At 39.6% G+C, this 235,931-nt stretch overlaps 3 protein-coding genes across 8 annotated transcripts; 2 read left to right on the top strand and 1 right to left on the bottom strand.

Moving 5' to 3' along the window:
• Positions 1-22,493: 22,493 nt before the first annotated feature.
• NOX1 (NADPH oxidase 1) lies at positions 22,494-51,446 on the top strand (the record flags this gene model as incomplete). Its single annotated transcript, XM_082445685.1, is given in 18 exon segments — positions 22,494-22,594; positions 23,997-24,234; positions 27,633-27,693; positions 27,696-27,727; positions 30,891-30,943; positions 30,945-31,022; positions 31,256-31,332; positions 31,670-31,815; positions 31,919-32,100; positions 32,187-32,319; positions 43,214-43,306; positions 44,029-44,031; positions 44,034-44,198; positions 44,202-44,266; positions 44,482-44,644; positions 45,069-45,215; positions 45,411-45,535; positions 50,024-51,446. Coding segments are annotated over 18 exon segments (1,989 nt in total). The 3' UTR covers positions 50,151-51,446.
• Positions 50,558-75,543, bottom strand: CSTF2 (cleavage stimulation factor subunit 2). Of its 3 annotated transcripts, none has more exons than XM_082447602.1 (15): positions 75,386-75,543; positions 74,156-74,234; positions 73,646-73,815; positions 72,469-72,605; positions 71,854-71,973; positions 71,623-71,760; positions 69,156-69,279; positions 65,054-65,116; positions 62,476-62,535; positions 61,688-61,829; positions 60,724-60,899; positions 60,281-60,558; positions 56,720-56,830; positions 55,518-55,643; positions 50,558-53,344 (listed from the first exon to the last, which is right to left on the bottom strand). In XM_082447602.1, exons 1-14 carry the CDS (start codon positions 75,441-75,443, stop codon positions 55,521-55,523), a joined length of 1,779 nt encoding a protein of 592 aa, XP_082303728.1. In that variant the 5' UTR covers positions 75,444-75,543; the 3' UTR covers positions 50,558-53,344; positions 55,518-55,520. The 3 variants fall into 3 exon arrangements, with proteins under 3 accessions (XP_082303728.1, XP_082303729.1, XP_082303730.1); XM_082447603.1 differs by having other exon boundaries at positions 75,285-75,389; XM_082447604.1 differs by lacking the exon at positions 62,476-62,535.
• A 523-nt stretch (positions 75,544-76,066) lies between these two features.
• SYTL4 (synaptotagmin like 4) lies at positions 76,067-233,887 on the top strand. 4 transcript variants are annotated; one of them, XM_082447597.1, is made up of 23 exons: positions 76,067-77,941; positions 86,162-86,283; positions 87,491-87,634; positions 87,782-89,031; positions 138,047-138,749; positions 151,006-151,147; positions 152,286-154,853; positions 192,075-192,257; positions 192,509-192,724; positions 192,866-192,975; positions 193,208-193,310; positions 218,025-218,126; positions 218,608-218,683; positions 219,033-219,123; positions 219,236-219,339; positions 219,852-219,944; positions 221,723-221,901; positions 222,195-222,297; positions 222,827-222,988; positions 227,203-227,311; positions 229,175-229,274; positions 230,033-230,241; positions 232,211-233,887. In XM_082447597.1, the coding sequence occupies exons 8-23, from the start codon at positions 192,148-192,150 to the stop codon at positions 232,357-232,359; spliced, it is 2,016 nt and encodes a 671-aa protein (XP_082303723.1). In that variant the 5' UTR covers positions 76,067-77,941; positions 86,162-86,283; positions 87,491-87,634; positions 87,782-89,031; positions 138,047-138,749; positions 151,006-151,147; positions 152,286-154,853; positions 192,075-192,147; the 3' UTR covers positions 232,360-233,887. The 4 variants fall into 4 exon arrangements, with proteins under 4 accessions (XP_082303723.1, XP_082303722.1, XP_082303724.1 ...); XM_082447596.1 differs by lacking the exons at positions 76,067-77,941; positions 86,162-86,283; positions 87,491-87,634; ... (2 more) ...; positions 151,006-151,147; positions 152,286-154,853 and adding an exon at positions 155,109-155,258; XM_082447595.1 differs by lacking the exons at positions 76,067-77,941; positions 86,162-86,283; positions 87,491-87,634; ... (2 more) ...; positions 151,006-151,147; positions 152,286-154,853 and adding an exon at positions 157,874-164,005.
• Positions 233,888-235,931: the final 2,044 nt, after the last annotated feature.

The following is a 235,931-nucleotide window of genomic DNA, read 5'->3' as shown; positions in this document are numbered from 1 at the left end:
GGACATTTATCAGTTTTGAGTCTAACTTAGCAATATTATTTTAACATTCCTTTGTTTTTTAACTGACTATATATAAAATACCAGTTCTCACATCCTCTTTTGAGTTAACTTTGCCATCCTGCTGGTTTCCTCCTTCATGAGTTAAAATTAAACTTTGACACATGCTCACAATCTTTGTATAAAACTTTTTTTGAACATTTTGAAAATCATACTTTAACAATGATCCCATTTTTGTAAAAACAAAACAAAAACAACAATATGGTGGTGGGAGGAGCTGGAAGAAAATGCTCCAAACTCTTCACAGCAGTTCTCTGGTTGGGGAAGTGGGGGACATGATTGGGGATTTCTTTCGTGTTAAGTAGTTTGTAATATTTGAATTTTGTATAATTTTACATGATGTTTGTAATTTGAAAAATATATTACTTTAAAAAGTAAATATATATAAAAAAATCATTCACACACAGTGTCTGCCCCCAACAAGTTTAAGATCTGGTTGAAGAGGGAGAGATGTACTGCATACAACTAACTAGAAATATAAGACAAATTAAGATAGGTGCCCATGAAGGATGTGGGCTATCATCTGTTGAGTGCTTATTAGATACCAAGGTTCATGTCGGATCATTTACATAATTTTATTTCATCACAACACTCCTCTGAGGTAGATGCTATCTATCTACATTTTTCAGACAAAGAAGCTGAAGCTGACAGTGACTTGCCTAAGGTCACACTACTCAGGGAAAGAGGCAGAATTTGAATCCTGTTCTTTTTTATTCCAAAGCTCATATCCTTCCCATTCTACTACACTGCCTCCCATAGATATTTGGTCCAATGGTCTGGACTGGGTAGGACTGAAGTCAGTGGGTATTTTATATTCAGCTTTGACTTTTTAAATGGGGCAGGTACATTCACAGAAGGGAACAAAGGATGCTTATCTCTGATATATACCCAAACTAACCTATGGCTTAGCCTGCTCTATATAGTTTCCTGACCTCCATGCGCTCATATTCTTGGCTTTGGACTCCAGTCCCTTCTTGCTTTCTGGACCCATTTTACTCTACTTCTCTGGTTTACCAACCTCTGCCTGCCTCACTTGACTCTTCAATTTGCTCTTTCCCATTGGATTGGCTCACTGCAATCAGGACACAAAACAATTTCAATACCCAAAAGAATTTCCTTATACTACCCCTTTACAGTCACACCCTCCCCACACCCCAAACCCCTGGCAACCACTGATCTGTTCTCTTTCCCTATAGTTTTGTCTTTTTGAGAATGTCATACATATGGAATTATACAGTACACAGCCTCTTGCATTGAGGGTTTTTGAGCAGGGGAGTGATGTAGTTAGGGCTATTTCAAGAAGATCACTTTTGTGGTGTGTGAAGGATGGATTACACGAGGGTAAAACTAGATGTCGAGAGACCAGCTGCAAGAATTTAAACTAGAGATGACCATATGTGGTACATATTCATTAAAGGGCCGATTGTAATTAATCAGAGCTGTAGGGGAAAAAAAGAAACTAAACTAGGTCATGTTTACATATCTATAATGTTTTGATATATTTTAGTTTCCATTGATTACTCAAAGGGTATAATAGTACACATTATAGGCAAAACAAAACAAAACAAGCAAACAAACAAAAAACAAGCCACAAAAGGACACATACAGAATAGTCCAAATCTTATATATTTTTAAAAAGACATGTATATATAGATAGTAAAATGTCTGGAAGGTATATAAATATACACCAAGATCTTTTTTTTTTAATATTTATTTGTTTATTTGGTTGTGCCAGGTCTTAATTGTGGCATGCATGTGGGATCTAGTTCCCTGACCAGGGATCGAACCCAGGCCCCCTGCATTGGGAGCGCAGTCTTATCCACTGCACCACCAGGGAAGTCCCCTACACCAAGATCTTAATGTGTTATTTCTGCATGATGGAATTAGAAGTGATAGTTTTCTTCTCTATAATAGTTTACATTTCCAAAAGCCACATTTCCTCTCCTCCCACTTCCCCACCCGAACCCAGATGCCTGGAGAATAGGTAGGAGAATAGGTAGTATATATACAGTTCTTTGTTCCTTTGTACTACTTGGCATAATTCTAGGCACACATTAGACAGTAAATTTTATCATTATTTTATCAGTTATAATTTCTAAGTTACTAAGGAAAGAGTTAAGGTACTGTAATGAAGTGGCTTGGCCAGGATCACACAACTAATTAAGGATAAATCAGAATGGAATCTAGGGCTCATACCCCTAGTCTATACTTCCTTTTTTTAAAAAACTTTTTATTATAAAAGTGTTCAAACATACATAAAAGAGAGAATATAATATACTTTCATGTACCACCAGCCAGCTTCAACAATTATCATTTTGCCATTCTTATTTCATCAAGCTTCCAATCGTTGTTTCTTTTCATCTGGCTGGAGGATTTTTTAAAAAATTTACAATAATTAATTTGGTGTGCAATCTATAACTGTTAAAGACATTAAGAAATACACGTAGCACTATGCCATCATCACATCCAACAAAATTAACAATAATTCCTTAATTTCAGTCCATATTCAAATTTTCTCAATTGTTTTCAAGATGTCTTTGTACTGTTGGTTTGTTCAGATCAGGATCCAAACAAGATCTACACATTGCACTTGGGTAATAGGTCTCAAGTTTCTCTTATTTTGTAGTAGTCCATACTCCCTTTTTTATGTCACTGATTTGTTGAAGAAACAGGATCATTTTTTCTGTAGACTGTCATGCACTCTGGATTTGGGCAATTGCTTCCTTATGATATTGTTTAACTTGCTCTCCCATCACCTATATTTCCTATGAACTGTTAGATCTAGAGATTTGATTAGATTCAGCATCAATTTTTCGGCAAGGATACCTGATAGATGGTGCTAGGTGCTTCCTACCACATCAGCTTGTGACGTGCATTATGTCTGCATATCTCATTTTGATCGATGCTAAGATCAGTCAGTGAGTTTAGATGATGCCAGCTTATCTCCCCTATTATAAAGCTCTCCGTCAACCTTTGCCTAGATTATTATGGAATTGCAAGATGGTGATTTTCTAGTGCTAACATTTCTTCGGCATTTATTAGCTGGAATTCTATAAATAATAACTTTCCCTCATCAGCTATCTGCTTACTCTGAGAAACCATTTATACAAGGAAAGGCAGAATAAATGCTTCATTTCTTTTCTCTTTATTGGTTTTCTGAGTAATAAGTTGTTGCCTTAGCAATCTCCAATGGTGCTCAACAAAGGTTTTTTGCTTTTAGCATCATTATGAATTTATGTATTTTTATATGTTTGATGTGCTTCAATCCAATGCAGTCATTATTCTTTGTTTAATAAACTTTTTATTTTAAACTAGTTTTAGATTTATAGAAAAGTTGCAAAGATAATACAGAGAGTTCTCATATATCCCTCACACAGTTTCCCCTATTCTTAATATCTTACATTACTATGGTACATTTGTCACAACTAAGAAACCGTTATTGATACATTGTTATTAACTAAACTCCATTGTTTACTCAGATTTTACTAGTTTTTCCCTAGGGCCCCTTTTCTGTCCCAGGATCCCACCCAGGATACAACATGACACTTAACTGTCATGTCTCTTTAGCCTCATCTGGTCTGTGACAGTTTCCCAGACTATCCTTATTTTTGATGACCTAGACAGTTCTGAAAAGTACTGGTCAGGTAATTCGTAGAATTTGCATATATTTTTCTCATGATTAGACTGGAGTTATGTGTTCTTGGGAGGAAGACCACAGAGATAAAGTGTTGTCATCATATCAAGGATACATGCTAGCAACATGACTTATCACTAATGATGTTAAACTTGATCACCTGGCTGAGGTAGTGTTTGCCAGGTTTCTCTGCTGTAATAGTATCCCCACCACTCACTCCATACTCTAGTCTTTGGAAGCAAGTCACTAAGAACAGCCCACACTCTAGGGCTGAGGAGTTAAGTTCCATCTCCTTGAGGAGGCATTATCTACATAAATTATTTGGAATTCATCTGTATGGGAGATTTGTCTATTCTCCCCAATTTATTTATTTGTTCAATCATTTATTTGCATCATGGATATTTATTTTATTCTTTGGGCTATAATCCAACCCTTCCTTCCTTCCTTCCTTCCTTCCTTCCTTCCTTCCTTCCTTCCTTCCTCCCTCCTTTTCTCTCTTTCTCTCTTTCTCTCTCTCTCTCTCATTCATTCATGGTGCCTTGCTACAATCTGGGGATGGTGAAAGTCTAGGTTTCCGCTCAGCCTTTGCTGGCATGGACGGGATGGGACCACATTTTTTTCTGTGATGTTTGGCTGGAATAGAGCAGTCGTTGTCTAAAAGTTTTCTGTCTTACTAGGCTGCCCCTTGCCTAGTCCATTGGCTAAAGACAGCAGACTTTTGTTGGAGTTTTTTTGTTTTGTTTTATTTTGGTCTACACTGATTGGCATTTCCAACTTGCTGGCTTCTTCAGATCCAAGTCTATGATATGTGATGCAAAAAAGAAAACCCAGAGAACTCACCGCCATGTACTACCTTGGGTTCTGAGGTCTCTAGCCTGTCTGACTTCTTATCTCCATCTTTCAGAGGCTTCTTATGTTTGCTTATGTCCAGATTTTTAGTTGTACTTAGTGAGAGTAACAGGAAAAAGTACGTCTACTTCAACTTCCCAGAAACAGAATTCCAGCAATGAACTTTTGGACATTGACCTTATATCCTGCTATCTCACTAAAGTCACTTATTAGTCCCTGGAGTTTTTTGTAAATTCTTTGGGGTTTTCTACATAGTTTTGTTTCCTCCATTCCAACTAGCATGCTTTTAGAAAATTTTAAAAATCTTTATATCTTCTAATTCTTTAAATGCCATATCATTGCAAGTTTCTTTTTTTGGTTTTATATCAAGTTCCTTTTTTATTGAAGTATATTTGATTTGCAATATTACATTAATTTCAGTGATTCAGTATTTTTACAGATTATACTCCATTAAAAATTATTACAGGATAATGGCTATAATTCCCTGTGCTGTACAATATAGCATTGCTGCTTATCTATTTTACATATAGTAATTTGTATCTCTTAATGCCATACCCCTAACGTATCCCTCCCCTCTTCCCCTCCTCACTGGTAACCACTAGTTTGTTTTCTATATCTGTGAGTCTGTTTTTGTTTTGCTATAAACAACAAAAATAAAAACAAATTTAAAAAATGAAAGCAATTTAAGAGATCTCTAGGATAACATTAAGCATATCAACATTCACATTATAGGGGTTCCAGAAGGAGAAGAGAGAGAGAAAGTGATCGAAAATCTATTTGACGAAATTATGGCTGGAAACTTCCCAAACCTGAAGAAGGAAACAGACATTGAGGTACAGGAAGCAAGATGGTCCCAAGCAAGATGAACCCAAACAGACCCACACAACACATATCATAATTAAAATGGCAAAAGTTAAAGAGAGAATTCTAAAGGCAGCAAGAGAAAAACAAAGAGTCATGTACAAGGGAACCCTGATAAGGCTATCAGCTGATTTCTCTACAGAATCTTTGCAGGCCAAAAGGGAGTGGCATGATATATTTAAAGCACTGAAAGGGAAAAACCTGCAACCTAAGATACTCTACCCAGCAAGATTATCCTTTAGAATAGAAGGAGAGATAAAGGACTTCTCAGACCAGCAAAAACTAAAAGATAGTTCATCAATACTAAACCCACTCTAAAAGAAAAGTTGAAGGATCTTCTCTAAGTGGAAAAGAAGTAAAAATCTATAGGAAAGGGAAAATGCCACTAGGAAAAACAAATAAAAGTAAAGACTAAAGATCAACCACTTAAATAATCCAGTATGAAGATTAAAAGAAAAAAATTGTAAAAGCAACTATAACTAGAATAAACAGTTAAAAGATGACCATGAAGATGTAAAATATGACATGAAAAAACACAGAATGTGTGGGATGGGAGTAAAAATGTAGATATTTTAGAATGTGTTTGAACTTAAATGACTACCAGTTTAAAACAAGCAGATATAGGTCAACGTATATGAAACCTGTGGTAACCACAAATCAAAAACCTGCAATATGGTAGTTCTATTTTTAGTTTTTTAAGGAACCTCCATACTGCTAAGGGAAAAAAAAAAAAAGGTCATGAAGAACCTAGTGGCAAGACGGGAATAAAGACACAGACCTACTAGAGAATGGACTTGAGGATACAGGGAGGGGGAAGGGTAAGCTGGGACAAAGTGAGAGAGTGGCATGGACATATATGCACTACCAAACGTAAAATAGATAGCTAGTGGGAAGCAGCCGCATAGCACAGGGAGATCAGCTCGGTGCTTTGTGACCACCTAGAGGGGTGGGATAAGGAGGGTGGGAGGGAGGGAGATGCAAGAGGGAAGAGATATGGGAACATATGTATATGTATAACTGATTCACTTTGTTACAAAGCAGAAACTAACACACCATTGTAAAGCAATTATACTCCAATAAAGATGTTAAAAAAAACCCCTGCAATATATACACGAAAACTAAAAAGAAAAGAACATAGGCAGTTTCTTCCCTTTCATTTATTTGTCCTTTTAATTTTGCCTAAGATGTCCTTTGCTATAGGTAAAATGTTGAATTTTTTCTTTGACTGCTAAACTTTATTTTTAGAGCAGCTTTAGGTTCACAGCAAAATTGAGTGAAAGGTACAGAGTTCCCATATACCCCTGTCCCAACACATGTACAACATCTTGCACCATTATCAATATCTTGCCCCAGAATGGTACATTTGTTACAATCTATGAACCTACCTTGACACATCTTTATCACCCAAAGTCCACAGTTTACATTAGGGTTCACCCTTGGTATTGAACCTTCTGTGGGTTTTGACAAATGTATAATGACATGTGTCCACCATTGTAGTATCATAAAGAATAATTTTACTGCCTTAAAAATCTTCTGGGGCTTCCCTGGTGGCGCAGTGGTTGAGAATCTGCCTGCCAATGCAGGGGACACGGGCTCGAGCCCTGGTCTGGGAAGATCCCACATGCCGCGGAGCAACTAGGCCCGTGAGCCACAATTACTGAGCCTGCGCGTCTGGAGCCCGTGCTCCGCAACAAGAGAGGCCGCGATAGTGAGAGGCCCGCGCACCGTGATGAAGAGTGGCCCCCACTTGCCGCAACTGGAGAAAGCCCTCGCACAGAAACGAAAGACCCAACACAGCCAAAAATAAATAAATAAATAAATAAAATTTAAAAAAAAATCTTCTGTGCTCTGCCTATTCATCCCTCTCTCCCCTTTAACCCCTGGCAACCACTAATATTTTTAATGTTTTCATAGTTTTGCCTTCCTCAGAATGCCATATAGTTGGAATCATACAGTATGTAGCCTTTTCAAATTGTATTCCTTCACTTAGTAACATGTTCTTAATTTTCCTACGTGTTTTTCCATGGCTTGATAGTTCATTTCTTTTTATCTATCTATCTAGTGAATAATATTCTGGGTCAGTCCATCAAAAAGATATAACAATTGTAAATATTTACATGCCCAACATCACAGTACCTAAATATATAAAGCAAAAACTAACAGAGCTAAAAGGAGAAATAAAAAGTAATATAATGATAGTTGGGGACTTTAATACTCCACTCTCAACAATGGATAGATCATCCAGACAAACAATAAGGAAGCAGCAGATTTGACAGGTCAAAATACACATTCACAGTTCTTTGAGGATAAGGTCTGTATCGTTGTTTCCTCTGGCACAACAACCTGCACCAGGAGTATAGGTTGTTATCTTCACAGCTGCTGCCAATCTGGAGTGAGGGATGGCAAGCACACAATTTAAAATGCCACAGTCCTCTCACTGTAATGCAGCATCTTCTTCATTAAGCTTTCCCTTGGTTGGTATGAGTTTTTTACTAGATTCCAGAGATCCCAAAAAGTTGATTCTGAAAGTTTGATAGCTTATTAGTTGCTTCTGTGGAGGGACAGAACCCTGGAATTACCTACTCCACCATTTTCAGTGACCTCCATTTTTTAAAAAAAAAATTTTGTAAGGATGGCAATTCCACTTCCAAGCTCTTAATATGCCTGAGCTAAAACCAGATGTCCATTCATTACCTTTAATGCACAAATTGTCTCATCATTGGCCAGTGGAATCCCCTTCAAAGTGGCTTGTTGTCCTTTTGACAGACTCCCAGTAATTTTTGATAGCTTCCTCGTTTTTTGCTACAAGATATCTCAGGCTCATCTTGTACACTTACTGACTCAGACCTGGATATTTGTTGCTATTGAGTTGTCATTGCTTCTAGGCTTTTCACTGGATAGAGCTAGGAAAAACATACAGAGTGAAGTAAGTCAGAAAGAGAAAAACAACTACCGTATGCTAACACATATATATGGAATCTGAAAAAAAAATGGTTTTGAAGAACCTACGGGCAGGACAGGAATAAAGACACAGACATAGAGAATGGACTTGAGGACATGGGGAGGGGGAAGGGTAAGCTGGGACGAAGTGAGAGAGTGGCATGGACATATATACACTACCAAATGTAAAATAGCTAGTGGGAAGCAGCCGCATAGCACAGGGAGATCAGCTGGGTGCTTTGTGACCACCTAGAGGGGTGGGATTAGGAGGGTGGGAGGGAGACGCAAGAGGGAGGAGATATGGGGACATATGTATATATATAGCTGATTCACTTTGTTATACAGCAGAAACTAACACACCATTGTAAAGCAATTATACCCCAATAAAGATGTTTAAAAAAACAAAAAATATGAGTTTGTAATGATATTTCCAATTCAAATTTAATAGTACAGGGTTTTACCTAATTTCTTTATTTTGTACTTATATCTTTTTTCTCTTACCCTGGTAATCTTGGTTTATAACTACATTAACATCATACTTATTTACTTTATTCTAAATAAGCCAATAATAATTTAAAATAACAATGCCAATATTATGATTAACAATAAGACTACTGAAAGCAGTTTAAGATATCTTTTTCTTTTTTTTTTTTTGCCACACCATGTGGCTTGTGGGATCTTAGCTCCCCACCGGAGATCGAACCCGTGCCTCCTGCAGTGGGAGCTGGAGAATTTCCATCTTTGTGGTTCATTTTGTTCTTAGACCATATATAGCTAGGGATGTACAGCCAAAATACTGTCTTTTAAAGTCACTTGACGTTATTCTCTTCTTTGTGTGATTATGCCACCAACTTGATAGACAGTGAGGTTCATTTGTTTCAGTTTGTTTTCAGTTTTTAAGGATTGATTTTTATTTTCCTTTTGATTTTATTTTTAATTATGCTTCCAACATCAAAACTAGATAACAAGGTACATTCAGAGAAGTTGAGCTTCTATTCCTGTCACTGCACTCTTCCCTCCTTCTCCCAGTTTGGTTTATACTATTGATGTTTCTTGTTGAAAAATATAAGCAAATATGTATAGGTATTTCTACCCTTTTTGTACATAAAAGATGACATACTATAGAAACTATTCTCTACCTTGCTTTTTACCACTTAGTATGTTCTGGAGATCATTCTATGTCAATACATGAAGATTATCTTCATCCCTTTTTGTAACTGTATATTATTCCATTTCGTGGAGGTACTGGGTTTCTTTCAGTCTTTTGATATTACAAATAATGTCACAATGAATACATTGGACATATGCTATTTTTGAATTTTTTTCCAATATGCCTTTGGAATAGTTTCTGGAAAGTGAGATTGCTTTATGTATGCACGTCTAATTTTACTAGATTGAGACAAATTCCTCTCCGTAGGGGCTATACCATTTTTCATTCCCATCACCAATGTGTGAGAGTTCAGGCCTCTTTATATCTCTCCACAGGGCCAGTGTGGATCAAATTGGTAACTCTGGCCTTCATGGCACAGGAGAGCCTTCACCTTCCTCACCACTCATCCCACAGATACATAAGAGAGCTTGCATCCTATTATTTTCTCTATTACATACCCTGTGCTAAAAACAAATGGGTTGCCTGACAGTAATGAGGAACAAAGTAACGTGGCAAGCCTTGGCTTGTTTTGCGCCAGGTCACAAGCTGCCTGAGGCTGAAGTAGGTTCCGAAACATGTTAAACAGCCCTGACAGCCTGATTGCAAATAGTCCTCATTGTCCGCCGTCTATACCAATCATATGATCTTGCCTATGACCCTGTGACTGAAGGGCATAGACCAGTACGCACAAGGCAGAACGGGACATTAGATGTGCATCTTTATACTTCCCTGAAGTACTTGTTTTCTGTTCACTATTGTCAACTTTGAAATAAACCCATTGGAGGCATCCAAAAGACAAACACATTGTTGTTATTGTTACTGATATTTCTTTCATCTGAGGCACTTGTCTTCACTTCCATTCACTGCTTCTCCAAGTGTCTCCTTGGAGCTCTTGCCATCTTATGGCAGGTCAGCAGGCTTAAGAACTGAAATATTGACTTTTCAGAAGTGTGAAGAAAGTGTTTTCTAAATTATAACAGGCTGAGTCTCCACCCCCCATCAGCTTTGGCAACATTGTGAGGTAGAAAATGTTCATTACCAATGTTCCAAGGTTTTCTTTTCTAGACCTCCCCTTATTCTTGTGTTCCCAGCCCTTCTTCAAGGTGCCCTCTCTCTGACCTCAAATACTCAGAGCCCTGGTTGTCTCTGCACCTATCAATAGCCTCTTGTGACCATATGTCATCACATTCCTCTCCTGGAGAGTTTGTCCTCTGACTGTGAAAAGAAAGGCTCTGTCTTTGGCTAAAAGGAGTTCAGGCTCCAGGGAGGGTGGCAATGGCAGAATGAAGGGAGGATACAAACTTGAGAGTGAGACCTTTTCCTGAAATCATGTCATGCAAACATCGTCTATTCAGCTGCTGCAGGGACCCTGAATTAGCAAGCTGAGAGAGGAACCGAAAGCACTTTCTGATATAATGGCAAATTTTCACAGTATCCTATCAGTTATTTCTATCCATGGTACATGCTGGGTACTGCAGCTCATTAAAGCTTTTCCCCAGAGCTGACTTGATGTTTCAGTGGTAGTCTAAACGTTGTGATCCGAAGGGTTCTGGGAAGACTCCAGGGCCAAAAAGATGTTTTCCACTAGACTTTTACTCTTCCGGAAATTTTCACTTGTATGTGAAAATATGTACTGTAAATTATAAAAGCAAAACATGGTTCCACTTAAATATGGCAGATTGAACATGTGATTTTGGTTTTGCTCCTTCACCAAGCCCCATTTAAATGACAGTGAAAGAAAACCTCCAAGACTTGCAAAATAATAACAAAAGGATTAGTATCCAGAATATGTGTGTTTAATATGTAAAAAAATGACAATGAAGGGATTTTTTAAAAAGGCATAACCCACAAGACTGAAGGGAATAGGAAAGAAGATAGCATAGATAGTATTTTGAAAGCTGGAAAGCAATGGTGAAGTGGGTAATTTACTCAGCAGATCTGACAAAGCTGAACCTTATAACAATAGCAAGAAAAAAAACAATTTGCACTGCCCCCCAAAAGGGATCAGGAATTGACAGAACCTTCAAAAGTGGGAATGAAGATGGGGCTAAAAACAGGGGGATTGGTTGAAAGCAAATCCCCGGAATCCTTCCTTCATTCCATGCATAGAGCAACTGTCCTTCTTTTTTCCTGACAAAGGATTGAAGATTTATTTTCTGGAAGATGTAAAACAGAGAATGTCTGGACAGGAGGGTTACTAGATACAATTGAGGACAAAGGTATCCAACCAGAAACAGAGAGATTAAGTGAACATTTACATACTGAACGCTGATACTTTAGCCCTCTTCCCCACTCAGTTTCCAGAAAGCTGGTGGCCAGTTATGTATCCTCCAGATAGGAGACTGGAAGACTCTTCTCTGGAGAATCAGAAGAGCCCAAGAATAAAGACCTAAATATATTGATGCCAAATGTTCCCCAATGAAATGGCCTAACTACATTATCCTACAGTGAGTGTCACAATTGACAAACACCAACTGCAGGCTTTGAACTTCCAATTCGCTTTTTAGCTTCCCATTGTTAATTATAATCAGATGGCCAAAGGTCAGTACACATCTGAACAAAGTCTCTAATATGAAAGATAGTAGCCCATGTAAACATAGCAAAAGTGGATAATGTAAAGTTTTTCAGTCTGTTTCCTCTACCCCAAAGCAGAGCTTGAGGTAAAGGCTTGCCTGCAGGTGATTTATTTTGGGAAGTAATCCCAGGAAACAAGAATGAGACACCTGGGATAGTAAAAAAAGGGAAAGAAGGAAAGGATGCATTATCAAGTAGTCACTGCTGTTGGCAACTGGGGTTCTATCTTGCTAGTACCTTCTGAGGAGCTATGTTGAAACTATCTCAGAATTATCCTCTTGAGTTATGAAAAGGGAGAGCATTAATCCACTGGCTCCCATCCTTCACTGGTCAAGGATGTCAACTACCGTGCACTTCTGGGTTATGTAGGCTGCAGTGCAGAGCTGATTTCCCCAAGCATAACTTTGTAGGTCAGAAGAGCTCTAGGGCGTGAAGCAATTCTTGGTTAAGCTAAAGTGAGGCACTGTCAGATTACTCCTGCAAAAGACTGGTTGCCACAGCAATGGCTGGGCTAAACTGTGGGCTGAAAGAATGTGAAGCAATGTACACCAGGCGTCTGCTACATAGGGAGAAGAAAAGATTAAAAAAAAAAAAAAGAACTATTGTTAGTATCCCTAGAGTTAAGAGAAACCATTAGTAAGAATGGGTTGGGCTTCCCTGGTGGCGCAGTGGTTGAGAATCTGCCTGCCAATGCAGGGGACACAGGTTCGAGCCCTGGTCTGGGAGGATCCCACATGCCACGGAGCAACTAGGTCCGTGAGCCACAATTACTGAGCCTGTGCGTCTGGAGCCTGTGCTCCGCAACAAGAGAGGCCGAGATAGTGAGAGGCCCACGCACTGCGATGAAGAGTGGCCCCCACTCGCCACAACTAAAGAAAGCCCTCGCACAGAAACGAAGACTCAACACAGCCAAAAATAAATAAATAAATAAATAATAAAATTAAAAAAAAAGAATGGGTTGCACCTTTTTAAAAGGAAAAATCAGAATAACAAAGAGCTCTTTGGAAATAAAAATATGACAATAGGAAAAAATTCAATAGGAAAGTTGAAGATAAAGTTGAAGGAATCTCCCAGAAAGGAGAGCAAAAAGACAAAGATTGAAATAGGAGAAAGAATATTTGAAAATTAGAGGACCTGTCCAGCAGGTCCAATATCGGAAGAGGAGGCATTCTATTTAGAGAGAAGAGAAAATGAAGGGAATAAAATGTTTAATATAGTCAAGAAATTTCCCCCAAACTGAAGGTCATGAGTTTCCAGGTTGAAATATCCTTGACTGATGAAAATGGACCCACACCAAAACACAGCTTCATAAAATTTCTCAACATTGGGTTAAAAAGAAGACTTTACAAGCTCCCAGAGATAAAAACAGGTCACATATAATGGATCAGGAATCACAATGGCTTTGGATTTTTCAATATCAACATTGGAAACTAGGAGATGGGCAAAAATGCCTTCAAAATTCTGAAGGATAATTATTTTTAACCTAGAGTTCTGTGCCCAGCCAAGCTGTCAATCAAGTGTGAGGATAGAACAAATACAATTTCAGATAAGCAAGGTCTCAAAAATTTACCCCCATACACCTCTTGAAACCAAGAAAGAAATCTCTTTAAACCTCTTTCTTTAAAAAATTTTTTTTATTGAAGTAGAGTTGATTTACAATGTTGTGCCAATCTCTGCTGTACAGTAAAGTGACTCAGTTATACACATGTATACATTTTTTATATTCTTTTCCATTATGGTTTATCACAGGATATTCAGTATAGTTCCCTGTTTGAAACCTCTTTAAACCAAGAAAGCAGAAGGACTTGGGTTTGTGGGGAGATGATCCAGCATAAGAAAGAGGCAAAAGGGAAGCTCCAGAAGAGGGTGAAGGTAGGTTCCAGGATGACAGCTGCACACAAAGAAGGAATAGAGGTCAACTAGCTCATACAGGTCAGGAGACTTCAGGAGAGATATCTTCAAGATACCTGATACACCAAAACACATGGAGAGGAGCTGGAGGTAACTGATCAAGAGTTTAAAGTTGAATTCTTGCTAAGTACATAGAAAATTATTTAAAGAAAAAACAAAATAATTATCAGCTCCAGGAAACACAAAAAGTTGTGCAAGTAAGGAAAAGTATTTGTGAGTTCATGGCTGTGAATAAAGTTTCCTTGGTCACCATACTGTAAACATTGAATAGTGGTCTAACCAAAATTATGATATGCCTATATTGGAAGAATGTAGGGATAAAAAGGGTCTTTGGGTGAATTGGGAGGGCAGGGTGAGTGTAGGTAATGCCAATAGACAATGTCAAAAACTTAAAATTCAAGAAGTAGCAATAAAATAATGTTATTTAGAGAACCAAGGTAAATACCAAAAGAATCAGTTAAAAGAGTTGAAAACTCTTGCCTCTGGGGAGAGGTAAATTATGGGGAAGGGCAAAGGGCACTGTTTTTCATAACAAAACTTGTAGAACTTTTAAACTCTGTAAACTATGATAATGCATAACTTTGATAAAAAATTTAAAAATTAAAATATAAAAGCAATGATGCACATTATAAAAATGTAGAGAGTAGTCTTTAGCATGGCTGTAGGCGAATTAAGAGGTTCTCAGCGAAGGCTGAGGAACGCATTCTGGAGTCCAGAGCCGGCGTGGGGGGGGGAGAGGGAGGGGCGCGTGACCAGGGACTTAGGCCTCAGTGAGTGGGGGCATCCTGGGTGAAGTCCGTGAGAATGACCCTGAGCGGGGTCACGAGCTTACCTGGGCACGAGAGACTGGAGCAGGGTCTGGCAGTTGAAAAGATGAATGTGTCTTGCTTTGGGTGCGTTTGTGGGTCCGATTCGGTGTCTGGAACCCTGTGTAGACTTGTTTATTTTCATGGGATAGTTTCTGCAAATGTGAATCTTTGTTTCCTTAGGTGTAAGGCAGTTTGTATCAGAGGTTATATGCTACTGTTGGAAAGCAACAATAAGTGGTCGTGAATGGATATTGTGACCATGGAAACCTGTGAGAAGGTCTCTGTAGGACTGAGACTTGAGGAGGTCTGTGTCTTTGTGTATTTCTGTTAATGTCAGTAACCGAAGATGACAATATTTGTAAGATGTTTTTTCTGATAGGCTTTTCTTTTGTGTGCATACCATGGTAATTGTGAAAGTGGAACACTGTCCAGCTGGGATTGAAAAACAGTACAGTGTTATCTAGCTTGGCATGTTAGTTTGGTTATCTGACTACCAACCACTATATGTGCCTGGAAATTGTGACTGTGTGTTTTGATAGTGAGTGACAATAATCCAGTTTCGTTACCTATAAAATAGAATAGTGTTATTACATCTTCTTGGAGAATCAAATTTGATATGCAGAAAAAGACTTGCAATTTATCTGCCGAAAGATTTGGACGTTTTATGATGAATCAAAGATGTTTTCTGGGAAAGAATGCAAGTCAGCAACAACAACAAAAAAAAAATGTAGAAAATTCAGAAAATCAAAAAAAAATCATAAAGAAACTCATTACTTATCAATTGCCACATTTAATATTTTGCTATATTTCCTTTCAGGCCTTTTACATGCCAAATTATACATTGTTGTGATTATTCCAATATCTTGGTTTTTCTCTCCATTAACTTCAAATCATACACATTTTCCTGTTACATTCTTTTAAATAGTTGTGTAGTGTTCCACTGTGTAGATATGCTATAATTGATTTGACTATTCTCTGTTATTGAGCATTTAGATTATTTCCTTTTTCTTGACCACTACAGATAATGCTGCAATGAACATCTTTTTTCATAATTTTTTTCCGTACTTCAAATTATGTCCCTAATATATTTTGAAGAATGGTAATCTTATGGACTAAATTGTGTGTCCCCAAAATTCATATGTTGAAACCCTAACCCCTAATGAAACTGTATTGGAGATAAGGCATATAAGTAGGTGATAAAGGTTGAGGTCATAAGGAAGGGGCCTTAATCTGATAAGGCTGGTGTCCCGGTCTCCCTGTCTCCCTCCCATTCTCTTTCTCTTCGTCTCTCCCTCTTTCCCTCTCTCCATGTACACAGAGGAAATGCCATGTGAGGACACAGCGAGAAGATAGTTATCTACAAGCCAGGAAGAGAACTCTCACCAGAAACCAACCTGATGGTGACCTTGATCTTGGACTTCCAGCCTCCAGGACTGTGATAAAATAAATTTCTGTTGTTTAAGCCAACTGCTCTGTGCTATTTTGTTAAGGCAGCATGAACAAACTAATACACATACTTACTCTGTATTTTAAAGCACCCATATGAAAATATCAATGTCCCTAGGGAAGGCTCACACAAGGGGCTGTTGTCAGTCATTCCCACCCTTGTGCTAGTCATTCGTGCTGCTTTCTCCTTTACAATGAAGTGAAATACTGGCACCTGGAGGTGGGACTTAGCTGCAGCTAATGAAAGATTGGCAGAGCTTCTGAAAGTCAAAGAGATTCAGTAGTACTGACTTAATGAATGTCAAAACAAGAGTTAAGAATTATTTAGATTTGTAGCAATGTTTTCTTTTTGCTTAATGAGTTGTATACATTGTTTATCAATATGAACGAACATTACTGGTCTTCTTCCTCTTCAAAGTATTTACTAAATCCACACTTTCTTCCTACCTCCACTGCTCCAACCCTAGACCAAGCCTCTCTGGTCACATCCACCTCTCCCCTGATCTGTTCTTTGCACAACTACCAGAGTATACGTATAAAAAATGAAAACCAGATCACATCTCTTCCCTGCTCAAAATAGCTTTCTATCACATTTAAAATAAAATCCAAACTCCTCGCCATGTTATATTGTATGTGTGCAATGTTTTATATTGCCTATAATTTACTTCAAAACACTTCAGTATCAGCTGTGTAATATACCTTGTTTATTCTAAGATGCATATTTTTCCCACTTTTCATCACCTCTGAAATTGGGATGAATTTTACCATTAATGGTACAGCATAGTTTAATTAAGAGCAATTTTTCTTTCTTGGTGCGTAAGAGAATGATGGGTCTTACAACCTATGGACATCTTGGATTCATAGAATCAATGATTTAATGAAACGGTGTATTGGTCTAAAAAATAATCTTTTGAAACATTGGTCTAGGGTGGGGGCAGTGGAGGTAGGAAGAAGGGGTGGGTTTAGTATATATTTTGAAGTGGAGAAAGAACAGGCAATGATTATTCATATTGATAAACAATTTATTCAACTCACTGTAAATTAGTTTTAATCCACACTCTGGGGGTGGTTAGTTAACATTTGAATTATCCTAATCAGGAATATAGACTCAGGAGTGGTTAGTTAGCATTTGAAAGATCCTACTCAGGTGTCCTTACCCCAAAGATAGTTACATGCCCCTCCCCCCCACACCATGTTCACATTTTCCTATCTGAACCTGTGCTAAAGCAGGAGTTCTTAAACTTTCTTTGTGCCATGGGCCCCTTTGGCCAACTGTTGAACCCGATTCAGAGTCATGTTTTTAATGCACAACAAGATAAAACACATAAGATTACAATTAAAACCAATTGTGTTGAAACGCAATTATCAAAATATTAAAGATACAGGGTAGGGGGGTGGGAGGAATTGGGAGACTGGGATTGACACATATACATTACTGATACTATGTATAAAATAGACAGCTGATGGGAACATACTGTATAGCACAGGGAGCTCTACCTAATGCCCTGCCCTATGGTAACCTAAATGGGAGGGCAGTCCAAAAGGGAGGGGAGATCCGTACGAGTATGGCTGATTCATTTTGTTGTGCAGTGGAGGCTAACACAACGTTGTAAAGCAACCATACTCCAATGAAAATTAATAATAATAAAAAAAGAAATAGGAAAAAAATATTAAAGATACAATTTTGACATATTAATATATATATTTCTTTATTAGCCCAGCAAATACCAAGATCTAGCAGCAGATCTAATAATCACCATAATTTTGAAATAGTAATGAACTTAATGATCTTTTAAGATATTGACAATAGCTATAATGTGATATGAAAATATCTTTGATATGTGCTGGTGACAAAGTCACAGGTACTACTAATAAGACTGTGGTTTGTTGACTACATTCAGCAAGAAAAAAAAATAAAGGCACAATTTTTTCCCATCAAGGTCCCAGAACCCCCTGGATTCTATCCCCAGGACCCAAGGTTAGGAAACCTTGCACCACAGACTCCACTTATCAGCATAAAAGATGTAAGAAATATATTTCATTGGTGAAATGGATTGCTTTCAAAATATGTGAAGTGGCTAGAAATATTGTCCAGGTGCTTCCATCCTTGCATGATCAGAATATAAAAATCTGGCAAGCAAACCCAACAGCTCAGTACTCTTTGGAGTGGCATTCTAGGCCTCAGACTCTGTGTGGTCCTCTGTCTCACTACATGATAGCCAGCCTGCCAGATGGTCCCCAGTGATTCTTTCCTTGTGTAGTTACTCCCTTCCCACACTGAATAGGGAAGAATGTAACCACTGTAATGTAACCAGTACACTATTATGGAAATGACCAAATGTGACTCCCAAGGCTGAGTCAGAAAAGACATTGCAGCTTCTGTCTTGCTCTGTCTTGGATCATTGCTCTGAGCTTGCACGTTATGAGAAATGGAGAGCCATGTGTTGAGGAACTGAGATCTGCCAACAACTAACTCTAACTTGCTAGGCATATGAGTGAACCACCTTGGAAGAAGATCCCCGGGCCCATTCAAGCCTTTAGATGACTGCAGCCCTAGCCAACATCTTGACTGCAACCTCACGAGAGACTCTCAGCCAGAAGCAGCCAACAAAGCTGATCCTGGATTCCTGACACACAGAAACTATGTGATATAATCAATGTTTGTTGTTAAGGCACTAAATTTGGGGGTAATTTGTAGCACAGCAATAGATAACTAATATATATCACTTAATGGAAGATTTTCCTGCTCCACCCAGAAGATAGGTTGATCCCGTTACCATATTATTAGGCCATCTGTTTCAGGTAAATCTTTCATGCAAGCAACTTGCTGGAGTTCCTAAAGGTCAGACAGAGAGTATGTATTGATACTTCACCCAATTTACAAGAAGAGGCTATGTGACTGTTTTGACCCCTGATTGCTAATAACTGCATGTGTCATAGAATTTAGTCTGACAGTTACCTTCTCTGTAATGTTCTACCTAGTAAGGAGGTTGTGGGAGAGGCGACCTATAGCCCTCATTTACCTCTAATCTTTAGAGGCTCCCTAAGTCTACCAAAAACAATGGGTTTAGGTCTATTTGCATCACATTTGCAAAGGCCTGCAAGACCCTAGATAATCTGACTTTTACCTACCTCTCTGAACTCACTTCTTACCCCATTCTCTCACTTGCCTCCAGCAACACTGGCTGTATTCATTTGTTAGGGCTGCCATAACAAAGTACCTCACACTGAGTGGCTTCAACAGAAAGAAGTTTGTTGTCTCACACTTCTGGAGGCTAGAAGTCCCAGTTCAAGATGTTGGCAGGGATTTTTCCTTCTCAGAGCTGTGAAGAAGAATCTGTTCCATGCCTGTCCCCTAGCTTCTGATGGTTTGCCGGCAATCTTGGGTATTCCTTGGCTTATAGAACTATCACCCTGATCTCTGCTTTCATCTTCACATGGTGTTCTCCCTGTGTGCATGTCTGTGTTCAAATTTCCTCCCTTTATAATGACACTAGTCATATTAAAAGCCCACCCTACTCCAGTATGACTTCATCTTAATGAATTACATCCAAATAAGGTTGCTTTCTAGGGTACTGGGAGTTCTGCATACAAATTTTTCTTTTTTGGCCACGCCACAGGGCTTGCGGGATCTTAGTTCCCCGACCAGGGATTGAACCTGGGCCCTCGGCAGTGAAAGCGCTGAGTCCTAACCACTGGACCGCCAGGGAATTCCCCTGCATATGAATTTTAGAGGAGACACAATTCAACCCATAACACTGGCCTTCTTGCTGTTCCTCTAGCACACCAAGCTCATTTCCACCTCAGGTCCTTTATATGTACTAGTTCTCCCTCTAGAACGCCAAAGAAGCATGACTGTTCCCTTCTCAGCACACAAGTGTCATATGTCAACTCCTCAAAGAAGTCTTCCCTGATCATCCTATCTAAAATAGCCCCTCCACCACACACATCATTGTCTATTCCCTTCCCTGTTTCAATTTTCTTCATAGCACTCCTCATTACCTGAAGTATATTTCTTTTTATTTGTTTTTAATCTGTCTCTCCCACCAAAATATACGTTCCATAAGGACAGGGAGCTTGTATATCTTATTTACTGCTGTATCATCAGCTCCTAACACAGTGCCTGTTAGAGAGTAGGTATTTAATAAATGTTTGTTGAGTGAACATTGAATGAGCAAATGCTCACTTTGTTGATTCTCTGATTTAGTCTCTGGAAAGCCCAGTAGAATCAAGTTTTCCCTGAGAAAATGGAACTTACCCCAAACTCCTCAAGGTATTCATTTTCTGCCTTGGAAATGAACTAATTTATAATCCAATTATAAAACAGTAAAATAATATTCCTTGTCTCCCCCAAAGTTACCTGTTTTTCCTCTCTTTATACTACCAGGAAGCCACCTGAGGGTAGCAAAAAATCAGAGTGAAGAGAGGTCAGTTCCAAGGCAGAGGCACATTTTCAATCTTTCCTCAAAGATTGTCTGCCACCTGCTCTGTCTCCAGCCTGGCTAGTTTTTTTCCCTTCTAATAGGCACACATAACGGGCCTAGCTAGACTACCTATTAGGAAAAATAGGGGATCCCTTTTCATTGAATCAGCTTGCTCAGAAATGTCCAAGGAACTAAGCTGAGTTCCAATTGAGATTTCTAAATGTAAGAGCCTTAAGTTGGAGCAATGACTATATTTTGTTCCTTTTTTTTTTTTTAAGAGCAGTCCACTTTGAGATCTGACCTGCCACCTACCTCCCAGCTCTCAGCTGTATGACCTCTGACAGGTGCTAAGATAAAGTGGTAGCTAAACAAAGTCTCTAGGGGTTTTTTGATTATTGTTTGTTTTCATTTCCTTAACAATCAAAAGAAGGGCTCCAACCCCGGAATCTTGATGTTTATTTCACCTAAACTGAGGCTTTTCCTGTAATAAAAGAAAGGGGGATTGTGTGTGGTTTGCGATGGGGGAAGATTCAAGCAAGGGGGGAAGGAAGTTTAGTTTCTAAACCATTTCTTAAAGGACAAATCTTTGTTAAATAAAGGAATCTAATTAAACCATTTTGTGAGATCAATTCCCAACTTTTTTTCCATTTAATCTTTTTCCCAACCTGCTTGTGTTTGAGCCCTTGTGAGTTGCAGACTCTGTAAGAGCAACACTTCTCAAATTTAATGTGCACATGAATCACCTGGTGATCTTGTTAAAATGAAAATTCTGATTCAGTAGGTATGGAGAGGGCATTATAGGTGGATCAAGGGGGTCTTCAGGCATTCACTTTGGCTTCAGTCCACCTCCAAACACCCAATGCACCCCTGTTTTCCAAAGTCCTCTGCTGCAGTCCCCCATTCTAACTTCTCCTTATTGCCAGATGCCCCAGGAATCTGTCATAGGTCCCCTTCTCTCTGGATCCTGCCTTCTGTGAAAATATGAGTTACAGGTGATAGTGGCTCGATTCGTTACTTCCCTCTCTCTCCTTAGATCAGAGGCCTCATCCCCCACCCCCCACCCCTCCATCAATACAAGATAACAATGGAATTTAATCATAGCCTCTGGGAGCACAGCTTTTTAATTCCAATGGTAAGAATTTCCTACCCTATGACAGGCTAATGAAAAGGCTATTTTTTAGTGGGATGGGGAAGAGGAATGTCATTTTGAATTTCTCAAAAAATTATACAACATAGGAGACTGCCTGCCTGACTTACTTATACTTTCTCCTCTACCTCTCATCTGCTTTGGTCTCATTAAAGGCAACATTTTTTTATTTTAGAAGTGGAACCATGAATCTGTCATATTACCATCCATTTCATATTTATGTACAAAGAGTTGCAATTCCATAGCAAGACAAGCAACAGAGATCTGAGTGAAGGTTTCCCTGTTGATGACAGTACATTATTTGGTGCTTACAGAAGGTAAAAGGATCCTGATACTATTTGACCAATATTTCACCCAATAATTTTTCTATAATTTCCTCATTTAGGTAGAATTGAAACTAGTTAGCTAAAACTACGTATTTAAGCTTTCAACCCACAGCACAAAATACTTTATAGGGCAGCCTATTCTCATGCTCATTTTTTTTTAACGTCTTTATTGGAGTATAATTGCTTTACAACGGTGGGTTAGTTTCTGCTTTATAACAAAGTGAATCAGTTATACATATACATATGTTGCCTCCTCCCATGGGCACACCAAAATTACAATTATTTACAGAGAAACTATTGATTCGAAAAACAAAAGACTAGCAGAAAAGATCTTCTACAATTAAAGATATAGAGAAGGAACCATAATGAGACAGGACAAAAGACGAAACATCAAGAAAAAGAAAGAGAAGAAAAAAAGAAAGAAACAAGTTCATACTATCACCTTTCCAAGAGGGGCTGAAGCCAGGTTGAACTTTTGACTTCTAAAACTTAGTCTTTTGGTGTAAGGTGGCCAAACAAGGATGCAGAGCCAAGCACTGTGAAACCTACAGACACATTGAAGAGCTCAGGGAATACGACGTCTTTCCCACCATGTCAAAACTCCTGAAACCAATCTCCACAGCCTCTGTAACCACACAATAAAGACTTGGGAAATCACACCAGAACGAAAGGAAAAAGAAAGGAAGGAAGGAAGGCCAGAAACTAGACTAGGCACTTCTCAAAGAAGAAAACTCACTCAAATGGCCAACAGTTGAATTAAAAGATGCTCAACTGGGAGTTCCCTGGTGGCCTAGTGGTTAGGATTCCAGGCTTTCAATGCCATGGCCCAGGTTCAATCCCTGCTCTGGGAACTGAGATCCCGCAAGCTGTGGGAACTACACGTGCCAACATGTATGAATCTCAGAGACACAATGTTGATTGAAAGAAGCAAATCACAGGAGCATATATACATACAAACAGTTAGATTCCATTTATTTAGAGGTTCAAAAACAGGAAAAACTAAACAATATGTTGTTTAGGAATGCATTTAGTTAGTAAAACTGTAGAGAAAAACAGGGCAACGATTACTCCAAATTTCAGGATAGTAGTTACATCTGATGGGGGAGAGACTGGGGAAGAAGGGAAACCGTGATCACAGAGGGACACACAGAGGACTTTAAGATACTGGAAGTAAATATTCAATTTTTTAAACCTGGGTACTGAGTACATAGATATTCATTCCTTAAAATTATTTTTAAAATTACATATATATGTTTTATACATTCTTCTGTGTATATTTCACCATTTTAGAAAAGGAAAAATATCAGTGCCCAGAACTGAACACACAACTCTAGCTAATCCATCATACTAGAAGACAATCACCTCTCTCGTTTGGAATACTTTGCGTCTGTTTTTTTTGAACCGAGGTGTTCATTCGTACCTGCTAAATTTTCTTTTTTTCTATGTGGCCATTCTTTTCACTTGTCCTTCCAACCAGTCAAGCGCTCCCCAGAGCCAGATCATCTTCCAGGAGAACTGGAAAACAAAGTTTCTGAGCTAGCCAGGCTGAGGTCCAAATTGCAGCAGGCAGCTGCAGCAGCTCTTCTGAAAGCCCACCTTAAAGCAGCTTCCTTAACCTGCGTGCGTTCTGCCCTGCTTTTCCTGAGATCATCTGTTTATAGCCTCAGCCTAAAATCTTCCTTATGAGAAACCTTAGCGAATGTCTTATCAAGGAAGACAATGCCTCACATTAAATCATGTTGATAAGTTGATGGGAGAGAACATTCTCACCCAAGAAGATTGTCATTTCCTGAAGGGATAAAACCTCACCAGGGAAAACACCTGTGGTACTTATAGGTAGGGCTGGTCTACCAAAGCTGATAACATAGTTCTGAACAGAGGAGGAAGGCAGAGTGCATTTATTCATTCCTGAAAGCTTTGTGGGTAGGTGTGCATCTTTCACATCATAAAGATTCACAGTCCCTGAGCTGGACAGAGGTGCCAACCCTGAAGAATCTCTCCAGAATCCAAGTTGCTGAATCTTCCCTGCTGCCTACAGAGGCTCCAAACCACCACTTGACAATGGGAAACTGGGTGGTTAACCATTGGTTCTCAGTTTTGTTTCTGGTAAGTGATGTTTCACTTTCTAATAATTACTCTTAGAGTAAGGAGACGTTGTGTTTGTTAATATTTGTGAAGTTACTTGAAAGGGAAAGATTCCATGCCAATATTGAGCTCATCAAGGCCTATCAGCTGAAAGGTCCAACTCTAGGATTACATATATATGTTTTATATACTTTTCTGTGTATGATATATTTCAGCATTTTAGAAAAGGAAAAAAAGTCCAACTCCAGAAATTGATTGGTAAAGAGACAAAAATATAAACCACAAATATTTGGAATTTCAATCTGTTTTCATTTTTTGTGTTCTCTTTTTCTCTTCCATTGCACTTCTAACTAGTGCCATGGAGCATTCATTTCTCTCCATTCTTATATTGCTCACATCAAGAAATAATAAAATTGAATATTTGAGATAGAAGTGATCTTAGAGATTATGGTCCAGTGCTGTCCACTAGAAATATAATGTAACGTCACATATGTAATTTTAAAATTGTCTAATACCTAGACAATTGAAAAAGGTAATAGGTGAAATTAATGTCCAGTAATATATCTTGTTTAACCCAATATATCAAAAAGTTATCCTTTCAACCTGTAATCAATATGAAAATATTAATGAGATAATTTATATTCTTTTATTTTTACTGTCTTTGAAATCTGATGTGTATTTTATACTTACAGCACATCTCAATTAAAACTAGGCATATTTCATGTGCTTAGTAGCCGCATGTGCTTAGTGGCTACAGCTTTGTGTAGTGCAAAACCAAACCAACTCTTTGATTTTATAAGGGAAAATAAGACCTAGACGTCACACAGTGAATTGATTGCAGGGCCATCACTCAAATCTAGCTCCCCAGGGTTCAAGCCAGAATGCCTTTACCACACCACATATGCACAATCCCCTTCTAATGCACTCTCTAACTGAACTCTAGTTTCAGTTCTGCTATTAATTGAGTGACCTTGTTCAAATTATTTATCCTCTCTAGCCTTCAGGTCACCTGTGTGTGTATGTGTGTGGGGGGGGGATTAATGAAACCTACATTAGATATAAGTGTGTTTCTAGCTCTAAAATCCTCTGCATTTTTAAAATAGATTTCCTAAGCACTAATTTATTTATTTATTTATTTATTTATTTATTTATTTAATGGCTGTGTTGGGTCTTCGTTTCTGTGCGAGGGCTTTCTATAGTTGCGGCAAGCGGGGGCCACTCTTCACCGCGGTGCGCGGGCCTCTCACTATCGCAGCCTCTCTTGTTGCGGAGCACAGGCTCCAGACGCGCGTGCTCATTACTTGTGGCTCACGGGCCCAGTTGCTCCGCGGCATGTGGGATCCTCCCAGGCCAGGGCTCGAACCCGTGTCCCCTGCATTGGCAGGCAGATTCTCAACCACTGCGCCACCAGGGAAGCCCCCCTTCTGCATTTTTTATTCCTCTCTTAGGTTTTGCTTGGAGAGTTCATCACCCCTGGTGGTGATGATGATGTAACTAGCTTTGATTTCCCACCTTGCACCAATCCCACTGGCAGGCTCAGACTTCTTGTTATCTCTGACATACACTCCTTTGAACTATTTTTTTTAATGAAAAATAAATTACCCCCAAAATATTTTTACTCTTCCTGCCAGGTCTTCTACTCTTTCTTTTCCATTCATAGTGGAGGAAATTATAGTCAAGGTGGGGAATGGAATTCCTTACTCTCAGATGTCACTGTATTTCATCATTCATCTTACCTACAGTTGATGATGGGCCGACACGGAGGTCTTTGCCTCTGTGTCCCTCTCAGATTCTGAAATATTTCTGCTCCCTCTAAATAAGCTTCTCTCCTTTGTCTTCTGAACTCTTGAAGTATCTGTGGCTTTCACCTCTCTTTTTCCATTAAGGTCAAATGATCTCTGGAAGACACACAACTCTGGAAAGGGTGTGTGGGCAAAGAATGCAGGAAGAAATTGATTGGTAAAGCCAGTCTGGTGATGACACAGGCAGAATTTATTGAGCTTCTACTATGCACCAAGCATTGTATTAATCACTTCACATACATTATTTCATGTAAGCCTCACAGCATTGCTGTGGGGTAGATATAGTTATTGTCCTCATTTTATAGGTGAAGAAATGGAGGTCCAGAAAAGTTAAATCACAGATCTAAGGTTACAGAGCTAGAAAGTGGTGGAGCTAGAATTTGAGCCCAAGGAGTTTGACTCCAATATCACACTTCGAATCACTATGTTATGATGCCAGAGGTGTGTGAGTGGTCCAGACCTAGGGAATCTGAATGGGCCATGTTCTAGGCTAAAGGCCCTCTACCTGTGGGGCTGAGATGGTTCTGGACCATCCTGGGGCCATGGATATATATCAGAGGCATCCCAGTGCCCTAGAGTCCTGATCAATTACAGACTAGCACCTTCAAGCTTGGGCTAAAGCCCACCTGGTTGTTCTCCAAGGCAATGGGCGGTAGGTTCCAAATTTCCCCCTTTGCCAATGTAGAGACAGATCTTGGGACAGACAAAAGAAGTCTTAAGAGCTCAAATGAGTCCAAAGCAATGATAAGTTAGTTTGAAAAAAGAATCACAATCTAAAAACAGGAAAGTGTATGTCAGGAAAGTGTATTAAAGAGGCAGGCCCATCTGGAATGGTTTAGTCCCTTCAGATGGGTATTGTCACAGATGTTAAATTTATTTTCTATTTCTTTAGAAATCCATTTATTCACGTATTGCCATCTTTTAGGTGCAATAGTTTGAACGCTCCAATCCATAAGTTGGCAAATGTTTTCTGTAAAGGGCTAGGTAGTACATATTTTAGGCTTTGCAGTCCATATGTTCTCTGTCACAACTACTCAACACTTCCATTGAATCACAAAAGCAGTTATAAACAATACAGAAATAAGTAGGTGTGGCTAGGTTCCAATACCACTGTATTTATAGATACTGAAATTTGAATTTCATATAATTTTCACATGTCATGAAATATATTCTTCTTTTGATTTTTTCCAACCATTTAAAAATGTGAAAACAACAAAATATAAAAACCATTCTTAGCTTGTAGGCTGTACAAAACAGGTGGTAAGATAGATTTGGTCTATGAGCCTTGATTTGCTGACCCTGGTCATTAGCATCTAATGCATGTCTTGAAGTCCTAACTGACTCTGAGAGTAAGTTGACTCATTTAAAATGAAAACAGATATGGGAATTCCCTGGCGGTCCAGTGGTTAGGACTCTGCACTTCCACTGCAGGGGACATGGGTTCTATCCCTGGTCAGGGAACTAAGATCCCACATGCCGCGCGGCACACCCACCGCCCCCAAAATGAAAACAGATAAACACAAGATAGCCAAATGGTAACACTATTTTCTACCCCTTATCTACTCTTTCCCGTACCCAAATTTCACTTTATCCCTTGCTTAATTTTTCTTCCTCTAGGCTGCTTGGTTGGGGCTGAATGTTTTCCTGTTTGTGCATGCCTTCCTGTCATTTGAGAAGGCAACAAGTACTACTACACAAGACAAATCCTGGGGGTGAGTATCACAGTTGTGATGTGGGAAATCTCTGTTTTTTCTTATCTCTGACACTGGCTTCTTTGAGACCCAATGCACTCATTTCGCCTAGAGTTAGGGTTGCCAGAAAAAAAATACAGGATGCCCAGGTAAATTTGAATTCCAGAAAAATAACAAATATTTTTTTGGGGGGTATAAGTTATTCCACATATTGCATGAGACAGGGGCATATTAGAAAATTATTCATTTTTTTTAAATCTGAAGTTCAAATTTAGCTGGGCATCTGTATTTTTGTTCATTAAATCTGACAGCCCTATCCAGGGCACACTCCCCGGATCCAATAATGAAAATACACAGTAAAGAAATATTGAGCAATTTTCAAACTGGTTTCCACAGAAATTCAGGTATCCCTACAGGGTGTGAGGGGAAGGCTAACTGGGCAGTGTCTCTACTTCAACCAAAGCAGCCTTTATCTGTCTTATGGATTCCTGCTTATGATTTTAAGAAAGAGTTTGGTTGAAAACAAATAAACGAACAAGTTGAAAACCACCGCTGTGGACTGATCTCACAGAAGAATACCTATCAAACAAGAGGGATACTTGGGGTGGGGGGTTTTGTGAAGTGGGTGGCGTTGCCAAATTCAAAGCCTGTAGAAAGGTGGGGTCAGGTCAGAGTAACAGGATGGAGAAGGCTGGGGAAGGAGCAGATCAAGGACAGAAGAGGAAGGGTGGGGGTGGGTATGGCACATTGGTGTATGGCGGTTCCTTAAAAACTAAAAATAGAACTACCATACGACCCAGCAATCCCACTACTGGGCATATACCCTGAGAAAACCATAATTCAAAAAGACTCATGTACCACAATGTTCATTGCAGCTCTATTTACAATAGCCAGGACATGTAAGCAACCCAAGTGTCCATCGACAGATGAATGGATAAAGAAGATGTGGCACATATATACAATGGAATAGTACTCGGCCATAAGAAGAAACGAATTTGAGTTATTTGTAGTGAGGTGGATGGACCTAGAGTCTGTCATACAGAGTGAAGTAAGTCAGAAAGAGAAAAACAAATACCTTATGCTAACACATATATATGGAATCTAAAAAAAAAAGGGTTCTGAAGAACCTAGGGGCAGGACAGGAATAACGACGCAGATGTAGAGAATTGACTTGAGGACATGGGGAGGGGGAAGGGTAAGCTGGGACAAAGTGAGAGAGTGGCATGGACATATATACACTACCAAATGTAAAATAGATAGCTAGTGGGAAGCAGCCACATAGCACAGGGAGATCAACTGGGTGCTTTGTGACCACCTAGAGGGGTGGGATAGGGAGGGTGGGAGGGAGATGCAAGAGGGAGGGGATATGGGGATATATGTATACGTATACCTGATTCACTTTGTTATAAAGCAGAAACTGACACAATATTGTAAAGCAATTATACTCCAATAAAGATGTGTTAAAAATAAAAAAAAGGGCTTCCCTGGTGGCGCAGTGGTTGAGAATCTGCCTGCCAATGCAGGGGACAGGGGTTCGAGCCCTGGTCTGGGAAGATCCCACATGCCGCGGAGCAACTAGGCCTGTGAGCCACAACTACTGAGCCTTCGTGTCTGGAGCCTGTGCTCCGCAACAAGAGAGGCCGCGATAGTGAGAGGCCCATGCACCACGATGAAGAGTGGCCCCTGCTTGCTGCAACTAGAGAAAGCCCTCGCACAGAAACGAAGACCCAACACAGCCAAAAATTAATTAATTAATTAATTAATTAATTTTAAAAAAAAAAGAATTCATCCCATACAGATAGCCTCCACAGAATATGGAACTGTGAAATTGTAGTCCTATGTTCTTCAATTCACTTGTCAATTTTAGCTTTAAGGAACCTCTGTGACTCAAATAAGCAAGCAGTGGGAACCAATGTGGAAATGCAGGATCTTTGAGATGAGCAGAGAAAATTTACTCAGAAATAGAACAGGGCGTCTCTACCAAAAACAGTTGGAGTGTGACTCAGCAGAGGGAGAAAACACAGGTCATGTGGAAGAGTCAGAAATGGAAAACAGTAGGGTAGCTCATGTTCATTGCACTGCCTGACATCGTAAGCTATTATGGATGGTAGGCAGATCTTGACCTGGCTTATTAAACCAATGTCACGTTGTCCCGGGTTTAAGTTGTATGGAAAAATAGTTTTTGTGCCGAAAAGATAAAGAAAAGGCCGAGAAATTGTTAACTCTATCTCATATTCTTTTAGCAAGTCATTGACAGGCACACATGTAAGGCTGACCAGTCAGCTGAAGTGAACAAAAATCGCCTGGCTGCTGCCACCACTTTCACTGCTGCTGTGAAACTGTCACACTCCATTGTCTGCAATCCCAAGGAGCTGACTCAGAGACCAGTTGTACAGCTGAGGAGAGAAGTCAGAATTAGCTACCACAGAGTTGAACATATTCTGTCTAGCCTATACCTAATCAAGCCTATTCCTGGGCTCAATACTTCTTTGAAGCACTGATTCCTTGTCTCCTTTTCTAGCAGCTTCTACTGTTGGATCAGATTGATCTTGATGTATGCTGCCTGGCCACCCAAGGAAATCAGTTTGGAATTTTGTTCTTAGAAGTTCTCCCTTCTCAAATCTCTACCTAAGTTTAAAATTTTTGCTCTGAGGGGTTCATTCATTTTGCCAGTTTTATTCAATTATTAAAGAGATCTTAAATATAAATGGTTAATTTTTTATTGTTTTTATTACATGATTATTACATGCTTATAATTGCAACATTAGAAAATATAGAAAAGAGGAAAAATAGTTACCGTCTGTAATTATAACTCAAAATATCTAAGCTTTATTTAAAGTGCAAATAAAATATATATGATCTTCAAGATTGTTTTACAAGTGACAAACTAAAATCATAATTGAGTGTATTAAGCAAAAATCCTCGTAAAGTATTACATTCATAGAATTGATTTGTTAACATTAAATCTTGTTCTCTTTCATATTGATAAATATATAGTCAAACATTTCCAAACCACTGTCATGAGGATTTCTCAATTCAATGTTAAGTTCAGCAAATTTTCTGTCATTTGTAAACAGAGATTTTGGACTGATTGTCCAGGTCTCAGGCAAGGGGACTGGGCCCATGCTCACGTGCAAGATGAGGAGATGAAGCAGCTAATGGTTTCTTCTCTCCTCTGTTCTAGTCGGCACTGGCCTGGGCCCGAGCCTCTGCTCGCAACTTGCATTTTAACAGCATGCAGCAAGATCCTGCTTCCTGTGTGTCGAAATTTGCTGTCCTTCCTGAGAGGCACCTGCTCACTGAGTCCCAGCCACTTGTAGGTCAACTTTCACATTAAAGACAAGAGACTCTTGACGTCTCAGTAGGACAGCTCAACACCAAGCCCCTAGGAATGGAAGCCAGGGGTCTCCTTTGGTAACCAAGGGGGTGAGCAAGAGTGGGTGTGTATTGGCATACTCTATGTAAGACATGTTGGTTATGGGTTAGCAAATTTCATAAAGCTGCCTGGATACACCTCATCTTGATCATTTTACATTTGTCGTTTTGTAGGCGCACCCTGGGAAAGCAACTGGATCACAACCTCACCTTCCACAAGCTGGTAGCATATATAATCTGCCTACACACAGGTAACTGGGCAAACGATGAAACTGCAGGCTCCCGGACATTCAGAATCTAGTTTCATTCATCCATGCATATAAACATTCAAAATATATTTATTGAACACCTGGCACTATTTGCCAGGCAGTATTCTAAACCTGCTTTCATGGAATTTACATTCTATTCCTTTGGGGACAGAGTGAGTATAAAAAAGATCTTGATTCTCTCTGTAATCATTATTGGGCACCTTCTGTGTACTCACCATTCTGCTTGGCACTGTATATAGGATCCTCCTCTTCTAGTGGGGCATGCCTGCCATGATGTTTCTGAGACAATTCTCACATTCCTTTCCATCTTTTCATTTAGCTATTCACATCACCACACACCTGTTTAACTTTGAACGATATAGCAGAAGCCGACAGGCCACAGATGGATCCCTTGCTTCCATTCTCTCCAACCTATCTCATCAGGAGAAAGATTCTTGGCTAAATCCCATCCAGTCCTCAAACACGGTGAGTTGACTCAAGGGCAAAGCACCTGGAGTCTAGTCATGAGCAGGAAAGGCATGGTGTCCCTGGTGGAAATTGTGTCAGCCTGAAATTTCTCCTTTCATAGACAATGGAGTATGTGACATTCACCTACACTGCTGGTGTCACTGGAGTGATCATCACAATAGCTCTGGTTCTCATGGTGACTTTAGCTATGGAATTTATCCGGAGGAGTTATTCTGAGGTCTTCTGGTATACACACCATATTTTTATCATGTACTTCATTGGCTTAGGGATTCATGGCCTTGGGTAAGGTCCTCAAACTCCCATTTTCATGCCCCAATTCCTGACCTTGCGTAATTCTTTGCCACATATTGTCTTTTTGTCTGTCTCAGTGGACTTGTCCGGGATCAAACAGAAAAGAACATGGATGAGAATCATCCTCACAAGTGTGCAGAGTTTTTTGAGAAGTGGAACGATCCTGACTCCCACTGCAAGCCTCCCCAATTTGAAGGGCTCCCCGCTGAGGTAAGACCAGGACAAGGATAGTAGATTCCTGTTAAGACCTGTTATTGTTATTGTTATTATTACTCTTCTTATTATAACCATTATTAGCTCAGCCTGGTGCTGGCTCCTATGGAGGACGTATGCTATACGTTATTCATCTTCTGACTGAAGGCTTGTACCCTTTGACCAGCATCTCCCCATTTCCCCCACCTTCCAGCTCCTTAATACTTTCTGAGTTCAACTTTTTTTCCTTTTTTTAAATTGAAGTATAATTGACTTACAATATTATATTAGTTTCAAGTGTACAACAGAGTGATTTGGTATTTTTATACATTACAAAATGATCACCATAATATGTTACCATCTGTCACCATACAAAGTTATTAAAATATTACTGACTATATTTCCCATGCTGTACATTACATCCCTTTGACTTATAACTGAAAGTTTGTACCTTTTAATCTCTCTTACCTATTTCACTCATTGCCCCCCTCCATCTCCCCTCTGGCACCACCAGTCTCTTCTCTGTATCTATGAGTCTCTTTCTGTTTTGTTATGTTTGTTCATTTGTTTTGTTTTTTAGATTCCACGTGTAAGTGAAATCGTAAGGTATTTGTCTTTCTCTGACTTATTGCACTTTGCATAATACCCTCAGGATCTGTCCATGTTGTTGCAAATGGCAAGATTTCATTCTATTTTATGGCTGAGTAATATTCTATTATGTATGTACATATATATAATATTCCATTATATATATATATATGTCACATTTTCTTTATCCATTCATCTATCAATGGACACTTGGTTGCTTCCGTATCTTGGTTATTGTAAATAATGATGCAATGGACATAGGGATGCATATATCTTTTCAAATTAGTGTTTTTGTTTACTTTGGAAAAATACAGTTGACCCTTGAACAACTCAGGGGTTAGGAGTGACAATCCTGGAAAGACAAAAGTCTGTGTATAACTTTACAGCTGGCCTTTATCCACGTTTTGGCATCAGCAGACTCAATGAACCACAGACCTTGTAGTACTATAGTATGTATTTATTGAAAAAAATCTGCATATAAATGAACATGTGCAGTTCAAACTCACGTTGTTCAAGGGTCAACTGTACCCAGAAGTGGAATTGCTAGCTCCTATGATAGTTCTATTTTTAATTTTTTGAGGAACTGCCATACTGTTTTACATAATGGCTGCACCAATTTACACTCCCTCCAACAGTGCACAAGGATTCCCTTTTCTCCACATTCTCACCAAGGAACTGCCATACTGTTTTACATAATGGCTGCACCAATTTACACTCCCTCCAACAGTGCACAAGGATTCCCTTTTCTCCACATTCTCACCAACACTTATTTGTTGTCTTTTTTATAATAGCCATTTTGAAAACTGTAAGGTGATATCTCATTTTGGTTTTGATTTGCATTTCTCTGATGATTTAGTGATATTGTGCATCATTTCATGTGTCTGTTGGCCATCTGTATGTCTTTTTTTGAAAAATGTCTATTCAGGTCCTCTGCCCATTTTTTAATCGGGTTGTTTGTTTGATGTTGAGTTATATGAGTTCTTTGTATATTTTGGATATTAACCCTTTATTGGATATATCATTTGCAAATATCTTCTCCCATTCAGTAGGCTGTCTTTTCGTTTTGTTGATAGTTCCCTTCACTGTGCAAAAGCTTCTTATTTGATATAGTCCTATTAGTTTATTTTTGCTTTTGTTTCCCTTGCCTGAGGAGACGTATCAAAAAAATATTGCTAAGACTGATGTCAAAGAACATACTGCCTGTTTTCTTCTAGGAATTTTACGGTTTCAGGTCTTACATTGAAGTCTTTAATTCATTTCGAGTTTATTTTTATTTATAGTGTAAGAGAGTAGTCCAATTTGATTCTTTTCCCTGTAGCTGTCCGGTTTTCCCAACACCATTTATCGGAGAGGCTATCTTTTCCCCATTGTATGATCTGGCCTCCTCTGTCATAGATTAATTGACCATCTAAGTGTGGGTTTATTTCTGGGCTCTCTATTCTGCTCCATTGACCTATGTGTCTGTTTTCATGCCAGTATCATACTTTTTTGATTACTGTAGCTTTATAGTGTAGTTTGAAACCTGGGAGCTCTAGCTTTGTTCTTCTTTCTCAAGACATTTTGGTTATCCAGGGTCTTTTGTGTTTCCATACATATTTTAGAATTATTGTTCTAGTTCTGCAAAAAATGCCATTAGTATTTTGGTAGGGATTGCATTGAATCTGTAGATTGCCTTGGGTAGTATGGTCTTTTTAGCAATAATAATTCTTCCAATCCATGAGCATGGTATATCTTCCCATGTATCGTGTCCTCTTGAATTTCTTTCATCAATGTCTTATAGTTTTCTGAGTATAGGTTTTTTATACCTCTTTGTTTAGATTTATTCCTAGGTGTTTTATTCTTTTTGATGCCATTGTAAATGGGATTGTTTCTTCATTTCTGTCTCTGATAGTTCATTTTTAGTGTATGGAAACACAACAGATTTCTGTATATTAATTTCATACCCTGAAACTTTACTCAATTAATTTGTTAGTTCTAATAGTTTTTTGGTGGTGTCTTTAGAGTTTTCTATATATATTATTATGTCATCTACAAACAGTGACAGCTTTACTTCTTTCTTTCCAATTTGGATACCTTTTATTTATTTCTCTTGTCTGCTGTGGCTAACAATTCCAATACTATGTTGAATGAAAGTGGCGAGAGTGGGCATCCTCATCTTGTTCCCGATCTTAGAGAAAATACTTTAAGGCTTTCACCAGTGAGTATGATGCTGGCTGTAGATTTGTCATATATGGCATTTGTTTTGTTGAGGCGTGTTCCCTCTATACACATTTTGTTAAGAGTTTTTATCATAAATGGATGTTGAATTTTATCAAAAGCTTTTTTGCATCTATTGAGATAATCATATAATTTTTATTCTTCAATTTGTTAATGTGGTGTATCGCATTGATTTGTGGATATTGAACCATTCTTGCATCCCTGGGATGAGTCCCACTTGACCATGGTGTATGATCCTTTTAATGTGTTGTTGGATTCTGTTTGCTAGTATTTTGTTGAAGATTTTTGCATCTATGTTTATCAGTGATATTGGCCTGTAACTTTCTTTTTTTGTGGTGCCTGGTTTTGGTATTAGGGTGATGCTGGCCTCACAGAATGCATTCAGAATTGTTCCTTCTTCTGTGATTTTTTGGCATAATTTGAGAAGGGTAGGTGCTAACTCTTCTTCAGGTGTTTAGTAGAATTCAGCTATGAAGCCATCTGGTCCTAGACTTTTGTTTGTTTGGAGGTTTTTTTTTTTTTACTACTGATTCAATTTCATTACTGGTAATCAGTCTGTTCATATTTTCTATTTCTTCCTGATTCAGTCCTGGGAGATTGTATGTTTCTAGGAATTTATCCATTTCTTCTAGATTGTCCATTTTATTAGCATATAATAATTTTTTATAGTAATCTCTTATGATCTTTTATATTTCTATGGTGTCAGTTGTAACTTTTCTTCTTTCATTTCTGATTTCATTTACTTAGGCCCACTCTTTTTTTCTTGATGAGTGTGGTTAAAGGTTTATCAGTTTTGTTTATCTGTTCAAAGAACCAGCTCTCAGTTTCATTGATTTTTCTTCAGTCTCTATTTCATTTGTTTCCACTCTGATATTTACTGGTGCTAAGCTCTTTTAGCTTTTGCATGACTGTAAATTTTTATCTCTTCTTCAAATCTGAATGATAGCCTTGTCAGGTAGAGTATTCTTAGTTGTAGGTTTTTTCTTTTCATCACTTTGAATATATAGTGCCACTTCCTTCTGGCCTGCAAAGTTTTTGCTGAAAAGTTAGCTGCTAGTCTTATGGAAGTTCCCTTGTACATAACTAGTTCCTTTTCTCTTGCTGCTTTTAAGATTCTCTCTTTATCTTTAATTTTGCCATGTTAATTATAATGTGTCTTGGTGTGGACGTCTTTGAGTTCATCTTGTTTGGGACTCTTTGTGCCTCCTGGACCTGGATGTCTGCTTCCTTCCCCAGGTTAGGGAAGTTTTCAGCTATTATTTCTTCAGATAAGTTCTCTGCCCCTTCCTCTCTCTCTACTTCTCTGAGACCCCTATATTGCAAATGTTAGCATGCTTGATGTGGTCCCAGAAGTCTCTTAAGCTCTCCTCATTTTTTTATTCTTATAGGCTTTTTAATATACATACATATTCACACATATGTATCTAGTTTTTTGTTGTTTTTAATAATGGAACAATTCTGTAGTACTTGTTTGATTCCTGATTTTCAAGAAAACCATATATCTTGAGCATCTTTTCAGGTCAATATAGACTTATATCATTTTTTTCTCCTCATTTTTTAAAATTCTTTTTTCTGTTTAGCTTCAGTGATTTCCATTACTCTGTCTTCCAGTGTGCTGATCTGTTCCTCTGTATCATCTAATCTACTGTTGATTCCTTCTGGTGTATTTTTTATTTCAGTTATTTTATTTCAGCTCTATTTGGTTCTACTTTATATTTTCTAACTCTTTGTTAAAACTTCTCAGTGTTCATTTTTTATTTTCCTGAGTGTGTTGAGCATCTTTGTGATCATTACCTTGAACTCTTTATCAGGTAGATTACTTATCTCCACTTTGCCTAGTTCTTCTGGGGTTTTGTCTTGTTCATTTGTCTGGAAGATATTCCTCTGTCTCCCCATTTTGCCTAATTGTTTATTTCTGTGTATTAGATAGGTCAGTTACATTTCCCGATCTTGCAGAAGTGGCCTTATGTAGGAGACATCCTATGGGGCCCAGTAGCACACTCCCCTCTGATCACTAGAGCTATATGCTGTATGGGTGCCACCTATGTGAGCTGCATGGGCTCTTCTGTTGTGATGAGGCTGACTACTGTGGGCATACTGGTAAGCATGACTGGCCTCTGGCCACATTGGCTGCCAGGCCCTGCCTCTTGTAGTGGCTGCCAACCTGCTGGGTGGCTGGGTCCCTGTGTGGCTGCCTTCATAGTCTGGGGGTCCTAGGGCTGGTGCCAGCTTGCTGTTGGGTGGGACCATGTCCCAGTGTGACTCTCTTTGCAGCTGGGGGCGCTCCAATGCCAGCCCACTGGTAGGTGGGTAAGCCCCCAGCACTAATAGGCTAGAGGGAGGACTCCAAAATGGCACTTGCCAACACCAGTGTTCTAGTGGTAGAACGAGCTCCCCCAAATGGTTGCCACCAGTATCTATATCCCAGAGGTTGGGCTCCAATGACCTCCTGCCTCTCCAGGAGGCTCTCCAAGATCAGCAGGTGGTCTGACCCAGGCTCCTTTCAAACAGCTGTTTCTGCCCTGGGTCCTAGAGCATGTGAGATTTTGTATACACCCTTTAAGAGTGGAGACTCTATTTCTCACAGCCCTCTGGGCCTCCCAAAAAGTAAGCCCCAGTGGCCTCCAAAGCCAAAATTTCAGGGGCTCGTGCAAAACCACAGTCTGGGGAGCCCAATGTGGGCCTCAGACCCCTCCCTCCTTGAGGAGAACCTCTGCAATTGTAATCATCCTCCCGTTTGTGGGTCACCCACCTGGGGGTATGGGTCTTGACTATAACACAACTCCACCCCTCCTAGCCATCTCGTTTTGGTTATTTCTTTATATTTTTAGTTGTGGAAAATCTTTTCTGCTGGTCTTCAGGTCATTCTCATAGATAGTTGCTCTGTAAATATTTGTAATGTTTGTGTGCATGTGGGAGGAGGCAAGCTCAGGGTTTTCCTACTCCACCATCTTGGCCACAGCCCGCTGCCTTGTGATTTTATAAAATACCAACAAGAACCCTCTGAAGGAAGGTCCTCTCCTCAACTCCTGGATGGGGAACCTGAGGCTCGGGGAGCTTAGTGCCCTATTTTGCCATATGTCATTGGCAGAGGCCACACGGGAAACCCCCTCAATTTATTTTTTAAACCATTCTTGAAGTTGGCTTTCTTTGGTATTGTAAGAACATGCCTGGAAATTATTGTTAGATAATGGATGATCAATAAACTGGATTCCAGGGAACTTAAGGTGTGCCTCAAGGTAATTGCCATGGATATTACGCTTTACCTTTGCTTGTTCATAAAATATGTTAGATTGAGGAAGAAATGGAAGGGAAAGGTTGATTTGTGGTGTCTTAAAGTGCTCTGAGGATGATTAAAGTCTTTAAATCATATGCAGAATTAAGAGCAATAGCTCTGTCCTCACGTAGAAAGAGAAAAATGTTTTTTGAAAACCCCCTGTGACTTCCTTGGTGGTGCAGTGGTTAAGAATCCGCCTGCCAATGCAGGGGACACGAGTTCAAGCCCTGGTCCGGGAAGATCCCACATGCCACAGAGCAACTAAGCCCATGCACCACAACTACTGAGCCCACGTGCCACAACTACTGATGCCCACGTGCCTAGAGCCTGTGTTCTGCAACAAGAGAAGCCACCACAATGGGAAGCCCGCGCACCACAACTAAGAGTAGCCCCTGCTTGCTGCAACTAGAGAAAGCCCACGCACAGCAATGAAGACCCAACACAGCCAAAAATTAATTAATTTTAAAAAAAGAAAGAAAGAAAGAAAGAAAATCCCCTAAAGTTGACATTGCAAATCAGTTGGGAAAAAAGATACATTATTCAATACTTTTCTTTACAATAATAGGATAGACATCTAGGAAAAAAAGCTGTCTCTTTATTCCACACTTTACAGTAAAATATGGTCAAGGATGCATGGATCAAGGGTTTAAATGTTGAAAAAAAAGAAAGAAATCATAAAAGCACCCTAAGACCACATGTGAATCTTTTTCTAATACTGGAGTGTTAGTATAAATACTCTAAATAATATTTTTAGAAAGCTCGAAGCCAGAAAAGGAAAGAAAATATATATTTTTATTCAAATTTATTTATTCTCTCCCTCTTTCTCTCCATCCATCCATACATATATATTTTTTTATGGCAAAAAAAAATCCATCATAAATAAAGACAGGTAACAAATTACTGAGTAGGAAAAGTATTTACAGTTCACAGACCGTGAATTAATTTCCTAATATACAAATATAGAGGTCAATAAGAAAAAGTCTAACAACCTGATTTTAAAAAAAGATGTAGAAGATATGAACAGAGTGAACACAGTAATAAACCTAACAGATTAGCAAAGATCAAAGAGTTTGCTCATGTGCTGTGTTGGTAATGCTCTCAAGCATTGCTGGTGAGCATCTAAAATATGCTTGCAAATGTGTTAAATTACATGTATTAGGTTATTCATTGAAGCATTGCTTGATAGAACAAAAGATTGGAAATAAGTGCCCATCAATAGGGGACTAGTTAAATTACAGGACTTTCCTACAATGGCATACTCTGTAACCATTGAAAATAAAAAGGTAGCTTTCTAGATGTGAATATGGACCAGTCTCTAAGATGTTAAATGAAAAAAAGTCAGGGCAGTATGTATGCTCTGCTACCATTTGTACTTAATGTAATATTATCATTTAAATGCATATTCTCCAAAAGGATTCACAAAATAATAATATTGACTGCCTTGGGGAGCTGAGGGGAGCAGTGGAAGGGAGATTTACTTTTTATTGTATACCCTTTTGTACTTTGAAATTTTGTGACATATACGTGTATTACCTATTATAAAAATAATTTTAAAAGGACATACCTGATATATGTTAATAGCACATTTCATTTCTAAAGTCAGTGGAACTTGTAGGCTATGACCAGACACCTTTTATATTATTTGACCAGTAAGAGGTCCTTAAAGACAAGAAGCTATAACGCTTGACTAGTCCCTTACTAGCTAAGGCAATTAATCCCCTGTCTTACCTTGCACATCAGCTTCTATCCCTTTCCCATCTATTACCTGAGATAAAGGTATAGTTGGCCTATTTGGAGGTATACTTAGAACTCAGGGGTTGCTTTGAATAGTCATGTAATACCACAAGGGAGAGAATACCGGTTTTGCCATCTGTTTGAATGTATTGGTTTGTTTCTTCCATAAACACACACAAAAATACTCTCTCCACATTCTCCCCATTTAAAAATTATAAAAATAATACATGCTTATTGTAGAAAGTTTGGAAAACACAGAAAAATATTTAGAAGAAAATTAAAATTTCACAGAATTTTATCACCTAGAAGTAATAACTTTTTTCCTTTAGTCTGTATCATGGATCCTTTCCTATATTGTCAAGCATTCTACTGAAACTTTTTTTTTTTTTGCTGCACCACACAGCATGAGGGATCTTCAATCCCGACCAGGGATTGAATCCATGCCCCCTGCATTGGGAGTGTGGAGTCCTAACCACTGGACCACCAGGGAAATCCCTGAAGAATTTGTTTTAAAAATGCCATATGTTATACCATTTTTGTCATTTTTTTCTACATGATCATTTTTAATGACCTTGAGGGTATTATGCTAAGTGAAATAAGTCAGACAGAAAAAGACAAATACTGTATGATCTCACTTATATATGGACTCTAAAAAAAAAGGCTCATAGATACAGAGAACAGATTGGTGGTTACCAGAAGCAGGGATTGGGGTGTAGGTGAAATGGGTGAAGGTAGTGAAAAGGTACAAACTTCCAGTTATAAAATGTCCTGAGGATCTAATGTACAGCATGGTGACTATAATTAATAATACTCTACTGCATATTTGAAAGGTGCCAAGAAAGTAGATCTTAAAATTTCTCATCACAAGAAAAAAATTTTTTTTGTAACCATGCATGGTGAGAAAGGTTAACTGGAATTATTGTGGTGATCATTTTGCAATATATACAAATATTGAATCATTATGTTGTGCACATGAAACTAATATATGTCAGTTATATCTCTATACAAAAAATAAATAAAAATTAAGAAAAGACAGTTTGGTATTAGCCAAAAAAAATCTGTATGATATGCCACATTTTTAAAAAAATAAATTTATTTATTTCTTTATGGCTGCGTTGGGTCTTTGTTGCTGTACGCGGGCTTTCTCTAGTGGCGGCGAGCAGCAGCTACTTTTCGTCGTGGTGCGCAGGCTTCTCACTGCTGTGGCTTCTCTTGCTGCAGAGCACGGGCTCTAGGCACGTGGGCTTCAGTAATTGTGGCACACGGGGTCAATAGTTGTGGGTCGCGGGCTCTAGAGCACAGGCTCAGTAGTTGTGGCGCACGGGCTTAGTTGCTCCACGGCATGTGGGATCCTCCCAGACCAGGGCTCAAACCCGTGTCCCCTGCATTGGCAGGCAGATTCTCAACCACTGCGCCACCAGGGAAGCCCTTTAATGCTACTTTGATTAGACTTGTTTTCAGTCCATATCCATGCTCCATTCTCCTCCTACATTGAATGCTTTCAAGGCTGTTGAGATGTTTTGCCAAATTGCTCTCTGGGAAGATGCTACTTATTTGTACTTCCCCCAGGTGCACATGTGAATGTGTCTATTTCCCTGCATGCCACTTAATGGTGGGCATTATTGTTTGAAACTGCTTTCCAATTTGAGACGCTAAAATGCTACTTTGTTTTAATATTCATTTTCTCTGATTACTTTCAAAGCTAACATTTTTTTCCCACATTGGTGATTAGCCACTTTTTTAAAAAATTTATTTTTGGCCACAGCCCACAGCATGCAGAACTTCCCCGACCAGGGATCAAACCCGTGCCCCCTGCACTGGAAGCACAGAGTCCAAACCACTGGACCACCAGGGAGGTCCTAGCCACTTCTTAAATATATTTCTTTCATGTCTTCTGAATTCAGCTGGGGATTTTTTCCAAATAAGAAGTAGCATCAAATTGTATTATACCCACTCTCCGATTTACTGGCCCCGTCTCTGCCCCTTTCCTCCCCAGAGATACCCAAGAAACTATCTTGCCTGAAACAGCATAAGAAACCTCATTCCACACAGTTCCAATGTATTGTGATTGAGCAGTTGGGCAAAAAAGAACATGACTTAGCACTGCTAGGAAATACATTTTTAGTAGCTCCTGTGCATATAGAAGCAAACTGCTGCCTTTGAGAAGATCTCAGGGATAGAGAGACTGCTTAAAAAAAAAAAAGTATACAAGATAAAAAGTGTTTTACTATGTTAGATGTTTTGAGCACCTGAAAAAAGAGGTGATGGATAAATACCAAGTTTTATATATTACTGTTACCAATAGTGTCAGCCACACACTTTCCCTTTTTTGTTTGTTTTGTTTTTAATCATCTGCTGCTATTTCACATCTACCTTCTCTGGTGGTTTTTCAGACTGGACAAGTTGTCCTGGAAGATAGTCTTAGATTCTTAAAATTAAACTTTAAATATAATTTAAGAATATATATAATTACCATGTATTTTATTTCTGTGCTTTTCTCTTGCTTCCTGGTGAGACCTGTAAGATTTCAGGAAATGATCTGCTTTATGAGTAACAGATTAGCAAACAAAACCATTGTGGATTACTCCTTTCCATTTCCGTCTTCAAGCTTTGGTGAAATTAGCGGCTTAATAATGATACACATCAGAGAACTCAGTAAGTATTTATTGAATGAAGGAATGAACTGCTACACAAACAAATCCTAGAGAAGAGATTAATGTGTAACCTCACTTTTTTTTAAAATTGGGGGGTTTGTTTTTGTTTTTGTTTTTTAACTTTGGGTTTTATTTATTTATTTATTTATGGCTGTGTTGGGTCTTCGTTTCTGTGCGAGGGCTTTCTATAGTTGCGGCGAGCGGGGGCCACCCTTCATCGCGGTGCGCGGGCCTCTCACCATCGCGGCCTCTCCCATTGCGGAGCACAGGCTCCAGACGCGCAGGCTCAGTAGTTGTGGCTCACGGGCCCAGTTGCTCCGCGGCATGTGGGATCTTCCCAGACCAGGGCTCGAACCCGTGTCCCCTGCATTGGCAGGCAGACTCTCAACCACTGCGCCACCAGGGAAGCCCTAACCTCACTTTTTATTGTCTCTGTGTGCAGTCTTGGAAGTGGATCCTTACACCAGTCATTATTTACATCTTTGAAAGGATTCTCCGATTTTATCGCTCCCAGCAGAAGGTTGTGATTACCAAGGTAAAGAATATGCACTTTCTTCTTGCTCTGCTAAGAGTTGTGTTCTTCCTGATTATAGAAATAAATTGCCACGTTGTCACCTTGACGGGAATAAAAAAGAATTTGAGGGCAATATATTTGAGTTCCTCCAGAGCTGGACAGAGCTGGAAAGAGAGGTTTGGCAGAAGTCATCAGCATGGGTCTATGTCAGAAGCTGCAAACAGGCAGTCTGCGCCATATCTAGCCCACAGACATATTTTGTTTGGCACACACCCTGATTGTTTAGAAAGTCAAATTGGTTGCTAACATTTAGAAATCTGGATGGAGGCTTTCACATTTAAAAAATGGCATTTCTTGTTGCTTTTCCAGCCTACCCAGTTACAGCACAGGGAATTATATTCAATATCTTGCAATAACCTATAATGGAATATAATCTGAAAATAATAACTGAATCACTATGCTGTACACCTGAAACTAACACAATATTGTAAACCAACCATGCTTCAATTTTTAAAAGTGGCATTTCTGGCTTCTCTTGAAGAATCAGGCAACCTGATAATGCTGAGTCTTGGCTCCGTAGTGCGACCATTGTCTGGACTTGGTAACTGCTGCCCCCTTTAGAAAAGACTTGTGTTCGCAATTTATGGCCATCACCAGCTCTCCAGCTTTACTTATTTACTTTATCTGCCTGCCCCTGTCGCCATTTGAATTTGCCTCCTTTGGCCTCTGTGCTTTATTCATAGGATGAGTCATGCACCCATCCAAAGTTTTGGAATTGCAGATGCACAAGCATGGCTTCAGCATGGAAGTGGGACAGTATATTTTTGTTAATTGCCCCTCAATCTCTTACCTGGAGTGGCATCCCTTTACCCTGACCTCTGCTCCAGAGGAAGACTTCTTTTCCATTCATATCTGAACAGTGGGGGACTGGACAGAAAATCTCATAAGGGCTTTTGAACAACAGAATTCACCAGTTCCCAGGTAGGTCCTTAAGAGCAGCAGAGACCCAGACCAGAATGTAGACAAGCAGAGAAGAGAAAGCAATTCCGCATTGAAACTTAAGTCTGGTACAATGGACTATGATTAAAATAAACAGGTAGCAATCAGCTGTGGAACAGCTCTGCCTCTGGGAGGATTTTTGAGGTTGTGGGTGGAGGTGAGACTTCACTTGCCCTTTGTTTTTTGCCTTCTCCCAGGATCAAGGTGAATGGTCCCTTTGGCACTGTCAGTGAGGATGTCTTCCAGTATGAAGTGGCTGTGTTGGTCAGAGCAGGAATTGGGGTCACCCCCTTTGCTTCCATCTTGAAATCCATCTGGTACAAATTCCAGAATGCAGATCACAACCTCAAAACACAAACGGTATGCTCCCGAACACCACTTTTCATCTGGTCTGGGCCTGATAGGTCCATTGCTTTCATGGGCTAAGCTCTTTACAACTGGTAAGAGAGTAACCCCTCCCTGTAGTTATGAGAGTGAGTGATCACTTCTCCCTGCCAAGGCATCCGCTTCTACAGACTTACCATAAGAACTGGGTCTTCATTTTCAACTGGAGTTTAAAATCACCTTGAACTAAAGCTGACGTTGGAGTTCTCTTTCCATAAGGGGAGTTGTTAGGACTCTGGACATTAATGCCACCTGAGGTCTGTTGTACTGTAGAGGTGATTTTTTCAGGTCACTCTTAGACTGGATCAACAAATATAGTGTATACGTACATAATCATGTCACCATAGTGCACATTGTAAAGGGCACTTAATAAGGCTATATTCTCTCTTGCTGATTCCAGATCTATTTCTACTGGATCTACAGGGAGACAGGTGCGTTTGCTTGGTTCAGTGACCTATTGGTTTCCCTGGAACAGGAGATGGAGGAACTAGGCAAAGTGGGTTTCCTAAACTACCGTCTCTTCCTCACCGGATGGGACTGCAACTTTGTGAGTTCAAACAACAGACTAATTCCCAAGATGCAAGATGAATGTCACACGAAACATAATGCATGCTGATTAGAAATAATCATTTCTTATGATTTCCTACCTGTTCTCACCTTCACACCCAAGTTTAAAAGTGGCTGAAGGAAGAGGCAGCTATCAGGACCTGCTTTTTCTAACTTCCTATTTCTCTGACTCCAGGCTGGTCATGCGGCATTAAGCTTTGACAAGGCCACTGATATCCTTACAGGTCTGAAACAGAAAACCTCCTTTGGGAGACCTATGTGGGACAATGAGTTTTCTACAATAGCTACCGCCCACCCCAAGTAAGTGTATTCTCCTCTAGTTACAGAATTGATTTTGCAGCACTGATTGATTTTGCAGATTTAGGTTTAGGAAATGTATTACAGCATGTTGAACACTCTTGGGAAAGATCTCTGGGGCCAAAACTATTTGCACCAATCTTAGATTCTTGCTTAAAAGTGAGGAAATTTCCTGTGGCGTTTCAGCGAAATAAGGGTCTTGATCTTGTAATTGATGAGAAGACATTTGTTGTCCCCACATTCATTCAAACAGTGAGGCAAAGAGACTCAGTTCTGGTTGTATTACCAAACAAAATAGAGAACGGGAACAATTCAAATGCACTGTTTTGGGCCAAAGCAATTCTGAGGAAAAAGAACAAAGCTGGAGGCATAACCCTCCCAGACTTTAGATAATACTACAAAGCTGCGGTAATCAAAACAGCTTGGTACTGGCACAGAAGCAGATATATAGATCAATGGAACAGAATAGAGAGCCCAGAAATAAACCCACACACTTACAGCCAATTAATCTTCAACAAAGTAGGCAAGAATATACAATGGAGATAAGACAGTCTTTTCAGCAAGTGGTGTTGGGAAAGCTGGACAGCCTCATGTAAATCAATAAAGTTAGAACACTCCCTCACACTATACACAAAAATAAACTCAAAATGGCTTAAAGACTTAAATATAAGACATGACACCATAAAACTAGAAGAGAACCTAGGCAAAACATTCTCAGACATAAACTGTAGTAATATTTTCTTAGATCAGTCTCCCAAGGCAAAAGAAATAAAAGCAAAAATAAACAAATGGGACCTAATCAAACTTAAAAGCTTTTGCACAGTAAAGGAAACCATAAGCAAAATGAAAAGACAACCTACAGACTGGGAGAAAATATTTGCAAGCAATGCAGCTGATGAGGGCTTACTTTTCAAAATATACAGACAGCTCATACCACTCAATATCAAAAAAAAACAAAACAAAACAACCCTATCAAAAAATGGGCAGAAGACCTAAACAGACATTTCTCCAGAGAAGACATACAGATGGCCACCAGGCACATGAAAAGATGCTCAACATCGCTAATTGTTAGAGAAATGCATATCAAAAATACAATGAAGTTTCACCTCACACCAGTCAGAATGGCCATCATCAAAAAGTCTACAAGTAGTACATGCTGGAGAGGGTGTGGAGAAAAGGGAACCCTCCTACAGTGTTGGTGGGAATGTAAATTGGTGCAGCCACTATGGAAAACAGTATGGAGGTTTCTTTAAAAAACTAAAAATAGAGTTACCATATGATCCAGCAATCCCACTCCTGGGCAGATATCCAGAGACAACTCTAATGTGAAAAGATACATGCACCCCAATGTTCATAGCAGCATTATTTACATGGAAGCAACCTAAATGTCCATTGACAGATGAATACATAAAGAGGATGTGATACACACACACACACACACACACACACACACACACACACACACACAATGGAAAAGTACTCAGGGACTTCCCTGGTGGTCCAGTGGTTAGGAATCCACCTTCCAATGCAGGGGACGCGGGTTCAATCCCTGGTTGGGGAACTGGGATCCCACATGCCACGGGGCAACTAAGCCCGTGTGCTGCAACTACTGAGCACGCGGGCCACAACTAGAGAGAAGCCTGGGCACCGCAATGAGGAGCCCCCATGCGCCGCAGTGGAGGATCCCACAAGCAGCAACGAAGATCCCGCATGCCGCAACCAAGACCAGACACAGCCAAAAAATAAATAATAAAATAAATAATTAAAAAATAATAAATTTCTTTCAAAAAAAAAAGGAATACTACTCAGATAATGCCATTTGCAGCAACATGGATGGACCTAGAGATTATCGTACTAAGTGAAGTAAGTCAGACAAAGACAAATATTATATAATATCACTTATATGTGGAATCTAAAAAAATGGTACAAATGAACTTATTTACAAAACAGAAACGGAGTCACAGACATAGAAAACAAACTTATGGTTACCAAAGGGGAAAGGGGAGGGGGAGGGATAAATTGGGAGTATTGAATTAACAGATACACACCACTATATATAAAACAGATAACAAGGATTTACCATATACCACAGGGAAGTAATAACCTATAATGGAAAAGAATCTGAAGCTGTACACCTGAAACTAACACAATATTGTAAAAGTCAACTACAATTAAATTTTTAAAAATGCATTGTTTTGGGCCTTAATGACCTCTACTTAAAGTAACAAGGGTTTGGAGTGTATTAACTAGTTAACTGATGACCTGACCTCAGTTTTCTGAGGGGTTCTGAGACATGCTAGAGCATGAAAATCAGCCATAAAATCAGCCATTCCAATGGGAAGATTAAGCTGATCGTATTAGGTAAATCCCTGGAACAAGTTGGCAGGTGAAGATCAATTCCACAAACATTATTGGTTACCTTCTATAGGGTACAGCACACACTATTCTAAAAGATTTGGAGGTTGAAAGAAAAATAGGATATGGTTCTTGCCTTCAAGGAGCACACATTTTAACAAGAGATGCATATAATCAACTCAAGCAGAATAATGCACGCCATGAAGCAGGTACATGGACACGGAGGAAAAGTCTATGCCCATATGGGGTGATCAGGAAAGGCTTCAGGAAGGCAGTGGAGAGAACACTTAGTGACTCGGATTCAGATGATCCTGGGTCCTACTGCTAGTTCTGGCACTTTCTAGTTCTGGGACCTTGAGCTACAAAGCCCTCTGATCTTCAGATTCCTCATATGTAAAATGGGGGTTTATATTAGTAAGCGCCTGCTCTACTCACTTGCAGGATTGTCGTGAATAATAAGCAAGACAATACATAAAAAATGTTCTGTAAACTGTAAAACAGCATGTAAACAAAAGAGATTATGTTAATTATTGTGTCGGGTTGATCATAGTTGAAGTTGTATTAAGGAATGCATACATTATGTGGGAAGGGAGAAAGATGAGCCAGGGAAGAAGTAGGAGAATGTGTAGAAGCAGTATCACAGAAGCCAAGGGAGGAAATATTAGAGGAGCATTGTCAGCAGGGTTGGAGGAGTGGCAGGGTCCAGGAAATGCTTCTTTAGTTTAAGGATGATCTAAGCATATTTATGGACAGATCAGGAGCCAGTAGATAGGAATAAGATAAACATACAAAAGGGGAGAGAGGGCTAGGATAGCCATAATAAAAGGGCAATAACAAGAGTTGGTGAGGAAATGGGGAAATTGTAGGCAAGTTCCTCCCACGTTGCTTATGGGAATGTGAAACAGTGCAGCACTTTAGGAAAACTCTGGCATTTCCTCAAAATGTTAAACATAGAGTCACCACATGACCCAGCAATTTCACTCCTAAGTACATACCCAAGAGAAATGATATGTCCACACAAAAACTTGTATGTGAATGTATGTAAAATAGCCAAAAAGTGGTAACAACCCGTGTCCATCAACAGATGAATGGATAAACAAAACGTGGTATATTCACACAAAGGAATATTATTCAGCTGTAAAAAGGAATGAAGTATATTACATGCTACAACATGGAGGAACCTTGAAAACAGTATGCTAAGTGCAAGAAACCAGACACAAAAGGCCACATATTGTATGATTCCATTTATATGAAATGTTCAGAATAGGCAAATCTAGAGACAGAAAGTATACTTGATTGTCTAGGGCAGGGAGTGGGGGAAGTTGGGAGGAAATGGGGAGTGACTGCTAATGTGTATGGGCTTTCATTTTGGGAAGATGGAAATGTTCTTGGATTAGATCGTGGTGATGGTTGCACAACTTTGTGGTTATACTAAAAAGCACTACCTGCACACTCTAAAAGGGTGACTGTTAAGTCATGTGAATTATGTCTCAAGTAAAAAAGAGGGGAGAGGAAGGTATGAGGGAAGGAAGGACAGGGTGAGACCCAGAGCCTAGTTAGAAAGATTATCCTTGGCAATAAGAACCACCACCTCTTCAGTGTGAGAAAACACTGGATGGATTTAATGGCAGCTAACATATGCACTTGCTATGTGCCAGGCATTTTTCTAATTGCTTTACATATATTATTTTTGTTTAAACCTTCAAACAACCCTGTGAGGTGGATACTATTTTTATCCCATTTTACAGGGGGGAATATTGAAACACAGAGAGGTTAAGAAACTTGCCTAAAGTCACACAGCTGGGACAAATGTCAGAACAGGGATTGGAACCTAGACAGCCTGGCTCCAGAGTCTAGTACTTCATCAGTGCACTGCACTCCATCTCCTGAGTGTCTGTGCTCAATAGAATAGGCAAGGCTGAGTGCTGAAAGGGTTAAGGGTTGGGAGCATATTTGGGGCTTGCAAGCGGAAAAGGTGAGAAGACGAACATGAAGAACATGAAAAAGTCAATAACTGAATTTTTATGTAAGGTTGTTGGGAGTAGTAGAGGCCTAGCAGAGGCGGAAACCATTCCCACAAACATTGTCAGCAGCCTTTGCTGCATTCTAACTCTGGCTACCATTCTATTCTTGCAGGTCGGCGGTGGGAGTCTTCCTATGTGGTCCTCAGACTTTGGCAAAGAGCCTGCGCAAATGCTGTCATCAGTACTCCAGCCTGGATGCTAGGAAGGTTCAATTCTACTTCAACAATGAAAATTTCTGAATTATAAGAATAAGGATGGTAGTCTGCATTTAGCCTCTGTATCTTCAACAATTTACTTGGTCTGGTCAGGTTTGGGCAACCACTTAAGGACAGTAACATGTTTCTTTCAAGCCTTGACTCCCTGGTATTCTTTTTTGATTGGGCTCAACTTCTGTCATCACTGAGCTTCATGGACCTAAGAACTTCAGAAGTCACAATAACTGCAAAGCCCATGGATCCTTTCTTGGGAAAACAACTGTAAATCCTTCTGGAATGCCATGATTGAAGCAAGGCTTGATAGGAGACGTGGTTGACAGTTACACAATTTAACCCCAGGTGATTTTGTTGATTCCAAGTGTTACTGTCTCCTGGACTCTGGGTCACATTCTCCTCTCCCTCCCACCCGCAAAGAAGATTTCTAAGTAGGGTGATTTTTTAAAATAAAAATTTATTAAAGAATTAACGACAAAACATAATAATAAGCATAAATAGTAAAACAACGAACATAGAATTACCAAGAACCCAATCCCTATATAACACTATGTACATTCTTACTGCTAAACATGGTCTTATCCAGTGTGAACAGCAATTTATGCTTTACTTATTTTTGCTTGTCAAAAAATGAAGGATTTTCTTCTTTGCTTAATGAATAAATCTTTTGTTACTTTACCTAGGCTCTCCATTTGGGAAAGAAAATCTTGAAAGTATGCTAATCGTAATTGAAATTGTATTATAATTGAAAGTCAGTTATGTTGTCATTAGCTTGCATTGTTCTGTTGGAAATAATTGTGAAAACTTGAACTCCATCTTAGAATGATTATTTAGTCAACAAGGACTCTTTATTGCCATTTTTATCTAGGGGGTTTATTAATGTCTAGTCTTCAAAAAAGATAATTTAAAATTTTGACAACACATTTTTTGGCTCATACGTACCTATTCATTAAGGAATCATTCACCTAATGACATCAGCAAAATGCCTTTTCTTTCTCCTATCGAAATGCTTTTTATTTCTTCCATCCACCTGGCTCTGGGATGTCAGTAGTCACAGTGAAACAGTAGAAGGAAAGAAGATCGGGGCCCTTACAAGAGGAAAAATAATCCACATTTTGTTGTGCCCAAAGACAATTCAAATCACTGGATTTACAAGAATGTTTTTACTGAATCAACATTATAGCACCTATTTCTCTACCATTAAGTGAGCAAAAATGAATAAATGACTGTTTCTAATTATCCAGAAACCTACATGACTTGAAAGATTAGTAAAACCAATTTTTTCAGTCACTAGTTTGAACAAAATAAAGGTAGGTCATGAACTCATGGTAGCTAATTGTGTTTCATTTATTAACTGGACATCAGGAAAAAATACTAATGGATGTTTCCATGGGAATAGATTGGGATACCCCTGCTGTTACCAATTTCCCGGATTTCAGCTAATTTAAATTTAATAAGGCTTTAGGAACATGCACAATGGAACCTTGATGATACGGTTCCTACTAGACAACTGCTGACCAAATTATAGTTTGATCTTCAGTGAGTCTGATTTGGAATCTTAGTGTTCTTGAAACTTATAATGAGTTCCTAAGGAGAAAGGCTGTACTCTTAGTCTTAATGTCTAAATATATTGACACTTCAAGATATGACTGCTGCTAAAATCAACAACATATCAAGGCCTAGAATATTCATGGAAGTAGGCAGAAAAGGTAATGATAATAAATCCTACACATAATCAACATCTAAGCCTGAACTGGGGATGAGCAAGATACCCAGAAAGCTCCTCAGCTGTTTTGAGCAAGTTTTTCTTCCTAGGTTGTAATATCAAGTATCTTATTCAGCAAATTTTTGTTACAGTAAATGTTTATATATCAGAGTAGAAAATCCCTCAATTTTAATGTCTCTCATAAAGTTGATTATCTTTGCATTCTTTTGCTTCACAGGTAAGCAATATGCTATTACATTCTCTAAGCCTATGGCAGGCTTTTAATTCACTTGACCATAATCCTAACCCAGAGGCTAGGACTCTGAGAACATAAATAGGCTCAGGAGTAGTTCCAGTGGAACTTTACTAATTATTAAGGCACCTCTTAACCTCTTGAGGTTGGCCTGATGGAGAGAAATCATGTTTCTCCTTAATGCCACTATGAGAGAGAGAATACTAGGCTGGAAGAGCAATAGGTTAGAGCCAGTGGCACTGATTATGTTCACACCTATTTGAAAGGAAGCAGGCAGGGGCAGGCCTAATGGGCAATCTGACAGCTTATGCTCTACATTTGGTCCTCTTAAAATAAATGAGAAAAATGTAAAAGTTTTAGAGTTTCTATGTTTTAGTTTCCTAGAATAAATTTGGTTACTGGGTAGGGCTGTAGGTTAGTAATTATTTAGAAGGCAGGATGAAATGTATTTTGTTTGATTTCTGTTCAGTGTTTATTTCACCTTGAACATGTGAAAAATTAGTGGCTTTCTTAACTTTTAAGGTTGACTACCCAGACTGAAGAGTTTTAAAACAGACAAGAAAATGTCAACAGTCTCTTGTGTTGTTGACACACTCAAACCAGTGATCATACATCATCTTTGTCTTAACTCTGAACTATGCATGTGAATAGACTTGGTACTGACCAAAAAATACATTCTGATATTTGGATTTTTCTAAACTAAATACACTGCTCTCCTAGGTAGGCTCTTTGCATTGTTGGCCTTCTGACCATTTTACAGCTCTAAGCACATGCTATTGTCTCCCAGTAGACTCAGAAGTTCTAGCAAGCTCTCAAAGGGCAAATATTATTCCTGTTGGAAGCAAACTAAGCAAAAACTAAGTTCCAGAAAACACTGTTTCTGAGAAATTCTCAAATATCATCAAGAAGAATAAATGGTTAACTTAAAAGGAAAAACAGAGCTATGGCAACATAATATTAAAGTACAATACTGCAGTAAGGGTAGAAAACACATGTAAGGTTTCACCCTTTTAAAAGCAAAAAGGTCATGTATATCAATTTGCAGTATACTAAAATTGTGTTCAAAGTTTATTTCAAGTCACAGAAAACATACAAACTAAGACAACAGAATGAACTGATTTTGTTCTGAGAGAAGGTGATGGGAGTCCTCCACCTGGCACCAATTTGAGTCATTCAAGGGTTAGGATGAAGTATCCATCTTTTTGCAACATTTCAACAAAGGTATGGAATTAATTTCCAGATTTGTCGCCAGGTAGTTTTGAAAACCTGTAAGGAAAAGTTGGGAGAAAGCCATCAGAAGTGGAGACAAAGTTCTCTTCCCCAAACATCAGGAAAAAAAATTTAAAGGTGGGGGAGGGAGGCTACACATATGAGCAAATCACCAGGGACAGATCCCTAAGGTGTCTGCCTCTTGCTTCCCCAAAGTAATCATCCCTTACAGCGGAGTTTCTCAACCTCAACACTACTGACATTTAGGGCCAGAGAACTCTTTGTTATTGGGGGATGTCCTGTGCATTACAGGATGTTTAGCAGTATCTCAGGTCTCCACTCACTGAAAGCCAGTAGCACACCATACCCCCTAAAGCTGTGATAACCAAAAATGTCTCCAGACATTTCCAAATGTCGTGTAGGGGGCAAAACTGCCTCTGGTTGAGAACCACTGACCTGATGGTAATGGTACATAAGCCTGTCAGTGACAGCAGAGCTGGATCACAATGAGCAAGGTATAGGACGGAGGGAGAGCCAACATCTCGGCTACAGTATGCACAAATACCAGCAAATACACATTAAAACCTTCCCTGCATAGAACTACATACACAGAACTGCACAGAACTACGTGTGTGTACACACACACACACATACACACACACACACATATTAATGCAGGTTTAGTAAAAATGGTAAAAGGTGAATAAGGTCTGTAGTCTAGTTAACGGTAAGGTACCAAAGTCAATTTCTTCCTTTTGCACTATAAACCAAAAAGGTATGTGTACAACAGCTTCCCAAGATGTTATCATTGCGGGAAGCTAGGGGAAGGGTACACGAGGTTCTTTGTAGTACTTTCCCAACTTCCTGTGAATTTTTAATTATCTCAAAATAATAGATAAAACAAAAAACCTTGCCCTGTGGTTTATGTGCAAGGCTTTAAAATGAGATATCTTATAAGCAAGAATACACAATGAAAGAACTTTCAGAAACATTTTTACCTCTACTATCCCAAAACATAATTTCCTCACATTGTAGGGAATGCCTTCTCTGGCATAAATACATTAGGAAAAGTAAAAGAGAGGAATAGTTGTTTTTTTTTATATATCTATTCCTCTGAATATAACAGGTCTATACTTTTATAGGTCTATAATAGTCTATACTTTTACTGAAGAAAATTGAATGCCTTGGGTATCTGGACTAAAAGTGCTGGTCATACTGAAAGTCTACTCCATCCATCTACAACAGCTTCCCATTAAAGTTCAGTCATTTAAAGTCTAGATACAGATATAATGCACATTTCCAGTTTGGATGTTTTAACAACATTACAAATATGGATTAAAATACAATATATTTAGTAAAGACTGCTAGTTAGTGTAAATGAGTTCACTGTCATATCATATGATAATACATGGATGGGAATTATAATAAAGATGGAATAAAAAGCAGAAATTCAAAATGTGATATTCCAACTGATATTGGGACAATGTACATTTTAAACTGTTCTTAGAAAGCAGAATTGTTTATGAAATACAAGATGTTGGGGAAAAATTTTTTAAAAAGAAACGCCAATACATGTAATCAATTTAGGTCACATGACTATGTTTCTTTTTACCTGACTGATGAGCAAGAAAAATAAGGGCAGCAGTGTACAGCAACCTCTAAAATGTACAGGGACTGATGGCGATGGTGGACATTCACTACCTTAAATTATGTGCTGTAATAGTTTAACCTCAAAGTATTCAATGTAAAATAAATACTGGAAACTGAATGCTTATACGTTTTATTGAAATGGTTTGTATTTTCTTCATTTTGATGGGGAAATATTTTATTTATTTTATTTATGTTATTTTATTTTGGAATAAAATAACAACTGATTCTGGAGGAATATACGATCAAACTATATTTAGGGGTTATGTCTAGGGAATGAGATTGAGAGGGCAGAGCTTTTACCCTGAACTTTCTACATTTCTGTATTTGATTAATTTGGTTAAATTGATCATACGTCACTTTTGTCATTAGGAAAGAAAGGTTAAATTAGATTACAATCCATTCAATAACTGAACAAATGCCTATTGCCTTCCCCTGTCATGATAGGGACTGAGCTACTGAAGGGTGAAGGGTCTAGCCAAGAGGAGTGCAGGCCTTGGAGAGTCCTGTTGGTTAAGCTTGAAAGTATATATCCCAAATGCACAAGGAGCTTGTCTGACTCAGGCAGGGTAAGTCTGCTCACCTTTTAAGGCGCTCCAGTAGATTTCTGTATTTGTTCCTTTAAGATCAGGATACTCTGCCTCTGCTCAGGAGGCAGCATGGCGATCTGGTCTGCAGTTAGTTGAAGAACCTGCATGATCAAAGCAGCCTGTGCAGAGGAAAAAAAGGTAGTGAGTTTTAATGATGGCAGCTAAAAAAACACCACCAGCTTCTGTCCAAAAAGGAAGGATAGAGGAAGGATAGTTCACACACAAAAAACAGCAGGCCAAAAAAAAAAAATCAAACCAAACCAAAGAAAAAACCAAAACCAGCTGGTGAGAAAAGGCACGATGAAAAACACAAGTACAATGCCTAAGATCAGAAGACTCAAAACACACCCTCATGAACCCCAAATTCTTACAGACTAAGGTGACACCTGTGAGCCCTGGGAAGTCTACAGTTTTTAATCCTGCTTTAAAAGTTTCTCCTGGGACTTCCCTGGTGGCACAGTGGTTAAGAATCCGCCTGCCAGTGCAGGGGCCATGGGTTCGAGCCCCGGAGCGGGAAGATCCCACATGCCGTGGAGCAACTAAGCCCATACTCCACAACTACTGAGCCTGTGCTCTAGAGCCCACGAGCCACAACTACTGAGCCTGCGTGCCACAACTACTGAAGCCCACGTGCCTAGAGCCCGTGCTCTGCAACAAGAGAAGCCACCGCTATGAGAAGCCCGCGCACCACAACGAAGAGTAGCCCTCGCTCGCGCAACTAGAGAAAGTCCGCGCACAGCAACGAAGTCCCAATGCAGCCAAAAATAAAATAAATTTAAAAAAAAAGTTTCTCCTTTTCACAAGTTTTAGCTTTTCCATCAGATATGAGCTCCCTACAATGGTCAAATATAGAAACAGAAAGATATGCTCATGGGGAATCTGCTATTGTTTTTAGGGATAAGGTAAAAAAGGGAGGAAGAAAGGGATTTGGATTTCCAGGTCAATCAGGCCTGCACACAAAAAATCTACTGGCAGATGACTCGAAATGTAAGATAAGCTGCCATTCACATACATCCATTTAAGAATTTTAGGACCAAGCCCACAGATTTTCAGGTGACAAGATCATAAAGAGTTCTAAGAGTAAAAACATCATTTCCAAAGGGACTCTGAAGACCCAGGACCTCCACATGGTGACTGTGAAAAGAGGACTCCAAAAGACTTGTGCATATGGAGGCAGCTGGACAGCATTACTTACCTTCTCATGGTCCTGCGGAGTGACTTGGTTCTGGCCAGGACTAAAGCCACCAGGCTGGCCTCCACCCTGAATGCTCGCTCCTTGCATGCCCGCTCCCTGCATGACTGGGACCTATGTGCACAGAGAGAGATGAAGAGAGATTTTCGGTACTTCTCATTTAGGTAACCAGAAGCCAGTAATAACAGCAATATGAAAAAATACCTGATTGTGGATATGAGTTAAAAAAGCAAATTAATGACTCTGAAGATCATTTCCTACTGTTAGCATCAGCAGAAGGCAGGGTTTAGCCAGAGATCAACTAGCAAGTTGACAAATTTCTTACAATAGCTCCAGCATCATCAACAAGTATCACACGGCACAAGTGGATACCATCGAATCAAGCAAAATTCAGCCACATAAGCACAGCGGAAACTGAGAGCATTCTAGAAACTAGCACACAGTGGAAACAGAAACGAAACCTGACAGAGTCTAGAATAATGTATGCTGGTCCACTGGGGAAGCTACATTCACAGGGATACCGCCTACCTCTAGTTCAATCAGACACAGGCCCTATGCCACAAGTAAGGCAGAGATGATCATAAGGGCAGAGGCAGAGAGGAGATGGGAAGGCCTCCAGGGAAAGGACTACTATTAGCCTAACATTTGCTTTTTATAACTTTCCTCAGAGAATATGCAGCAGTTGCTTTCTGTTACATACAGACCAAGAAACACGACTGACCTGAGTTAACAAAGTGCAGTTATATCATGCTTACTGGTACTTAAGATCTTCGACGGGTTCAATGTTTTGGAAGACAACCAGAACCCAAGGAAAAGGCCTCAGAGCACCTAGAATAACTGTTAAAAGGTCCCTATGCTGGATTTATGTTCACACTCAGGCATTCACCCAGAGCTTAGGTGGTACTCTTATTAAATACAAATTGTTAACAAACATGTTACCTGCTTCCCCAGCAGATGAGAAGCAGCAAAGCATGAAAGAAATGTGGATAAACCATTAGGAGCAGATATCATGACAGCAATGTGAAGAGCCAGGTGACAAACTGACAGTGAAGGATACCAGAAACCAAAACAGGAGATGCTATGCTTTCTATCATAGCCTATACAATAATGGGTACATTTAATGATGACCCTGAGTAATCAAAAATGATCAAAATAATTTTTTGTATCCTGTTTAAGAAGAGAAGGAAGTATAGTACACTTTATAAATGATTTTTCATTACAATAGTTTAAAAACTTGGTTGAATAATTCTATTATCTGGAACATTCATTTGGATGCATTAACTAATTTCCCAAAGACACCAGAGACATGAAGCATTAGTACAGCTTTGTACAGATTGCTAGAATATTATCACTTTCTGTTCTTTATCAATACTGAATCCAGAGACCAGTCTGAACCTTAATGAGCTGTTACAGACCTGAAAAATGGATGAGAATAACCTTTTTGAAGCTTCAGTCAATACTAATTTGAGGTACTGTAATGTGATCTAACCATTTAATAATGGCCATTTAAAGTTTCCAGAAGAGCCTGTTCTAGGCTCTCAAGTAATAATACAGCTGACCACATATCCAGGTTTGCTAAGACAGTCCCAGTTTAAGCTTCTGTCCCACAGTAATTACTAACAGCACTCTCAAATGTGTCCCTGTTTGGATAGTAAGTTATATAATCACCCTAGTAATAATAAGCCTTTTACCAACAAGTTTCCAACAAGGTGGACTGAAGTTAATTTCAAAATTTGATTTAAAATTATGAGTTAAGGACATAGTTAGGTTAAAAAACAAGGTGAAGAACAGTGAAAGGAGGAAAAAGAATACACGTATATTCATATTTGCAAAAATAAGAATATATATTCTTATTTGCTAGAAAGATACATTATAATAAAAGTGATTATAGGAGATGGGGGTCACAAGGGAGACAGGTATGAGGAGGAAGTGAGGTTCTTACTGTGTATCTTTTGTACATGAGTGAATGTATTTTATATATTTATTTATAAGTAAACATATTAAACAATTTTTAAAAAGTTTGAAGATAAAATTATTTTCTCTACCTCAGATCTAATTGGCTTTATAGAATCTACTAATGAAAACTATAATAAACGTAATATTAGAGTAATGAGTTCGAGTACTAGCAGATAAAGGAGCAAGAAATTATTGATACATGGTCTTCCAACCATTATTTTCGACATCTTTCTCCAAAGAATTATTGACAGAACTATATAAGGACATCATGTAGTTATTTGTTATTTATCTCCCCACTAGAATATAAGCTCCATGGGGGCAGGACTTCGTTTTGTTCACACTGCTATATCCCCAGTATCTATAGCTCTGTCTGGTACATAGTAGGTGCTCAATAAATATGTGTTGAACGACTGACTGAAAGCATAAAACCCATTTTTATTATGAGGCTACTGACCATAGAGGGTATGATAAAAATCAAAGCCCACAAACACATTTTTTTTTAAAGTGAAACTTGAAAAACAATAGAAAACAGTTTTTTCCTACACATACCAGAAAACAACATATTCATATTTCATATTAGAGAGGAGGGATAGACACACATATACAACGTGCAGATAACAAGACAGAGTAGCATAGCGAAAAAAATAGTGGGTTCTATTCCTTGCTCTGCCACTTTTTAGTTGTGTGAATTTGGATAAGTCACCTGAATTCTTGGGTCTCAGTTTCCAAACTTATAAAATGAGAGAACTGGGTGACTGACATGTTCCATTCCAGCTCTGACAATACAGTTCTCTCTCTTGTGCATACACACACACACACACACAAGGGGAAGTAAGGCACAGAAGCATATGGAAGAGAGAAGAGATAAAGAAGTACATAGAGGAAGGAGGAAGTCACATCGAGGAAAAATGAAGGTGGAAGGGTTAGAGTGAAACGAAGGTGTTAGCGGAAAAACAAAACAAAACAAACCAAACTCAGAGGGAAGATACACATGTACTACCTCCCCACAACCAACTGGAGGGTAAAAAGGATGGAGATGAGAACACATAGACAATCATAGACCACCATTACACGTAGCTGGAGAAAGCCAAATAAAGAGAAAGAAGAGATAAGAATTTAGTTGCACAGCTTTTAAGACAAGCATTAGTAAATTGCCTTTCAACTCCACTGTTCACTTTAGGCTATGTGATGAAAGTAAATTAAAATAGATTTCTGCAAACCTAAGATCAGCTAAATGACCACTAATAGCTCTTCATATGCTCTAATGCAGTGGTTCTTAGAGTTATACATTTGAATCATTTGGGGGAGATTTTTCAAATTATCCATGCCTAGATTCTACTGATGTGCTCTCTATCCCCTAAAATCAGGGATTCTGCTCTGAATGGAATTTGAAATTGTGGGACAAGGTTACACTTTCGGACTATAATCCTGGTAGTCAGAAAACCACCACCCTAAGGAACAGAGAAACTAAAGGAAGGGAGATTCTAATCTTCCCCAAAGAGCTGAGAAAACAACCCAAATCAGAAAGCAGTAATAATCAGCCTCAATAATCAATTCCTGAATAGATCAAGATTTCACATAGAAGTGAGAAGTGAGTGTTACATATACCTGTCTGGATCCCTGGGGGCCAACTGTCCCCATGTTAATTGGACTGGGACCCTGGATTCCACTAGGTATAGGGCCTCTAGGGCCTGGGACTGGGCCCCTTGTATCCATGTTTCTGGCCTCCATCCCTCTGACGTCCATTGCACGGGCCTCCATTGCACGGGCCTCCATTGCACGAGCCTCCATCGCACGGGCCTCCATCGCACGGGCTTCCAATCCTCTAGCATCTAATCCTCTTGCCTCCATCCCTCGTGCATCTATGCCTCGGGGATCTCTTCCACCTATAAAAACAGTTGCAAGAAAACCACTGGGTAGCTACCCACCTTTACTGCAAGAATAACCAACAATCAAATAAAGCATTCTGTATCCCAGATTGGAGCCTAAGACAGCATGTTCATCACGAGCCCACAACTACCAGTCAGTCTTGTGACGTGGTTTCCCCTTACCTCTGCCATCCAATGGTGGACCCCTCTGATCTAGCATGGGTCCTCTTGGCTCTGCCATTAGAGGTCTGGGCTCAGCTAATGGCCCTCCCCGCATCTCATGTGGGGGTGGGCCACGGCTGTCATGGCCAGGGACATGGTGCATGGGCGGACCCTGATGAGGTGGTCCCAGGTAACCTCTAGAGACGGAGAAAAAAATGTTATATTTCAAAACAGAACAAAACAATAAGAAAAAAGTGTCAACCAGAAGATCAGTACAATTAGATAAAGAGCTGATGCAAACATCAGTCTACAAATGCTAAGAGAATAACACAAAACAGGTCAAAGAAAAGCTATTGAGATGTAAATCCATGTATTCTAGAATTTCGTATTTGGTCAGGGCACTCAAGTTAAGGAGGAATGAATGGATATCCATTATATATAACGAATACGCAGTAGGGTGCTTAAGAACATGGGTTATTGTATGGGTTCAAATCTAGGCTCTATCATTTATTAGCTGTGTGATCTTGGGCACATTTGCTTAACTTCTCTAAGTCTCAGTTTCTTCATCTGTAACATGGGACTGATATCAGTATCAATCTCACAGGACTGTTGTGTGGATTTAGTGAGATGATCTCAGTAAAGTACTCAGAGCAGATTGAGAGGCATAATCCCCACTAATATCAATTATTATTATTATTGCTATTACTAGTATTACTACTAACAATAAGCAATATAAGTTTTTCCTGTTTAGACATGTGTGCTAGAATTTCCAATTTCTGAGGATGGAGTAGCAATGGTTAGTTCAAAATGACATACTCAACTACATAGTTCTGCCCAGGAAGTGCTTCATCTTGGACAGTGGCCATGAATATTTATTTATCTTTTGAAGTAAGCAAACAGGCACAACTGGTATGAAAAGACTTGGTTCTCAAAGCAAGGGGAAATTCTGATTCCTCCAGTCTTTTCCTTCTGTGTCAGTGCTTACCTAGGCTCTACCTCTCCAGTTACAGAAAGTAAAGTGCCTCCGCGTGGGTCATTTGGAGCGTCTCCCAACAGACCTCGAGGAGTTGGGACGTTGGCAGGCAAGGGCCCACGCTGCATAGCTGCTCTGGGGTCTTGCATCGGCACTGACAGGGAAACAAACGGGGAGGTACTGCTGTGAAGGACATGTAAGGCAAGAAGAAATGACTCTATATACCACTGACAACATAGTTCAGACCCCTTAGAGTGGGTGAAACCTCACCACAACAGACTTCTCTTGCAGCTCAAGAACAGAAGCAGGGTGTAGGCAGAATCTGTTCCATGTCAGAGGTATGGATGGAATTATGTAAAGAATAAACTGGGGAGCAACCTGCCAAGGCCTAGCACTGCAACCTGAAGAAACTTAGGCTTCTGGCTTTGCTTATAATCAATCTTACTTCAAGGACCAGAGTCACAAAAGAGAGGTAGGGTCTTGGCATATGTGAACACTGCCATGGCTCTGCAAGAACCTGCTGTCTCCTGACAGACTGCTATTCCATCCAAGCCTCCTGACACCAGTAGGGAGGGAGTACAGCCTCAGACAGATGCCCATATCATCCATGTTCTCTGCCCTGTGTGAAGAGGTCAATCTTAGGCTTGTGGCCCCAAAAGGAAAAAATGAAAAAACAAAAAACCCAAAACACTACCCTTCTGGGTTCCGAACGTGAGGATGACTGCCAAGCAGCCCTTGACCTCTCAACGTCCCACCCTGAACACCACAAGCAAAAGGAAACCCGCAGATACAATGGGTACCTTGAACTCGCTCAATTGATGCAGGCCCGGTGGGTCCCACGGGCGAGTGCTGTAGGGTTCCTAGGTGAGCAGTAAGTTCAAAAGGAGAAAGAACAGACACTTAAAATAGCTTGCGCACACATGCAGAGGCACACAGACACTGGAGATTTACACATATAAGTTAAAGAGCCAAGAGTTCATTAGCTTGCCCTGGGCTACAAAATCTTCCTAAACTATATGAGCTTCTTTGGGATCTGAAACTGTTCTGCTTTGATGAGATTGCTTCCTAAGGTAAAACGTGTGGGCCACTGATTTTATCTGGGCAGGAATAACCAGCCACTTTCAATTTACACCTCTCCTACTAGGATTCCCCTTAAATCTTATGATACTATGAAAAAGAGAAACAAAATATAAAAAGGATGCTTCTGAAACTCCAGTTAGGCAAAGAAGGTAAACATATTTTCATAAGCAAAAAATGAAAGAAATTGCACTGAATCTGGAAGGCAAGATTTATTCTGGAAAAGCCCATTAACAGAAGTGGCACAGTATTATTTTTGTCATAATTTAAAGCACAAAAATTTCTGCTATCAAATGGGGAAATGCAGTGAATGAACTTTAGACAAAGAAAGAGAATATTACTCCTCAAGAAGTACTCTGCCACTGTAAGTTTTTGATAAACAAACATCATGACATCAGCAAATAAAGACTAATAAGATGACAAGGGCGCCAACACTAAACAAAGGTGGCGGAAGGCAAGAAAAAGTCTCTTCTTAAACATCTCATTGTCTCTTTTCAACATTACAAATGTGTAAAAGAAGCATGGATTGCAGGAAAAGAATGACAAACTGGGTACAAATGAAAGATTCTTGCTTCCTCTGCTGGGTACTAAAGGAAAAGTATAAAAGAAAAGTCTCATTTTGTCTCTTCATGAAGACATCCTTGATATACCTTCAAAACTCAAGTCATTTCCCTTTGTTGACCAGAAAGGTGAAGATAACTGTATCAAGAAGGAAGATGTCTTTTGGAAGTATGTATTAAACAAAGTTTGATTTATTGATGGCTGGGGGAGAGGTAGAGGTATGACGGAAACTTCTAATTCCTTCTCACTACTGCAAAAATACTTTGGGGCACATACACGATCTACTGATAGCGGCCAAGGGGGGTGGGGCACAACAGCATAAAAGCATGGTCTGCTCAGATGAGATGTCTGGATGAAGAGCTTGTTCCACTGTCAATTGCCTGACAAGATTATTAGCTCTGTCACTTAAGCAGCCAATATCAGTATACAAACCACAGACTAGGAGTATAGTGCATAGGCCTATATCTTAGTATTTTGCTTAAAAAAAATGGGTTTTGGGGAATTCCCTGGCGGTCCAGTGGTTAGGACTCAGCACTTTCATTGCCGTGGCCCAGGTTCAATCCCTGGTTGGGGAACTAAGATCCTGCAAGCCACATGGTGTGGCCAAAATAAATAAATTTAAAAAAGTTTTTTTAATGGGTTTTACTTATAGACCATATGCTAATAAGAAGTAACTTAAGCTTCCCTACACTTGTCCAAAGCAGTTCTTTCTCATCACAAGGACACACTGAATAAGAACAGAAGACATTGGAAGGAAACAGAAGCAGTGTGATTGACAGAAAGAGGACAGATTTCAGAGTCAGAGACTTTGGAATCTTAGCTCTGCCACTTATTAGCTGGAAAAGAAGACGAATGCACCAAGCCCAGGCCACGTTACTCAGATACCAGTATTTACTTACCATGTCCCCTTGAGGAAGTAACTCAGAACTCTGAGCTTCCAGCTCTTCACCTGAAAACTGAGGTGCTGCCACCTAACTCACAAGGTTGTTTATGAAAATTAAAGTGCATGGCCTATAAGATGCACTCAGTTTTACTGTTAGTTCCTTCTGTTTTCTCACTCTCTCTCTTCCTGATGTTGGTTTCAACCGAATCACTGCATTTTCTTTTCTTCAAACTCCAGTAACATAGAGAAATAACGTGGACATTTTGGAGCGGCTGCCACTGTGGTATCCAGTGTTACTGCCACAGTATAACATACACTTACCAAGCAGGCTTCATAGATCTTTGACCCCCTCCCAGTTTTCTCTGGGGTTGAAATTTAGTCTTCCACATACCCAGTCACATATTACATGGTCATAATTAAAATTCCTTACTCAGATCTCCATAGAGGGAGTGAGAACATGTAAGTAGAGGCATTAAACTATCAGGAAAAGGTGACATAAATTAAATAGAAACAAAGGATCCATTTGCTTCATCATCAATTCTTGTAGAGCTGGGCTCTGAATCACTAGAAGTCAAGACAGTGCTGCCCAACAGAATTTTCTGCAATGATGGAAGTGTTCTATATCTGCAATATCCAGTATGGTATCCACTAGCCACACGCGGCGACTGAGCACTCAGAATGTGGCTACTGTGAATGAGGAACTGAGTATTACATTTTACCTAATTTCAATTTAATTCAATTTAATTAATTTAATATTTGAATAGCCACATGTGGTTAGTGGCTGCCATATCTGATAGTGCAGATATAGAACATTTCCAAGTCTAGTCCACATTAATCGGACATTAATATTTATTTACCTTGTCCCCGCTCCATGGACACTGGTCCATTTCCTGGCATTCCAACCTGGGCCTGCATTCCTCCTAGAAGATAAAGGGCAGGAAAGAAAAACAGAAATTAGGACAGTGGGGAAAAAATCTGGACAGTGGCTGAGTTAACAAATTTCCTCTTTCTGCCCCACAAGCAGAAACCTATAAAGGAAGATCATAACTACCACTAAACAATGCAGTTATACAGAAGATGGAGTTTGTTACTGTACTTTAGCCTTTGATGACAGAAAAGTGAGTTAAAGAAGAATTCGCAATCTCACTAGTTACCAAAACCTTGGCAGGGAGTTCTGTAATATAGAACAACGGCACTTACCCACGTACCTCCTCCCACAGGAGGCACTAATGTTTCCAGTGTACTTTGTAAATGGGTGGGTATACTGTTGCAGTTTTGACAAAGATTTGTGGGGGCACGCCTGGCATTTTATGAGAAGCCAACAGGGATACTAGATGTCCTGCAACATATGAGACAGTTCCGCAAAATCAAGGATTACCCTGTCTTGCAAAACTTTCAAACGTCTTGCTAAACATTCACACAAATGGAAACCTTTTTATAGTCATCTGAACTTAAAACTTGTCTGTTTTATTTGTAAACAAAGCGCTTCTTTGCCCAGTTTTTACACACACACACACACATTGAATTTTCCAAGAATGCAATTACTGAGTAAATTATGGGTATTGTATCTTGTTTTGTTAAGAACTTTACCAAGAGTTTTCATTTTCACCATTCAGAAAATCACATCATCAATGTCAACAGTCCTTGTGGTATCTGAATTGCCAAAACAACATACCTGGGTCTGTCTTTTAGTTTTATAGTATTGGTGCAAGCATCTGACTGCTATTTATTGTTTTCTAGTGTAGTTGTGCTTGAGTACTTGTGTATTTATAATATTCTTTTACTATAAATTAATTTCCTTTTACTTCTCCTTTATATTATAGTTAGGGTAACTATACTGATTTTTTTTGGAAGCCATGTTAAGTATGCTATGTCACCTGTGCATTTCATTTCAGGATAGTAAAGGGTCACTGCAAGATATGTTACAAAAAGGAGCCACTGGGTCTAATAGTGTTGAGAATGACAGGTCTACTCTAACCAGCAGGGGTATGATTGCTATACAAAGACTAGACATGTACCATAAGTCCTTGTCTGGTCCTTCCCACATAGCAATAATTCTGTTTTCCTCAAAGGAACAATATATGCTGCGAGTGGGGAGAAAAGACAAGCTGAACTGTTTGCAGTTCATTAATACTCACCTAAAATACCCAAGTACAATACATGTCACATTCTCTTATCCCACTTAACATGCCAGGAACCAAAGAGCCATGAATTAAGAACCTGAGTCTCTGCTAGCCCTACCAATGCTACTAAGTAATTGTCATTTTGAACAACTGATTTGATAAAATTAACATACCCTCAGGCTTCCGCATCTGTAAAGTGAACGAGTTTATCTAAACAGTGTTTTCTCAGAATGTGGTCCGCAGACCAGCAGCGTCAGCATCACCAGACTTGTCAGAACTGCAAAGCTCAGGGCCCTACCTCAGACCTGCTGAATTGGAAAGTCTGGGTGTGGAGACCAGCAATCTGTGTTTTAATAAGCCCTTCAGGTGATGCTAATACACACTAACATTTGAGGTCTAAATGATTTCAAAGCTCTCTTCTAGCCATAACATTCTATGATTTATTCAGACCACTCATCAAAACAATACAAAAATTTAGGATCTGAGGAAAGCAATGGCAGAAGGCAACATAGGTAATTTATCATACTACACTATCACATAATGGCACTTTTATCTATATGGACTAGCTTCCCAGAAGTGGAATTGGTGGGTCAAAGTGTATATGAATTTTTAATGTGAGACTACTTTCTTAAAAGGCTGAAAAACTTCACATTTCCACCAGCAATGTATACTACCACTCTCCCCACCAATATTAAGTGTCATCTCTGAAACTTTTGCTCGTATGATGGGTTTAAGTAAAGTGAAATCTCATTATTTAATTTGAAATCCCCTGAATGTAAATGAATGTTTTTGTTGCCATTTGGATTTGCTCTTCTATGATGTGCTCTTCTATAAAGTGCCTACTCATTTCCTTTGCCTACTTTTCTACTAGTTTGTTCCCCCTTCTCATCAACTGCCAAAGAGCTTTGTACAGGGTATCTCAAAAATTGTAGTGAAGTTTTAAGTTTCGATAACTTCAGAACTATAAATGCTACAAACGCATAAAAAATATCACTTGAAAATTCAATTATTTAAGTTCCTTTTACACTTACTTTCAACTTTTGTATTTATTAATTCCCTCTTCTTGGTACCTTGGTTTTTTAAAAAAATTATTTTTCTAATACTTTAGAACTAGCAGAGTTCCTTTATTCTTTAATAAGGCACTTAAGGGTATTCATTTTCTTTTAAGTACTTCTTTCACTATTTCCTGCACTTTTTTGTATGAAGTGTACTACTTTTTGTTGTCTTTTAGATAATTTATAAATTTTTTATTTCCTCTTTAATTCAAGGATTACCAAGAATATGTTCCTTAACTTTACAAGTAAAGGTTTTTTCCAGTCACCTTTTAATTATTTATTTCTAACTTTATTGGCTTATAATCAGAGAATGCAGCCTGTAAAATCTCTACATTTTAAAATTTGTTTTCATTTTATGGCTAAGTACAAGGTCATTTTTTAATGGGGGGGAGTATATTCTCCAATCAGAAGATATAAGGCTCCCTCTCTATATTAAATCAAGCTTATTGATTCCATTATTTTATTTCTCAACATCCTTACTTATTTTTTGTCTACAGATTTTTTTGTTAAAGTGTGGTCTACAGATGACAATGATCCACACTGTATGTTAACAGTTCGTGACTGTTAACTACAGAAATGGAGAGTAGACACTTTTATAGCAACTTGACATTGCTGTGACATCCAAGTGCATGACGTGTACTTGTCTCACTGAACAGGGTATAGACCAGTTTGGGTGTTTTTCAACTCATGTAATGAGCTGCATATGTCATGGGTTGCACACTTGTCATGTGTAGTAGGACCACATTACAACTTCTGATATTTTAAGGTAAGCTAGGTACCTATAACACAAAAAAATGTATAAAACACAGAATCTATTTCTTTCAATGAAAGATAATTTAAGTTTAATGGTAACTCTATAGGATAAGTGAAAATCGTGAGTTTGCTGAAATTTATTTGAAAATCCCTTCTCCCATTCCCTGTCAATTTAGCTCTTTAGACTGGTTTCTCTATAAACCAGAACAATTTAAGGCCAAATTATTGCCCATTAGTTGTGTTGTAGTCAATCTAACCCAGATTAGATAAATTAACAAGAAGTGAGTTTGTTGTACAAAAAACTTTAAATACTGATACACATCATATGTTCATACTGGTGTTTTATATGAGGAATCACTTATTTCACCCATAACTTTTTAAGTTATGATTGTTAAATGACGAAAAGCTACAAGCGTAATATTAATTCCTATATACACAATTTTAGTGAACATATTAGTTTTTAGAATTCTTTGTTCCTTTTGTTGTTTGGTCTAATTATATTTCATGAAATCCAATGTTATGTTTGTTACATATAATAACAAATGTGACCAGGCATTTTGCTTCTGGTTTTTTTCCCGCATGTATTTTTTAACCTAATCTGACAGTCTGGCTTTTAGTGGGAGAATTCAGTCCATTCACATTTAGCAGAATAATGACTATATGAGATTTTATTCCTTCTACCTTAACTCTATGTTTATTATTACTTACTTCACAATGTCATTTCCTTTTCTCTGTATTTGCTGGCTTGGTCTAGTTTCCATTCATTCTATTTTTCCCCTCGTTAACTTGGAATTTTACTGTACTTTTCCAATTTACTGTTCTTTCCTCTGCTCTCATAATCAGACATATAGGATGTGTATATGAGAAATCAACTATTGCTTCCACCTAGGATATATACTGCCAGAGCTATACATTAATTTAATATCAAGATCTCGTTGCCACATAATAATTTGGCTACACTATGCCATTTGCTATAACAAAACTCTAGCAAAATACCAAAACGGTGAAAATTCTAAATGAAAACGTACCTCCAGGAGCTAAGGAACCAGGCCCAGGTCCTGTTACAGTGGCTGGTATCTGCCCTGGTGCTGCAACTGCAGCCTGCAGAGAAGCTTGCATCAGAGGAGGTGCGCCATTGACATGCATTCCACTCTGACCAAGAGAAAAACCAGAGTATGTATATGCCTCTGTGAAGACTCAACACACAAAGTCTATGACCTTAAAGAACTCTTCAAATTGACACCCCCAAATATTCTACCAAATACCCTTTTCTGACAGCATGACTCATGCAGCATTAGATTTATAACACACTTTGAACAGAAGCTGCAATACATGCAATGAGCCTGGTTACATAGAACACGATTACGACAGACCATATTATAAAAGCAGAGATTGACAAGTCTTATCTGTGTGGTGAGGCCATATATAGCACCTATTTGTTGACTTAGAGACGAGGGCCTGGCAGTAAAAGTTTTTTTAAAAAATGCTTTGAATGCAAGAAGAAAGAAATGAGGACTTAAAAAAAAAAAACCAGAACTGCTGGTAGTCTACATTTTTAAGATGGAAAATTTTCTTTGACCAATCTTTTCTCATCGCTGTCCTCAGAAATAATTCTAGTTGGGAGGGGGATGTAAAATTTTTCTAATGCTACATTAAAGCTCCTGGAGAAAAAGGGAATGTTATGTTTTCATTTGTGCATTCCCAAAAGAACTGAGCAGTCCCTTGGAATAGAAAAATAAAAACTAAGATATATATAAATGTTTTAAAAATCACATATATTCTCAGAGAACACAAACAAAACTCTAGAAAAGAGGAAACTGTATAGTGAGGTGGTTAAGAGAAAACAGGCTATGATGTCAGACAGAATCAGGTTCAGATACTGGATTTGCCACTTAGATTGTTATTTTTGGAGCAGTTAACCTCTCTGGACCTTAATTTATTTCCTTTCTATTTCTGAAAAAGTATTTATTGAATCAGAGCAGGGGATGGTAAACTATGACCCATGGGCCAAATCTGGCTCACTGCTTGGTTTCATAAATAGTTTCACTGGAACACAATCATGCACATTTGTTTATGTACTGTCTGTGGTTCATTTCACACTCCAATGGCAGAGCTGAGTAGTTAAGACAAATTCCACGACCTGCAAAGCCAAAAATTATTTACTATTTGGCCATTTAGAAGATGTTTGCTGACCCTCACCATAACTTTGTATGAGCCATCCAAGTTGTTTACCTCTGCCAATCTAACAGGTGAAAAATGATAGCTTATTGTACTCATTCACATTTATCTTATTTTGAGGTTGAATACTTTTCATACATTTAATATATATTTGTATTTCCATTCTTATGAACTGTTCATGTCCATTGCATAGTTTTCTACTGGGTTATTGGTAATTTTCTTACTAATTTATAGGAGGTGTTTTTTAATATGAAAAATTTCAGACATATTAAGTTGTATAGAGAATAAAATAACCATACAGCTTAGGAAACAAATCACATATATAATTGAAATCTCCTGTATGGTCTTCCCCATTGCATCCTGTATCCCCTTCTTAGACAACCACTTAAGAATTCTTATAGATGTTTCGAAATTTTATGTAAACCATTACATACTAAACTTATTCTTTGCAACTCACTCAACATGTTCTTGGGATATGTACAGACACATACATCCTGTATTTTGGAAATATTTCCACATTCACTTATTTTCACTTCTGTATGGCATTATGTTTTTGAGTTACCTGTGTTGATACCATGTATCCTAGTTCATCTTAACTGCTATATGAAACTACATTTTTGAAAGTCATTCATGGTGACACATGTAGTTTATTTAACTGTTGTAGAGTATTTCATTGGATAAATATACCACATTTTCCCCATTCTTTCATTGCTGTACATTTAGGATGTTTCCAATTTTTCACTATTAAAATGTGGCAATAAACATTCTTGAATATGACTAACGGCCCTTAGGTAATCAGCCTGCTGTCCATCACGTGTGTGGCAAATACTTTTTCCCAATTTGTCATTTGTCTTTGGTGTTTATTTCTTTTTCTCTGTACAGAAATTTTTCAGTTTTCAAATATACCAATTTTTCATGGCTTCAGGGTTTTGTGTCACACTTGGAAAATAAGCTTTACTTTCTTCATCAGTAAGAATGGAGATGTGAAGAGTGCCGACCTCATACAACTGCTCTAAGTATTAAATGAGATAATGTATATGGAATAACAAAGTGCCAACCACAGTGCCACACATGCACATACACACAAAATCAGCTTATAAAAAAAGGGCATAAAGGAAGGATCTCTGTTTTACAAACTTGGCACTAAATCTGTATTCATTCAGATGTCATGTACTCTGCAACCCTGTTAACTGCTTTTATGCCTGGAAACTGAAATTATCATCTCTGGCTGCTCACCATTCTTCTTCCAATATATCCTCCTAAAATGAAAATGACATTTTCAAGGCAGTTAAAAAATGTTAAGGGATAAAGTCCTACCAAAGACTGGGCCTGAGGGGCCTGAGGATTCTGCTGGTTCATCGACACATTGGATCCTGAGCCAGGTCCGGCGCTGTGGACTGTCTGAGGGTTGCCTGCAATCAGTGTTGGGATATTTGTCTGGCGGTGCAGAATTTTCTAAAAAGTGAAAAGACAAATCTATGAGCTGTCTGTTTCCACCCCACTCAAGGTTTACCCTAGCATTTCCATAAAAGAACCAGAAGCACTCACCAAGGCAATTTCTGGATCCACAATTCTCATCACTACCTGGGCTTGTAGCAAAGCATAAGCCAGTTGAGGGTTCTGAAGCAACATGTTTCGTGCTTCCTGAGGACTATTCTGGACACAGAGCTGTGAAGATAAACAGATTCATCATCAGGTTCAAAACTTATTACCTAGAAACTGACAGTGATTTAGAGCTATTCCCATCTGAGAAATGTAATATTCAAGAGATTTTTAAAGCTATTATCAGTTTTTACATAGCACACAAAATCTTGGTCATGGCAGGCAAGAGAAGGAAGAGGCATTTCAAATACCATAATACCACCATTTAGGAAAAAAGCCACATTTTAACATCTACATTTGATATCTATGGGCCACAAAAACCCTGCCAGATTGTGTAGGTGTGTTTGTGTACAAAAAATGGAAAGCTCTTTGTACAAAATATACAATACACTGTGCACATATGTAATACTGAAGGTGCAAGAAATGTTGGTCAACAGGCACACTTTCTATTTGAGCTCAGGAAATCATTTCCATTAACTCAATGTTAATTTCCATTAACATCAATGACTCCTTGAAGAGTTGATATGCTATGATTTTCCATAACCTAATGCCTACTCTTACCTTCATTTGTTTCATCAGCTCAAACATCTGCTCTGGTGGAAGACTGGCAACTGCTTTGCTAATGGACTCAGGGGCATCCTCAGGACTGATGGTCTCTCCATAAGGTGACTCAATGACAGGGGCACCAGTGCCAAGGCCTGATTGGGAAGAAAGTACAAAAACATTAAGGAGGCAAATTAAAGAGCTAAATCATTTCAAGTATCTACTTTCCAGGGTTGCTGTAAGGACCTGTAGATAACTTTAAATTTTCTGGAGCTTAGAAATTAGTGACTTCAGGACTTCCCTGGTGGCGCAGTGGTTAAGAATCCGCCTGCCAATGCAGGAGACACGGGTTCAATCCCTGGTCTGGGAAGATCCCACATGCCACAGAGCAGCTAAGCCCGTGTGCCACAACTACTGAGCCCACGTGCCACAACTACTGAAGCCCACGTGCCTAGAGCCTGTGCTCCACAATAAGAGAAGCCACCACAATGAGAAGCCTGTGCACTGCAACAAAGAGTAGCCCCCGCTCAGTGCAACTGGAGAAAGCCCATGCACAGCAACGAAGACCCAACACGACTAAAAATAAATAAATAAATAAATATTTTAAAAAAAGAAAAGAAATAAGTGACTTGCAAGTCTTTTATTTCTGTGGAGGAAAGTGACAAAGTATATTTTCTACTCTCAAAGGAAAGCTGAGACCAGGATTGTATAGGTGAACAATGTTAACATAAATTAGGGACTAGGGATATCCATTTCCTTTCACAAGTCATTTCAGAAGCAAAAGTTTCAAATAGAAAAAAATTCTAATTTCAAAATGGAATTTCTGGATCTATTACCTCATGAAAAAAGCCATGAGAATGCCTCAGTATCCCCATCAGTTACAGATCTGGCAACATAATTACAGGAGTGGCAAACACTAATGACAGACATAGTTAACATAACTAATGGCGTGGTAAACCTGTAACTCATCTTCAACTGGAAATGAACTCCTTGGCAATGGAAGGACTTAAATCAACTTTACCTTATTTCTCAAAGATACACACTTCCCTAATACAGGCACCTCAGGTGGGTCAGGTAAAGAAGCTGTGTGGCTGACAACCATTTCAGCAGATGCTAAAACATATCATTAAGTGGAAAATCTTCATTGTTACATCTTTACTAACTCATGTTGCACGCAGCTTGGGTTTATACTCACTCTTCAGCTCTTCTTTGTTCTTTTCGCTGGCAGCATTGTCCACTCGAAGTGCTCTCCCACTGAATTCACGCCCATTTAGGTTTCGCATGGCACTAAGTGCTGTCTCCTGGTCTTGGTATTCACAGAAGCCATAACCTTTTGGCTTTCCTGTCTCCCTATCATATACCAACCTGGAGAGCAGAACCAAGTGTCAGGCACAAATGTTACATACACACAGGGTTCCCACTAACATTGCCATGTTCTAATTTGATCATGACAAATAAGACAAATAACCTTATCGCTCTGTCTCACTGAAATATTTTTTACACATCTTTTTAAGTGAAAAAAATGTATCTTTTATTAAAAATGAATGTGAATTGTATGGTATGTGAATTACATCTCAATAAAGCTGTTACAAACAAGAAGAATGCATGTGAAAACTCACCAGTAAAAGCCTTGCCATTATTACTAAGGGCCAAATTTGTGGTGATTTTAAAGAAACTTCCACCAAGTGGTAAAAGGGGATCTCACCTGAAACTAACAACAGGTCCAACCTCAGAAAAGATGTCCTTTAATTGCTCTTCAGTAGCCTCATATGGAATGTTCCCCACTAAGGAAGAAAATAGATAACATATCAAAATTCTGAGTTTGTAACCTAGATCTTTAGTGAGAAAGTATCTACATATATCACTGCAAATTTAACAACTGGTTCAAATACAGTTGTTACAAATACAGCGTTCCTCCAATCCTGGTTCCAGGGTACTCCCTTAGACAAGATTTCAATCCTGTCTGCTGACTTTATTTACAAGAGAAATAAACCACTTAGATTAAACACAAAAGGTGTAGGCACTCCTAAGTATCAGTTCTCAGACTTAACTGACATGTGTTAGATTTTCCTTAACTATGGTGAAAATAAATACTTAGGCATTAGTATTTACCTGAAGGTGTTTAAGTCTTATCAATAACTACTAAAAATGTCAATATTATAATTTTTAAAGCCGGCTCATATGTCCGTATTTCTACATACACACGCACTCAAAGGAGAATGACCATGAATGTACTGGAGGATGTTTAAAAATTGTTGTAACTCAACTATACTTCCGTAAAAAAAAAATTATTCTGAACTGTTTTGTCATGTTCCTTCCAAAAGATGCTTTAAAATCACCACACATACTTTAAAATAAACAACTTATTTTGGTTGAAAAGATTACTCAGAATAGACTCCACCCTCTTTAAAATTTCTTCCATGAGGTCTTAGTCGTTCATTCATTCATTTATTTACAATCCACCTTAAGACGCCGGGTAGTCGCTACCACTAATGACGAACTAAAATGTAACGGGTAAAAAGCAGAGGATGAAAGTCCTTATGAGAGGGCGGGAAGTGGACACAAGGATCTATACCATCAGCACACAACCTGTATTTTGGGACAGGGGGTGAGAAGTAGTACGGGACAGTTGCCATGAGCCCTCACTTCTGGATAATAATTGAAGCTCATGAAAAGAGAAACGCATATAAGCTGAACGCTGGTTTAACTTCCTCAGCCACATGGTGAAAAGGCTGCGAAACCTCGGGGGAAGGGGAGCATCACTTTGCCCACGAGTCCACCAGGCTGGCCACCCCACGGGATAGGCAGGTCGAGCTGCAAGCCCGACCCATTACCAGCTCCCGCAGAGATTTGTGAGGTGCAGGGGGGCATTGCTCGCCGATCCCTGTCTTTTTCTGTCCCTCCCCGATGCTTGGCTCCACCGAATTCCTCTCACCGAACACCGAACGTAGAGAACGATCCACCGCAGGGTCTCTCACAGTCAAACCCGCCATCGCTCTCTCCCAGCGGCTTCCGGTGCGCCAGAGCACACTTCCGTACGGCGCGTGAGCCCAGCGCCGAACACGCTTCCGTACGGCGCGTGAGCCGGAAACTCCTGGGCCAGAGGGACGCAGGGTCCCTCCCCCGGCGTTATCCCGTCAGCAGCCAGCACGCGTTACGTCCACGAGAGCGCTACTCCCCCAGCTTCTCCCGCGCTGGGGTCCCGCCTGAGAATAACTTGGTTCTGAGCTGGAGCTCGGCTGATTTGAAGGCTTTTAGTATGTAGAATTTCTTATTACTCATTTTTTTCTTAGGCTAACGCAAGTAATTGTCGACCACAATAATGAGGCGGCGGCGGCTTTACCATGGTAACAGGGAAGTCATATGATAAACAACCATGGCATTTTCATTTTAGTTCCGTCCTGTTACGTGAGGGAAACGCTTGGCCCCGCCCCAGCGGCGTGCGTTTTATTCTTTTGCAAAAGCTGTGAACCTTCGGGGCGACATGAGGAAAGACAGTCGCGGCAACCTAGAGAATGAGGGGCGCTCAACGTCAAGGCGCCTACATGGCTGAGGAGATGGGGAGGTAAACGCAGAAGAGACCCCTACCTGCTCTCGTGCAGTCTCGGGGCTCCAAGTGTTTCGTGGTGGTGAGGGGGCGGGGCGGCGGAGGACGTTGGCAGGCAGGGTATCAGAAAACTTCGGAACAGAAAATATCTTTGACCGGTTGTACGCAGGAAGCAGCTAAGACATGATTTTAACTCGGGTTGCTTTGGCTCCAGAGGCTGCATGTTTAAGTGCTGTATCTACTGCCTACCAGTATAACTCAGAATTTTTAATGGCGTAACTTTTTTTTTTTTTAAACCGTTTTTGGAAAAGAACTTAGAGCATAGGGCCTGGTGATGGTGGATCACTGTCTCATAATAATGAACCACCGAAGAATAGGTTGAGGCGCTTAGCCAGGGCTTGTTATGCCATCAGCCATTTGTGGAGAATGGACTGTTGGTTCTATCACTTCATCAACCACCCCTACTGGTTATAAAAGAAGACATGTGTACAAGGGGTATTTCCTAAGCTTTGGTTTTTCATATTTGTATTTCAGTTATAGACCATGTGCCTGTGACCCCATGTCTCATTGCTGTTGTCCATGAGGGTCTTTCCCCTTAATTGCTACGCTCCCAAAGTGACACATTCCTTTTGCCTCCAGGTTGTAGCAAAATGAAGACAGAAGGTGTTGTCTGATGCTGTTGTAGGTATTATGACTGAACCTCAGTTAACACAAGGAAATAGGTGCTGTATGAAGAGGTAGGGGAAAAACTAGGAAAGATGCGTTTCTACACAAATGGGACTAAGTGTTATTTGGGGGCTTTGAGCAGAAGAGAAAGGGTATGTAGTGGAGAATCAAAGAATTTGGGAAACCACAGGCAAGATTTGTGGGGCATTGGCAGAAAGTTTTGTGGTAAAGTCCTGAATTCTTATCCAGTTTTGTTAATGGCACTAAGAATATTGGTTAAGGTACCAGTGAAGCAAGCAAAGACATTCAAGATTGTGAGGGCACAGAGACTTGGGTTATTTCTCCTGGCCATAAAAGGTCATACTTCCAAGGCTGGAGTAAGTGCTGCTTATGTTTGGTCCACATTTAAATTTCCTCAGACAGTCATGGAATGAAATCTCCCTTTGAAAGGCAGAAACCTATGGATAGACAACATTTCACAAAAAAGATTCCAAAGAGAACTGTAGCATTACCCAAGTTAGGAGGAATCCTCAGTGGTGCCTGCAAGACATAAGGTAACTTGGGGCCCTCAGAGAGCACGTGAATGTTGACACAGATCCTGGTCAGTATCTGGCTATAGGTACCAATTGGCTAGCTTTCCAGAAAGAAACATCATTCCTAGGTTTTGCACTACTGCATTATCACACTGGTTCTGCACCAATATTTATACTTTCTGAGAATGTTTGAGGGTTCAGCTTTGAGGCTACTCTACAGATAATTGTCTAACCCATCAAAGCTGGTTGTTCTGGTCTTTCAGCTTTAGCATTTTCATTTTTTATTTCTTATGTAACTACTTCTGTTCTCAATTTATGCTCAGTGAATATATTTCCTGTATTCTTTTCCCAGAATCCTGTTCCTTCAAAGGAGGTTCAGGATTGTTCACCTGCTCAAAGGCTGCCTCATTAAATATGTTGCTTGGTAGCAGGCCAGGGAGTTGGGTGGTCAGTTGAATTGGAGGATTTCCTTTGTTCTTGGCAGTGGCATGCTGACCTCTTGCTGCTGAATGAGGACTGTTTCCAAACCAAGCATTGGGGAAAACTGAGTAAGAGGAGGAAGTCTTTTGAATTTTTTCTCTAGGAACCACCAGGCTTGTCTGAAACTTTTGTCTATTTGGGGGCTTGTTCTATTTCAGAACCAGAACTCTGGGAGACCATTGCCTTGGCACGTGGAATTCAGGGCCTAGCAAAATGAAGGTGGATATCACTGGATAGCACTTAAACCCCAACAGTATGCTGCTAGGTGAGCATGGCTCGGTTAAGCATGTGGATAATGGCATCAGGCTGGGGTAAACAGGGTGGTGATTAAAAAGAGCTAATATTTGTGAAGGGCCATATAGATTACAAAGCTTTTTTACATAGATCTCACTTGATTCTCACAAAACCTGGGAGATGGTTTTAGTATGCTATCTTTTTTATTGTGGTAAAATATACATAACGAAATTTACAGTTTTAACCATTTTTAAGTGCATAGTTCAGTGGCATTAAGAATATTCACATTGTGCAACTGTCATCACTATCCATCTCCAGAACTTTCGTATTTTCAAAAACTGAAACTCCATACCCATCAAACACTAATTCCCCATTCTCTCCTCCCCCCCAGCCCCTGGCAACCACCATTCTACTTTGTCTCTATGAATTTGACTATGCTACATACCTCATATAAGTGGAATCGTTAACACTTTTTCTTTTTGTGATTTGTTTATTTCACTTAGCATAATGTCTTCAAGGTTCATTTATGTTGTAGCATGTATCAGAATTTCCTTCCTTTTTAAGGCTGAATAATATTCCATTGTGTGTACATACCACATTTTGTTTATCCATTCATGCGTTGATGAACACTTGGGTTGCTTCCACCTTTTGACTATTGTGAATAATGCTGCTATGAACATGGGTGTACAAATATCTGTTTGAGTCCCTGCTTTTAATTCTTTTGGGTATATACTCAGAAGTGGAATTGCTAGATGGTGTGGTAATTCTATGTTTAATTTTTTGAGAAACCATCATACTGTTTTCCACAGTGGCTGCACCATTTTACATTCCCACCAGGAACGCACAGGGGTTCCCATTTCATCCTCACCAACATTTGTTATTTTCTGGTTTGTTTTTTGTTTTTTTGATAATAACCACCCTAAAAAGTATGAAGTGGTATTACATTGTGATTTTGATTTGCATTTCTGTACTATACTGGAAAAACCTACTGTTCTCCTCTCCTGTGTGTCTCCTTTACTTTCACATAGAACACTTTACTTTTGACACTTCTGGTCACCAAATGTGTGGTGGGGGATTTTCCCCACAACAAGCAATTCTCTGCGACACCAGCTGGGTGTCGTACAGTTTAACTCAATTCTGACACTATCTACCTGGAGATAGCATCAAATTGACAGGTTAAGGGCTCAGTCCCACAAGACTGCTTTCCACCCCCACTTATGCCAATCGCAAGCCCAGGTTATCACCTGTGTTTTTGACCAAGTGGCTATAAATCAGAGGTTCCAACGACTCCCTCCTTGGGTTCAGTTAATTTGCTAGAGTGGCTCATAGAACTCGGGAGAACAGTTACTTTTATCACTTTACTAAAGGATATGACAAAGGATACAGTAGAACAGCCATTTGAAGAGATATATAGGGTGAGTTCTTCAAGGGTCCCAAGTGCAGGAGCTTCTGTCTCTGAGTTGGGGGTGCATCATTCTCCTGGTATGTGGATGTGTTCATCCACCTGGAAGCTCTTTGAACCCCCTACTTTGGGGATTTTTATGAAGGCTTTATCACATAGGCATGATCAATTATTACTCCATTTCCAGCTTCTCTCCCCTCTCTGGAGGAGGGGGAGGGGGCAGAGCCAAAAATTCCAAGCTTCTGATCATGGCTTGGTTATTCTGGTGACCAGCCCCCATCCAGGAGCTCACCCAGAGTTGCCTCATTAGAACAAAAGGTGCTGCTAGTGCTCTTATCATTTAGGAATTTATGAGGCTTTTAGGAGTCCTGTGTAAGGGATGGGGTCCAAGACCAAATATCAGAACAAGAGGTGCTCCTAGTGCTCTTAGGAAAAGGTTTTAGGAGCTCTGTGCCAGGAACCAGGGACATACCAAATATATATATTTTCTGTTATCTAACACCTAAGGATTAATGAGGTTGAATGTCTTTTCATGTGCTTATTGGCCATTTGTAGATCTTCTTTGGAGAAATATCTATTTAAGTCCTTTTCTCATTTTTTAATCTGGTTGTTTGGTTTTTTTGTTCCTGTTGAGTTGTAGGAGTTTTTAAAAATATATTCTGGGGACTTCCCTGGCGGTCCAGTGGTTAAGACTCTGTGCTTCCACTGCAGGGGGCACGGGTTTGATCCCTGGTTGGGGAAGATCCTGCATGCAGCGTGGCCAAAAAAAAAAAAAAATATATATATATATATATATATATATATATTTTTTTTTTTTTCTGGATCCTAATCCCATATCAGATACATGATTTCCAAATATTTTTCCCATTTTGTGGGTTGTCTTTTTACTCTGTTGGTAGTGTCCTTTGGCCACACAAAAGTTTTAAATTTTGATGGAGTTCATCTTATCTATTTTTTTATTTGTTGCCTGTGCATTTGGTATCATTTCCAAGAAATCTTTGCCAAAACCAGTGTCATGAAACTTTTCTCCTATGTTTTCTTCTGAGAGTTTTATAGGTTTAGCTCTTACATTTAGATCTTTGGTCCAGTTTGAGTTAATTTTTGTATATGGTTTAAGGTAAAGGTCCAACTTCATCCTTTAGCATGTGGATATCCAGTATTCCCAGCGCCATTTGTTCAAAAGACTGCCCTTTCCCCATTGAATGGTCTTGACACCCTTGTTGAAAATCATTTGACCATTGACCATATATGTGAGCATTTATTTCTGGACTCCCTATTCTATTCCATTGATCTATATGTCTGTCTTATGCCAGTGCCACACTGTTTTGATTATCATACAATAGATTTGTAGTAAGTTTTTAAATCAGGAAGTGTGAGACCTCCAACTTTGTTCTTTTTCAAGATTGTTGTAACTTCAAAATCCCTTGGGATTCCATGTGAATTCTAGGATAGATTTTTAAAAAAATTTCTTCCAAAATGTCATTGGGATTTTAATAGGGATTGCTTTGAATTTGTAGATTGCTTTTGGTGGTATTGACATCATAACAATATTGAATCTTCCAGCTCATGAACATGAATGTCTTTCTATTTATTTGTATATTCCTTAATTTCTTTCAGTAACCTTTTGTAATTTTCAGCATAAAAGTCTTTCACCTTCTTGGTTAAGTTTAATCCTGAGTATTTTATTGTTTGATGTATATATATGTATATATAGTTGACATGTAACATTATATTATTTTCAGGTGTGCAACATAATGATTCAATATTTGTATATATTGCAAAATGATCACCACAGTAAGTCTAGTTAACAGTCATCACCACACATAATTACAACTTTCTTGTCTTGTGATGAGAACTTTTAATATCTACTCTCTTAGCAACTTTCAGGTACACAATGCAGTATTACTAACTATATTCACCATGCTTTACATTACATCCCAGGTCATATTTATTTTATAACTGGAAGTTTGTATCTTTTGACCACCTTCACCCTCTGGCAACCACCAGTCTGTTCTAACTATGAGGTTTTTTTTTTTTTTTTTTAGGACTCCACATGTAAGAGAGCTCATATGGTATTTCTCTGACTTACGTCACTTAGCGTAGTGCCTTCAAGGTCCATCCGTGTTGTCACAAATGGCAAGATTTACTTCTTTTTATGGCTGAATAATATTCCTTTGTATATGTATACTACATTTTCTTTATCCATTCATCCATCCATGGACACTTAGGTTGCTTCCATATCTTGGCTATTGTAAATAATGCTGCAATGAATATTGGGGTGCATATATTTTTTAAAGTTAGTGTTTTTGTTTCCTTAAGATAAATACCCAAAAGTGGAATTGCTAGATCATGTAGTAGTTCTATTTTTAATTTTTTGAGGAAACTCCATACTGTTTTCCATAGTGGCTGTACCAATTTACATTTCCATCAACAGTGCACAACAGTTCCCTTTTCTCCACACCCTCACCAACACTTGTTATCTCTTGTCTTTTTGATAATAGCCATTCCGACAGATGTGAGGTGATATCTCATTGTGGTTTTTGATTTGCATTTCCCAGAAGACTAGTTGTGTTGAGCACCTTTTCATGTATGTTGACCATGTATATGTCTTCTTTGGAAGAAAGTCCGTTCAGATCCTCTGCCCAATTTTTAGTCGGATTGTTTGCTTTTTTCCCTTTTGATTGTTATGAGTTCTTTATATATTTTGTATATTAACCCCTTATCAGATATATGATCTGCAAATGTTTTCTCCCATGCAGTAGGTTACCTTTTCATTTTGTTGATGATTTCCTTTGCTGTACAGAAGCTTTTTGGTTTGATGTAGTCCACTTGTTTATTTTTGGTTTTGTTTCTTTACTTACTCTTTTGGATGCTATTATAAATGGAATTGTTTTCTTAATTTCCTATACAGATTGTTCATTCTTAGTGTATAGAAATGCAACTGGCTTTTGTATGTTATTTTTTTATACCTTAAATATATATATTTTTTAATTAAAAATGTGTAAAAACATTACTACAGAAACATTACCTAAGTTCAGAAATGAACTGAGTTATTATTTGTAAGTGGGTCCTTCAATATGATTTTAATATTTGGGAAAATATAAATATGTTTTAGTAATTCTGATGAAATTTAGAATTCCAGTATTTTGGGGTTTTTTTGTTTGTTTTTGTTTTTAATTTTTATTGGGGTATAATTGATTTACAATGTTGTGTTAGTTTCAGGTGTACAGCAAAGTGAATCTGTTATACAAATACATATATCCACGCTTTTTTAGATTCTTTTCCCATATAGGCCATTACAGAGTGTTGAGTAGAGATCCCTGTGCTGTACGGTAGATGCTCATTAGTTACCTTTTATATATATATAGTGTGTATGTGTCAATCCCAATCTTCCAATTTATCTCTTCTCCCCCCTTACCCCCAGTAGCCATAAGTTTATTTTCTACATATGTAACTCTATTTTGGTTTTGTATATAAGTTCATTTGTAGGCTTTTTTAATTTTAATTTTAATTAATTAATTTTTTAAACATTTTTATTGGAGTATAATTGTGTAGCCTTTTTTTAGATTCCACATATAAGCGATATCATATGATATTTGTCTCTCTCTGTCTGAGTTACTTCACTCAGTATGAGAATCTCTAGGTCCATCCATGTTGCTGCAAGTGGCATTATATTGTTCTTTTTTATGGCTGAGTAATATTCCACTGTATATATATACCATATCTTCTTTATCCATTCCTCTTTTGATGGACATTTAGGTTGCTTCCATGTCCTGGCCATTGTGAGTAGTGCTGCAATGAATATTGCGGTACAAGTAACTTTTCAAATTATGGTTTTCTCTGGATATATGCCCAGGAGTGGGATTGCTGGGTCATATGGTAGCTTTACTTTTAGTTTTTTAAGGAACCTCCATACTGTTCTCCATAGTGGCTGTATCAGTTTGCATTCCCACCAACAGTGTAGGAGGGTTCCCTTTTCTCCACACCCTCTCCAGCATTCATTGTTTGTAGGTTTTTTTTTTTAAAATTTATTTATTTATTTATTTATTTATTTATGGCTGTGTTGGGTCTTCGTTTCTGTGCGAGGGCTTTCTCTAGTTGTGGCAAGCGGGGGCCTCTCACTATCGCGGCCTCTCCCGTTGCGGAGCACAGGCTCCAGACGCGCAGGCTCAGTAGTTGTGGCTCCCGGGCCCAGTTGCTCTGCGGCATGTGGGATCTTCCCAGACCAGGGCTCGAACCCGTGTCCCCTGCATTGGCAGGCAGACTCTGAACCACTGCGCCACCAGGGAAGCCCTGTAGGTTTTTTGATGATGGCCATTCTGACCGGTGTGAAGTAATACCTCATTTTAGTTTTGATTTGCGTTTCTCTAATAATTAGTGATGTTGAGCATCTTTTCATGTGCTTTTTAACCATCTGTATGTCTTCTTTGGGGAAATGTCTGTTTAGATCCTCTGCCCATTTTTTGATTGGATTGTTTGTTTTTTTTGATATTGAGCTTCATGAGTTGTTTGTATATTTTGGAGACTAATCCCTTGTCGGTTGCTTCGTTTGCAAATATTTTCTCCCATTCTGAGGGTTTTCTTTTTGTTTTGTTTATGGTTTCATTTATGTGCAAAAACTTTTAAGTTTAATTAGGTCCCATTTGTTTACTTTTGTTATTTTGTACTCTGCAAGTTTGCTGAGTTCATTTATTAGTTCTAATGAGTTTTTTCAGGGGGAGGAACATTTAGGCTGTTCTCCATATGAGATCGTGTCATCTGCAAACAGGTAATTTTAGTTCTTCCTTTCCAATTTGGATGCCTTTTATTTAATTCTCTTGCCTAATTTCTATGGCTAAAACTTCCTTTTCGATGTTGAATATTATTTATCTGAGAGTGTCTTAATTTCTCCCTCATTTCTGAAGGACAGTTGTGCCAGATAACAGAATTCTCAGTTGACATTTATTCTTTCAGCCCTATAAATATATTATCTCACTTCTTCTGGTCTCTGAGGTTTCCACTGAGAAATTTGCTGATCATCTTATTGAAGATCCCTTGCACGTAAGAGTAGCTTTTTCATGCTCCTTTCAAGATTCTCACTATAGCTGTTGACAGTTTGATTATAATGTATCTTGGCGTAGGCCTCTTTCAGTTTATCTTACTTAGAGTTCATTGAGATTCTTGGACTTGTGAATCCATGTTTTTCCTCAAATTTGAGAAGTTTTCAGCCATTATTTCTTCAAATAACCTCTCTGCTCTTCTTTTCTTTCTTTCAACCTCTGGGACTCTCATAATGCATATGTTGCTTGATTATGTCCCATTAGTCTTTTAATCTCTGTCCACTTCATTCTTTTTTGCTCCTCAGACTTGATAATTTCAAATGATAACTTCAGCTTCACTGATTGTTTCTTCTTGTCAGTCTATTGTTGAACCCCTCTAGTGAATATTTTAGTTGAGTTACTATATTTTCAGCTCTAGAATTTCTTTTTTGTTCCTTTTTATAATTTTTGTTTCTTTGTTGGTATTCTCATTTAAAAAATATATTCCTTTTCTCATTCCTTTGGTTCTTTGTGTTTTCCTTTAGTTCTCTGAGCATATTTAAGATAATTGTTTTAGTCTTTGGTACTTCTGGTGCCTGTGCCTTTTCAGGGACAGTTTCTGCCACTTTATTTTCTTCCTTTGAATGTGGCATATTTTCCTATTTCTTTGTATGCTTTGTGATTTTTTAAATTGAAAATTGGGTATTTGAAAAAAACAGCCTTGCAGGTAGGCTGTGTGCTGGGGAAGACATTTACTAATTAGCAAGGCTTGCTCTGGGCCTTGGAATCAGCCTCATGTGAAGGCTTAAAGTCTTCTTGGACCTTTTCTAGGCGTACATCTCGCCTAGGCCACTGTGTGTGCTTTTTCAATTCCCTTAAATACGCATCTGTTTTTAAGTGTCTTAATTTCCAAAAGACTCTCACCATTGCTTCTTCTGAGGGCCATTGATGTTCTGTTGTGTTCTTCCACCTCTAATCTCTTGCCCCAGATGTTGCGAGACTGTAGTCCCTCTGCAGCTTTCTTGAGCGGTGTCCACCATTTCCTGTCTTTTCCTAGCCTGAGATCCGAGCTATACCACTTTTCTCTTTCTGAACTCTAAGAGACCAGTACCTCAGGCAGCCCCTAGACAGATTAGAACATTGCAAAAAAGGTCTGCCTTCCTCTTTCCAGTTTGAGGGAGGGAATTGACAGCCAGGCCACTGCATCTCCCAGACTGTGCTTCCGTGCACTACAGGGTAAGGAGAGGTGGGGTACAAGTAAGTAAAAATACCATGGAATTTCCTTCCATTTCCTATGTGGCTTTTTCTTGATTAAGGTTTCGCTTGGTTGCTATAGACTGTTTTCCAGATCTCCTGTAAAGTTATTTTTTGCTAATTTCTAGTTGATTTTTTAAAAATGTTAATGTGGGTGGGGAGAAGGGGAACCTGGAGTTTCCTAGTTTACCAACTTGCAGATGTCACTGAAATAAACAGTATTCTATCTGTTTTATAAACAGAGATACCAGTGTTTAGATAGTGACTTATACAAAGTTCACAATTAATGAGGACAAAAGCTGGGCTTTGATTCTATTTCTTTTTCCAGGTTTTGTGATTTTTTTAAAAATAAACTTTGTATTTTAGGATAGTTTTAGATTTACCAGAAAGTTGCAAAAATAGTACAGAGAGTTCCCATATCCACCCACTCCCTGCCCTGCACACAGTTACCCCTTTTATCAACATGTTACATTAGTATGGTACATTTGCTACGATCAGTGAACCCATACTGATGAAATAAAGTCCATACTTTTTTCAGATCTCCTTAGTTTTTACTTAATGTCTTTTTCTGTTCTAGGATCCAATCCAGGACACCACGTTAGATTGTTCTCATGTCTCCTTTGGTTCCTGTTGATTGTGACAGTTTCTCAGAATTTCTTTGTTTTGATGACCTTGACAGTATTGAGGAGTACTATTCAGGTATTTTGTAGACTGTGCCTCAATTGGGATTTGTCTAATTTTTTTCCTCATGATGAGAATGGGGTTATGGGTGTTTGAGAGGAAGACCACAAAGGTAAAATACCATTCTCATCATGTCATAACAAGGCTTTGATGAGCTGACCAGCCTTTGCCAGCTTTTTCCTCCATAAAGTTATTTTCCCCACTTTCTCTACTCTGTTCTTTGGAAGTTAGTCACTAAGTCCAGCCCACTTTCAAGAAGGGTTGGAGAAGATTAAGCTCCACTTCCTGGAGGGTGAGAATCTACATAAATTATTTAGCATTCTTCTTCTTTTTTTTAAAAAATTATTTATTTATTTATTTTTATTTTTGGCTGTGTTGGGTCTTTGTTTCTGTGCGAGGGCTTTCTCTAGTTGCGGCAAGTGGGGGCCACTCTTCATCGCGGTGCGCGGGCCTCTCACTATCGTGGCCTCTCTTGTTGCAGAGCACAGGCTCCAGACGCGCAGGCTCAGTAGTTGTGGCTCACGGGCCTAGTTGCTCCGCGGCATGTGGGATCTTCCCAGACCAGGGCTCGAACCCGTGTCCCCTGCATTGGCAGGCAGATTCTCAACCACTGAACCACCAGGGAAGCCCCTTAGCATTCTTCTATAAGGAAGAATTATTTATTTTGTTTCTCAAATTGTTCCAGCTTTGTTCATTAGAAACTCTTTCACGTTGGACCCTATATCCCTTTGGCACGTCCCCATTGTTTTGTTCTTTGAGCACTTCCTTACTTTCTGGCACTACAGGTTGCTCATTTTATATATTCCCTGCCACAGCCATGGGAGAACCAGCCATTTCTCCAAGGAGACCTGGTTCCTTTTAGTAAATCAGAATGTCTTCCAGAATATGAAAGATCTAGATGACTGTAATAGAACCAGTGGAAACCCATTTGGAGGGGTATGTGTGTGTAGGAGGTGGTTAACAGGAGCAAAAGAAAAAGGGAAATCTGGAAGGGTCATAATCCAATTCTCTTGAATGATAGTTTACTATCCATTTGGAGGCAATTTAAGAGCACAAACTAAGAGATACCTTGGGTTCAGATGCCAGCTCTGTCACTTTCTAGCTGTGTGTCTGTGAACCTCAGTTTCCTCACTGTAATGTGGATATAATAACCTCATGAGGTTGTTGGGATGATGATGAAGTGATTTATTTATTTATGTATTTATGTACTTACCACACTCTGCAGCATGTGGGATTTTAGTTCCCCGACCAGGGATCGAACCTGCGCCCCCTGCAGTGGAAGCACAGAATCTTAACCACTGGACCGCCAGGGAAGTCCTGATGATTAAGTGATTTAGAACACAAGCTTTTGCACAGTGCCTTGCACATGGTAAGCATTCACATCTTAGCTATTATTCTTAGTTTCAGTTCTTGTCTGAACTAGATACTGTAATGTCACGAACAACTGTGAACTCTCACTTTTTAAATTTGATGCCTTTGTTATTCAACTTCCTTCTTGTTATATTTCTTTCCCTAGGAATGATTTTGGTGGGACCCAGTGCATCTTCTCATTTGAGATATCACCGAGAAGCTGTGAGTGATGTCATTGCCCTGTACTGGAGAAGCACTGGTGTGGGGGGGTCTCTATGCAGGTGATGATTCTAGGGACCATGGGCTTGAAGTAGTAGCCTATTCCCCAGACCCCTATTCAGGTCCAGTCTACTCTTGAAACTCTTGAATCAGTGTTGTTCTTCAAGGCCATGAGAAAATTGTGTTGTTCAAATATGGTATATTCCTATTAAAGTGCAGTGAACTCCAAATCTGTTTTTGTTAATAGAATAAAAATTCTTTATTACCTTCCCGGCAAATTTAATGTCCCCTTGTCAGGTAAGCTCTTTAAAATGTAAGAAGAAATTGTCTTCCTTTTGATCATGCAATTCTCCTCCTAAAGGCTCTTCCTGTTTCACCGTGGATGAAGTCTAAAGTCCTCCTCCTGAATGTCAGCACCCCCTATTAGATTGCCACATTTTTTATAACCGTGAACCTTCTCCCATGACTCCCATGCCTGACACGTTTTCTCATCATTTCCTTCACTAGACTGTCATTCACATAACCTTTTAAACTCTGCCCAGAGTAATGTAAAGAGTGCTAATACCTCCCTATCTACTGTCTTTTGAACACTACTGTTCAGTTATTACCTAGAATGCACTGGCCTTTGGTAAGTGTATGGTATAAATACTCAGAGTACTCAATGTTTGGTTGTGTTTCTATGTATCTTCTAAATATTTGTATTAATGTTGTCTTATCCCTAAAGAACAGGTATGTAAGTACCCCAGTCAATATAGTACTAAGTATCTGCTTATTGATAATGAGGAGGAAGATAAAGATAGGTCTAGAGTATAGTCATCGACAAATTTGAATAAGGGGACTTCTTACATCTGAGGTAGTCAGTGTCTCTGCCTTCTTAAGTCCCTTGGCTGTGATTATAGGAAATTAACTCCCAACTCAGTCCACAGCTGGGTGTTCCTTTAAGGAGATTGCTATTTCTGAGTCTTAGAGCTTGGAACCTATATTTATGGTTGGCCACTTGGGACCCATAGTCTCAACCAGTGTCTAATCTTCCTGTAGGGATTGACTATTTTACATTACCATTCCTAGTTTATGCTGATACTGCCTTCATCCATGCCTGTGATTGGAATCCTCATGCTCTACCTGCTCTGAGAAAAATATCTAGAGATAAATGGAGTAGCAGATCGGTGCCAAATATACTTTGAGGATAACGGGAAGGTAAGTACAGGGGAAATATATCTTTTGAGTGACTTTCCACATATACTACCAGGCAGTGACTTTCAGAAAATATCCAAAGTAAGACCAACTGTGTTGTTTACCTTCATCATCTCACTATACAAAGTACTGTTCTTATACTGAATGATTTCACTTATAGAATTTGAGTGATACATGTAGATAGTTAGTTGCATGTAATTGGGTAAAGGAGGAGATGGGTAAGCAGCCAAGGTCTGGAACTAGTACAGAAAGATAATAAAATGGTTGAAATAAAACTATGGGACTTTAGATTTTTAATGCTGTTTAAAGATGTGGATTGCCTGCTCTAAAAGAAATTGGAGAGGAAAATGATGGGAGAAATGTTAAGTTGGAGTGAAAACTCATGAAAAATGAGTCTTCCTTATTTCCTACAAAATAAAGTGGAGAAGCATTTGTTTCTTTGTTTTTCATCTTTTCAAAATACACAAGTGGAAAAGAGAATTCGGAAAATCTTCATAGTCATTTTCCCTCTTGCTGTGCTATGGCTATGTCCTACTTGAAAGTACTGCTGTTGTTCCTCATTTCATTTTCTTTACACCTCTTGTAGCTGAAACTGTTGCACATTGCTGACAGGGTAGTTCTTGGGCTGGTCCTTAGCTCTGAAGAAGGCTGGTTCATTGCCTGCCAAATGTTACACCAGGACACTGGAGGCATTTTGCATGTCCACTGAAATGTGGAACCTTTCCTGAAGAAGAATCTAGCTTCCTGGAAGCAGGGACATAGAAGAGAAGCAGCACTGTTAGTATCCTGAGCAAATTATCAATGACAAGCGGAAATATAAAGCTACTAGGGTGTCTGTGAGGGAAATGCTGGTGGTAGTCACCGAACCACAGTGGCAAAGGTGGGCTCAACCTGTAGAAACTCACGTTGCCGTTCTCTACCAACAAGAGCACAGTAAACCATGGAAGACACAGATCTTGCATATTCAGCTAGTAAAATCCTGTGGTGCCCATGTGGATCACAGAGTTCTGGATATGAACCGCCACCCCTGTCCTCTAATTGACTAGAGGAGGTGAATCCAGGGGCACAAGGGTTCCATCTGTGAGTAAGCTTCCATAGTTGATTCCCTTAATTTATTAGTTCAACTCAAGTTGTAATCCCCTTGTCTCCTAGTGATATGTTTTAATTTTTTTTAAAGAAAAAACAGCTTTATTGAACTATAATTCACACTTAAAGTATACAATTCAGTGGTTTTTAGTATACTCACAGAGTTCTAGAACCATCACCACAGTCAATTTTAGAATATTTTTGTCACCTCAAAAGAAACCCTATAACCTTTAGCTATAAGCACCCCAATTCCCTATTCCCTCAAGCCCTGGGCAACCACTAATGTATATTTTGTCTCTGTTTGCCTATTCTGGATATTTCATATAAATAGAATCATATAATATGTGGTCCTTTGTGACTGGCTCCTTTTACTTAGCATAATGTTTTAAGGTTCATTCATGTAGTAGCACATATTAGTACTTCATTCCATATGTATGTGAGAGAGCGTGTGTGTGTGCACGTGCATGCACGCACATAACAGCTATATTGAGACATTATTCATATAACATACAATTCACACATTTAAAGTGAACAATTCAGTGGTATTTAGTATAATCACAGAGGTATGCAAATATCAGTCATTTCAGATAAATTTAGAACACCTGTTTTCAGTTCTTTTGGGGCATATGTACCTAGGAGTGGAATTGCTAGGTCATATGGTAATTCTGTGTTTAACTTTTTGAGAAAGTGCCAAGCTTTCCAGGGTGGCTGTACCATTTTATAGTCCCACAAGCAATGTACAAAGTTTCCATTTCCTCCACATCCTTTTTTTTGTTTGTTTTGTTTTATTTTGTTTTGTTTTTTAAAAATTATTTATTTATTTTTGGCTGCATTGGGTCTTCGTTGCTGCGCGCGGGCTTTCTCTAGTTGTGGCGAACGGGGGCTACTCTTCGTTGCAGTGCGTGGGCTTCTCATTGCGGCGGCTTCTCTTGTTGCAGAGCATGGGTTCTAGGTGCGTGGGCTTTAGTAGTTGCATCCCGCGGGCTCTAGAGTGCAGGCTCAGCAGTTGTGATGCACGGGCTTAGTTGCTCCGCGGCATGTGGGATCTTCCCGGACCAGGGCTTGAACCTGTGTCCCCTGCACTGGCAGGCGGATTCTTAACCACTGCGCCACCAAGGAAGTCCCCCTCCACATCCTTATCAACACTTGTTACTTTGTTTTTTTGCTTATGACCAGCCTAGTGGGTGTGAAGTGGTATCTCCTTGTGGTTTTGTTTTGCATTTCTCTAATAATGATGTTGAACATTTTTTCATTTGCTTGCTGGCCATTTGTATAACTTGTTTGGAAAATGTCTATTCAAGTCTTTTGTCCACTTTTTAATTGGGCTGTCAATATGTTGTTGAATTGTAAGAGCTCTTTATATATTCAAGATGTTAGAACCTTATTAGATGCCTGATTTGCAAATATTTCCTTCCATTCTGTGGTGGTTTTTTTTTAAATTAATTAATTTATTTTATTTTTGGCTGTGTTGGGTCTTCGTTTCTGTACGAGGGCTTTCTCCAGTTGCAGTGAGCGGGGACCACTCTTCATCGCGGTGCGCAGGCCTCTCACTGTTGCAGCCTCTCTTGTTGCGGAGCACAGGCTCCAGACGCGCAGGCTCAGTAGTTGTGGCTCACGGGCCCAGTTGCTCTGCGGCATGTGGGAATTTTCCCAGACCAGGGCTCGAACCCGTGTCCCCTGCATCGGCAGGCAGATTCTTAACCACTGCGCCACCAGGGAAGCCCTGTGGTTTTTTTTTTAAGGCTTAATTTTTTTGTGTGTGTGGAGCAGTTTGTAGGTTCATAGAAAATTCAAGAGAAAGGTACAGAGATTTCCCATGTACCTCCTGCCTCTATACATACATAGCCTCCCCCATTTTCAACATACCCCACCAGAGTGGTACTTTTATTACAACTGATGAATCTGTATCAACACATCGTAATTACCCAAAGTTCATAGTTTATCTTAGTGTTCACTCTTGATGCTGTACATTCTGTGGGTTTGGGCAAATGTATAATGACTTATGTCAGTCATTGTAGTATCATACAGAATATTCCACTGCCTTAAAAAATCCTGTGTACTCAGTACCACCACTCGCCCCACAACCCCTGGATACCACTGATCCTTTTTACTGTTTCTACAGTTTTGCCTTTTCCAGAATGTTATATAGTTGGAATGATACAGTATGTAGCCTTTTCAGTTTGTGTTCTTTGAGTAATAAGCATTTAAGGTTCTTCTATGTCTTTTCATGGCTTGATAGCTCATTTCTTTTTAGCACTGAGTAATATTCCATTGTCTAGATATACCACAGTTTATTTAGCCATTTACCTACTGAAGGACATCTTGTTTGCTTTCAAAAGTTTTGGCAATTGTGAATAAAGCTACTATACATACTTGTGTGCACATTTTCATGTGGACATAAGTTTTCACTTCCTGTAGGTAAATACCAAGGAATGTGATTGCTGGATTGTATTGGAAGAATATGTTTAGTTTTGTAAGAAACCACCAAGCTGTCTTTCAAAGTGGCTGTACGAGTTTATATTTGTACTAGCAATGAATGAGAGTTCTGCTCTTCAACATCTTTGCCACTATTTAGTGTTGTCAGTGTTCTGGATTTAGGGCATTTTAATAGGTGTATAGTGATATCTCCTTGTTATTTAATTTGCAATTCCCTGATGACATATGGCGTGGAGCTTCTTTTCATATGCTTATTTGCCATCTGTATATCTTCTTCAGTGAGGTGTCTGTTAAGGTGTAAGGCCCATATTTTAATCGAGGTACTTGTTCTCTTATTGTTTTTATTTTAATCATTCATTCTTTAATAATTAGAGCTCAGTTACAAAAGCATTGGCTCTTTTAACATGATTTTTCATTAAGGTATTGTTGATTTACAATATATATAAGTTTCAGGTGTACAACATAGTGATTCGCAACTTTTAAAGGTTATACTTCATTTATAGTTATTATAAAATATTGACTATATTCCCTGTGCTGTGCAATATATCGTTGTAGCGTATTTATTTTATACATAGTAGTTTGTAACTTTTAATCCCCTACCCCTATATTTCCCCTTCCCACTTCCCTCTCCCCACTGGTAACCACTAGTTTGTTCTCTATATCTGTGAGTCTGCTCCTTTTTTTTGTTATATTCACTAGTTTGTTTTATGTTTTAGATTCCACATATAAATGATATTATACAGTATTTGTCTTTGTCTGATTTATTTCACTTAGAATAATGTATTCCAAGTCCATCCATTTTGTTGTAATTGGCAAAATTTCATTCTTTTTTATAGCCAAGTAGTATTCCATTGTATATATATACCACATCTTCATTTTCCATTCGTCTGTTGAAAGACATTTAGGTTGCTTTCACATCTTGGCTATTGTAAATAATGCTGCTATGAATATTGGGGTGCATGTATCTCTTCGAATTAATGTTTTTGTTTTTGTTGGATATATGCCCAGGAGTGGAATTGCTGGATCATATGGTAGTTCTATTTTTAGTTTTTTGAGGAACCTCCCTACTGTTTTCCACAGTGGCTGCATCAGTATACATTCTCACCAACAGTATACCAAAAGGGTTCCCTTTTCTCCACATCTTCTCCAACATTTCTTATTTGTGGTTTTTTTTTTGTTATGATAGCCATCTGACAGGCATGAGGTGATAGCTAATGGTTTTGATTTGCCTTTCTCTGATGATTAACAATGTTGAGCATCTTTACATGTGCCTGTTGGCCATCTATATGTCTTCTTTGGAAAAATGTCTATTCAGGTGTTCTGCCCACTTTTTAATTGAGTTGTTTGTTTTTTTGATGTTGAGTTGTATGAGCTGTTCATACATTTTGGATATTAATCCCTTATCGGTCATATCATTTGCAAATATTTTGTCTAATTCAGTAGGTTGTCTTTTTGTTTTGCTGATGGTTTCCTTTGCTGTGCAAAAGCTTTTAAGTTTAATTAGGTCCCAAGTGTTTATTTTTGCTTTTGTTTCCTTTACCTTAAGAGATAGATCCAAAAAAATATTGCTGCAGTTTATGTCACAGTGTTCTGCCTATGTTTTCTTTTAGGAGTTTTATGGTTTCTGGTCTTACATTTAGGTCTTTAATCTATTTTGAGTTTATTTTTTATATGGTGTAAGAAAATATTCTAATTTCCTTCTTTTACATGTAGCTGTCCAGTTTTCCCAACACTACTTATTGAAGAGACTGTCTTTTCTCCATTGTATATTCTTGACTCCTTTGTTGTAGATTAATTGACCATAGGTGTGTGGGTTTATTTCTGGGCTTTCTCTCCTGTTCCATTGATCTATATGTCTGTTTTTGTGACAGTACCATGCTGTTTTGATTACTTTATCTTTGTACTATAGTCTGAAGCCAGAGAGCATGGTACCTCCAGCTCTGTTTTTGTTTCTCAAGATTGTTTTGGCTATGCGAGGTCTTTTGCATATCCATACACATTTTAGAATTATTTGTTCTAGTTCTGTGAAAAATACCATTGGCATTTTGATAGGGATTGCATTGAATCTGTAGATTGCCTTGGGTAGTATGGTCATTTTAACAATACTGATTCTTCAAATCTGTGAACACAGTGTAGCTTTCCATCTGTTTGTGTTGTCTTCAATTTCTTTTATCAGTGTCTTACAGTTTTCTGGGTACAGGTCTTTTACCTCCTTAGGTAGGTTTATTCCTAGGTATTTTATTCTTTTTGATGTGATAGTAAATGGGATTGTTTCCTTAATTTCTCTTTTTGATCCTTCATTGTTAGTGTACAGAAATGCAACAGATTTCTGTATGTTAATTTTGTATCCTGCACCTTTACTGAACTCATTGATGAGCTCTAGTAGTTTTTTGGTGGTGTCTTTAGGATTTTTTTCTATATAGATCGTGTCATCTGCGAACAGTGACAGTTTTACTTCTTTTCCAATTTGGATTCCTTTTTTTCATCTGATTGTTGTGGCTAGGACTTCAATACTCTGCCCATCTTTCAACTGTATTTTTTTGGCTGTTGAGTTGTATGAGATCTTTATACATTTTGGATATTAGCCCCTTATCAGATATATGATTTATAAATATTTTCTCCCATTTGGTAGGTTGCCTTTTCATTTTGGTGATGGTTTCCTTTACTGTGCAGAAGCTTTTTGGTTTGATGTAGTCCCACTTGTTATTTTTGCTTTTGTTGCTTTTGCTTTTGGTGTCAAATCCAAAAAATTCTTACCAATATCAATATCAAGGAGATTACTGCCTATGTTTTCTTCTAGGAGTTCTTTTTAATGATTTCAGGTTTACATTCACGTTTTTAAGTCATTTTGAGTTAATTCTTGTGTATGGTGTAAGGTAGTTGTCAAGTTTCATTCTTTTGCATGTGACTGTGCAGTTTTCCCAGTACCATTTATTGAAGAGACTGCCCTTTCCCAATTGTGTATCTTAGCTCCTTTGTCATAAATTGACCGTATATGCATGGATTTGTTTTTGGGCTCTCTACTGTGTTCCATTGATCTATGTGTCTGTTTTTATGCCAATACCATACTATTTTGATTACTATGACCTTGTAATATAGTTTGAAATCAGTAAGTGTGATGCCTCCAGCTTTATTCTTCTTTCTCAAGATTGCTTTGACTACTTGGGGTATTTTGTGGTTCCAAAGAAATTTTAAGATTATTTGTTGTATTTCTTTGGAAAGTGCCATTGGAATTTTGATAGGGATTGCACTGAATCTGTAGATTGCTTTGGGTGGTTTGGACGTTTTAACAACATTAATTCTTCTAGTCCATGAACATGGAATGTCTTTCCATTTATTCTTCTTTCATAAATGTCTTCTAATTTTCAGTGTACAGGTCTTTCACCTCCTTGGTTAAATTTATTCTTAAGAATTTTTTTTGATGCAGTTGTAAAAGGGATTGTTTTCTTATTTTCTCTTTATGATAGTTCATTATTAATGTATAGAAATGCAACATTTTCTGATTTTGTATCCTGCAACTTTACTGAATTTGTTCATTAGTTCTAAGAATTTATTGATGGAGTCTTTAGGGTTTTCCATATATAATATGTCATCTGCAAATAGCAACAGTTTTACTATTTCATTTCTGATTGGAATGCCTTTTATTTCTTTTTCTTGCCTAATTGCTGTGGCTAGGACTTCCAATACTATGTTGAATAAAAGTGATGAGAGTGGGTATCCTTGTCTTGTTCCTAATCTTAGAGGAAGGTTTCAGTTTTTCTCCACTGAATGTGGTGTTAGCTTGGGCTTTTCATATATGGTCTCTATTATGTTAAGGTATGTTCCCTCTATGTACACTTTGTTGAGATTTTTAAAAATCATAAATGGATGTTGAATTTTGTTATGTGCTTTCGCTGCATCTATTGAGATGTTCATATGATTTTTACCCTTCATTTTGTTAATGTGGTATATATCACATTGATTAATTTGCAGATGTTGAACCATCCTTGTTTCCCTGGAATAAATTCCACTTAATCATGGTCTGTGATTCTTTTATAGGGTTGATTTCATCTTGCTAATATTTTGTTGAGGATTTTTGCATCTGTGTTCGTCACGGATATTGGCCTGTCATTTTCTTTTTGTGGTGTCCTTGCCAGGTTTTGTTATGAGGATAATACTGGCCTCGTAAAATGAGTTTGAAAGTGTTTCCTTCTTTTCTGTTTTTCTTTGGAAGAGTTTGGAAGGATTGGTGTTAATTTTACTTTAAATGTTTGGTACCATTCACCAGTGAAGCCATCTGGTCCTGGACTTTTGTTGGAAGGTTTTTGAATACTGATTTAATCTCCTTACCTTGTAATCAGTCTATTCAGATTTTCTGTTTCTTCATGATTCAGTTGTCATAGGTTGTATCTAGGAATTTATCCATTTCTTCTGGGTTGTCCAATTTATTGGCATAGTTGTTCATAGTTGTCTCTTATGATCCTTTTTATTTCATAAATTTTAAATTGAATGATGAAATCTCACACCATTCCACTCTGTTCCACCTGGAATCCCCAATCACTGACATAGTCTGCTCCTGACACACAACCACAGACCTCTCTTCATCTCATCATGTAGGTATTATATTACCTCACATCATCACAAGAAGAAGGGTGAGTACAGTACAATAAGATATTTTGAGAGAGAGAGAGAGAAAGCACATTCATATAATTTTTATTACAGTATATTGTTAGAATTGTTCTATTTTATTATGAGTTATTGTTGTTAATGTCTTATGTCTAATTTATGAATTAAGTTTTATCATAGGTATGTATACATAGGAAAAAACATAGTATATATATATATGCTTCTATACTGTGCAGTTTCAGACATCCACTGGGGATCTTGGAACATATCCTCCATGGGTAAAGGGGGACTACTGTATAGCTATCCTTGCTTGCTTTTGATTTCCATTTGAATGGAATATCTTATTCCAGGCCTTCTCTTTAATCGATATATGTCCTTAAAGTTGAAGTCAGTCTCTTGCAGGCATTATATAGTTGGGTCTTGGTTTGTTTGTTTTTTTAATTTGTGCAGCCACTCTTGGTCTTCTGATTGGAGAGTTTAGTTTACATTTAGAGTAATTATTGATATGTATGGTCTTATCACATTGTTAATTGGTTTCTGGCTATTTGTAGTTCATTTATTCCTTTCTTCCTCTCTTTATCTCTTCTTTTGTGGTTTGATGACTTTCTATTTTTAATTTTTTTTATTGAGTTGTATTTGACATATAACACTGTGTAAGTTTAAGGTGTACATTATATTGATTTGATACATTTATTTTGCAGTATGATTGCCGTTGTACCATTAACACCTCTATTGCATCACATAGTTATCATTTCTTCTAATATTGGGAACAATTAAGATTAGTTCCTTAGCAAATTTAATGTTTAATACAGTTTTGTTGTCTATAATCACTGTACTGTGTATAGGTCTCTAAGAATTATTTATCTATTTGAAAGTATTTACTCTTAAATGACATCTCTCCCATTCTCCCACCCCCCAGCGCCTGGTAAAGACCATTTTATTTTCTGCTACTATGAGTTTGGGTTTTTTAGATTCCACATATAAGAGATATCACAGATTATTTATCTTTCTCTGTTTGACTTATCTCACTTAGCATGATGTCCTTAAGGTCCATCCATGTTGTTGCAAAGAGCAGAATATCCTTTTTTCATGGCTGAGTAGTATTCCATTGCATCTATATATATCACATCTTCTTTATCCTTTCATCCATTAATGGACAGTCAGTTTGTTTCCATATCTTGGCTATTGTGAATAATGATGCAGTAAACATAGGAGTTCATATATCTCTTGTTAACCTGCTTTCATTCCTTTGGGTGTATACTGAGAAGTGGAATTGCTGGATAATATGTTAGTTCTATTTTTAATTTTCTGAGGAATCTCCATACTTTTCTCCATAGTGGCTGAACCAGCTTACAAATCCCACCAGCATTGCACAAGGGTTCCCTTTTCTCCACATCCTTGCCAACACTTGTTATCTCTTGTCTTCTTGATGACTTCTAGTCTTACAGGTGTGAGGTGATATCTCATTGTAGCTTTGATTTACTTTTCTCTGATGCTTAGTGATGTTGAGCACCTTTTCATGTGCCTGTTGGCCATTTGGGTTTCTTTTTTGAAAAAATGTCTATTTAGTTCTTATGCCCATTTATGGATTTTTTAAATCATTGAGTTGTATGTATTGTATAAGTTCTTTATATATTTTTGATATTACTCCCTTATCTGATACATGGTTTGCAAATATTTTTTCCCATTTTGTAAGTTGCCTTTTCATTTTGTTGATAGTTTCTTTTGCTGTGCAAAGCTTTTTAGTTTAATGTAGTCCCACTTGTTGATTTTCACTTTTGTTGCTTGTGCTTTTGGTGCCACATCAAAAAAAGCATTGCCAAGACCAATGTCAGGGAGCTTCTTCCCTGTGTTTTCTTCTAGGACGCTTATGGTTTTAGGTCTTATGTTTAAGTCTTTGATCCATTTCAAGTTAATTTTTGTAAGTGGCGTAAGATAGGGGTCCAATTTCATTTTTCTGCATGTGGTTATCCAGTTTTCCTGACAGCATTTGTTGAAGGGACTATCCTTTCCCTACTGGATGTTTCTGGCTTCTTTATCAAATATTAGTTGACTGTATATGCAAGGGTTTAATTATGAGCTCTCTATTCTGTTCCATTGGTCTATGTGTCTATTTTTATGCCAGTACCATGCAGTTTAACAAAAGAGCAAAGACAGCACAATGGACCAAAAATAGTTTTTTCAACAAATGGTGTTGAAATCACTGAGCATCCATATGCGAAAAAAAAAATCTAGATGCAGACTTTATACCCTTCACAAAAACAACTCAAAATAGATTAGAGACCTAAATGTAAAAAAGTGTAAAACTTTGAGAATATAACATCGGAGAAAATCTAGATGACTTTGGGTTTGGCAGTGGTTTTTTAGATGCAACACCAAAGGCACAGTCTATGAAAAAATGGATTGATAAAGTGAACTTAATTAAACTTAAAATGTTCTGCTCTACAAAAGGCTTTCAAGAAAATGAAAAGACAAACCACTTCCTGGGAGATAATATTTGTAGAAGACATACCTAATAAAGGGACTGTTATCAAAATATGCAGAGAACTCTTAAAACTCAACAATAAGAAAATAACACAATTAAAACATGGCCAAGAGGCCTTAGCAGACCCCTACCAAAGAAGATATATAGGTAGAAATTAAGCATATGAAAAAGTATTCCACATCATACATCATAAGGGAAATGAAAACTGAAACAAAAATGAGATACCACTATACACCTATTAGAATGACCAAAATCCAGGACACTGACAACACCAAATGCTAGCAAGGATGTGGAGGAACAAAAACTCTCATTCATTGCTGGTGGGAATGCAAAGTGGTACAGCCACTTTAGAAGACAATTTGTCAGTTTCTTACAAAAGTAAACATACTCTTACTATATGATCCAGCAATCATGCTCCTTGGTATTTATCTAAAGGAGGTGAAAGCTTATGTCCACACAAAAACTTGCACTTGGGTGTTTATATCAGCTTTATTCTTTTTTTTTTCAAAACAAACAACTTTTTATTGAAGGGTAGTTGATTTACAAGGTAGTATTAGGTGTACAGCAAAGTGATTCGTATATATATATACACATACATATGTATTCTTTTCAGTTTCCTTTCCATTATAGGTTATTAAAAGATACTGATTTTAGTTCCCTGTGCCATACAGTAGGTCCTTGTTGTTTATCTATTTTATATATGGTAGTGTTAATCTGTTAATCTCAAACTCCTAATTTGTCCCTCCCCCCTCCTTTCCCCCTTGGTAACCATAAGTTTGTTTCTATGTCCTCAAGTCTATTTCTGATTTGTAAATAAGTTCATTTGTATAATTTTTTTTAAGATTCCACATATAAGTGGTATCATATGATATTTGCCTTTCTCTGTCTGACTTCACCTAATATGTTAATCTCTAGGTCCATCCATGTTGCTGCAAATGGCATTATTTTATTCTCTTTTATGGCTGAGTAATATACTATCGTGTGTGTGTGTGTGTGTGTGTGTGTGTGTGTGTGTGTATATATATACATACATACATACATACATACACACACACCATATCTTCTTTATCCATTCATCTGTTGATGGACATTTAGGTCGCTTCCATGTCTTGGCTGTATATCAGGTTTATTCTTTTTTTTTTTTTAATTTTATTTGTTTATTTATTTATTTTTGGCTGTGTTGGGTCTTCGTTTCTGTGCGAGGGCTTTCTCTAGTTGCGGCACGTGGGGGCTACTCTTCATCGTGGTGCGCGGGCCTTTCACTATCGCGGCCTCTCTTGTTGCGGAGCACAGGCTCCAGACGCGCAGGCTCAGTAATTGTGGCTCACGGGCCTAGTTGCTCCGTGGCATGTGGGATCTTCCCAGACCAGGGCTCGAACCCATGTCCCCTGCATTGGCAGGCAGACTCTCAACCACTGCGCCACCAGGGAAGCCCCCAGGTTTATTCTTAATTGCCCAAACTTGGAAACAACAAAGATGTCCTTCTGTAGGAGAATGGATAAATAAAATGTGGTACATCCAGACAATGGAATATCACTAAATATTCCTAAAAAGTGCTAAAAAAAAAAAAAAAGAGCTATCAAGCCATGAAAAGTCATGGAGGAAACTTAAATGTGTGTTACTATGTGAATGAAGTCCATCTGAAAAGGTTACATACTATATGATTCCAACTTTGTGACATTCTGGAAAAGGCAAAGCTATGAAAACAGTAAAAAGATCAGTTGTCAGGGATTAGGGAGGAAGAGGGGTGAATGGGCAGAGTACAGAGGATTTTTAGTGCATTGAAACAACTCTGTATGATTCCATAATGGTAGATACATGACATTATACATTTGTCTAAACCCATGGAATGTACATCAAAATTGAACTCTAATGTAAACTATGGACTCTGGGTGATAATAATTTGTCCATGTAGGTTCATCAGTTGTAACAAATGTACCACTCTCATGGAGGATGTTTTTATTTGGGAAGGCTATTCATGTGCGGGGGCAAGGGGTATATAGGAAGTCTCCGTATCTTCTACTCAATTTTACTTGAACCTAAAACTGCTTTGAAAAATAAAGTCTATTAAAAAGTATAAGACATACTTGAAAGAAGTTAGGTAATATCTACATCAATGAATGACATCCCATGTACATAGATTGGAATATTTAAGATTTTTAAGATGGCTATGCTCCCCAAATTCATCTATAGATTCAATGGAATTCCTATAAAAATCCCATCTGTTTTATGGCATAAACTGGAAAGCAGATGTTAAGATTCATATGGAAATACAAAGAACCCAGAATGACCAACAATATTGAAAAAGAACAAAGTTGGAGAATTCACACTTTCCAATTTCAAAATTTACTGTAAAGCTACGGTAATCAAGATAGTGTGGTACTGCAGTATTTATATAAGGATAGACATAGACATCAATGGAATTCAATGAGAGTCCAGAAAAATAACCCCTAACATTTATGATCTATTGAAATTCATCAATAGTGCCAAGACAATTCAGTGGGGAAGGAACAGTCTTTCCAACTAATGGTGCTGGAGTTACTGTATATCCACATGCAAAAGAATGAATTGGGATCCTTACATCAGATAATGCACAAATGTTAACTCAGAATGGATCATAGACCTTAATATAAGGGATGAAAAGTATAAAGAAGTCTTCATGACTGGATTAGGCAATGGTTTCCTACACATGACACCAAAAGCATAAATGACAAAAGAATAGAATACATAAATTGGACTTCTCAAAATTAAAAACTTTTGGGATTCAAAGGACACTATGAATAAGGTGAAAAGGCAACCCACAAAATAGGAGAAAATATATTTAAATCATATATCTGATGAGGGATTTATATCAAAAATATAAAAATTCTTGCAACTCAATAATTAAAAGACAGTCCATTTGAAAATGGGTAAAGATTGAATATTCGCCAAAGGAGATTTGCAAATGACAAATAAGGATATGGAAAGATGGTCAATATAAACAGTCCCTAAAGAAATGCAAATCAAAACCACATTGAGAGGGCTTCCCTGGTGGCACAGTGGTTGGGAGTCCGCCTGTCAACAAAGGGGACTCAGGTTCGAGCCCTGGTCTGGGAAGATCCCACATGCTGCGGAGCAACTGGGCCCGTGAGCCACGGCTACTGAAGCCGGCGTGCCTAGAGCCCGTGCTCCACAACAAGAGAAGCCACTGCAATGTGAAGCCCACGCACCACAAGGAAGAGTAGCCCCCGCTCGCCACAACTAAAGAAAGCCTGTGCGCAGCAACAAAGACCCAACACAGCCAAAAATAAATAAATAAAATTTTTAAAAAAATACATTGAGGGATTGATCAAGATGGCGGAGCAGGAGAACATGGAGCTCGCCTCCCCACACAAACACATCAAAAATACATTTATATGTGGAACAATTCTCACTGAAAACTAGAAGCTGCCAGAAAGACTCATGTACAACCAGGGCTGTAAGAAAGATTCACACATAATCAGGTAGGAAGGGAAGAGAAGTGATCAGGTCAGGACCAGTGTCCCTGGCAGGGGACTCAGAGGAAAAGGGAGACTCCATGGGTGGAGATTCACCCTGGGAAGTGAGTGGGTCAAGTCACAGATTGGATGCCCCAGTCCTGGGGTCCTACGCAGGGGAGATGAGCACCCTTGACTGACTGGGACCATTGGAACTAACAGGAGGGCTAGGGAAGCCTGGACTCCACTCCTGAGGCATGCATATGTGCTGGCTTGCCCCTGAGGCAGGGCGGAGAGGCCAGAGTAAGGACTCCTCAAGTGGCTGCCAGTTTCCTGCGACTGCCTCAGCAAGTGCCCCAGCCTGAGCCATGTGAATGCTTCAGCCCGCCCTTACTCCACATTGCGGCACGGGACTGGATTTAGGACTGCCATGGTCTGGGAGAAAGCTCAGAAGGATGCAGAAGTGACTCAGTCCCAGGGCAACGTTTGGGTGGGATGGCAGTGGCCATTGTTGGCGCTTACTCAAGCAGCACATCAGAAGCAGCCCAGAACTCTGACAGTGGCCAGTCCACCACAGCTCACCCCCAGATACATGCTGAGAGTCCAAATGGAACCCCCTGCCCTGTGGTGTGGCTCCACAATAGGGCAGGGGTGGCAAAGGCTAGGGGGAGTGATTGGCTGTGAGGGACAAAGGGGACTTGGACCCAATACTCCATGTGAGCAGAGTGAGGGAAACAATGGCTACCTGCACAGGTAGTGCATCAGAGACAGCTTGGACCATTGTTTGTGGCTGACGTGAGCTGAAAGCACTAGTGGGCCCCCCTTGCTTCAGCACTCCTCCTCCTCTGGGTTAAGGGTCCCAATGCTGGGAGAGGGGACAGCACACACTTAAAGGAACAGAGCCAGCTTGGGCCTGACCCTCAGGACTTCTGCTCTATCAACTTGGGAGCAGACCCTGTCCCTGATAGGGCAGTGATGGCCACTGAGCAGAGGGGAAACCCTACCTCACACCTGGCTCCAGCACTAGCACCTCCATCTCCAGCCCCACCTCCTACCAAGGTGATAGCTGCCAGCACGCCCTGAGGGAAGACGTGACTTGCATCCACGTCAAATCCAGCTCTCCTACCAAAGGCATTGGGCACACGTAGCCTGCATAAGGATGCTCCCACATAAGGACACCCCTTTAAGACCACAATAGGTAACTGTTTCACCTAAACTCATAGAGGCAGAGAAAGTTAAGCAAAAGGAAAAGGCAGAGGAACTGGTTTCAACTGAAAAAGCAAGAGAAAACCCTGAAAAGGCAAATAATGAAAAACAATTTACCAGATAAAGAATTTATAGCAATTGTAGTAAGAATGTTAATTGAATTAGGAGAAAGATGAACACAGAATTTTAACAAGGAACTAGAATATATAAAAAAGACCCAATCAGAAATGAGGAATTCAATAACAAAAAACACCCTAGAAGGAATGAATAGCAGACTAAATGAAGCAGAAGGGCACATAAGTGATCTGGAAGTTAGAATAATGGAAATCATCCAACCAGAACGTCAAACAGAAAAACAAGTTAAAAAAATGGGAACAGTTTAAGAGATCTTTTGAGATAACATTAAGCATACCAACACATTATTGGGGTCCCAGAAGAAGAGAGAGGAAGAAGGGGATCGAAAATGTATTTGAGGAAATTATCACTAAAAACTTCCCAAACCTGAAGACAGAAATAGATATTGAGGTATAGCAAGCACAGTGGGTCCCAAACAAGATGAACCCAAACAGATCCCACACCAAGACATACCACAATTAAAATGGCAAAAGAGAATTTTAAAGGCAGCAAGAGAAAAAGAGTCATATACAAGGGAATCCCCATAAAGCTATCAGTTAATATCTCTGCAGAAACTTTGCAGGCCAGAAGGAAGTGGCACGATATATTCAAAGTGCTGAGGGAAAAAACCTGCAACCTAGGATACTCTACTCAGCAAGTTCATTGTTTAGAATAGAAGGAGAACTTCTCAAACAAGCGAAAGCTAAAAGAATTCAGCAATACTAAACATACCCTAAAAGAAATGTTGAAGGGTCTTCTCTAAATGGAAAAGAAGAATCTATAGGAAAAGGAAAATCCCAGTAGGAAAAGCAAATATACAGTAAAAATTGAGGATCATTTAAAGAAGCCAGCATGTAGATTAAAAGACAAAAAGTTGGGACTTCCCTGGCGGTCCAGTGGTTAAGACTTCGCCTTCCAATACAGGGGGTGTGGGTTTGATCCCTGGTTGGGGAGCTAAGATCCCACATGCCACGCAGCCAAAAAAACCAAAACATAAAAAAAACAGAAGCAATACTGTAACAAATTCAATAAAGATTTAAAAAAAAAAAAGACAAAAAGTTGTAAAAGCAACTATAACTACAATAAACAGTAAAGGGATAAGCATGAAGATGTAAAATATGACATCAAAAACAAAATGTGGGGGAGGGGAGTAAAAAATGTAGATGTTTTAGAATGTGTTTGAACTTAAATGACAACCAGTTTAAAAGAAGTATATGTAGTAGTATTCAATATATGTGAAGCCCATGGTAACCACAAATTAAAAACCTACAATAGATACACAAAAGCTAAAAAGAAAGGAACACATACCACTAAAGAGAATTATCAAAATAATGAATGTAGACACAGAACTTACACCCTTCATAAAAATTAACTCAAAATAGGTAATAGACCTAAATAATTTGGTTCTGTTGTTTCTGGAATTGGCTTTCTAATGTGATCAGATTTAAAGACACTGATGACTCTATTTCCAGTAGTAAAGAGAACATTAATAGTCCATGATGGGAACTGTTTATAGAGATACACAAAATATATACTCCTAATCAACCACTTATAAGAAGCAAGAGGCTAAGTGACTCAGTGAATGATACTTTTCAACGTTTTTTGAAGATTAATTAATTAAATGATGTGGTTGGTTGCTTCTAATGTTGCTGGACAAAGTGGTGTAAGAAAAGGATAAGCTCAGGGATTTGAATACCTAGCTCGAGTGTCATGTAAATGACCTAAGAGCTTCTCTATGTGCCTTGAAGAAGAGTCTTATCGCCTGTAGAAACAGAGCTAAAATTGCTGAAAATCGAACACAGCACTTCACCTTGTAATTGGCTGAGTTACAACACAAATTTAACTCAGCCTTGCAGAGTGTCTACTGTTAAAGTGAAGGCATTGATTAGGAAATAATGGGATCCTGCAAATTGGGATGGAAATGTGTGGGAAGATGCTGATGAAGCTGGAGACATTGAGCCCCTAAATACTGATAAATCTTCTTTGCCAGTGGAAGAGGTCTCCCCACCCCCAGTGGAAGCGGCCTCCCCATCTTCAGTGGAATCGACCTCCTTACCCCCAGCTGAGTTGATATCCTCAGCCCCAGGAAAAGTATCTTCCCCAACTATAGAAAAAGTAGCCTCCTTACCCCTACCGGCAGCAGCATCTCCACTCCCAGTTTCCCCTCCCACAGTGATATGGTCCTCTCCACCTGTCTATGGGGATTAACATGGCATTGCTTGAGGAAATGGTAATTGCCTCCCTTTAGGCAGTTGCCATACAAGATCATGGTGAGACCCCTCAGGATCCACTCCCATCACCCTTCTCTGCTTCTAGACCTATAACTATACTCAGGTCCCAGCAGGCCTCTAAAGATGAGGTACAAAGTGTGATCCATGAGGGAGTGCACTACACTCCAAATGAACTAATTGAGTTTTCTAATTTATATAAGCAGAAATCTAGGGAAATTGTACGAATGTATACTAAGAATGTAGGGTAATGGTGGAAGGAACATTAAGCTGGATCAGGCCGAATTTACTGATATGGGCTCATGTTAGTTTGCAACCTTGGGAGTCCCTGGGTGAAATTTGAAACTGGCCCCCATACTTGGAGTACAAGGAGAGACCCAAGAAAGAGACCACTCCAGATTGGTAGGTGGCAGTTTTAATAAGCAAGGGAACTTACATATGAGGTTTATCTTGGGTAGTCACAAGACAAGCGGATCTCTGCACCCACCAGCCAGCATCTTAAAAGTTTAGTCATGTGCACAGTCCAGATTGTCTCAACAATACGTTACTCTCTCAAGGCTGCATCCTTGAAACAGCTCATAGTGTGGGAATGGTGGGCAGAATGTACATTCCAAGGACAGGGGAACAGGTAAGCAGCCATCGATTGCCCAGGTCCAGCTTGCAGGTCAACTGGAGGTCAAGTCCTCTCAATAACCTCTTCTAATACTCCATCCCTGGTGACCAGCTCTTACAATCTTATACATCCCCCTCTTCTGCAGTGTCTCTAAGTAATCAGCAAAGAGTTTTAATACCATGGACGTGGCTCGATTGGTAGCTCTCTGGCTACATTGGAGGTAGACGCCTCAGCAACAGTATAAGCACATGCAAGAGAAAACACAGATAAAGATAATGATTCTCAATATAAGTAACAATTTTTTTCCCACCAAGAACCCCATGATCCAAAACATTGATTTACTAAGTCCCCTAGTGAGATTGCATCACTCAGGGCATTCACTTGTGTCCTCATGTGATTTAATAAAGATACATTAGTAGACTCATCAGGTATGAACATACAACATTCTGTTTGGGTAATGGCATAGGTGCCTCCTTGTGAGTCAGTAATAACTGTCCAAGGCCATCCTATTTTAGAGGATGGTTTTTCTCATTAGATACTTGTCAGTGTTCAGTAAAGAAAGGCTTTGCTGGCTATCATTTAAGTCTTGTTTGGTGAATCTAGTAAGGGATTCTATGTGTGCTATAATGTCCTCTAGGCTAATGTTAGGAATAAAGACAATGGCCAAATGACCCTGGCAGTGGAAACTGTGCCCATCCAGTGACTGGACACCACAGGACAGGGACAGCAGAAGTCTAAGGTTGGAAAGACAGATATTTAGCAGGAACTTGTATGGGGAGGTCTTCTCATATAAGAATAACACTTGTTGTCTGATATGTAGATGTTAACATGACTGCAGCTTTAGGGATCTGACCTGGTTGTGCATACCATACACGTTGCCAGGGGAGGCAGCACTGTCAGGCATGAGGAGATAGACGGGGGGTGGGATATGCTGACCAGGACTTCCACCTTCTCCCCTCTTTCAGTGGTGCGTGTTCCATTCCAGGTATGTTGTGCTTCAGTAGGTCTGACTTGCAGTAGGACGGTGGGATCCCAGTGGAGATTGAGTAGTTCTCCTTCATCCAGAGGTGCAAAGTAACTCACCCATCCTGGTGGGATGATTGGGATTTGCAACATTGCAAATTTCAGTAGATAACACTTTCCCTAGGCGTGATGGGGCTTGGTGTTCTCAGCAGCATAGCATGTTGATCCATGATGAGAGTCGAAGCAATAGTTGTCTTCTATGACTTCCATACCTTTTTATACCTTCACGGTGTTGGGTGTATCAACCAGTCTGGCATATGGGGAAACAGGTCCTACTGTTTGATCTGTCAAATGTAATAAAGCCTGGGCCCATACTTTAGTCCATTCAGCCAAGGTCATTTTACCTGTTAGTAATTTAATCTGCTGTTCAATATTCCATTTTTCCTTTCTACCAACACTGCTGCTTGTGGGCTGTAGGGAAGATGGAACCTCCACTGAATGTCATGTACTTTTGCCAGTCTTGCATACCATGACATTTGAAATGTGAACCCCCAGTTACTGTCTATTCTATGAAGGTGTCTGTACATGGTACTCAGCTTCTCTAGTCTCCTAATGGTGGCAGCCTAGTTTGCATGGCAACAATGGAAAGCTTGGGTTAGGCCAGATACAGTGTCCACACAAACCAAAGTGTATTTAGCACCTTCAGTGAGATAGAGGAGGCTAATATAATCAATGTGCCAGTGCCTCACCAATTGGGAACTCTTGTGGATGGCCCCAGACTCCTTTGGCAGTTGCCTTGGCTGTTGTTTAGAACAAACAGGACATGTTGTTGCTGCATTAGCCAAGTCACTGTATTCCAAGGGCAATCTGGCATCCTTGGTAATACACCATCACACCTGAGTGCTACAGTGGCCACTCTTTCTATGCACCCAGTCTGCTGTGGAGGACAGTGAGGACTGCCTCAGTCTCTTGCAGATGAACTTAAATGTCCTTCTACATATCCTGACTCCATGAGGGCTTATTTGTGATTATTCATCCCTTGGTTTCCCATTGTCCAAGACATAAGGTTAAACCCTTTGGAACAGCCCAACTGTCAGTACAAAGGGCTAATAGCCAGGGCTCATGAGCGATCACCAGCCAAATTGTTGAGTTCAGCACATAGGCTGCTATGGTTCATTCTTGTTTCCATCCAGATGGTGTCAGTTTGGGTTGAATAGCCACTGAAATGCATGTGGGCGGGTTGCCCTGACTAGATCCATCTGTACACCAGGCATTAGTGGGAATTTCTTCTATTACCTCTCTACAGGACCCAGGGGCCGCGATAGGAATAAGGGCAGAGGCATTTGAAGGATCTACATGTTCCACAGGCCTAGTAGCACCTGCATTTCCAGAGACAGTGGGCTGATGGACAGGGTGCTCCTCTGCTGCATACAGGCATGAAACTTAGTCAGAATAGGAGTTTGAGCAATAACAGAGGTGAGCTGATAGAACATATTCTCAACCCAACTCTTCATGGGAAGGGAAGTTCTTACCATAATATGCTGTTCATTAGAGCTGTCTGGTCATATCTGATTCTATGCACATTTTAAAATATGACATTCCAATCAAAGCCTTGGTAATATAACCAAGTTTCCAATTGTGTCCTGTTTCAGTGAAAACAGATTCTTATTGAACTTATGCAAATAAGTATGTTGCCATAAAATAAGACTACTCACCAAGAGTTTCTGAATCCTGGAGGGATCAGGTAGGGAGAAAAAGATAAACGTTTCATCTTTGTTTACAAAGGTATATGTTAGCAAATTGCTAATAACTTGAGGAAAGAGATAAAGATTATCTTAAATACGGAAAAACAAAGCATAAAAGAACCAACAATGTTTCAAACAAAAACATGTAAAAATTATAATCATCCTCATCAGTTCATTTAGTCCAATATAATTAATTCTTGTTGATCTTGATCTTTGGTTAGCAGTTTTATAAATTCATCCTTTTTTTCCTTAGAGTTCTGTGAATTCTTATTCAGTTCAGTGGTATAATCTTCTTTATCAGAAGCCTGTATGTGTCAGTCTTTTCCATGAATCTCCTTGAATATGAAGCACTTTTGCAGGAATACTTTTGCAAAAGCATCAGAGTAAAAAAATAACTGTCTGTAAATGACAAAAGACTTTAAAATGGCCATGGTTAAAGATCTGATGAGAGTTCATTGCAATGCAATTGACAAGGGAATTTGGTTATTTCTGTAACATCATTTTTAAAATAACTAGAATTATTGTTGATGGAGGTCATTGAGAGGATGTGACCACTGGTTGACCCATGAGCTGGACCTGGGCAATCAGAGGCTACTCACCTCTTCCCCTGTCCTTGGAATGTACATTCTATTCACTGTTCCAACACTAGGAGCCATTTTCAAGGATGCAGCCTTGAAAGAGCAATGTGTTGTTGAGGCCATCTGGACTGTGTATGTGACTGAACCTAGTTAATGCCTCTATATAAACTTTTAACATTCTGGGGACTGGTGCAGAGATTTACTCATCTTGCAGCTGCCCAAGACAAGCCTTGTATATAAGTTTTGTTGCTTATTAGAACTGCTACCTACCAATTTGGAGTGCTCTATCTCTTTCTTCAGTGTCTCCTTGCCCTCTGTGTATGGGGGCCAGTTTTTGAACCAACAGTTGCTGAGCCGGCCAGGAGACCTGAGAAATGGGTCTTGGTAAAGAGGCATCTGTGAGGGAAAAGAGGTATCTTGAGTTGGTCACGACTTCTGTGTGGCCAAGGGTGGTCCATATATTAGATGCTTGTGGATCACTGCTTGAGTACAGGGGCCTCCTGAAAATGCTGGCTGGTTTGACACGCTTGTTTGGAAACTACACATAGTGCACTGTGGCAAACAAAGAAAACAAATGGCTTCTGCAGTGGGCTGGTCTCTACTGTGGTCAGTAGAGTAATTTAACATATCAAATTTAACACATCAAATAAGTCTAATTAGCTTAATCTCTCTCTCTCTCTCTCTCTCTCTATTTTTGGCTGCATTGGGTCTTTGTTGCTGCACGCGGGCTTCCTCTAGTTGCGGCGATCAGGGGCTGCTCTTTGTTGCAGTGCGCAGGCTTCTCATTGCGGTGGCTTCTCTTGTTGCAGAACACAGGCTCTAGGCACGTGGGCTTCAGTAGTTGCGGCACGTGGGTTCAGTAGTTGTGGCTCATGGGCTCTAGAGTGCAGGCTCAGTAGTTGTGGCGCACGGGCTTCGTTGCTCTGCAGCATGTGGGATCTTCCTGGACCAGGGATTGAACCCTTGTCCCCTGCATTGGTGGGCAGATTCTTAACCACTGCGCCACCAGGGAAGTCCCTAATATCTCTCTTTTATCAGGAGAGAGGACAAATCTTTCAGATGTTCCAGGGACCCTCTGGAAAATCCCAAAGTTAGTTTGAAGTCAAAAAGACTTCATTTAGAATTTGATTTTGGGGAAGCTTGTCAAAAATATCAAAAAAGGTTTTAAAAGACTTGCTTAAATAGGATAATAGGTCACTGTGAAATAATATTTAGTTATCTATTTAGCCAAAGTGGCAATTAAGGACTTTGAAGGCAAAATCAGAAAGTTACATAGTCATAAAAAATCTTAGCTCTTTTAACAGAGAAGACTCAGTTTTCTTAAGTAATGAAAGAACTGATAAAGACAACATGAAGCACAGAAAATTATTTTGATAAAACACAGAATCTTTGTTTTCTAGGAAGATTACTTAAAAGGTAAAGAAAAACTTTTCATAATCTTATCAAGAACAAACCAATAGTTCAAGGAAACTTTGTTCTTCTCAAAGATGAAAGAAAATTTAATTGTAGTTTTACCTAAGTACACTATTGATATTAAAGCTTTTTTTCCTTTACCAATTAAATAGAGCTCTTTTATAAATTAATTTTGACAATACCATTCGGATGTAGAAATATATCATATATAACAGGTAAAAATAGACATACAAAAGCATACAGACAGACACAAACAGAGACCATATAGCTTTCATTTCAAAATTTTAGCCATGAATCAGGTACAGCAATACAAAACTCACTAGTTTATAAATAATAGTTGAATCCAAATGTGACTCGCAGACAGAACAAGTTAAGATTAGCCACTCAAATGGATAAAGCTTTTTACTAATATTTGTGGAGAAGACTTTTAAGATTTGTATTTGCCCTTGACCTATAATCATATAGAGGCTGTGGACTGATTTTGGGCAAGGGAGCTTCTATAGCAGTATGTGTTTTAAAAAGCCTCTTCTGCCTTTTTCCCCCTCCAGTCTCGAGCAATCCTGGGCAGTGTTTTAGTTAGCTCCTGGGGTATTTACATTTCAAAGACATTATAAGATTTACAACTTCAATGGGCAGAGAAAGAATGCAAGTTTTTCTCTTAGGAGTTTTGGGGTATATTTCTCTATTATCAGAAATCTGGGTAATTACTATTTAAATTTTTCATTTGTATTAGGGGTCAGATGGTGTATGGCACTACGTCTGTCTCATTGTCAATAACCACAACACTCTCCCCTTTGTTCTCCTCACTTTCCCAGGGATTCCACGTCTTAGTGTCTCAGGCTTTGTCTCAGACCTTAATCTGCAACAGCTTGTGCCCTCCTAGCTTTTCAAAATGGGCATGCTATTGTCTTCAACTTATTATCCTGCTCTGCCCCAAAGCTAGCAGAGCAGTGAACAATCACACATCCTTCTCTACCCTCAGCTCTTCTTCCAGCTGTCTAACTTGAGCTTCAGCTTCTAGTTGGGCATCAGTGGCCAGATGAAGTACCAACAGTAGAGACCAACCCACTGTTGCAGCCATTTGTTTCCCTTCTTTGCTGCAGTGCACTGTGTGTGGTTCCTCAAACACATTAAACCAGCCAGCGTTTTTGGGATATCCCTGTAGTCATGCAACAGTCCACAGACATCTAACTATGCACCACCCCTGCCCACAAAGAGGTCAGTGGCCAACTCAGGATTTCCCCTACGGATGCCTCTTTCCCAAGACCCATTTCTTCCATCTCTGGCTGGCTTGCCAATTGTTGGTTTGCAATTCTTGGGAGTTCCCTGGGTGATATTCAAAACTAGCCCCCATTTAACAGAGGGCAAGGAGAGACCAAAGAAAGAGGCAGAGCACTCCAGATTGGTAGATTGTGGTTTTAATAAACAATGGAACCTATATATGAGGCTTGTCTTGGGTGGTCGCAAGATGAGTAGTTCTCCGCATCAACCTGCCTTAATCGGGGTCAGTCACATACACAGTCCAGATAGTCTCAACAACACATGAACAGAACGCACATCCCAAGGTCAGCAGAGGGGGGTAAGGAGCCTCTGATTTCCTGGGCCAGGTCATGGGTCAACCAGTGCTCACATCCTCTCAATTACCTCCTCTAACAGCTCACTAAGCAGAGATTCTGCATTTAATGTAGCTGAGGAAGTTAGAAAGGCCTCTAGTTGTTTGGTTGGTTATCTGACTGAAACGTGGACAAAAAATTTCCCACAGTATGTGAATTGGAAATGCCTGACCTCCTTTGGTTTAATGTAGAGATTTAGAAAGATTGGAATGTTAGAGTGGATTTGTCATTTAAGACCTACTCATCCACACTGGGAGTGTCTAGAACAGGGGTCCCCAACCCCCGGGCCTTGGACCAGTATCTGTCCGCAGCCCATTAGGAACCAGGCCACACAGCAGGAGGTGAGCGGCAGGCGGGCAAGCAGAGCTTCATCTGCGGCTCTCCATCGCTCACATTACCGCCTGAACCATCCCCCCCCAACCCCATCCGTGGAAAACTTGTCTTCCACAAAACCGGTCCCTGGTGCCAAAAAGGTTGGGGACCGCTGGTCTAGAAGACATACCTTTCACCAATACTTTGAGAAATAATTTGGTGAGTGGAGTCCTAGCATCCTTGAAGATCTCCATGATTGCTCATCTCTGTAAGTGAGACGTTACCGTGGGAACTGCAGCCACTCAATGGAAAAACCTAAATGCAGTAGGAGTAATTTGATCCTGACGTGGCAGGGGCCAAGTGGCAGCATTCAATCACCAAAGGGAATGTGGGTGTGGTTACCATAATGGACAGCAGAGACAAAGCAGCAGTCAGAATAGTCAGATTCATGCAGACTTATGGTGCTGGCTAGTTAATTATGGTGTTCTAAAAAGTGAAATAAATAGGAAGCCTACTAGATTTTCACTTGATCTGTATAAGCAGAAAAGTTCTAGATCAAGTGAACAAAAATCTAACTCAAATCATAAAAACAGAGAGTCACAGCCCCTTGATCAATTCCAAGACTTAAGACAGTTTGTAGACTTAGAACCCCTTGAATGAAGGGGGGGTTGGGTCCCCTTGAAGAAGGATCCCAGTACACTAGTGAAAATTTATACTGTTAATGTTTCTCCCAAAGGGACCTGCAGCCTTTTACCAGAGTAACTGTACATTGAGAAAAAGGAAATAATCAGACATTTCGGGGACTACTGGCCACTGGATCTGAACTAGCACTGATTCTAGGAGACCTGAAGCACCACTGTGGCCCTCCAGTCAGAGTAGGGGCTTATTAAGGTCAGGTAATCAATGGAGTTTTAGCTCAGGTGTACCTCACAGTGAGTGTAGTAGCTCCCCAAATCCATCCTGTGGTTATTTCCTTCATTCCAGAATGCATAATTGGAATAGATACATATAGCAGCTGGAAGAATCCCCACATTGTTTCCCTGATCTGTTGAGTGTGGGCTGTTATGGTGGGAAAGGCCAAATGGAAGCCATTATAATTTCCTCAACCTACAAAAGTAATAATAAAAAATAATACCACATTCCTGGAGGGATTGCAGAGATTAGTGCTACCATCAAGGACTTGGAAGATGCAGGGGTGGTGATTTCCACCACATCCCCCTTCAACTCTATTTGACCAATGTAGAAGACAGATGGATCTTGGAGAATGACAGTGGATTATCACAAGCTTAACCAGGTAGTAATTCCAATTGCAGGTGCTGTACCAAATGTGGTTTCATTGCTTGAGCAAATTAACACATCATCTGGTACCTGCTATGCAGCTGTTGATCTGGCAAATGATCTTTTTCTCCATACCTGTCCATAAGGCCCACCAGAAGCAATTTGCTTTCATCTGGAAAGGCCAGCAATATTCCTTCACTGTCCTACATCGGAAGTATATCAACTCTCCAGTTCCGTGTCTTAATTTAGTTCACAGAAATCTTGATTGCCTTTCCCTTTCACGAGGTATCACAATGATCCATTACATTGATGACATTATTCTGATTGGACCTAGTGAGTGAGAAGTAGCAACTAATCTAGACTTATTGGTGAAACAGTTGCATGTCAGAGGGTGGGAAATAAACCCAACTAAAATTCAGAGACCTTCTACCTCAGTGAAATTTCTAGGGATCCAGTGGTATGGGGCATATCGAGACATCTCTTCTAAGGTGAAGGATAGGTTGTTGTATTTGACCCCTCCTACAACCAAGAAAGAAGCACAATGCTTAACTGGTCTCTTTGGATTTGGTGGCAACTTATTCTTCATTTGGGTGTGTTATTCTAGCCCATTTACTGAGTGACCTGAAAAGTTGTTAGTTTTGAGTGAGATCCAGAACAAGAGAAGGCTCTGAAACAGGTTTGGGCTTCTGTGCAAGCTGTTATGCCACTTGGGCTACATGATCCAGCAGATCCAGTGGTGCTTGAAGTGGCAGTGTCAGATCGAGTTAGTGTTTGGAGCCTTTGGCAAGCCCCTGTGGGATGAATTACAGCATAGACCCTTAGGATTTTGGAGCAACGCCCTGCCCTCATCTGTAGATAACTACTCTCCTTTTGTGAATCAGTTCTTGGCTTCCAGCTGGGCCTTGGAGACTAAACACTTGACCATGGGCAACAAAGTTACCATCAAACCTGAGCTGCCCCTCATGAACTGGGTGTTATCTGACCCACCAAGCCATAAAGTTGGGCATGCACAGCAACACTCCATCATCAAATGGAAGTAGTATATATATGATCAGGCCTGGGTAGGCCCTAAAGGCACAGGTAAATTACCTGAAGAAGTGGCCCAAATGCCTATGGTCCCCACTCCTGCTACACTGCCTTCTCTTTCCCAGCCTGTACTTGTGGCCTCATTGGGAGTTCCTACAATCAGTTGACAGAGAAAGAAAAGACTTGGGCCTGGTTTACAGATGGTTTTACAAGATATGCAGGCACCATCTGGAAGTGGACAGCTGCAGCATTACAGCGCCTCTCTGGGACATCCCTGAAGGACAGTGGTGAAGGGGAGTCCTCTTGGTGGGCAGAACTTCAGGCAGTGCACCTGGTTGTTCACTTTGCTTGGAAGGAAAAATGACCAGATGTGTGATTATATACCAATTCATGGGCTGTGGCCAACGGTTTGGATGGATGGTCTGGGACTTGGAAGGAACATGACTTAAAAATTGGTGACAAAGAAATTTAGGGAAGAGGTATGTAGATAGACTTCTCTTAATGCGAAAAAGACGTGAAAATATTTGTGTCCCATGTGAATGCTCACCAAAAGGTGACCTCAGAAGAGGAAGATTTTAATAATCAAGTGGATAGGATGACCCATTCTGTCGGTACCATTCAGCCTCTTTTGCTAGCCACCCCTGTCATTGCGCAATGGGTTCATGAACAAAGTGGCCATGGTGGCAGGGATGGTGGTTATACCTGGGCTCAGCAACATGGACTTCCATTCACCAAGGCTGACCTGGCTACAGCCACTGCTGAGTGCCCAATCTGCCAGCAGTGGAAACCAACACTGAGCCCCTGATATGGCACCATTCCCTAGCATGATCAACTAGCTAGCTGGTGGCAGGTTGATTGCATTGGACTGCTCCCATCATGGAAGGCAGTGTTTGTCCTTATTGGAATAGACACTTACTCTGGATATAGATTTGCCTTCCCTGCATGCAGTGCTTTTTCCAAAACTACCATCTGTGGACTTAATAGAATGTCTTATTCCCCCGTCATGATATTTCACAGAGCATTGCTTCTGATCAAGAACAACCCTTTACAATAAAAGAAGTGTGACGGTGGACCCAAGCTCATGGAATTCACTGGTCTTACCATGTCTCCCACCATCCTAAAGCAGCTTGCTTAATAGAACAGTGGTATGACCTTTTGAAGATTTAGTTACAGCACCAGCTAGGTGGCAGTACCTTGCAGGGCTGGGGCAAGTTTCTCCAGAAAGCTGTATATGCACTTAATTAGTATCCACTATATGGTGCTGTTTCTCAAGTAGCCAGGATTTACAGGACCAGGAATCAAGCAGGTGGAAATGAAAGTGCACCAGTCACTATTATCCATAGTTGACCCACTAGCTTCCTGTTTTCATGACTTTATTTTCTGCTGGCTTAGAGGTCTCTTAGTGTCAGAGGGAGGAAAGCTTCTATCAGGAGACATAACAATGATTCCATTGAACTGGAAGTTAAGACTGCCACCCTGCCACTTTGGGCTCTTCATGCCTCTGAATCAACAGGCAAAAAAAGGAGTTATGGTGTTATCTGGGGTGATTGATCCTGACTATCAAGGAGAAATTGGACTACTACTACATGGTGGAAGTGAGGAAGAGTGTGTCTGGAATACAGGAGATGCCTTAGGGCATCTCTTAGTATTACCATGCCTTGTGGTCAAAGTCAATGGAAAACTACAACAGACCAATCCAAGCAAGACTACTAATGGGCCAGACCCTTCAGGAGTGAAAGTTAGGGTTACTCTGCCAGCTAAAGAACAATGACCAGCTGAGGTGCTTGCTGAAGGCAAAGGGAATACAGGATGTGTAGTAGAAGAAGGTAATTATAAATACCAGCTACAATCACACCACCAGTTACAGAAATGAGGACTATAATTGTCATGAGTATTTCCTCATTTTGTTATACATGTGTTTGTGTGTGTATATATACATAAACTAAGCAAATATTTTTGTTTTATTTCCTTTATTATTCTCTTATCATATAAGATAAGCTGTATTGACTTTACATCAGTAATTGAGTATTGCTAATTTTACATCATAGTATTTAAGTTATAGGATATCAGGAGAAGAGTAAGCATCACTCAAGTACTCTTCCTCCTCTTCTGGGGAAGGGATTAGTGCATTTTCAGTTGTTTGTAGGATAGCTGTATCATGTCAGTTGGAACTATGACCTTGTTATTGTCTTTATTTGGAGATCCAGTATGGTTTAAGGAGATATGTATGGGTACCAAGCTGACAAGGGGCGGAGTTATGATAGTTAATTTTATGTGTCAACATGATTGGGCTAAGGGCTGTCCAGAAAGCTGGTAAAACATTATTTCTGGGTATGTCTGTGAGGGTTGTTAAAAAATAAAATTCAACTGAGTAAATCTGAAGATCTAATTGTACCTTTTCAAAGATTCATGAATCAAGCAGCATCTCATCTAGCAAACAGAAAGGAGCTCTGAGGAGCTTCACAAAATGGAAGGCTTTTATAGACAGAAGGGGACAGGAAAAGGAAGTTTCTAGCCAAGAGTGGACTGTCTCAGGCAAAATCACCTTCCTATGGGGGACAAAAATGGTCTATCGAGTGGATTACCTCACTGGTGCTGACCAGGTAATTCCAGATTGACTTGTTACAGGTCACATTCTTGGGAGAGGCTGAAATTGCAATTAGATTAGGTATTAAGTCTTGGTTTGCTGATGTGGGGCTTAGCACAGGTGACTCCATTTGAGGCCTATTGTTTCTTTTTTAACAGGGTGTTCCCAGAAGAGATTAACATTTGAATTGGTAGATTCAGTAAAGAGGATCACCCTCACTAATGTGGGTGGACATCATCCAATCCATTGAAAGCCTGAATAGAACAACCAAGCAGGAGAAGGGCAAATTTACTTTCTTTACTTGACCTTGGACATCCATCTTCTCCTGCCCTTGTACACAGGCATTCCTAGTTCTTGGGCCTTTATAGACTCAGACTGGAACTTACACCATCTGTCCCCCAAATGTCAGGCCTTTGGACTCAGACTGAATTACACCATGACCTTTCCTGGTTCTCCAGCTTGCAGTGGCAGATCTTGGGATTTCTTGGCCTCCTTAATCACGTTGGCCAATTCCTATAAGTCTCCTCTTATTTATATCTATGTCTATATCCATGTTATTGATCCTGTTTCTCTGAAGAACGCTGTCTAATGCAATATGGAATCTAAAATAGTCAAAGTCATAGAAGCAGAGAATAGTATGGTGGTTGCCAGGGGCTAGGGTAAGGGGGAAATAGGGAGCTGGGAAAAGGGTACAAAGTTTCAGTTATGCAAGATAAATAAGTCTTAGAGAACTAATGTACAGCATGAAGACTATAGTTAGCAATACTGTATTGTAAACTTGAAATTTGCTAAGAGGTGTTCTCACCACACACATAAAAAAGTAATTATATTAGATGATGGATATGTTAATTAGCTTGATTGTGGTGATAATTTCACAATGTGTGTGTGTATATATATATAAACATCAAATTGTATGCCTTAAATATATATAATTTTTACTTGTGAATTATACCTCATTAAAGCTGAAACAAACAAACAGAAATAAAAATGTCCAGATTGGATGGAAAGAAGTAAAAATATATATATATTGTATTTCTTATATACACCCTCACACACAATTAGAACTAATAAATGAATTCAGAAACATTTCAGGAAACATGATCAGTGTAAAAAAATCAGTTAAATTTTATACGCTAGCAATTAACAATCCAAAAATAAGTTAATAACTTTACTTAGAATAACATCAAAAAGAATAAAATACTTAATAAATTTAACCAAAGAAATGCATGTCTTGTATACTGAAAATTACAAAATATCTTTTTTTTTTTTTTTTATAAAGTCTCTTTATTCTTTTTTTTTTTTTAATTAATTAATTAATTTATGGTTGTGTTGGGTCTTCGTTTCTGTGCGAGGGCTTCCTCTAGTTGTGGCAAGTGGGGTCCACTCTTCATCGCGGTGCGCGGGCCTCTCACTATCGCGGCCTCTCTTGTTGGGGAGCACAGGCTCCAGACGCGCAGGCTCAGCAATTGTGGCTCACGGGCCTAGTCGCTCCACGGCATGTGGGATCTTCCCAGACCAGGGCTCGAACCCGTGTCCCCTGCATTGGCAGGCAGATTCTCAACCACTGCGCCACCAGGGAAGCCCTACAAAATATCTTTGAATGAAATTAAATAAATGGAAAGACATTCCATGTTTATGGATTAGAGGGCTTAATATTGTTAAAATGATAATACTTTCCAGAATAATCTACAAATTCAATTCAATCCCAATCCAAATTCCAGCTGCTTTTTTTTCTCCAACATTAATAATCTAAACTTAAAATTCATATGAAAATTCAAGGGACCCAGAATAGCCAAAAGAATCTTGGAAAAAGAGCAACAAAGTTGAAGGACTCACATTTCCCTATTTCATGACTTACTACAAAGCTACAGTAATAAGAGCAGTGTGATACTGGCATGAAGATAGGTATATAGATTAATGAAATAAAATTGAGAGTACAGAAATAAATCAGTACACCTGTGGTCATTTGACTTTCAATAAGTGTGCTAAGACAATTCAATGGAAAAAACCAGTTTTGTCAACAAATCTTGCTGGAACAACTGGACCCCTGTCTCATACCATATGTAAAAATTAACTCAAAGTGTATCAGAGACCTATATGTAAGAGCTAGAACTATAAAATTATGACAAGAAAGCATAGGTGTACATCTTCCTGTACTCAGATTAGGCCATTTAAAAAAATATATGATACTTACAGGCAACAAAAGGAAATAGAGATAAAGTATACTTCATCAAAATTTTAAAAAGTTACTTCAAATGACACTATCAATAAAGTGAAAAATAAATTCACAAAAGGGAGAAAATATTTGTGTCATGTATTTGATGAGTCTAGTATCCAGAATATACGAACTCTTACATGAGTGTAAGAGTTCTTACAACTCAAAGTAAAAAGACATATGAGCCAATTTAAAAATGGACAACGGATTGGAGTAGACATTTCTCCAAAGAAGATAGATAAATGGCCAATAAGCACTTGAAAATTGCTCAACATCCTCAGTCGTTAGAGAAATACAAATCAAAACAACAGTGAGGTTCCACTTCACACACATCAGTATGGCTATAATGAAAAAGACAGAAATGTTGATGAGGATATGAAGAAATTAGAATCCTCATACATTGCTGGTAGGGATGGAAAATGGTGTAACCTCTGTATAAAACAAAACCTCAAAAGGTTAAGCATAGAGTTAACATAGAGGAATTCCACTTGTAGGTATATACCCAAGAGAATTGAAAACATGTGTTCTCACAAAAACTTGTACATGAATGTTCGTAGCAGCATTACTGATAGTAGCCCAAAAGTGGTAACAACCTAATGTCCATCAACTGATGAATATATAAACAAAATGTGACATATCCATATAATGGAATATTATTCAAATGTTAAAAGCAGTGAAGTTTCTCAGCACATGACACAACATGGATGAACCTTAACAACATTATGCTATGTGAAAGAAGCCAGTCACAAAGGACCAAATATTTTATGATTCCATTTATATGAAATGTCCATAATTGACAAAAACATAGAACTACAAAGTAGAATATTGATTGCATAGGGATGAGGGGATGGGGTAGGCAGGAGAATACCAATTGGCATGGACTTTCTTTTAAGGGAGATGAATATGTTCTAAAATTAATTGTGGTGATGGTTGCACAACTCTGTAAACATACTAATTCACAGTTGTACGCTTTATAAGGTTGGATTTTATGGTATGTGAATTATATCTCAATAAAATTTATCCCCATAATGAGAAGCCCAGGATCACATCACTTAACTGGTGAATCCTACCAGTCATTTAAAGAAGAATTAATATCAATTCTATATAAATTCTTCAAAAAATAGGAGGGAGCAGTTCCAACTTTATTTTATGGTATCAGTATTAACTTGATGCCAAACATTTCCAAGCACATCACACACAAAACATAAAACTAGAGAAAAGCATTCCTTATGAATATAGATGGGGAAATCCTTAACAAAATAATAGTCACCTTCTATTCTTAGTTTATTAAGACTTTAAAAAAATGGCTTTATTGAAATTTGCATATGGGTGTTGAATTTTCTCAAGTGCTTTTTCAGCATGAATTGATATGTGAGTTGTTTTCTTTAGCCTGTTAATATAATGGATTACATTGATATTCAAATACTGAATAAACCTTGCGTAGTTGGAAGAAACTGCTCCTGGTATATAATTATTTTTATATATTCCTGGGTTCAATTTGTTATTTTGTTGAATACTTTAATTAAATGAGAAATATTTGTATGTAGATTTCATTTTTTTGTGTATGTAGTATAACCACACAATGGAATATTATTCAGCCATAAAAAGTTATGATGTATTGATACAACATGGATGAAGCTTGAAAACATTATGGTAAGTGAAACAAGCAAGTCTTAAAAAACCACATATTATATGAGTCTATTCATATGAAATGTCCAGAATAAGGAAAGCTGTAAAGACCAAGTAGATTGGTGTTTACTTAGGGATTGGAAAGATGGCAGTAAGGGGGGGCAGTACTAGCTAAATTGTACCGGGTTTCTTTTTGAGGTGATGAAATGTTCTAAAATTGATAGTGATGGTGACTGTACATATCTATGAGTATATTAAAAACCATTGAGTTGTACACTTTATATGGGTAAATTGTATGGTATGTAAATTATAATCCAATAAAGCTATTTAAAAAAGAATGACTAGAATCATGGGGAATGTCATCAGCAAGATGTCAGAATAGAAAGCCCCAGAACCTGCTTCCTCCACAGAAACACCAACTTAACAACAATACACAGACCAATTGCCTTTGTAAGAAATGAAGAAATCAGTTAGAAGTTTCCTGCAGCTCGGCAAGCATGAAGCCAACTGCATCAAGGACTGGTAGAGAAATTCATGGCGCACACTCACTAGAGCCCCTCCTCCCAGCACAGTAGGCATTATTCGGAGAAAACTCCCAACTCCCTACATCTCCCTGGGGAGAGAAAGAGAAGAGTAGAACATATCCAATGTTCTGACTTTTGAGGGGGCTACCAAGAGACTGGTTTTTATCTTGACTGAATCTAAGCTCTGACAAGAAAAGGGTACCAGGTTGGGAGACTCTGAGAACAAGAGATCAACATGCAGTACCACAAACAGACGCTAGATGTCACTCCAGCACAGTGGCTTAGTATACTACCAAAGAGGCTGCAGTACCATATATTGACACCAGGTGGTGCTTGTGGGTAAAACCCGTCAAATTTCAATTAGGAGATTACACACACAAGCCCAGAGAAAATGTATCCCCAAAAAAGTTTTAGAAGGTCTCCTGAATCTCTACCTGGGTGATTGAGGAAAGTCTTCCATGTACAAAACCAGATCACAAAGACTGGGAGAGGTGGCTGATTTTTCAAACACCAAAGTCCTAATGGGACATAACAAGGTATACAAAGAAACAGGGAAACATGGTCCAATCAAAAGAACAAATTAAACATCCTGAAACTAACCCTAAAGAAACAGATATATGAATTTCCAGACAAATATTTTTTTTTTTTAAAAACTGCCATAACAGGCTTCCTTGGTGGCACAGTTGTAAAGAATCCACCTACCAATGCAGGGGAGATGGGTTCGAGCTCTGACCAAGGAAGATCCCACATGCGACAGAGCAACTAAGCCCATGCACCACAACTACTGAGCCTGCGTTCTAGAGCCCACGAACCACAACTACTGAGCCCGCGTGCTACAACTACTGAAGCCCACGTGCCTAGAGCCTGTGCTCTGCAACAAGAGATGCCACTGCAATGAGAAGCCCACACACCACAACGAAGAGTAGCCCCCACTTGCCACAACTAGAGAAAGCCCGCGTGCAGCAACGAAGACCCAATGCAGCCAAAAATAAATAAATAAATAAATTTATTTAAAAAAACTGCCATAAGGATGCTCAACAAATTAAACGAGAGCATGGATAGATAGCTAAAACAAAATCAGGAAAAAATGCATGAAGTAAATAGAATAACAACAAAGAGAAATTATGAAGAAACAACAAATAAAATTGGGGAACTAAACAATACAATAACTGAAAACTTCACCAGAGATATTAAGCAGTAGATTTGACCAGTCAGAAGGAAGAATCAGTGAAATTAAAGAAGGACTTTAAAATTACCCAGGCAAAGGAGGGGGAAGAAAAAAGAACGTGAACAGAGTCTAAGAGACACCTTTAAGTAGAACAACGTATGCATTATGGGAGTCACAGAAAGAGAAGAAAAAGAAAAAGGGACAGAGAGCCTATTTGAAGAGCTAATGGCCGAAAACTTCCCCAGTCTGAGGAGAAATGGACATACAAATTCAAGAAGCTCAAAAAAACAACAGCTAGGATAAATATAAAGAGAACTACACCATGACATACCTAATTGAACTGTCAAAAATCACAAAGAGAGAATCTTGAAAGAAGAAAGAGAAGAGCAGCTTATGACATACAGGCCTTCCTTGTTTTATTGCACTTTGTTTTATTGTGCTTCACAGATAATTGCATTTTTTACAAATTGAAGGTTTGTGGCAACCCTGCATTGAGCAAGTCTATTGCCACCATTTTCCCAACAGCATCTGCTTACTTTGTGTCCCTGTGTCACATTTTGGTAATTCTCGCAATATTTCAAACTTTTTTGTTATTATTTTATTTATTATGGTGATCTGTGATCAGTGATCTTTGATGTTACTGTCGTAATTGTTTTCAGGCACCATAAACCATGCCCGTATAAGATGGCAAACTTAATTGATAAATGTTGTGTGTGTTCCGATTGTTCCATTGCCCAGCTGTTCCCCAGTTTCTCTCCCTCTCCTCAGGCCTCCCTATCACCTGAGACACAACAGTATTTAAATTAAGCCTAATAAGCCTACAATAAGTGTTCAAGTGAAAGGAAGAGTTGCATGTCTCTCACTTTAAATCAAAAGCTAGAAATGGTTAAGCTTAATGAGGAAAGCATGTTGAAAGCCAAGAGGGACCAAAACCTAGACCTCTTGTGCCGAACAGTTAACCAAGTTATGAATGCAAAGGAAAAGTTCTTGAAGGAAATTAAAAATGCTACTCCAGTGAAGGCAAAACAGACTTATTGCTGACATAGAGAAAGTTGTGATAGTGTCCATAGTGATCTGGACAGAAGATCAAACCAGCCACGAAATTCCCTTAAGCCAAAATCGAATCCAGAGTAAGGCCCTAACTCTCTTTAATTCTATGAACCTGAGAGAGGTGAGGAAACTGCAGAATAAAAGTTTGAAGCTGGCAGAGGTTGGTTCATGAGGTTTAGGAAAAGAAGCTGTCTCCATAATTTAAAAATGCAAGGCAAAGCAGCAAGTTATCCAGAAGATCGAGCTAAGATCATTAATGAAGGTAGCTATGATAAACAACAGATTTTAAATGTAGACTAAACAGACTTCTACTGGAAGAAGATGCCATTTAGGACTTTCATAGCTAGAGAGGAGAAGCCAATGCCTGGCTTCAAAACTTCAAAGGACAGGCTGACTCTCTTGTTAGGGACTAATGCAGCTGGTGACTTTTGGTTGAAGCCAATGCTCATTACCATCCTGAAAATCCTAGGGCCCTTAAGAATTATGTTAAATCGACTCTGACTATGCTCTATAAATGAAACAACAAAGCCTAGGTGATAGCACATCTGTTTACAGCATGATTTACCGAATATTTTAAGCCCATTGTTGAGACCTACTGTTCAGAACAAAAGATTCCTTTCAAAATATACTGCTCATTTGACTATACACCTGGTCACCCAAGAGCTCAGGTGGAGATGTACAACAAGATTCATATTTTCGTGCCTGCTAATACAGCATCCATTCTACAGCCCATGGATCAAGAAGTAATTTTGGCTTTCAGATTTTATTATTTAAGAAGTACATTTTGTAAGGTTATAGCTGCCATAGATAGTGATTCCTCTGATGGGCAAATGAAATTGAAAACCTTCTGGGAAGGATTTGCCATTACGAACATTTATGATTCATGGGAAGAGGTCAAAATATCAACATTAGCAGTTTGGAAGAAGTTGATTCCAACCCTCATGGATAACTTGGAGAAGTTCAAGACTTCAGTGGAGGAAGTCCTTGCAGATGTGGTGGAAATAGCAAGAGAACTAGAATTAGAAATGGAGCCTGGGGACTTCCCTGCTGGCGCAGTGGTTAAGAATCCATCTTCCAATGCAGGGGGTGCATTTTCGGTCCCTGGTCAGGGAACTAGATCCCACATGCATGCCACAACCAAGAGTTCACATGCCACAACTAAGGAGCCCACCTGCCACAACTAAGACCTGGCACAACCAAAATAAAAAAATAAAAAAAAAAAGAAATGGAGCCTGAAGATGTGACTGAATTGCTACAATCTCATGATAAAACTTGAACAGATGGGGAGTTGCTTCTTATGGATGAGCAAAGAAAGCGATTTCTTGAGATGGAATCTACTCCTGGTGAAGATGCTGTGAGGATCATTGAATTGACAACAATGGATTTAGAATATTACATAAAACTTAGTTGATAAAGCTGCAGCAGGGTTTGAGAGGATTGACTCCGATTTTGAAAGAAATTCCACTGTGGGTAAAATGCTGTCTAACAGCATTGCATGTTACAGAGAAATCGTTCATGAAAGGAAGAGTCCATCGATGTAGCACAGTTCATTGTTATCTTATTTTAAGAAATTGCCGCAGCCACCCCAACCTTCAGCAAGCACCACCCTGATCAGTCAGCAGCCATCAACATCAAGGCAAGATCTTCCACCAGCAAAAAGATTGAGTTGCTGAAGGCTCAGATGATGGTTAGAAATTTTTAGCAATAAAGTATTTTAAAATTAAGGTATGTACATTGTTTTCTTAGACATGATGCTATTGCACACTTAATAGACTACGGAATAGTGTAAACATAACTTTCATATGCACTGGGAAACAAAAAAATTTGTGTGAATTGCTCTCTTGTGATATTCACTTTCATGTGGTGGCCTGGAACCAAATCTGCAATATCTCCAATGTATGCCTGTAAAAGTGAGCTGTTATTAAATTATCAGTGGATTTCTTAGCAGAGAACTTGCATGCTAGAAGGAAGTGGGATGATATATTCAATGTGATAGGAAAAAAAAACCCCTTCCATCTAAGAATACTATATCCAGCAAACAGTCCTTCAAAAATGAAGGAGAAATTAAGACTTGCCCAGATAAAAGCTGAGGAAGTTTATCACCACTACACCTGCCCTACAGGAAATGCTGAAGACAGGGAATTCCCTGGCTGTCCAGTGATTAGGACTTGGCGCTTTCACTGCTGGGGCCTGGGTTCAATCCCTCGTCAGGGAACTGAGAATCCCTCAAGCCGTGTGGTGCGGCCAAAAAAAAAAAAAAATGCTGAAGGCAGTCCCTTCAGGTTGAGGTGAAAAAATGATAAACAATAACACAAACCCATATGAAAATATAAAACTCCCAGGTAAAAGTAAATACATAGATAATCTTAATAGTAATGTAAATGCATAAATCATTTTTAAAACTAATATGCAATTTAAAAAACAAGCATAAAAAGTAATTATAAATCTATGTTAATGGATGTGCAGTATAAAAAGAGATCATTTGTGTCATCAATAATGTGAAGTAGGGGGGGACAGAGATTTAAGATTTAGAGTTTCTATGTATGATTGGGAATTAAGTTGTTATCAGTTTAAAATACATTGTTATAATTTTATGATTTATGTAAATGCAATGGTAATCACGAACAAAATGTATCTATAGAATATACACAAATGGCTCATCTCATGAATCCATTGAAATAGAGTGAAATAATATTTATACAGAGCTTTTCTCTCCTAGAAAAGAAAAAAGGTTGCCAGTTGTTACTTCACAGGATCAAAATAATAGGAATTCAAATAATTTTCTTCTGTTCTTTTAAAATATCTTTCTATCCTGCAGATAGAATGGCCTCTGATGATGAAAAGAGAAACCATATCTCTAAAATGGTTTTAAAAATTAGCTGAAGATAAAATTGATGAAATATTCAAACTCTTGAAAACTATGAAAAACCCCACAGAGAAATCAATTTGAGAGGCAAGTTTTTGAAAATCATTTAAGTGTTTTGAAATGAAAAGATGAGAAATAGCAAAATTAAACTATTTTACAATCATTATATAGAAATTTTATTTTAAAAATATATATTATATGTATATATCCCAAAGGATAATATTAAAATCTGAATCTTTTGTAATAAATCGTACTCTATGTGAGGAAAAAAAAAAGAATATACACAAATGGAAGTAAGAAGGGAATCAAAACATGTTAGTACAAAAAAATCAACAAACACAAAAGAAGGAAGCAAGGGATGAAAGAATGACAAAAACTATAAGACATACAGAAAACAATGAACAAAATGGCCATAGTCCGTTTTTCACTATCAGTAATTACTTTAAATGTAAATAAATTAAACACACCAATTAAAAGACATGGATTGGCAGAATGGAGTGAAAAACAAGATATAACAAGATGTTGTTTACAAGACACTCATGTTAGGTCTAAGGACACACGTAGACTAAAAAGGAAAGGATGGAAAGGATATTCCATGCAAACAGGAACATAAAGAGAATGCAGGTGACCATACTTAGACAAAATATTTTAAGACAAAAATTGTTAGACAAAAAAGGACATTATATAATGATAAAAGGGTCAATTCATCAGGAGGATGTAATGATTATAAATATATGTGTACCTACATTTGAGCTCCCCAATATATGAAGGAAACACTGAGAGCTGAAGAGAGAAATAGACAGTAATACAATAATAATAGAAGACTTCAATACTTCAATTTCAGTTATGGATAGAAGAACCAGAGGGAAGATCAAGGAAACAGAGGACTTGAACACCACCATAGAACAAGTGGACCTAACAGACTGTTGGGCTGCACCCCAAAGGCCTACAAAGTCTTGTAGTTGCCCAGCCTCGAGACTGAAGAAACAGCCCAGAGACTGCGACAGAGACATCAACAGTTTATTGGACAAGGGGATCTTACACAGAGGGTCCTGGAGTGACAACCCACTGTGTGCAGCAGACTGCAGGCAGAATGTGGTAGCAGTCTTCACTACTCAGGGGAGAAGGAGGCTACCATTTATAGGGGGAATTGACATCAGGTTGGCTCATCGTTTACCAGGGGCTAACTAAGCCTTATAATTAAGAGGATTGGATAGTCATGTGAGTGAAGCAGGGACTGGTCAAGCAGGAGATGCACAGAGAGCAAGAGAGCAGCCATCTTGAATGGCCTAACCATACACAGACATATACAGAACATTCCATCTAACAGCAGCATAATACACATTCTTCTCAAGCACACAAGAACATTCTCATGTCAGGTCACAAAACAAATTTAAGAAGACTGAAATCATACAAAGTATCTTCTCTGACCACAATGGAATGAAACCAGAAATCAATAGCAGAATGAAAACAGGAAAGTCCACAAATATGTGGAAATTAAACTACTCACTCTTAAACAATCAAATAATCAAAAGAAATCACAAAAGAATTTAGAAAGTATCTGAGACAAATGAAAACAAACCCACAAAATAACAGAACTTATGGGATTCAGAATGACATCAGCAAAATGATAGAATGGGCATTTTATACCATCTTCCCCCCCAACCCCGAACACCACTTTTTCCAATCTTCCACAGATGAGGGTGCCTTTGTGGAAGTCCAGGAGTCCAGCGAGAAGTTCCAGCACACCACTGGAGCAAAAATAATCTAAATTGGACACATTGAAAAGGGTAAGAGGAAAAGCTTCACTTCACTTGCATAACCCTTTCCCTAAGGTGGAACAGCTTAGTACCAAGACCCTCTCCACCTGTGATTTCCTCCATGGGGAAAGTAAGAGTGAGTGAAAGACAAGATTCCTCAGCTGTGTGGAATGCTGCCTAAGAAGCCCACTTCTTTCTTACCCCATCCAGAATACTGAAGTGTGCTGCATGTTTGGACAGTAGGGAAGGGCTGGCAGAACAGCAGCCAGGGTTCTTGGAGGGCATCAAAAGGACACAGATCCTACTAACACTTCCACTGATTCCATCACGAAGCCCACCCACAAGCTGCTGGGGATGCCTCACTTGTGAATCTCCCCAACTGGTCCACAGTCACCCTCAATGTTCCATGCTCCTCATGCACACACACCCTCGCCCAGTGTGGCTGGCTCCCTGCATGTACCCCCGAGGGAAACACATATGAGTTTTGCAAATGGTTAATGAACACACACAGAAATCTGTCCTGTCTCTGTGGGACTGTGAGAAAGCACACAAAATTGAACATTTGGCATTGCCATAGGGAAAGCAAATGGGAAGCTGTCAGCACCCAGCCTGGCTTTGTAGGATTGAGGGAAGGCATACAATCTTAATAATTACCCCTCCTCGCCCGCACCAGGGAACAAGAAGTGTGGAGTAGGCATATTTACAGAAAAGGTCTGAGAAAGTCTCAGAATCACTAGCACAGATGACAGATAGTATTTGTCACCTGAAGCCAGTCAGTAAAGACTGGAGGATGTGACTGCTTCTTCAAATATGAAGACAGCAACATAAGCCTTCAAGGAACATGAAAAATCAAGGAAATAATGACACCACCAAAGGGACACCATAGTTTTCCAGTAACTGACCCCCCCCCCAAAAATGGAGATCTGTGATTTGCCCAATAAGGAATTCAAAATAGTTGTTTTAAGGAAGCTCAATAACCCATAAGAAAACACAGAAAGACAAAAGAAACCAGGAAAAAAATATAGGAGGTAAATGATAAGTTTCACACAGAGAGAAATCATAGAAAAGAGCTAAACAGAAATTATGAGCTGAAGAATACAGTGAATGAAATGAAAAATGCAATACAGAGCATTAAAAGCAGATTTGATCAAAAACAAGAATCTGTGAAGTCAAAGGCAAGTTATATGAAATTATCCACTCAGAGGAGAATGAAGAATAAAGAATGGGAAAACATAGGTGGAACACTCTTTCCAAAGAGAACACTCTTTCCAAAGAGACGTAAATTGTAGCAATATTTTTTTGGATCTGTCTCTTAAAGCAAAAATAAACAATTGGGACCTAATTAAACTTAAAAGCTTTTGCACAGCAAAGGAAACCATCAACAAAATGAAAAGACAACCTACTGAATGGGAGAAAATATTTGCAAATAATATGACCAACAAAGGGTTAATATCCAAAATGTATAAACAGCTCATACAACGCAACATCAAAAAATCAAACAACCTGGTTAAAAAATGGGCAGAAGATCTGAATAGACATTTTTCCAAAAAAGACATACAGAAGGCCAACAGGCACGTGAAAAGATGCCCAATATCATTAATCATCAGAGAAATGCTTCACAAAGACCACCAACATTTTTATTCAATGGGCTACCCACACACTGGGAATCAGAAATTGCTGGACTTGTCATACGGTCTTCAATTGCTGTACCCCACCTTAAATGCTTACTCTGCTGATATATTCAATTTCAGCCAACTCCAGGTAACAACAACATCTTTGCCCCAGGGCTTCCCTTCAGTTGGATGCCCCGCCCATATTTCTGCCCTAATTGCTCCTCAAGGAGTGATTTTGGAGTAGCCTTCAAGGCCACCTTGGTTATTCTGTGCCCAGGGACAAACAGCTCTTGGCTCACTGATGCCTTTAACCACACCACTAGGACTCATATAGCAGAGATAGCCCATGAATGGGTACAAATGCCTGGGTTTCTCGCGGGAGGTTCTGATGAATACTTTACACTGGGAACTTCTGCCTTTGGATTTTATTGTGGGGCCCATATCACAAGGCTCTCACCTAGTACATTATTCTCTCTCCCAGCTATGGGGTGCGGGGGGGTGGTGGTGGTGGTGGTGCACAGAGTGCTGGGGGCATGTGTCACCTAGTGGGGTGTTCTGTAGGTGACACACCCCATGGGGCTCGCGGATGGGGCTCCTGGTGGAGTCCATGAGCTGGCTAGTAGGATCTGTCAGTTGTTGAGTTCTCTGCACTGGCTGCTGACAGCCCTCACTTTTTCTTGCTCCTAGCTGCCCCCAGATGCTTCAGCTGTGCTGATCCCCCTCAGTGTTCTTGGTGGGAAGAGAAAAAGTGGGCCTCCTGGGCATAGTGCCACAGGCTGTGGAAATTGGGCACTCATTTTTCCCTTACTTTCCTTTGAGGGAAAAATCGAGGGCCAAGGAGGTCTCTCTTGGCACTGAGCTGTGCCACACTGAGGGAAGGGTGATGTGAATAAAGTGAAACTGTTCTTACCCTCTTCAATGCATCTGTTCTGATTTTTTGCTTCACCATGGTGCTAAAACTTCTCCACTGGCCTCCTAGACTCCTATAAAGGTGTTTTCGTCTGTAGTTGGTTGCTAAAATTAATGTTTCTGTGGGGGGTTGATGGCTGGAACCTCCTATTCTGCTGTCTTGCTGACATTCTTTTCTAAGCTATTTTTTTAATGACTGTATTGTTTGTCCTGTGTGGCCAGTGAAGTCTTTGTTTTGTTAGGTGGTAAGCTGGTGTCTTGACAGGGTTTCACTAAATGTCTGGAGCCTAGAAAAGAAAAAAAAAGAAAAAAAATACTCTCCCAGTCTTTGCAAATTGGTACTGTTTTTGGGCACTCCTTCAATGCTTAGCTGGACCATTTACAACTCTTTCTTAGCCTTCATGTCTTGCTTCTGTGGAAACTGAAGGTCACCCTGAGGTGAAATCTTAGAGTCTTCTTAGGCCCTTTTCTGAGCTTGTGTCTACACTTGGTCATCCTTGTGGACTTCTCAATTCCACAGTATGCACAGCAGTTTTAAAAAGCCTCATCTACCTAGCCCACCATGTATCTCCTCCACATTCTTTGCTAGTCTTTTTGAAGTGTCTATTGCTTGTCCTGACTGTTCTTCCTTGCCCCAGGCTGCTGTGTCCAATACTTTTGCCATTAAATGCTTTCTATGAAAGCCACCCTATAAGCCACACAAGGCCTGGGAATGTTCTGAGTCAAGAGAAACAAAGGCAAACCTTTGCACCAGTCCTTGAGGAAGCCATCAGATGGACTGAAATACACAACCATAATTCTTTGTGAATAAGGTTCATACTGCTCTCTCTGGCACTAGCAACCTGCACCAGGAGTGTGGGCTGCTGCCTTCACAGCCACCAAACTGATGAGTGGGGAGATGGTAGGTAGGCAAAAAAAAGCTGCAGTGCTCTCTGACTGCAATGCAAAAGCTCCTTTCTTCAATAAGTACTCTCCTGGTTCTTGTAAGTTTTACACTAGATTCCAGAATTTTACAAAATTGATTCTGACAGTTTTTGCCAGCTTATAAATTGTTTTTGTAGAAGGAATGGAGCCCTGGAGTTTCCTATACCACATTTTCAATAACATTGCTCAATTTATTCTTCATTCCTTTTTTTTTGTTTTTTTTTGCTGAGTAATATTCCTTTGTATGACTATACAACACTTTATCCATTCAACAGTTGATAAACGTTTGTGTTTTTTCCACTTTTTAGTTATTATGAATAATGGTGCTATGAACACTCATGTATGAGTTTTTGTGTGAACGTATGTTTCCAAATCTCTTATGTATATACCTAGGAGTGCAATCGCTGGGTCATCTGGTAACTCTATGTTTAACTTTTTGAGAAACTGTTGAACTGTTTTCCAAAGTGGCTGCACCATTTTATATACCCACCAGCAATGTATGAGGGTTCCAATTTCTCTGTATCCTCACTGGCACTTGTTATTATCTGTCTTTTTTATTGTAGATACTTCAGTGGGTATGAAGTAGTATCTCTTTGTGGTTTTGACTGGAATTTCCTTAATGACTAATGATATTGAGCATTTATTTGTGTTTATTGACCATTTGTATACCTTTTTGAAGAAATGCCTATTCAGATCTTTCACCTATTATTTCTTAGTTATTTGTCTTTGTTTTGTTTTTATTTATTTATTTATTTATTATTTTTGGCTATGTTGGGTCTTCGTTTCTGTGTGAGGGCTTTCTCTAGTTGCGGCGAGCAGGGGCCACTCTTCATTGCGGTGCGCAGGCCTCTCACTATTGCGGCCTCTCTTGTTGCGGAGCACAGGCTCCAGATGTGCAGGCTCAGTAATTGTGGCTCATGGGCCCAGTTGCTCCGCGGCATGTGGGATCTTCCCAGACCAGGGCTCAAACCTGTGTCCCCTGCATTGGCAGGCAGATTCTCAACCACTGCGCCACCAGGGAAGCCCAGTTATTTGTCTTTTTGTTGTTGAGTTGTAATAGCTCTTTATATATTCTAGATGCAAGTCTTTTATCAGAGATATGATTTGCAAATATTTTCTCCTGTATATTTTCATTTCACTTTCTTGACATTGTCCTTTGAACCACAAATTTTTAAATTTTGATGAATTCTTATTTATCTATTGTTTTTTGTTGCTTTTAGGTGTCATATCCAAGAGACCATGACATGATCCAAGGCCATGAAGATGTATGACTATGACTCCTAAGAGCTTAAAACTTTTAGTTCTTACATTTAGATATTCGACCCATTTTGAATTAATTTGTATAAATGGTGTGAGGTAGGGGGGTCTGACTTCATTGTTTTGCATGTGGATATCCAATTGTACCAGCACCATTTGTTAAAAAGACTATTCTTTTTTCATTACATTTTCTTGCCATCCATTGGTCTATATGTCTGTCTTTATGCTAGTACAATACCGTCTTGATTCTGTAGGCTTGTAATGAGTTTTAAAATCAGTAAATATGAGTCGTTCAATTTTGTTCTTCTTTTCCAAGATTATTTTGGCTATTCTGAGTCCTTTGAATTTCCATATGAATTGTAGAGTCAGCTTGTCAATTTCCTCCAAGAAGGCAGCTTAGATTTTGACAGGAATTGTATTGAATTTGTTGATCGGTTTGGGAAGTGTTGCCATATTAACAATATTAAGTCTTCTGATCCATGAACATGGGTTGTTACATTGGTTTCCTATTGCTGGTATAAAAAATTTCCACAAATTTAGTAACATGAAACAACACAAATTAATTATCTTACAGTTTTGCAGGTCAGAAATTTGAAATGGGTTTCAAGATGTTAGATGGAGGGGGCGGGGGATACATTTTCTTGCATTTTCTAGCTTCTAGAAGCTACTTCCATTGCTCATGGCTCATGGCTTATGGCCCTTACGCCATCTTGAAAGCCAGCAATGTAGCATGTTTTAATCCCTCTCTCTAACTCTTACACTCTTGCCTTTATCTTATAAAGAAAACTTTGAATCACATTGGACCCAACCAGATATCCAGGATAACCTTTCCATCTCAAAATCCTTAAGTTAATCACATCTGCAAAGCCCCTTTTTTCATGTAAGGTAACATATTCACAGGTTTTGAGGATTAAGATGTGGACATCCTTGGGGGCCATTATTCTGCCTACTACAGATATCTTTCCATTTATTTAGATCTTCTTTAATTTCTTTTCACAATGTTTTACAGTTTTTAGAGGCTAGATTTTGTACTTCTTTTGTTAAAATTATCCCCAAATAGTTTATTCTTCTGGTTGTTTTTGTAAACAGAATTGTTTTCTTAGTTTCATTTTCAAACCATTTATTGCAGAAATATAACTGATTTTTGGATATACAGAAATACAATTATATTTACAGAAATACAATTGATTTTGTATATTGCTCTTGTATCCTGAAACCTTGTTGAACTCATTTATAGGTTTTTTTTGGTGTGTGGATTCCTTAGAGTTTTTTATATACAAGATCATGCCATCTACAAATAGAGTGTTTTAGTTCTTCATTTCAAACTGTATACCGTTTGTTTCTTCAACTAGCCTAATTGCCCCAGCTAGAACCTCCAGTACAATGTTGAGTAGAAGTGGCAAGAGCAACATCCTTGTCTTGTTCCTGATTTTAGAGGGAAAGCATGCAGTCTCTCATCATTAAGTATGATGTTAGCTGTGGGGCTTAAATTGCTCTATAGTTCAATCCAAATAAATTTGGGCTCTTTTGTAGGGATAGTTTTGAGGCACATGTTTGAGGTCTGCTCTGATCCCTGGAAGGTTAGTCTTAGCCTTCTTTTTTCCTGCTTCTTTCTGGCAAATTTATTGGCCTACGGTTTACCTTGCTCTCATGGAGTTATCAGTCTCTTCTTAATTGCTTGCTACCAAAATGGCCATTGTTTCTAGGAGCACCCTTAGTCTTTCCAGATACTTTTTCAAATTAAATCAGTTTCTTTAAGGAGTACTTTGGAACTCTCAGTTATTATGGCTGGTCTCTTCCCTTGGGAAAATTCTCTGAGTCATTCTTTGGGCACTGTGTGGGTGTAGTACCCTCTGGTCTTCTCAGCTTGCTTTTCCTGACATGGAGCCCTTACTTTTAGAGTGAGCTAGAGCAGGGGTGATTGGGGCTCCAGTGTTCTGGCATGCCATGCTTGATGTAGAATGTCTGCCCTGTGAGTGGAAGCTGGGTAAGGAAGGGTGTCCCAACTTCTCGGCCATATTCACCAGGAATTTGGCTTCTTCAGCTTGGAGTGGTAGGGAATGAGAAGTGCTGGTGGCTTGCCTCTCCCAATGAGATACGGTAACCCTTGGTTTGGAGCTGAGGGGTAAGAGAGACCTGTCTTCTTGGCCACATCCTCCTGGAGGGAAGCTTCCATTAAACCCAGGTGGGTGATGGGGAAGGAGGGAATGGGTCTTGGCTAAACTGTCACGGATCCTTGCTATTCTTACTGAGTTTTAGTAGATTTTCTTGAAGAAATGTTTCTGCATTTGCTCTTTGCCCTAGGACAATATCAAGGGACTTTAAACCATTGGCTCTTTAAATGATTTTCATCAGTTATGCTTGTTTCACTCTGGAGTAGATCTACAGTGCTCCTCGCATGTCATTATGGATGTGGAAGTCCTTCATTTCTATCTTCAATAAAATGCTGCTTTGTGTGGGAAATTTTATGGTTAGGTGGATCAGGTAGCACTCAGTTCATGAAGACAAGTTTGGTTTGTATAATCCCTTTGTGTCCTATAGTCAGATGTTCAGTCCCTATCAGGGCCCAGTAATAAACCAGTAGTGATTTTTCAAATGAAGAATAGTTGTCAACAAAGGAGGGCATGGCCTTCCTCATGAGCCATAGTGATCTTCACGGTGATTTCTTATTGGGGCTTTGCCAGAGGTTTCATACTACTTCTCTGCCTGCCACAGACATATTTTGAATACCATTGGATCTGTTGGGTCCTAAGACCCAAGTGGCAGATCAGCTTTCATTGCAACCAGCACCTGCTGCAAAGTCACTACTTTCTCTGAGATTCACTCAAGAAAGTGGAGCCTTACAAGGTTCCTGATAAATGAGTCAGAGGGGCATAATCAAATATGGTAAATGTTACCTTCAAAATCCAAAGAGGCTCACCACACTTTGTGCCTCATCTTCATGGTAAATGGTACAAGTGCAGGAGCTTATATCCTATTTTATAAGGAATATTCAGAAATGCCCCATACCACTGGACCCTTAGAAACTTCACCAATGTGGCACGCCCTTGAACTTCTCCAAGGTTCATCCCCTATACTCTGGCATACATATGTCTTGCTAAGGTATTTATTTATTTATTTGCTATTTCCTATTCACTGTGTTTGCTTAGCATAATATCATCAATATAATGGACCAGTGTTATGTTCTCTGGGATATCAAGATGATCAAGCATCCTCTGGTCTATGACAGTTTGCAGAAGAGTTGACATAGCCCTGGGGCAACAGTAAAGGTATACAGCTAATCTGTTGTCCTTGCCCTGTAAATGTAATCTGTTTCTGATTTTGCTTGTTGACTGAAATGAAAAAGTATACATTTTCCAGGTCAGTAACTGCATACCAGTAGAGATGGCTCATATGGAACCTCAGCTGCAATTGGTATCACTTGATTAAATTTGTGATAATTTACTCTAATTTTCCACAAATCATCTGACTTACAGTAGCCAAGCAGGTAGGTCAAATGGGAATTTGGTAGAAAGTGCCTTTATAGCATCTCTCAATTTTTGATATAGGTTATCTCTGCAGTTCCCCCAGGGAAACGATATTCCTTTAGGTTTAACTATCATGGTAGGGGTAAGGGTTGTTCCAGGGGCTTCCACTTGGATATTCCTCCCATAATAGTTCTCACTCCATTGGTCAGAGGATCAATTTGGGAATTCTGTCAGTTAATATCTATTCTCATTATATATTATGAGTCTTGGGAAATAACCATAGGATGCGTCCTTAGTCCCAATGTAAGACATGTTCAAGCCAAGACTCCATCTATCACCTAAACTCCATAGGTTCCCTATTATCAGAGGATAATAGTGTTTATTCCAGTTGTTTAGGGATCAGCATACCTTCAGAGCCAGTATCTAATAATCCCCAGAAGGTCTGAGTATTTCCTTTCCCTGAGTGCAGTTACCCTAATAAATTGCCACAAAACCTTTGGGGGAAGATTCATGATACATATCTGTGGCTGCATTGCAGGATCCCTCCTCCGTCAGGGGGCTCTGTGCCTGTGAACTGGCTTACGACTGGAAACTGGGTAAGATGCCATGAATTTTCTTTATGATGACCAAAGGAAGTTAGGTTTCTTCCCAGAAGACCTATAACTTTTCCTTCTATGTATGTAAAGCAGCACTTTAGTAGGCTAACCATATATTTCATTTTCAGGGACTCTATGAAAAATTAGCCATTGCCACAGATCTTTGTGGGTCAAAACATGGGTCAAAACACTGAGATTACCATTCTGTCCTTGTGTGTTATTGTGGTAAATGTTCTTATTTTGTGGTTAGGCTGCCACCTGACCTTTATCACTTTGGGATCCCATTAGGTCCCATCAGAGATCAGGGAACCCAATTCCATCGTGGAATCTCCCATCATCATCTTGGGCCTTCAGAGTATGGCCATTACTTAGCTTGTTAAGGATGCAGGTGCTCCCCTTACCCAATGCATATTTTTATAAATTTTTTGGGAGACAATCACAGGTGTACAGAAAATGTATAGAAAAGTGGCAAATACAAGTAACTTTTCCTGGAACCTTTAGAGGGTTAGTTGCCAAATTATTGCCCTTCCACCTCAAAATACTAAAGTATGAATTTCGCCAGATACTTAAGTGTGTATTTCTGATAAACAAGGATGTTCTCCTATATAACCACACAACAAACATCAGTATCAGGAGATTAACACTGATACATTATTATCATCTAATCCTCAGACCCCATTCAAGTTGTGCCAATTGTCCTTCAGTGCAAAGGGATTCAGGAATTGTGCATTGCATTAAATTGTAATGTACCTTTAGTTTCCTTTAGTCTGAAATGATTCTTCAGTCTTTCCTTAACTTTTATGATCTTGAAACTTTTGAAGATTACAGTTATTTTGTAGACTGTCCCTCAATTTGGATTATTCTGACATTTCCTCATAACTAGGTTCATGTTATGTATCTCTTGTGGCTTTATAATGTGTCAACTGGTTAGGGTGACCTGCATTTTCCAGAACCCCTTTTCTGTATGTTTCTTGCTGAGGTGCACCACGAAAGACATTCTCATGGGAAATTTGGAGGGTAGAAGTGAAACAACGGCTATTTTGTAGTTTACACACATTATTGCTTATCTGTTGGCTTAGCGCGTTGGTGTGGGGCACCAGCTGGGCCCACAACTGCCCCACCTTCCCCTAGATCTCCCTTCAGCTTCTCTGGGTCAGGGGTAGGTTTAGCTTCACAATGAAGGGCCCAGCTTCTGTGGGATACACATACCACTAAAGGCAGAGACAACAAGAACTGCCACCTAATGCTTGTGGGTTCCAACTTGTCTTTGCTTTCCCCCTGCCTTCCATCTATCTTACCTTTCCAACTGCCTGACCTATGGATTGCAAGCTCCAGCATTAGACACAAAGACAATAGCCTTGCATACACTTCTTAACCAAGTCCCACAATTGCATAAGGTAAAATTTCTGTGACAGATTCCTTGTGGTTCTGTTTCTCTTATTGAACCCTGACTGATAGAGCATCTTTAGTAGCAACATCACAGAAGTGATGCTGCATTCTTCTTATCATGTCCTACTGGGTGGTGAATAATTTCTGTTTGTCCAATTACTAATGATGTTCATTTTGATCACTTGATTAAGGTGGTATCTTCCAGGCTTCTCGATTGTAAAGTTACTCGTTTTGTCTTTTGTAACTGATAAGTATTTTGTGAGGAGATACTTAGAAACTACATAAATAACCCATTCTTCAAGCACTTCCTTCCTTCCTTACTTAGTTTCTGGCACAAAAAGGGGTTCCAGGCTCATCTTATCATTTCCTGGTCTAGCCCTTGTAATAAGCTAATTCTCCAAGGAGCTCTGATTTCTTTTAGCAGAAAATGGTATTTAGAAAACAAGATCTGGGGCTTCCCTGGTGGCACAGTGGTTAAGAATCCGCCTGCCAATGCAGGGGACACAGGTTCGAGCCCTGGTCTGGGAAGATCCCACATGCCGCAGAGCAACTAGGCCCATGAGCCACAACTACTGAGCACGCGTGTCACAACTACTGAAGCCCACGCGCCTAGAGCCCGTGCTTTGCAACAAGAGAAGCCACCGCAGTGAGAAGCCCGCACACCGCAATGAAGAGTAGCCCCCGCTCGCCGCAACTAGGGAAAGCCCGCACGCAGCAACAAAGACCCAATGCAGCCAAAAATTAATAAATAAAAAATAAATAATTTTTTTTAAAAAAGAAAACAAGATCTGGAGTACAGGTCTTTTGCCTCCTTAGGTAGGTTTAATCCTAGGTATTTTATTCTTTTTGATGTGGTGGTAAATGGGATTGTTTCTCTTTTTTTTCAAAAAGAATTTTTTAATTTGAAAATTATTTGCGATACAAACTAGATAGTGGATCAATACCTCTAAAATAGAAAGCACTTATAAATTCATAAGAAAACAATATCTAAGTAGAATATCAGCAATTTATAAATGTAGAAATACAAATAGTCAAAATGCAAATGAAAGTACATTTAGAAACAAAAACTATTATTCCTTGCCTGTACATTGGTAAAGAAAGGAAGATTAATAATTCCCAATATTGGTGAAGGCTTAGAGAAGGCAGCACTGCAAGGGAGTGGAAAGCAGTTTGACGGGATATATTTTTTTAATTTTAATTTTATTGGAGTATAGTTGATTTACAATGTTGTGTTAGTTTCAGATGTACAGCAAAGTGATTCAGTTATAATATACATATATTCATTCTTTTTTAGACTCTTTTCTCATATAGGTTATCACAGAATATTGAGTAGAGTTCCCTGTGCTATACAGTACGTCCTTGTTGGTTATCTATCTTATATATAGTAGTGTGTGTATGTTCATCCCTGTTTCTTTAATTTCTCTTTCTGATCTTTCGTTGCTAGTGTATAGAAATGCAACAGATTTCTGTTATTTGTTTTGTATCCTGAAACTTTACTGAATTCATTGATGAGCTCTAGTAGTTTTCTGGTTGCATCTTTAGGATTTTCTATGTGTAGTATCATGTCATCTGCAAACAGTGACAGTTTTACTTCTTCTTTTCCAATTTGGATTCCTTTTTTTTTTTTTTTATTTTTATTTATTATTTATTTATTATGTTTATTTTTGGCTGTGTTGGGTCTTCATTTCTGTGTGAGGGCTTTCTCCAGTTGCGGCGAGTGGGGGCCACTCTTCATCGCGGTGCGCGGGCCTCTCACTATTGCGGCCTCTCTTGTTGCGGAGCAGAGGCTCCAGACACTCAGGCTCAGTAGTTGTGGCTCACGGGCCCAGTTGCTCCGCAGCATGTGGGATCTTCCCAGACCAGGGCTCGAACCCGTGTCCCCTGCATTGGCAGGCAGATTCTCAACCACTGCGCCACCAGGGAAGCCCCAATTTGGATTCCTTTTGTTTCTTTTTCTTCTCTGATTGCTGTGGCTAGGACTTCCAAAACTATGTTGAATAAAAGTGGAGAGAGTGGGCATCCTTGTCTTGTTCCTGATCTTAGAGGAAGTGCTTTCAGCTTTTCACAGTTGAGTATGATGTTAGCTGTAGGTTTGTCATATATGGCCTTTGTTATGTTGAGGTATGTTCCCTATATGCCCACTTTCTGGAGAGTTTTGATCATAAATGGGCATTGAATTTTGTCAAAAGATTTTTCTGCATCTATTGAGATGATCATATGCTTTTTATTCTTCAATATGTTGATGTGGTGTATCACACTGTTTGATTTGTGGATATTGAAAAATCCTTGCATCGTTGGGATAAATCCCACTTGATCATGGTGTATGATCCTTTTAATTGTTGGATTTGGTTTGCTAAAATTATAAGACACTGATGAAAGAAATCGAAGATGACACAAACAGATGGAAAGATATACCACATTTTTGGACTGGAAGAATCAGTATTGTCAAAATGATTATACTACCCAAGGCAACCTACAGACTCAATGCAATCCCTATCAAATTACCAATGGCATTTTTCACAGAACTAGAACAAAAATCTTAAAACTTGTATGGAGACACAAAAGACTTCAAATAGCCAAAGCAACCGTGAGAAAGAAAAATGGAGCTGGAGGAATCAGGCTCTCTGACTTCAGACTATACTACAAAGCTACAGTCATTAAAACAGTATGGTACTGGCACAAAAACAGAAATGTAGATCAATGGAACAGGATAGAAAGCCCAGAAATAAACCCACACACCTATGGTCAATTAATCTATGACAAAGGAGGCAAGACTATACAATGGAGGAAAGACAGTCTCTTCAATAAATGGTGCTGGGTAAACTGGATAGCTACATAAAAAAATGAAATTAGGACATTCTTTAACACCATACACAAAAATAAACTCAAAATAGATTAAAGACCTAAATGTAAGACTGGATACTATAAAACTCTTAGAGGAAAACATAGGCAGAACACTCTTTGACATAAATCGCAGCAATAGCTTTTTCAATCTGTCTGCTAGAGTAATGGAAATAAAAACAAAAGTAAACAAATGGGACCTAATTAAGCTCAAAAGCTTTTGCACAGCAAAGAAAACCATAAACAAAACAAAAAAGGCAACCCACAGAATGGGAGAAAATATTTGCAAACAATGCAACCGACAAGTATTTAATCTCCAAAATTTACAAACAGCTCATGTGCCTCAATATCAAACAAACAAACAACCCAATCGAAAAATGGGCAGAAGACCTAAATAGACATTTCTCTAAAGAAGACATACAGATGGCCAAGAGGCTCATGAAAAGATGCTCAACATCGCTAATCAATAGAGAAATACAAATCAAAACTACAATGAGATATCACCTCACACCAGTCAGAATGGTCATCATCAAAAAGTCTACAAACAGTAAATGCTGGAGAGGGTGTGGAGAAAAGGGAACCCTCCTACACTGTTGTTGGGAATGTAAATTGATACAGCCACTATGGAGAATAGTATGGAGGTTCCTTAAGAATCTAAAAATAGAACTACCATATGACCAGCAATCCCACTCCTAGTCATATATCTGGAGAAAAACATGGTTTGAAAGAGTGCATGCACCCCAATGTTCATTGCAGTGCTATTTACCATAGCCAAGGCATGGAAGCAACCTAAATATCCATCGACAGGCATAAGGATAAAGAAGATGTGGTTCATATTTACAATGGAATATTGCTCAGCCACTAAAAAGAATGAAATAATGCCATTTGCAGCAACATGGATGGACCTGGAGATTATCATACTAAGTGAAATAAGTCAGAGAAAGACAAATATCATATGATATTGCTTATATGCAGAATCTAAACAAAAATGATACAAATGAACTTATTTTTTTTTTTATAGAAAACTGGCATTTTTTAAAAAAATTTATTTATTTATTTATTTTTGGCTGTGTTGGGTCTTCGTTTCTGTGCGAGGGCTTTCTCTAGTTGTGGCAAGCGGGGGCCACTCTTCATCGCGGTGCGCGGGCCTCTCACTATCGCGGCCTCTCTTGTTGCGGAGCACAGGCTCCAGACGTGCAGGCTCAGTAATCGTGGCTCACGGGCCCAGTTGCTCCGTGGCATGTGGGATCTTCCCAGACCAGGGTTCGAACCCTTGTCCCCTGCATTGGCAGGCAGATTCTCAACCACTGCGCCACCAGGGAAGCCCTGAACTTATTTTTAAAACAGAAACAGACTCACAGACTTAGAGAACGAACTTATGGTTACCGGGGAAAAGGGTCGGGGGAGGGATAGACTGGGAATTTGGGATTGACATGTGCACACTGCTATATTTAAAATAGATAACCAACAAGGACCTACTGTGTAGCACAGGGAACTCTGCTCAATACTGCGTAGTAACCTAAATGGGAAAAGAATTGGAAAAGAATAGATACGTGTATATGTATTAACTGAGTCACTTTGCTATACACCTGAAACTAACCCAACATTGTTAATTAACTATAATATAAAATAAAAATTTAAAAAATAGCCAAAAAAGAATAGAAAACAAGATCTGGGTACTAAGTATGATCATTGCTACTGATGTGTCTTTGCTCCTAGGTCCTCTCAGCTGACAGAGTTAGGAAATATATGTATAAGTGCACATATGTGTGTGCATGTGTATATTTATCTCTCTAGCTGTCCATCTAAATGTGTATAAATACACTTACACACATTTACATCTATATGTATTGAAAACCATGACTTCTCATTGATACCTCCAATTCCAGTCCAATACCACAAGGTTCATTACAGTTTTTTTCCCTTACCAAATTGGTAACTCTCTTCTCTGACAGTGCAAAAACCTGGCTTCAGTTATCCGTAATAATTTGATTAGGCCCCCTGTATGTAATTAATCTGCATTTCCTCCACTACCACTTATCCTTTGGAGATGCCTTCCTAATCCCACTTTGGCTTCAACACCTGATATCAGGCCATCCCTCTGCATGGATGCTCTCCTCATCCTTCTTGGCTGCTGACACCCCATACCAGGCTATCCTTTTGTGGGGATACCCATTCCATCCCATTAAGTCTCTGATGTTGCACACTGCCCATCCCACTCCTACTCCACTGTGTGGATGTTCTGTTAACTCCACATGGGTTTTAACATTCCATGCAAGGCCATTTCTCTGCAGGGATGCCTTCATCACCCTGCCTTGCTCAGGCTCTGACCGTTCAGTGCCAGGCTGCCCCTATTCCCACATGGATGCTTTTTTTACACTGCTTGGGTTCTGACAGCCCACATCAGGCAGCCTCTTTCTGGAGACATCTTCACTCTGTTTGGGCTCAAACACCCCTCTCTAGGCTGCTTCCTCACCTGTATGGAAACCATCCTCCTCCAACGTGGACTCTTACATCCTGCAGCAGGAAGTCTCTTCCCTTCATGGACATGCTTTTCACTCTTCTTGGATCTGACAGCCCATGCCAGGCCTTACCCCTGCATGTATGCCTTCCTCGTCCTGCTCAGGTTCTGACACCTTGCTTTAGCCTGCCACTTTACTTCATGGATGCACTCTTCCCCTTGCTCAGGATCTGACGTCCTGTATGGGGCTCCCTGCCATTATGGACACCTTTCTTACTCCACTTGGGTTCTGATATTGCATGCCAAATTGCATCTCTGTGTGAATGCCTTCCTCACTGCTCAGCTCTGACTTTACATGCTGACTTGTGCTCCGGTGTGGACACCCTACTCAGCCCACTTAGGCTGGGACATCCCATGCCAGGCCACCTCTCCCCACTGATGCCTTTCTCATTCCACTTGGGCCCTGACACCCAGTCATCAGGTCACCCCCTCTGCGAGGGGCTCTGATTCCCCATGCCACGCAGCTCTCCTCTCTCTGTGTGTTTGCTTTCCTCACTGTCTTTGGACTCTGATAGTCCATGCCAGAACACCTCTCCTTGGGGATGCCCTTCTCACCCTGCCCTAGCTGTAACTCCCTATGTTGGACTGCCCTCTAGAATGAACAGTCTCCTAACCCTATTTGGGTACCAGAACCCCATGCCAGGCCGCCTCTCTGCATGAACTCCCTCCTTTCTTCAATTTGGCTTTGACATTCCATGCCAGACTGCCTCCATGTGTGATGCCCTCCATACCAGCATAGGTGCCCTCCACACCCTGCTTGGGCTTCATAACCCTATGTCATGCCTTCTGTCGACTGAAAAAATGCACAACCTAAAAGTTGAGAATTATGTTTTATTTGGCGGACTTTCTGAGGACTCAAGCCTGGGACGAAGAAGTAAGGGAGGAGGCAGGTTACATAGGAGTTTTGCAACAAAGACCAGGTAGTCAGAACATCAAAAGGTTACTGTTAATTAAAGAAAACCAGACATCTCAAGTTAATGAATTTAGTGCTTTTTTGTGTATAGGAAGATGCAAGAGTCTGGGCTCAGTGAAATCATTCCTTTGATATGTACCTCAGCAATCTGGGGCCAGAATCCTCTTCTTTCCCATCCTCACTCCCCTCAGGGTGCACCATTGAGGGTGGCTCCAGTGGCTGAGGGCTTAATGGCCACAGCATCCTTTGTTTGCTGATATGGCAGGCAACATTTTTTATTCACATTTCTTTACCCCACTCAGGCTCTAACGCCTTGCCCTCTAGCTGCCTGCTTTTCTCTGCCCCCACCTAATGGCTTTTAGACTGAATTACTCAGGAATGGGAGGGAATAGAAAGGGCATCAATACATGTTTTAATGCCTTGGTGAAGGGCGTGTCCTCTGTGTCCTCGAGGAGGTGTGATTAGGGGTAGCTAAGCAGTTTGCAAGTAAATCTATTCTGTTATATCCATTTCCCAGAACCTCTGGACTCCTTCTGTAAGATGTCAGAGAAGTTCAGGCATTTTGACTTCAATGACTGCAGGCTGTCACTGAATCCAGGCTTTGATTGGCCAATTTAATAGACCATTACAACACACCTCAATGCTTCAGCCAACACTTTAAATTTTCAATTCTGGGTGAGTACATCAGTGAATTTGACCCTATCACATCTTACACTTCTTCCCCCTTAGTCAACACCCTTAGAACTCACTTCCATACATGCTTCCTATGCTCCTGTCAATATAGACTGCTGAGGTCTTATGAGTCTCTTGGGGAATAGGCTCTCCCTCTTGGATCAAGCCTTGTACTGAGGTAGGAGATAGATGGGCCCCTGGGCTGGACAGCTGGTGTTTGTCAAGTGGAGTAAAATTGAAGCTTTGTTTCCCCCCAGACACTCCAAGGACAAAGCTAGTGGCAGAAGCTGAGCTCTGCTGAAGAGATAAGATAACCACTCCTGAGGTCAAGGAAAACTTCCCTGTCTGCACATGTGCAGGAAGGCTCCTTGGGGGTCAAAAAGAGAGGGGGTGCCACCCCATAATAAGTGTGGACATGCACCCACAGGCCTCTGGGGTGGGATCCATCTTAGCAAAAATTGAGCACGCATGTTGGGGAGGGTCCTGGGACCAGTCAGGTGTGAAAAAAGAAACAAGATAATTGGCCAAATGTAAACAAAGACCCGGAAGGACTGTCCTAGATAAGTGATTTAAACCACCTCTTCACTGTGCTCCTCCTCATTAGGGGGGATACCCACACCCTTTCTTTCTGGGTGTGTATTTCTGCCTTGTTTCTGTCTTAAATAAACAAACTGCTTCTCTGTGTGCTCTCCCATACTGTTGTGCTGCATCTCTAATAATAAACTTTGTACCTGTTTTTACAGTTTTTGCCTGCTTGAAACAGTCTTGCTTTCAAACAGGGGAAAGAGCCAGGGCCACTTTGCTTCTAGCCTCTAGCCCCTGGTGGTCTAGTGTCTAGGATTCCTGGTTTTCATCCAGGCTACCCAGGTTCAATTCCTGTGCAGGAAACTAAGATCTCTCTTCAGAACCGCTCACTACTGTCTCTCTGAGATCAGTACTGCTCCAATTTGTGCTGTGTTGGCAATCTAACGCCTTATGGACTTGGAGCTGATGAGAATGTGCATCCAGAGGAGGTCAAGCACTAGCTTGTCAGGCAACTTCCCCAAGGGCATTTGTTGAAAGGCCTGTATGCAGAGGAGGCCTTGTTCCCTGGGGGGAGGGGGTGTTGGGGGGGGAATGAGGGAGTGTTGGCTTAGTTTCTCAGCAAGTGGGGACTCTAAGAACTATACATATTTTATGTTAATCAATTATCTTTTTCTCACTTCCCTTTCCTTGCTTCCTTGATGAAGGGTACGGGTGGTGACAACTCTTATAATTTAGGTTCCAGATAAGAATATAACTGAATCAATACCACCTCATGATGATAGGCTTATAGATTTTGTGTCTCGTCTGTGTTGGAAATGATAGTTCTTCTTTTGCATAAAGGACAGGAGTGGCTTCTGAGTGACAAAAGGGGTAGACAATGCTGATTATTCTTTGCCCCCTACCCCCATCCAATTTCTATTCTTCATAGTCCTGCTCTGTTTTCTAGGTTTACCCCTGCGGACTGTATATTCTTGGCTCCCTTGCCTGCTGGCTTGTAGTTGGGTTTGGTAGAGGGGTAGAAATGGTAAGAGATCAGTTAGTGGGAAGAAAGGGAGGTCAGAGTATTTCTCCCCAACTCCCTCCCTGCGCTGGCACTGCATTTCTGGCAGTACCTGCATCCCTGCACAGCTGGAGTACCTACTGGGCTCCTCCTCCTCCATGGGTCCAGCACTCACTGGGCTCTGGAAACGCTATTACTTCCTTTGACCCTCCCACTCATACTTCACTCCTCCTTATTTCTTCCTGTAACCCTGACCACTCACTGTAAACAGTTTTTTCACAGTCTATTCATCTGAACCATCTGGAGTGAATTATTTTCCTTCCAAGGCCCTGCTGATAGTCTGTTCATATATTCATCCTTTGCCTTATCTCCATGATTTTAAAGAATAATAATGCTGGTAGTGGAAAACTCCCCACTTGGGTGTTTTTCTGTATACTTTCTGGGCTGTTCTCCAGTGCTTGGAGATAGAGCACCAGGGAAATAAAAATGTATCATCTAGGAAGGTTACCTTTTTAAACAAAACATTTAAAAACATCTATGCAAGTAACACATGGTCATGATGGAAAATTTAGGAAACCACAAAGAGAAAAGAAAAATCTCCAGTAATCCCATGCCAGAGAAATAACCACTATTAACATTTTGATGAATATCCTTTTAAACTAAGTTGTACACTTCTTTAAAAAAAAATCCACAATTCCTGAAGCAGTGCCAGCTTGAATTTTTGGGCTTTTGGAATTTTCACAACTGCCCTATCTGTAGTAGGGTGTATAAAGCAGGAGCAATTGAAGAAAAGAGAAGCACGGTGGAGGAGGAAGCAGACCTGGGGTGGTTTCATAGTTCAACCCCTTTCTGGACTGTCATATTTGATGCACTGTATGAACCCCACCCACACTAAGTCCTGCTGTGCTGGGCTGGGCTTGTGTGCTCTCTGGGAGGGGCTGCCTTCTCCAGTCTCACATTTAGAGGAATCTAAGCCAGAAGCATGGGTAAATAAGCCACAGTTGCACAGCTGGCTGCTCTGCACAAAGCTCCTTTGCCATACAGGGAACCCTCTAGAACCTAAGGCAGCCCAGAGAGAGAAGTTAAGAACCAATTAATTCGGGCTTCCCTGGTGGCACAGTGGTTGGGATTCTGCCTACCAATGCAGGGGACATGGGTTCGAGCCCTGGTCTGGGAAGATCCCACATGCCGCGGAGCAACTAGGCCCCGTTTGCCACAACCACTGACCCTGCGCGTCTGGAGCCTGTGCTCCGCAACGGGAGAGGCCGCGATAGTGAGAGGCCTGCGCACCGCGATGAAGAGTGGCCCCCGCTCTCCGCAACTGGAGAAAGCCCTCGCACAGAAACGAAGACCCAACACAGCCAAAGTAGATAAATAAATAAATAAATTTATTTAAAAAAAAAAAAAAAAGAACCAATTAATTCTCCAGCGGCCCTGAAAAGGTTAATCCCAAACTGACTGCAGAACACAAATGTGTTCCCACAGGGCAGAATCTAATCTTATTGTGGGTAATAACTTCAATCTTCGGAACTGGAGCTTATTTTCTAGATGCCAAGGTCATTTTGTTTTCCCTCAGAATCCGAAGAGCCAAAAATTCCTGCTATTTGATTCCTATGTCTCCTCAAAAGAAATGACACTATTATGTATGTATAGAACATCTTGTTCTCATTCCCCTGTATTTGCTTTTCCACTGCCCAGTGTTATGCTGACCCCAAATAATCAACCCCTTTGTCATCAAGTTTATAAATTAGGCTGCTAAAATAGACCCCAGAGTGGCGGAATCTGCCCAGGCAGAGATGTATACAGAGTTGAGGCGACTCTGAGCTAGCTGATTGGTGCCGATGCACAGTTTTTTTTTTTTTCCCCTGGGTATGTCCCATTTGATTATTTATCTCACTGCTTCAGAGCAACAGAAGCATCAACTTTCTACCAGTTTCCTCCTCTGACAGCAGTAGCAATGGAAGGATGGAATTTTGACATCATCCTTGCTTGTTCTTTCTTTCCTGTTCTATTCTTCAAGGCCCAAGTTTCACTCTAAAAAGCTCCTGCTGTGATTTTTTGGAGACCTGAAGAAAGAGATACCGTGCAAAAAATTTGACACAGGCCGATCATAGGACTTAGAGCACAGAGGGAACCAATCTTCTTATTTAAAAAAGACCGCTTTTCACTTTAACTGCGCTAGTCATGTATCTTTCTTTTGGAAATCTTGTTGCAACTTTTCAGTTCATGTGGAGGTGAGATGTAAGTTTACTGAACTTCAAATAGAACGGTATCTGGGAAGGGTGGACTCTCAGAAAACTTGTTTGTTTACTCAAAATGGGTGCCAGGACTCAACAAATTTGCTGAAGCTTCCTAGTTACTGCCTGCACAGGTAATTGCAGTTTATTTTCATCAGGTTTCATTCTCACATATCTTTGGCTACACATTAAAAACAGCCCCAAGATTATCAAGCAGGAGTGTAAGAAGAACCACAAAGAGAATTTTAAGAGAAAGAAGCAGAGATTAAACCCAGGCGAAGAGATGTGCAGTCCTTCCTTGTAAGTATGAAGAGAGAAATTTTGAATTGCACTATCAGAGAGGAATGGCAGCAGCAAGGTAGGTGGAGATGTGACCTCCAAATCCCTGAAGATGAAGCTTGTGATACTATAGTAGGTATAAGCAGAGTGGGGGAGAGGCTAGTAATGCAGGTTGTGGTGTGAAGTGGTTAGACTATATGCTACCACATCACCCAAAACTGTCCTTTGCATTGAGGCATGTTGATGCTTGAGTAATTGAGGCATTATAAGGCAGGCACAATCATATTACAATGACCACCATTCCTATGAAGCATTATATATGATGCTAGAACAGTCTTCAGTGGTGTTGTTATCAACAACAGAAAAATTGTACGATCCATGCTTTCCTCTGATACTTGCTCATGCAATAGTCACTTCCTTTGGAAGGATTAGTTTCATGATGATATAGCAGGTTACATAAGAAGAACTCCTGTGATTGTCATCTAGCGTATTGAGATTGTTTCCCACTCTACAGAATGATGGAGGGGGAATATTGATGAGAACCCCAAAGGGATAGAAAGGGCAGCAGTAGTTTTGCAAAGAGGGAAAAGCAGACTGAATCCTAGGGAATTTTGGCTAGGGAGTGGGTCTGGGCCTGAGAAAGGATCCTAAAGTTGCATATTAGAAAAGCCTGGGGCTTCCCTGGTGGCGCAGTGGTTGAGAATCTGCCTGCCAATGCAGGGGACACGGGTTTGAGCCCTGGTCTGGGAGGATCCCACATGCCGCGGAGCAACTGGGCCCGTGAGCCACAATTACTGAGCCTGCGCGTCTGGAGCCTGTGCTCCGCAACAGGAGAGGCCGCGATAGTGAGAGGCCCGCGCACCGCGATGAAGAGTGGCCCCCACTTGCCGCAACTGGAGAAAGCCCTCGCACAGAAACGAAGACCCAACGCAGCCAAAAATAAAAATAAATAAATAAATAAATAATTAAATATGGTTAAGAAAAATATATTAGAAAAGCCTGTATGTGGGATATATCACATTTATCACATCCTATTGTTATCATAATCAAACTTTATCATTTTGCAGGTGAGAAATCAAGGAATAGTGAGGTAAAATGCCAGTCAATTTTTTTGAGTACATGTGATTAATTGAATGTGTTTATATCTTTTGATTCACAGCCTAGGCCTGATCCTATTGGACTACAGTGCCCCTAATGGAAATGTACCAAAGGAAGATGGGTCCTACTCAAGTGTGAAGAATCAAACAAAGGGTTAACTGGACTTAGAGTGGATGCCAAACTACTTTTTCTTTTTTAAGCTTGACAGAAGCAAACAAAATGTTGAAAGAGAAGCTATCTTCTGTCTTGAGAACTTGATTTTTATGTGCCTTTAGCACGGAATCATCCTAGCATGGTGTAATAGAAAGGCATTGGATTTAAGTGCTTATTTCTTCATTTATCATTAATGCGTTACTTAGCTTCTCTGAGCCACAGTTTCCTCACCTGTAAAGTGGAGATAGTAACAGTGCCTAATTTATAGTGCTATTGTGAAGATTTTAAAAGAGATAATGTATGTAAAGTACTTTACATAGTGTTTGGCATATAGAAATAGCTCAACAAATGTTCATTACTCTTTTCCACTTGTACAGGAGTTTGTCTAGTGCACTTAACTTGAGTAAAAAATAGTAGCTCTAAAGAGCTCTCTGAATCTAGTTAAAGCCCTTTGGGCCATTTGTTGAATGGCTCATCTCTCTGTAAGTATTTTCCCAAATATGGGTTTTAGCATACATTCAAATATGGTTTTGCTCATCCAGGAAAACCCCAGACCACAAGAACTTTATCTTTATGACTTGTTTTTCCTCCTCATTATTATCTTAGACCTCAGAAGACAGGACTGGATTTCACAGGCAGCTAATTCAGCACAAGAGAAACAAGGCTAGAAAAGTCCACCAGAGCTGCAGGGCTTTGCTTGCCCTCGGCGTGGGGGTCGGGGTGGGGGTTTCTTAGCCTCCATACTATTGATGTTTGCGTCTGGATACTTCTTTGTTGGAGGGGCGTGCCGTACTGTGTACTACAGGATGTTTAGAAGCATCCCTGGCCTCTACCCACTAGATTCCAGTAGCACACTATCCCTTCTCCGAGTTGTGCCAACCACAAGTATCCCCAGACATTGCCAAATGTCCCCTGGGGAGGGGGACAACTTTGTTCCCAGTTGAGAAACAGCCCTAGGAGGAACAATCTGCTAGCTATGTAGCACACAAACATCCAGTAGGATAAGCTAATGAATTATTAAGGAATGATTGGAAATTTAAAGGGCAAGGATGAGTAAGGAGGAGTTCAGGCAGAGGAACAGTCTGGATTTTGAAAGAGAACCTGTGTTATATGTCAGGTCTTATTGATACAGAGATTAATAAGACATAGATCCTGCTCTTGAGGAGCTCACATTTTAATGGGAAGGGCCACCACTTGAACAGTGAGAATACCGTGGAGTGACTGCTATGTCAGAAATATATAGAAGGTGCTATGGGACAGGGGGAACACAGAGCATGGGTACCCATCTTAGTGGGGTGCAGGAAAGGCTTTCCAGAAGACATCACATGTGAGCTGAAGAATGAGTAAGGATTAGCATGGCAAAGATAAAGGAAGATGGAAGAGACATAAGAGAATTTGGGGTTTCGAGGGAAGTGCAAATCATTTAGGTTAGCTGGGAGAGGAGCGCTCAAAAACAAGGAGTGGTGGAAGAGATGGCTTGTAAGATAGATAGGAAGCAGATCATAAAAGTCCCTCTAAGCCACATGAAAGACTCAACTCTGAGAACTATCCAGAGGTATTGAGTTTCTTTATTGTCCTGTTTGGATTTAGGGAAGACTACTTTAGCTGCAGTGTGGAAGATAGATTGGAAGTAGGGTGACCAGTCAGGAGGCTATTATTGTAGTCCAGGTGAGAGATGATTATGACTTGAGTTAGGGTAGTGGCAGTGGGAGGGAATTCAAGATCTGTTTATGTGATGAGAACAGTAGGATCTGGGACTGGTTAGATATGGGGACAGTTTCTGGCTTGTGCTACTTGTGCTATTCACTAGGATGGAAAACACTGGGGACAGAAGAGGTTTGGAAGGAAGGTGAAGTTTAAGTTTGGAGAAGTTGAATTTGAAGTAGTTGTGATCATTGAGGTAGGGCTATCTGGTAGACATTAAATATATGAGTCTGAAGATCAGGAGAAAATTTAGGGTAGAGATACAAGATTGAGAGTCAGCAGGGGAATTTAAGCCATGGGAATGGATGAGATAGCCCAAGGAGAATGTGTATACTGAAAAGGGCTAAGGGCTAAGGATATTCCTATGGCCTGGTTCTTCACTTCATTTGTATCACATCTTCTGAGAAGCTTTCCTTGACAAACATATGTAAAATATCACCCCATCACTCTCTATTCATTTACCCTGCTTTTATTTGGTAACACATTACTATCCCATACTGTGTTAGGTATATAACCCATTGGCTTTTTGGCTACTCTCAGATATTTACAATAGTTTAATCAACAGGCATTAAAAAGTTCAACCATTCAAAATTAAAAATTCTATTTCACATTCAATTTAAAGCTTCTCTTTCAGCCTTCAACCTCCAGTGCAGCTTGACTAAAGATCCCACAGATCTCCAATGAAGAAAAGTGACTTGGTCTGTTCTTTCACTCTCCTGGCTCCACTTCCTCCCCCACTTGCTCTGCAGCTTCTGGCTCCTCCAGTGTTGAGGTAGGTAGGAAGAGAGAGTCTTAAAGGGACAATGAGGCTTAACTGACTGGGGCTGGTTTAATCTGGCTATCAGTGCCCTTTGTAATGCCCCAATACTGCCTTTTCTTGTAATGTGCTTCTGTGGTTTCTTCAGAGACTCCTTCACTTCCCATTCCCCCAGTGGACCTCCTCCCTGCACCATTCCTGATGGGAACAATGTACACTCTGACTGTCTTCCCCCCCGTGGCTCTTGCCCATACAACTTTATTCTCATAGGATCCTCATTCTTCTGCTAGAGTTGCCAGATACACTCTGAGGAAACCACCTGGCCCATAGACAACATGGTCCCTAGGAAGTCTAGACCTCTTTCTTTGTCCTGCTGCTGTGAACAACTTTAATCAGCCTTCTGCCTTCAGATTTCTTCAGGTAAAAGTCAAGGACAAGTTTCTATCTTATTCAGACACCACAGGACACATGTGAAGTTCTCCCATGAACTCTTCCCTGCTTCAGTGTCTACACAGGCAGGCCTAAAAATTTCTGTAGTGCAGCAAGCCTTCAGCCTGGGATTAAGATACCAGTCTCCCCTCTTGAAAGGTTTAACTGAGACCTTTTTGCTAGGCTTGAGCAGGGGAATGATAGTGCCTTCTACTCCCATGAATTCTCTGCAAAAAATTCTCTTTCTCTTCCTCCAATTAATTTCTAGAATTCTCCTGTATGGAATGGAGGTGACTGGTGAGTAATGATAATTAAAATACCAGTTTAGCTACCTCTTAGTAAGTCTTATTTGATGTATTTATTTATTACTGAGAAGCAATATAAAGTACTAGTTAAGAACATGGACGCTGGACCCATACTGTCTGGCTTTAAATCCCGACAACCATTTGACCTCTCTGTGCCTCAGTTTCTTTATTTGTAAAATTGGAGTAGTAATGATATCTACATCATAGGATTTTTGTGAGGACTAAATGTGTGTGTGTCTTAGATTAATATCTTAGAACAGTAATTAGAATAATAGTAAGTGCTATGTGTGTTTGCTACTGTGCTACTGTTTATTTTTCTTTGACTTAGAATGTAAGCTCCATGTGTGCAAGATCTTTTTGTTTGTTTGTTTAGCGCTGCATTTCCAGCTCCTAAAAACAGTGCATTTAACAGGTACTAGTAAATGTTAGTGCCCTCAGACTTCTCCTGAATAAATTAATGTGATGGTTAAGTCTTAAATGTTAAGGTGTGGGCAGAGAAAGTGGGGTCTGAGAAGAGTAAGAAAGACAGTGAGAGATAGGAGAACCAGGAGGCTATGATATTCCAGAAACCATAGGAGACTTTAATAAGGAAGGAGCGGGCAATAGCATCAAACATTGCTAGAGTGGCAAAGGAAAATAGAACACATATGGTCATTACATTTTGTAACAAGGCACCCCTAGCTTTTGCTTTCATATTCTGGTAAGTAATTGTTTTCCTTCCTTCAGAGATGCTTTTATTAGAATGAATGACCACTCAGAATAAATCTTTGAACAGGTCTTAAAAGTTATCAACTTCCGGGCTTCCCTGGTGGCGCAGTGGTTGGGAGTCTGCCTGCCAATGCAGGGGACACGGGTTCGGGCCCTGGTCTGGGAGGATCCCGCATGCCGTGGAGCAGCTGGGCCCGTGCGCCACAATTGCTGAGCCTGTGCTCCGCAAAGGGAGAGGCCGCGGTGGTGAGAGGCCTGTGCACTGCGATGAAGAGTGGCCCCCACTTGCCGCAACTAGAGAAAGCCCTCACACAGAAACGAAGACCCAACACAGCCATAAATAAATAAATAATTAATTAATTTAAAAAAAAACTAAATAAAATTGTTTCATTAAAATAAAAATTAAAAAAAAAAAAGTTATCAACCTCCAAAGAACAAACCAGTTCTGCACTTATTTATTTTGGCCATGACCACAAACGACCCATCCTCAATACAATTCAGTACATTTTCCCCTGACCTGGACTCCTCTTGAATCAAACAGCAAAACCAGCTGTTAACATCTGCATACAACTCCATGCCACTTCTTCTAACAATGTTCTTCTCCCTTCTCCGTTCCCCCAACCTGTTCTCTCTTTTCAAGAGTATAAGTAGTGAATATAAAGAACACTTACAATTCAATAATAAAAGACAACCCAATTTAGAAATGGACAAAGGGTTTGAATAGGCATTTCTTCAAAGAAGATATACTAATGGCTAGTAAGTACATGAAAAGGTGGTCAACATCATTAGTTATTAGGGAAATGCAAATCAAAACTACAGTGAGATATCACTTCACACCCACTGGGACGTCTAATCAAAAAACCAATAATAATCACTGTTACCAAGGATGTGGATAAATTGGAACCCTCATACATTGCTGGTGGGGATGTAAAATGGTACAGCCACTTTGAAAAGAAATCTGGCTATTCCTTGAAAGGTTAAACATAGTTACTATGACCCAGTAACTCCACTCCTAGGTATGTACACAAGAGGTTTGAAAACATATGTTCAGAAAAACCTCATACATGAATGTTTATATCAGCATTATTCATAATAGCCAAAATGTTGAAACAACCCAAATATCCATCAACTGATGAATGGATAAGCAAAACCTGGCTTATCCATACAGTGGAATTTTTTTTTTTTAAAGATATTCGCCATGTATTTCTTCTTTAGGTCTTTTTTTTTTTAAATTTATTTTTATATTTATTTTTGGCTGTGTTGGGTCTTTGTTTCTGTGCGAGGGCTTTCTCTAGTTGCGGCAAGCGGGGGCCACTCTTCATCGCGGTGCGCAGGCCTCTCACTATCGCGGCCTCTCACTATCGCGGCCTCTCGTTACAGAGCACAGGCTCCAGACACGCAGGCTCAGTAGTTGTGGTTCACGGGCCCAGTTGCTCCGTGGCATGTGGGATCTTCCCAGACCAGGGCTCGAACCCATGTCCCCTGCATTGGCAGGCAGATTCTCAACCACTGCGCCACCAGGGAAGCCCTGGAATATATTTTTTTAACATCTTTATTGGAGTATAATTGCTTTACAGTGGTGTGTTAGTTTCTGCTTTATAACAAGTGAATCAGTTATACATATACATATGTTCCCATATCTCTTCCCTCTTGCCTCTCCCTCCCTCCCACCCCATACAGTGGAATATTATTCAGCCATAAAAAGAATGAAAAATAATTTGAGTGGCGTCACCAAAAATGATAGAGAACTCCAGGGCTCCTTGAATGGCCGTAATCAGCTACTGAATAAAGTCCAAATTCCTTAACCTGACTTACAAGGCCTCTGAAGTTCTAATCCCTACCCATCTGTTATGGGTTGAATTGTATCCCTCCCAACATTCATATGTTGAAGTCCTAAGCCCCAGTACCTTAGAATGTGTTCTAATTTAGAAACTGGGTCATTGCGGATGTAATTAGTTAAGATGAGGTCATTAGGGTAGGCCCTAATGCAATATGACTACTGTCTTTATGAAAAGGGAAATTTTGGACACAGGGACACATAAACCAAGAGAATGCCATGTGAAGATGAAGGCAGGGATCAGGGTGATGCTTCTATAAGCCAAGAAACGCTTAAGATTGCCAACAGACCACCAGAAGCTGGGAAAGTGGAACTGCTTTTTTTTTTTCTTACAGTTCTCAGAAAGAACTAATCCTGCAGACACCTTGATCTCAGATTTCTAGCCTCTAGAACTAAGGCAATAAGTTTCTGTTGTTTAAGCCACTCACTTTGTGGTACTTTGTTACGGCAGCCCTAGAAAACTAATACGCCATCTTTCTAGCCTCATCTATGATCACTTTTCCCTTACATTTTCTGCTCCAGCCAACACCAATTTTCTTGTACTTCCTTTGCATAGACCTAGTGTTTCTTGCCTTTTTGTTTTTGCCTATGCTGTTCTTTTGCCTGAAATTCCCTTTTTGGTCTAGCTAATTCCTACTCATTTTTTTAAGTTTCAGAGAAGGTATTACTTTTTGCAGGGACCCTTCACTGACCACTCCCTACCAGTCTGGTGTAAGTGGCCTTCCTAGGTGCTCCCACATATCCTGTGCATCTCCCCAGCTTTGCACTTTCCACATTGTATTATAATTTTATGTTTATGGTTTGTCTCCTTCGCTCCACCTATGCAATAAACTGTGAACTCCTTGAGGAAAGGGTCACCAAAATCTCCATGCCTAGCACAGTATACTTGGCATGTAGTAGATGCTCAATATGTATCTTTGAATAAAGGGACTTTTTCTCAATGTTTATTCATCTTTCTTTCCATAGCACCTGCTAATGTGCTTCTCATGTAATGGGTACTCAGTACATCTTGACCTGTGGTCCTCAACTGAGGACGTTTTGCAATATCTGGAGACGTTTTTGGTTATCACTACTGGCATCTAGTGGGTAGAGGCCAGAGATGCTACTGAACAACCTACAATGCACAGGACACCTCCCAGCAACAAAGCATTAGCTGGTCCAAAGCTCGACAGTGTGGAGGTGGAGAAACCCTGATCTTGCCTGAATAAGAGACTGAGTCTACTTTTTACAACGTATACTCACTAGTGCACTAAATTTGCTTTGTCAGGAAGCCTGCTTTTTCTTTGTTGTTGTTGTTTTTTACAAAAGTAAATTATTATCCAACCCGAAATAGAGGGAGTGTCCTAGAATCCTAAGAAATAAGACTTTGGCAATTTGAAAGTACCTGATCAATAGGAGAACACATATATAAGATAGAATACTTTTATGCCTGGAATGCTCTCTAGCAGTAAAAATGAATGACTTAAAGCTACAGGGGTAAATCTCCTAAGCATACTGTTGAGTGAGGACAGCAAATTGCAGAAGGTACATACAGAGTGATACTACTTATGTACAGTACTACATATTGTTTAGGGATTGACAAATATGCAAAAAATGTATAAAGATATACATGGAAACGATCAAGATGAAATCTGGGACAGTGAAAACCTTGGGATCGAGGTGGATACAGAGGGCTTTTGTTGTATTGATAATGCCCTATTTCTTAAGCTGGGTAGTTGGCATATGCTTGTTATATTATTTTTATACATTGAAATATTTAATACTTTTTTTGGATATAAATTTTTTTATTCATCCATTCATTTCTTTATTATAATTAAAATAAAATAAATTATAATTACATAAAATAAAATTAACCTTTTTTTGGTATACAGTTCTATGAGATTTAGACATGGATACATTCTGATAATCACAACCAAAGACAGGATACAGAAAATCCCGATGTCACCCAAAATTTCTTCATGCTGCCCTTTGTTTAATTTGCATTTCCCTAGTTACTAATGGCGTTGAGCTTCTTTTCCTGTCCTCATTTGCCATCATATATCTTTTTTGGTTAGGAGTCTGTTCAAATATTATATCTATTTTTTTAAAAAATTGATTGTTTCATTATTGTTGCTTTTAATTTTTAAAAATTTTCAAGGTATGAGTTCTCTAATTTGTGGTTGGAAGATATGCTCTCTCAGTCTGTGACTTGTCTGTTGCAGAGCAAAAGTTTTTAATGAAATGCAATTTATCAATCTTTTCATTTATAGATTGTGTTTTGTGTACCATACCTAAGAACACCTTGTCTGACTCAAGGTCATAAAGATTTTCTGCCATGGCTTTTTTCCCTAAAAAAATTATACATTTACATTTTACATTTACATTATGATTAATTTTGAGTTTAAATTCTGTATACAGTGTGAGGTATAAGTACAGGTTCATTTTTTTTCATATGGAAAAAAAATGTTTTCTTGTTCCAGCATCATTTTTAAAAGACTTTCTCCATTGAATTGTCTTTACAATCTGATAGAATGTCTTCCCTCATCCTTTATTCATAAAAATGTATTGTCTATTCTTTACTGTTAATTATTCCAAATGTTATTTGGAATTACTCAGTTGTCATCTTAATCCTAGAAAATTTAGAGTTGTGACTGGAATTACATAAAAGTATATAGATTAACTGAGAGAATTTATATTCTTATGATAGAAATTTTTATTTATTATTTTTTTATTAAAAATTTTTAAAATTAATTTTTTTTTCTTTTTTTGGCCGCACTGCAAGGCATGCAGGATCTTAGTTCCCAGACCAGGGATCGAACCCGTGCCCCCTGCAGTGGACGCTCAGAGTCCTAACCACTGGACTGCCAGGGATTTCCCTTCCTGTGATAGAAATTTTTATATAGGTTAGTCTTACGTCACTCAAAATGTGATAGTTGAAATATTTAATGCTTTTAAAAGAGAGTAATTGCTCAATACTGAGGCATCCTGTTACCCAAGGCTGAGGAAAATCTCCGTCTTATTAGTTAGCACCAGCCAGAACTTCCTCAACATGGTAAAATCAAACAACTCATTGAATCCGTCATTCACTATGGGACAGGAGCTTACATACTCTACATAGGATAATCATAAGTTCCTGTTGACATTGTTGCAGTGGGTTAGTGTCTGAGTTTGCTTGCATTGGACCCCTCACAATATTTGGCATAAGAATTAGAGCACAGTATCCTCGTGGCAAACAAGGAGGATCAAACAGAAATTGACAGCAGTTTGCAAAGCACAGAATCTGTATAAACAGGCCGCTGACTAACTTTGTTTTGGTTCATCGTTTATGTTTGTCTCTGTGTATTTGTAGCTGGTTCAGTGAGACTGTCTTACAGTAAAGGAGTCAGATCCTCACATTCTCCTTAATGAGGTGGACCTTGGAGAGTTAGAAACTGCACACGTAAAAAGAAGTAAAAACATAAAATAATATCTGGAAATTTTGCTGAGGAATAAGGGGATTAGACTAAATATTTTCTGAAGTCCCTTCTGGCTGAGAGTGTTTCCAGCTCCACCAAGGACAACCTGCAAAGAAGGAGCAGAGAAGTGCTTGGTCTGAGTTCCCACAGGCCAGGTTAGGGAGGTGAACACATTCAAAGCCCAGAGCTGAGCAGAGGGCCCCTGAGGGCTGAGCTGGCAAAGCTAGACAGAACAAAAGGATTTCCTTTTTGAAGTGGCTTCTTCACACTTCAGGCTGTGGGCGGGGTACTGAAGGGCTAAAGTATGGAAGAATACTGTGGGGAGAGCCTGGAGGCTGAATTTTACTGTTTTATCTGTTAGAATTAAAATGATTTTTTTCTTTCCCCTTTAAGATTTTTCCAAAAAAAATCTATATTGTCAAAGCCATACTTGCTTATTATAAGAAAGTTGAAAAATACAAAAAAGTAGGAGGAAAACAAAAACTTCATTTAGTTTCACCACCTAGAGATAGCCACTGTTAATATTTTCCATATTTCTTTTTAGGCTTTTTTCCACACATATCTACTCATATCCACTAATTGTTGTGATCATATTTTATATTAATGTATCTTACTTTCAATTAATACTAGAGCATAAGCATTATCCTGTCGTTATGAACTATGTAAATATCATTTTATTGTCTAGATAATATTCTATTATATGACTATACTATATTTAACCATTGACCCATTAGGGGTTTTTTTCCTAGTGTTTTATTATTCTAAGTAATACTGTGATTAACATCATTGTACAAAAAGTTTGTGTACATTTCTGTTTCCTTAGGAAACACTCATTCATTCATTATACAAATATTAGTGAGGACTTACTATATGCCAGGCACTATGCTAGGTGCAAAATTTTTGCCTTGGGTGGCATGTTGTCACCTACTGAGGTAAGAAACACTGGAGGAGGAGCAAATTTAAGAGAAAATGTTTGACTGGATGTGTTGAGTTTGAGATGTCCAAGTGGAGTTGCCAAGAAAGCAGAGCTCAGTGAAGAGGTCTGGATAGAACTATAAAATTACAGTTGTGGCCATATAGATGGTGTAATTCATGCCAAGTGAGTGAAAGATCATTTAGGGAAAGAGTATATGTAGCCTAGTCCTGAGAATGTCTGGCTTTCAGAGGTTAGATAGCAGAAGTGGAATATGCAAAGGAGACTGAGGAGACGGCAAAGGGATAGGAGGAAAAGCAAAAGAGTATGGCATCATAGATGCCACAGGAAGACTTTCAAGGAGGAGGAAATGGTTAACAGCGTTAAATGTAGGGGAGAGATCAAGGAAGATAAAAAGGGGAAAATGCCCTATTTATTTATTTAATATAGCTTTTTTGACACGGAGGTCATTGGTTGGGTATCTTGTTGAGCACAGTTTCAGTGGAGTGTTGGGGGAAGGAAGCCAAATTGCTGAGTAAGAAGTAAGGGAATAGAAATTGCCCATAAAGAGGAGCTGGAGAGGTACCTAGTGTGTAGGGAGGATTTTTTTTTTTAAGATGGCAGAGACTTGAGCATGTTTAATTGCTTATGACAGATGAGAGGGACTTGAGCGTGGTTAATGGCTGATGAGAAGAATGGAGAGAGAGGGAGGGAGGGAGAGGGGGGAGAGGAATCTGTAATTACTGGGTAAATATAAACATTTTAAAGTCTATTGATATATATTGCTCACATGCTTTCTAAAAGGGTTTTAAACCAACATACACTCCTATTAGCAATTATGAAAGAGCTTGTTTGGTGGCCACTTTGTCTTCATTAAGTGTTTTAAAAACAAACAAACAAAACCTTTGCCAAAGGGTTTCATTATGGTCCTAATTTGCTCTTCTTTGATTACTAGTGAGTTTAACCAGTTGTGTCCATGTGTGAATTTAGTCTATGTCCTTCCCTCAAAACGTTTCTATTTTAGACAGACACTTTTATTTGCTATAAAAAGCTGAAAGTCAAAGGATCAGAATAGTATCATTATCTCCCCAAATTATACGGTCTAGAGCCTTCATCTTCTTAGAAGTACACAACAATTTGACAACTTTTGGCTCAGGCTGATTGAAAGAGAAAGATGATGTATCGTCTGAGAGAGTGACCACCAATGGAACCCAGGTCTAGTCTTAGACTGCTATCGACAGTCTTCAAGCACCCTTTGCTAACCGGGGCCGGCATCCCTCCAGTGCCTTAAGGCTTTGGCTCTCAGAGCTCCCCTTCAGTAGGCGCGGCCCCCTACCAAGGAGTCCGGAGCGCTGTGCGGCCCCTTTAAGAGTCCAGCTCCTCCCCCGCTCCAGGGAAAGTTGCAGCTTTTTCCGCCTCCCGGGAGGGTAAGAAGGGCCAGCCGCCAGAGTGGGGTTGCAGTCTTCCCGGACTCGGAGACCCTCCCCTGAATCCGGTACTGGGACGTCTCGCCTTCTCGCGGCACCTGTTGCAGGTGACAGGTAGGTCCGTGGCCCGCAACCGCCCCTCCGCCCTCGGTCCGGGACGCCTCCTGGGCCCCCAGTACCTTTTCGCTGCCTAAGCGCCCCCACCCCCATCTCGGGGACCTGCGCGCTTCCCTACCCCTTTCCGCTCTCCCAGTCTCTCCCTGTCCCTAGCTGACCCCCTGTTCCCACTCCCGTCCGCCTGTGCGGACCGCACCCCCCACGCTTTGACTCCCGTCTGTTGGGGCGGTCCCTCCCCACCACTCTGCTTTCTCCCGGCCGCCCCTGGCCATTTCCCCGGCCCATCCGTCGCCGCCACGGGCTGTGTCCCTCGGGGCTCTGCTTCCTCCAGAGTGGCCGACTTTTCCCGCCCTCCGGAGCCGGGGGCCCCTCCCGGGAGCTGGCCCTGGGGGCGGGGGTGGGGCCGAGCTCCTAGCGGGAACTGCGCCCTCCGGGGCGTCGAGTCACCTTTTCGGGGGTGTCTCTCGCAGCGCCCGGCGGTCGCGCGGGGTCTGGGCCCCGCACTCTTTCCGGACCTCTGACCTCGCGGCGTCCGCTTCCCTGCCCTCGGTGGATCCGCCGCAGGTTAAAAGGCTGGAGGCCGGTTGGCCCCGAGCCCTGCCTCAGTGGACACCCTCTGCGCTTGGGCTGGGGACCCAGCTGTGTGCTCTGGAGCTGAGCCGCTTTATCTTGCCACCCTTCCAGCAGGCAGCGGGGGTACGCTTCTGGAGGAGGGTCCCCACAACCCTCAGAAGGGACACAGAACGCTTCCATCTTCTGTGATGGTTTGTAAAGGGGCAGAAAAGATGTTCCTCCAGCCCTTAACGTTGAATAAAATGGTTGGGTTTTTTGGTGGTGAAATCATTTGGCGAGAATTTTGGTGACTCGAACAGGTGATGTTTCTCATTAACCAAAGTTTTCTTCCCCCGGTAGCCTGCCAGCTTCTTCAGGACCAGAGGACCTAGCATTCCAGAATACTGCTTTAGGCAGGGTTGATCCTAGGCCTTGTACATTTGTGCTAGAAATTAGTCTTCAGTACATCTTGTACTTTCTATTTTTAACTGGCTTCTTTTCTGCTTTCAGCTCCCCATCCCCACCCCTCATAAATCCATTAATATTAAGGTGTTAATGACCTTATGTGTTTACCCGCTGGTCTGTGGAGAGAGAACAATGTTTAATGCAAAGAGTTGAGGCCCTAGTGAAGCTTTCTGCTGTAGTTGTAGCTGTTGGTGTTTTTTTGTTTTGTTTTTGAAGCACCTGCTGGAAATCCTAGTAGAAAAAGACCACCAACTTGGCTTGTGAGACTTTTCCTGGCAGGGGATGAACATTTCTGGTAGCACAATTTCAGGTGTCTCTCACTAGGCTAGAGCAGTGAAATGAAGTTTGGAGGCCTGTTCAGGGATAATTGGTCTGTGAGTGTATGTGGCATTCTGATTTTTTTTTTTATAAAAACATTGTTTATTGTTATTTTAAATTAATTTTTATTGGAGTGTAGTTGCTTTACAATGTTGTGTTAGCTTCTATTGCACAGCAACATGAATCAGCCGTACATATACATATATCCCCTCCTTTTTGGATTTCCCTCCCATTTAGGACCCCACAGTGCATTAAGTAGAGTTCCCTGTGCTATACAGTAGGTTCCCATCAGTTGTCTATTTTATACATGGTATCAATAGTGTATATGTGTCAATCCCAATGTCCCAATTCCTCCCTGTGGCATTCTGATTGACACTCTCTGAGCTTTTCCCCTTAAAGGCTGCTACTAATCATGGTTGTTAGAATTCATTGAGCCAGGCACTGTAATAAATTCTTTACATAATTATCTCACATAATCCTAATGATAAGTGTATGTGCTAGGCACTACAATTATAAGCATGCTATGATGAAAGGGAGACTCTGAGAGTTTAAGTGCCTTGTCTCAAATCACCCAACTGATGAGGGGCAGAGCTGGGCCATCTGACTGCCGAACTGTGTTCTTATCCCCTATCACACCACCTCTGCTGTCTTGGATGTTAGGAACACTAAATAGCTCACAGGTGAGGACTAAGTGATTAAAAATTTCCCTTCCAAGCTGAAGCCTAAGTTTTGGTCCTTGACTCCACCTCAGAGGCACTGCAGAGACTTTGGACCACTTACCTCACTGATGTCTTACCCACTTCACTTTCAACATGAGGCTGGTTGCCACGTTGCCACTATAAGTGCACACCCCTGGGTGTACCTAGTTGAATGAAACCTTCGGGGATCTCAACTCAGAAGGAATTGTCTTGAAGTTAGAGAGGGTGACCCTGGATTCTAGGGATGTGCACCTGACTCAACTTTTTCCTTTCCCGCTGGCTAGGGGAGAAATGAGGGTGTGGAAAGTGATAAGGATTTCCCAACAGCCAGGCCAGAGAGGCTGAGGGTGAGTGTGTGCTTGTTTTATCGTGGGATGGATGGAGCACCTTAGGGAGGGACAGTCCACAAGAAAATGTCCTTTCTGTTTCCATCTCTGGATCTTTGCTCAAGTTACTCCTTTTTTTTTTTTCCCCTGAAGAGAGACTTTCCCACCCATGACCACTCTTCTGCCATTAATTCCTATTCATCTCAAGATTTAGCTCTAAAGTCACCTCCTTCGGGACAGCCTTACTGAACACACAGTTCCTTCCCCTAAGCAGAATTACCAGTTATTCTGTGTCCTAAAGCATTTTGTTTACACCTCAGGAAAATTCCTTAACACCTCTCTCAGTTGGTTTTCCACCTGGAAGGTACCTCTCTGAGTACAAGGTCTAGATCTTGGAGCTCCCTTTGTCTTGAGCACAAGAGATTAACAAATATTTGTGCTAGGAACTGGGGATACCATGCCTTCAAGGGCCTGAGGTCAGGTGATGGTGGAATTGAAGTACAGAAGACACCTTTTTGAGGCACTTGAAATCCGACAGCTCGGAGTTTGTACTTAAATGTCACCTTAGTGAGGCCGTTCTTAACCACCCTATTTAAGCTTATAACCCCTTCCCTGAACATTCTATATGCCCCTTCCCTACCTTATTACTCTAATGTAATATATTATGTATTTTATTCATTTTTCTTTCTTATTGTCTGTCCCTCTCCCCCCTCCATAATGGAAGTTCCATGTGGGCAGGGATTGCCGTCTGTTTTATTCACCAGTGGACCCCAGCATCCATAACAGAGCCTGGCACATCCTAGGTGCTTGCTAATATTTGTTAATTGAATTAATGAATGACATTACCATTCTAGGAATTGGCACTCTTTTGTGTTCTCCTGGACCTGAAACTAAGTGTCTCCAGTCTGCCCCAGGCCCAGTTCTCACACAGCTTTGCTTTGAGAGTGCATGCCTGATGGCAACTTTGACCTAGTTGGAAGTACTTCCTCTCTTTTTAAGGCATGAGTCTCTGGATGGAAACTTCTAAAGTTTAGAGTGGAAATGTGAAGATGCTGTACTTCTTGTGGGTAGGAAGGGGGGTTGCACTTAGAAGAGGGAGTATGGCTTGTCAGATGTCTTGAGGCGTTTGTTCAGTGAGCTCATAGAAGCTGGAGAAAGTTCCTGTGTGATAGGGAAGTGAACAGCCCAAACGAATAAAAGATGCCAACCAAATTAAGCTTCTGGCCTCAAGTCACTCAGCCTTTTAGGCATGAGGTAGTTATGATATTATGAACTTTATGGAAAAGACATTGCTGATTACTACTGGTGTAGTACTTGACGAGTTTTATACGAGGAGAATTATACAATGTGAGGAAACCACTGTGTAACAGAAAAGAAAAAAAAAGTACTGTTCTATTTAAATGCTTTGAAGTATTCAGAAAGAAAAATAAGGCTAGAATCTTTTAAAAGACAGGCTTGGAAGGAGTTGGACCCTTGATGCAGTGGTAAATATGTGATTTTCCACCATTTGATGTATGGTAACTTCTCTGAAACTGAAGTTTGTACAAAAAACTTCTACCCAGCCTCCTCTTCTACTCAGTTTATCTCCCCAACCTCTCGACAGTGGAGTGATCCAGAGCTCAGTCCATTGACTTCTCTCTATCCAGAATCTTTCTAGATGCATTCATCCAGCAGCATGGCTTTATTTTCTTTTTTAATTTTTTTTAACATCTTTATTGGAGTATAATTGCTTTACAATGATGTGTTAGTTTCTGCTTTATAACAAAGTGAATCAGCTATACATATACTTATATCCCCATATCTCTTCCCTCTTGCGTCTCCCTCCCACCCTCCCTATCCCACTCCTCTAGGTGTTCACAAAGCACCGAGCTGATCTCCCTGTGCTATGCGGCTGCTTCCCACTAGCTATTTTACATTTCGTAGTATTTATAAGTCCATGCCACTCTCTCACTTTGTCCCAGCTTACCCTTGCCCCTCCCCGTGTCCTCAAGTCCATTCTCTACATCTGTGTCTTTATTCCTGTCCTGCCTCTAGTTTCTTCAAAACCTTTTTTTTTTAAGATTCCATATATATGTGTTAGCATACGGTATTTGTTTTTCTCTTTCTGACTTACTTCACTCTGTATGACAGACTCTAGGTCCATCCACCTCACTACAAATAACTCAATTTCGTTTCTTTTTATGGCTGAGTAATATTCCATTGTATATATGTGCCACATCTTCTTTATCTATTCATTTGTCGATGAACACTTAGGTTGCTTCCATGTCCTGGCTATTGTAAGTAGAGCTGCAATGAACATTGTGGTACATGACTTTTTTTTTTTTAAACATCTTTATTGGAGTATAATTGCTTTACAATGGTGTGTTAGTTTCTGCTTTATAACAAAGTGAATCAGCTATACATATACTTATATCCCCATATCTCTTCCCTCTTGTGTCTCCCTCCCACCCTCCCTATCCCACCCCTCTAGGTGTTCACAAAGCACCGAGCTGATCTCCCTGTGCTATGCGGCTGCTTCCCACTAGTTGTCGGTTTTACATTTGGTAGTGTATATATGTCCATGCCACTCTCTCACTTTGTCCCAGCTTACCCTTGCCCCTCCCTGTGTCCTCAAATCCATTCTCTACATCTGTGTCTTTATTCCTGTCCTGCCCCTAGGTTCTTCAAAACCTTTTTTTTTTTTAAGATTCCATATATATGTGTTAGCATACGGTATTTGTTTTTCTCTTTCTGACTTACTTCACTCTGTATGACAGACTCTAACTCCATCCACCTCACTACAAATACCTCCATTTCATTTCTTTTTGTGGCTGAGTAATATTCCATTGTATATATGTGCCACATCTTCTTTATCCATTCATCTGTCGATGGACACTTAGGTTGCTTCCATGTCCTGGCTATTGTAAGTAGAGCTGCAGTGAACATTGTGGTACATGACTCTTTTTGAATTATGGTTTTCTCAGGGTATATGCCAAGTAGTGGGATTGCTGGGTCATATGGTAGTTCTATTTTTAGTTTTTTAAGGAACCTCCATACTGTTCTCCATAGTGGCTGTATCAATTTACATTCCCACCAACAGTGAAAGAGGGTTCCCTTTTCTCCACACCCTCTCCAGCATTTATTGTTTGTAGATTTTTTGAGGATAGCCATTCTGACTGATGTGAGGTGATATCTCACTGTAGCCTTGATTGGCATTTCTCTAATGATTACTGATGTTGAGCATTCTTTCATGTGTTTGTTGGCAATCTGTATATCTGTATATCTTCTTTGGAGAAATGTCTGTTTAGGTCTTCTGCCCATTCCTGGATTGGGTTGTTTGTTTTTTTGATATTGAACTGCATGTGCTGCTTGTAAATTTTGGAGATTAATCCTTTGTCAGTTGCTTCATTTGCAAATATTTTCTCCCATTCTGAGGGTTGTCTTAGCCCCATGGCTTTAAATGCCGTCTGTCTGTACACTCATCATTCCCAAATTTATGTCTCTGTCCCAAGCCTTTCTTCTAAGCTACAGCCTCATATATCCGATGGCCTATTCAGCATTCCTACTTGGATATCAAATAGACATCTTAAACATAACTTGGCCAAAACAGGACTCTTTTTTTTCTTTCTTTTTTTAATTGAAGTATAGTTGATTTACAATGTTGTGTTTATTTCTGCTGTATAGCAAAGTGATTCAATTATATATATATGTGTATATATGTGTGTTTGTGTGTATATATATATATATATATATATATATATACACACATACATACACATATATATACACACACATATTTTTTGGCCACACCATGGGGCTTGCAGGATCTTAGTTCCCCGATCAGGGATTGAACCCACGCCCTCAGCAGTGAAAGTGTAGAGTCCTAACCACTGGACCACCAGGGAATTCCCTATACATTCTTTTTTTTAAATATTCTTTTCCATTATGATTTATCATAGGATAATTGAATATAGTTCTCTGTGCTATATAGTAGGACTTGTTGTTTAGCCATCCTCTGTATACTACTTTGCATCTGCTAAACCCAAACTTCTAATCCATCCCTTCCCCAACTGCCTCCCCCTTGGCAACCAGTAGTCTGTTCTCTATGTCCATGATTTTGTTTCCAAAACAGGACTCTTGAGTCCTCTCAAATCCCTAGCCCCTTCCCTCAGCCTCCCCTATCTCAGTAAAATGGCACCATCATCTATCTATTCAGTTGCTCAAACCAAGAACCTAGGGTCACCCTTGATTCCTGTCTTTCTCTCAACCCCCTCCCCACACCCAATTCATCAGTAAGTCCTGTTGACCTGAACTTCCAACCATGTCATTATATTCTTTTTTTTTTAATTTTTAAAAAAATTTATTTTATTTATTTTTGGCTGCTTTGGGTCTTCGTTGCTGCGTGCGGGCTTTCTCTAGTTGTGGCAAGAGGGGGCTACTCTTTGTTGTGGTGTGTGGGCTTCTCACTGTGGTGGCTTGTTGCGGAGCACAGGCTCCCAGCGTGCGGGCTTCAGTAATTGTGGCACGTGGCCTCAGTAGTGGCTCATGGGCTCTAGAGCACAGGCTCAGTAGTTGTGGCGCATGGGCTCAGTTGCTCCACGGCATGTGGGATCTTCCCAGACCAGGGCTTGAACCCGTGTCCCCTGCATTGGCGGGAGGATTCTTAACCACTGTGCCACAAGGGAAGCCCCATGTCATTATATTCTGTCACATCTCCATTTCCTCTGTCACCCTAGTCCAAGCCACGACATGCTGCAATAAGCATCTTTGCACAATACTCAATGATGTATGTAGATCTAGATAGACACAGAAATATTTCTGTGGGATAGCTTTCTAGTAGAAGAATTGTTGGGTCAAAGGATATGCACATTTAAAAAATGTGAATAGGCATCACAAAAGTGTCATCCAAGAGGATTTATAATCTCACCATTGAGAGTGCTTTTCCTCATGCCCTTGAATGGACAGTCTTTAATTTTTGCCAATCTGATAGGTGAAAAATAGTATCTAACTGATTTAACTTTCATTTATCTGGTCACTAGTAAGGCTGAGTATCTTCATGTGTGTTAGCTATTTGTATTTTTCCTGAGACTTGCTCCTTAATATCCTTTGCACATTTTTCTTTTGGGTTATATATTTCATTTGTTTATAAGAACACTATATTTATTAGGGATATTTAACCATTGCCTATTATACAGTGCAATTTTTTTTCTCTTTAGTCTGCTGTATGTCGTAACTTTGTTCATGATGTGTACCCCTTTCGTAATCAGATAAAACATACTATAAAACATTTAAAAAACATGCTCATTAGATTTGGCAATTAGGATCTCAATGATGACATCAGTGCGGTAGGAGGAGAGAGGCAGATTGTAGAGGGTTGGGGAGAGAGCACTTAGAGGGACTGATAAGGAATACAGTATACATTTGGAAGAGGTTTGGCTATGATAGGAAGGACAGTGTTTCCTATAGACAGTGGGGCACAGGGGAGAAGAAAATGTTAATTTCGTTCCCTTTTAAATACAGGAGAGAGATGAGCCCATTTATGTGTAGATGGCACAGAGCCTGATCCATGCAAGGTCGATGAGGAAGCAGGAGGGTGGGGACTTCAGAGTGAAAGAGGTGAAAAGACGGGTTTAGAGAAAGGGAGGTAGCTCTTCCACTGAGACAGGAGGGCAAGAGGGCAGGATTGGTGAAGCTGTGGAGGAGGAAGGAGCTGTGGAAGGACAGGATTTTGAGGGAGGTCCCAACTGATGAGAGCAGTGAGGGGTTGGAACAGCATTTGAGAGGGATGAATAGAGGAGCTCTTTAGAGGCAAACCATCCAGATGGCCACATCATAGTGAGCCTAGAAAGGCTTGGATAACTTGAGTTTGTCTCTCCCCAAGTCACAGAACCCTGTATCCATTCTCTCCAACAGCACTCATCAGCCCAGGTGTAGAAACAGAGTGGAGTCAATCTAGTTTGGGGGATTTTTCTGGGTGCTGTGACAGAGATATAAGAGGGTAGGAGACTGGACAGTGCTGCCAGAATAGTTGAAATGATGGACCACTGTGGCTTTCATATCTGTGTTTATCTAAACCTACCTTGAACTTGAGTAATTCCTAAGAGATGGAAAATTTCCATGACCTCTACACTGTTTCTTGTTTGTACTTCTGTCAACTCAGGCATCAGAATAGCTTTAGTATCAGTGTCTTTAAACTATTGTTTGTAATTTCTTAGATAGTATGGGTTGATTTACTGAGAGCCAACAGTGTGCCAGTTTGTAGGCTAGGTGCTTGAGATATAGTGGAGAAGAAGGTAGACGATGGCCTTTTTTTTGGTAGAACTTATTTCTGCAGGGGAGGTATGTGTTTTAAAAAAAAAAGAGCATATTATATAATCAGTGATTTAATGGCAATTGTGAGAAGTTGAAGTTCGGCTTTTTAGAAATCAAATTTAAATTTATTTATTTTAATTTTTATTGGAATATAGTTGATTTAAAATGTTGTGTTAGTTTCTACTGTACAGCAAAGTTAATCAGTTATACATATACAAATATCCGCTCTTTTTAAGGTTCTTTTCCCATATAGGTTATTACAGAATATTGAGTAGAGTTCCCTGTGCTATACAGTAGGTCCTTATTAGTTCAAAACTGATTTGCATTTGCCAACAAAGTATGTGAGTACTTCTTACATCTTCCCTTTTAAAATTAAATATTGTCTTTAAAATTTTGCTTAATTGATAGGCAAAGATAAAAAAATATTTGTTACCAGTAAGAGTGAAACTTTTTCTTTTTTACATCTATTAGCCATTTGATCTTCCTCCTTCAAGAATTATCTGTTCAGAAACTAACAAAAAAAAAAAAAAGAATTATCTGTTCATGCTCTTTTTTTATTGGACACTTACTTCTTATTTTTTACCTCTTCTTTTTATTTTTCCATGTTTGAAACCATTAACCACCTTTCTCTCTCTCCTCCCTTATCTCTGGAACACTAAAATATATCTTACCCAGTCTCTCTGGCCATTCCCTTTTGATCTCCTTTGAACTTCTTTCTTACCTACTTTGGAAATGTTGGTGTGCTTAGGAATCTGACTACATTTTTATTACTTGACCCAATAAAAGATAACATATAAGTCTTCCATTCTCTTCTCTGCATCCCATTCACTAGGGGTAACAATATTAAATTTTTATCCCCTTTCAGACATTTTCCATGCCCATATGAAATACTTCCTTTCTTCCTTCCATCCATCTATTCATCCATCCATCCATCCTGTCTGCAATTATATGTTACAAAATACAAATGGAATTATAGTATATATGTTTTGCAGTGTATTTTTTACTTAATATTTGTGGCATGCTTTCAATGTCAATATATATATAACTACCTCTTTTTTTTTTTGGCTGTGCCCCCCGGCATGCAGGATCTTAGCTCCCCAACCAGGGATCAAACCCGTGCCTGCTGCAGTGCTGCAGTGTAAGCTTGGGGTCTTAACCACTGGACTGCCAGGGAAGTCTTCTACCTCTTTCCTTTTAACAATGACATAGTATTCCATTATATGTATGTACCATAGTTTATTTAATCAGTTTCTTATTGATGCTTAAATTGTATAATTTTTTTTGCTGGTTTAAACATTGAGCATCCTTATGATATATGTTTGTGCATCTACTTGAATATCAATAGGAGAAGTTTTTCAAAATGGAATGGCTCCATTGAAAAATGGTCAGTGTTGCTAAAGATTCAGAGAGGTCTACGACAATAAAAACTGACTACTGTCCATTGGATTTAGGAGGTTCTTGTTGACCTTAGAGCAATTTCAGGGGAGTGGGGGGAGGAATGCTAGACTTTGGTGGGTTGAGAAATGTTTGGGGATATGAAGAAGTGGAGGCAATTCCTTAGAGAAATTTGTCTCTGAAGAGCAAAGAAAGGGTGGTAGTAGGGGAAGGGTTGAGATCCAGAGAAATTTTTTCTTTTCTTCTTCTTTTTTTTTTTTTAAATTTAGGAGGACTTAGATGTCTTTAAAGGCTGATGGGAAGAAAGGGATAATTGATAGAGCAAAGTCCTTACCGAGTAAAGTCCTCATGCCAGATGGGAGAGGATCCAGAATGAAATGGAGAGATTACCCTTAAACAAGAGGAAGGACATTACAGTGGGGAAGAACAAAAAGTGAACAGATACAGATGAAAACAGGTTTATAGATTTGGTGGCAGTAACTTGTTTGAGAGCGTTTATATTTCCCTATGATGGAAGAGGAAAGGTCATCCTCTTAGAGCAGGGGTTGAAGTGGAGCAGGGTTTGGGTTGGAGTACTGAGGTGCTTGAGGAAGGTTTGAAATATTGTGGTGAGCAGGAGAGCAAGCTAAGACTAGGGAAGCATAGCTGGAGTGTCAGGCAGTGTTGAAGTGAGCTTGGCGACCAATAATTCATATTGATCATAATCTACCAGATTGTGATTATTTTCTCCAGTAGATCTCAGTAGTCCCAGTGCAGGCATAATGCACAACAGTTGGGCTCTTCTAGGGTTACATTTTTATTAGATATTTGCGATGAAAATGGGTTATTGAGGATATTGACAAGAGTGCAGTTGAAACAATAGAATCCAAACCGTCTAGGAAAGGAAGTGAAGACAGGAAGGAGCTGACAGGGCAGGAGTGAAAGGTCTATGGAGGACTACCTCCCTGCCATGAGGTCTGAGAACTGGTGTAGGGCTGGGGCAGGTCATTGAGTGAACAGGCCAGAAGGACAGGGGATTGTAGTTAAGAGTGGGGTATTTGAATTAATGATATCAAATGTGGAGAAGTCCTGGGTGATAAGTTCTTGGGTGTGGCTGAATATGATATATGGTATTTTTGATGCCAGATCATTCATTCAACAAATATTTATTGTGTGCATTTATGTGCCAGACAGCACTCTTGGCACTGAAGGGTACAGAAGTGAACAAAACAAAGTCCCTTCTCTCATACAATTTATTATCTAGTGGGGGAGATTATTAATTTTTATAAAATAAAAGGACATCCTCATTGATATGCTGATTACTGAATGTGTAATACTAAGGTCACATGTTTATGCATGTGGGGCTAGGAAAGTCCATCTAGACATTTTGAGTGCCTTGATTTATTGTAAGTTATATTAACTGAATTACGAAAATTCATATATCCTCCCCGCTTAGAACTTTTAAAGGTACTTTTATATGCTATGTCAGAATTGAAGACAAAACAAATATATAATACATGCAATTTGAACATTTTAGCAGTTTTAAATTTTTTATACTTCAGTATTTTTTTTAATATTAGGACATTGCTTCTAGCTGTAGACCAGATGTTGATAATACATGTACTAACCTTGTTCTAGGGATTTGATGTAATGTGTAAAGTAATTATGGTTAAGCAGCTTAGGAGGGAAAGAGAGCTTGTATGTTAATATTTTATCTTTATTTTATATTCTCCAATTTTTACCTACTCTTTTGTGTACATATACTCATGTATACATTTATTAATGTTTTATTTGAAAGAAATTAGCATTTATTTTATGTCTTACAGGCCTTAAATAACACCTTAAAATTATCTGCCACATATATAGTTCAATTTAAGTTCAACTACAGGTTATTTCACTGTGTTTAAGGTTTCTGTGGCCATAGCTAGATCACAGCATCCCTAAAATTAAAAAAGAAACCAAATGCATGAAATCACAGTTATGTGTGAACATGGGCTGGATTAGTCATGAACCATCGTGATTTCTCATTTAAGGGGACTGCGTGAGTGATTTTTAGGTGATGTGGCCTACAAGAAAGAATTAGATGCTAGCTAGAGTTCAGTTTAGAAATCCCCACCATCTGTGACCCAGGCAGGAGAAGAGGGTCTTCCCTGGGGGCGGGTGCTGGTTTATCAAAGCTTGTTGACTAAGGAAAGATAATGGAGTTTCACACAGTGATGAGGCTTATTGAAAAATGACAATGTGTCAGCTCTCACCAGACTTAAAAATAAAGTGTTTTATGCATATAAACCTGGATTTTAAAGCATTCTGTTCTTTTAGTTGTGGATTTTTTATCTTTTTTAAAAAGCTTTTGGGCTGTTAAGGAAAGTGACTTTGGCAGAGGAGGGGATGAACTGGCCATCCTTCACCCCATTAACCTCATGGGGTTCTAGTGAGCCTGTCTGGCTCCTGTGAGAGGAAGCTTCTAGTGTACATCTTGCAAGCTGGAAAGCCAAATGGGGTTTGTCTTAATAAATGCATTTCCCCTGTTGCTGAGGGGAGTGTTTGGGCACATGGTCTTGTTTTCTACTTACTTCTATGTACCATGTTTATGGAAATCTGCCTTCTAGGATTGGTGGTAGGTTTAAGACACCTGGAATTGCTGAGGAGCAGGAAAAGTGTGAAATCATGAAAATAAGACCACATTTCCATGTATCGAAATAACCACTCTACAGGAGAAATATATATATTTTAAGACATCCCACTTCCCTCTGGCACTTACTTTAGAGAAGTATTAATATTTATTATTTTAAGTGGGAATTTCTTCAAACTGTTTATGAACAGAATTTGGTGGTATTGAAAGGTAACCATGTGGATTCAATCTGGAGGAAATTGTCCCCACCTGTGTTTCTAAGAGCTAACAAAAGAGATTATATTTTAGTTACTCCCCCCGTATATACTCCTACCATCATTTAGAAGGGGTGTCCTGGATGAGGAGAATGGGTCCTTTCCCATGTGTAGAGTTGCTCTGAGCCTGGCGCACATTATTGTGTGGGGAGGTCAGGGGACTGAGAAGGTAAGCTGGACCACTGGCCTTTCAAACATTCATCTGGTATTAGCTGAGGACTTTTAAAAAAACTCTACCTCCAGCTCCTGTGGGAAGGATGTCCCCTTTTCCAAATATTACCATGTACAAGCAATATTATCAGAATACGAAGAGACCCTATAGCATAAAGAGCTCAGACTCTGGAATCAGACTGCCTGGGCTCAAAAACCAGACTGTTCCTTATAGGGCATATGACCTTGGGCAAGTTATTGCTCGATGGGTGTCTCACTTTCCTCATTTGCAAAGAATGATAATATAGTACCTACCTCATAATATGATTGTGAGACTAAATGACTCCACGTATGTAAAGTGCTTAGAAAAGTGCTTGGTACATAGGAAACACTATAGAAGTGTTAGCTGCTTTCTTCTTCCTTTATTCTTCTTCTTCATCTTCATCAGTTGGTAGATACATAAAAAGGAGGTAAAACTGCAAAATGCCTCAGTACATGCAAACTCCACATTTGCAGAACCTATTTTGGAAAGGATTGTGGGGGGCAAGAGAACCTTACTGCAAACCCAAAATCAGAATCTTGTAAAATTGAGAGCTATTATACATTTCTCATTGTTAGGGGAAAATGAAAAACACCTTGGCTACCATAACGCTTTTGAGAATGGACCCCAGTGCGGGCAGGCCTGGGTACGTTGTCTGAGTTGTAGATTTGCTCCATGGGTGGGCTTGCGGGGGCCTGGACCCCAGCCGACCACTGGGAAGCCTCAGTTGCCCTTTTGTTTTGGAGCCTTGATTCTCACTCTATTTTGTCTCCACTCTTGCTTTTCTTCTTTTTGATCCTATTTTTTAAATTTCTGCTATTTTGTTATGTTTTATGCATCTTTGTGAGTCACTTTAAACTCTGTCTGGAACAGTGTATAAATAAATATCTTTTAAACTGATCATATCTAATTACTAACATTTGCTTAATATTTATGCTTGTCAGCTACCTCCCTGCAGAGAGGTATGGTGACTTTCCATCTGGGCAAGAATACTGATTCGATTTCTCAAATTTCATAGTAAGATGTCAAAACTGCAATTTGCTCATATATTTTCTAAAGCATATGGTTAATAATAATAAAATTAAACAGCTACAAAATTGATTGCTTATTCTAGACCAGGTACTATGCTATGCCCTTTACTCATGACGTATATTTGAATCCTCACAGCCTTAAGCAGGAGCTGTTATTATTAATCACCGTTTTTACAGATTGGGAAACTGAGACTCAGGGAGGTTGAGTAACTGGCCCAAGGTCACACAGCTAAAAAGTAGTGAAGCTATGCTTTGAACCTGGCTCCAGACCCAGTGCTTGTAGGCACTTTTCTATGCCATACTGCTCTTAATTAGAAATGTAGCACATCATTGGAACTTCCCTGGGGGCGCAGTGGTTAAGAATCCGCCTGCCAGTGCAGGGGACACGGGTTCGAGCCTTGGTCCGGGAAGATCCCACATGCCGCAGAGCAACTAAGCCTGTGTGCCACAGCTACTGAGCCTGAACTCTAGAGCCCACGTGCCACAACTACTGAAGCCCGTGTGCCTAGAGCCTGTGCTCCGCAACAAGAGATGTCACCGCAATGAGAAGCCCGCGCACTGCAATGAAGAGTAGCCCCCACTTGTTGCAACTAGAGAAAGCCCGTGTGCAGCAATGAAGACCCAATGCAGCCAAAAATAAATAAATAAATAAATAATTAAAAAAAAAATCTAGCACATCAGAACTCCAGGTCCTAGTAGAAGAGACTGTTCTGTGTTACAGAACATTCACAGTTCCTGCAGATTTTACATCAGTGTTAATTCTTCAATATGCCCCTTTTCATCTCTACTGCCATTGCCCTCTACTTAGGGCTCTCATTATCTTCCCCCTGGATTTATACCAGAGCCTCCTCAAATCTATATTGTGCAAAACTGTCAGAGTGATCTAATGAGTCCTTGCCTTACCTAAAAGTCTTCAGTCGTTCCCATTGTCAAAGGCTAATTATCCATGTTTCTGAGCATAGCATATCAAGCTCCTCCTTTGATCCCCACCTAACTCTTCCACATCCTTCCTTACAATTTGCTATACAGTATCACTGCACTCCTTGCCTATACCACATTGCTTTGTGCCTCCATGCTTTTGCTTTTGCTTTTGTAATTGTTGTGCCCTCTACCTGGTTAACTAACTGGTAGACGTTATTTACAGCTAGTTCATGTGCCACTGTTGGTGTTTCTTTCTAGTCCCCTTTCCCCAAGCTGGAATAGGTGCCCCACCTTAGCATTCCCATAATACCCTGTGTGTATATTTCTTTGATTACCGTGTTCTTTTATGATTATCTATTTAAGTATCTCCTTCGATAGACTGTGTGTTCTTTGTGGGCAGGTACTCTGCATTGTTTTGTCCTTAGCCAGCTAGCACAGCACTTAGTACATAGTTGACCCTCTTAACTAGTGAGCATTCTGTAAACAGTGCAGAATGCAGAGCTTCAGGTCAGGGAAAGAAGTAGGATTTTGAAGGCCTGAAATCACACAGACATTCAGAGATAACCACCAGCACAGGAGAGGGAGGTCTCACAGAAGAATCTTTGGGACCAGATACGTTTACATTATTTAACCTAGGATCCAGAAGGGACTTGAGGGGATGGGAGTTGAAAGGGACAATTGATAAAATAACCAACACAGTATCCCAATGTAAACATTTTGTTGACTATAAGCAATGTTGCATGCTCACTCAGCTGTTACCAACCAAAATGATGTTCTCAGTTGGTGCCTTTGTGCATAGGTGGCTGGATCCAAACAAGGGGATTTAGGGAAGCCCTGCATCCCTGGAAGCTTTCTTTACTACATGGAGTTCTTTTGTTCGTTTGTTTTTTTGAGTTCTGCAGACTCACCACATAACCTGTTTTGTTTTCATTTTTCTATGCTCTAATATCCACTCTCTTTTACCTTTAGATTTTCAAATAATTATTTCTTTTTCCCAAAGTGGGCTGGATTTTGCTAGCTATGCTCCACTCATGTTTTGGAAACCCACACACGTAATAGGTATTAATTCTGACAGTGCTAGATTGGTCTGCTTCAGACACTATAATTGCCTTGGTCACAATTAGTTAATAGAGTCCACTTTGGAATGTACCTTATGGCAGCACAAATCCTTATTCATTAAGCTGCCCTACTTGCATCAGGGCAACTATATTACAGTCATCAGAATGATTTATTCTTTCCTAATTAAAATATATCATAATTCTATGCAAGCAGAATCACAATAATACATGTCAATTCATAAGAATGATTTCCCTTCACCCTTCTTTAAGCAAAGCATTTCCCAACTTTTTTGATCACTCTCCCTTACTACCAAAAATTTCGATCACCCCTAATATACATATATTTATTTACAAACTATATATTTACCACTGTCCTAATATTATATATTATAAAGCATTTACAAAAATAGAAATAAAGAAGGATATGAGATGAAATGAACACTTTTTAGATTAATTTTAATATTTATTAATAGTGTGACAACCTTTGCTCTCATTTCAATGAGAGCAGTGACATTGTGCGCTTCGTTTAAACAAAATCTTGGTTTATGATACAGCTACCTGAAGGTCTGATTCTAAGTTGTTTATTTTTTTACTTGATTTTAATGACTGTTGTAGCTGAGTAAAGGATACCTCACAAAACAGATAAATCTAAAAATAAAAAAGTGCATTGTTGGATGCACTTACTAAATAACAATACACATATTGTAGTTTCAGGTAACAATTATACAAACGTTTTGTTGCTGTTCCATCTTCTTAGCTCTCAGCATGCTGCCTTTTCCCATTTTTAACAAATGGTTCAAAACTCATGGAACTTCTTCATTTGGAAGAGTTAGATGATGAAATACATCTTTTAAGAAACAAAATTAAATAGTAATAGAAACATTTTCATATCTACTCTGTATTATTTATTCTTTATAAAAAACCCCTTTGATGTAAAACATTTTACTGTTTGAATGCATTTAAAGTCTGCTACTGCCTTGAGGTATTCTAGGAGTGTAAAACTGCTGATTATAAGGTTTAGTTACATTTAATCTTAAAACTTTAAAAAGCAACTTTACTGAGTTACAATTTGCATACAATAAACTGTGAATATTTAAAGTATACAAGTTGATAAATTTTGACATCTCTGTATACCCATGAAAGCATTACCAAAATCAAGAAAGTAAACATATCTATTACCTTCAAAAGTTTCCTTATGCCATTTTGTAATCCTTCCTTCCTGTTTGTATTATATCCCTCTTTTCCCACAACCACTGATCTGTTTTCTGTCACTATAGATTAATTTGCATTTTCTAGAGTTTTATATAAATGAAATCATGTACTACTGTGTGTTCTTTTTTGTCTGATTTTTTTCAGTCAGCGTAATTATTTTGAGATTCATCCATATTGCTGTGTGTGTCAGTAGTTCATTCCTTTCTATTGCTGAGCAGTATTCCATTATATGGATATACCACAATTAAAAAAAAATCCATTCACCTCTTAATGGGCATTTGGGTTGTTTCCAGTTTTTGGCTATTATAAATAATGCTATTACTATCATTCACATGCAAGTCTTTGCATGGACATATGCTCTTGCTTTTCTTGGGTTAATACCTAGAAATGGAAAGTCTAGGTCATATGGGAGATATATGTTTAACTTTTTGAGAAACTACTAAAATGTTTTCCAGTGTGGTTGTATCATTTTACATTCCCACTGCAGTGTGCGAGAGTTCCAGTTGCTTCAAATCTTGGCCAACATTTGTTACACTTTTAATTTTAGCCATTCTGATAAGAGCATAGTGGTATTTCATTGTGATTTTAGTTTGCATCTCCCTAATGATTAATGATGTTGAACATTTTTTCAGGTGCTTATTTGCTGTTTATATATCTTCTTTGATGATATATTTGCTTAAATTTTTGGTTCATTTAAAAAATTTAGTTTTTTTTTTTAAATTATAGAGTTTTGAGAGTTCTTTATATGTTCTGGATACAAGTCTTTGTCAGATGTACTATTTGCAAATATTTTCTTCCAGTCTATATAGTTTGTCTTTTTATTTTCTTATTAACATCTTTCAAAGCACAGAGTTTTTAGTTTTAATAAAGTCTATTTTAGCAAGTTCTGGATCATGTTTTAGGTGTCATATCTAAGAAATCTTTACATTTTTTTGCATATGGATATCCAGTTTTCCCAGCACCATTTGTTGAAAAGACTATCAGTTCTCCACTGAATTCCCTTGCATCTTTATAAAAATCAAATGACTATAAACATAAGAATTTATTTCTGGACCCTATTCTCTTCCAGTGTCTATCTGTATGCCACTACCACACTCCCTTGATTACTGTAGATTTATAATGTCTTGAAAACAGATTGTGTAAGTCTTCTAACTTGATTCTGCATATGTTTTGAACCTCACAATATATTGTTTTTTAATTTTTTGCTTTAAGGAGTCAATTATATTTTTAAAGGAAATTTAAATAATATTTTTACCCACATATTTACTATAGCATGTGTTCTTCATTACTTTTTATAGACCCATATTTCTATTATTTCTATCTGGTATTATTTTTCTTCTGCCTGAAGGACTTCCTTTAACATTTTTTATAGTTGCAGGTCTGCTCGTGATTAATTCTTTCAATTTTTGCATGTTTGAAAAAGTCTTTATTTCACCTCTGTTTTTGAATGACACTGGGTTTAGAATTCTAGGTTGACAGGTATTTTTCTTTCAGTATTTTAGAGATGTTCCACTGTCTTCTCATTTGCATCATTTCCAATGGTAAATTTGCTTTCATCATTTTCTTTGTTCTTCTGTATCTAATGTGTTGTTTCCCTCCCGCCCCCCACCTGTTGGTTGCTTTTAAGATTTTCTCATTATCTCTGGTTTTAAAAAATTTGACTGTGCTGTGCCATGTGCTGCAGTTTTCTTTCTATTTCTTGTGCGTGAAGTTCATTTAGCTTCTTGGATCTGTGAATTCATAGTGTTCATCAAATTTAGAAAAAAATTTGGGCCAGTGTTTTCTCAAATATTTTTTCAGTGCCCCCATTTCCTTTGGTGACTCCAATGACATGCATATTAGGCAGCTTAAAGTTGTTCCATAGCTCATTAATGCTCTGTTCTTTTTCTTCAGTATTTTTTCTTTCTGTTTCATTTGGATAGCTTCTATTGCTGTCTTCAAGTTCAATAATGTTTTCTACTGCAATGTGTAATCTGCTGTTAATCCAATTCTGTGTATTTTTCATCTCAGACATTGTTTTTTTAATCTCTAGGTTTGATTTGGGTCTTTTTAACACCTTTCATGTCTTTATTGAACTTTTTGAAATATGGAATACAGTTATAATAACTGTTTTAATGACTTTGCTAATTCTAACATTTGTGTTAGTTCTTGGTCAGTTTTTGATTAATTTTTCTTCTCATTGTGCATGTATTTTCTTGCTTTTTTGCATGCCTGTTTATTTTTTATTGGGTACTAGATGTTGTAAATTTTACCTTGTTGGGTGCTGCATATTTTTACATTACTAGAAATATTCTCGAGCTCTGTTCTGGGATGCACTTGAATTACTTGAAACAGATTGATCCTTTCAGGTTCTTCTGTTTGGATTTGTTAGGCAAGACCAAAGCAGTGCACAGTCTAGGGCTTACTATTTCCCATTATGTAGGCAAGACCCTTCTGAGTACTCTGCCCAGTGCCCTGTGAATCATGAGGTTTTCCAGTTTGACTGGTGGAACAGGCACTACTCCTGGTCGTGTGTGAGTGACAGGCACTGTTCTTTTGAATCCTTTCAGCTGGGGTTCTTTCTCTGGCCTAGGGTAATTTCCTCACAGGCATGCCATGTGCTGATCAGTCCTTTGCTGAATACTTGAGGGAGACCCTCTGCAGGTCTCTGAAGACCTCACTCTGTGTGGCTCTCTCAGGTACTCTGTCCTGTGAACCCTAGCCAGACTCTTAGCTCTGTCACCTCCACTCAGGGAGTTCACCAGGCTCTGCCTGTATTCGTCCTCCCTGCACCATGGCCTGGAAACTCTCTCAAGACAGTGAGCCTGGAAAGTCAGAGAGCTCACCCTATTTGTTTCCTATTTCCCAGGGATCACAGTCCTCCATTGCCTGATATTCAGTGTCTTGAAAATCACCATTGTTTTATGTACTTTATCCATTTTGTGGGGTGGGGGGTCCAGGCAGGGTAAAAATCCATTCTTGGCCAGAAATAGAAGGCCACTGACATTTTATAATCCCAAATTTTCATGACCAATTATAATTTGTAGCCCAATTTCAATTCTAATTTTTCAAAAATGTACATACCATCATGTTTCTTGACATAGGTAGATCAGTTCTAAATATCTGTTCAAAAGTATACAGAATCTGACATGCAGCGATGCAGATCTTTTCATATCACTCATCAGTTTCCGTGTAAAACATACTATCATTTGCTTAATAATAGCAGTTTGATTCAGGGTTTCTTGGTTAAACTAATATCCTTTGAAAGACACTGGTTTACTTTTTCATTTTCAGTGAGGTATAAATTTTACCAAAATTGTCCATTGCCCTTGGTCCAAACAGCAAAATGCTTTTGTCATATCACTTAAGTGGGACATGACTGATAATGGAATAGAATTTATGTGCAAAACCAGCACATAGTTATTACTTGTGGGTTTAGAGGAATAATTTAATACCAATTCAGCCTTTTTGCCCTTGAGCATGGGTCAATTTTTCTGGAATTCACTGTCATCTCCAAAGTTATCAGCATAGTTTCTCACTTAAAAAAATGCCTGAAACTTTAAGTGGTGTCTAGATGCAGTTTACCTCACACTTCATCTGTATTCTTTAATAGAAAATAAACGTCACTTTGTAAGACCCAGTCACATCTTAAAACACAAATGCACATATAAAAACTGACAAAAATAAAAATAGCTAAAACTTAGAGTGTACTCTCTGTGTTTACATTACTTTAAACACTACGTATTTAAAAAACTCACTGAATCTTTATAACAAGCCCAAGATGGTAGGTATAGTTATTATCTTCCTTTTACAAATGAGGAAATTGAAGCACTGAGAGGTTTAGTCACTGGCCCAGGGTCACTCAGCTAGTAATTGATGAAGCTGAGATTCAAATTCAGGCAGTCTGAGTCCAGAGGCCATGCTTTTAACCATGACACCAGACTGTCTCAGGAAAATAAAAACACTTTGCTCTCAGCTCTAGTACCACTCTTCAGTTTCTGTGAGTTTAAGTTTAAACATATAAATACAAATAGATTTCTGGGTGAAGACATTCAGTAAGCATTTATTGAACTCATATTGTGTATCAGACACTATGCCAAGTAAGCTCTTGGGGGTATGAAGTCCAGATACAGTGCCTCCCTTCAAGAAGGCCACATCTGGTGGAAGTTTCTAGTTTGAGCATAAGTATTACCATCTTCACATTTATATGTGCATTGCATGTTTGGGAGAGGGAAGGGTACCAGTGTGCCCAGCAAATTAAACATGGAAAAATATGTTTTATTTGCTGCCCGGTGCAGGGACATTATTTGATGTTTTTCTAATTCACACCAGTTTCCATTTTGGGGACACCACAATGATTTTAAAGTCAAGTACTGTTCTTACAAGGACTTCTATATCTTTGATAATCTTTTTTATATTTTAGGCCCTTGCCCAAGGTCATATAACTAATAAATATCGCTGCTCTGTTGAACTGGTCTTCAGAATTTAAGATAATTTGAGAGAGCTCCCCTCACCCTTTCTTGAAAACTAGCTGTGTTAGTGTTGGTGTTAATGTTCATTTATTAATTATTATTATCTCTTAATCTACAAGATTAGGGTATAAAATGGATATATCCATTTGGATAAATAATTCTACATATGTTCATATGTTCTACAATTATATCAAGATTATTGTGTTGTTCAAGTTGTCTGTATATATACTAAGTTTTTATCTGCTTGTGCTATCAGTAGTTGACAGAGGTATATTAACCTCCCATTTTGATGGTAGGTTTTTCAGTTCCCTCTTGCCTTTGTAAGTATTTGCATTAAAATATTATCCTGAGCAATAAATATATGTAATTTTCTAACTCAACAAACCATCTTTTCTAAAATATCTTCTAGTGGCCATGAGGCCCCACAAGGATGCTATATTAAGACATTTCATTCGAGTCTTGACACCCCACGACTAACATGGAACAAATTGTCCATCAGAGCTTGGGTTCGGACATTCATGTTATCTGAGCTGTGGTCTTCTCAGTAGATAATCCTTACCCTTTTGACTATATACCTCTGACTGAATTTCAGTGAAGGGCCTTAACAAGTTTTCTTGGGCTTTGGTTTTGCCATTAAATCCTAGTGCTGTATCCGTCAATTGGGAGAATATGAAAAGTGACAGGTTTTCTAACCACAAATCTGTCTGGTTTTCTTATTTGTGCCCCTATTATTTTTCTGAGTTACATTTTTCAAAACGTGATGTGCCATTTACCATAAAAATATATCACTTAACTCATTGCATATAAAAGCAGTGTTTCTATCCCATGTTTTCCTTTTTGAATTTCTAGAAAACATTCTACCGTATGATATGGGCATGGTGGTGGTGGTGGTGAGGCAGGCAGCAGGTTTCTTCTTTAAGATGTTAATGATAGATTTAGTACAATTATGAAGTTATGATTTCTTCTTTGGCATATGAGTTATTAAGAAGTATCTTTAAATTTCCAAAAGTATCAGGATTAAAAATTATCTTTTGTTATTGATTTCATATTTAATTTCCTTGAGGTCAGAGACCATGGTCTGTATGAGAATGGCTTCTTTGAAATTTACTGAGACTTGCATTATAACCTAGTACATGGTCATTTGGTGGTGGAGGGTTGGTAAATGTTCCATATGTGCTTGAAAAGAATATGATTTCCAATTGGATATAGAATTCTACATATGGCCATTAAATCAAGCTTATTTTGTTCAACTTGTCTATATATTTAGTAATTTTTTATCTGCTTGTACTATTAATAATTGAGAGAAGTATGTTAATCTCCCCCCCCCCTTTTTTTAAACAAATTCTAGACTATTTTATTTGTTGACTACAATTATCGGTATAGTGCTAGATAATTTACATAGATTACATCATTTTTTTTCCTTTTTTAATTGAAGTATAGTTAATGTACAATATTATGTAAGTTACAGGTGTACACTATAATGATTCACAATTATTAAAGGTTACATTTATAGTTATTGTAAAATATTAGCTATATTCCCTGTGTTGTATCCTTGTAGCTTATTTTATATAATCTCCCATTTTGATGGTCCATTTTTCAATTTCTCTCTCTAGTTGTACATAATCTTCCTTTATATATTTGGAGGTGTTTTATTAGTGCCTATTAATAAAACATACTAGGTTTTTTTACTCTATGTAGTGGTCTTATCGTTTATAATGCTTTTATTATTTCGAAGTTTTATTTTTTAGATATTAATATAACTACCTCAACTTTATTTAGGTTTACATTTATCTGGTATATTTTTTCCATCTTTTTTACTTTCAGTCCTTCCTGATCTTTATGTTGTAGATGTGTCCCTCGTGAAATGGCACATACCTGGATTTTTAAATTTTATATAGTCTGTTAACCTCTGTATTTTAAAGGATGAGTTTTACTCATATATTTTTTTGTTTGTTGATATATTGGAGCTTGTTTTTACCATCTTATGTTTTGCTTTCTATTTGTTTCAGTTTTTCTATGCTTTTTCTCCTTGCCTTTAAAATTTTTTTCTTATTCTGTTTTATTTTCCCCACTACTGACTCTGCAAGATCGCATCTCAAGTGAGCTGGCTAGTAACAGGGTTAACATTGGAAATAGCAACCTATGGTCTAAGGTGGGGTTGGGGTTGGGATGTGGCTTTTCTAAAAGGAGTCACATTGGCAAGTGATGGGGGAGAGGAGGCAGGGAGCTGATGGAGGTCATGGCTGATGGATTCTAAAAACGTTTTTTTTTTTTACAAGGGTGAAACAAGGATGTCTGATGGGAACTAGGGGAAAGGGAAGTGGGGGGTGTGAGATGAATGAGGGCTTAAAATAGAACCTGAAAGGACTAGGTAAGGGAACTGAACTAAAGGCACGTAAAAAGACTTATGGGTGACAGTGAGGGTCCAGCTGAGATTGTAGACCAGGAATTATGTAGGACCTGGGTATAGGAGCAGACAAGGCAGACTATAGCATTGGTACAGGTTTGGAATTTTGATGGACAGTTGCTGCAGAGAGATGAAGGTGCATGGATATGGAAGATACTGGTGGGAGTGGTTCAAATGTTGAGCCATCTGGAGTCCAGGATGGGTAGCGAAGGAAGATAGATCAACAGAAGGCAAGTAGACCAAGAGAAAATGGAGGATGGGCTCAAGAGACTGTGGTCTTGATGAGGTTGAAGAACAGGTGTAGTGGGAGTAAGCTGTAATTGAAAAGTAGGGATTCTTGAATTTAAGATTTCAGAGGGGGCAATTCTGGTTGGTCAAGTCCATGAGTGAAAAATAAAGGGAAGATGTACAGTATTAGCAGTTCCATTTTGTTATGGTGCTGTCTTTGTTTCCTCAATGACACTGTTACTTCCTTGGCTTTTACTATTACTTGGTCTCATTATTGTGCCAATGTGCTTGTCTCATCACAGAACTCTGCTGCCTCTCCACAAACATCAATTTTCGAATAAATCTGGTTTTGCTCTCATTTCCAGTACGCCTGTGCCATTCTTGGTCTTTAATTGCCAGGCAATTGGTGATACCTATTTTATCTAGGAGCTGCTGATTTTTTGCCAGTTCTTCAGCCATAATCACACATATGGGAATTCATTTCCGCAATGCTTTTGATTGCTCTGTTCAATATTTTATAATCACTTTGGCCGTGATCCTGCCTGGACAGAGCCAGTAGAGCACTAGCTCTAGAAACTGATTGCCTGGGCTTGAATCCCAGCAACTGCAGTTACTTTCTGTTTATTCTTGGGCAAGTTAACCTAACCTCTCCTGAGTCCTCATCTATAAAATGTGGATAATAATAGTACTCATTCTTGGGGTTGTTGTGAGGATTAAATTAGTTAATATATGTAAAGTACTTGTTGCCTGGCATGTAATAAATTCTCAATAAATGGAACTGTTGGGGTGATGATGACAGTGATGATGATCAACAGTAGTGGTGGCATATGCAACACAATGTGCCAAATACAGTGTTAGGTGCTGGGCCAGATACATAGAAGAATATTGAAAACGTCCTTGTTCTCATGGAGAGTATATATTCTCCTCGGGGATAAGAATTAAGAATATTTCCTCAAGACTACCTAAGAAAGGGCCTATGAAAGAGGCTTAGCATCTTATAGTTCAATAAAGACCAAGAAATAGTGAAGTCAAGAAAATATTGAGATTTCTGGAACCTGTGTCGCTTTGCTGTGTTGTTTATACTCTCTATTGTGTTGTTGGTAATTAGTTAAAAAAAGTGAAAAGCACTTGTTGTGTAGTTTCAAGGGAGAGCAGAGAAGGTAAGTATGATCCTCATTTCCTTTCTCATGCTCTGTCCATCCTGGGCTGTTTGACTCTCATGACAACCAAATCTATATTTTCAGATGCAGTCTCTCTTCCTGAGGTACAGCTTTATGCCTCCAATTACTTCCAGAACCTAATTATCTGGATATCCAGTATGCAGCACAAACTCAATATGACTGAGATGAAACTTCTTGCCTTATTTCCACACCTGTTTCTTCTCTTACAGCCCTTATCACTGTCAGGACTGTTACTAGTCAGTTGTTTAACCTTGACATACACAGTAGGCATCTTTGCCTTCACCTTCTTCATCCTCTCCACTCAGTCAGTCACTCCATTCTATCAGTTCTACTTCTCAAACCTATTCTGTGTTCTTTTGTCTTCCTGTTCTGGTTTAGGCCTGCCCTGCAGCAGATTCAGCGAGTACGTGTACTCCAAACGTGTGTTCCAAACATTGTGATGGGACCTTTAACACACATTATTTAATTTTCTTGACAAATTTGAGAGGTAGGTCATTTCGTAGATGAGAAACCAGAGGATGACAGAAATACAATGACTTTGCCTAGTTGGTTAGAAGCATAGTTAAGTAAACCTAGGTTGTCTTTTTGTCTGGATTATTATAATAATCCCTCTGTCTCCTTTGAATTGTTTTCTTTTTTGAAATTTAAAAGTAAGACACGTTTGGGCTTCCCCGGTGGCGCAGTGGTTGGGAATCTGCCTGCCAGTGCAGGGGACACGGGTTCGAGCCCCGGTCTGGGAAGATCCCACATGCTGCGGAGCAACTAAGCCCGTGAGGCACAACTACTGAGCCTGCGCGTCTGGAGCCTGTGCTCCGCAATGGGAGAGGCCGTGACAGTGAGAGGATTCCCGCGCACCGCGATGAAGAGTGGCCCCCGCTCGCCGCAACTGGAGAAAGCCCTCGCACAGAAACGGAGACCCAACACAGCCAAAAATAAATAAATAAATAAATTAAAAAAAAAAAAAAAGTAAGACACGTTTGTAAAAAAAAATCAGAACTATGTAAAGTAAAAAGTAAAAGTTGCCCCCTTGCAGTTCTGCTTCCCAAGAGAAACCAATAATAATGGGTTTTGTTCTAGACCATTTTCTTTGCATATACAAATGTATGGATAAATACTTTACCAAAGAGATCATTCAAGTGCGGTCCTGAAATGACTTTTTTTTCCCACTCAGGAACATATTTTCATACAGATCTACCACATTTTTTAAATGGTTACATAGTATGCCATCATATGGAAGTATTGTTTAATGATTTCTCTGTTAAAGAACTTGTTTTTGCTCTTACAAATAATATTGCAGTAACTTTCTTATATGTATACCTTGCATACACATTTATGTGAATATTTCTATTAGGTAGGTTCTTAGATGTGGTATTGCTTGCCTAAGGAGTATGCATATTTTACAATGTGTTACTAACTGTACTTCAATTTGTCTTTTGAATCAGTCTTCCATACTATAGCTGGAGCGATCTTTGTAAAACAAATTTGAGTATGTGATTTCCCAATATCAAAAACAAAGCAACAACAAAGATGCTCGATGGATTTCTATTGTCTATGTTATCAGTTTTAAAATTCTTAATTTTTAAGAGTATTCGAGAGCTACATAATCTGGTTCCAACCTGTATTTCCTACCATTCTCCCCAACCAACAAACATATACTCTATTCTATAAGGTAAAATCCACCTGCTCTGTAAAACCTTCCACATGTATAGTTCTCTCTCTTCCCTCTCTAGGCAAGATAGAACTAGTTACTCCCTTCTCTAAGTTCCCATAACAATTTATTATCCCTTTAATAGCACTTTGTACACTGTACTGTGTGTGTCTGTCTCCCCCTACTACTCTGTGACCTTCTTAAAGACAAGAACTGTGCCTTACTCATCTCTGTATCCCCAGCACTTTGCCCAATACCTGTGATTGGGTTCTCAACAAATGTGCATGAAATAGGTGAAGGTATTCTTGAGGTAGTGTTAGCAATAAGGACTTTGGGAGATAGAGTAGGTGACAGCAGTTTTGAAGTGTAGCAGAAAGCTGACTGCATCCTGGGAACATGGATGCCGGTCAGGAAAGGGGAAATGGGTTTCAACTGGCAGAGATCCCTGTGTGGTTTTCTCTGTGGTCTGATTATTTGGCTTAATAGACTTGTTACTTGAGAACATTAAAAAAATTGAAAATTGGGATGATTGAGGATACACTCTGGTGGAGGGGGAATTTGACTCAGCTGTTCTGTGCTCTTTCCAGACTTATGTTGAAAGACCCAACCCTTTGCCAGAGTCATGAATAAGTTTTTCTTCTTGAAAAATCAAAGCCTCTTCATTTTCAGGGTAGGATTCACCTGGGAGTAGGAATGGTAAATTGGTCACATACTTCTATGTTATCTCTAGCCTGGCTCAAGGTGGAGGTAGCCCACCGAAAGGCTCTAGGGCTGTGGGCCTCTTCTGGAGTAAATTACCTGTGCGAAATTATTTCTTATCTTATTTCAGGCAACTCTGGGGTAGCTCTCCTGGCCTGGTAGCTTTGAAGAAAGAAGAGTAGAAGGAAAAACTAGAATAAGTCATGTCGGAGATACTTGACCTCTCTTTTCTGTCTGAGGTGGAAAGGGATTTGATCCTCAGTGTTCTACAACGAGATGAGGAGCTCCGAAAAGCAGATGAGAAAAGGATTAGGTAAGAGTCCCAGAAAAATCAAGGGCTCCCAGGCCTTTAACCAATGATACCTGGACTTTTCCTTATACTTCTCATCTGACTTTCAGAGGAACTTGTGTATGAGGTTTACAACTCCTCAGTGAGTCAGGTTGGGCTCTGAGGTTGTTGCTTTCACAGAACCAAATAGTCTTACTGTCTCTACCCCTCAACCCCTCTCCATCCAGCCTATGCAGATTTCAAATCACTTGTGTTTCTCTTTTGGGTCTTGGCAGGCGACTGAAGAATGAGTTACTGGAGATAAAAAGGAAAGGGGCCAAAAGGGGCAGCCAACACTATAGTGATCGGACCTGTGCCCGGTGCCAGGAGAGCCTGGGCCGTTTGACTCCCAAGACCAACACTTGTCGGGGTTGTAATCACCTGGTGTGTCGGGACTGCCGCATCCAGGAAAGCAATGGTACTTGGAGATGCAAGGTGTGCGCCAAGGAAATGTGAGTGTTAACTTATGGCTGAGTAGAGAGAAGAAATGGGGCCCCAGTTGTGGTTAGAATTTCTCCCCTCATCCTTTGTTGGTTGAATGTCAAGGGCCATTTTTTTTAATCCATATGTCATTTTCTTTTATTCCTTTGCAGAGAGCTGAAGAAGGCAACTGGAGACTGGTTTTATGACCAGAAAGTGAATCGCTTTGCTTACCGCACTGGCAGTGAGATAATCAGGATGTCCCTGCGCCGCAAACCTGCAGGTACCGGACCTGTCGGGAAATGGTTCCTTGAGGTGCTTGACTCTCTGCTGTGGGTGATAGACCCTCTGCTGTGGAATCTTAGTGTATTCTTATTGGTGGTGTCTTCACTCCATGAGCTCAGCCTGTTTGTAGGGAACATGAAGATTGTGTTGCCATCCTTTCTGCAAGCGTGCTGTGTTTCCCTTCCCCCCCTCATCACCACCCCTCTGCCATGCTTTTGTTTGTCTTGAAGTGAATAAAAGAGAGACAGTGGGACAGTCCCTCCTTCATCAGTCACAGATGGGCAATATCTGGCCAGGAAGAAAGATCATTCAGGAGCAACAGAAGGAACCCAGGTAAGAACCAAGCAATCATTTAAAGAACTGCTACACATTCCTTTAATTCTTTTATTTTTTTACTTCTATTTGTAAAATAATAGATGCTCATTGTAGGAAAATTTGGAAAGTACAGAAAAGAATAAAGAAGGAAGAAAAAAAAGCTTCCTAATCCTGCAACCCACATATAAACATTAACATTTTGGTATATTTACTTTGTGCTTTATAAGAACAATTTGAAGACAAATACAGATAACACATACTCATTATTAAACATTTAACCAGTATAGAAAACAATAAAGAAATCAACAAATCACACAAATTCTTACTACCCCAGTATTCATATTATGTGAAAATTATTTCAGATATCTTTTGTGCATATATGTAAATAGAGGGATGGGTGGATGGATAGACTGAAAAACCTTTATAATATTGGGTCATAATATATTAAATTAAAAGCTTTGTTTAATTTTACTTGAATTTGACAGAATAAAACACTGAAATAAAATACAGGAATTGCTAATCTTCAGATGAATGTTTCTTTACCATAAAAGATATTAGTCATTAATATCCATTTAAGCTTAAGAAAAAATATTATGAAAACCATTGAGCAGTTAGTCATTTTTTTGTAGTGTCTTTTTGGTAACAGCCTTATCAAGCTATAATTCATACACCATATCATTCACCTATTAATAGTGTACAATGCAGTGGTTTTTAGTATATACACAGAATGGTGCAACCATCACCTCAATTGATTTTAGAACTTTTTTTCACCTTAAAAAGAAACCCTGTACCCTTTAGCTATCAGTGACTCCCCAACCTCCATATCTTTCCCATCCCTAAACAGTCACTGATCTACTTTTAATTTCTATATATTTGCCTATTTTGGACATTTTATTTAATTAGAATCGTACAGTATGTGGTCCTTTGTGACTGTCTTGTCTCACTTAACATAATGTTTTCAAGGTTTATCCATGTTGAAGCATGTATCAGTACTTCATTTCTTTTTATTGCCAAATAATATTCCATTATATGTATATACCCCCACTTGTTTATCCATTCATCTGTTGATGGACATTTGGATTGTTTCCACTTTTTGGACTAATGCTATTATGAACATTTGTATTGAGTTTTTGTGGGGACATATGTTTTCATATCTCTTAGAAAGATACCTAAGAGTGGAGTTGCTAGGTCAAATGATCATTTAGTCATTTTGTAAATCTACCTTTTTCAATATTAAACATTATCAGTGGACTCTACTATGAAGAAGGAGGAGGAGATTAGCTTCCTTACACTTCCTCCTAACACTTTCCCCTACTCCCACTTTTTATAATCAAATTATTTTTACTTTGTCAGGGCTTACAACATTTACAATCTGTTATGCAATCATAAACCATCTGCTTGTTTTATCTGTTTGTTTAGTTTTAGTTCATATTTAAAAGATTCTTATGCTTACATCCAGGCTTTGGCCCATGGTTCATCTATATTTCTGAATCCTTTACTTTGACTTATTTCTTGATTGTCAGGATTTTATCATTGAGAGGTTCCTTCAAGAAGAGGTTGTGGGTGCTATATTCATTTCACTCTTTCATGTTAAGAATGTCTGCCTAGTCCCTTTATGAATTTGAATGATGTCTTGGCTGGATATTATATTCTTGGGTTACACTTTCTTTCCCTTAGAATATTGTAGACATTACTCCATTGTCTTCTGTCACTGAATGTAACTGAAGAAGTCTTAGGCCAGCTAGCCTTTTGTTTTTCTCCCTTGTAGGTAACACACACTCTGTGTGTGTGTGTGTGTGTGTGTGTGGTGTGTGTGCGTGCACACATACATGCATGCACACATGTGTGTGTGTCTGAATATGCCTGAAAATTTCCTTGTATTTTTCTTGAAGTTTAGTAACTTAACAAGGATAGATCTCAATGGTGATCATCCTGTTTCATTTTTCCCTAATACACAGTGTACGCTTGATGAATTCTTTCTTCATTGATGGAAAATTTTTCTGCATTGTATCCTGTGAACTCTTTCTATTTCACTAGTTGAGTTCTCCACTTCAGGGACATTGGATTTCTTCATCTTCCATTTCTGTCCTTTTACTATCAAATGCAAAAGAAAAAGAGAAAGGTGAAAGCAATTAATCATAATAACCCAACCCTTTCTTCTGTGCTATTACTTTGATTTTCAGCCATTTTCTTTCTTCCATTTCCTCCCTTCTTCCCTCCCCCCTTCCTTTTTGCTGTATCTAATTTACTGATTTGAATGAATGATCTTGTTTAGGTTTTAATTTATTCTTTGCTCTCAGTTTTCCTTTTTCTCTAATTTTGTTGTTTCATCATCTTGTATTGAGCTCTTGTGCCTTATCAAATCTGTATTCTTATTAAGTTCCTGTGTAAATCTAAAGCATTCACAAAAAAGCTACTTATTTTCCTATGGTTATATTGTTCTCCACAATGGGTTCTTTGTTCATCATGCAAGTTCTTTCTATTTCTCCCCACCCCATGTCATATTTATGTATCTTCTAGACCACTTCTTTTCATTCTACTCATGTTTAACATGGGAGGTTCTGTCTGTATTTTTTGTTTGCTCTGATATAGTGTGTGAATTCTTCTTGACAGGCTTTTCACCTCAACTTGACACAATTTATCTCTTCTCCACACTCAATTATACTTTAGTTTAAGGATAGAAGTTAGTTTCTACAAAAGACCTGTACTCCAAAAACTATAAGAGGCTGATGAAAGAAATTAAAGACCACACAAACATACTATGTTCTTCAGTTGGACGAATCAATATTGTTAAAATGACCATACTACCCAAGGCAATCTACAGATTCAATGCAGTCCCTATCAAATTACCAATGGTATTTTTCATAGAACTGGAACAAGAAATTTAAAAATTTGTATGGAAACACAAAAGACCCTGAGTAGCCAAAACAATCTTGAGAAAGATGAATGGAGCTGGAGGAATCAAGTGCCCTGACTTCAGACTATACTACACAGCTACAGTAATCAAAATAGTATGGTACCAGCACAAAAACAGACACATAGATCAATGGAACAGGATAGAAAGCCCAGAAATAAACCCACACACTTATGGTCAATTAATCTATGACAAAAGAGGCAAGAATATACAACGGAGAAAAGACAGTCTCTTCAGTCAGTGGTGTGGGGAAAACAGGACAGTTACATGTAAAAGAGTGAAATTACAGCATTCTCTAACACCATATACAAAAATAAACTCAAAATGGATTAAAGACCTAACTATAAGCCCAGATACTATAAAACTCCTAGAGGAAAATGTAGGCAGGACACTCTTTGATATAAATTGCAGCAATATTTTTTTGGACCTGTCTCCTAGAGTAATGGAAACAAAAGCAAAAATAAACAGATGAGACCTAGTTAAACTTGAAAGCTTTTGCACAGCAAAGGATATCATAAACAAAATGAAAAGACAACCTACGAAATGGGAGAAAATATTTGCAAATGATGTGGCTGACAAGGGATTAATTTCCAAACTAAACAAACAGTTCATACAGCTCAATATCAAAAAACCAAACAACCCAAACAAAAAATGGGCAAAAGACTTTTAATAGACATTTCTCCAAAGAAGACATACAGATGGCCAACAGGCACATGAAAAGATGCTCAACATTGCTAATTACTAGAAAAAAACAAATCAAAATGATAATACGGTACCACCTCACACTGGTCAGAATGGCCATCATCAAAAAGTCTACAAATGATAAATTCTGGAGAGGGTGTGGATCAAAGAGAACCCTCCTACGCTGTTGGTGGGAATGTAAATTGGTGCAGCCACTATGCAAAATAGTATGGAGGTTCCTTAAAAAACTAAAAATGGAGTTGCCATATGATCCAACAATCCCACTCCTGGGCATATATATGGAAAAGACAAAAACTCTAATTCGAAAAGATACATACACCCCAAGGTTCATAGCAGCACTATTCACAATAGCCAAGACATGGAAGCAATTTAAGTGTCCATCAACAGATGAATGGACAAAGAAGATGTGGTACATATATACAGTGGAATACTACTCAGCTGTAAAAAAAGAAAGAATGCCATTTGGAGCAACATGGATGGACTTAGAGATTATCATACTAAGTGAAGTAAGTCAGACAGAGAAAGACAAATACCATATGATATCACTTATATGTGGAATCTAGAATATGATACAAATAAACTTATTTACAAAACAGAAATAGACTCACAGACATAGAAAACAAATTTATGGTTACCAAAGGGGAAAGGGGTAGGGAGGGATAAACTGGGAATTTGGGATTAGCAGATATACACTACTATATACAAAACAGATAAACAACAAGGACCTACTGTATAGCACAGGGAACTATATTCAATATCTTGTAATAACCCATAATGGAAAAAAATCTGAAAAAGAATATATATATATATATATATGCATATAACTGAATCACTTTGCTGTACACCTGAAACATTGTAAATCAACTATACTTCAATAAAAAGTAAATAAAATAAAATACAATACTTGGGAAAAAAGAAATTGCTTTCTATATACTTCTTTTCTGTAACCCGAGGGGAGGGGCAAAAGACAGCTTGGGGATCTGGGTTTCAGTCTCCTGAAATTCTCTTAAATGTCTGGGCTCACTCAATCCAGCTCTGGATGCATCCTCTAGCTCATACCAGTGACCCTGAGAGATGACATCCCCCAGCAGGCTTGTCTGCCTCTGTTGGGATCTCCCAGTGATACCTGGGGCTGCAAATCTTGAGGATTTTTGTTTTCCTTGTCTTACCCCAGGACTGCCTGCTCACTTAATCTGTACGTCTCCGCATTGGAAGGAGTTTTGCTGAGCTAGATCTTTCTTCTGTCTTCTTAGCCATGACTTTTTCAACTTTATGACTTGAGGCTTTATTCCTTTCCTCATTTGGCTGCTGCTGGTGAATTTTTGACTTTTTATTTGTGTTTTTTTCCCCTAACTTTCCCTCAGCCAAAGAAAAGTGACTTTATCATGTTTTATATGATTGATGAAAAGCAATATAGAAATATATCAAATGAGTCCCCAGTAAGCTCACTTCCTCTGCCCCAGACAGTTCTTGTTACCAGTCATTAATAATTTTGATATATGGACTACCAGACTGTCTAAATGTACAAATATGGGTTGGGTTTTTCAAGTTTTAATTTCTTTTTACAAAAGGATCATACTGTATACATGTTAAGTGAAAAAAATGAGACAGAATTTTAAAAACTCAAGAACACAGATAATATGGAAAATGGGCAAAAGATTTGAACATTTTACCAAAGACAATATACAGATGTCAAATAAACACATGAAAAGATGCTCAACATCATTAGTCATAAGGGAAATGCAAATTAAAATCATTATACGATGCTACTGTGTACCCACTAGAATGGCTAAAATTATAAAAGACTGACTATACCAGTTTTTTTTAATTTAAATTTTTTATTGAAGTATAGTCAATTTACAATCTTGTGCTAATTTTTGCTGTATAGCAAAGTGACTCAGTTATGCACATATATACATTATTTTCAAATATTTTTTTCTGTTATGAATTATCCCAGGAGATTGGATATAGTTCCCTGTGCTATACGGTAGGACCTTGTTATCCATTCTAAAAGTAATAGTTTGCATCTATTAACCCCAAACTCCCTGTCCATCCCTCTCTCTCCTCCTATCCCCCTTGGCAACCACAAGTCTGTTCTCTATGTCTGTGAGTCTATTTCTGTTTTGTAGCTAGGTTCATTTGTACCATAGTTTAGATTCCACATATAAGTGATATCATATGATACTTGTCTTTCTCTTTCTGACTTCACTTAGTAAGATAATCTCTAGCTGCATCTATGTTGCTGCCAATGGCATTATTTCATTCTTTTTTATGGCTGAGTAGTATTCCATTGTATGTGTGTACCATATCTTCTTTATCCATTTATCTGTCGATGGACATTTAGGTTGTTTCTATGTCTTGGTTATTGTGAACAGTGCTGCTTTGAACACAGGGTTGCATGTATCTTTTTGAATTATAGTTTTGTCTGGGTATATGCCCAGGAGTGGGATTGCTAGATCATATGGTAACTCTACTTGTAGTTTTCCGAGGAACCTCCATACTGTTTTGCATAGTGGCTGCACCAATTTACATTACCACCAACAGTGTAGGAGGATTCCCTTTTCCCCACACCCTCTCCAGCGTTTGTTACTTGTAGACTTTTTGGTGATGGCCAGTGTGAGGTGGTACCTCATTATAGTTTTGATTTGCATTTCTCTAATTAGTGATGTTGAGCATCTTTTCATGTGCCTGTTGGCCATCTGCATGTCTTCTTTGGAGAAATGTCTGTTAAAGTCTTCTGCCCATTTTTCAATTGGGTTGTTTGTTTTTTTGTTGTTGAGTTGTATGAGCTGTTTGTATATTGTGGAGATTAAGCCCTCGTCGGTTGCATCATTTGCAAATATTTTCTCCCATTCTGTAGGTTGTCTTTTCGTTTTGTTTATGGTTTCATTTGCTGTGCAAAAGCTTTTAAGTTTCATTAGGTCCCATTTGTTTATTTTTGTTTTTATGTCTATTGCCTTGGGAGACTGACCTAAGAAAATATTACTACAGTTTATGTCTGAGAATGTTTTGCTTAGGTTCTCTTCTAGTTTTATGGTGTCATGTCTTTTTTTTTTTTTAAATGTGATGATCCATTTTATTTATTTATTTATTTATTTATTTATTTATTTATTTATTTATTTATTTTTGGCTGTGTTGGGTCTTCGTTTCTGTGCAAGGGCTTTCTCTAGTTACGGCAAGTGGGGGCCACTCTTCATCGTGGTACGCGGGCCTCTCATTATCGCGGCCTCTCTTGTTGTGGAGCACAAGCTCCAGACGCGCAGGCTCAGCAATTGTGGCTCACGGGCTTAGTTGCTCCGTGTCATGTGGGATCTTCCCAGACCAGGGCTCGAACCCGTGTCCCCTGCATTAGCAGGCAGACTCTCAACCACTGCGCCACCAGGGAAGCCCGGTGTCATGTCTTATATTTAAGTCTTTAAGCCATTTTGAGTTTATTTTTGTGCATGGTGTGAAGGTGTGTTCTAACTTCATTGATTTATATGCAACTGTCCAACTTTCCCAGCACCACTTGCTAAAGAGACTGTCTTTTTACTATTTTAGATTCTTGCCTCCTTTGTCAAAGATTGACTGTAGGTGTGTAGGTTTATTTCTTGGCTGTCTATTCTGTTCCATTGATCCATATGTCTCTTTTTGTACCAATACCACTCTGTTTTGATTACTGTAGCTTTGTAGTATTTTCTGAAGTCTGCAAGAGTTATGTCACCTGCAGGCAGGTGTTTTTTTTTTCCCTCAGAATTACTTTGACAGTTCTGGGTCTTTTATGGTTCCATGTAAATTTTTGGATTATTTGTTCTAGTTCTGTGAAAAATGTCATGGGTAATTTGATAGGGATCACATTAAATCTGTGGATTGCTTTGGGTAGTATTGCCATTTCAACAATATTAAATCTTCCAATCCAAGAGCATGGGGTATCTTTCCATTTCTTTGAATCCTCTTTAATTTCCTTTATTAATGTTTTATAGTTCTCAGCATATAAGTCTTTCATCTCCTTGGTCAGGTTTATTCATAGGTATTTTTTTTTTGGTGCAATTCTAGAAGGTATTTTTTTTTTTTTACATTCTCTTTCTGATATTTCATTGTCAGTGTAAAGATGCAGTCGATTCTGGGTGTCAATCTTGTATCCTGCTACTTTGCTGAACTCATTTATTAGATCTAATAGTTTTTGTGTGGAGTCCTTAGGGTTTTCTATGTATAGTATCATGTCATCTGCATATAGTGACAATTTTTCCTCTTCCCTTCCAATATGGATACCTTTTATCTCTTTTTCTTGTCTGTGGCTAGGACTTCCAGTACTATGTTGAATAGAGGAGGTGAGAGTGGGCATACTTGTCTTGTTCCAGAGTTGAGCACGAAGGCTTTCAGCTTTTCACCATTGAGTATTACAATGGCTGTGGGTTTGTCATAAATGGCTTTTATTATGTTGAGGTATGTTCCCTCTATACCCATTTTGGTAAGAGTTTTTATCATCAATGGATGTTGAATTTTGGCTTTCTCTGCATCTACTGAGAGGATCATGTGGTTTTTGACTTTTCTTTTGTTTATGTGGTGTATTACATTGATTGTTTTGCATATGTTGAGCCATCCTTGTGAACTTGGGATGAATCCCACTGGTTGTGGCATATGATCTTTTTTAATGTGTTGTTGGATTCGGTTTGCTAATATTTTGTTGAGAAGTTTTGCATCTATATTCATCAAAGGTATTGGCCTATAATTTTCTTTTTTTCATGGTATCTTTGTCTGGTTTTGGTATCAGGGTGATGCTGGCTTCACAGAATGTCTTTGGGAGTGATCACTCCTCTTCAATCTTTTGGAAAAGTTTGAGAAGGATCAGTATAAGTTCTTCTTTGTGTGTTTGCTGGAATTCGCCTGTGAAGCGATCTGGTTCTGGACTTTTGTTTGTAGGGAGTTTTTTTTTTTTAACATCTTTATTGGAGTATAATTGCTTTACAATGGTGTGTTAGTTTCTGCTTTATAACAAAGTGAATCAGCTATACATATACATATATCCCCATATCTCCTCCCTCTTGCGTCTCCCTCCCACCGTCCCTATCCCACCCCTCTAGGTGTTCACAAAGCACCGAGCTCATCTCCCTGTGCTATGTGGCTGCTTCCCACTAGTTATCGGTTTTACATTTGGTAGTGTATATATGTCCATGCCACTCTATCACTTCGTCCCAGCTTACTCTTCCCCCTCCCCGTGTCCTCAAGTCCATTCTCTACATCTGCGTCTTTATTCCTGTCCTGCCCCTAGGTTCTTCAGAACCATTTTTTTTTAGATTCCATATATATGTGTTAGCATACGGTATTTGTTTTTCTCTTTCTGACTTACTTCACTCTGTATGACAGACTCTAGGTCCATCCACCTCACTACAAATAACTCAACTTCATTTCTTTTTATGGCTGAGTAATATTCCATTTTACATATGTGCCACATTTTCTTTATCCATTCATCTGTCGGTGGACACTTTAGGTTGCTTCCATGTCCTGGCTCTTGTAAATAGAATTGCAATGAACATTGTGATACATGACTCTTTTTGAATTATGGTTTTCTCGGGGTATATGCCAAGTAGTGGGATTGCTGGGTCATATGGTAATTCTATTTTTAGTTTTTTAAGGAACCTCCATACTGTTTTCCATAGTGGCTGTATCAATTTACATTACTACCAGCAGTGCAAGAGAGTTCCCTTTCCTCCACACCCTCTCCAGCATTTATTGTTTGTAGATTGTTTGATGATGGCCATTCTGACTGGTGTGAGGTGATACCTCATTGTAGTTTTGATTTGCATTTCTCTAACGATAAGTGATGTTGAGCATTCTTTCATGTGTATGTTGGTAATCTGTATATCTTCTTTGGAGAAATGTCTATTTAGGTCTTCCACCCATTTTTGGATTGGGTTGTTTGTGTTTTTGATATTGAGTTGCATGAGCTGCTTGTAAATTTTGGAGATTAATCCTTTGTCAGTTGCTTCATTTGCAAATATTTTCTCCCATTCTGAGGGTTGTCTTTTCGTCTTGTTTATGGTTTCCTTTGCTGTGCAAAAGCTTTTAAGTTTCATTAGGTCCCATTTGTTTATTTTTGTTTTTCTCTAGGAGGTGGGTCAAAAAGGATCTTGCTGTGATTTATGTCATAGAGTGTTCTGCCTATGTTTTCCTCTAAGAGTTTTATAGTGTCTGGCCTTACATTTAGGTCTTTAATCCATTTTGAGTTTATTTTTATGTATGGTGTTAGGGAGTGTTTTAATTTCATTCTTTTACTTGTAGCTGTCCAGTTTTCCCAGCACCACTTATTGAAGAGGCTGTCTTTTCTCCATTGTATATTCCTGCCTCCTTTATCAAAGATAAGGTGACCATATGTGCGTGGGTTTATCTCTGGGCTTTCTATCCTGTTCCATTGATCTATATTTCTGTCTTTGTGCCAGTACTGTACTTTCTTGATTACTGTAGCTTTGTAGTATAGTCTGAAGTCAGGGAGCCTGATTCCTCCAGCTCCGTTTTTCTTTCTCAAGATTGCTTTGGCTATTTGGGGTCTTTTGTGTTTCCATACAAATTGTGAAAACTTTTGTTCTAGTTCTGTGAAAAATGCCAGTGGTAGTTTAATAGGGATTGCACTGAATCTGTAGATTGCTTTGGGTAGTATAGTCATTTTCACAATGTTGTTTCTTCCAGTCCAGGAACATGGTATATCACCCCATGTGTTTGTGTCATCTTTTATTTCTTTCATCAGTGTCTTAATAGTTTTCTGCATACAGATCTTTTGTCTCCTTAGGTAGGTTTATGCCTAGGCATTTTATTCTTTTTGTTGCAGTGGTAAATGGGAGTGTTTCCTTAATTTCTCTTTCAGATTATTTATCATTAGTGTATAGGAATGCAAGAGACTTCTGTTCATTAATTTTGTATCCTGCTACTTTACCAAATTCATTGATTAGCTCTAGTAGTTTTCTGGTAGCATCTTTAGGATTCTATGTATACTATCCTGTCATCTGCAAACAGTGACAGCTTTACTTCTTCTTTTCTGATTTGGATTCCTTTTCGTTCTTCTTCTTCTCTGATTCCTGTGGCTAAAACTTCCAAAACTATGTTGAATAATAGTGGTGAGAGTGGACAACCTTGTCTTGTTCCTGATCTTAGAGGAAATGGTTTCAGTTTTTCACCATTGAGAACGATCTTGGCTGTGGGTTTGTCATATATAGCCTTTATTATGTTGAGGTAAGTTCCCTTGATGCCTACTTTCTGGAGGGTTTTTATCATAAGTGGGTGTTGAATTTTGTTGAAAGCTTTTCCTGCATCTATTGAGATGATCATATGGTTTTTCTCCTTCAGTTTGTTAGTGTGGCTTATCACATAGTTTGATTTGCGTATATTGAAGAATCCTTGCATTCCTGGAATAAACCCCACTTGATCTTGGTGTATGATCCTTTTAATGTTCTGTTGGATTCTGTTTGCTAGGATTTTGTTGCGGATTTTTGCTTCTATGTTCATCAGTGATATGGGCCTGTAGTTTTCTTTCTTTGTGACATATTTTTCTGGTTTTGGTATCAGGGTGATGGTGGCCTCGTAGAATGAGCTTGGGAGTGTTCCTCCCTCTGCTATATTTGGGAAGAGTTTGAGAAGGATAGGTGTTAGCTCTTCTCTAAATGTTTGATAGAATTCGCCTGTGAAACCGTCTGGTCCTGGGCTTTTGTTTATTGGAAGATTTTTAATCACAGTTTCAATTTCAGTGCCTGTGATTGTTCTGTTTATATTTTCCATTTCTTCCTGGTTCAGTCTCAGAAGGTCGTGCTTTTCTAAGAATGTGTCCATTTCTTCCAGGTTGTACATTTTATTGGCATATAGTTGCTTGTAGTAATCTCTCATGGTCCTTTGCATTTCTGCAGTGTCAGTTGTTATTTCTCCTTTTTCATTTCTAATTCTGTTGATTTGAGTCCTCTCCCTTTTTTCTTGATGAGTCTGGCTAATGGGCTAACTTTGGGTTTTTTTTGTTTTTCTCTAATTGCTTTAGGTGTAAGGTCAGGTTGTTTATTTGAGATGTTTCTTGTTTCTTGAAGTAGGATTGTATTGCTATAAACTTCCCTCTTACAACAGCTTTTGCTGCATCCCATAGGTTTTGGGTCATCGTGTTTCCATTGTCATTTGTGTCTAGGTATTTTTTGATTTCCTCTTTGATTTCTCCAGTGATCTCTTGGTTATTAAGTAGTGTGTTGTTTAGCCTCCATGTGTTTGTATTTCTTACAGATTTTTTCCTGTAATTGATATCTAGTCTCGTAGCGTTGTGGTCGGAAAAGATACTTGATACGATTTCAATTTTCTTAAATTTACCAAGGCGTGATTTGTGACCCAAGATATGATCTATCCTGGAGAATGTTCCATGAGCACTTGAGAAGAATGTGTATTCTGTTGTTTTTGGATGGACTGTCCTATAAATATCAATTAAGTCCATCTTGTTTAATGTATCATTTAAAGCTTGTGTTTCCTTATTTATTTTGATTTTGGATGATCTGTCCATTGGTGAAAGTGGGGTGTTAAAGTCCCCTACTATGATTGTGTTACTGTCACTTTCCCCTTTTATGGTTGTTTGCATTTGCCTTATGTATTGAGGTGCTCCTATGTTGGGTGCATAAATATTTACAATTGTTATATCTTCTTCTTGGATTGATCCCTTGATCATTATGTAGTGTTCTTCTTTGTCTCTTGTAATAGTCTTTGTTTTAAAGTCTATTTTGTCTGATATGAGAATTGCTACTCCAGCTTTCTTTTGATTTCCATTTGCATGGAATATCTTTTTCCATCCCCTCACTTTCATTCTGTATGTGTCTCTAGGTCTGAAGTGGGTCTCCTGTAGACAGCATATATACGGGTCTTGTTTTTGTATCCATTCAGCCAATCTATGTCTTTTGGTTGGAGCATTTAATCCATTTACATTTAAGGTAATTATCGATATGTATGTTCCTATTACCATTTTCTTAATTGTTTTGGGTTTGTTTCTGTAGGTCTTTTCCTTCTCTTGTGTTTCCTGCCTAAAGAAGTTCCTTTAGCGTTTGTTGTAAAGCCGGTTTGGTGGTGCTAAATTCTCTTAGCTTTTGCTTGTCTCTAAAGGTTTTAATTTCTCCATTGAATCTGAATGAGATCCTTGCTGGGTAGAGTAATGTTGGTTGTAGGTTTTTCTCTTTCATTACTTTAAATATGTCCTGCCACTCCCTTCTGGCTTGCAGATTTTCTGGTGAAAGATCAGCTCTTAACCTTATGGGGATTCCCTTGTATGTTATTTGTTGTTTTCCTCTTGCTGCTTTTAATATTTTTTCTTTGTATTGAATTTTTGATAGTTTGATTAATATGTGTCTTGGCGTGTTTCTTGGATTTATCCTGAATGGGACTCTCTGCGCTTCCTGGACTTGACTGACTATTTCTTTTCCCATATTCGGGAAGTTTTCAACTATAATCTCTCCAGATATTTTCCCAGTCCCTTTCTTTTTCTATTCTTCTTCTGGGACCCCTATAATTTGAATGTTGGTGCATTTAATGTTGTCTCAGAGGTCTCTGAGAGTGTCCTGAATTCTTTTCATTCTTTTTTCTTTATTCTGCTCTGCAGTAGTTATTTCCACTATTTTATCTTCCAGGTCACCTATCCGTTCTTCTGCCTCAGTTATTCTGCTATTGATTCCTTCAAGAGAATTTTAAATTTCATTTATTGTGTTGTTCCTCATTGTTTGTTTGGTCTTTAATTTTTGTAGGTCTTTGTTTGGTCTGGTGTGTTTTTACCTTGCTCCTTCATCTGCTGTGTGTTTCTCTGTCTTCTCATTTTGCTTAACTTATTGTGTTTGGGGTCTCCTATTTGCAGGCTGCAGGTTCGTAGTTCCTGTTGCTTTTGGTTTCTGCCCCCAGTGGGTAAGGTTGGTTCATTGGGGTGTGTAGGGTTCCTGGTGGAGGGGAGTGGTGCCTGTGTTCTGGTGGATGAGACTGGATCTTGTCTTTCTGGTGTGCAGGAGTGCATCCGGTGGTGTGTTTTGGGGTGTCTTTGACCTTATAGTGATTTTAGGCAGCCTCTCTGCTAATGGGTGGGGTTGTGTTACTGTCTTGCTAGTTGTTTGGCATAGGCTGTCCAGCACTGTAGCTTGCTGGTCGTTGAGTGGAGCTGTGTCTTAGTGTTGAGGTGGAGATCTCTGGGAAAGCTTTTGCCGTTTGATATTACATGGAGCTGGGAGGTCTCTGGTGGACCAATGCCCTGAACTCGGCTCTCCCACCTCAGAGGCACAGGCCCGACACCTGGCTGGAGCACCAAGACCCTGTCAGCCACACGGCTCAGAAGAAAAGGGAGAAAGAAAGAAAGAAAGGAAGAAAAAATAATAAGATAAAATAAAGTTATTAAAATAAAAAAATATGAAAAACTAAAAAGTAGTAAAAAAATAGAAATGAAAGAAAGAAGAGAGCAACCAAAACAAAAAAGAAATCCACCAATGATAAGAACCACTAAAAACTATACTAAGAAAAAAAAAAAAAGAAATGGACAGAACCCTAGGACAAATGGTAAAAGCAAAGCTATACAGAAAAAATCACACAAGGAAGCATACACATGCACACTCACAAAAAGAGAAAATGGAAAAAAGAATATTTATCTATATATATAAAAAAAGAGGAAGAGAGCAGTCAAATCAATAAACAAATCTACCAGTGATAATATACTCTAAATACTAAACTATGATCAACATAAAACCAGAAACAAATTAGATGCAGAAAGCAAACCCCAAGTCTGCAGTTGCTCCCAAAGTCCACCACCTCAATTTTGGGATGATTCGTTGTCTATTCAGGTATTCCAGAGTTGCAGGGTACATCAAGTTGATTGTGGATATTTAATCCGCTGTTCCTGAGGCTGCTGGGAGAAATTTCCCCTTCTCCTCTTTGTTTGCACAGCTCCTGGGGTTCAGCTTTGGATTTGGCCCTGCCTCTGCATGTAGGTCACCTGAGGGCGTCTGCTGTTTGCTCAGACAGGACGGGGTTAAAGGAGCAGCTGGTTAGGGGGCTCTGGCTCACTCAGGCTGGGGGGAGGGAGGGGTATGGAATGTGGGGCAAGCCTGCGGCAGCAGAGGCCACCATGACATTGCAGCAGCCTGAGGCACGCCGTGTGTTCTCTGTAGGGAGTTTTTTAAAATTACAGATTCTATTTCACTTCTAGTGATCAGTCTGGTGGGCTTTATGTTTCTAGAAAGTTGTCTGTTTCTTCTAGGTTGTCAAATTTGTTGTCATAAAATTATTCATATTATTCTCTTATGGTTTTTTTTTGTATTTCTGCAGTATCAGTTGAGATTTCTCCTTTTTCATTTGTTATTTTATTTGGGTTCTCTCTCTTTTCTTCTTGGTGAGCCTGGCTAGAGGTTTGTCAATTTTGTTTACCCTTTCAAAGAACCAGCTCTTGGTTTTATTTACTTTTTCTATTGTCTTTTAAAATCTCTATTTTGTTTATTTCCTCCCTGATCTTTATTACTTCCTTCCTTCTGCTGACTTCAGGTTTTGTTTGTTCTCTTTTTTCTAATTCCTTTAGGTGGTATGTTAGGTTGTTTATTTGAGATTTTTCTTGCTTTTTTAGGAAGACCTGTATTGCTCTGAACTTCCCTCTAAGAACTGCTATTGCTGCATCCCATAGATTTTGTATGGCTGTGTTTTCATTTGTTGTTTTCTCAAAGTATTTTTTAATTTCCATTTTGATTTCCTCGTTGACCCATTGGTTTTTTAGTAGCATGTTGCTTAGTCTCCGTGTAATCATTTTTCTGTCATTTCTTTTCCTGTGGTTTATTTCTAGTTTCATGCCATTGTGGTCAGAGAAGATTCTTGAAATAATTTCTATACTCTTAAATTTGTTGAGGTTAGTTTTGTGCCCTAGTATGTGGTCAATCCTAGACAATGTTCCATGTGCAGTTGAAAAGAATGTGTATTCTGTTTTTTTTTAGATGTAATATCCTGAAAATATCAATTAAGTCTAACTGTTCTATTGTATCATTTAGGATCTCTCTTGCCTTACTGATTTTTTGTCTAGAAGATCTGCCCATTGATGTGAGTGTGGTGTTAAAGTTTCCTACTGTTACTATATTCCCATCAGTTTCTCCCTTGATGTCTGTTAGTGTTTGTTTTATGTGTTTGGGTTCTCCTATATTAGGTGCATATATGTTGATAAGTGTAAAATTCTCTTGTATTGATCCTTTTACCATTATATAGTGTCCTTCTTTATCTTTCTTTATGGCCTTTGCTTTAAAGTCTATTTTGTCTGATATGAGTATTGCAACTCCTGCTTTCTTGTCATTTCCATTTACATGAAATAACTTTTTCCATCCCCTCAGTTTCAGTCTGTGTGTGTCCTTTGCTCTAAGGTGGGTCTCTTGTAGGCAGCATATTGTAGGCTCTTGTTTTTTTGTATCCAGGCTGCCACTCTATGTCTTTTTTTTAAATTAATTAATTTATTTATTTTTGGCTGTGTTGGGTCTTTGTTTCTGCGCGAGGGCTTTCTCTAGTTGCGGCGAGCGGGGGCCACTCTTCATCGCGGTGTGTGGGCCTCTCACTATCGCGGGCTCTCTTGTTGCGGAGCACAGGCTCCAGATGCGCAGGCTCAGTAGTTGTGGCTCACGGGCCCAGTTGCTCCGCGGCATGTGGGATCTTACCAGACCAGGGCTCGAACCCATGTCCTCTGCATTGGCAGGCAGATTCTCAACCACTGCGCCACCAGGGAAACCCCACTCTATGTCTTTTGATTGGAGCATTCAGTCCATTGACATTTTAGGTAATTACTGATGCATATGTATTTATTGCCATTTTAAACCTTGTTTTCCAGTTGATTCTATGTTTCTTCTTTGTTCCTTTCTTTTTCTTTTTGTGGCTTGATAATTTCCTTTTATTTTATGCTTGTGGTCTCTTCTTTTTGTTTTTTGTGAATCTGTTGTATATTTTTGATTTGTGGTTGCCCTGTTTTTCAAGTATGTTAACCTCTACCTATATCTGCTTGCTTTTGACTGATAGACATATAGGCTCAAACACATTCTAAAAAAAAAATAATCTACATTTTCTTACTCTCCTTCCCCACATTTTATGATTTTGATGTCCTCTTTTACATCTTCGTGTTTATTCTTTTTCTGTTCCTTGTGTTTATCATCGCTTTCACAAATAGGTTTTTTTTTTCTGTTTTTGATCTGTATACTGGCTAATTTTAGTGATTTACTTTCCAACTGTGATTTCCTCCTTCCTATATCTTCTTGCTTCTTTTCAATTTAGAGAAGACCTTTCAATATTTCTTTTCGGATAGCTTTAGTATTGCTGTATTCTTTTAGTTTTTGCTTGTCTGAGAAATTCTTTATTTCTCCTCCCATTCTAAATGATAATCTTGCTGGGTAGAGCATTCTAGGTTGCAGATTTTTCTCTTTCAAGACTTTGAATATATTTTGCCACTCCCTTCTGTCCTGCAGCATTTCTGTAGAGAAATCAGCTGATAGCCTTATGGGGGTTCTCTTGTAATTAACTCTATTTTTCTCTTGCTGCCTTTAGAATCCTCTCTTTAACTTTTTCCATTTTATTTTAATATGTCTTAGTGTAGGTCTGTTTGGGATCATCTTGTTTGGGACCCTCTGTGCTTCTTGTATCTGGATATCTGTTTCGTTCTTAGGTTTGGGAAGTTTTCAGCCATAATTTCTTCAAATACATTTCCTTTCTTTTTTCCTTTAAATTTATTTATTTATTTATTTTTGGCTGCATTGGGTCTTCGTTGCTGCACACTGGCTTTCTCTAGTTGCGGTGAGCGGGGCTACTCTTCGTTGCGGTGCATGGGATTCTCACTGCGGTGGCTTCTCTTGTTGCGGAGCGTGGGCTCTAGGTGTGTGGGCTTCAGTAGTTGTGGCATGCAGGCTCAGTAGTTGTGGTGCACGGGCTTAGTTGCTCCACGGCATGTGGGATCTTCCAAGACCAGGGCTCGAACCTGTGTCCCCTGCATTGGCAGGCGGATTCTTAACCACTGCGCCACCAGGGAAGTCCCCTTCAAATACATTTTCAATCCCCTTTTCTCTTTCTTCTCCTTCTGGAATCCCCATTATGCATAGATTGGCACGCTTTATATTATCCCATAGGTCTCTTATATTGCTTTCACTTTTTTTCTTTTTCATTTGGCTTTCTGCCTGCTGTTTTGATTGGGTAATTTTCATTATTCTATCTTCCAGATCACTTATTCTTTCTTCTGCATTATTCATTCTGCTGTTCATTGCCTTTAGCTCAGCTTTTGTCTCGGCAAATGAATTTTCTAATTTTTCTTGGTTCCTTCTTATAGTTTCTTGTTCCTTTTTATAGTAATCTGCATTTCTGTCAATAGCCTTTCTTAATTCCTTTAGTATTTTCATTATCTCCTGTTTGAAATCCATGTCTATTAAACTGAAGTGGTCTGTTTCATTGTTTGTTCTTTCAGGACAATTTTCTTGGTCTTTTAACTGGGAGTGGTTCCTCTGCTTCTTCATTTTGCTTATATTTCTCTTACCCTGTGAGTTTAGGAGAAACAGTTATCTAATGTAGTCTTGGAGGGCTATTTATATGCAGGAGTGTTCCTGCGTAGGTCGTTTGGGTTTAATTTTTTTTTGGCGTGAGGGCTGTTTTTGGTTTGGTTGCTTGCCATCTCTTTCCTCAGCGTGTGTTGGCGGTGCATGCTCCAGGGGAGACGGCAGGGGTGGGGGAGCAGAGGTTGGTGACTGGTCACAGCACCCTCGGCAGTGGCGGGTCTTGCGCACTCCCAGGGAAGTGGGGGCAGTGGCTGGCGCCTGGTCACGGGATCCTTGGTGGCAGTGGACTGCACACCTTCCTGGGGAGGCAGGGGCAGCGGTTGGCACTCAATCTTGGGATCCTTGATGGTGGCAGCAGTCTGTGCCCATCTCTGGGGTCTGAGATGGCAGTGGTGGCTCACGCCCACCCTTGGAGCTTGTGTAGGCAGTGCCTTGCTCCTTGAGAGTGTGTGCTCGGAGAAAGAAGCTCCTATGGTGAGCTCACTCCTCTCCTAGCACACCCCCCAACAATGGCGCCTTGCCTCTCCTGCGGGCCCAGGCTTATTCCTGTATTCCCTTGATTGTGGCGCACCACACCTTAGCCCCCTCAGGCTGTCTCCATGCAGCCAACCCCAGTCCTCTCCCTGGATATGACCTCCGAAGCCCGAGGCTCAGCACCCAGCCCCCACCTGCCCCAGCGGCTGAGCGTCTCAGGCTGGGTAGTGCCAGATGGCGGCACTGACCTTCTGTGCAGGTCTTTCTCCACTTTGCCCTCCATAAACCAGTTGTTTCACTCTCCTCCGAGGCTCCGAAGCTCACCATCTGTCCTGGCTTGATCTCCCCACCAGTGAGGGGACTTACCAGTGTGTGGAGACCTTTCCTCTTTTGCAGCTCCTTCCCAGGGGCACAGGTCCCATCCCTATTCCTTTCTTTCTTTTTTTTCTTTTGTCCTACCCTGTTACGTAGAGATTTTCTTGCCCTTTTGGAAGTCTGAGGTCTTCTGCCAGTGTTCAGTAGATGTTCTGTGAGAATCGTTCCACATGTAGATGTATTTTTGATGTATTTGTGGGAGGAGGTGAGCTCCACTTCCTGCTCCTCCGCCATCTTGATCCAATCCCCTGACCATACCAATTTTTGACAAGGATATAGAGCAACTGGAATTCTCATACAGTGCTGGTAGGAATGTACAATGGTGCAGCCACTTTGAAAAACAGTTTAGTAGTGTCTTAAGTTAAATGTGCACCTACCTGTGAGTCAGCCTTTAAATTTCTAGGTATTCACTCAAGAGAAGCAAAAGAATATGTTGTAGAAGATATACAGATTGCCAACAAACACATGAAAGAATGCTCAACATCATTAATTGTTAGAGAAATGCAAATCAAAACTACAATGAGATATCACCTCACACCAGTCAGAATGGCCATCATCAAAAAATCTACAAACAATAAATGCTGGAGAGGGTGTGGAGGAAAGGGAACCCTCCTGCACTGTTGGTGGGAATGTAAATTGATACAGCCACTATGGAGAACAGTATAGGGGTTCCTTAAAAAACTAAAAATAGAACTACCATACGACCCAGCCATCCCACTACTGGGCATATACCCTGAGAAAACCATAAATCAAAAAGAGTCATGTACCACAATGTTCATTGCAGCTCTACTTACAATAGCCAGGACATGGAAGCAACCTAAGTGTCCATCGACAGATGAATGGATAAAGAAGATGTGGCACATATATACAATGGAATATTACTCAGCCATAAAAAGAAATGAGATTGAGTTATTTGTAGTGAGGTGGATGGGCCTAGAGTCTGTCATACAGAGTGAAGTAAGTCAGAAAGAGAAAAACAAATACCGTATGCTAACACATATATATGGAATCTAAAAAAAAAAGGTTTTGAAGAACCTAGGGGCAGGACAGGAATAAAGACACAGATGTAGAGAATGGACTTGAGGACACAGGGAGGGGGAAGGGTAAGCTGGGACAAAGTGAGAGAGCGGCATGGACATATATACACTACCAAATGTAAAACCGATAGCTAGTGGGAAGCAGCCGCATAGCACAGGGAGATGAGCTCGGTGCTTTGTGACCACCTAGAGGGGTGGGATAGGGAGGGTGGGAGGGAGACACAGGAGGGGAGGGTATATGGGGATATAAGTATATGTAAAGCTGATTCACTTTGTTATAAAGCAGAAACTCACACACCATTGTAAAGCAATTATACTCCAGTAAAGGTGTTAAAAAAACGTATTAGAAAAAAAATAAAAGAATATGTCCATACAAAGACTTGTACATGAATGTTCATAGTGGCTTTATTGGTGATCACCAAAACCTAGAGACAACCCCAGTGTCTATCAACAGGTGAAGGGATAAACTGTGCTTTGTTTATACAGTGGAATACTACTCAGCAGTGGAAAGGAATGGACCACTGATACATGCAACAACATGGATGAATCTCAAAATAATCACGCTGAGTGAAAGAAGCCAAACAAAAAAGAGGACATACTGTATGATTCTGTTTATGTAGAATTCTAGAAAAAGCAAGCTAAATTTCAGTGACAGCAGATCAGCACTTACTTGGAGATGGGGTGAGGAGGGAGAGATGGATTATGAAGGGGCACAAGGAAACTTTGGGGAGTGATAGATATGTTCGATAGCTTAACTGTGGTGATGGTTTCACCAATGTATACATATGTCAAAACTCATCAAACTGCACACTTAAACATGTGCAATTTATTTATGTCAGTTATAACTCAAGGTGCAAATGGGAAAAAATGACAGAAAAATACAACATTGACATCTTTCCATGTCAGCACCAAGGGTTTGCCTCATTCTTTTTGGTCTCTGTATGATGTTTCATTGTATGTATGTACTATGATTTTATCCACACAGCCTTGGGTGGGTGACTCATCTGTTTTAGGTGATGAGGCCCCCCTTTTTCCTTTGCGGATAAGGATGGCTTTTATTTCCTGAACCTGATTAACACATCTGGCATCATTGGTCAGAATGTAATTTCTGAAGCCCATTGCTTCTGGCTGTCTATGATCTCTTGTCTCATTGGGCTCAGAAGACTCTTATTTATCCTAAACATGGAAACAGATTAAGTGGCCATAAATGATCTTTTCCATAAAATTATGGAGCCTCAGAGATAATCTAATTCAACCCCCTTATTTTTACAGAAAAGAAAGCAGGATAAGTGATTTACCTGAGATCATACAGATAGTTAGAGCCCAGGACTCCCGTCTCTTAGTCTATTTTTCTACTGCACAGATGTCAAGTAATTGCTTTTTTGCCCTACGGTGGTTTGTATCAGCTTTGGATCAGTACGTATTAATCTTTAGGAAAAAATACAAGCAGAAAACACTCTCCATGGGCCATTATTAAACTACCTCTCTAGAGGAATGGTTCTGCTTTAGGTTCTTTATTCTTTGTAGCAAATGGGGAAAAAAATGGTTCTAAAATAAAAATGCAATCAAACTCCCTGCTGTGTCTTCACCTATAAAGCTAATGCATCTCTCAAGAAATGACCGCTATTTCACCTCTGGCATGCCTTAGGATTTCAACCCCAGCTGTCTGTTTTCATAAAGCTATCTCAGACATCATGTTATGTTAACTTGGAAAGTTTAGTCTCTACTGCCTAAGACGTTATACATTTTGGTTACTTCATTCTTTGCTCATTTGTTATTAGTTCCTTCATTTGTTTGACAAATGTCTATGAATGCCTACTATTTTCCAGGCACTGTTTTAGGCAGTGGGATACACTGGTGAAGACAACAATGTCCCTTGCTTGAGGAGCTTAAATTTGGGAGTGGGGGGCACAGACAATAAGGGAATAATCAAGTAAATATATTGTATATCAGATGTTGACAAGTGCTATGGAGAAAAATGAAGTAGATTAAAGGGAGGGAGTGTCAGGAAAGCATATGTGTATATAAGCTGTTTTATCTAGGCCAGCAGGGGAAAAGTCTTAATAATAAGATGACATTTGAGAGAAGACAGGAAGCAAAGAGGCACAAACCCTTAGAGTATCTGGGGGAAAGAGATACTTTCTAGGCAGAGAAAGCAGCAGGTATAAAGACCCTAAGGTGAGTTTGTAGTTGGCACGTGTGAGTCATCTGGAACTGGTGAGCAAGTGGGGATGGTAGGGGATAAAGACAGAGGTGAGGTGAGAAGCAGATCATGTAAGATATTGTTGGCACTTGTAAGGACTCTGTCTTTTACTCCGAGTGAGAAGGAGGGCTCTGAGTGACAGGATATTATTTTTTCTTTTTTTAAATTGGGGTAAAATTTACATAACATGAGATTAATCATTTTAACAGTTTTAAAGTATACAATTCAGTAACCTAATACTTTCAGAATGTTGTGCAACCATCACCACTGTCTAATTTCAGAACATTTTCATCACTCCAAAAAGAAGCCCCGTGCCCATTAAGCAGTCAGTCTCCATTTCCCTCAGCCCCTAATCTGCTTTCTGTCTCTATGGATTTGCCTATTCTGGACATTTCCTGTAAATGGAATCATACAGAATGTGGCCATTTGTGTTTGGCATTTTACTTAGCACAATATTTTCAAGGTTCATCCATGTTGTAGCATGTGTCAGAACTTCATTCCTTTTTATTATCAATAATATTTCATTATATGGCTGTACCACATTTCCTTTATCTGTTCATCTGTTGATGGACATTTGGACTATTTCCACCTGTTAGCTATTGTGAATAATGCTGCTATGAACATTTGTGTACAAGTTTTTGTGTGGACACGTGTTTTCAGTTCTCTTGGGTAGATACCTATGAGTGGAATTGCTGGGTTGTGTGGTAATTCTGTATTGGGGATATATATATATATATATATATATATATATATATATATATAATTGATTGATGGATGTTTGGCTGCATCGCGAGGCTTGCAGGATCTTAGTTCCCTGACCAGGGATTGAACCCAAGCCCCCGGCAGTGGAAGCGCAGAGTCCTAACCACTGGACCACCAGGGAATTCCCTGGATTTATATTTTAAAAACTCATTTTGGCTGCTGTGTTGAGGATAGATTGTATGAGGACAAGGGCAGAAGTAGGGAGTTCAGTTAAGAGGCTACTGCAACCATCCAGGAGCTAGGTGATGGTGGTTTAGACCAGAGTAATGGCAGTGGAGGGGGAGAGAACTTGTCATATTCTAGATATACTTTGAAGATAGAGCCAAGAGGATTTGCTAACACATTGGATATGTATTTTGAGAGAACGAGCGGAGTCAAGGGTGATTCTTAAGATTTTTGACCTGAGAAATGAAAGGACAGAGTTGCCATTTGATGAAATTGAGGGAAGAGCAGGTTTGGGGGAGGATTAGGGCTTTAGTTTTGGACTTGCTGTGTTTGAGACATCCCAGCAGAGATGTCAAGTAGGATGTTGGAAATAGAAGTCTGGCGTTTGAGTAAGAGAGAAATTTGGGAATTGTTAGTTTATAGAGCATATTTAAAGCCATGAGACTAGATGAGATCATTTAGGGATAATTCTAGATAGTGAAGAGAAGCAGCCCAAGGAATAAGTCTGGACACAATCCAAAGATTAGAGGTCTAGGAGGTGAGGAGAGACCAACAAAGGAGATTGAGAAGGAGCAGCCAGTGAGGTCAGAGGACCAGGAGAGTATGGTATCCTGGAGGCCAAGTGAAATTACTTGAGACACTTCAGGAAGAATGATTTTTTTTTCCTTTTCTTGTTCTCACAAATTCCTTGTGGTAAGGGGTCCAGGAATTGTGTCCTTCCCTTTAGAGATGAGGACTGCTGTTTTGAGTGCCCAGGGTCATCCTTCATTAAGCTGAAAAGGAATTTGGGTCTTCTGAATAATATCTTCAAAGCATACTGCTTATTTATGTATACACTTTATGCCCCACTGAGGGCATTTAGTCAAAAATTCAGTCAAAAAATAATTGAGTGCCCACTCTATGCTTGTCTTTCTTCTAGGCATTGGGAGTGCAGCAGTGAACAAAATATGTGGTCAGTGATCTCCTGGAACTTACTCTAATGGAGGAGAAAGACATTAAACAAATCATTTGTTTAAATTATTGAACAAATTAAATAATTTATATAAAAGACATAAAAAGTTACGCATATGATGACTGCTACCAAGGCATCAGGGTGCTTTAGGAGCATATAGGAAGGTTACTAATCCAGACTTGGGGTGGGGGCATGGTCAGAGAGATCTGCAGGAACTGACATATAAGGAGAGACCAGAAGAAGCAATAGATTTTGCCAGAAGTTTCAAGTAAACAAGAAAAATGGCCATTGTGGCCATCCCAGGCAGAGAAAAGAGGGAAGAAGAAGAGCGTTGGCACATTCAGGGAACCAAAAGAGCTTCATCATTCTGGAATGTAAAGTATAAGGAGAGGTGGAGGGTGAAAGATGAGTCTGCAGACGTGAGCAGGGGTCAACTCATAAGGATCTTCTTGCCATGCTAAGGAGTTTGAACTCAATCCCAAGAGCAATGGGGAACCACTGGGCAGTTTTAAAAGCATACTCGGCTCTTAGAAAGATCACTTAGGCTACCATTGTGAAAGGTTGGAAGGAAGCCTGCCTCCCGGCAAGAGAGCCCACTTCCTTTATGTGTTGGCTCTTGGTTTTTATTCTAGTGTGCCATTTGAAGTCCCCAAGCTGAAAAGTGGAAAGAGTGCTCTGGAGGCTGAGAGTGAGAGTCTGGATAGCTACATGGCTGACTCGGATAGCACGTCCAGGTGAGATGCCCCCAGTCCCTGCTGCTCTGCTCAGCCGAGCTCCCATTTTGTTCTCTAGCGCCAGGGTGCGGGAATCCGCTGCCTTCAGTGTTCCTGACTTCTGTCCTCGGCAAGGCGAATGAAGTATTTTCTCTGACGTTGCCGCAGGTCTTCCAGTAGCACTTCTACTGTTGGCTCTGAGCACAGCCTTCTGGAGCATGTGAACTTCCACAGGCTGCACCTTGGAGGAGTCTTCCTGGACCAGCAGCAACGGATGCTGCTATCCCTTAGGCATGGGGGTGTGAGCGGTTTGTGTTTGTACAGAGTTGCTTATCTAATCGTCTGCATTCCTTCAAAGTAAATCAGATGTGAAGTTTACCTTCTGGATTTGGTTACTGCAGTGGCCTCAAGCCAGTGGCTCTCTTTCCATAGAGCTTGGGTCCCTAGACAGAAGGGGAAGGGGAGAAGGTGATTTTATTATAGCTTCTGTATCTGCCTCCAGGAGAGACTCTCTGGATAAATCTGGCCTCTTTCCAGAATGGAAGAAGATGTCTACCCCCAAATCTCAAGTAGAAAAGGTAAGCTTTATTTATTGGTTGGTCTATCTCTGTCTCTCTTTTGTCTGTCTTTGTCTATGTATGTCTCTCTCTCTTTCTTTTCCCTTCCTCAGGAAGAATTTAAATCAAGAGTTCAAACAAACAAATTTTAGTTCAGATTCCCTTGGGAGCGTTTTCTAAGGTTTTGGTTGAAACATGTGAGAAAATAGGTTTCGTACAATTTCCTAGGATTAAATTAAAGTCCTAAGATTAAATTAATCTTTCCTTTAAGTTTGTCATAGTTTAGTGAAAATCTGAGCCTTCTTCCTTACTCCACTCTTCCACCTACTCAACTGTCTTTTTCCATTTCCTTGCCCTCATCTCTTCCTAGGAAGCTCAGCCTGGGGGTCAAAATGTAGTATCTGTGGATGAGGGTGAAATGATATTCAAGAAGAACACCAGAAAAATCCTCAGGCCTTCAGGTAGCTGGTTTCCCTTCATGGCCTTTTGAGATTGAAGTTCTGAGTACTTGGTGGGTTATTCGTACGGAGAAGAGTAGGTTTCTTTTGATTTGGTTTTCGGCCTTCCACTCAGAGTACACTAAATCTGTGATTGATCTTCGCCCGGAAGATGTGGGGCATGAAAGTGGCTCCTTGGGAGACAGAAGCAAATCTGTCCCAGGTCTCAGTGTGGATATGGTAAGTACCCTTGTATTTCACTTGGTCACTATATGAAATTTTATATATCTAAAGTTGACTTTACTGCCTGATACTCTCAATTCACCTGTTTAATTCTTTAGGAAAAGGTAACATGAATCTTGATTTCCCTCTCAATTTCTAAAGTAAATCTGGTTGCTGAATTGCTTAAAGAAAAAGACTATCTTTCACTGTCTCTTTTATTTTCTAAACATTGCTTGATATATGGTTGGGGGCTCAAATAAATACTTATCTTGAATATAATGTAAAGAGATGGCTGGGTTGGGGCAGTCAAATGAGAAAGAGATATTCTTATCTTATTATTTTGTGATTTGAGAAGGGTAGTTGGAATATAGTTTGGAAGCCTGAAATGGGGAAACATAAAGATAAGTATGTACGTGTGCATATGACACCTCAGAGCTTATCAACAATTATGGCCCCTACTAAAGGAAGGATATTCGTCTTTGAACTTTTTCTTATTTTTATTAACTCTGAATCTATATTTATTTTTCAAGGAAGAGGAAGAGGAAGAAGAAGACATTGACCACCTGGTGAAGTTGCATCGTCAGAAGCTAGCCAGAAGCAGCATGCGAAGTGGCTCTTCCATGGTAAGTTCTATTAGTTCTGTGGCTATGGACATGTTGGGATACCAGGAAGGATGGAAGTGCCTCCCTAGAGCAGGATCAGGACCTGGGGAAGTTCTCCTAGTCACTCTTTCTAGGTAAGTGAGATGCATTTGTTTGTTCCTTTCCTCAGTTTAGACCATAGTTGCTTAGTGCAGTTAGGTGGCTTTCTCAGCCTCTGCCCTGGAGATTCTTACATCAGGTAGTTAGAGCTAGAGATGTTCATCATAGCTTTGTGAACAGTAACCCATAACTTCTCCCTTAAAAAGGTACCCAGGCCATGAAGTGAACAAGATCAGGTTTCTTCATCAGAGCACGTACCAAGTCTCACATTCAAGGGCAGTGAGTGCCATGAGAAGGGCCTTGGCAGGGTTAATTGGCATCAGGATATGATTGAGGAACAACAGCATCAATCAGAATCATGAAGTTAAAGGGACATTTAAGAATCAGGGCCTAGTTCTGTCATAAGTGTGAAGATTGATGTTTAGGGGAAACAGAATCAGAAAGCAGGGTGATTAGATGGTCCCACTCACACATAGGAAGAGAACGGTGGGCTTGCAGAGTCAATTATTACCTGAGAGGAAGGTATCTTTTCACCTCTGTTGGGGTTTTCCCCCCAATTCTGATGCAATCACTTTTCTCTATAGGTCTTGAGAGACATAAGGTGGATAAAAGAAACCCACAGATAATTAAGGCCCCTTGTTTTAATTAGTAACTGATCCCTTCTAGCCAGCATTGTAGCATATATAACATACACCAAAATCGGACTGAGCTGCGTCTTGCCTCTACTCCTTGCCCACCTTCTGGGGCAGTTGAAAATTAACAATAAAATGTGTAAAAAGAGGGGAGAAGAGCAGCTCGGAGCCTAGGTGAGCCATGAGCTGATTGATGAACCTGAGCAGTTGTGCGTGTGCTCTTAGCTGTCTCTTATACTCTGGGTACAAGACGACTGGCAGTACTGGCTGGTTGGTTGCAGGGGGCTTTTGTTTTCTTCAGTGACTATGGCTTTCTCAGGGAAAATGTTAGCAGTGTGGCAGAGGGAGTGTGCCTTCGCCAGATGTTTGTGGGTGCTTTATCTTTTTTTGTTTGGTTGGTTTTTTGTTTTGTTTTTTGCCACGCCACACGGCATATAGGATCTTAGTTCTCCCACCAGGGATTGAACCCGTGCCCTCTGCATTGAAAGCACGGAGTCTTAACCACTGGACCACCAGGGAAGTCCCTGTTTGTTTTTTTCTTCCAGTTTTACGGAGATATAACTGACATACAGCACTGTATAAGTTTAAGGTATACAGCATAATGATGTGACTTACATATGTCATGAAAAGTTTACTGCAGTAAGTTTAGTGAACATCCATCATCTTATATAGATACAAAATTAAAGAAATAGAAAAAAAAATTTTTCCTTGTGATGAGGACTCTTAGTATTTAGTCTCTTAACAACTTTCATATATAACACACAGCAGTGATAATTATGTTTATCATGTTACACATTATATCCCTAGTACTTATTTATCCTATAACTGGAAGTTCATACCTTTTGACCGCTTTCATACAATTCCTTCTCCCCTGACCCCTTGCCTCTTATAACCACAAATCTGATCTCTTTTTCTGAGTTTTGTTTGTTTGTGTTTGAAGTATAATTGACCTACAACACTATGTTAGTTCCTGTTACACAACATAATGATTCGATATTTCTGTAAATTTCAAAACGATCACCATGGTAAGTCTAGTTACCATCTGCCATGTGGGTGCTTTATCTTCAGAGTACGATTGGCAGCATGATGAGCATTTATAGCGAAGCTGGCGATTTCGGGAACATCTTTGTGACTGGCAAGATTGCCTTTTCCCTGAAGTATGAGCAGCAAACACAGACTCTGGTCATTCACGTGAAGGAGTGCCACCATCTGGCCTATGCTGACGAAGCCAAGAAGCGCTCGAACCCGTGAGTGCTTCTGGACCCTGCGCGGTGCTTGGAGATGATCAGACCCCAGCATCTCTCTGGGCACCCTTGAACCGAGGCTCTCACTTCCTGGGCAGACAGGGAGGTGTGATTGAGAGTAGTTAGGGGAGATGTGGGAAAGGGACCAGGATTGGGAAAATGCAAGAATGGCAGGTCTAAGAGGGCTCGATGTGACATTTTCATTTCATCATGGCATATGTATATGGAGAGGAAGAAAGTAAGGAATGGGCTTCCAAAAAGACAGCAAATTACTTAGTATTCTCCTTGGTTTTTAGATACGTGAAGACTTATCTTCTGCCTGACAAATCCCGCCAAGGAAAAAGAAAAACCAGCATCAAGCGGGACACCATTAATCCGCTATATGATGAGATCCTCAAAGTAAGTATCTAGAGCCCGAGAGGGTATGAGAATTTGTTCTGTCTTGTGTGCTAAGCTGTAGCTATTCCTCTGCTACGTGGGTGGTCGACATGGTTTTCAGTGGCCATGTCTGTGTTTGAGGATATACTATGGGCATCTCTTCACGTCCTGACCTCCCAGAGAAGAGAACAAAGCTGATCTGACTTGCTTGGATTATTGTGAAGTTGGAGGTCCACATGGCCACAAATCTCATTTTAAAGAGTCATTTGCGATCAGGAGTCTCCCTGGCAGTTCTTTTTGAATATTCCAGTGTTCTCTCACCCACTGAAGGAAAAATTCATATTCCAGGTCCTCCGATGGAATATGGTAGGTTTTTGTGAAACGGGGTAAGTGGAGGCTTTGAGGGAGGAAACTCAAAGTGCTTAGGGACTAAAGTGATTTGATATTCAGGACTATGGACTTTGAGTATGGTTGCTCAGATTTTGGAGTAATCTTTTTCTGAGGAATTACCGTGAACTAATCATCTTGGGCCTCTCCTTTCCTTTCACAGTATGAGATCCCAGAATCTCTCCTGGCCCAGAGGACTTTGCAGTTCTCGGTTTGGCATCATGGTCGTTTTGGCAGAAACACTTTCCTTGGAGAGGCAGAGGTCCAGATGGATTCCTGGAAGCTTGATAAAAAACTGGATCATTGCCTCCCTTTACACGGAAAGGTAGTCTGCTTTAACAACTCCTTACAGAGTTTGGATCTGAGGTAGAATTGCCTGCAGTGACTTCTGCTGGGACAGTTTTGAATGCAGTCTGTGGAGTTCTAGCGCACCCTGCTGGGGTTACTGAGTTTAACAGTAATTTCAGTTGCACTTGGATGGCAAGTGTGAGTAATCTCTTCTGTGTAGGCCAGACGAAGATGAAGCCATGGTTTTCCTTTGAAGTCTTTCATATGTGTGCCAAGCTTTGCCTCCTGATCTTCCAGAGTCTGGGCGTATCCTAACATCCTAACTTGTGCCTCTTCTCCAAGCTAACTTTTTGGGTGTATCCTAATCTGCACTGGTTTTCCAAACTACCCTTTTCACTAAAGAAGTGGGAAGTAAAGCAATTCACGGAGTTCCAATTGCTGTGCTCTTGGTCACACAAGCCAGGGACAGTTTTACTTTGGAGATGGCATCTCGGTGAGAGTGTGGCAGTGTGCATAATAGTACCTGGGATCTGAGTGGAGACCTGAATTTGAATCCAGGCCCTGTGATTTACCAGCTAGGTAAATCACCTAACTTAAAGGTAACTTACAGGACTTCCCTGGTGGTCCAGTGGGTAAGACTCCACGCTCCCAATTCATGGGGCCTGGGTTCGATCCTGGTCGGGGAACGAGATCCCACATGCATGCCGCAACTAAGAGGTTACCTGCTGCAACTAAGAGTCCGCATGCCGCAACTATGAGCCTGCATGCCACAACTAAATGATCCTACATGCCGCAGTGAAGATCCCGAGTGCCACAACTAAGACCCAGTGCAGCCTAAATAAATAAATAAATATTTAAGAAAAAGAAGAAAAAGATAACTTAGGTAAGTCACCTAACTTTTGTGGGCCTTAGTTCCTTCACTTATAAAATGGAAATGATAATAATATTCCCCTTCTGCAGGATCATATACAGAGTACCAATCAGTGCCTGGCACATAAAAGACATTCAATAGGTTACTGTCACTCTGGTTAAGATGAAATGCTAAAACAGAGTTAGGACTTCTTGATTATCAGAACTGTTCAATGGCAAGGTTCTTCTGTAAAACTTTTTTTACACTAGCATTTTCAATGCTAAAAATAGTACATGTTACATAGAATGCCTTTGGAAAGATGGACATGAAACTAGTAGTAGTGGCTGCCTCTAGGAAGAGAGACTGAGGTGGGAGGGTTTAGTTTTCTCTATATGCCCTTTTATAACGTTTGAACTTTTTATCAGGTCTACATATATTGCTTATCAAGAACATTAAGAATAAAAGGATTTATGTGCACGATTCAAAATTAAAACAACATGGAAGTGTATAAAAAGAAAAGTAGGTTATTTCCATCCCGTAGAAATACTACTGTTATCAACTACTTGGATATCTTTATAGAAATTTTGTATTAAGCAGCACAGATATATACATATGGATTTACATTTTTCCTTTTTACACAAATGGGCTCTTATCATTGTGTATATATATCTTGATTTTTCATTTAACAATTTGTCATTTACCATGGACATTTTTCTATGCCATCACTTACAGATTTATCTCATTTTAACTGCTGGATAGTATTCTTCATGTACCTATATTATAATTTATTTACAATCCCCCCACCAATGGGTATTTAAATTGTTTGCCTCTTTTTTTGCTATTAAAACTATGCTATAATATATCTTGGCCTTCTTTTGTGAGTGTAACTGTAGGAGAAATTTCTGGTGGTGAAATTGCTGAGTCAAAGGAAATGTACATCCAGTATTTTGATAGCTACTGCCCTCCAAAAAATAGTAACAATATTAAAAATGTCCCTAGGAAAGCAGTTATCACCAAACTATAGCATATTATTAGAAATTTAGAATTTCTGAAGCATTTGGCATGTAAGATATTCTCTCTGAGGCCTAGAGTTGATATAATTATATTGGAAATGTCACTGTAAGCCATCATGAACTACTGCCAATAAAAAATGTCTTACATAAAAAGAAAAACCTGCACTGAATTGGAGCTGTTTGCTCTTTGCAATTATTTTGAGCCAGAATGAAAATATGCTACTGAAACAAATACGCCAATTATGCCAATTTCCAGCTAAGGCTAAACTCCAATTTTTAAGAGTCCACTGAAGTTCACAATCTAGAGACTAATAAATTGTGTAGACATTTTATAAACAACAAAAAGACCACTCCAGTATTACATATCTATTTTAACTGAAAACATTCTACATTTATTGTCTCTGATTTTTCTTTTTTTGCCCTAGTGATCCGTTTGCTCCCATTCAGTTTTCTCTTCCTGGCATCCACCTCCCTATTCTTTTGTGTCTCTCCCATACACTACACTTCCGTGCATTCTGGGTATGTGGTACATTTTTCCAAACCAGTGGGGATTATACCTTCCTTGCATTGCCATGCTCAGAGTTGAGGCCTTAGGTTAGAGGAGCCCCGGTGAACACGGGCAGTGAAAGAGCACCTCTGATCTGCACCAGCTCATGCTCTGGGTACCAAGGCATAAGGGACAGAGCCACGCTGAGAGAGCCAGTAGAGTGAAGCAGTCCTGCTGCCCACGGCTACTTGCTGCTCATCCCAGATATCCACTCATTCACTCTTGCATTCATTCAGGAAATATTTGTGGAGCACCTACTATGTGCCAGGTACATTGCTAAGTGTTGGGCATACTAGGATATGAACAACAACAAAAAGGCTTGATTCCTGTCCTCCTGGCATTTAGATTCTAGTGGTAGAGGCAGTCATTAATCAGAAGTAACCTAAACAAATGTAAAATTAAAAACTGTGGCATATTCAAATCCTTGTAACAGAGTTTCACCTAGCCCTCAAATGTTTGCAAGCTCTCTTTTAAAAAAGACTTTTTATCTTTGAAAATCATACAAGTGATACATGCCATTCTCATTAAAAAAACACTATAGATATAGACAGAGTAAAAAGTGAAAGCCCTCTTTCCTTTCCCCATTCTACTCCCCTTCTTAGAAGATACAGGTGTTAAATATGTCTGTATGCTTCTGGGTTTTTCTATGCAGTGTAGTATAGTGCTTAAAAACATGGATTCTGGAACCAGTCTGTCTGAATTTGAATCCTGGCTCTGCCAATTACTGGGTGACCTTGGGCAAGTTACTTAACTTCTCTGTTCCTCTGTTTCATAATCTGTAAAATGGGGATAATTGTACTCATGTCATAGGGACTATCTTGAGGATTAAACAAAATGATATAATTAAATATATAGTTATATACTATAACAGTACCTGACACATAGTAAGTACTATATGAGTGATAATGATAATAATCATTATTTACATACATATATATTCACATATACAAATATGAATATATTTTAATATAATTATATGCTTTTTCTGCATCTTGCCTTGTTGACGTAACAGTACATCTTGGATATCTTTTTTTTAAAATTTTATTTATTTATTTATTTACTTATTTATTTTTGGCTGTGTTGGGTCTTCGTTTCTGTGTGAGGGCTTTCTCTAGTTGCGGCAAGCGGGGGCCACTCTTCATCGCGGTGCGCGGGCCTCTCACTATCGTGGCCTCTCTTGTTGCGGAGCACAGGCTCCAGACGCGCAGGCTCAGTAGTTGTGGCTCACGGGCCTAGTCGCTCTGCGGCATGTGGGATCTTCCCAGACCAGGGCTCGAACCCGTGTCCCCTGCATTAGCAGGCAGATTCTCAACCACTGCGCCACCAGGGAAGCCCTTGGATATCTTTCTATGTCAGTGTGTAGAGATTCACTGCATCCTTTTTGATGATTGCACGCCATATGCCATATGATGGCATTAAAATCACTCATTTAACCTTTCCTGTATTGATTGACATTTAGGTTGTTTCCACTTTGGGGCTATCACTAACAATGTTGGTAACAAGATTCTTCGTCATGGTGTCAGTCCCCTGTCAGTTTGTATGGCAACCTTGCTGGCAGACCTTTGAGGGTATTTGGAATCTAGTAGTGGTATCCCCAAAGTAGCAAAATAGTAGGCATTGCGGAAGACTCTTTGTTAGTTCTTCTGAAGCTCCTTCGGAAGAAACTGTCTTAGAATCCTGTGGCTGCCATGGCCTAGGGATCGTGGATGGTATTCATAAGGAGAAGGATCCTTTTATGCTGTGAAACTGTTCTTGGGGGTAATTTTAGAATCTCCTCAGCGAGAGGTCTCAACAACTCCTGAACAGCCCAGCTTGACCTATTGGGTTTCCCTGTGTTTCAGATCAGTGCTGAGTCCTCAACTGGCTTGCCATCACACAAAGGCGAGTTGGTGGTTTCATTGAAATACATCCCAGCCTCCAAACTCCCTGTTGGAGGTGACCGGAAAAAGAGTGAGTTTTCTTTGGGGCCCTGGATTTAGCTCTTAGTTTTCTGCACAAGATCTGTGCGAGGTGGTGCTGGCTAGTGGCTAGCGCTATTGGAGAGACCAGATTACGATACACACTGGATCATTTTCTAGGGAAGTTTCCTTTACTAAGTAAGCCATTTCTGCTTTGCAACCAGAAGGGAATGCCTTAAGAGTTGGATTCCCTTTTTTGTTTTTGTTTTTATGTTGTTGTTTTGTTTTGTTTTTGATGCCATTAAACTAACTTGGTCTTGGTCCAGCTCTGACAGGCTACTAAGAGGTCAGAACAGAACAGAAACTTCAGGACCGAGAGAGGGTGGTTGGAAAGGGTGGTGTATAAGTATAAGAGACAGAAAGTTGAAGGCTGAGGAAGGGTTAATCAACACACCAGGCATTGTGCTAGTGACTGTGGATATGTAGGTGAATAAGACACGATATTTGCCCTCCCTTGCACAGTTTATTTTAGAAAGAAGACAGTCATCTGCTAAAAGAACACAGATAAGGGAGTGATGAATTCTGTCTGGTTATATTTGGGAGAGTTTTAAAGAGGAAGTAATGATGATACTGGACTTAAGACTTTACTAGGCAGAAAAGGAAGAGGATGGGGTGAGAAGAGCATTTCCAGAAGAGCCGATAGCATGAGCAAAGGTTTGAAAAAGGCATGGTAAATGGGGGGGTTGTATGTGAGTGTGAGGCAGTGAACTTCTTAGTTGAGTGGGGCTGGAGTTATGGTATATAGATGTGGAAGTGGGGCTGGAATTGTTGATGAGGCTGCAGCCTAGCTGAAAAGGGCCATGAATGTAATGGTACGGAGTTGAACTTGACACTTTGGCAACGGGAAGCCAAGTTCTTAAAAAGTTACCTGCAGCAAAGTCTAATGTATAGGATTTGGGGAAGTCAGTGAGATCCCCAAGGAGGGTGTGCAGGATAACTAGAGAAGAGAGGCAAGGATAGAACCAGAGGGAACACTTTAAAGAATGAAGATGGGAAGAGAAGCCAGTGAAGTGGAGGCTTATCAGGGGAGAGCAATGCTGGGAGAGAGCTTGAAGAAGGGAGTGGGGGTTGTCAACAGTATTGAAATACCACTGGCATGTCGGGCCCAATGAGAAGACACAGCTCATCGGCATTAGATTACATTTTCAATGGATCAGTGAAAGCAGAGGCCAGATTTCCCTAGAAACTAGGTTGAGTGAATGAGGCAAAGAAGTAGAGGCGGTGAGTGTGGAGTCTTTTTTTCCAGGATAATTGATGGTGAAAGAAAGGAGAGCCAGGGAGGACAGCTTGAAAAGGAGATAAGGTTGAAGGGAAATTTACTTTTAAAAGGATTTTTAAAAATCAGAGGTGAGATTAGCATATATTTAGACTGAGAGGATGGGACCAGTAGAGAATGAGATATTAAAAATGGGAGGTGGGGGTTGAAATTGATGATGCCTGATGAGTCTTGTTGATGTGGAGATGGGATCCAGAACACAAGTGGAGGAGTTCCCTTTTTTCAATCATTCAGCAAACATCAGGCAACTTTATTTCTCTATGCCTCAGTTTTCTCATCTGTAAAATGAGGAGAATGATAGTATATATCTCATATGGTTGTTTTGAGGAATAAATGCTTAATGTTGAATCAGGCACATAGCCAGTTTTCAATAAGCCTTTGTTGCTATTGTTATGACTTGAGCGCCTATTTCTCGCTGTTAGGCACTGTGCTAGGTACTGAGAATACAAGGCAGGTGTGGTCCACTTATCATGGAAGTTGCTGTCTTCAGGAACAAGGAGAGGAAGTGCTATGTAGATAAAGCTTGAGAGAAATGTGGAGGTGTCGGAACTCACTTACTATGTCTGACATCCCTTCCAGGTACAGGTGGGGAAGGGGGAGAGCTCCAGGTGTGGATCAAAGAAGCCAAGAATCTGACAGCCGCCAAATCAGGAGGGACTTCAGACAGCTTTGTGAAGGGGTGAGTCCCTGGACCAGCACCAAACTAACCAGTTTCAGGACATGAGAGTTAAGAGAGGAACCCCATTTAACCTTTCTCTGTAGATATTATCCCTGTGTGTCCTGCCACCTCCAGCAGCCAACTTGTTCCTGAAATTAGGTAATGGCGCAACCTCCACTACCACGTTGGCACTGGTCTGAGCTCAGTTTGGACTGGGCTGTAGTGTTGATTTCCAGAAAGGAGGGTGGTAGACAGTTAGGTCTGACTTTTCCTTTGTTATAGATTTATGCTTTTAATTAATCCTGAATAAAAATCTGTGTTTCCTGACTGTCAAGACCTGGGGACTCAGGACTTTGTTCCCCACAATATTTAAGCAATGGCAGCTTTCCCCAAGTTACAGCTCAACCTACTGACTTAAGTTCTCTAGCAAATCATGTCTGGCTATGCCTATGCTTATTACTGTTGTTTTTATTAAACAGGACTTTGCCCAATAGAAGTGGAACCAAATATTCAAAACCCATTTTGGATGGCATATAGACAATAGCTCCATAATAATATTGTATTAATTTTCTCTCCAGGTAAAAGGAATTGAATCGGGTGAATGATCTAGTGGAGGTGGTAGGAACTATGCTTCAGCAGATTCAAAGGAGGGAGAGTGTGTCCTCGGATCTGAGTGTTGACTCACCTTCCTGGGCTAGGCCTGTGGGAGGGGAAAGGGGAATTTAGATAGATATTGCCAGCTTTGAGTAGGTTGTTGATTCCTCCGCACCCTCTGCCAGATACCTCCTTCCCATGAGGAACAAGGCCAGTAAGCGTAAAACTCCTGTGATGAAGAAGACCCTGAATCCCCACTACAACCATACATTTGTCTACAATGGTGTGAGGCTGGAAGATCTCCAACACATGTGCCTGGAACTGACTGTGTGGGACCGGGAGCCCCTGGCCAGCAATGACTTCCTGGGCGGGGTCAGGCTGGGTGTTGGCACTGGTGAGAGCCTCTCCCCCACCCTCACTGTCTCCAAGGCCTCTTAGATATTTCACTCTGAATAGACCCATCCCCCTCCCTACACAGCTCCACTATGTCAGGAGTTGTCTTCTTTCAGTTAACATTCAGCCAGTGTTTACTGAGGGCCTATTATGTGCAGGGCTGGGGGGAGGCTGAGCTCCTGCACTTTCATGTGTACAGGTAAATGGGACCCTGATTGCCAGGAATGCCATCATCTTCCCACCAAAAACATAAAAACCTACATATATCTGTACCTCTGATTTCCACCTTCCATCCTGTTACATGAAAGAAGGGTCCTTCCTAGCAAGGGCCAAGCTCTTTCCAAGTGTTCTAGATCACACCCTCTCCTTCTCAGTGACCTTACTTCTGGAATCTCCTATCTCTCCTGTCTGATCAGTTTTATTCTCTCTGCCTCCCTATTGGAGGAGAAAGTACATATACTCTGGTATTTCCAGTCTTAATAAACAGAAACAAACCTTCCCTTGATCCCACGTCTCCCCTCTGATTTCTTAAAAAGAGTGGTTTCCATGGCCTCAGCTCTCCTTTAGTCTTCAATCCACTGTGATCTGACTTCTGTCCCACCACTCCACTGAGTAACTGCTTATGCCAAAATTTTGTTTTCATCATCCTAGAATTTTCATGCTATTTAGCATAGCTGATCACTCCCTTTTTCTTGAAATACTTTGCTTCTCTTGATACCACACTCTTTCTTTGGGACATCCTCATTCTCTACCCAAACTCTAAATATTGGTGCTCTCAAGGCTTAGTCTTGAATTCTCCTTTCTTTCTCTACAGTCTCTGCATTCCTGTGACTGTAAATATTACTTGTATATTAATAATTCATACAAAGCATTTAACACAAAGCATCTAGAATGATGCTCTTACAAATGTAAGCCAGTTCATGTCAGTCCCCTACTTAAAACCCTTCAGGGCCTCCTACTGCACTTAGAAAGCAATCCAAAGTTCTCACCATGCCAAAAGGCCCCTGTATCTAGACCCTCTGTTCCTTTATGATCCATCATATAGTACTACTTGCTCACTATGCTCCAAACACAGTGACTTGCTTTCTGTTCTCCAAGTATACCAAGCTTCTCCCCACTTCATAACCTCTGCAATTAGTGCTCCCTCTGTCTGGGAAGGCTGGTTCCTTCCAGTCCTTCAGCTCCTGGCTATATATCTCCTTCTCAGAGGGGCCCTCAGATCACTTAATCTAAGCGAGGCCTTGATCTAGGCACTACAAATCACCCTGTTTATTTGCTTCATGACACTTACCTCACTATCTGGAATACTCTTGTTGATTTACTTGTGTATTTTCTGTCTTCTCTATTCAAATGTAAGCTACCTGCAGGCAGGACTTTTTCTGCTTTGTTCACTACTGTATCTCCAGAGCCTGGAAGAGTACTTGGTACACAGTAGGCACTTGATAAATGTTTCTCGAATGAATGAATATACAAGAGAATAGAAATGAGGCCCCATATGATCTGAACTTCAAGCCTGGAGTCTACAGCCAGAAAATAAAGGTGTTCAGCTTCCTTCCTTCCTTCCTTCCTCCCTCCCTCCCTCCCTCCTTTCTTCCTTCCCTCTTTCCTTCCTCCCTCTCCCCCCTCTCTTCCTCCCTCCCTCCCCTCCCTTCCCCTCCCCTCCCTTCCCTTGTCAAGTTGGCAATAACAGAAGGGCTATAGCTGTAACAGCCTTAGAATAAGAAGTCTCGAGCTACCGTGTGCTGTTTCGAGTCTCATTTCATCAACTTGAAGTCTCTTGATGGAGTCTCAAGAGCACAGAAATAGCTGTGCAAAATCAACAGGGAGCCATTCTCAGACCACTGTCCCCATCAGCCCATCTTCATAGCGCACTGTCTTTTATGGGGTGCTACCCTTAATGTGTAACCCATATTTCTCAGTGGGCTGAGGAATGGGGTCCCTGTTCAGCCTCCTCTGGTGTTTCTCCTTAGGGATCAGTAATGGGGAAGTGGTGGACTGGATGGACTCGACTGGGGAAGAAGTAAGCCTATGGCAGAAGATGCGACAGTACCCAGGGTCTTGGGCGGAAGGGACTCTGCAGCTCCGTTCCTCGATGGCCAAGCAGAAGCTGGGCTTGTGAGCCCCTATCCTTCTCTGCAGCTCCAGCCCTGTCTAGGGCAAGTCAGAGGAAGTGAAGAAACCAAGGGTGAAGATTTATAATTTAGTGTGTGTGTATGTGTGTGTGTGTGTGATATATGTGTGTGTATAAACGTGTATTTCTACAAATCTCGTTATGCTAGAGTGATGTAGACTTCCATCCCTTTTTAAAGCAGGCTTGAAAATAAGCGTCTCTTCAAAATGTTTTTATGTGTGCATAAACTATATACTTTCAGAGTCCATGTTTCTTATATCTTTATGAGATTTAATTAACTTATCTTTTAAAACAACTTTTTATCACCTGTCTTGCTATCCTGGTTCCTCCTTCCCCAGGAAGCCCCAGCTGCCTTTGGCACTCATACTGGTCTGTGTTTCAAGGTGTGCCTGGTCTGAGGCCAAGGCTCCGGGAAGCAGGGGTGGGTTACAGAAGATGGGGTGGAAGACAAGATGGGAGAGAGGTGAGTAGGTCCATCCTTTCTTCTCCAATGTATGCTTTTTAACTCCATTTCTACCTTGACACATTTCTGGAACTTGGCTTTTAACTCTTCTTGTTTGTAGCAGTTTCCACCTTGCTTGGGTCGAATGGTTTTCTTGGAAATGCTAAGAAAATGTCTAAGTTGCTTCCAGTTCTGAACACCTTCCCTAAACCTTTGGGGAACCCTTATAACAGAGCTGCTTTAGAAGAGCACTTTAATTAGATAATGGCCTTTGGACTGGGTCATGGGCATGCCCAGTAAGGGCTTCTCAGTGGTCCCTGAGGACCAGTGACTGAGTGTCTCCCAGCCCATGCTGAATTCTTTGCATTTTAAACTGATACAGCAGTTGTTAAAGAGTTCCTAATTTCTCTAATGAAAGACAAGACGTCTTCACTCTCACGTACCACACTTTTCTTAGCGTTTGTGTCCGCCATATGTTACCACCCAGAATAGGGTCTACATGCTGTTATGTCAGCCAGAATGGCCACGTATGGTCTAAACCAGTCCAGTGTTTCTCCAGGCTGGGCACTGCTGGTGTCCAAGAGAGTGTGTTCAGAGAATCTCCCAGGTTTTCTGACTTCCTTCTTGAAGTGGTTTCGGTTCCTATTTTTTCTGTTGTTTCCTAAAGTTGACCTAGATGTAACCTGGGTGTGCTGGGTTGAGATCTTTCTAAGAATGGTCTAGCGATCTAAGGTTCATTTTCTGAAACTCACTGTCCCAAACTGACCTTCTTATTCTCACAGTTTTATCTGCACAAAGTCATTTGTAAAAGGAGTCTGTACCGGAGAAGAAATCCCTTTCAGTAGAGTTGGCTGCTAGCGGACTCTCCTATAAGGCTACTGGATTGAAGGTGGCCACTGCAGTTTTCTGTTGTATGTGTGAAGTGAACGGAAGAGTGTTTTAAAAAGGTTTATTCGGTGTGGATTGATATTGTAATGGAAGGCATAACTTGGGATCCTGGACTGTCTACTTGCTCCTTTGTTCTCCACCCCCTGAAATGTGTGTGTGCTTCAATAAAGCTTTCTTCCTTGTCAAGCGTTTGTATTTGTTAGTTTTATAGATGCTTTCGTCTCTGATGTCCTGACTTACTGTTGTTGCTTTTCATGTGGCTTGAAGGATAAGAACCAAAGTGACAAATGCCCTTCCTTAACCATACTGTGCTCACTTGAAGAAAATTTCCCTGTCCCCACATTGGTGCCTGATACCTCTGCCGAGCTCTGATCCATTGACCTCTGTGTTTGCTATTGAGGGAGAGAACGAGAACCCATCTTAAAAGTGCCAACACTTTTCTTTCTCTCTCTAAAGTGCCAAGGGAAACTCCTCCGTTACCTTTGTAGCCACCCCCATCCCACGTCTGCAACTGCAGGAAGGACAGAAAAGTGCACAGGGAAGGGAAGACATCCCCTGCTGTTTCTTTCTGGATCCTTCACTTTCTCTAGGAGGTAGGGCCTTTTCCTTCACTCCTACTACCACTATTTAGTTTTGAGAGATAAATAACCCAGATACCAAGTAACCATCTCAGAAATAAGGCTCTGGGTTTCTAGGTAGAGCCCAAGTGATTTTTGACCTCTTGTATAAAAGGGTATTAAAATATATTGAATGCCTTTTGTGTACAAAGCTTTCTGCTAGGCATATATTATTTCCCTCATTTCTCAAGCACCTTATGAAGTAGGAAACCTTCCCTTTTTATAGGTGAGGAAAGTCAAGCCCACTATCATGCATAAAGTTGGGAAGTGAATCAAGGTCTGACTCTACAGGACCATGCTGCTTCCTGTGAGGCATGGGCCAAGATTCAAAGGAAGGGGTGACTCCTCTCTTCTAAAATATCTCAAAGAGATAAGTTTCGTTTACGGGGTAGGACGATCAGAATGCTTTGGATGTTACCTAGTCAGCTGACTGACGGAATAGCTTGTATAGGGGGGAGGGGGCAGGGGGAGGGAAGGAGGGGGGAAAGGAGGAGCGTTGAGGGCAGGAAGGGGCAGAGGGAGAAACACAGAAACAGGTAGTACAGGGTCGGGTCTGGCTAGCCCCTTTGGGTCTGGCTGTCAGACTGATCTCACTGCTGTCTCCTTCCCCTATTTTAGGAGTTGGGATTTCCTGACTCATAATCCTGACTTTACTCATAGCCGTAAAACTTGACGGAAAGAAAGCAAGATTGATTTGTCTTGACTACTCAATAAAATGAAACAAAACAAAAGCTTCTCAATTTTTTTAAGCTAGAGGAGCATTTATATGCGAGAGTCAGGCCCAGGTGGGAACTCTGCTTGAGAGGCAGTGGGCCTCCTCGTGTTATCACTTGGGCCTTTGACCCTCTGGCGTGCCCTGGCTTGCCACATGAAGTGTTAGTGATAAAGACAAGGAAGGGCATTCATTTTGCCTGATGTGCAATCTTTGCCTCTGGAACCACAGACCCTGTCTGATGGGAGATTTTCCACATTAACTCATTGTATTTTGCCTTCTGCCCATAACTTGCTTCCTGCCTTTCAGAGCTCCTGTATTTCCCTGGAGGGAAGGGGGAGAAGGGACCTTTGTGCTCCAAGTTTGATCATTTCCTCCATGTCCCATTCCACCCAGAAACTGCCTTTTAATTTTGCATTTTACAAACGAGATTTCCACTAACCGCCCAGTATAACAGCTTCTCTGTGACTCACTACTACCCCATAGGTCCTGGGCTCTCGATTTCCATCCCATCACTCTGCTTGGGAGAGTGTTTTCTTGGGTTGAGAGCTTTTCTTTTCCCTCTCTCCTCCTGGGCACACTCTGAGTGTTCTGTCTGAGTGGGATTACAGAAGATAAAACCTTTCTCCTTGTTTAGAGCTGTCAGCTGTCTTTAAATGAAAAGTAGAAAAAGAAGTAGAGGCAGTATAACATCGTGTTTAGGAACACTGACTCTGGAGCCAGGCTGCTGGGGTTTAAATCCCGACTCTGCCACTTCTGAGCTGTGTGATCTTAGGCAAGTTGCCTAACCTCCCTGTGCTTCCATCCCTGCATCTGTGAAATGGGACTCATAGCAGGACCTACCTTACAGGGTTCTTGTGAAGAGTTCAGTCAATCGAGAGTGCTTAGAACAGCACCTGGC

Source organism: Balaenoptera physalus (assembly GCF_965194825.1).
Source record: "Balaenoptera physalus genome assembly, chromosome: X".
NCBI classification, from domain to species: domain Eukaryota; kingdom Metazoa; phylum Chordata; class Mammalia; order Artiodactyla; family Balaenopteridae; genus Balaenoptera; species Balaenoptera physalus.
The sequence above is the reverse complement of the archived record's forward strand: the minus strand, read 5'-3'. Positions and strand labels throughout refer to the sequence as shown.

Coding starts and splice junctions, on each gene's coding strand:
- CSTF2 (XM_082447602.1), bottom strand. CDS start 75,443: ATGGCGGGTTTGACTGTGAGAGACCCTGCGGTGGATCGTTCTCTACGT. Junction 61,830..62,475: donor ATCAATTGAGCGAGTTCAAG/GTACCCATTGTA, acceptor TTTCCCTGTCAG/TGCCGATGCAAGACCCCAGA. Junction 60,559..60,723: donor TCCACCATTGGATGGCAGAG/GTAAGGGGAAAC, acceptor CTGTTTTTATAG/GTGGAAGAGATCCCCGAGGC.
- SYTL4 (XM_082447597.1), top strand. CDS start 192,148: ATGTCGGAGATACTTGACCTCTCTTTTCTGTCTGAGGTGGAAAGGGAT. Junction 192,976..193,207: donor CCTGCGCCGCAAACCTGCAG/GTACCGGACCTG, acceptor TTTGTCTTGAAG/TGAATAAAAGAGAGACAGTG. Junction 229,275..230,032: donor TCAGACAGCTTTGTGAAGGG/GTGAGTCCCTGG, acceptor ACCCTCTGCCAG/ATACCTCCTTCCCATGAGGA.